This window comes from the organism of the source record quoted next, unplaced genomic scaffold, assembly GCF_019419815.1.
Source record: "Pyrus x bretschneideri cultivar Hongxiangsu unplaced genomic scaffold, Pyrus_bretschneideri_v1 Contig13, whole genome shotgun sequence".
Classification (NCBI taxonomy): Eukaryota; Viridiplantae; Streptophyta; class Magnoliopsida; order Rosales; family Rosaceae; genus Pyrus; species Pyrus x bretschneideri.
In genome coordinates, this window is record NW_025999424.1 from 3854737 (window position 1) to 4092033 (window position 237297).

At 38.0% G+C, this 237297-nt stretch overlaps 19 protein-coding genes, 2 long non-coding RNA genes and 7 pseudogenes across 28 annotated transcripts; 9 read left to right on the top strand and 19 right to left on the bottom strand.

Moving 5' to 3' along the window:
• Positions 1-1184: 1184 nt before the first annotated feature.
• LOC103951068 (receptor-like protein kinase FERONIA) lies at positions 1185-4049 on the top strand. Its single transcript, XM_009362352.3, has one exon. It carries the CDS (start codon positions 1316-1318, stop codon positions 3935-3937), a length of 2622 nt encoding a protein of 873 aa, XP_009360627.3. The 5' UTR covers positions 1185-1315; the 3' UTR covers positions 3938-4049.
• Positions 4050-4773: 724 nt separating this feature from the next.
• Positions 4774-8967, bottom strand: LOC103955742 (nuclear transport factor 2-like). Of its 2 annotated transcripts, none has more exons than XM_009367647.3 (9): positions 8718-8967; positions 7623-7809; positions 6983-7277; positions 6657-6889; positions 6394-6574; positions 6107-6228; positions 5947-6012; positions 5477-5540; positions 4774-5371 (listed from the first exon to the last, which is right to left on the bottom strand). In XM_009367647.3, exons 2-9 carry the CDS (start codon positions 7806-7808, stop codon positions 5130-5132), a joined length of 1389 nt encoding a protein of 462 aa, XP_009365922.2. In that variant the 5' UTR covers position 7809; positions 8718-8967; the 3' UTR covers positions 4774-5129. The 2 variants fall into 2 exon arrangements, with proteins under 2 accessions (XP_009365922.2, XP_048434974.1); XM_048579017.1 differs by lacking the exon at positions 8718-8967 and adding an exon at positions 8337-8690.
• Positions 8968-10163: 1196 nt separating this feature from the next.
• On the bottom strand, positions 10164-11968 carry LOC125474691 (annotated as a pseudogene).
• An 808-nt stretch (positions 11969-12776) lies between these two features.
• Positions 12777-14474, bottom strand: LOC125474692 (phenolic glucoside malonyltransferase 1-like). The gene has a single exon (XM_048578668.1). It carries the CDS (start codon positions 14313-14315, stop codon positions 12924-12926), a length of 1392 nt encoding a protein of 463 aa, XP_048434625.1. The 5' UTR covers positions 14316-14474; the 3' UTR covers positions 12777-12923.
• A 6825-nt stretch (positions 14475-21299) lies between these two features.
• On the bottom strand, positions 21300-22738 carry LOC125474784 (phenolic glucoside malonyltransferase 1-like). The gene has a single exon (XM_048578764.1). The coding sequence runs from the start codon at positions 22689-22691 to the stop codon at positions 21300-21302; it is 1392 nt and encodes a 463-aa protein (XP_048434721.1). The 5' UTR covers positions 22692-22738.
• Positions 22739-30915: 8177 nt separating this feature from the next.
• On the bottom strand, positions 30916-31929 carry LOC125475028 (annotated as a pseudogene).
• A 7413-nt stretch (positions 31930-39342) lies between these two features.
• Positions 39343-41001, bottom strand: LOC125474862 (annotated as a pseudogene).
• Positions 41002-42930: 1929 nt separating this feature from the next.
• LOC125474693 lies at positions 42931-44476 on the bottom strand. Its single transcript, XR_007256136.1, has 2 exons — positions 44050-44476; positions 42931-43952 (listed from the first exon to the last, which is right to left on the bottom strand). It is a non-coding gene; the product is annotated as an uncharacterized LOC125474693 (long non-coding RNA).
• Positions 44477-57728: 13252 nt separating this feature from the next.
• Positions 57729-62968, top strand: LOC103941951. Its single transcript, XM_048579362.1, is given in 3 exon segments — positions 57729-60511; positions 60977-62085; positions 62088-62968. Coding segments are annotated over 3 exon segments (4773 nt in total).
• Positions 62969-68281: 5313 nt separating this feature from the next.
• LOC103941945 (phenolic glucoside malonyltransferase 1) lies at positions 68282-69765 on the bottom strand. Its single transcript, XM_009352142.3, has one exon. It carries the CDS (start codon positions 69739-69741, stop codon positions 68389-68391), a length of 1353 nt encoding a protein of 450 aa, XP_009350417.1. The 5' UTR covers positions 69742-69765; the 3' UTR covers positions 68282-68388.
• Positions 69766-83829: 14064 nt separating this feature from the next.
• Positions 83830-86256, top strand: LOC103941946 (transcription factor TCP13-like). 5 transcript variants are annotated; one of them, XM_048579020.1, is made up of 3 exons: positions 83830-83961; positions 84093-84283; positions 84660-86256. In XM_048579020.1, exon 3 carries the CDS (start codon positions 84805-84807, stop codon positions 85945-85947), a length of 1143 nt encoding a protein of 380 aa, XP_048434977.1. In that variant the 5' UTR covers positions 83830-83961; positions 84093-84283; positions 84660-84804; the 3' UTR covers positions 85948-86256. The 5 variants fall into 5 exon arrangements, with proteins under 5 accessions (XP_048434977.1, XP_009350420.2, XP_009350419.2 ...); XM_009352145.3 differs by lacking the exon at positions 83830-83961 and having other exon boundaries at positions 84006-84303; positions 84657-86256; XM_009352144.3 differs by lacking the exon at positions 83830-83961 and having other exon boundaries at positions 84006-84303.
• A 2322-nt stretch (positions 86257-88578) lies between these two features.
• Positions 88579-90739, top strand: LOC103941948 (transcription initiation factor TFIID subunit 8). Its single transcript, XM_009352148.3, has 2 exons — positions 88579-88877; positions 89262-90739. The coding sequence occupies exon 2, from the start codon at positions 89384-89386 to the stop codon at positions 90515-90517; it is 1134 nt and encodes a 377-aa protein (XP_009350423.2). The 5' UTR covers positions 88579-88877; positions 89262-89383; the 3' UTR covers positions 90518-90739.
• Positions 90740-90921: 182 nt separating this feature from the next.
• On the bottom strand, positions 90922-95565 carry LOC103941947 (annotated as a pseudogene).
• Positions 95566-111911: 16346 nt separating this feature from the next.
• Positions 111912-115962, bottom strand: LOC125474863. The gene is made up of 7 exons (XM_048579022.1): positions 115823-115962; positions 114146-114752; positions 113970-114051; positions 113721-113787; positions 113160-113345; positions 113006-113066; positions 111912-112403 (listed from the first exon to the last, which is right to left on the bottom strand). The coding sequence occupies exons 2-7, from the start codon at positions 114648-114650 to the stop codon at positions 112204-112206; spliced, it is 1101 nt and encodes a 366-aa protein (XP_048434979.1). The 5' UTR covers positions 114651-114752; positions 115823-115962; the 3' UTR covers positions 111912-112203.
• Positions 115963-120734: 4772 nt separating this feature from the next.
• On the top strand, positions 120735-123589 carry LOC103955792 (putative methylesterase 11, chloroplastic). The gene is made up of 5 exons (XM_048579023.1): positions 120735-121151; positions 121834-122070; positions 122498-122641; positions 122814-122945; positions 123056-123589. The coding sequence occupies exons 1-5, from the start codon at positions 120804-120806 to the stop codon at positions 123332-123334; spliced, it is 1140 nt and encodes a 379-aa protein (XP_048434980.1). The 5' UTR covers positions 120735-120803; the 3' UTR covers positions 123335-123589.
• Positions 123590-124214: 625 nt separating this feature from the next.
• Positions 124215-125601, top strand: LOC108867834 (protein SPIRAL1-like 2). The gene is made up of 3 exons (XM_048578763.1): positions 124215-124295; positions 124915-125206; positions 125474-125601. The coding sequence occupies exons 2-3, from the start codon at positions 124940-124942 to the stop codon at positions 125555-125557; spliced, it is 351 nt and encodes a 116-aa protein (XP_048434720.1). The 5' UTR covers positions 124215-124295; positions 124915-124939; the 3' UTR covers positions 125558-125601.
• A 2130-nt stretch (positions 125602-127731) lies between these two features.
• Positions 127732-205933, top strand: LOC103962758 (eukaryotic translation initiation factor 3 subunit M). 3 transcript variants are annotated; one of them, XM_048579032.1, is made up of 10 exons: positions 127732-127917; positions 146252-146381; positions 146745-146883; positions 146962-147174; positions 147264-147402; positions 148146-148296; positions 148384-148493; positions 148576-148673; positions 148782-148851; positions 205632-205933. In XM_048579032.1, the coding sequence occupies exons 1-10, from the start codon at positions 127825-127827 to the stop codon at positions 205719-205721; spliced, it is 1233 nt and encodes a 410-aa protein (XP_048434989.1). In that variant the 5' UTR covers positions 127732-127824; the 3' UTR covers positions 205722-205933. The 3 variants fall into 3 exon arrangements, with proteins under 3 accessions (XP_048434989.1, XP_048434988.1, XP_048434987.1); XM_048579031.1 differs by lacking the exon at positions 205632-205933 and adding an exon at positions 148996-149252 and having other exon boundaries at positions 127734-127917; XM_048579030.1 differs by lacking the exons at positions 146252-146381; positions 146745-146883; positions 146962-147174; ... (4 more) ...; positions 148782-148851; positions 205632-205933 and adding exons at positions 128527-128656; positions 129020-129158; positions 129237-129449; ... (4 more) ...; positions 130711-130780; positions 130925-131203 and having other exon boundaries at positions 127750-127917.
• LOC125474867 lies at positions 131351-134422 on the bottom strand (annotated as a pseudogene).
• Positions 138074-141218, bottom strand: LOC125474865 (receptor-like protein kinase FERONIA). Its single transcript, XM_048579025.1, is given in 2 exon segments — positions 138074-140743; positions 140746-141218. Coding segments are annotated over 2 exon segments (2637 nt in total). The 5' UTR covers positions 140834-141218; the 3' UTR covers positions 138074-138194.
• On the bottom strand, positions 142668-145544 carry LOC125474866 (receptor-like protein kinase FERONIA). The gene has a single exon (XM_048579027.1). The coding sequence runs from the start codon at positions 145367-145369 to the stop codon at positions 142805-142807; it is 2565 nt and encodes an 854-aa protein (XP_048434984.1). The 5' UTR covers positions 145370-145544; the 3' UTR covers positions 142668-142804.
• Positions 149546-156593, bottom strand: LOC125474869 (annotated as a pseudogene).
• On the bottom strand, positions 167709-170602 carry LOC125474864 (receptor-like protein kinase FERONIA). Its single transcript, XM_048579024.1, has one exon. The coding sequence runs from the start codon at positions 170569-170571 to the stop codon at positions 167899-167901; it is 2673 nt and encodes an 890-aa protein (XP_048434981.1). The 5' UTR covers positions 170572-170602; the 3' UTR covers positions 167709-167898.
• LOC125474868 (uncharacterized protein C9orf85 homolog) lies at positions 178028-179121 on the top strand. The gene is made up of 3 exons (XM_048579033.1): positions 178028-178544; positions 178649-178696; positions 178791-179121. The coding sequence occupies exons 1-3, from the start codon at positions 178191-178193 to the stop codon at positions 178953-178955; spliced, it is 567 nt and encodes a 188-aa protein (XP_048434990.1). The 5' UTR covers positions 178028-178190; the 3' UTR covers positions 178956-179121.
• On the bottom strand, positions 191460-194362 carry LOC103962754 (receptor-like protein kinase FERONIA). Its single transcript, XM_048579026.1, has one exon. It carries the CDS (start codon positions 194242-194244, stop codon positions 191659-191661), a length of 2586 nt encoding a protein of 861 aa, XP_048434983.1. The 5' UTR covers positions 194245-194362; the 3' UTR covers positions 191460-191658.
• Positions 196067-199179, bottom strand: LOC103962755 (receptor-like protein kinase FERONIA). Its single transcript, XM_048579029.1, has 2 exons — positions 197816-199179; positions 196067-197746 (listed from the first exon to the last, which is right to left on the bottom strand). Exons 1-2 carry the CDS (start codon positions 198826-198828, stop codon positions 196321-196323), a joined length of 2439 nt encoding a protein of 812 aa, XP_048434986.1. The 5' UTR covers positions 198829-199179; the 3' UTR covers positions 196067-196320.
• On the top strand, positions 204921-205469 carry LOC125474870. The gene is made up of 3 exons (XR_007256234.1): positions 204921-204932; positions 205020-205309; positions 205418-205469. It is a non-coding gene; the product is annotated as an uncharacterized LOC125474870 (long non-coding RNA).
• A 425-nt stretch (positions 205934-206358) lies between the features above and the next one.
• On the bottom strand, positions 206359-208450 carry LOC103962773 (annotated as a pseudogene).
• An 8400-nt stretch (positions 208451-216850) lies between these two features.
• LOC103962753 (receptor-like protein kinase FERONIA) lies at positions 216851-222032 on the bottom strand. Its single transcript, XM_048579035.1, is given in 3 exon segments — positions 216851-218296; positions 220620-220953; positions 220955-222032. Coding segments are annotated over 3 exon segments (2562 nt in total). The 5' UTR covers positions 221867-222032; the 3' UTR covers positions 216851-216980.
• Positions 222033-237297: the final 15265 nt, after the last annotated feature.

Below are 237297 nucleotides of genomic sequence, written 5' to 3' on the forward strand. Positions count from 1 at the left end.
TTTTCAAGTGTGCAGAAAGAATGAGTGAAACACAAATATCTCGAGTGCAGATTTAATGATCATGCTTAATTCAACGTGTAGTAGAGGTTCGACATCAACGACTTGCTAAAACCTTAAAGGTCGTTTTTTGGGTGGATGCTATATTAATGGAAGAGATTGAATCTCTACTTGTGGTTGATAGACCATCACTCCTATTCTTGTGCTCCTAAGATTGAAGTACTCGGTTAGGAGTAAGATTCTCTCTCCTCCTATTTCTAGCAGCAAGTATCACATCCATATTCAAAGAAGCACATTCGGCATCGTCTTCTATCCGCAAAGTTCCATGCTCCACACATCACAGATGTCTCGCTCCGATTTTATTTGCAGAATATTCAACCTCACTACTCCCGGCCAAAGCTACTTGTGTCGTTTATTGGGAATCAAACAAAATATTTAAGTCGGGTCTGTTATCCCATAGTCAAGAACACAAGTTTTAAGTAAAAGTATACACATCATGACTGGAAGATACATCCATCCAATGTGATAGAGGAAAAGGAAGGGAAATTGCCCAAGTGATGCTTCAGCGCAAGTCTTTTCCATGCAAAGACTTTGAACAAACCCTGGCTGACTCTTCTTGTTTACCTTTCCTTGCTTGTGTTTGCACACCATTGCCACCCCTATTGTACGTCCACCATGTACGGACTTGTAAATAAGTTGCGCTATTCTCCATATTGCCAATTGGTTTTATGGTAGAACATAACTTTTTTTAAGAGATTCGCCAACGATCTACATTCCGGTGAAGGATATCACCATAAAATGTGGCTATTCCGGCAGCATATTCGATCACTATGATAAACGAAATTGGAATGGAGATACTTGCTCAAACATTTTCTCCTTTAGAAGCACACCAAGCAGTTGGTATCGCACCCATATCCAAAGCACCACCTTCAATGTTGTTGACCTCCGTCCGCAAAGTGCCATACACCACAACACATCATTCTAGCTCCGATTTTACTTACAGAGGAGGAGCTGCTCATAAAGCTGATGCTAATGACAATTTTGGTTAGCGTAAAAGTCGCTCTTTTCTACATCAAAGGCCAACGCTGATCTGAAGAATTTTATGATGATGTGACAATAAACACACAAGTAGATAATAAGAGATTTATCTCCAGAAGGGTGGTTTTATTTCTCCAACCACATCCTCTAATTGAATTGACGAGAACCACGTACTATGCCAAGAAGATAAACTTCGAGCTAGTCAGTCTTCACCGCACAAAGACTTTGTGTAGACTTGTAGCTAAGCAAGATATTTAAAGTGATCATTCACAGACATACAATGCTAATAGCAGTCATCAAGAGACTCCAAATTCCAGTGAGAAAATTAGTTAAACAGGCAACACCTCACCCTTTCCATGTTTTTCTTACAATCATGAACAACCCCATCAGGAAACACCCTAATAAAACTCTCACTCCTCTTCTCCTTCCCCTTTTTTTCCTCATGATAACCATGTGCATGGCTGGGGACCCGCCGCCAATCTACGATCCATCTGAACAAATCACCCTTCAATGTGGCTCTTCCGGTACCAAATTCGGCCAAGATTCCCGATATTGGGAAGGAGATAATGACACATCTTTTTTTTCATTCGGAGCAGCTGGTAACAAATCCATATTCAAAGAAGCACCTTTTCCTTCTTCTTCCGGCCAAGTGCCTTACGGCACAGCTAGGCTTTCCCGCTTTGAATTTACCTACACATTTCCACTCTCTTCTGGCCCAAAGTTCATCCGCTTGTATTTCTACCCAGCTTCATACGCCCCCAACTTCAACCGATCCCAAGCTCTCTTCTCAGTCAAAGCCGGAGGCTTTACGCTTCTCCACGACTTCAACGCTTCAGCCACGGCTGATGCTTCTGGCTCGGATACTATATACAGAGAGTTCTGCCTCCATACCGAGTCAGGACAGAATTTGAATGTCACGTTCACTCCAAGCACAGCAAGCCCAGATGCCTACGCATTTATCAATGGGATTGAAATTATCTCCATGCCCCCATATCTTTACTACACTTCACCCCAGAGCCCAGTTGGGGTTGCTTATGTAGGCAGCAAAAACACGATTCGCATCGAGAACAACACTGCTCTGGAGATGGTGTACCGAATCAATATCGGTGACAAAAGGCAGATCTATTCCGATCAGGACACTGGTATGTACCGCAATTGGGATGGTTTGGGAGACGAGTACAACTACTTAGACGATTTAAGTAGGAAGCTTAGTGTTTTACCACAGAACAGTAGCGTTCAGCTTCACTTTTCTGGAATACCAGAGTACTCTGCTCCGAAAGAAGTTTACCAAACCGGCCGCTCAATGGGCATGAACAAGACCATAAACAAGAGCTACAATCTCACCTGGGAATTCCCTGTGGATTCAATGTTTGCTTACTTGGTTAGGCTTCATTTTTGTGAGTTTGAAGGTGATGTTACGATGCCCCAAGACAGGCTATTTCATATCTACATCTCCAATCAATCCGTTGAGCAAACGGCAGATATAATCATGTGGAGCGGTGGAAATGGAAGACCAGTGTACAGAGACTACGTTGTGTTCATGTTGGGGAACCCTGCAATCCCAAAGAAAGTCAATCTCTTTCTTGCACTGGAAGCAAGCAAGGAGGATTGGTTGACTAATTACAACGACGCAATCTTGAACGGACTAGAAATGTTCAAACTCAGTACAAATCAGAATCTAGCCAGACAAAGCCCCGACCCACCTTCTACAGCCCCAACAAAGGGGACATCAAAATCAAGCACCAGGTCAAGAACTCCTTTGCTTGCCACAGTCATTGGTGTAGCTTCCGGCATACTTGGACTCTCTGTTCTTGGGTTCTTGGTTTTTAGGCGGTGGCAGAAAGTCAAGGACACTGGCTCAGATGGGTCGTCATCTTTACCACCACATTTGTGTCGTTGCTTTTCACTGTCAGAGATCAAAGCCGCCACCCAAAACTTCAGCCAGGGTTTCATTGTTGGTGTTGGCGGCTTCGGTCACGTGTACAAAGGGCATATCGACGGCGGGGCCACTCCCGTTGCGATCAAACGGCTGAAACCCGAGTCAAAGCAGGGAGCCCGTGAGTTCAAGACGGAAATCGAACTGCTCTCACAACTCAGACACCGCCATTTGGTGTCTCTCATTGGGTATTGTACTGATAAAAATGAGATGATTTTGGTGTACGATTACATGTCACATGGGACACTCGCTGACCATCTCTACCACAACGACAACCCACCTCTCTCCTGGGGACAACGGCTCCAAATTTGCATTGGTGCCGCGCGAGGGTTGCGCTACCTTCACAGCGATGCGCAGGGTACTATCATCCACCGTGACGTGAAGAGCACAAACATTTTATTGGATGAGAAATGGGTGGCCAAGGTTTCGGATTTTGGATTGTCGAAAATGGGCACGACCACCATGTCCAAGACCCACATTAGCACGGCCGTGAAAGGCAGTTTCGGTTATCTAGACCCGGAATACTACCGACGTCAACAATTGACGGTGAAGTCCGATGTGTACTCATTCGGTGTAGTGTTGTGTGAAGTACTGTGCTCAAGACCAGCTGTGGTGCATGCAGTGGAGACAAGCCAAATGAACTTGGCTGAATGGGCCAAGAGCTGCCATCGCGACAGGAAACTTGATCAAATTATTGATCCGAACATGAAGGGTAAGATTGAAACCGAGTGTTTGAACAAGTTTGTGGAAATTGCTATGAGTTGCATCAATGATAATGGGATCGAGCGGCCGACAATGAACGATGTTGTGAGGGGGCTTGAGTTTGCATTGCAACTGCATCAGAAGTGCGGTGAAAAGAACGACGAGGATGCCTTGGCTAGTGTGCCAGGTTGCGCTACGAATGAATCCGTTCAGTGCATATCCGGGACGATCTTCTCGGAAATCAACAATCCGATTGGGAGATGATGAGCAGCATTAGAGTAATCTAGCTACAATTATATGTTGTGTTAGCAAGCCAGTAACTATTTCTTATCAATTGTGTTTGTACCCAAATGAATGCTGAATTACTTGCAGTGCCTCACATTGCGTTGTTCTGCTTCTGGAACAGCTAATAGCACTTTCTACTAACAAACTGTAAACAAAATGCTTCATCTGGACTTTCAGACTTTGCAACAACATTGCAGATAACAGTGAATATGCACACAAGATCTGGAAGGGGAAAAAATACATGAATTTGTGTATGGTGAGCATTGACAAAACCGTTAGGATGGACAAAAACACTCATTCTCTTTTTATCTAAGTATTCAATTCAATGACTAGAAGTATCGAGTGGTAAGTCGAAGTAAAATTGTGTGATTATCGTTTCTCGTATCTTGCTTATTTACCAGATTGTTGTCAAATACTCATGTTATAGCATGTCAAATTAAGATACTATCACTTTACGATCCAAATTTAAGAACAGACTCGTGTGGTAATACAAATTTACTTATGTTAGAGCACGTAAATTAATGACACTACATAACAATTTGAACCTTGTGCAAAAAGTTTCTCCACTTGCCCATTGATTTAAGACCCAATGCAACTTGGGGCAACTATTAAACATCAAAATCATTGGGGACAAGGTTTATTAAACAAGATGTTAGGTCACATTGTCACAGGATACTGCTAATCCGCTTATATTATAGCACGTGAATTAATAACACCGCAGTCTGGCCGTCACAGTAAACAATTTCTCCAACAAGAAGAATACCCAAAACTTGAAACCAAACAATCAATGGTGAATCCATGAACAATTCAAAGCATACCCAAAAAAATTCCCATCTATTTAACTCTTCTTCTGGTTACAGCCACTACACTACAACTAAACTGGAAAAATAAATAAATAAAAAAGCAGCACTAAAACTAAGCAAACCCCATCACAATAATCTCAAAAGTTTGTGGTAAAACTAGAGGATGACCTCGAGTTTCTGGTAAAAATAATCCTAAACCTACGGCAAAATGCCTCTTCATCTCATTTACCACAATGTCAGAGTCTTAGCTTTTCTCTCATTAGATTATGATTAAACTACTTACCATCAACACTTCTGACTGCGCCAATCGCGAAACCAATTTTGTTAAAATATTCGCGAAAAAAAAATCACGATGCACGTATTAGCTTTTATGCAGAAACAGCATTCTGGTTTGGTTCACTTGAGCGTCCTCCCCTCCCTCGTGCCTGATAACCATATCCACTGCGCCCGGCTGGGCCACCCCTGCCTCGGCCTGAGAATTCGCCCCTTCTCACATATTCGTTTCTGCCGAAGCTCCGGCCACCGCCATAGTTCCCACGGCCTCTAAAGCTGTCATTTCGGAACCCACCCCTTCCAGCAGGAGGAAATCTACCTCTTTCACTGCTACCAACTGGAAACACAAGCATTCTTCTTGCATGAGCTTTTCAAATATCTTCAGATGACACATTCTATTGAATTAGTGAAGGATAACAGCATAGATTGTATGTCCACTTACCTCGAGTGGTAGTTCTCTTTATCTCGATGACAGCTTGACGGCCACCAATAGTGATTGGTGAAGCCTAAAACATTAGGTTCTCTTATTAGATACACGAGAAACCCAATCAAACATCAGAAATAATATAAACGAAACATGAATGAAGTTCTAAAGGCACTCCTGCAAACATCAAACTATGACAACTCAAAGTCTCAAACTACATGCACTTAGAGCTGCGAAGATTGTACTACCAATCAGCCACGGTGAAAGAACATCTAAACTTGATTGAACAGAGTACCAAAATACAAGGCCAATAAGAAGATGATGGAAGAAAGAATTCCATATCCTATTCATACTGTTCAAATCAGTCTGACTTGATTTTCACGAGGGAGAGCAATCAAAAGTTAGAATCATAGAAATTAATAATACTGCATCCAGATTCTATAGAAAATCATATTTCAAAGAACGCAAATTAATAAAAACTGACCTACCTGAATGGCACTATTCATGGAACTTGAAGACTCGAACTCAACAAATCCAAAACAGTAGCCCTGGAGCTGCACACACACAAAATAACATGCAAGGGGTGAGAAATATATCAGAAAATCCAGAGCCGAGGGGGAGATACTTTTGGGATGCAAAAACACTAACTTTCTTATTTCGGACTTGGACGCCTCCTTGCTTTATTGGTCCAAATTTCTTGAATTCTTCCTGAAGCTGATCAGTCGTCACGTTTAAGGGCAAATTCCTTATGTAAATAGAATAGCCCTCAACTATAACAAATGCAATTGTTTCATTACAGAAACAAGATAAAACTATTAAATTTAGATAGATGCAAATTTACAAAATATATTTTAGTTTTATGAAGATTTTCAAAAGGAAACTTGCAAATATAAAGAGAAGAAAAAAGGGGGAAAAGTCAGAAAAACCAAGCATACCTTCCTCATTAGTATCACTACTCTCTAAGGCGCTAGTGCTAGTTGGGGCTGATGCTTCAGGCACAGAAGCAGGTGCAGTTGGCCCAGGCAAATTAGTTTCCGCTTTCTTAGAAGTCACTCTGACAGTATTAGTAGGCACATAAACCTTACTTGGTCCTGGACTCCCTTTAGGAACTTTAACCTACAATAAAATTTGATTAACTTTTGTAACTATTTAAGAAAAATTCTGCCTAAAACGGAAAAATTTGTTCCCCTTAGCTCACAATTGATGCATACGACTTCTTCGAACTATCCTCTTGGGCTGTCGTAGAAGCCAGCTCAACTGTCACAGTGACATCGTTCCCATTTGAATAAGACGGGGGTTCCACGTCAGATTCTGTAGCATATTGTCCCTCATGGTCTGATGTGTCATAAGTTTTCTCAACAATAATTGGATTCTCTTCAACTTGAGTAGTTTCCAGATCAGGTGCAGGAGGATCAGGAACATGAGTTGGCTCTGCAAACAAATAATAGGAGGTGTAAACAAGCTCCTGCTGCAATACCAAAACTAGAGTAACAAAAAAGAACAGAAAGTGTAAGATATGATTACCTGGATCCTGGCTTGAGAGGATTGCTGCGGCATCATTAACTTCATTAACTGAATGGTTTTCAAAAAGATCTCCATCTTCCACAAATCTAAAGACATCATTCAATACAAAGAACCCATTGTCTTGAGGGGCAAGAAAAAATGATTGGGCGAATTTCCTTTTCAAGTTATCCTTGCCTGTTAAACATCCAGTAACTAACACAGTCACCCCGTCTTCATAAGACTTCTGAGCATCAGCAGTCTTTATCTCAGCCTTATATTCGTTGTAATTTAAGGAAAGGATCTTCTCATTGATTCCCTGCTCGAAGAAAACATTGACAGAAAATAAGACTGATGACCTTGAGAATTTGAGAGCATGGCAGAGTCATACAGGATTGACCATTCAAATGAGTATTTAAAAAAGGCCAAAAAAGCAACAGATCAAACTTAAAGGGACCACGCGCAAATGATCAGGTAAACAATCAATGTGCTTCAATAGTTCGGCGGACCATACGGTATCCAAATCAACAAACATAAAAGAACTGCCTATATCAAGCGCCAACATGCATTTGCTTATTAATGTACTCTTTGATGGTTTTAGCACATTTTTCAACAAATGTTCCTTACAAAAGGTAGAACCAAGTAATAGACCATTGGTACTTACTTGCATAGTGGTCACTGATGTCATCACACCATTGGAATCAGGCCGGCTTAGTACGCTTGACTCCTGATAAAACCGATGGACCAGGCCCGGGTTATTATGAAGAATATGGTAATACTGCTCAATGAAAGCATTTCCAACAAGTTGGGCACTAGGAGTGGGTCGAGAAATTTCATTCTGCAAGGCCATTCTGCGCAAAAAATTCAGAAATAAAATACCACTAAACAATTGTTCATATCTCATTAAGCCAATCATTAAGATAACTAATTCAAAACCACAAGGGGTAGTGAGTAAGAGATATGAAGAAACCTTCCGAAAATTCCATAAATTAAACATAGAAATAGGCACCTATAATGTATCAAAGGTACTAAAGAACCTGTGCTTAAGACTAATCCTTCTTTCGAAGAAAGAAAGAAAGAAAAGAAAATGCCAAAAGTAAAGTAATCACTGCCAATAGATAGTAGGAACTAAGAACTTAGGGACCATTTTCGATTCCATTGTGCGGACACAAAACACGAAGGAGCTAGCGATATAAAATACAACTTTCTTATTAAAAAAACCGAAGAGCCAATCGCAGAGAGAGCCAAAACCACCACATTCTGAGAAAGGCTCTATAATCACCATAAATTACAACCATTTTCCATAAAAACGAGAACCACATATCTACTCAGTGAGCACTGAAAATTTAGGCAAATTCCAACATTTGGGGGAACATACCGATTAAACCTAAATCCTCAGAAGCAGCAGACTCACATTACCTGGATCCAAACCCAGCAAGGCTCAAGAACTAAACCCTAAAACCAACCTCATACCCCAAAATAAACAAAACCCATCTCACAAAATCAGAGAAATTGGCAAATCAATCAATAACCCGCCCAACATTCACACCCACCGAGCATAAAATCACAAAATTAACTCGACTAATCCTCCAATTAGGGCAATGCTCGATCACATAAACTAGTAAAAATCCGAGCAAAAATTCGATTCAAATAACAGAAAAAAACAAAAGTTCATGAAATCCAAAATACAACCTAGAAAATCATACAGTAAGTAAAGTTAGATGGAATAATCAGAGAAATGAAAGCAAATAGAAGTTACCCTTTTGTGGGAATGTTATATTGGTTTGGGAGAGACAGAGATTTGGGGACGGTGGAGATGGTAGGGTACCTTCCGCCAAACAAGAGTGAGCGAGTGAGACAGACTGAGAGCGAGCGAGAGAGAGAGAGAGAGAGAGAGAGAGAGAGAGGGACAGACGAACAGTTAGCGCACGATAAAAAGGAATAGTCTTTGGTAGAAGCCAACAACCCAACCCTGATGCAAATTCCCACTTTGGGTTTGGAGTGCCCAGATTGGTTCAAGTAGAACCCTTTTACACTTTTCGAACATTTTAATTTTTACTTTTTGGAAATTAGGGTTTTGGTCGTCCAATTAGAAATTTCTTCGATCCTACGTATCATTTAAAATAAAAGAGTCTTAAGGGTGAAGCTCCATGTATCAAATTCGTGCACCACATTATTAAACGAAAACAAGAGAAAGAGTGAAAAGATGCAAAATGACTAAAGTTTTTTTTTCTTTTTGAGATGCTAAATTTTAAGTTCTGATAATAATATTATAAAAAAATACCGATAATAATTCTCAATTATTTTTGTTTACTAAATCTTCTATTAATAGAGTTAAGGTCAGGTGGTTAGGGCATAGATTTTTTTTTTTCCTAATTCTCAATTGGTGTAAAAGGGCATTTTTTTATACTAATTCTTAATTATTGTAAAATATGATTTGTAATAAAAAATTATTATTAGTAGGAATTTGGATTTTGAAAGTTTTTAAATTTTGGTTTTAGAATTTGATGATTTGTTAACTTAATTTACCACACGTATGTAAGATTCTAAAAAATGCTAGTTGTTAGTTAAGCGGTGCGTTGAACCCAGCAACTAAGTGAAAACTAAGCAGGAGCAAACTAGACATATTCAAGTAAATTTATCGCAAATCGTAACAAATATAAAAGAAAAACAGAGGTTCCTCCTGCTCCAAAGAACAAACACCATCTCTCGGTTGACTAGTACATATGAAATGAGGCTTCAAACTTCAAAGGGCTTCAAGACCTTTGGCAAATAGAGAAGCAAAAGCCTCCATATGATGTTTTTCCAAAACCAACCCAATGTCATCAGCGCCACCACCGTTCTTGCCATCTAAAAAAGTGATCGCTCCGGTGCCATTTTTTCGAAAAACATTATAGGACTGTTGAAGTGGAATTTGAAATCATATTAAGAACTTTATTAATGAAATGTTTATCTGATGATGATCAGAATTCAGAGGACTTGCTAAATCCTTATATAATGGAATTTCTGGGACAACTGTGATCTAGTAGTTAGTAGATTAATAACTAAGCCACCGATTCAACAAATTAAAGAAAAAGAATAGCAACATAACCAGAATTTGATCAAAAATCAGACTTTTACATTACATGGTTGGTGCTGATCTGCGAAAATGTGAAGGTAAAGGAGTCTCATAATATTAACTATGAAAGGAAAAAACAGAGGTTCGTGCTCCAAAGAACAACATCATCACAATATTAACTATGAAAAGGAAGCATACAAGTTTTCAGTTGACCAGTACACATGAAATGAGGGTTCAAACTTCAAAGGGTTTCAAGACCTTTAGCAAAAAGAGAAGCAAATGCCTCCATATGATGTTTTTCCAAAACCACCCCAACGTCAACAGGGCCACCACCGTTCTTGCCATCTGAAAAAGTGATCGCTCCGGTACCATTTTTACGAACCACTTCGGTACTCCTCGGCCTTCCCCATCCAAAATCAGTGCCATACACGTCAAACCGATGCGATCCAGCGGTCGTAAATACTGTGCGAGGATCAGCAGTACTCTTCTGTTCATCAGAGAGGTACAATCGTGAAACCAAATCTTCCAGGCCATTCAAAACCCCGTTGTCCAAACCTTTAATGGCTTCACTGATCGCAATTATTACCATAACCAACCCGTCTTCTCCCAAAAGTCCTTTTCTTTCTGCAACTGTTAGATAGGCCGTGACTATGTTTCCGAAAAAGTTTGCAGGTAAAGGAGGGGCTAAGCGTGACCGGCAGTCCACGCTAATAAACAAAGGTATCTTGTCCCCTTTTATTTCTTCTTCCTCCCCTTGTTGTGCTTTTACTAAGCAAACCCATGTGTACGCGCACGTTAGCGAAAAAGTTGACATATGAACCGATGGATCACGTTCTTGTTGTTGTTTGGTGGTGATCTCTTTCATTCTGGTCGTGACCCTTTTCCGTAAAGCTTGTATGTTCGCGCTTGTGAATTCGAAGATGCCTCGAAAGGAATTCGGTACCGCTAGAGATTTATAGTGGGCTTGAACCATCAGGCTTCGATTGTTTTGTCTTCCGTCCATGTTTAGAAACTGGTTCAAGTAGATCGCCTCGAGTTGAAGACCGATCGGGTGTTGGATTACACTTCTATCATAAAATGGTTTGAAGTGATTGGGTAACAAAATATCAACAGATTGATGAACATGTTTGCATATGTGAGCCCATGATTTCAGAAACAAGAAGAGAGTCTTGCCGTCAATAGCTGCATGGTGCATCGATATGCCAATGGAAAAGCCGCCGCTGTTGGGAAAGATGGTGATTTGCAACGCCATCACGGCGGCTTTTACATGAGATACTGCCAGTTGGGGTACAAGAGGATAGTATTCTTTGGATTCGATATTAAAGTCATTGCTTGAGAGGTGGTGGAAATCGGCATCAGATTCGGCTACCGTGAGCGAAAGGGTGTCACCTTGGACGTAATCGAGGGTGGGTTTGGGGGAGTTTTCAGACCACGTGATGTTTCTGGTTAGAGGTAGAAAATGATGGAGGGTGATAGAGAGCGACGTTTTGAGTTTTGGAATAATTGTTGAATGAAAAAAGATTAAAGCGTCTGCAGGTGAAGAGCATGGCAATATTTCATAGAACAAAAGGCGATGGAAGGGCGGAAACTTTATCCATAGGAGGTCGAAGAAGGTTAGCGGAAGAGACAACTCGTAAGGCATCAGTCGTGATTAACTTGGAATACAGTTGAAACGGGACCATCTTTGTTGTAGGTAAGATTCTCTCCTCCAGATGAGATTGCTGAGTCTGATGTGCCAGGTTTTGGTTGTGGAGCTACCCTAAAAACTTCAACAACTTTCAGAGAGTTATTTGGGTCTGTCATTGGACTGTTGAATTGGAATTTGAAATCAATTTAAGAACCTTTTAATGAAAAATGTTTATCAGATGATGATCAGAATTCAGATTAGGACTTGCTAACCCTATATATAATCGAATTACGGGGCAAGTATAATCTAGTAGTTAGTAGATCAACAATTTAGCCACCGATTCAAGAAAAAAATATATATATAAATGTGGGCACCCATTCAGGAAAAAGAATAGTAATGTAGCCAGAATTCGATCAGGAAAAAGAATAGTAATGTAGCCAGAATTCGATCAAAAGTCAGACTTTTACATCATATGTTTCATTTATAAAGTTGGGCATCTAACAAGTTGCAATATAAAATTATATAAAACTATTTATATCTTAAACTTAGAAATTTAAATCAGAACAAAGCAGAAAAGCAAAGGAGAAATAAAACAAAAAGGAAAGAAAACTATAAAATTGTTGTAATGAAATAAATCCATACACAGATTATCCTGATAGGATGCTGACTGGGATACTAACTGAGCACTATCAATTGGTTGTTTCGTATGTGAGGACTACGATGTGAGAATCCGGATCCTATTTGTGAGGATCTCGGAGATTCATGAATTATATTCGTTCAGCGTATATTATGCGGTCAAAAATTATTTCAAATATTTTTATTTAAAATTAAATACAAATAATAACAGACAAAAATTAACCGTACGATGTATAATAAACATACATGATTTACGAATCTCCAGAATCCTTACCAAAAAGATCAGAAGACGATCCTGTTGGGGATGTGATAAGGTTGGCTAGTTAGATATGGTTAGAGATAAGGTTGTTAGTCGGTTTCTTAGTGGTCAAGTGAGCTTGGTTACTGTATTAGGTAAGCTGTAAGAAAGGAAGTTTGTTGTTAAGAAAGTAATATTGTAATGAATACACTGTTTTACTGGTACATTGAGTAAGACGCAGAGCAAGGGTTCTATCAGATTCAGTTTGTGAAAACTTTCACGGATTGACTATGAAATAAAGAATAATGTTACACTTATCATATATGAGATAAACAATAAGTCGAAAACCCACCGCCACACGAACCCTAGACAGATGTACCCTATCACTGTATAAATATTTTAAATATCATAAGGACTCAAGACCTTTGGCAAACAGAGAAGCAAAAACATCCATGTGATGTTTTTTCAAAACCAACCCTATCTCAACACCTCCGCCACAATTCTTGCTATCTGCAAGAGAGATCGCTCCGGTCCTGTCTATCGAAACGACGTCAGTCTTCCTCGGCCTTCCCCATCCAAAATCAGTGCCGTAAATCTTAAACTGATGTGAGCCAGCAACGGAAAATTTTGTACGATCTTTGCTACGCACGCCACTGTACAAACCTGAAACCCGATTCTCCGCCCCCTTCAAGACCCCCTCATCCAAACTTTTTATGGCTTCACTAATTGCACTCACTGCCACAATCAACCCATCTTCTCCCAGTAGCCTATTTGTCTCTGCAACTGCTTTACGGCCAGTTAAGCAGTTGCCAAAATAGTTTGCTGGTAGAGGAGGGTCAAAGCGGGACCTACAATCAACGCTAAAGATGAAGAGTGATACGCCAGCTTTCATCTCCTCAACCTTGACTAAGCAAACCCATGCGTAGGCACATGTGAGAGAAAACGTTGACAAGTGAACCGATTGATATTGTTCTTGTTGTTCCTTCTTGGCCGTCACCGTTTGCCTTAGGGCTTCAAGATTTGTGCGCGTAACTTGGAACGTGCCTCGAATTAGGTCAGGTGAAACTGGATCTGTACGCACTTTAGTCATCAAGCTTCTATTGTTGGGTCGGTCCATGTTGAGCAATTGGTTCGAGTAAATCGACCCAAGCCGGGCTTGATCCTCGACGACCATTCTGCGGTAAAATGGTTTTAGCTGATCCGGTAACGAATTAGACGTTGAGATTAATCCTCCATGTCTACAGAAGTAAGCCCATGATTTTATAAATAGGGTTGAAGTGTTGCCGTCGAGGACCGCATGGTGCATGGATGTTCCGATAGTAAAACCGTGGTTAGCAAATAGAGTGATTTGCAATGCCATGGCCGTGGCTTTTTCGTCGGATATCGGCAAATGGGGCACAAGCATCTGGTATTGTTTGGCTTCAACAAATTCATTACTCGAAAGATGGTGGAAATGATCAGCATGATTAAACTCGGCTATTGTGAGTGAAACGGTGTCGCCTCGGACGTAGCTGAGAACAGGTTTGTGGGAATTTTGAGGCCAAGTGAGGTTTCCTGCTAGAGGTAGAAAGTGTTGGAGGGTGGTAGAGAGGGATGCTTTGAGCTTGGGAAGTATGTGATCGAAGTCGGTGGAAGGAGGGATTTCATAGAAGAATATGCGTTGAAAAGGTGGAAACCTTAGCCAGAATAAGTCAGAGAAAGTAAGATCAAGAAGGAAGTACTCTTGTGTGCCTTGTTGTTCTGGAGCTACCCTGCAAACCTCAGTTACCTTCAACAGGTTTGGGTCTGCCTCTGCCATTGGAGGGAGAGACGGAAACAAGTTTAATGGCAATGTTTTAATGTTTAGTTGGAGATGGAAACAAATAACTTATACAAATATTATAGGAAATTGTTATTAGCACATATAAAATCTCATTTAGTACTCTAAATTTTTTATAATTATAAAGAAAAATACACTTGTGAGAAGCGTGAAATGAAAATTTTGAAGTACTAATAACAGTTTTTATATTATATAAGGAAAACTAATGAAAAAGACTTGAAAATTTTGAGTTTTAATGATAAGGACAAAATAAAAAGTAAAGTGAATAGTATTAGGATTGATTTTTTAGTGTAAAAATATAATTTTTCGTTAAAATGAACAGTACCGTGAGTTTTTCTTTAAAACTCTATATTATATATTATATAAACTAAATGATAAAATCAACTAAAGCACTGTTCCTTGAACAGTGTGTCCGCAATTTTGCCCCTATTTGATTTGTTTTTTCATTTCTGCCAAAATCCCAGTTGGTACCTCTCTGTGCGCCACTTCTCATGCACACGTTTTGGTGATCCTGGAAAAAAGATGGAAAAGCTGGGCTTTTCCATTTGCTTCCAGAAACCACGGGCTCTCTTGCAGCAGCAACCATTAGCTTTCTTTCGCAGAAACTACGAACCCATCTCGACTTCTCTCTCAGAACCCAGCTCGAGTCCTTGGGTCAAACTCATCTTCTTTCTTGGTTTTTTCTTCTTAGCATCTTACAATACTCTTTCTTTCTTCATATCTCTTTATATTTGGCTGAAAATTCTGAGTTGCTGACTCTCTAAATATTATTTTTATATGCAAAATGCGAAATTGGTTCAATTATTTTTAGGTAGTTGGTGGTATCTTTTTTTTCTCTCTTTTCCTTTTGGGAATAAGAGCATTTCCATTAGTGTCGGCAAAGGAAATAGGAAATTGTATTTTAATAGTTGATGCGGTAAGTTCTACTCAATTACCTCGTAGAGAAAATGTGTCGTTGAAATGAAATAGGCAAATTAAGTAGACAAATTTTATTTTATTATCTTATTTTTATCTTTGACATTTACTTTTAGCCTTCATTTTAGTGTTTTTTTCCTCCATATGAACTACTTTATCATAAATAGAGACGTGAATACTGAATCACCGATAATGTTGAAAGTAAGCAACATTGCCAACTTTGTGGGTGTAGAAAAAAATTGCCTGCCCAATTGACTAAACCATTGGAGCATATTTTTGTCTACTTGTTTCTTCAAAAATGGATTTGACTATCCATTTGCTTACTCCATTTGAGAAGAAATTCTTCAACACGGATAATGAAACAGTGGCCATACGATTCCACACACCAAATCACCCTTACCCCACCCCTCCTGATTTTTTAAATATTCATCCGGCTCCATTTGTGTCCTCCTCCCCCCTCACACAACACTGTCACGAAGGGGCCCAACACTAGCAAGACCCGCTCCCAAGAGCTTCTCCCATTAGAGATAAACTAGGATTCTCTTTCCTCCTCATTCCATTCCCTTTCATTCCCTCTTCTCACATTCTTTTATTTTATCTTTCTCTTGCTATAAAAAATTAGGGTAAAGTATAAAAAACTACCTCAACTATTGGTGTCACGACACTTTCATATCTCATCTTTTAAAATTGACAAAATCATACATCATCTTTAGAATTTGGTTCAATATTATACCTTTCGTTACTTGGCCGTTTACTTTTTAGTTAAATGTTGACGTGGCTTGATCTGGGTCCCACTTTCTATTAAAAAATTAATAAATATTATTAAAAACTAAAAAAAAATCATTTAATAATTTTTAAATATTAAAATAATAAAGAAAAGTTAAAAATAAAATAAAAAATAAAAAAACCTTCTGTTCGTACCCTTTCCCTCGCCCCTCTTCTCTCTCTTCTCCCCCATCTTCCTCTTCTTCTCCCTTCTAGTCCCCTTCCTGCAACCCAGAAGAAGAAGAAGAAGAAGAAGAAGAAGAAGAAAAAAAAAAAAAAAACCAAATCTGCAAAAGGAGGAGGAAGGATGAGGAAGAAGAAAAGGAAGAAAAAAAAATAAAAAAAAACCCGGATTTGCAAAAGAAGGAGGAGGAAAATATACAAAAATAAAAAACTCAGATCCCATTGAGGTGGAATCGGGAAACCTTCGTGACCTCCTCCTTCTTCTTCTTTTATCCTCTTCCTCCCTCTTCCGCGCGGGCGCCGAGGGGGCTACTGAGGTTTTTCTTTTTTTTACCTTTCTTGTAATATTTAAAAAAAAAAATTAAATAAACTCTTTTTAGTTTTTAATAATATTTTATTAATTTTTTAACAGAAAGTGGGCATCGAATCAAGCCACGATAACATTTAACTGAAAAGTAAACGGCCAAGTAACGGAAAGTATAATATTGGACCAAATTCTAAAGATGAGGTATGACATTATCAATTTAAAAAGATGAGGTATGAAAGTATCGTGACACCAATAGATGAGGTAATTTTTTGTACTTTACCCAAAAAATTAATATAAGATGTTGACGTGGCTTAACCGTGACCATTCAAATAGGAGAAGAGGGAAGGGAATGGAAAAAAAAAGAGGAGAGATGGCCTAGTAGATTTTATTGACTGAAAAGCTAGTGGATTTTAGTAGACATGTTTGTCCATATCCAAATTATTAATTAAAAATTAGCCCAAAAAATGATGATTGATAATTTCAAAGATATTGGACAATATATAACTAATTTTTTGCCTTTTCAAATTTTGGAAAGGAAAGTCAGCAAAATTGAGCACCTAGAAGGCTTGAATATATGGGATGGTAAGAAATAATATTATAAGAATATGTTTGTTGCACTAGACTATCTCAGAATGGATTAGGTTTTGTAACAACCCATCCCCAAATATTACGAATTTTATAATTTTTAAAATGTGAAAATTAGGAAAATGCCCTTCGAGGCAAATGCGTTGACTTTTGTTCATGTCACATAAGATCTGTTTTCTTGGCGTATTCTTATAGTACTCAACATGACGAATGCATGGTCATAAACGGAACATAATTTGGAGTTATAACGAAGAAGTTATAGGCAAGCAAAGATAGGGGCAAATTGATCATTTGAACATCATCTAGAAGGCTCTAGATGTTGCTGGAGTAATGAGGCTGTGCCACGTGTGCGGCTGTGACGGAAAGAATAGGAGAGAATAGATAGGGGTGCTACCCAATCGGGAAAAAGAAGAGGAGATGGTGACTAATTAGAAGATAGAGCAATGAGGGAAATGAGGGAATAAGACTAGCAAACCCGGACCCTCCCTTTGACCTGAGACCCGACCCAATTTCTACGAACACCCTGATGCTTTTCACTGGCGTTTCTCCGATGAATCATGGGGAACCACCACCACCAATCAACTCATCGTCCTCTCAACTTCCATTCCTACCCAAACTTGATGGCTGTGGGTCATGATTTCATGACGAATGAATGTCGTCTTCTCTGGTGAGTTCGTGGGGTGCACGGTGGCGATTCGCCATTTCTTAAGTTAGTACAGTCGACCACCACCATCAATGGACTTCCCTTGAGGTCAGGAATAAAGCTTATGCATTGGTTGGGGCATCGGAGTTCGTTTGGATAGCAAATCGAGAACCACCCATTTCTAGGGTTTTGACGGTTTGTGGTAGTTTTCAGGCCACTTCCCGCCCGAATTGGACTTCAGCCCAGGTGCATCGGTGGAAAGTGACTCCATCATCACTAACTCGAGCAGTTCCTTGGCTACAAAATATCTGTGAATGGACCCCTTCTAAACTTACATATTTATATAAAATATTAGCCTAGCATGCATTACATAATTCATGATTTGAATACGTTTAATATTATGCTTTACAAATTTCTATATTTACGATTTATGACATATTTATGTTTTATCGCAATTAGGTTTTACGAAAGGTTATGAATTATTAGATTTTCCTATATGAAACTCTATGGATTATGAATATGATTTATATTACAGATTTTCGAAAATGAGTTATGAATTATGGGATATTCATATATGGAATTCTATGGATTTACAAATATGAATTATCATGGATTTATGAAATGAGGCTTTGAGCCCTTGAGCTTCATATTTGGATATGAGTCTTGGAGATATGTTTTTGGTGCTTATCTAGTGGGTTATCATACAACACATCCACACAACACGGGTATGTAGACGTTTATAGCCACAAGATACAGTTGAGGATATTTATGTATATGTTTCTTCTTTGGTGTAACCCGGAGTCGTACAACTTTACTTTCGGGTGATGGGGCCTAACATGTTTCTTCACTAGCGTAACCCAGTGTCGTACAACTTCACCTTCGGGAGATGGACATGTACTGCATTCGGGCGACTATGATACCTCTAGAGAGTACAATATTGATGAGATTTATGGATTTGCCTTCGGGTGATGATTGCACCATTATTAAGCATGATTTTACTCATACTTGTTTTACGAATGATTTCATGGCATGCTAGGGTTTTCAGAAAAACTTATTATATAGTATTATATATATATATATATTTCAAAACAGGGGGTTAGTATGCTCATAAAGAAAATGGTATTCTTATTAATATTATTATTATAAACTTTGGTCCACTCACCTTGTCAGTTTTCCGCCCCCTCAGGAGTTAGAGTCGAGGCACACAGTCCCAGCGTCAGGGCAATTTCGCGTAGGGATCTTCAAGTCTTCTCAGGGTAGGACCCATTCCTCGGTTCGTACTTTGTCATAATAATTCTTTCACTTTATTCTTGATTAGTTGTATGCTCTGAACACGTTCTTGCATTAGCATTTTCGTTCTAATTACATGTTTTATTCGTAGGCATGTTTAAAATGGCTTCGTCACCCTTGGGTGTTGGCCAGCACGTGCCTATCCTGGTATTAGAGGAATATCGAGATCGGGGTGTGTCAGGTTCAGGGACTAAGTTAGATTGATTTAGAGTAGACTATGCTGGACTAATTTAATGAAGAGTTTGGTATAATGTTGGACTAACAAGCAGAATAATAAAGAGAATGAAAATTAATTCTCTTTTTCTTTTTCTTTTTGCTTTTCCTTTTTCTGGAGCACTCTAACTCTCTCGAAAGTTGTCCCAAAACCACGGTAAAAACATAGGAGAAATTTAGTTTTGTAGAGTTGTAATATCTTGGTTTTGGTTATTTCATTTTGAATTTGAGGCCACAAAATTTCCCTATCAATTCTGGGTCTTACACGGCTTCGGACAAATTTGGTTTTGTAATTCGAATCTGGGGTTTGCAATTTGAATATGGGTTTTGGAATTCCAACGAACCTAGGTTTTGTGATTCGAGTAGTGCGCATTGCTAGAAAGTGACATTTTTTGGCTTAATTACGATTTTTGGAGCCCAAGATGACATTTGATGGTTTCGTGGCCTTCTGGAGAAGTGTTCAGATTATTCCAAGCTTCAAAAATAAGCTATCATGGGCCATATTTGGAGTAGATATAGGTCCAAAACTGCTGGGCAGATTCTGTGCGAATTTTACAAGTCAATTTAGGATTAAGTTTCTTGGTTTATTTTAATTTATTTGGTTTCCTAGTTTTATTCTAAGTCATTTTATAGGAAGGATTGGATTCTATGTAGTGTAAATAAGCCATTGTGGCCGGCCCTAGTTTCTTCTTCTCTATGATATATTTGAGAGAGGAATTTGGTCAAAGTTTAGAGATTTTCAAACTTTTACACTCAAAGTGTTTTCTATTTCAAAAGAATTACTTTTGATTTTAATTATGAATGTACGTAACTAATCTCTTTTGCTAGGGTGAGGCCACAAACCTTAGTAAGAATATGTAGTTTCTTTTCAATTTATTTATGATATCATGCATGCATGTTTTGAATTGTTGGACCGACATCGACTCATCCCAATCTTTAAGGAAAAGATCAACAATCCCAGTTCTTTTACCCACCCTACCCGTTAATGGACTACACAGGGGGGAGGCGAATAGGAATCGACTGAGAACCCGAATTGCTTGACTGACTGACCATCCCCTGGTCAAGCTCTGGATGAAGCTCGCACTCTCCTATGAAGGGCAACAGTGGGGAATCTTAGACAATAGGCGAAAGCCCGATCCAGCAATATCGCATGAGTGAAGAAGGGCAATGCCACTTGTAAAGCTCTTTCGTCGAGTGTGTGATCATGTAAAGAATGGCAAGACAGAAAGCTAGTCTTCTTACCGCTCTATTGGTCCTTCAAACCCAGAAATTGTAGACAAGAGTGAGCAGAGAAGAGCCCAAGTAGGCATATAGGAAAACCTAACCTTCAAAATATGCATGTATAGGTCGTAAGTAATTGGGAGAACTACATAGAATTGTTAAGGAGACGGTAGAACCCTAGTGCTTTCTCAATTAGATTTCTAAAAACTGTTTCTATATGTTTCTCGTAATATTGTAGATTTTTCTACTCTTTTAATTAAATTCGTTTTATTAAATTAGGTCATAAATCAATCTTTCCAAAATTTTACTTTTTAATAATTCTTGTGGAGAACGACCTTGTTAAAGTAATCTATACTACAATATTCTTGTTACTCTTGCAAGTATTATAGGAATTTTTAACCCTTTTACGTGTGTGGTAAAAATCCTATCAGTGCGCAGAGAGAAGACACGAGCAGAGGAAGCAGATCATAACTAGTGCCATGGCTTTTGGGGACTCTTGCTAAGAACCTCTATCAACTCCTTTAATTAGTTTAGGTGAGTCCCAGGTAATATCGTTAATGTTAGTTTCACATGATAACAAACACTAGATTATACTAAAAGTTTGTCTGATTTAGTCCAATGAAATTTAGTGAAGCCAAGCAAATTGGCCCTAAAGGACTAAAGGTCAGATGCATACAGCATGGCATGCATCAGATATTTGACCATTTCCACCGTTTGATTTTTCTAATTTTATTTTAATTCAAATCCTACACCTTTTTTCTTCTAATTCTTTCTATTGTAAAACAGAAGAAAAATAATTAAAAATAAACCATAAATTGGAGAAGACGCAACAAATTAGGCTTCAAAGGTTTTCAAGGCCTTTAGCAAAGAGAGAAGCAAAAATTTCCATGTGATGTTTTTTCATTACCAACCCAATATCCAGACCTCCAGCACCATCCTTAGATTCTGAGATGGACATAGCTCCCGTCCCTTCTATGGAAACAATCTCGACCTTCTTCGGTCTTCCCCATCCGAAATCCGTATCATATATCTCAAAGCGAGGTGAACCGGCAGTCGAAAATACACTCTCATCAGTACCCACAGAGTACAATAATGGAATCCAATCCTCAGCCCCATTCAAAGCCCCATCGTCCAAACTTTTTACAGCCTCACTGATCGCATCGACCGCCACAACCAACCCCTCTCCTCCTAAGAGCGCTTTTGTTTCTGCAACTGCCAACCGAAGCACTAAGCAATTCCCAACATAGTTTGTAGGTATAGGAGGGTCTAACCGAGACCTAGCGTCCACAGTAAATCCCATCACTGCATTTTTGGCTTGCATTTCTTCTGCCTTGATTAAGCAAATCCATATGTACGCACATGTTAGACAGAACGTGGACAAATGTTGAACCGATTGATGACCGTGTTGTTGTTTCTTCTCTTTCACCAACTGCCTCAGTGCTTCTATATTTTCCCGTGTGAACACAAACGTGTCACAAATTGAACCCGGCGCTAAAACTTTAAACTTGGAAAACATCAAACTTCTGTTGTCAGGCCGGTCCATGTTTCGAAATTGGTTCGCGTAGATCTCTTCTAGGTTGGCGGGGTCTTTGATGACGCTTCTGTCGAAAAAAGGTTTGAGCTGTTCCGGCAACAAATTGGAATCTTCGTGTTTGCAAATGTGAGCCCATGTTTTCACAAACATGGTTGACGTCTTGCCGTCTAGGATTGCATGGTGCATGGATGTTCCAATACAAAAGCCACGGTTAGGAAATATGGTGATCTGCAATGCAATGGCCGCGGCTTTTTCGTGAGACACGGGCATCTGGGGTATGAGAGGATGGTATTCTTTGGCTTCAATGTTGAAGCTGTTGCTTGAAACTATATGGTGGAAATCATTATCGGACTCAGCTATGGTGAGCAAAACCCCGTCGCCTCGGACGTAACGGAGAATAGGTTTAGGGGACTCTTTGGGCCATATGACGTTTCCGGCTAGAGGCAGAAATTGTTGGAGGGTGAGAGAGAGTGAGGTTTTGAGTTTCGGAATGAGTGTTGAATGGGTGAAGTTGGTGTCGGAGGAGTTAGGGTTATTGATTTCATAGAAGAAAAGGCGTTGGACGGGTGCAAATCTTAGCCAGAGCAAGTCGAACAAGGTTAGAGGAAGGGACTCAGGGATGGCTGATGAGTCCGGCGTGCTTGGTTGCGGTGCTACTTTGCAAACCTCAACCACTTTCACCGAGTTTAGATCTGCCATATTGCAGATGGAGGATGCAAAACAAGTTAATAGTTTCTAATTGAGGTAAACAATGGCCTCCCTTTTTTAATGACTGCCATGTGGTTTGTTAGATCATTTTTTATACCGTTAAATTATGTGTATGCCAGAAAGATAACATATTTAATAAAGAAATTGTTATTAGTACTTCAAAAATCTTATTTGACATTCCAAATTTTCTATAATTAGAAGAAAAAAAAAACATTTGTAAGGAGTGTAGAATAAGATTTTTGGAGTGTTAATAACAATTCCCTTTAATAAAACTCTGTTAAAGTGATACTCATACATCGGCATGGTTTATGTCCCTTGCAAAGCTATTTTGTAAACCTCCAATTTTTTTTTTTAACAAATGATATTATTTACACAAAATGATAGGAGGTGGTTTTAGTTTCACAATAAACTAGCAATAATGTGGTTCAAATTCGCTTTTAACGAAAATCAAATTTAAAATCTCTCACTTACAAATAAATAAGAATACCACATTATTGTAAATCTCAACCACTTTTAGATCTTGCATATTGGTAATGGAGAATGTAAAACAAGTTAACATTTTATAATCGATGTAGATAATGTCCTATGGTGAATCATTTTTTTATATTTTGGGACTATAAGTCTTGCAAGTTACGAGCAAACCGTTATTAAATTCAAACATGATAATGTGCGTCACATGCATGAACTTCTAAATTCCACTTACATCAAATTTAAGTATCACTCTATAAAATATGTGGAGCATTTTTGCTCACCACCATAACTATGGTGTATATTCATTATACTCCTAATTATTTGTCATGTGTCATTTTATTTAATTCTAGTTAACTTTCATATTAAATGTTACTTTTTTCAATTTTGAAAAAAAAATAACCAATGTTAAGTGAAAAGACACGTGATAAATAATTAAGTGTATGATGAGTGTACACCATAGTTTATGATGGTGAGCAAAAATGCTCCCTATAAAATAAGACAAATTTGAGATTTTGTCAACCCATTTTTATGAGGGAGTATTTTTGCTCATATCCTTAATTATAGGATATGCTCACCACACATCTTATAACTTGCCACATGTCCCACTAACTAATTAAAGTTAACTTTTTATTTAATTACTTTATTATAAATTTAAGAGTAATGTTATTCATACCATGTTTTTATACCACATTTCTATACCACCTTAGGTGACATCTGATGTGGACAGCCACATCATTTGAAAAATTTGCAAAACCCAAGGAAAGAAAGGAGAAAGACTCCTTGTATACCATAATCATCATTTAATTAATTAATTTTTCTTAATTATTAGTTTTTTAAATAATTAACTAAATTTAAAAATCTGATTAATTCAAATGATGTGACTGTCCACATCAAATGTCACCTAAGGTGGTATAAAAATGTGGTACAAAAATATGGTATGAATAACATTACTCAGATTTTATTAACTAAAAAAGCTAATGGATTCTATTAGACATGTTTGTCAATATCTAAATTATTAATTAAAAATTTGCCCAAAAAATGACGATTGATAAATTCAAAGATATTGACAACATATAACTACTTTTTTGCCTTTTCAATTTTTGGAAAGGAAAGTCAGCAAAATTGAGCACCCAGAAGGCTTGAATATGTGGGATGATAAGAAATAGGTTTATAAGGATGTGTTTGTTACACTAGACTATTTCGAAATGAATTAGGTTCAGAAACTAAGTTAGATTGATTTAAACTAGATTATGTTGGGCTAAGCGTTCGATTCAATGTCGAACTAACAAGCAGAATAATAAAAATAATAAAAATTAATTCTCTTTTTCTTTTTCTTTTCTTTTTTTTTTCCTTTTCTTTTTCTTTTTGCTTTTCCTTTTTCTAGAACACTCCAACTCTCTCAAAAGTTGTCCCGAAACCACGGTAAAAACGTAGGAGAAACTTAGTTTTGTAGAGCTTTGATGGTACCTTGGTTTTAGTCATTTCATTTTGAATTTGAGGCCACAAAATTTCCCTATCAAGTCTGGGTTTTGCAGGGCTTCGGACGAATTTGGTTTTGCAGGGCTCCGGACGAATTTGGTTTTGCAATTTGAATATGGGGTTTGCAATTTGAATATGGGTTTCGCAATTTGAATATGGGTTTTGCAATTCCAGAGAACCTGGGTTTTGTGATTGAGTAGTAATCGTTGCTGGAAAGTGACTTTTTTTTGCTTAATTGCGATTTTTGGAGCCTAAGATTACCTCTGATGATTTCGTGGCCTTTTGGAGAAGTGTTCAGATTATTCCAAGCTTCAAAGTGAGCTATCATGGGCCGGATTTGCAGCAGATATGGGTTCAAAACTGGGCTGGGCAGATTCAGGGCGAATTTTACTAGTCAATTTAGGATAAGTTTCCTAATTTATTTTAATTTATTTGGTTTCCTAGTTTTATTCTAAGTCATTTTATAGGAGGGATTGGATTTTCGATGTAGCATAAATAAGCCACTCTGGCCGGCCCTAGTTTCTTCTTCTTTATGCGATATTTGAAAGAGAAATTTGGCCAAAGTTTAGAAATTTTCAAACTTTTACATTCAAAGTGTTTTTCTATCTTTGTCCATTTCAAAAGAATTCCTTTTGATTTTAATTATGAATGTGTGTAACTAATCTCTTTTGCTAGGGTGAAGCCACGAGCCTTAACAAGAATATGTAGTTTATTTTGAATTTACTTATGATATTATGCATGCATGTTTTGAATTGTTGGGGGTCCAAGTAGGCATATAGGAAAACCTAACCTTCAAAATATGCATGTATAGGTCATAAGTAATTGAAAGAACTACATAGGATTATTAAAGTGATGGCAAAATCCTAGTGCTTTCTCAATTAGATTTCTAAAAACTATTTCTTTATGTTTCTCGTAATATTGTAGATTTTTCTACTATTTTTAATTAAATTCGTTTAATTAAATTAGGTCGTAAATCAATCTTTCCAAAACTTTACTTTTGAATAATTAATTGAGATTTTATTTAATACGAATTATTTAATAATCTTTCTGGAGAATGACCTTATACTGAGTCATCTATACTACAATATCCTTGTTACTCTTGCAAGTATTATAGGAATTTTTAACCCTTCTGCGTGTGTGGTAAAAATCTTATAAGTGCGCAGAGAAAGGGCACGAGTAGAGCAACACGAATAGGAAGAAGCAGATCATAACTGGTGCCATGGTTTTTTGGGGACTCTTGCTAAGAACATCTATCAACTCCTTTAATTAGTTTAGGCGAGTCCCAGGTAATCTCATTAATGACAGTCTCACATGATAACAAACACTGGACTACACTAAGAGTTTGTCCAATCTGTTGCCGTGAGGGGTTTTGTAAAAAGGGCATGTAAATATATTGTAAATATTAGGAATCCTTTATTAGGAAGGGTTTGTGAGTCCTTTATTGTTACCCTGTAGAACAAGGATTGTATCTTATATATATTTTCCTCTATGTAATACAATAAAGTTTTGAGTCGTAAATTTCTATTTGGCATCAGAGCCTACCGTACCCTATAAAAAAAATCCCACCATACCGTGTATTGCAAAGAGGAAAGCAGCAAGGTTTCTGGTTTGTCGCTACATCTTTGCAGCAAGCCAAACCCTTGTGTGTAGCTGTCGTGTTCTGTATTGTTGTGTCGTGTGTTCTGTATCGCAGTATTGTACTGCTGCTGGTCGTATTGGAGGATATGCACCCTTGTTCCTTGCTGCGATTCTACAGAAAGACAATGGTGTCTCTGCCGTGATTGTTGGGATATTGTAGTTTGTTTTTCCTTTTGCTGCGTTTTTTGCAGAAAAGCAACTGATGTGTAGTGCTTTGCTGTTGGTTTCATACATATTTACGGGGGAAAACAAAAAGGTGTAGTGTTTTGCAATGCAATTGCAACAATTGTTAGAGTAATTGATTGATTTCGGCGTATGGTTCCATAATTGGTGTGGTGTTGTGATTGTCGTGTATTACTGTCTCGTGAGTTATTACAATGGCGAATGCAGGTTGGATTTTTAGATTATGGTGCAACAGATTATATGACGTATGATAAAACCTTGTTTTAATCTACGTCCTCATAGAAAGTGTGTGGCAACTGGTAATGGTTCTATTGCTGTTGTTGGAGCGGGAACAGTGTCTCTTACACCCTCTCTTCCCTTACAAAATTGTTTATTGGTTCTGTCATTGTCCCATCACTTATTGTCGGTACTTCAAATCACTGAACAATTGGATTGTGTTGTATTAATGTATCCTTTATTTTGCTTGCTTCAGGATATTCAGACAAATGAGATCATTGGGCGTGGCACCAAGAGAAAGGGGCTATATTATGTGGATGATGTGGTTCCTGGAAGAGCTAATTTGGTTCATGCGTCACGTAATAGTAATCTACAAAAGGTATTGTTATTGCATCGTCGTTTGGGGCATGCATTGTTTGGTTATTTGAAATATATATTACCTGATTTGTTCAGTGGTATTGAAGACTCAGAATTGAAATATGAAGTATGTATTTTAGCCAAAAGTCATTGTGCTTCATTCCCTCGAAGTATGAATAGAACATCTTCTCCATTTGCGTTCGTACACTCTGATGTGTGGGGGCCTTCCCCTATTAGTACTACTTCGGGAATTAAATGGTTTGTTACATTTGTTGATGATTGCACTCGTATGACATGGGTTTATCTGTTGAAACATAAAAGTGATGTTAGCATGATTATTCGGTCTTTCTCTCAGATGGTGGCTACACAATATTCCTCCGTTATTAAGGTTCTTTATACTGATAATGGGGGAGAATATGTTAACTTTGAGCTATCTACTTTTTTCCGTGATCAAGGAATTCTTCATGAGACAACGTGTTTATATACCCCACAACATAATGGGGTAGCTGAGAGAAAAAACCGTCATATTTTGGAAACTGCTCGTGCATTGCTTATTGGTGGGTCCGTGCCTAAGAGTTTTTGGCCAAACGCCATCACCTATGCCGTGTATGTTATAAATCGCATGCCCTCCTGGGTTGTAGAATTTCGTACTCCACTCCAAGTGTTGACGGAATATGTTCCGGTTGTTTCTACCAATACTCTCACTCCTCGAGTGTTTGGATGCGTTGCTTATGTTCATATTCACAAGATTCATCATAGTAAATTGGATCCTTGTGCTCTTTGGTGTGTCTTGGTGAGTCTTGCATCCTACCAGAAAGGTTACAAGTGTTACCACGCCACATGTATATAACCATGGATGTGACTTGCTCTAAGTCAGAATATTTTTATGCTTCCGTATCTCCACCATTCAATCACAAGGAGAAGAGTTCTAGCTGTGATCTTGATGGTGTTTTTGAATGGTTGGATGTACAAAAGGTAACGGTTTCAAGGGGAGTGCATGGTGCCGTGTCGAGTGATGCAGTTGATGCTCGGTCTTCTCCTGTCAAAGAGCCTGTTGTGAGTGGTCAGCAGCTTCTCACCGAAGAAGAGGCTACCAGTCTATGTGTTGGTGTTGCTAAAAAGGAGTAGTATTGATGGTCAGCCAATTATTGCCGAAGCTTCATCTCCTCTCTCTAGCTTAACAGTGCCGTTGTCCAATACATCTTCTCTGGATATCTCTGAGGTAAGCACTAGTGATACTTATGTAACTAATGATGTTATAAGTACATATGAATTGCCACCAAGGCAAAATCGTAGTGTACCTCCTAACAGGTTCTCACCAGAGGGAAAAGTGAAGTATCCCATAGCCAATTATGTGTCCTGTAAAAACCTTTCATCTGAACGCCAAGCTTGGGTGAATAATGTGGATTCAATTCAAGTACCAACTCGAGTAGAAAACGCTTTGAAGAGTCGAGAATGGATCGAAGCAATGGATGAAGAGATGAGGGCATTGCAGAAAAATAATACATGGGAAGTAGTTAAGCTGCCAAAAGGAAAAAAGCCAGTTTGGTGCTGATGGGTTTTTACAGTTAAATACAAGGCTGACGGATCACTCGACAGGTATAAAGCAAGGTTGGTGGCGAAAGGGTATACTCAAACATACAGAGTTGATTATCAGGAAACTTTCTCTCTCGTGGCTAAGATGAATATGGTATAAGTCGTTACCTTATTAGCTGCAAATTTGAATTGGCTACTGAAACAGTTTGTTGTAAAAAATGTGTTTCTTCACGGACATCTAGAAGAAGAAGTGTATATGGATTTCCCTCCAAGGTATAGCAATGGAGGAAAAATGGGAGTATGCCGATTGCGGAAGTCTCTTTATGGGCTTGAGGAGTCACCACGTGCATGGTTTGGGAGGTTCACTCAGGCCATGAGAAAGAATGGGTATTATCAGAGTCATTCTGATCATACTTTATTTGTGAAGTGGAGAAATGGTAAAGTAACAGCCTTGATTATTTATGTAAATGATATGATAATAACAGGTGATGATTCAGATGAAATTATCAAGCTGGAGAAGAACCTTTCTGCCGAGTTTGAGATGAAAAGTTTGGGTGACTTAAAGTATTTCCGTGGTGTTGAAGTTGCTCGTTCATCCAAAGGTATTTTCTTGTCTCAACGAAAATATGTTCTAGATTTATTGAAGGAAACAGGTATGCTTGGGTGTAAACCCGTGGATACTCCTATTGTGGAGAAACATTACTTGGGAATTTATCCGGATCAAGAACCAGTGGATAAAGGCAGATATCAAAGACTGGTAGGAAGATTAATTTATTTAGCTCATACTCGTCCAAATATAGTCTATGCAGTAAGTGTGGTTGGTAAGTCAGTTTATGCATTCGCCGAGTGTGGATCATACGGTAGCTGTTATGTGAATTTTGGCTTATTTGAAGACGGCTCCCGGAAAAGGAATTTTGTATAAAAATTCAGGTCATCTAAGGGTTGAGAGATTTACTGATACTGATTGGGCAGGTGATGTGACTAATAGGCACTCTACTTCTGGATACTTTACGTTTGTTGTTGGAAATCTAGTTACTTGGAGAAGTAAGAAGCAAAATGTGGTGTCAAGGTCTTTAGCTGAGGCCGAATTCAGAGGTATGGCACATGGGATATGTGAAGTTCTTTGGTTACGTTACGTAAGTTACTTGGCGGTCTAGGTTTCAAAGCAAAGGAGGCAATAAGCTTATATTGTGATAATAAGTCTGCACGGGAGATTGCATAGAACACGGTACAACATGACAGAACAAAGAATGTGGAGGTTGACCATCACTTTATTAAGGAAAAGCTTGAGAAGAAAATTGTGTCAATGCCGTTTGTGACTCGGAAGAGCAACTCGCAAATATCCTCACTCATGCCGTGTGTAGTAGGTTGTTTGGTGACTCACTTGTCAAGTTGGGCATGTGTGATATCTATACTTCAACTTGAGGGGGAGTGTTGCCGTGAGGGGTTTTGTAAAAGGGCATGTAAATATATTGTAAATATTAGGAATCCTTTATTAGGAAGGGTTTGTGAGTCCTTTATTGTTACCTTGTAGAACAAGGATTGTATCTTATATATATTTTCCTCTATGCAATACAATAGAGTTTTGAGCCATAAATTTCTATGGTTATATGGCACATGTATATAACCATGGATGTGACTTTCTCTGAGTCAGAATATTTTTATGTTCCTGTATCACCACCCTTCGATCACAAGGGGGAAAGTTCTAGTTGTGAACTTGATGGTGTTTTTGAATGGTTGGATGTACAAGAGGTAACGGTTTCAGGAGGAGACCGAGCATCAACTGTGTCCCTTGGCACGGCACCATGCACTCCCCGTGAAACCGCTACCTCTTGTACATCCAACCATTCAAAAACACCATCAAGATCACAACTAGAACTGTCCCCCTTGTGATCAAAGGGTGGTGATACGGGAGCATAAAAATATTCTGACTCAGAGAAAGTCACATCCATGGCTGACTCAGGTAATCTCATGAATGTTAGTCTCACATGATAACAAATACTGGACTACACTAAGAGTTTGTCCGATCTAGTCCAATGAAATTTAGTGAAGTCAAACAAACAACCCCTAAAGGACTAAAGGTCAGATGCATACTGCATGGCATGCATCAAATATTTGACCATTCCCCCCGTTTCATACGAGATCTAGGGATGACTTTCTAATTTTATTTTAATTCAAATCCTACACCTTTTTTCTTCTAATTGTTTCTATTGTAAATTTGATCGATCACAACTTAATGGTTATATATCATATGCATGACGTATGCGTATGATACTTTTGTGATCTGTCAGTTTAAATCTCTTTTCACTCGTAATGCTATTTAACACGTGATTAGCTAGTTAATATAGTTTGTAGGTATAGGAGGGTCTAACCGAGACCTAGCGTCCACAGTAAATCCCATCACTGCATTTTTGGCTTGCATTTCTTCTGCCTTGATTAAGCAAATCCATATGTACGCATGTTAGACAGAACGTGGACAAATATTGACCCGATTGATGACCGTGTTGTTGTTTCTTCTCTTTCACCAACTCAGCGCTTCTATATATATTTGCCCGTGTGAACACAAACGTGCCACGAATTGGACCCGGTGCTAAAACTTCAAACTTGGAAGACATCAAGCTTCTGTTGTCGGGCCGGTCCATGTTTCGAAATTGGTTCGCGTAGATCTCTTCTAGGCCGGTGGGGTCTTTGATGATGCTTCTGTCGAAAAATGGTTTGAGCTGTTCCGGCAACAAATTGGAATCTTCGTGTTTGCAAATATGAGCCCATGTTTTCACAAACATGGTTGACGTCTTGCCGTCTAGGATTTGCATGGTGCATGGATGTTCCAATACAGAAGCCACGGTTAGGAAATATGGTGATCTGCAATACAGAAGCCACGGTTAGGAAATATGGCTTTTTCGTGAGACACGGGCATCTGGGGTATGAGAGGATGGTATTCTTTGGCTTCAATGTTGAAGCTGTTGCTTGAAACTATATGGTGGAAATCACTATCGGACTCAGCTATGGTGAGCAAAACCCCGTCACCTCGGACGTGACGGAGAATAGGTTTAGGGGACTCTTTGGGCCATATGACGTTTCCGGCTAGAGGCAGAAATTGTTGGAGGCTGAGAGAGAGTGAGGTTTTGGGTTTCGGAATGAGTATTGAATGGGTGAAGTTGGTGTCGGAGGAGGAGTTAGGGTTATTGATTTCATAGAAGAAAAGACGTTGGACGGGTGCAAATCTTAGCCAGAGCAAGTCGAACAAGGTTAGAGGAAGGGACTCAGGAATGGCTGATGAGTCCGGCGTGCTTGGTTGCGGTGCTACTTTGCAAACCTCAACCACTTTCACCGAGTTTAGAACAGCCATATTGCAAATGGAGGATGCAAAACAAGTTAATAGTTTATAATTGCGGTAAATAATGGCCTCCCTTTTTTAATGACGGCCATGTGGTTTGTTGGATCATTTTTTATTCTTTTTGGGACTAAGCTAGATGCAGCGGGATCCCCATAGAGTATGCCAGAAAGATAACATATTTAACAAAACTCTGATAAAGTGAGACTCATACATGAGCATGGTTGATGTCCTTGCAGAGCTATTTTGCAAATTTCAAAATTTTTATTTTTAACAAACGATATTATTTACACGAAATGAGATAAGGTAGCCTTAGCCTCATAATGAGCTAAAAATAATGTAGTTCAAATTTTCTTTTAACGAAAATCAAATTTAAAACATCTCACTGATAAATAAAGAGGAATACTATATTATTGTAAACCTCAACCACACATTTTATAACTTGCCATGTGTTCTGCTGACTAATCAAAGTTAACTTTTTATTTAATTACTTTATTATAAATTTAAAACATATTTAAATTTTAAAACTAAACATAAAATAATTAAGAAAATTTTCTTTTAACAACAATCAAACTTAAGACATCTCATTTACAAATAAAAAGAAATATCACGTTATTGTAAATCTCAACCACTTTTAGATCTTGCATATAGGTAATGGAGAATGTAAAACAAGTTAACATTTTATAATTCATGTAGATAATGTCCTATGATTTGGTGAATCATTTTTTATTTTTTGGGACTATAAGTCTTGCAAGTTACGAGCACCGTTATTAAATTCAAACATGATAATGTGCGTCACATGCACGAACTTCTAAATTCCACTGACATCAAATTTAAGTATCAATCTATAAAATATGTGGAGCATTTTTGCTCATCATTATAATTATGGTGTATGTAACATCTCACATTGACCAACAGAGAGGGGGTGATGCGCCTTATATGTACGTGTCCACCTACATATAGCATGAGGCCTTCTGGGAACTCATTGGCTTCGAATTTCATAGGCACTCCTAAGTTAAGCGAGTTTGGGCTAGGGCAATCCTAGGATGGGTGGCCCACTAGGAAGTTCTCATGTGAGTTCCCATAAACAAAATCGTGAAGGCATGGACAGGGCCCAAAGTGCACAATATCATGCCTTTTGGGAACTCACCGGCTTCGGATTCCATAGGAACTCCGAAGTTAAGCGAGTTTGGGCTAGAGCAATCCTAGGATGGGTGACCCACTGGGAAGTTCTCGTGTGAGTTCCCAGAAACAAAACTTTGAGGGTGTGGCCGAGGCCCAAAACAAACAATATTTTGCTATAGCGGAGTTAAGATTGGGATGTGACATATTATAACATCTCACATCGACCAACAAAGAGGGGGTGATGTGTCTTGTATGTACATACTCCCCTCCCTATAGCACAAGGTCTTTTGGGAACTCATTGCCTTCGGGTTCCATTAGAACTCCGAAGTTAAGCATGTTTGGGCAAGAATAATCCTAAGATGGGTGACCCACTGGGAAGTTACTCATGAGTTCCCAGAAACAAAACCATGAGGGAATGGGCCCAAAGCAGACAATATCGTGCTACGGCGGAGCCAGTTTTGGTTGTGACTGAATGGTATCAGAGCCACTCTGCCATGTGGTGCGAGTGTGCCGATGAGAACGTCGGGCCCCTAAGAAGGGTGGATTGTAACATCACCAAATCAACCAACGGAGAAGGGGTGATGTGCTTTATATGTACATGCTCCCTTCTCTATAGCACGAGGCCTTTTGGAACTCACTGACTTCAGGTTCCATTGGAACTCTAAATTTAAGCGAATTCAGTCGAGAGTAATCGCAGGATAGGCGACCCACTGGGAAGTTGCTCGTGAGTTCCCAGAAACCAAACCATAAGGGAATGATAAGCCCAAAGTGGACAATATCGTGTTACGGCGGAGCTGGTTTGGGATGTGACAATGTATGTTTCTTATACTCCTAATCATTAGTCATGTGTTATTTTATTTAACTCTAGTTAACTTTTATATTAAATGTTACTTTTTTAATTTTGAAAAAAATTAACCAAGGTTAAATGATAAGACACGTGACAAATAATTAAGTGTATGGTGAGCATACACCATAATTTATAGTGGTGAACAAAAATGCTCCCGATAAAATAAGGCAATTTGAGATTTTGTCAACCAATTTTTATGAGGGAGTATTTTTGCTTATATATTTAAGTATAGGGTATGCTCACCACACATCTTATAACTTGCTATGTGTTCTGCTGACTAATCAAAGTTAACTTTTTATTTAATTACTTTATTATAAATTTAAAACATATTTAAATTTTAAAACTAAACATAAAATAATTAAGAAAATTTAATATTTTATTATAAATCTCAAATTTTTTTTTCAACAAACGATATTATTTACATGAAATGAGATGAGGTAGCCTTAGCCTCATAATGAGCTAACAATAATGTGGTTCAAATTTTCTTTTAACGAAAATCAAACTTAAGACATCTCACTTACAAATAAAAAGGAATACCACATTATTGTAAATCTCAACCACTTTTAGATCTTGCATATTGGTAATGGAGAATATAAAACAAGTTAACATTTTATAATTGATGTAGATAATGTCCTATGGTGTGGTGAATCAATTTTTATTTTTTGGGACTATAAGTCTTGCAAGTTACGAGCACCGTTATTAAATTCAAACATGATAATGTGTGTGTCACATCCTGGTCCAGGCCCCCACCATAATCCCGGTCTGACTCTACCGTAGCACGATATTGTCCTCTTTGGGCCCCGACCATGCCTTCATGATTTTGTTTCTGGGAACTCACACGAGAACTTCCCAGTGGGTCACCCATCATGAGATTGCTCTCGCGCGAACTCGCTTAACTTCAGAGTTCCAATGGAACTCGAAACCAGTGAGCTCACAAAAGGCCTCGTGCTAGGTAGAGATGGGAATATACATATAAGGCTTATAGAATCCACTCCCTTGGACGATGTGGGATGTTACAGTGCGTCACATGCGTGAACTTCTAAATTCCACTGACATCAAATTTAAGTATCACTCTATAAAATATGTGGAGCATTTTTGTTCATCATCATAATTATGGTGTATGTAGCATCCCACATCAACCAACGGAAAGGGGGTGATGTGCCTTATATGTACATGCTCACCTCCATATAACATAAAGCCTTTTGGGAACTCACTGGCTTCAAATTCCATAGGAACTCCGATGTTAAGTGAGTTTAGGCTAGAGCAATCCTAGGATGGGTGACCTACTGGGAAGTTCTCGTGTGAGTTCCCAGAAACAAAACCATGAGGGCATGGCCGGGGTCCAAAGCGGACAATATCGTGTTTTTTGGGAACTCACTGTCTTCAGATTCCATAGGAACTCTGAAGTTAAATGAGTTTGGGCTAAGAGCAATCCTAGGATAGGTGACCCACTGGAAAGTTCTCAGTGAGTTCCCAGAAACAAAACTGTAGGGGCGTGGCTGGGGCCCAAAACAGACAATATCGTGCTACAGCGGAGTCAAGATTGGGATGTGACATATTGTAACATCCCACATCAACCAACGGAGAGGGGGTGATGTGCCTTATATGTACATGCTCCATTCCCTATAGCACGAGGCCTTTTGGGAACTCACTGACTTCGGGTTCCATTAGAACTCCGAAGTCAAGCAAATTCGGGCGAGAGTCATCCCATGATGGGGGACCCACTGGGAAGTTGCTCGTGAGTTCCTAGAAACAAAACTATAAAGGAATGGGCCCAAAGTGGATAATACCGTGCTACGGCAGAGCCGGTCTGGGATGTAACTGAATGGTATTAGAGCCACTCGCCGTGTGGTGTGAGTGTGCCAACGAGGACATCGGGCCCCTAACGGGGTGGATTGTAACATCACCATATCGACTAACGGAGAGGGGTGAAGTGCCTTATATGTACATGTTCTCCTCCCTATAGCACGAGGCATTTTCGGAACTCACAGGCTTCGGGTTCCATCAGAATTTCGAAGTTAAGCGAATTCGGACAAGAGCAATCCTAAGATGGATGACCCACTGAGAAGTTGTTCGTGAGTTCCTAGATACAAAATCGTGAGGGAATGGTAAGCCCAAAGCGAACAATACCCTGCTCTTACGAGGCCGATTTGGGATGTGACAGTGTATGTTTATTATACACCTAATCATTTGTTACGTGTTAGTTTATTTAAATCTGGTTAACTTTTATATTAAATGTTACTTTTTTGATTTTGAAAAAAATTAACCAAGGTTAAATGATAAGACACGTGAGAAATAATTAAGTGTATGGTGAGCATACACTGTAATTTATGGTGGTGAACAAAAATGCTCCTGCTAAAAGAAGGCAAATTTGAGATTTTGTCAACCAATTTTTATGAGTGAGTATTTTTGCTTATATATTTAAGTATAGGTTATGCTCACCACACATCTTATAACTTACCATGTGTTTCGCTGACTAATCAAAGTTAACTTTTTATTTAATTACTTTATTATAATTTAAAACATATTTAAATTTTAAAACTAAACATAAAATAATGAAGAAAATTTAATACTTTATTAGAAATCTCTTTTTTTTTTTTAACAAACGATTTTATTTACACGAAATGAGATGAGGTAGCCTTAGCCTCATAATGAGCTAACAATAATGTGGTTCAAATTTTCCTTTAACGAAAATCAAACTTAAGACATCTCAGTTACAAATAAAGAGGAATACCACATTATTGTAAATCTCAACCACTTTTAGATCTTGCATATTGGTAATGGAGAATGTAAAACAAGTTAACATTTTATAAATGATGCAGATAATGTCCTATGGTTTGGTGAATCAGTTTTTATTTTTTGGGACCATAAGTCTTGCAAGTTACGAGCATCGTTATTAAATTCAAACATGATAATGTGCGTCACATGCGTGAACTTCTAAATTCCATTGCCATCAAATTTAAGTATCATTATAAAATATGTGGAGCATTTTTGCTCATCATCATAATTATGGTGTATGTACCATCCCACATTGACCAACGGAGATGGGGTGATGTGCCTTATATATGTACATGCCCACCTCCATATAGCACGAGGCATTTTGGGAACTCACTAGTTTCGAATTGCATAGGAACTCCTAAGTTAAGTGAGTTTGGGTTAAAGCAATCCCCAAATGGGTGACCTACTGGGAAGTTCTCGTGTGAGTTCCTAGAAATAAAACTGTGAGGGCGTGGGTGGGGCCCAAAACGGATAATAGTGTGCCTTTTGGGAACTCACTGGCTTCGGATTCCATAGGAACTCTGAAGTTAAGCGTGTTTGGGTTAGAGCAATCATAGGATGGGCGACCCACTGGGAAGTTCTCGTGTGAGTGCCCAGAAACAAAACTGTGAGGACGTGGTCGGGGCCCAAAACGGATAATATCGTGATACGGCAGAGTTAAGACTCGGATGTGACATATTATAACATCCCACATCAACCAACGGAGATGGGGTGATGTGTCTTATATGTATATGCTCCCCTCTCTATAGCACGAGACCTTTTGGGAACTCATTGGCTTCGGGTTCTATTAGAACTACGAAATTAACCAAGTTCAGGCGAGAGCAATCTCAGGATGGGTGACCCACTGGGAAGTTGCTCGTGAGTTACCAGAAACAAAATCGAGAGGGAATGGACCTAAAGTGGACAATATCGTGCTATGGCGGAGTCGGTCTTGGATGTGACTGAATGGTATCAGAGCTACTCTGCCGTGTGGTGCGAGTATGCCGACGAGGACATTGGACCTCTAAGGGGGATAGATTGTAACATCACCACATCGACCAACGGAGAAGGGATGATGTGCCTTATGGTATCGTTTGGTATGCAGACGGGACGGAACAGAACGAAATGGGACGGGACGGGACAGGACGGAACGGAACGGGACGGGACAGGACACGACGGAACAGAATGGAGCGGGAGCAAAGATGCCCTCTGATGGAAACAAGGAGGAAGAAGAAGGAGACAGAGAGGTTATAATTTTGAGTTCCACGGATGTGGAACGAGTCGTTCCAGGGGGGTGAGGTGGAACGAAAATTCATCCAAAACTCGTTCCGTGAAACAACTCGTTCCACTCGGTTTAGGCGCACCAAATGTGGGACGGAATGCCTTGTCCCACTCTGTTCCGTCCCTTCCCACGTACCAAACGGTACCTATATAAACATGTTCCCCTCCCATTATTTTTTCAAAGGATGTGATATCCATACAAATCTTTTTACTTATCCAATATCTCTTGTTGATTTTTATTATTTAATCTTTTTTATTCATCCAATTCGATGATTGAAAATTATAAAAAAAAAAAAAAAGTAAAAATAAATATGTGGATATCTTTTTTTTTTTTCAACTACTGCTGTAATTAAAAATTTATCAGATTTAAACTTCGATACTTCGCTATTATTGTTCTTGCCGTTGCAGATCGGAGTCTGCAAATCCTCGAATTCGAAACTCACAGTATATGAAGTTCATTCATGAAATCGTAAGAGATTGATGGGGAAGCCAGCGAATCCATGGATGGGATACAGAAGAACAAATGGTCGTTGCTGGTTTTGGCACTGTTACTGCTGCAATTAAAAATTTATCAGATTTAATTAGTTTATTATTGTTCTTGCTGTTTCCACAGCCATGGTTTTCTTCATGAGAACCGAGTTAGATTTGTGCAGGCGAACACTGGAAGTCGTTTCGGCGATGGAAGTGATAGAACAGCCGTCATAGTCCACTCGCCGCTGGTCTAGCCGTCGGGATTGGCTGATGGCGAATTTGAAGCTCGGTGGATTTGTTTTTGTTTTATTTTTTGCTTTATTTCAGAGGGGAAGGAGGAGGATGGAGGAAAGAATGGGGGAAGACGGATGAGTGGGGAAGAAAGGGTGAGAAGGCGGGTTGGTAGTGGGGCCCAATATTTAATTTTCTTAATATTTTATGTTTAGTTTTAAATTTTAAATATGTTTCAAAATTAAAATAAAGTAAGTAATTAAAAAAAATAACTTTAGTTAGTTAGCGGGGCACATGTTAAGCTATAAGATGGGTGATTAGCATATTCTATAATTAAGGGAGGTGAGAAAAATACTCACTTTTTATCAAGTGCAAATATCTTCTTATTTACGCTACACAAAATATAAAGAAATTTAATATATAAAGAAGAATTGTACTGTAGAATTTCAATTTTCCAAAAAAGTATCGTGTAAGTTCACTCACGAGTTGATTTTAATATTAACTCACGTATTTTTACGTCATTCAACATGCGTTGTTTATGTCTTAAGGTTAAATAACCCCACATGTGAAAGGTGTGTTTGGAGGGGTGTGTGTAGAGCGACATCATTAGTGAATTAAATAATTAGTTGTTATGGAGAAATGAATCAATGAAGATCAGATCCGCACGAAAATATATACTATAAGCATAATTACTTTCTACCACTAGTACAATGCAATTTGTAAAAATATTTAATATATTGGAGATGGACACAAATAATTTACATAAATAACTATATGTATAAAAATTAAACATTAATTGCATTACATTTGCAAATTATTATAGGCTCTTGAAAGGGTAATGTTAAAGAGACAAAATTTATAAACTAAATGATTTTTCATAATATAAACAATCACCTTTATTAAAGTGACAATTTGCGGCTTTCGTCTTTTCCAGGCTGAGGGTATTAACCGATCTCCGACAGGATGGTTTCAAAAACATGGCTTCAAAGGTCTTCAAGCCCGTTAGCATATAGGGAAGCAAAAATCTCCATACATTGTTTATTCAAAACAACCCCAATCTCAATACTTCCATCGCCATCTTTACTGTCTGAGAAAGAGATAGCCCCAGTCCTATCATTCGAAATGAAGTCGCACTTCCTTGGCCTTCCCCATCCAAAATCAGTATCATAAACCCTAAACCGGTGTGAACCAGCAACCGAAATAAGCTTATCGGCCTGTGGTTGAATATATTCTATCCAAGCCTCCGCCCCATCCAGCAGCGGATTATCTAAACCTTCTAGGGCTTCACTAATTGCAGTTACAGCCACAACCAGCCCGTCTTTTCCAAATATGCCCTCTCTTTCTACAACTACTACACGTCCGCCTATGCAATTACCAAAATAATTTTCAGATATTTTTGGGTCCAAACGGGACCTACAATCCACAGCAATAGCCAATTGTATTTTTTCGGATTTTATTTCCTCTGCCTTGACTATGCAAACCCATGCATACGCATATGTGAGACAAAACCTGGACAAATGAATCGATTGTTGTTGTTGTTTCTTCTCTTTCACCAACTGCCTTATTGCTTCAATTTTGGTCGGTGTGAATTGGAAGCACCCTCGAACCGAGTCTGGTTGTGGAGCTTTAAATTGGAAAGGCATCAAGCTACGATTGTTGGGTCGCTCCAAATCCATATTTAGAAAGTGGTTCGAATAAATTAAGTCGATCCTGGTCGGGTCAGGGATGACGCTTCGGTCGTAAAATGGTTTGAGCTGGTCTGGTACCAAATCGGACGCGTGTTTACATATGTAAGCCCATGATTTCACAAACATGGTTGACATCTTGCCGTCTAGGGCAGCATGGTGCACGGATGTTCCAATAGAAAAGCCGTTGTTTGGGAAGAGAGTGATTTGCAATGCAAGTGCTGCGGCTTTTTCGTGACAAACTTCCAATCGGGGCACGAGAGGATGGTATTCTTTGGCTTCAATGTTAAAGCTGTTGCTTGAAACTAGGTGGTGGAAATCAGCATCGGACTCGGCTACAGTGACCGAAACGGCGTCCCTCGGAGGTAACTGAGAATTGGTTTAGGGGAGTCTTGGGGCCAAGTGATGTTTCCTGCTAAAGGTGGAAAGTGGTGGAGGGTAAGAGATAGCGAGGTTTTGAGCTTTGGAAGTATAGAATCGAAGAAGAACGAGTTTTTTGGGGAAGACACTATTTCGTAGAAGTAAAGGCGTTGGACGGATGGAAACTTTAACCAAAGTATGTCGAAGAAAGTTAGTGGAAGAGAGAACTCTTGATCTACATATTGTGGAGCAACTTTGCAAATTTCAACTAATTTCATTGATTTGTTTGCGTCTGCCATTGCTGTTGGGGGATGGATGGTGTAGAGCTTGATGGATCGTTTAATATATAATAAAAGAAATCTGTTTTTATTTTTATTAATAAAAAAATGTTTTATAATCAATAAACAGTTGCAACATTCTATGCCACGAAAAATTTTTAAATGTGACAGAAATACAGATGGTACACCATATGTTTTTATGAAAATGGTGAAAATTTTTAATTTTTAAGTTACTAGCCTTTTAACACATATAACTCACCGTTTATATAGAGATACGTGAAGCAATACCTCATGTGGCAGTTACACTGGAAAATCTCTCCTCTACCACAAGTCGCACTTAACGTCACGAGTCATGATAAAATATATATATATATATTTTTTTTTTTTTTAAAACATGGATAAAATTGGACAATGATGTATGTGGCACAACTGAAATAACACGTCCATATTTCATCTTTGCTTTTTTTTTTTTTTTTTTAATTTATTTATAGCATAGTGTCTCTAAAATAGACCCACCGATCAAAAAGTCATTTTGAAATTGAAAATCGATGATTGTAGTTTTTGAAAAATAAGTTGTAAATCCATGTTATCATTCGGTTATAATTTTGTCAAAAATTATATAATGTACGGATGTGGCACATAATTGGTCTACAAGTCTAAATAAACATTGCCCTATGAATTAAAAATATTTGAATAATGAAAGAATAAAAAATAAAAAAGAAAAAAAAGAAGAAGATGGATATTTGTTAGATCTCATATCGTCCAGGAGAGAGAGGATCCTTTATGCTTTATATGTAAATGCCCACCTCTATATATAGCACAAGACCTTTTGGGAGCTCATTGGTTTCGGATTCCATCGAAACTCCGAAGTTAAGTGAGTTCGGACGAGAGCAAAAACAGACAATATCGTGTTACGCAGACCGAGACTGGGATGTGACAATATTGATCTCTTCATCCCGTGAATAACCATTTTAAAATTAGATTTTTAAAATGAAACAAGTTCATGTTTCATTTTCTTTTGCGTTTAGTTGAAAAAAAATATTTAGTTTAAGATTGCATTGTTATTGAGGCGGTGCAATGTAACTGGGAGGTTCTCTGGAGGATTAAAACTATCTTTGAGGATACCCATAGTCTGGCTTGCTCCAACCGGGTTGTATGAAGGCAAATTTACCGGGAGGTAAACTTTGTTACGGATGTCTTAGCTCACTTTGGTTTGTCGATTGTGAATCCTCATATTTGGGATCATTGCTTGCCTTTTGCTGCGGTCAATGCCCTTACTTTCGATTGTATTGATAAGGGTTGTACTAGAGGTTTGTCTTTAATAAATTTTTTTCTTGATAAAAAAAAAACATTGCAAAATTAAAATTAATATGGAAGAAATAGCAGATCATTGAGCCACAAGTCTCACCTAATTTTAGTGAGATAGCAGATCATTGAGCTAGAAGTCTCACCTAATTTTGTATGAGTGTCGGTGAGTCATGATGTAATAATATAACTGATTAATAGTTCTGTTTGGCGATAAGATGGTTAGAAGATAGCTTTTGTGGTGAAAAAAATTAGGATTTAAGCTCCTATGGTGAAATCTGTTAGGATTTAAGCACAAAATTGAAAATTTCAGAACTCTCCGTTAATTGTTAGCACATAAGTCTCACATGCTAATAAATAATAGAAAGTTCACGAAATTTTCAATTTTGTGCTTAAATCCTAACAGACTTCCCCACAGTAGCTTAAATCCTAGTTTTTTTCACAAGAGTTATTTTCTAAATATCCTATCACCACAGGAACTAATAATCCAATTAAGCTTTTTTTCTTTTTTTCTTTTTTTTTTTTATTTTTTTATTAAGAAAACATGGGATAATATTAGATAAAGGTTTATGTGGCACAGCTTCTCTTCAATCATATGTGAATGAGGATTTTGGGTTTCCATCCATTTGTTCAAATTTGAACTCCTTCTTTAAAAAAAAAATCAAAATTAATGTAATAGTATTGAACTCTCTTCCTTTCCCTTAATGATAATAAATTAAAATATAAAAAAATTACAAACAATGTTCGTATATCATTTTTTCCTTCCAAAAGTCATTCTTTAAGCAAACAAAGAAGGTACAACAAGAAATAAAAGCGGAAAGGCACAAACGCCCTATCTCCAGAGAAATTTTTCTTTATGATTAGAACAAGAGTGGCATACCATGTGTTTTTATGGGGTGAAGTACCGATTTAGTCCCTAAATTATCATCTCAGTGAAAATTAGGTCCCTGAATTATTTTTTGGGTAAAATAAGTCCCTAAATTCATTAAAAATTGCTAATTGCATCCATACTATTATATTCAGAGCTATTTTATCCAATTTTTCATTAACTGAAGTCACTTTACACACTTTAGAGTGTAATACCGTTATTTTCTCGCCTATAAGCCCTTAACATTTCATATAGTTGCGAATCTAACATCTAATTTACTCTCCAACGTTAACTTACACTATTTCTTATGAAGAACTATCAATTGATTACCCTCCAAAATTAACTTCATACACTATTTCTATATGAAAAATTACCAATCTACCATTCATTGTGTACTACATGCAAGTAACGTGACTTAAATTAACAAAAAATTGAATATAGTAGCTTTGAATATAATATTAGCGATGTAATTGGTAGATTTTTATAATTCAATGATTGATTTTTCTGAAAAAAAAAGTTTAGGGACCTAATTTTCACTGAGGTGATAATTCAGGGACTAAATTAGCAGTTCACCTGTTTTTATATAAGAGCACTTCCATCGGGGGTGGGATAGGCCGGCACACAGCTAAAAAAATTGCCTGGCACCTAGGGAAGTCTATCTAGCCCACATGATAGCTTGGCACCTAGCCCAAGCTGGTTTCTAGGCCAGCCCAAAATTGATAGACCTTGGGACCGGCCCGTATGACGCCATGCTGACGTCAGGGATGAAAGGAGCCACGGAGGGAGAAGGCAAATGGCCTAAAAGTGATGGCCCGAGTTCGTCAAAAAATCTGAAAAAAAATGCACTGACAACATGTTTACATCAACACAAAGGTTTCCAACATGATTTATATGTTAGAAACCATAAGAATAGGATTGAGAACTTACCCAGGTGAAATGCAAGAGATTTCACCGAGATTGGACCTTGAACTCGTCGAAGTTGTCTGTTTTCCTTTGTCGGAATCACATGCAAGGAATTAAGCCCTCGAATTAACCACACAAAATTGCAACACAACATGATTTAAAGTTCAATAACACAATACAGTGATAGAAACATCACTTGGGTTAGAGATTGAGAGCTTAAGCTCTCGGCTTCAATGGTAGGACCTCGCACCATGCACCGATGCCGTATGCAAGGCCATGGTTGGGTTCCTTGAGCTCCAGGGATTACAAAAATAATATTTTGTGTTTGATTTGTTGCAGGTTTTGAAGAGGAATGAGAAGGAGAGCTCACGGGAGTAAGCTGGAAAAGAGAGAGAGGGAGAAAAAATAGATAGAGAGAGGAAGAGAGAAAGAGAACCGGTTGGGGATGTAGAGGGAGAGTATAGAGGGTTCTAGCGGAACCGTGGAGGTTCTTGACTTATCTTTTTTTTAGTAAAATTATTATTTATATTATTTTGTAATAAAAAATGATATTTTAATAAAATTGATTAGGCTATTTTTTGTTAGGGGTGGAGATGCATTTGGTCTATTACTTTTCATTGGGGTCTAACACTGTTCACTGAGTGGATAAATGCGCTGGGTGCTGGCACATTTGTGTTAGGGGTGGAAGTGCTCTAAGTGGTGAGAAATTTTATTTTTGAAGTTATTAACTTTTTAATACGCTTATCCTATCATTTGTATAGTAACACGTGATGTACCATACAGTGTACCGGTCACTAAAAAATCTTTCAACAATTAGTGGCGTATTTTTCAAGAATACGACAGAGGACTTTTGTTGGTTAATTGCTTGTCTCGAGGCTTTGCAGTAAGTGTTGAGGATGCTTAGCAACTACCGACACTTATCAGGATCAACATTGATGAAAAACAAGGAATTGTCCGCAAACAGTATGTGAGACAGAGTTGAGCATGAGTGCCCCAGGAGAATCCCTGACAAAACCCCCTGTCAAAATGGCAGGCGATCAGAGATGAAAGAGCTTCAGTGACAAACAAGAAAATATATAAATATATATTCGATTATATTTGATCTAAGTCGTTAGATTCAATAAATATATAAATATAAAAAAAAATTGAATGTGGACCGTTGGATTAACCAACGGTCCAATTCAACTGGTTGTTGGGCTACAGTAATGCTGACAGTAGAAAGGGGCAACCCACGTGGGCGGGCCTTCGGCTGGAAAGTTTGTAGCGCGTGAGTCACGTTGGGGAGACTGAGTTTTGGGGTGTGGGCTTCACAACCTATTTTTCACTCTTATCCATGGTTCCCACTTCAATTTTTGCCTTTATTTTAGATTTTATGTTTGGTTTAGGTTTTGGGTTGGAGTGGATATTTTTTTGTTGGAGTGGGTCTAAGGGGAGAGGGGGTCTCCCTGGTGAATTCCCTGATAAGGTTTAAACTTTCCCCACATTTGCCATTGAAAGAGTTAAAAAAAAGACATAGTTTGAGCACACGCCATAATTAAGAAGATCCAGTGAGAATTGAACCCCAGCTGGGTTAAAACAGCTTCCAAGAAACCCCGTTTAACACGATCGTAAGCCTTATTCATATCCGCCTTCAAACCTAACTCAAAACCATGCTTTGAATTCTTATGTTTTAGCTAGTGGAAAACTTCATGAGGTATAAAGATATTGTCTGGGATTTGATGACCCAGGACAAAATCACATTGGTGATGGGAGACCAGGCTTGGTAGATGGTCCTTCAGTTTATTGACCAGAAGCTTTGATAAGATCTGGTTAAAGAAGTTGCACAAGCTAATAGGACGAAATTGTGAGATATTTTTCGGGTTCGGAACTTTTGGAATGAGGACCAGGTTTGCATGGTTCATGGTTCGAGAGAGGAGACACTAGGAGGAAAATTTAGATACCGCACCAAAAATAATCCCGTTCACCGTTTCCCAGCAGGTTTAGTAGAAGCTACCATGAAAACTATCAGGCCCTGCAGCTTTGAGACACCCCCTATCTGGAAAATATCATTTTTATGTCATCTAACTCGAAGGGCCTCAGAAGATCATTATTAATAGAGAGAGATACAACCTGATTTAGGCCAGAAAATGCTTCATGAAGTTCACGGGGACCCTCAGTGGAAAACAACCCTTTAAAATATAAGTCGATATACTCCCTAACTTTCGGCTTCCTCTTCAAGCCAAATAATGTTCTCAGTCTTGAGCCTAAGGATCTGATTGCGTTGTGTTGTATTGTGGTTTGGTGGAAGAAGTATTTCTATCTCCATTCCATAACCACGATATATGAGAACGTTGCGGCCAATATAACTCTTCATTTCTCCAGGCCTCTACTAATTTCTCAGTTGAAAGACGGGTCACATTCTGTTTAATGGTGGGGTTAGGTTGATTATCATTCTCTTGAATTGTTATGAGAAGCCTAATAATTGTGGTTCGATTGTTGGAGAATTTTTTGCTCCAAGACGATATGCGGGTGCTACAGGTTGTAAGAATTCGAGACCAAGACGAAATATAAGAACCATCCTTATTATCATTCCATACTTCTTTAACTACATTAGGAAATTCCGGATCCTTGATCCAGAAAGCTTCTAAATAGAAAGTTCTATGGCCATTACAAACATAAGGGGAAGAGTTTAATATCAACGATCTATGATCTGAGTTAATGAGAGGTCCGTGCGTGATAACGGTGGATGGCCATTTCTTCATCCAAGTAAGTATGAACTATTAAGGGGGGTGTAGTCAAACTTAGGGGTGGTTCGGTATGGGATCCCATACCGAAACCATTGTCCCGATTCCCAAACCGAAATTTTTGGGAATCCCAAATTCAATCCCAATCCCAAACCAAATTTTCGAGAATCCCGAAATGTTTTTGGGCTTTTGGACTAAAATTTGACATATTATGTTTTTGGGCTAAAATTTGACATATTATAAAGTAATAAATAAAGTAACAAACTCAAAAGCAAAAATAGTAGTTACAAGCCAAGGTTTATAAATAAAGTAACAAACCCAAAATCAAAAAAATTAGTTATGAGCCAAAGTTTCAATAATTAAGTTACAAACCAAAAGCTAAAAAGCAAAGCTTAAAGTCTATAAATATTGTTGGCCTCTTCGGCCCCTTCGGCCCCTTGATCTTGTTGATGCTTGTGGTTGGTCCCTTCTTGTTGGTAATTGTACTCTTCCCCTTGATGTTGATGGTTGAGCCCTTCCCCTTGCAATGGGTGGTCGTGGAGGTAGTGATTGATTTTGACGTTGTTGAACTTCAACTTGGAGTGGTCGAGGAGGTGGAGGTGGCATTTCATTTTCTTGTGTTGTATTCTCCTCACCTCCCAAATTAGCCGTGCCTAAAACAATAAACCACAAATCATTTACATTGAATTATAGTCTAATAGATAATAAATACTAAGAAATTAAAAGAGGAAATTAAATTGTTTACTTACTTCTTTCTAAGCGTTCAAGCTCCTTGTAGAAATGGAATTCGTCAAGTGTAGGCTCCTTGTAGAAACAAAATTCTTTTCCTCTAAGCCAATCACTAGTACACACTAAAGCCTCAACCGTTTTAGGTGTTAAGGAAGTTCTAAAAGGATCAACAACTCTCCCACCAAGACTAAAGGCATTCTCACTAGTAACGGTGCTACTAGGAAGGGCCAAAACATCCTTAGCAACTTTACTAAGAGTTGGATATTGAGCACAATTTCTTTTCCACCAATCCAAAAGATTGAAACCCTCATATGTTAGGCTTTGATGTGGATCATTGAAGTACATATCCACTTCATTGGCTATCTCATTTTGTTGTGCCTCCGCTCTCTTTCGTTGGATCTTCTTTGTCATCCTTGAAGCAACATCAATATCTACAATCACACCCCCCACATCATCTAGTACAATACTTGATCTTTGCTCCACATTTGAGGTAGCACTACTACTAGTACTACTACTACTAAGGACCACTCCCTCCTTGTATGCATTATACAACTCGGTTACATAGCCTTTAACCCTTACTTTCTCCTCCCTTATTTTGTCCCATCCATAGCCGAGCTTTTCTAGATTTGTCTCCAACATATCAAATTTGTACCTAGGGTCAAGTACTTGGGCTACAAAGAGAATAGGATTCACCTTTTCAATGTGACCCCAATATTTGTCAAACTTGAGCTTCATTGAGGTAGCCACACTTTGCAAAGTGGCATTAGAGGCGTTTAAAATTTGTTCTTGTATCTCCACTTGCAAGGCAATCACTGTGCTAAGTATTAAGTGTGACGTTGGAGTAAGGGTTGCACTCAATGTCAAGGTGGCATCATAAAACTTTTTAAGAAAGTGAGCAAAACTCATCGATCTTTCCCAATCATCCACCTCCGGAGGACCCACCCGCTTGGTCTTTGTTGTCACCCCATCAACCTCTTTCGAGACCTCCTCTTTAAAGTAAGCAATAAAAGAGTCACACTCAAAGGCCATCTTAGAGAACACTTCTTTAAACTTGAAAGCACTATTAAGCATCTCATATGTGGCATTCCACCTTGTGACAACATCAAAAGGGATACTTGACATCCTATCAAATCTCAACAAGACACAATATTCCCTAAAAGACTCCAACCTTGCCGGGGATGAGTGTATAAACTTCACACAATTTCTTATGGCATCAATTTCACAACTAAGCTCCGTCATTCCATCCTTAACTATCAAATTGAGGATGTGACAAGCGCACCTCATGTGCAAGTGAGCCCCGTCAAGTAAAAGAGTACCATTTGACTTGAGTCTTCTTTTCATGTATGCAATTGCGGTGTCATTTGCACTAGCATTGTCAACGGTAATGCTAAACACCTTGTCAATGCCCCAATCATTCAAGCAAACCTCTAGACATCTTCCAATATCATCACCCTTATGAGAAGTAACTTGTACAAAGTTTAGGATCCTCTTATGCAACCCCCAATTAGTGTCCAAAAAATGGGCCGTGATGACCATGTAATTTATCATTTGAATTGAGGTCCAAGTGTCGGTTGTAATACTCACTCTCAACCCCTCAATCACACTTTTTATTTTAGCCTTCTCTTCAACATACAACTCCAAAACCGCCGCCGCCACCTTATGCCTATTAGGAAGTTTGTATTTTGGATTCAAATCACGAATAAAATCTCGAAAGTCTTGTTGATCAACCACCCTAAAAGGCATCTCCGCTATTATAATCCACCTCACACATCTTCTATCAAGTCTTTTTTGATTGAAAGTGTGAGTGACAACCGGACCTCCCATCCTCGCTTGTGTCAATGTAGGTTGCTTCGGATCCACATTCTCAAAGAGACTAGAACCCGGGCATTTCCTCAAATGCTTAAGAATTCCCGTCGTCCCATGAATTATAGGGTGTGCCGGTACTAAGAGTTTGCAATGCTTGCATTTGGCCATGAAAGATTTCTCCCCATTATTATCGGTGATCGTTACCCTCTTAGCATCATTCCACGCCGGACTTGGACACTTTCTCCTATTACCCTTTTTCCGAGGAGGACCCTCCCATTGTCTCACTACTTCTTCTTCTTCTACTTCCTCTTCCCCCTCTTCCCCCTCTTCCTCATCTTCTTCTAGTTGTTCTAATGCAATATCCTCCTCCATATCCGGATCATCATCCCAACAATCTTCATAATAATCATTATGCAAATCATCTTGAGGTGAGGGAGTGCCTAGTTGAAGGGTACCACTAGGTTGGGTTTGTTTTCGTTTTCCTAATACCGAGACCATAGGTGTACTGGATTGGCTACTAGACCCGTCCATCCTAACAAATAAAATAACAATGCACATTAATATATCACAACCACAGTTCAGCATATATCCAAATTCTAATCAAAGAAGCCAACAAAACTCAAAATGAAAAACGTCATGTTTTAGTAGTTAGAGCCTACAAATCTTCATTCATCAATCAGCTCTCTCAGGCCATATCCCATTACGGCAGGTCATCAATTTAATAACATGTTCTTCATAACTAAACATCAACATTTCTCTTAGCAATCTACTGAGTACAGTCCTAATTTAACAAAACTTGGGAGTGGCCTGCTCAGGACACCAACCAAATAAAAAAATTTACCCTAGTCTCAGTACAAAGGATTAATCAAATTACTACTAGTATTTCACTCATAATGACTACTTTCTGAATTAGCAACAGCAGGAGCATTTTTCATGCTAGGTTTGACGATGACATTGTACACATATCAGTGCAATAATACAATTCAAGGTCTAGCAATACATCATGGCTTGATCTATAAAATAAAATTTGAAGTCACAAGCATACATCTAAGAATACTATAAGAGTACGCGCAAAGACACACCTTGTGCCACGGATGAGGCTTTATCTGTGGGAATTTAAATTCAGTATAGTTTGGATTCATGCACTTTATCTCTTCCCTGGTTGGAGTCCCCAAAACTTGCACAAAAATGTATAATTAACCGTATGTCTATTCATCCCTCTTTTCATAATTGTGGAAATTTGAAAACATGAAAACAACAGCTTCTTAAAGACTAGAGAACTGTAGACTTTTAAATCATAGAAGATTTCACCACCAAAAAAAAATGATGACATTCTAAGGAGTAACAGTTTATAATAGTTGATTGAACCTAGGATGACCAAAATCAACCCAAAAAGAGTCAAAGCGAACTCATATACTCAAACCTGATGGTTTTGTTTTACAATTTTAATTCGATATTCAAAGTTCGCTAAATAAATACACAATGGCAATCTACACAGAACTAGATTGACATCCTCACCTTAATTATCTCAACTAGTATTTGGCTACTTTAAAGATTTCTCCTCGGCTTCCTTTAGTTCCACCAACTGTACTCCACAGAAACATAACACCTCAGAAAGTTAGACTGAAGGACAGATGAAGATAGAGATAAACAGATAAACAGAGAAACAGCAAGAAAGAGATAACTAACCAATTGATCAAACTTAGGCTTGTACTGTCATAAGCCTCCTTGTACATATCCACCAACCGAGACCCGATTCCTTTCCTGTAGTACTCCCAGTCTATGGGTTCAGGCTCCTGTACAAAATGAGAAGTGGGGATCAGAAAATATATTGAAAATCATTACAGTAATGTCAAAAAAGTGAAATAAATGCACCATAGGCGCAATAGAAATCTTCACAAAAACACAATTATGTAAAAACCCATACATAATTTACCATTTCGACATGATTTCCCATATAATTAGTTGCTAAATACAAAATTTCCAATCCCAATTATCCGAGGTCCTTCATCCTCACCTTAATTATCTCAACTGGTATTTGCCTATTTGGCCACTCCACTTTCGCCAGGAAACAAGGGCTGCAAGAGAATTTGGCTACTTTCTTAGTACAAAGGATTAATCAAATTACTACTAGTATTTCACTCATAATGACTACTTTCTAAATTAGCAACAGTAGGAGCATTTTTCATGCCGTGAAGTCACCATGAAGCGGATAAACTTACAACGTCGTGAAGTCAGAGACGATTCGTGAAGGAAGGCTGGGCCGCTGGAGAGTCAGAGACGATTCGAAGGAAGGCAAGCTGGGTGGTGATTCTGGTGAAGCCGTGAAGGAAGGCTGGTGGCAGTGGCACACGCACAGCGGCTGCGTTTTCAACTTCAAGCTCACAGACAAATTGAAATGGGTGATTCTGGTGAAGCCGTGAAGGAAGGCTGGTGGAACTATGGAAGTGGAAGTATGGAACGGAAGTGAGATCTAACCTAAAAACAAATGAACGGCACAGATTAAATCTAAAATAATGAACGGTTGAAATAATTCTCTTATAATTAAAAAATAATATATATATATAATATTTATTTCGATTCGGTATGGGAATACCGAAAAAATGGAGATGCAATACCGAATCCCATACCGAAAATTTCGGTTTGGTTCGGGATGACATACCGAAAATTTCGGGAATTTTGGTTTGGGATTTTTTTGGTTTGGGATCGGGATTTTTTCGGTTTGGTTTGGGATTTTTGGGATTTTTTTCCAGCCCTAGTCAAACTTGGATTTGAGAGGATTTTAAAAGACTTTAAAATCCTAGTGTAATCAATTAAAAGATTTTAGAATCCATTCAAATCTAGGTGTAGTCAATTAAAAGATTTTAAAGGATTTTAAAATTCATCCAAATCTAAGTGTATTAAAAAAATTAAGATTTTGGAGGATTTCAGTAAGTTTTTGTGGGATTTGAGAGCAAAAAGTATATATAACCAAGACTAAAAAGAATCCAACCTCACCCCCTAGGATTTCAAATCCTTCCACCACAATCCACCACAATCCATTCAAATTCTTTAAAATCCATATGAATTTTGTAGGAGTCTTTAATCCTTTTGAATCCTATAAAATCTCACTTTTAAAATCCTTTAAATCTTAGTTTAACCATGTGGATGCAAATTTCTTCCTCATTGTTCTTGGACAAAATTGCACCTACAAAACAAATAACACCTTAGGTCAAGGCCAAGAGCCTCACGCGCCCACGATGAATGGGGGGGCTTTGGCCGAAGAACCTCCGATGCCAAAGTTAGAATTTAAAGAGAAACGTGTTTGGAGAGTTTTTTGGGAGTTTTGCAAGAGTGTGGAGCTCCCATTTTTAGAGAAAATAGGGTGACATATATAGGGCATGGCTGGTCGCCTTTGGAGAAAAGGTGGCTGGCCTTTTGGGGTATTTTTGTGTGAGATGGGTGATTTAATTGGCAATTAATGGATTAATTAGGTAATAAAACCGTTAATTAGCCAATTAATTCAATTTATATGGAATGTTTTGAAGGTTATGGAATAAATACCTTATGGAGAATATAGGATGAGGATGGATGAGATAATTTTGAATTTGTTATCTATTTTGGGCACTTTTGGCTTGATTAAAGAATGATTGTCCATTGCTCGCACGTAGGAAATCCGATGTGCCTTGAGGGTAATTTTGACATTTTTACCAAAAATCCACATGTCGCCTTGTGATTATTTTTGGCTCCACAAATGCCCCCACACCTGCTGGGCTGCTCATAGGAAAGGGCAGCAGGTGTAGAGATCTTCTTGCTCTAGGAAACTTAGGACTGCTTCCTATGTTGATGTAGATTCCCTCTTTAATATGAAATTAGATCCTTCTAGGAAAGGGAAATAAATTTCTCTTAAAGCCTATTTAAGTCCATCTTAAGTGGGTTGTTAAATAAACTTTAGAGAGCGATTTATTCTACCCTACAAGAGAGAGAAAGCTTAGATGATATTTGGTCCCCCTTCCGTAGCAATCTTCTACACTTGCCTATGCAAAGGACCGTCTTTCGTTCATTTCTTTGTCTTTTCCGCGTTGCACCGATGCAAGAAAAACTTAATTCTTCTTGTCTTCTTCTTGGGTGGTGCTGCCATAGGACAGTCGTCGGGGTGGTGCGGCACGTCGGTTGGCAGGGGCCAGGAGTCGGCTTGTTATGGGCCAAGGAGGTAATGTGGCAGGGGCCATTGCTTGAGCAGCTCAGTTTGATTGAAGCCAAGGATTGGTTCGGCATAAGCCGAAGAAGTGGCATGGTATGGGCAATTGTTTGGGCTGCCACGTCTGGGTTGCCTACCAAAAATGAGGAAACTTCTTGAGTTTAATTTCTCAGATGTCGTAGATGGAGCAGTCAAGGATGAAGCTGCCTAGATCGGAGCTGCTAAAGATAAAGTGTCGGATGAGCGAACTATTGAGTACAAAAATGGCTGATGCCCCATGACCATTTGCTGCCTAGTTGATCTTCAATCATTCAATCTTTTGAACTATGTGGCTTTCTTACACTGGAGAGCTTACCAGATGGGTGTCAGGGAATTAGTTTACCCTCTCGCAATGTAGAGCAATTAGTTTGTCTTCTCGCACTAGAGAGCAAACTCATATGGGTGTCGGGGAATTAGTTTACCCTTTCGCATTGGAGAGCAATTAGTTTATCCTTTCGCACTAGAGAGCAGACCCAAATGAGTGTCGGGGAATTAGTTTATCCTTTCGCATTGGAGAGCAATTAGTTTATCCTCTTGCACTGGAGAACATACCTAAATGGGTGTCGGGGAATTGGTTTACCCTCTCGCACTGGAGAGTAATTAGTTTATCCTTTCGCATTGGAGAGCAAACCCAAATGGGTGTCGGGGAATTGGTTTACCCTCTCGCACTGGAGAGCAATTAGTTTATCCTCTTACACTGGAGAGCAAACCCAAATAGGTGTCCGGGAATTGGTTTACCCTCTCACACTGGAGAGCAATTAGTTTATCCTCTTACACTGGAGAGCAAACCCAAATAGGTGTCCGGGAATTGGTTTACCCTCTCACACTGGAGAACAATTAGTTTATCTTCTCGCACTGGAGAGCAAACCCAAATGGGTGTCGAGGAATTGGTTTACCCTATCGCACTGGAGAGCAATTAGTTTATCCTCTCACACTGGAGAGCATACCCTTTTGGGTGTCGGGGAATTGGTTTACCTTATCGCACTTAAAAGCATGAAAATCATTGTCGTGAGTACAGGTGAAGAAAGCTGGACTACTGGGACAACCGAAATAATCCTTAGCCTGTCTCCGATTTTTGGTACTTGGGCTGGTGTGTCCTTTTGGTACTCGTTTGCCCTCGGCGTGCCATTAGGCTGAGCTGCTACATTTGTCAGAACAGAAGTAGTCTTTATATCCAGCAATCTATGTGAGGTAGTCCTGTCTGCTCGATCTTGTCATTGAAAGATGACTCGCTTATGTTGGTCATGTCTCGTCGGAGTGTCATGTTAATAGCTTCGTTGTGCGGCAAATTACGCAATCGCTAGGTCAGAAGACCTTTCTACTTCTTCTTGAATGTGCCTTTGTTGGGGTGACAGAGTTCTCGGCTGCCCCCAGTCATGACCTGTTGGTCTAGGCTGTTATTCCATGTGTTCGGCTCGTCTATGCTGCAGCTGTGGCGGGTGTGGTATGTTCCTAGCAGGCGAGCAGGTAACCCGTAAACTGTTAGTTGAACTTGAGCCTGATTGAGTGAATGTTTCTCTCCGTCCGTTGTGCTGCTTACTCCGATGTGAGGTGAAGGATGTTCCTTGCGGGCCTTGCCACGAATAAACATTTCACCTGGAAGGTTGCTCATGTTGATTATCGGAGTGTGGCCCCAACCTTAAGATGTATGTTTGTCTGTGGGCCTAACTGAGAGTGCACGCTCCTCCACGCACTAAGATGAGAGTATACGCTATCTTAAGGGTCCAGTCGGGAGTGTACTCCGTTAAAACGCTTGGTTCGTGACTGGCTAAGTGGTTGCTTGCTGAGACGCTGGTGGAGAGGTTCGTTTACCCTTGTCTTTCTTCGGGACACCTTATCCGGGGCACATTGGATTTTGGTGCGTTGCAATAGTTGATTCACCAAGGTTGTCTGTTATGCAAAGGTGCTCGTCAACTTTATGACTTGTTGAGACAAGTGTTGTTCACCATTTAGATTAGAAGAGCTTGGAAGGAATATGCCTCCTTGAGCAGTGGAAGTGTGGTAGGCTTTAGGCGCGAGATTTGAATTGGGAAATATCAAATCCGCAGAGAAATGTGGTGAAAATGACCCCGACTCGATGGTTGGTCCAGATGGTTGAGATAGTCTTGGACCGATTTGGGCCGCTTAAAATGTCGCGGGAGCAAGCTGGGCTACGATAGTGGGCTGCTCAGAGAGAGCAAGCTGGGCCACGAGAGTGGGCTACTTGGCGGGAGCAGGCTAGGCCATGATGAGCGCATATTTTACTATTTATGTTACTCCAAAAGCTACATTTTCTTGTGTCATGTTTGTTCTAAATGAATGAAATTACATGGTTTTGAGAAAAATATGAATTCAATCCTTTTAAGTTCAATTCAAATAAAGTAGTTGGAATTTGGTTTTGTTGAGTAAGTGGATTGAGTTGAAATGTGCTTGCTTTATATATTTTTTTCTTAAGTCAAAATTGGTCTTAAATGATATTCACAAGTTGGGAAATTATTAATTACATTTTTGGCTCATCCAAATCTTATGCATCTTTCCTTTAGAAATTAGGCAACAGCTTATTTGGTTGAATTTTTCTGTAGGGATCATATTGTTTTACAAGTCTAAAAGGACGTTGACTAGTCAACTAGACCGTTCACTTGCGCGTGGCTTCTTACCAATTCCATGGGAAAGAGTTTTTATTGTTTTCTGTTCCAAAAGAAAGAAAAGGTTGCATTCACCTCTTGGCATTCTACAAGGGTAGCCGACCAATTCCATTTCAAGAAAAAAGAAAAGAAAATCACCAAAGTTTCAATCGGTGGATCTCTACAAGAAGATGAATCTGGAGCATTGGGGTTTTGGCGTGAAGGCATTAAAGAGAGATTTGGCTGTTGATGTTTTAATTGGATTTGCTGAGTTATTGAAATCAAGGGGTAAAACAACAGCAAGGAGATCAAGGGTACAAGTTTGTCAGAATTCATTTGGGTGCTTTAATGTACCAAAGAGTGGCCAGCAAACATAATTGAAGATTTCTACCGTTTCTTTGTTTACTATCAGCAATCAATTGGGGTTAAGGTTTTCTTCGGTTACAGAAACGTAAAAGGGGAAAAGAAAACAAAAAAAAAAGGAAAAGCAGGCGGAGGAAAGGGGACGACGAAGAGAGGTGCGGACAAGCAGGGGGATTATTTTTCAGGCCTTTTCTAAACTAAATTTTCTTCTTATTTTATGATGGATTCGGTTCCAATTTCGATTATGTGTTGGAACTAATTTCATTTGCTAGGGCTACGATGTAGGCTAACTATGAATTCTTAATTTTTCAGTTTAATTAGTTATGAATATTCATTCACTTTGAGTATCATTTTGTTGTGCTTATGAGCTTGATTTTGATTCTTGTGATTGGCTACCACTTGGGTTTGAATTGAGTATATGTGATGCGAGTTAACGCATATGCCATGTTGTTAATTCGGTTTTAGCGTCTTGCAAGTGGTACCATGAATTCCTTGTTGTAGATGCCATACACTAGGTTTCATGCGGTTTTTTTAGTTAGTTCCCAAACTGTAAATGAACTTGTGTGTGTTTAGTAGTCTAGATGCCATAGATTATTAGCACATATGAATATACGTAGTAATCTAGATGCCATGGATACTATATGAATTAGAGGAACTAGACCGTCAAGTTGGATGTTTATTTGTTGAGAATTAACTGTTGGAATTAAGTAGGATTGGTTATGGTGAATCGGATGCTCTAGTGTTTTTCACAATTGAATTATAATTTGTTTACTTTGTAGTTGTCATCACTTAGCTAAGTTCATTTCATTTTATTTACATCACCATTTCAAAATTCTCATTCAAATCATCAATTTTTCTTTTCCAATTCAAATGAAACTTAAATTTAGTTAAATAGTTAGAATTACATTCAATCTTAGTTGGAACGATCTTGTGCTTGCCTACTATATTATACTACGATTCGTACACTTGCGAGCATTAAAATTTCGGACTTAATTGGGTTGATTTTGATTAATCTAATTTTAGCAACAAGTTTTTGGCGCCGTCGACGAAGATTGAGTTAGTTCTGTTGCTAATTTATTTTTATTGTTATTTGTGTGATTTTAATTGTTGTTTCTGTTTTCTTTTGCTTTCAGGTACATTTTGAAGTTCATGCACGGTCGCCGTTCTCGGAGTTTAGAGCTTGTACCATTTGATCCAGAGATCGAAAGGACTTTTTATCACTTACTAAGAGAGCAAACTAAGCAAGAATTGATTGACGAAATGGCTCTCCCTAATCCGGACGAGAACCGAACGTTGATGGAGTATTCCGCTCCTACTGTGACAACCTCACCGTCATGCATCGTTCGACCGGAAGTTGCTGCCAACAACTTCGAATTGAAGCCGTCTTTCATTCAAATGATGCCATCATATTATGGCTTGACTGCTGAAGATCCTAACTTGCATATCAATGAGTTCCTCGAGATATGTGACACTCTCAAGATTCATCATGTGCCAAGTGAGGCTATCAGATTACGAATGTTCCCATTTTCCTTGAAAGATAAGGCGAAGAATTGGCTCCATTCACTTCCATCGAATTCGATAACAACTTGGAATGATTTGGCCAACAAATTTTTGCAGAAATTTTTCCCTCCTTCCAAGACTGCAAAGCTAAGGAACGAAATAATGACTTTTGCTCAATTCCAAGGCGAGCCTTTCTATGAGAGTTGGGAGAGATTCAGACACTTATTACTAAAGTGTCCACATCATGGTTTGCCGGAATGGTTGCAGCTTCAGTCTTTCTATCAAGGTTTGAGCGCTGACAATAAGCGAATGATAGATGCTGCCAGTGGGGGTGCTATAATGACTAAAACTGTTGACGAGGCATCTACACTTTTCAATACCTTGGCTGCCAATTCTCAAAACTGGGGAGGAGAAAGAGAACAACCAAAGAAAGCTGGCGTACATGAGATTGATGCATTTACGGCTATGGCTGCCCAAATTTCTAACTTAAATAAGAAATTTGATTCTTTAATGTCTTCTAATCAGTCAAAAATGGTTTCTAATATGTGTGAAATTTGTGCAGGTCCACATTCTAGTATAAATTGTCCTATGAAGGGTTCATTTCCGGAGTTCATTGAAGAACAAGCCAATCAAATTGGAAATTTTAATCGCCAACAGTTTAATCCATTCTCTGACAAGTATAATCCTGGTTGGCGTCAGCATCCCAATTTTGCTTGGAAGAACAATCAACAAAATCAAGTGAACCCATCTCCACCGTTCCAGAATAATGAAGCCAAGAAAAGTTCAATGGAAGATATGATGGCTCAGTTGGCTCAAACTACCAACAATCTCGCTCAAAACACCAATAATTTTATGCAAGCAACTCAAACTTCTCTACAAAATCAGCAAGCATCTATTCGTAAGCTAGAGGATCAAGTTGGGCAGATTGCACATGCAATGGTTGAGAGGGAGAAGGGCAAGTTTCCCAGTCAAACTGAGATTAATCCAAGGAATATGGAGCAATTAAAGGTTATTACACTCAGGAGTGGGAGAACTATAGAGACAAATGGTGAAGAAAATAGGACGTTGGTTGAAAAGTCTGAGAATGTTGTCACCGAAGTACAAGAAAGTTTTATGAATTCAGGTGCTCAAGTGCCGAATATTGTTCCTCATGCATCAGATTCTACACGTCTAGGCGATTCGATTTTGGAGAGGGTCAATGTTGCGCCAGTTCCATATCCTCAACGACTTCAGAAGGCTAAGAAAGACCAAAACTTTTCTCATATCTTAGAGTTATTTAAAAAAGTGAACATTAACATACCTCTACTTGATGCAGTGAAACAAATTCCCAGTTATGCAAAGTTTTTGAAGGATGCATGTACGAACAAGAGGAGGTTTTTGGAGCATGAAAAAGTAATGCTTTCGGAAGAGTGTAGCGCTATTTTACAAAAGAAGTTGCCACCGAAATTGACCGATCCAGGGAGTTTTACGATTCCTTGCACAATTGGAAAATCTTCTTTTGAAAAAGCTTTATGTGATCTTGGTGCTAGTATTAACTTGATGCCATATTCTATTTTTAAACAGCTAGGTTTGGGCGAAATGAAACCTACTCTTGTGTCTTTACAACTAGCGGATCGATCTGTCACTTATCCACGAGGCATTGTCGAAGATGTGTTGGTTCGAGTTGATCAGTTAATCCTACCTGCAGATTTCTTGATTCTTGATATGGAAGAAGATAGAGAGATTCCAATTATACTTGGTCGTCCATTCTTAGCTACTGCTGGTACATTGATTGATGTCAAAAGTGGTTTACTTACTTTGCGAGTTGAAGACAAAGAAGTGGTGTTCAAAGTTTTTGAAGCTATTAAGCATCCAAGAGAGCAGGAAGAATGTTTTAGTATTGATATCTTAAATCAGATTGTGAGCGAGCAGTTCCGAGCACAACATCCAATTGAACCTCTCGAAGCTTGTCTAGTTCATTCATCCATTCCTAGAGTTGAAGTGGAAGAAGTTACTGAAATTGTCAATATTCTCAATTCTGCCCCTCCACATAATCTGCATTGGAGACACCATTACGAAGCTTTAGGACCTGCCCTAGTGAAAATTTATCCATTTGTTGAAGTTGCACCGAAGCTAAGCTTGAAACAATTGCCTACCCATCTGAGGTATGCATTTTTAGGTGCTTCCGAGTCATTGCCAGTGATTATTGCAGCCAAGTTAACTTCTCTCGAAGAAGAAAAATTGCTTCGAGTACTCAGAGATTACAAGACAACATTGGGATGGACTATAGCTGACATTAAAGGCATCAGCCCAACCTTATGTATGCATCGAATTCTTCTTGAAGAAGGCAGCAAGCCCATTATTGAGGCACAAAGGAGGCTTAATCCACTTATGAAGGAAGTTGTCCGAGCAGAAGTTCTCAAGCTTTTAGATGTGGGAGTTATCTTCCCAATATCCGATAGTAAATGGGTGAGTCCGGTTCAAGTAGTTCCAAAGAAGAAAGGCATCACTGTGGCTAAAAATGACAACAATGAGTTAGTGCCCATAAGACCGAAAACAGATTGGCGAGTTTGCACAGATTATCGAAAGATAAACAATGACACACGCAAGGATCATTTTCCTTTGCCATTCATTGATCAGATGTTGGAGAGACTGGCAGGTCATTCCCACTACTGTTTCTTAGATGGCTATTCTGGATATAACCAGATTGCCATTGCGCCAGAAGATCAGGAGAAAACGACGTTCACTTGTCCATTTGGGACGTTTGCTTATCGAAGAATGCCTTTCGGACTTTGCAACGCACCTGCCACTTTTCAAAGGTGTATGATGAGTATTTTTTCTGACATGATTGAAAAGTTTATCGAAGTCTTCATGGATGATTTTTCTGTCTTTGGATCTTCCTTTGATGATTGTCTTCACAATTTGACACTTGTGCTGAAACGGTGTCAAGAGACGAACTTAGTGTTGAACTGGGAAAAATGTCATTTCATGGTGCAAGAGGGCATTGTATTGGGGCATCGAATTTCTAGCCTAGGTATTGAGGTTGATCGAGCAAAAATTGATCTTATTGAAAAACTTCTAGCACCTACATCAGTTAAAGGAGTCCGAAGTTTCCTTGGCCATGCGGGGTTCTACCGGCGATTTATTAAAGACTTCTCCAAAATAGCCAAGCCTCTTAGCAACTTACTGCAAAAAGATGTCACATTTGAGTTCAATTCGGAGTGTTTGTCTGCTTTTAACACTTTGAAGAAGCTTCTCACATCAGCTCCTATTATTACAGCACCCGATTGGAATCTTCCATTTGAATTGATGTGTGATGCAAGTGACTATGCCGTGGGAGCAGTTTTGGGACAGCGAAAGGACAAATTACCTCATGTTATTTACTATGCTAGTCGCACGCTAAATGATGCCCAGTTGAACTATTCAACCACTGAAAAAGAGTTGTTAGCTGTAGTATTTGCGCTTGACAAGTTTCGGTCCTATCTTATTTGTTCAAAGGTTATTGTGTACACTGACCACGCTGCCTTGAAATATCTTTTATCCAAAAAAGATGCAAAGCCGAGACTGATTAGATGGGTACTTCTTCTCCAAGAATTTGATCTCGAGATTCGAGATAAGAAGGGGTCCGAAAATGTGGTGGCAGATCATCTATCTAGGATAGTTCGAGAAGAAGATGTTGATATCGTTGTGCCATTCACTGAGACTTTTCCTGATGAACAATTGTTTGCTGCTAAACATGGTGCAGTCCCTTGGTTTGCTGACTTTGCAAATTATTTGGCAAGTGGGGTGGTTCCGAAGGATTTGAATTTTCAACAAAGAAAGAAATTCTTCTCTCTAGTGAAGCACTATTTTTGGGATGATCCCTACTTGTATAAGCATTGTCCAGATCAAATCATTCGCAGGTGTGTTCCTGAAGATGAGCAGCAAAGTATTTTGAACCATTGCCATTCATATGCTTGTGGAGGGCATTTTGGAGCAACAAAGACATCAGCCAAAGTTCTACAATCTGGATTCTTTTGGCCAACCTTGTTTAAGGATTCTCATGCATTTGTTGTTGCTTGTGATCGATGTCAAAGGCTTGGTAATATCTCTCGTAGAAATGAGATGCCGTTGAATAACATTTTGATAGTTGAGCTTTTTGATTTATGGGGCCTTTTCCTTCATCATATAAGCACAAATATATTTTGGTGGCTGTCGACTATGTTTCTAAGTGGGTGGAAGCCATTGCCACACCAACCAATGATGCTAGAATTGTTCTACGGTTTCTCAAGGCTAACATTTTCACTCGGTTTGGAACACCAAGAGCGATTATAAGTGATGGAGGTTCTCATTTTTGTAATAAACAGTTTAAAGCTCTTTTGGCCAAGTATAATATCACTCATAAGGTCGCTACGCCATACCATCCTCAAACTAGTGGCCAAGTGGAGGTGTCAAATAGAGAGATTAAGCGAATTCTGGAGAAGACGGTGAATGCATCACGTAAAGATTGGTCTCTTCGCTTAGATGATGCACTATGGGCGTATAGAACAGCTTACAAAACACCCATTGGGATGTCTCCATACAGATTGGTTTTCGGGAAAGCTTGTCACTTGCCAGTTGAACTCGAGCACAAGGCTTATTGGGCAATCAAGAAGCTTAATTTCGATTTTCAAGCAGCTGGACAGAAAAGGCTTTTGCAATTAGATGAGCTTGAGGAGTTGAGAAACGAGGCTTATGAGAATGCTCAAATTTACAAGGAAAAAACCAAGCGTTGGCATGATAAAAACATCCTGCGAAAAGAGTTCTATGTTGGTCAGAAGGTGTTGTTGTACAATTCTAGATTGAAGCTTTTTCCTGGAAAGCTTCGTTCACGTTGGTATGGTCCATTTCTAGTATTACAAGTCTTTCCTCATGGGGCAGTTGAAGTGCAAAATCTGGAGACCGGGAATGCATTCAAAGTTAACGGTCAACGATTGAAACCTTATTTGGAAGTCAACTTCGATGCAATGAAGATTGACATCCCTTTATTTGATCGCGCCTGAGCAACACTATAGTCCGGCTGAAGACTATAAATTCAGTGCTTCATGGGAGGCAACCCATGCTTTTCTTATATTTTCTATTTGTTTAATTTCCTATTTTTCGTTTTCTTTGTTTTGTTTTCTGTCTTCACTTATTTGCTACTCGCTGACTATTTTCTGTTGGTGTAGGGACGTCTAGCTGCCACATAACAATGATTGAGACCGCGAATGTTTAAGTTGGGGGTGGCTATTGCATTGAACACCATGGCTTCCATGTGAAGCATAAATCAGGGGAGTTTCTCTGTTCAAGTGATATTATTCATTTATCCTTCCCTTCTTCTGTTTACGTGCTTTATTTCTTGACATTGAGGACAATGTCTCATCTAAGTTTAGGGGGTAGGAGTGAGATTTTAAAGCCCTGGATGAAGAGAATTTGTTTAGTCTGACTGTCTCATTTGTAATAAGCATGTTGCTTTTAATTGGCTGGATCCTCTCTTTTTAATTATTTACTTTAAGTTAGTTTTTTTTTATAAAAAAAAAAAAAAAAAAAAAATTAAAATTCTATAAAAATCAGAAACTTTGTTTTTATTTCTTATTTTCAGTTAGATTTTCGTTAGCTTCCCGACCCAATGATGAAATTGAATTGAATTTGAACTATGAGTATTGAGAAAGTCGTAAGCATGTTTTAGATGAATCTCTTTATTCATTTTGTTAGCTTTATACACGTTCGATCATTTTTGGAAAACTGAATGCACTTTGCCTTGTTGATGTGAAACTAAAGCATGGTTTAACACTTCATATGTGAATATAGTGACTTCATGTAATCCTTGTGAGCTTTTGAGCCTATTTTGTGGTTGAACTATCATGCAGCAATCACATTTATTCTTGTGCATTTGATATCATTCTTACATGTATCTCTAGAACTTGCTTTATACCTCTTGATTTATTCATCAATTCATGTAATAACTTGGAAGTGATATAGGCCTTCTTTGGGTCGTTTGAGCCTTTCATGCCTACCTTATATGCTATGTTCATCCTTAGTAGCCCGTTGAGCTTTTAACTTAGCCATTTCTTTGTTAGACACATCTCTTTACCATGCTCCGATATTGGAGTTGAGCCCATACACAGAAATCGATCCCTTATTGTTTTGAGAAAGTATTACATAGGTCGTGCTTTTGGGGTTTTATTTATATAGAAAAAAAAAAATGGATGAAATATGTGTATTACAATGAAATGTGAATTTGAGGGATGATGAAGCTCTGCAGATTTGAGTATGATTAAAAAGAGAAGGGAAAGGGTTAAAAATCTGCAGGGTACTGTCATGAATATTCATTCAAAAAAAAAAAAAAAAAAAAAAAAATTTTGCTGAGATGTTGAAAATGTGGGGGAGTAGCAATTGCTACGGGTTATGTTGTTTGCTTTCAATTTGAGTGGGTGTGATATTGGTGTTGGAAAACTGCTAATGTGTTCTTTCTCAAAACTTTTGGTTTCCATATCCTTTCTTTCATTAGCCTATCACCCTTAACCCCATTGCAACCAAATTAAAGTCCTATAGATCCAAGTAATTACATGATGTTAATAGCGAGGTAGGTTGACAAGCAAGCATATGGCGGCATGTTTGATTGAAATCACTTGAGTGAAACACATTACCCAGAAATATGAGTGAATGAGTGTATGCCCGGTGAGGATGTCACTTGTTTGCATATGATGATTTTAAGAAGCTTGGAATTGCATTGGCATGGTTAATCCACACACTACACTTCAAGGATGATTGAAAGGTTTTTGCTAAGAATTGGAATGTGGTTGATTCATTTGCTTTGTGCTTATTACGAACTTAATTATGATGCATCTTGCAAAAGATTCTTTGAGGGTCACATAGGGGGAAGTTAACGTTTTTTTTTTTTTTATGCTACTAATTTTCATGTATCTCTTTCTTTTGCTCGAGGACAAGCAAAATGTAAGTTTGGGGGTATTTGATGAGCGCATATTTTACTATTTATGTTACTCCAAAAGCTACATTTTCTTGTGTCATGTTTGTTCTAAATGAATGAAATTACATGGTTTTGAGAAAAATATGAATTCAATCCTTTTAAGTTCAATTCAAATAAAGTAGTTGGAATTTGGTTTTGTTGAGTAAGTGGATTGAGTTGAAATGTGCTTGCTTTATATATTTTTTTCTTAAGTCAAAATTGGTCTTAAATGATATTCACAAGTTGGGAAATTATTAATTACATTTTTGGCTCATCCAAATCTTATGCATCTTTCCTTTAGAAATTAGGCAACAGCTTATTTGGTTGAATTTTTCTGTAGGGATCATATTGTTTTACAAGTCTAAAAGGACGTTGACTAGTCAACTAGACCGTTCACTTGCGCGTGGCTTCTTACCAATTCCATGGGAAAGAGTTTTTATTGTTTTCTGTTCCAAAAGAAAGAAAAGGTTGCATTCACCTCTTGGCATTCTACAAGGGTAGCCGACCAATTCCATTTCAAGAAAAAAGAAAAGAAAATCACCAAAGTTTCAATCGGTGGATCTCTACAAGAAGATGAATCTGGAGCATTGGGGTTTTGGCGTGAAGGCATTAAAGAGAGATTTGGCTGTTGATGTTTTAATTGGATTTGCTGAGTTATTGAAATCAAGGGGTAAAACAACAGCAAGGAGATCAAGGGTACAAGTTTGTCAGAATTCATTTGGGTGCTTTAATGTACCAAAGAGTGGCCAGCAAACATAATTGAAGATTTCTACCGTTTCTTTGTTTACTATCAGCAATCAATTGGGGTTAAGGTTTTCTTCGGTTACAGAAACGTAAAAGGGGAAAAGAAAACAAAAAAAAGAAGGAAAAGTAGGCGGAGGAAAGGGGACGACGAAGAGAGGTGCGGACAAGCAGGGGGATTATTTTTCAGGCCTTTTCTAAACTAAATTTTCTTCTTATTTTATGATGGATTCGGTTCCAATTTCGATTATGTGTTGGAACTAATTTCATTTGCTAGGGCTACGATGTAGCCTAACTATGAATTCTTAATTTTTCAGTTTAATTAGTTATGAATATTCATTCACTTTGAGTATCATTTTGTTGTGCTTATGAGCTTGATTTTGATTCTTGTGATTGGCTACCACTTGGGTTTGAATTGAGTATATGTGATGCGAGTTAACGCATATGCCATGTTGTTAATTCGGTTTTAGCGTCTTGCAAGTGGTACCATGAATTCCTTGTTGTAGATGCCATACACTAGGTTTCATGCGGTTTTTTTAGTTAGTTCCCAAACTGTAAATGAACTTGTGTGTGTTTAGTAGTCTAGATGCCATAGATTATTAGCACATATGAATATACGTAGTAATCTAGATGCCATGGATACTATATGAATTAGAGGAACTAGACCGTCAAGTTGGATGTTTATTTGTTGAGAATTAACTGTTGGAATTAAGTAGGATTGGTTATGGTGAATCGGATGCTCTAGTGTTTTTCACAATTGAATTATAATTTGTTTACTTTGTAGTTGTCATCACTTAGCTAAGTTCATTTCATTTTATTTACATCACCATTTCAAAATTCTCATTCAAATCATCAATTTTTCTTTTCCAATTCAAATGAAACTTAAATTTAGTTAAATAGTTAGAATTACATTCAATCTTAGTTGGAACGATCTTGTGCTTGCCTACTATATTATACTACGATTCGTACACTTGCGAGCATTAAAATTTCGGACTTAATTAGGTTGATTTTGATTAATCTAATTTTAGCAACAGGCCACGAGAATGGGCTACTCGGCGTGTGATGCACATGGGTGTAAGGCTTGGGCTCTGCTTGGCAACACGTTGGGCGTAGAGTGACATGGCTTAGGCCGTGGCCTTAGTGCCATGAGCCACCTTGGATGGCACGGCTCGGGCCGTGGTGGTGACACTACAGACCTCACCACGGATAGCTACCGTGGTAGCCACCATGGTGGTTCTCATGGTGGAAACTCGTGGTGGTGGTGCCGCTCCACCTATTGTCACATTTAGCCTCATGGATCGCCGTGGTCCCATCTCTTGGATGTTGAAATTTTTATTTGTTGAATTTTCTAAATTTCTAGTCATTGTACTTCTCATTTACGTTTTATCAAAAAAATTTTACAAATAAAAAATTCTAATAATAAGAATGTTCGAAAAATCTACAAATGGACAAGAGTCTTCTACGAATATAGGACTCGGCTCTCAATGAAAGCACCAATTTGTGATGTGGATGCAAATTTCTTCCTCTTTGTTCTTGGACAAAATTGCACCTACAAAACAAATAACACCTTAGGTCAAGGCCAAGAGCCTCACGCGCCCACGATGAATGGGGGGGCTTTGGCCGAAGAACCTCCGATGCCAAAGTTAGAATTTAGAAAGAAAGGTGTTTGGAGAGTTTTTTAGGAGTTTTGCAAGAGTGTGGAGCTCCTCTTTTTAGAGAAAATGGGGTGATATATATAGGGTATGGCCGGTCCCTTTGAGGTATTTTTGCATAAGATGGGTGATTTAATTGGCAATTAATGGATTAATTAGGTAATAAATCCATTAATTAGCCAATTAACTCAATTCATATGGAATGTTTTGAAGGTTATGGAATAAATACCTTATGGAGAATATAGGATGAGGATGGATGAAATAATTTTGAATTTGTTACATATTTTGGGCACTTTTGGCTTGATTGAAGAATGATTGTCCACTGCTCGCGCGTAGGAAATTTGGTGTGCCTCGAGGGTAATTTTGTTATTTTTACCAAAAATCCACGTGTCGCCTTGTGATTATTTTTGGCTCCACAAACTACACCCCCTAAAGCGACCGTTTGTGGCTTTCGTTTTTTCCAGGATAAGGGTATTAACCGATCTTCGGCAGCATAGTTTCAAAAATAGAAAATTTCATTTTAATCCTTAAAAAAAAAAGACTTTTAGATTTTAACATTGTGTAAGATTAAAATCTAATTTTAGTCCCTAATACATTAATCATCTTATTTATTATTTATATTTTGATGTTTTATTTCGTTCTTTTTGGTACATACATTTCGATATTAACATTTAGTTACATTAATTAAATATAATACATTCCGGTATATACATTTAGGCTCATTATAATATATTTCGGTACAGCCATATACACTTATGTATTTACATATTTATGTGTCACTAATTTCTTTGGGAAATGTTATTAGCACTCCAAAAATTTTATTCTATACTCCTCACATATGTATTTTTCTTTCCTAATATAGAAAGTTTAGAGTGTAGAATGAAATTTTTAGAGTGCTAATAACAATTGCCATTTCTTTTAATATTTTCTCATTTATATTCATTTATAATTTTGAAAGAACTAATATGTGCATATTAATAAAATTAAAATTTTATTGTGAAGACATTAAATAAAAATACACATTAAATAACAAAAATAGAATATAAATTTTAAGTACTTCAAAAACACGGCTTCAAAGGTCTTAGATCCCTTTAGCAAATAGAGAAGCAAAAACCTCCATACATTGTTTTTTCAAAACAACCCCAATCTCAATACTACCATCGCCATCTTTGCTATCTGAGAAAGAGATAGCCCCACTCCTATCAATCGAAACGACTTCGACCTTCCTTGGCCTTCCCCATCCAAAATCAGTATCATAAACCCTAAACAGCTGTGAACCGGCAACAGAAAAAAGTTTATCGGCCTGTGGTTGCATAATTTCCATCCAAGCCTCCGCTCCATTCAGAAGCCGATTATCTAAACCTTCTAGGGCTTCACTGATTGCATTTACAGCCACAACCAGCCCGTCTTCTCCAAATACGCCTTCGCTTTCTGCAACTGCTATGCGTGGGGCTATGCAATTTCCAAAATAGTTTGCAGATATTTGTGCATCCAATCGAGACCTACAATCCACACCAAAAATCAATCGTATTTTTTTGGATTTTATTTCCTCTGCCTTGACCAAGCAAATCCATGCATAAGCAATTGTGACGCAAAATTTGGACAAAGGAACCGATTGATGTTGTTGTTTCTTCGCTTTCACCAACTGCCTTATTGCTTCAATTTTGGTCGGTGTGAATTGGAAGCACCCTCGAACCGAGGCTGGTTGTGGAGCTTCAAATTGGAAAGGCATCAAGCTACGATTGTTGGGTCGCTCCAAATCGATATTTAGAAAGTGGTTCGAATAAATTAAGTCGATCCTTGTCGGGTCAGGGATGACCCTTCGGTCGTAAAATGGTTTGAGCTGGTCTGGTACCAAATCGGATTCGTGTTTACATATGTAAGCCCATGATTTCACAAACATGGTTGACATCTTGCCGTCTAGGGCAGCATGGTGCACGGATGTTCCAATAGAAAAGCCGTTGTTTGGGAAGAGAGTAATTTGCAATGCAAGTGCTGCGGCTTTTTCGTGACAAGCGTCCAACTGGGGCACGAGAGGATGGTATTCTTTGGCTTCAATGTTAAAGCTATTGCTTGAAACTAGGTGGTGGAAATCAGCATCGGACTCGGCTACAGTGACCGAAACGGCGTCCCCTCGGAGGTAACTGAGGATTGGTATAGGGGAGTCTTGGGGCCAAGTGATGTTTCCTGCTAAAGGTGGAAAGTGATGGAGGGTAAGAGATAACGCGGTTTTGAGCTTTGGAAGTATAGAATCGAAGAAGAATGTGTTTTTTGAGGAAGACACTATTTCGTAGAAGTAAAGGCGTTGGATGGGTGGAAACTTTAACCAAATTATGTCGAAGAAAGTTAGAGGAAGCGAGAACTCTTGATCTGCATGTTGTGGAGCAATTCGGCAAATTTCAACTAATTTGATTGATTTATTTGCGTCTGCCATTGCTGTTGGGGGATGGATGGTGTAAAGCTTGATGGATCGTCTAATATATAATTAAAAAAAAACCTATTTTTATTTTTATTAATAAAAAAATGTTTTATAATCAATAAACAGTTGAAGCATTGTCTACCACAAGTCCCACCTAACTTCTTTGAGTGTCATGAGTCATGATATAATATTATTTTGTTAAAAGTACACAAGGTTTAAATAGGACAGTTTTGTATGTGGCACAACTGAAGCAACACGTTCAGATTTCATCCTTGCGTTTTTATCACACTGTCTCTGAATTGTTTTTTATTCCAACGTATAATTTGTAAGGTAAATTGTAGTTATGGTCCTTTAATTTTAATTCAATTGGAGTACCAGTCTTTTAACTAAAAATTCATTACCATTGGTACTTCAACTCATCAAAATGTGCAGTTATGGTCCCTCAATTAAAAATTCATTACTATTGGTCCCTCAACTTTAATTCAACTAGAGAAATTGTCCCTTAATTTTAATCCAATTGTAGTAATGATCCTTTTAACATAACTCGTTTTGACAAAATTTTTGACGTAGTTGACGGACCATGATTACACATTTTGATGAGTTGAGAGACCCTAATTGTATAAATGGTCATTCCAACATAACTTATTTTGACAAAATTTTGACGAAATTAATGAAAATGACCATTGCTACATATTTTGATAAGTTGAAAGACCCATGGTAATGGATTTTTAGTTGAGGAACCTTTGTCCTAATTTGATTAAAGTTGAGAAACAATTGCTACAATTTACTCTAATTTGTATCAACGTGCTTCATATGCGCTTTCAAGCTTGCTCGTAAAAATATATATATCCCTACCCCCTCACGTCAATTTCACATGCCAGTCCTTTGATAAGAAATTAAAAAAATATTAAAAATTCGACTGGCATTTTAAAAATTGTCCAATCAATTAAAAATATATGAAAAAAAGAAAAAAAAAAAAAGAAGAAGATGGATGACCTCTTCATCCCGTGCATAACCATTTTAAAATTATAGGGGTGTATTCTATGAAAAATTTGAGAGATTTCAATAGATTTATAAAATTTTAAGAAGCTTAATTAGTTTGTAGAAATTTTATGTAAAATTTTTATTCAATTTTCTCGAAATCTTATAAGAAAATATGAGATTTATGGATACTTAAAATACATTATGAAATTTCTCAAATTCCCTCAAATTCCTCAACTTTTTTCAAATTCTTTAAAATCAAATTCTAATTGAATACACCTGAAATGTTATAAACTTCTTTAAAATCTTAATTGAATACACCCAAATTTCTAAAAATTTTAATAAATTATCTTAAAATTCTGATTGAATACACTTTAAATTTCAGAAAATCATTTAAAATCCTGATTGAATACCCCTAGATTCATTCAAATAATTAAAATCTCTCAAAATCCCAATTGAATACACCCCCTTAGATTTTTAAAATGAAACAAGTTCATGTTTCATTTTCTTTTGTGTTTAATTGAAAAAAAAAAAAGTTTACAATTGCAGCTTTGCAAAATTAAAATTAGAGTAAATTATGTTTTATCTCCTTATGTTTTAGTGCAATTCCAATCTTATATAACATTTTAAAAATATTGGGGCATTTTTGATATAGATGCCTCAAATTTGAATTTTTTTAATCAAACATCTATAACTTTTAAACTTTTGATCAAACATTCTTCTACTAATTTTTTTAATTAAAAATTATGATTTTTATTGTATTTAATTAACCAACTAGTTCATAAAATAATATCACAAATATTTTAAAATCACCACAAACATCCTATCTTATCTTATCATAATTCGTTCAAAATGAATTTTTCTTATTCAAATAATTTGTTGTTTTAAATTCTAAAAACACATAAACATCCTATTAACATACAATTATGAAATATAACATGCAAATATGTTAAATATAACGTACCAAACAGATATATTAAATATAACGTACCAATCATTTGGTACGTCATTGGTACGTTATATAAATTTAATCTGGGTACGTATTAGTATTTTGGTATGTTATAAAATATTGCTTTTGGTACGTTATGCAATTCTTTATTTAGTACGTACCAAGTTATTAGTACATTGTATTATCCTTATTATAGTACGTTATGTGTAAGTTGTGTAATCCAAAAAAAAAAAGATAACTTTTCACATTAAAACATTGCACTAAAAAAATATTTTGTCAACTCTTAATAATTAATTATTGGAATAAGGACTCATTTTAAATAAAAATGTGAAATCTCTTAGTTCACGTTTCTACTATGAGTAGTTGTTAAAAAAATTCAAATTTATTTTCAGTTGCATGAAATTAGGCAGTCTAGTCTACATCTCAATTTTAATTATAAATGAACTCTTGTTTTTTTATAATCTATATAAAATGTTGAGTTGGAAATTGGAAAAACTATATTTCATCCAATTAATATTAAACCCCAGTAGATATAATTGAATCCTAAATTGAGGACGGGATGAGATTCCATAAAAATAGCAATAAATTAATGAATATTATTGAGTGCATTTTTTTTTTTTTACATAGAAATGGATTTAAAAGAAATTATAAAATACTTAAATTAAGAATATACCTGGAATATACATTTTAATTAAAAGCAAAAACACTTTAATTAAAAGTTGAAAAGTAACCGATGTTTAATTTGAAAAAATCTAAAATGTGGCATTTAATTCTAATTTATCCAAAAATATTTTAATCTCATATATTTACTTATTATTTTGTTCAATTTCATATCACAGCTAGTTAATTTATTAAATTAGCGGTTAAATCATAATATGACAACCACTAATCTCATATTTTTCTGACTTAAAATTTAAATTTGTGCCACGTGGTTAATTCATTTAATTATTTTATCTATAAGAAAAACCCCAAATAATTAAGAAAACCTTACACAAAATTTTCATCTTCTCAAGAACCCAGTCCCCAACCCATCCATCGGCGCGACTCAAGGCAAGTCTCAGTGCATGTTTGTTTTCTCTGCAACTATAGCCCAACACATGACATAATGATCAATAGAAATAACCCATTTAAGCTACTCCACATTGTCTCTTCCGTTCTCTCTCTGAGGCTTTTAAATCCCAGAAAATCCATTCCAGAAATCAGAGGGCAATGAAATCAATGGTTAAGGACGTTGTAAGAAGTTACAATTACATCTAAACCTAAGAGTGTAAAATATAATTTGCTCGTAAAATTAATATGGAAGAAGATAATACCGAATATATTGCTGAGAGAAAAGGAAATCTGGGTTTTCATTTTCATGTCCCAATTGCTTTATAATCAATAATAATTAATATAGCAGATCATTGGCCTAAATGTCTCACCTAACTTTATATGAGTGTCGCTTAGTAAAAAAAATAAAATTACAATGTTCATATATCTATTTGCGGCTTTCGTCTTTTCCAGGCTGAGGGTATTAACCGATCTCCGGCAGCATAGTTTCAAAAACATGGCTTCAAAGGTCTTCGAGCCCTTTTAGCAAATAGAGAAGCAAGGTAATTCTATTCTCCGTGAGAGTCCTCCGCTGTGAGTGTCTTTCTCTCCTCCGTGAGAGTCCGTACGGTTTGCCGTCTGCTTTCAGACCAACCCAACCACCCAATTTCACTCTCACTGCACCCCCTGCAACATACCCAGACATAAATGGGGTAGGCGGCATCTAAACCCTCACCCACCTAAAAGACATAAATGGGTAGGTAAAGCTTTGAATACCTCCAGATCTGGAACCCAAGAGGCATTAAATGGTGAGGACCAACCTCATCTACTCACTAAGTGTTTAGCGCCCGTAATCGGAATTAAAACAAGAAGTTGATTCTGATTACGGGGTATTGAACTGTTTACTAAAGTATGGTGAGGCCCATACGAAAGAGGGAATCCAACTCTCCAAATTAGAGGAATTGAACTTCCTATATGGATGTGGTATTTGAGTTCCGGGAGAGTGAGGTAATGGGAATGTATTTGTCCTACCTATTATGCCCTCTGATTATTTTTATAATTTCAAGTCTACCACTCAACTCACTGCTCTCTTCTGCTCCTTGCGCACTCTCCCTTCATGTGGCACACCTCACCTTCCAGTTCCACCTCCCCGTACGACCTTCACCACCCAACCCATCAACTTACCCCTATGCGACCTTCACTACCCAACCCACCAGCTCAAGAACCCTATCCACGTATCCCAAAGCCGGATTCAAAAATCAATCACCCAAATCCTGAAAATATACAATTCAAACCAGACCGAAACCCACAGAAGCGGAGAAGCAACCACTCAAAAACCCAAAAAATTATTAAATACTTTGCAGGGATAAGAGGTGGTGGCTATAGGGTAGGGTGAGTGGGGAAGATGGAGGTGAGGGCAGGGATAAAAGATACGAAAAATTGCATGGAGAGAGGAGTGTTCTATTCAACCGGGTTTGAATAAGGGCATTATTGATACCATCGGTCTCCTCGAGGAAGAAAAGAGAATCGTGGCTCTAGTGAAGAGCACTGGAACTTCCAAGGGAAGCAGGGAATCATGAGATTTGCAGAGATTTTCTAATAAATTTGTATGCAAATTTAATTTTTTTGAAGAAGGGCATTATAGTAATCATATTGATTTTCATTCCGATTAAGGTGAATTAGTAAACAACTTATATGAATTTAGTACTATTTTTATTCCAATCCAGAATATTTGAGTAAACAACTTCAACATGAATCCGATTCTGATTCCTCTTCATTTCAATTCCTCATCAATTCAATTCTTCTTATTTTGATTCTGGTTACGTAAACCATATTTTTATGTACTTGTTGCAACAAGGGTTACAAAAAGAAGTTGGACTGCAAAAACAAGAAAACTTTAACGAAAAACTCTTGGTACTATTCATTTTAACAAAAAATCATATTTTTACACTAAAAAATCAATTTTGGTAAATTGTTAAAACTCAAAGTTTTCAAGTCTTTTTCATTAGTTTTCCTAAAAAACAAAGGAGAGGAAAATTCCCAATTGCAAAGCTGGGTAGGGTTTCAATTGTTTATTTATCGTACACATCAGTACAGACCGCTCAAGCCACACGTCACATTCAAAGGGTTGGAGTTGGTCTAAGAAGTAATTATGAATTATTAAAGTGACCATTTGTGGCTTTTGTCTTTTCCAGGCTAAGGGTATTAAGTATTAACTGATCACCAATAGCATAGTTTCGAGAAATTATGGAGTGATACCGTATCACCATATCAGCTTTGATGCTTTCACTCGAAATCTACCATATGTACATCTTATATACAGTTGGATTAATATTTATTTTACTTTTACAACATAAATTAAAAAAATGAAAAATAGTTGTGCAAGGAAGACATCACCGCTTACATTGTAGCAATGAACGAAGCCACCTTGGGGCCAGAGGGAGCGGAGGCCCCCACTCAATTTTTTTTTGTTTTTGTTTTGTTTGAAAAAATGCAATGCATATAGCAATCCCACGTGATACAGCATTTTTGGATATGAAATTTATGCAGAATCAATTATGAAATCAAATGGAGATTAATAGATGAATGATAACATGATTATTTTTATAAAGAGATGTGGGATGGTATTGGTAATGAAGTTGTCATACAACACTTTTTAAAAAATGAAAATGTGTCAGCAAATATTATAATATATATGTTGTATGAAAACCTTATGGATTAATATATGTGTTTTGTTTAGTAAATTCTTGATCTTCTTAATTTATGACTTTGTTGTTTAAGGACGCCCCTATCCATATAGATTTCTAACTTCGTCCCTAGTCGCAGCTTGTCAGCGATAGCAACGAGGATGTGGGGGTCGTAGCAGTCGGGGCTTCATTAAACCTTGTATGCAGGTAGCCTGGCCTTGAGAGCCTATGCCGACAGTGACTCCTTTGCGTATCGAGAGTAGATGTTGAAAAAACGAATCGTCTGGCGACGATCTAGACCATGTGAGTCTTATAATCATCAAAGTATCTAGGGGAGCGGTACTCCGTGGTCTCATTCATCTTGCCATTAGTGGATTCAAATTCGGCAGAGAAGAAACGGGCGTCGATGTGCTTGTGGTTGCAGAGGTTGGCTGAAAAATCCTTCATAGCAACACAACAGCCTTTCCATTTGGTGGGGATGGGCCCATTTCATGAAATAGTTATTTCCAATCCAAGTTTCTGATTAGTGGTCCAAATTAAAGGTTATTTATAATTGACAGTTTATCATATGAAGAAATCGTTGAGGTTTTTAGGAAGAGATAGAGAGGGATGACAACCACAACAGGGAGGAAGCTATGGGGACTAGGAGATGACTATAGGGCTATAGGCTAAAATCTAGCCCAAAATGCTTCAAAAATCAACTCCAATAGGAGGGTTAGGCAAAAAAAAAAAAAAGTGGACCCACCAGCCAAGCTTCAACCTTTAGCCATCGGGCTGGATATTCTTAGCCAGATGGGTAGCCCCTTTGAAGGGCCTATTTTTTTTTAAGGCCAAAATTTTAATAAAAAAAATTTTTAATTCTGATTTTTTTTTCCTTATAAATGCCTAAGTCATTTCTCACATCTTTTTCATTAATACCCATCCCTTACCTCTTCCAATAATCTAAATTAAAAATTTTCAATATTTTTTCAAATGGCCACATCTTCAACCAAAGGATAAGAAATCTGAGGCTTATTCATTTAGCGACAAGTGACACTCAAATTATGTCTGGAAACCTTATTTTAATATGGTAGTTTAATTCAATTAACCAATAAAATTAAAGAATAAACTTAAAATAATAAATTATTGATGGGGCTAAAAATAGCCCCTTTTAGTTGGAGATGGTATATAAATATGATCTAACACTGTTCATAAAAAAAATAATTTCTTGCAAGGCTATAATAGGCCCCTTGAGTTACATGAGCTTGAAACCTTAGAGGAACTTGTGGAGTAGTGAAAGAAACCCCTTAATAGCCAGAAATGTCAGAAAGCTGAACTGGAGATGGTGTAACAGGATACTGAAATTGAGAAGAATAATCTTGAAATGTATAGTTAGCACTAAGTGAAGGAGGATGAGGAGCCCATTGGTAAGCATAGTTACCCATGTGTCGACAATCAATGGCAATATGGCCATCTTGCCATAAATCTGACATTCTTGCACAACCTGAGTAGTTTTATTTCTGTACAGACAAGTCACTACCGTATGCCCATTCCTTGCACAAATCTGACATTAAGGAACTACATTCTGTTTATTTGAAGTATTACCAAAATGATTTCTAGACCCATTTAAACCATTGGCATTATTAGGAGGAAACTGATGATAAGATTGAGAAGTTGAACCACCTGAATTAAAAGAATCAGGAACAACAAGACCAAAGCCAAAGTTGGTTGGAAATGGCACAGAAGAAGTAGAACCAGTGGAAGGACTAAATGCATGTGAAACTAACTGATATGCAGAATTACCACCAGAAGAAGATAGAATTGAACCATTAACATACATAGCTTGCCATGCTTTGAACAAGAGAATGCATCTTAGCTTCTATAGTCTTTTCAGCCCCTAAGAGTTGAGCCTTGAATTCTTTCAATGAAATAGGTGGTTCTTTGGCTAATACCACAGTTCTGATCATATCAAACTCAACAGGCAAACTAGTCAATGCAGTAATAACCAAATCATTATGTGTGATCTTTTCACCAGTTGTAATGAGTTTCTCTTTAATTGTCTTGAGCCTCAACAAATACTTATCAACACTATCACTTCCTTTATGAATAGTGTGTAACTCAGCCTTTAAACATGATTCACACTAGCATTATAGATAGACATATACCTATCTTGTAAGGCAGTCCAAGCTTCATGAGTAGTTTTACAACCAACAATATATTCCACGGCATCATCACTCAAAGTGGCAATAAGAAAACTCAAAAGAGCCATATCAGTTTTAATGCATGCTTTATATGCAGTACTAATTTTAGTGGTAACCCCCAATTCAGGAGTAAGAACAAACTTGAGAGGACAAGGAGTTCACCTAGTAAAATGGTCAAACAAATCATAGCCATGCAGAATAGAGCAAAATTGAAAATTCCACTTGATGAAATTGTTATCATTCAACTTAATAGTCAACATTCCCAAAAAAATTTCAAGTTTAAAACTTGCTTGAGTAAATTAACAACAAGAATCTATGATCATTATGAACAATTGGTTATTGACCTTAATTCATCAACCACTATGAGATTAATTGGCATCGGCCTTCAAGAAAGCAATCAAATATTCAACTAAAAAACAAGATATGAAAGGGTTCGTCTAGGCATTGGCCTTTAACATAGATGAATCCAAAATTGTAAACAAACAATTGAAATCTGGAAAAAAAAAAAAAATCCCAAATTTTCACTACAATAGAAATCTAAAATTGAAAGAGAGAATCAAGAAAATCTCACTAAATAGAGCAGCGGAAAGAACCCATCTAGAATCAATCGCGTCAGCATATATGCTCACGATACCATCTTAACAATCTTGTATGAATTGAAGAATCTATGAGATGAACAAACCTTAGTAATCTTGTAGAAGAAGAAAAGAGAGCTCAAATGTATTTCTCTGAATATTCTGTTTACAATATGACTGACTTAACTAATGAAAAGAGAAGGAAAGCCTATCAATACAATATCTCAAAGGTAGCTTATATCTGAAACTAATGCTAACCTGGCAATTGCCTTATGTGGCACTGTGTATATCCCATAACTTTATTTGAGTAGTCATGATGACATATTTTATTTATTTATTTTTTAAAGAAAACATGGATAAAATCAGACAATGTTGTATGTCGCACAGCTGAAACAATGTTCATATTTCTATTATTTTAATCATCTGAATGAATTTCATTTCATAATAATAAATAGGATTACAAACAATGTTGTATATCTAGGAAGCAAGAGTATTTTAATTTAGTTTTAGTTTCTCGTTTCTTTTCACAAAAAAAAAAAAAAAAGAAAAGAAATGAAAAGAAGAAGAAGTGTATTTTACTATTTTAGTTTCAGAATTGCATCCACTAGTAAAAGTGACATGTGAGTATTGAGAAAACACTTCAATTTGATGTTTTTATCAAGAAAAAAAAAACAGTTTAAAGTGCCCAACAAAGTGTGAGTACCCAATATAAAATCCATTAGCAACAAATGAAATACAAGTGGTACACCACGTGTTTTAACAGAAGTGGTGTGAAATTTTATTTTTTAAATTATTAACTTTTTAGCACACATATCTCACTATTTATTTAGTAACACGTGGTGTATCACCTCATGTATTGATCACACTAAAAAATTTCTCATTTTGCACAATATTATTCCTAACTGAGCCATAGCAAGTCAAGCAAGGTTAGAGGAAGTGACTCAGGGGTGGGTAATGAGTTTGGTGAGCATGGTTGCGGAGCTTACTTTGAAAACCTCAACCACTTTTAGATCTTGCATGTTGGTAATGGAGAATGTTAAACAAATTAACAGTTTATAATTGATGTAAATAATGTCCTTAATTCTTTTTTAATGCAGATCATATGGTTTGGGGGGTCATTTTTTATTTTTTGGGACTATAAGTCTTGCAACTTACCGTCATTAAATTCAAACACGACAATGTCAGTCACATGCATTAGTAGAACTTGTAAATTCCACTGACATCAAATTTAAGTATTACTGTATAAAATAAGGCATATTTGAGATTTATCAACCAATTTTATGAAGTGCAAATATCTTCTTATTTACACTACACAAAATATAAAGAAATTTAATATATAAAGAAAATAGTAGCGTAGAACTTTAATTTTCTTAATAGTATCGAGTAAGTTAACCCATGCGTTGATTTTAATATTAATTCATGTTTTGCACGTCATTCAACATGTGTTGTTTAAGTGTTAGACTTAAATGATCCAAACGTGAGAAGCATGTTTAAAGTGTGAATCGCACGTACATTTCATGTGTTTATAAGAAGTTGAGGTTAATTTTCATGTTACCGATTGATTCACATATTTTAATTAACTTTAATTAAATTCCATCAAATTATTGTTATTTATGAAAATCCGGAAAAATAATGGTTGATGGAATAACTAGGTAGCTCAACTATGTTTCTAATGGTCTCCTAATTTTTATTTAAAAAAGTAGTGTTTTACCTGAAACAGTTGACGTAGAAAATTTTGATTTGATCTCTCCAACACATACCGGCATGTAGCCGTATAGCACCAGAAAAGAAATTGAACATATGATCTATCGAATTTTACCCTAGAAATTAGGGCATGTTTGATATACTTCTCGCATCCAATTTTTTGCTTCTGAAACTAATGAGTACAAAATAAATATACCAACATTCATAATTGTCTATTGCCATTTGGTGTTGAGTATACTGGCCAGACAGAGGTACTCGAAACCCTAGAGTGCCGGAGTGATCAAGCCATTTAACAACGGCCCATTACAAATGAGACCTTCCAAAAGGTTAGCCATTTAATTATTCTTGTAGACCTGGGTAGTTTTTTTGGGTAGTAAAGGGATGGCTTTCAGTCCAATCAGAGTTGGCAAGCAAGTAAAGGTCTCTGTTCCTTAGATAGCCAATCAAGTAAATAGGCTCGGTGTTTGACGTCTCATTCAATAAAGGCCCTCAAGCTCTCACCCTGGATTATTTGCCAATTAGAGCTAATAAAATTTGGTGCTATTATATAATTTTGTATCAGTTAAATTTACGTTTTTTTCATTTTTTTTTAATTTTTTAATAGCACTGCTCATCATATCGGTCATCGTCTCTAGAGAACATTATTGCTTGATCCTGTACTATATGTAAAACTAATATGTTGATTGAAACTAAGCTATCTCTGCACAGTAACATTTAAGATTGGTCTGCACTAAGATTAATAAATTAAAGGGGATACTCTTATTCACTACAAAGGTAAAAATGTCCCAGTAACAACATTGTTAGAATGTCCCTATAACACAATGAACGTTTTGATGGTAGGAATTATAATGTATACTTTAAAAAGCTAAATATTAGTAAGATTTCTGTAATTAATTCAAACCCTGCCCTCGTTTTTCATTCTCATTTTCTCTTCTTACTAACTTTCATTGACATATTACAACTTAATAAACTTCTTCATATTTCACTTGGAATCTGTGTGATAATTTTAGCCTACATTGTCGCATTTGTGTAATTAAAAATAATATGTTAGGGACACCAAATTTATATATGCGCTCAAGCCTGAAGATAACACTAACCTACCTAAACAATCAAGTCTTGCGATCTCACCGTCTCAATGTCGTGTCGTCGCACCGCCTGATATGGAGTTTCCATCTTATATATTTCTAGTACTCACAACCGGATATAAACAAATCTTCTCTTTATATAAATTTCGATTCACAGAAACACGCTTCATGTGCATCGACTAATAATTCGAAATTGTTATATATAAGTTGAGCCATGGTCTTAAATAAGAAGCAATTTTGTTTCTACATAGCCATGGTTGGTACCAATATAAGAAGATTATATAAAATTTCAGTAGTTTGGCAGAGCTTCGAGCCTGGCTAAAAGCTGTTCTCTTCCTTTTATAATATAGGCTATTAGAATTGATATAGCCCAAAAAATGCCATACTCATATAATTAAGATCAGTTGTCTGCGACATAGGGCAGCAACGTGCATGTAATGTGGGCGATGGCGATGGTTTTTTCTGCAGCTTTTTTAATTAGGTTAAAACTGTTTTTTTTCTTTCTAGAAGGATTTAATAAGTCCAGATTAGTATACATGCTGGCAAGTTTAGTGTTTAGCATTGCCCTTAGAAAATAGAATGATTCAGTATCTAGAAAAAGAAAAAGAACTTTTCCCTTCAAATAGTTGTAGAATACTTAATTACTTATCAATCTTTTCTTCTAGTTGGGAAAAAAAGCGAGACGAGCAAAACTCAAAAGACATGCTGGTTGGGAAAAACTGGAAATTGGAACGAGTAATATATTGCAGGTAGATTCAGAAGGGTTTTTTTTTTTTTTTTTTTTTTTTTTTGGTCGAAGTAGATTCAGAAGGTTGAGCGTGATGACTCAAGAGGTAAAAGAAAACTTGTGTCTGGAATCCAGGGACCATTTATTGGGGCAAACGCCCTTAATTGTAAGTTTGTAAACATATAGCTCTGTACGTACTGTGCCCGATCTTGAGATGCCCGCCAGTACTGCTTGTTTTTGAGCTCCTTGCACACAGAGATGAAAACCCTACAAGTCTTTCTGTCCTGTCTCTTTCTTCCCCTGCAGAAGAAGCAATGAAGGGCCTCCCTCTGTTTAATTTTCTCCTCTCTCAGACACATACACAGGCTGCAGTGTTATTCGATCTGTGTATATGTCATATGTGAAATAACTATGTATGCAGTGCAGCTCTAGTTGAATACCAACAGAAAACTCTTCCGCTGAGACTTCCAGAGTAATTAGGGATTTTTAAGTTTGGGGGAAAAAACTAGGGTTGTGAAGTTTCTTGTTAGTGTTCTCACTTAACTTGTTGGATAATTAACTAGGGTTTTTGAAGTTCTGGGAAAATAAAATTAGCCAATGCCATAATGGTGCAACTCGGGTTTTGGAGTTCTACGATCACGATTACGTCTTCAAATAGGAAATATACCTAATCGTTCTGAAGGTTAAAGCACTAATATTTGACATTTAAGAAAGCACTAATATTTGACATTTAAGGACTAAAAAGAAACAATTGAGAAAGAACCTTGCATACGTGTCTATAGATCATCGAGAAGATCATTACTTCCAATGGTTTAATAACTTGGTTTTGTGGAAAAGAGCAATGCAAATTTCCTTATGGCTGGGTAGGGTGTCAGCTGCTATGTCATCAAGTCTTCAATTACTTCGTGCATATCTCTCTGCAAGAAAAAGTTGTGTGGTCCTATTCGTACTCACTACTCAGTGGATCTTTTAAAAGAAAATGCATGTATTGGTCCCTCACATCTTAGGCAGCTTCTCATTGTCCGAAGTACCTATCATACACATGCTAATGTAGAGTTATAGAGACCACAAATTTTTGTACCCCATGGTAAAGCCAAGTGGATATATATATAAAATGAAAAATTGATCTTCATATATATGAAATCTGCTTGTTCATGTAGAACAGTTGGCTAATGATTGAGGAGCAGCTTGATAATCGTAGTTCATTAACAGCAAAAATTATTTTTAGATTTGGGTTCAAACTTTAATTTGACACATAATACGTCCCTTCCATACAAAAAATGATGAGGCCCTAACTCACATATGTTCCGTAACATATGAGTATTTTGCCCTCAAATTCTATCGTTAGGTAAAAGGATTTTAATTTCATTGATATTTTCTTGAATTTTGTCGTCTTTGTTTTTCACATGGTGTTCTAAGGTGTTGCTTGATTTTCCTTTACATATTACACTGAGTCACTTGTCCATCTATTTTCTTCTCTTTGTCCTCCTTTATAGTTCAAATGTTTACGCTTTTCTTTTTCAAGAAACCTCAATATTTATTCAGTTGGAAAAAAATTCCACCTAGACAGACGATCGAGAACATAAACTTTATTCCTCATGGTTCAATTGGAGACCATATAGAAAAATAAGAAAAAAGAAAAATATATGAAAAGAGGGGCATAAAAACAAAGCGGGGATAGTTCAAGTGTGTGATGCAATTAGAGAGAATAGGGATAAATAGTTTTATATGTATAGTTAGGCTGCAGATGAATATGTCAATTCCAATGATTGATTAATTGGAATCATTTATTTTTGAAGTGTACTCACACAACCTAACATATATGTGTGATCGAGTCATTGTTAAAATTGGACCACGCATCTTGAGTATTTGGATGTGGGAGGAAAACTTCAGCTTACTATAAGGCTTTGTCCACATGAACATGTTCATCTTCCTTGGTACTTTAGGCGTGCATGTGAAAGGGATATATCTAAAACCTTTAATTTGTTAATTGTCGATAAAGCAACACTCACCACTTTCGAATGTGCAACATCCATATGGTCCCCAATTGAAATTTTCTAATTTTGTATTTGATGTATATAATCATATGTTGCATGTACATATGTACAGGTAAACATTACATTTACATATGTTGCTCACAAGACGTGCCATATCTAATGTGATTTTAGCAGCTAGCTAGAGATTTTCAGATTATTAGCCCTCCTAAATCCTAGTTAACTAATTGTTATTGTCACGATGACTGTTTAACCTTATGCATGCGTGATGAGAAAAATGATGAGATATCGACTAAGTTGATGGTGAGAGTGCCACGTGGCAGGGTATGTACCACTGCTTTATCTTTCCTTGTAGCATGGTCGGTGGGATTCCGGCGCCCTCCTTTTCCTCTCAACTTGCTCCCTACTTCTTCTTCTTCTACAAGTTTATTCTCATATTCTCCACATACTTGCAGAATCATTTAATCTTCAAAAGTACAGGCGGCTGCTTGGTTGGTTTTAGTAGTTCTCCACCAAACTCACAAAGTCAATTTAGCTGAGAAATTCAAAACCATATATATTTTCTTTGCCATTCCGTGTAGTGCTGTATATCATCAAGCACCAAAATCTATCTGCAAAACAAGAAGCAGAAAATGTTTACTTTAATGTAAGTTGGGTCAATTTCAAGTAAGTAGTTCAAAATCATTACCATATGCTGGTTGGGTAACCCTAGGGTACTTCATAATTATTAAATAACACATACCTAGCTTTATATTTGTTGCTTTATTTTAATTCGATTAACATATGTATGGGAGACAAGTGAACTTCGGATTCCTGGAATAAATATTTCAATAGCTTGTGAATTTTGAGATACTTTTGAATTTTGTTCATGAAACAATTCATGAAAGCTGTATATATATTTGGTTTTTTATTTTGTGGATCATCATACAGGCATGTCATAGATATTAGCTTAGCAGCAAACACTTTTTTTGTTCATTTATTTTCTTTATAATTCATTTCTTTCATGATTGATGGTGTAGCAGATCATGCTAAAAAAAAAAGAAAGCACATGAAGAAGAGAAGCATATCATGATTAATTCGTGAAGTTTATCATCGCAAATAGAATAGAAATCTGGGTTTTGAGCTGAAATGATGAACCAATGACGAGAGGGTGCATAACAGCATAAGATGATTAAGAGTCCCATTAGTGAAGCAGATTTGCAAGAAGCAGGAGCTGGCAGTTCAAGTCGTGATGACCAAGCCAATAAAATTTCATCAAACCCTAATTTATCTCGTCCATCAACTCCATGGCTAAGGTTGAAGGACCCAAGGATTGTGCGTGTGTCCCGAGCATTTGGAGGGAAGGACAGGCATAGCAAGGTTTGCACCATAAGAGGACTTCGAGATCGGCGGGTGAGGCTATCGGTACCCACTGCAATCCAATTGTATGATCTTCAAGAAAGGCTTGGTCTTAACCAGCCTAGCAAGGTTGTCGATTGGTTGCTTGATGCCGCAAAGCATGAAATTGATGAACTTCCTCCGCTGCCAATGCCACCATCTGGGAGTTTTGGTCTAAATCATCCATCATTAGGGCTGACTTCATCTCATGGTGACCAAAGCAATGCTCATGCCCAATTATCTCATAATCATAGTGGAGAAGGCCCTCGCAGTGCAATAGATAGATCAAATTTTTGGCCTACTGGTTCGGATGCTCTTTGGCGAGCAAAGTCAAAAGAAATTGTAAGAGACACAAGAAATGAGGACGAGGGAAATCAGAAAGATAATCTTGGAATATCAGATGATCAAGAACAAGCAGGCAATAATGTTGATGGTAATTCATCAAACACATTCTTAAGAAGTAATACCAACCCTCCATTCTTTCCAGGTCTTCTGAATAGTTCTACGAATATGCCTTATGCTTATCATAATTGGGATCATTCTCATCAGACTTCAAATTTTCCACTATCTCAATTAGGAAGCCATGGATTCCAATCCGAAACTACAGATCTCCACAATTTCCGTAATGTCCTCTCGTTGCCATCCACATTGTCTTTATCAACAACACAATCTTATTTTCCTTCGCATAACACGGCTGCTACAGGAGAGATGGATCCAAGACAATTCAACCACTTGCAAATGCTAAACTCTAGTAGTAGTACTAGAACTTCACAAAACCTATTGCCCAATTTTCTTTCTACACCAGCTCTATACCCTAGTAGCCAAACTCTGAGAGCACCCCATTTGAGTATGGTGACTAAGCTTGTGCATTCTTCAGACAACACTGGCAGTGGTCATCACCCAAATCACAATCAGGAGCCTCCGTCGCGATGATGCGTAGCTGATGCTTTTAATTCAAAGACTCATGAAAGCCTAAGCTTGCTTTATGGCTCAGATTGGTCGTCTTTTGTAAATGGGAGCTAGGTATAGTGCAGGCAAAGGTACAAGAACACGTCGTACTTTACCGGGTTTAGTCGGTTTACTTAATGTCCATTTCAGATTAAAGATACCATATATGATTTGATTTCCTACTTAATTTTGGTTTATATTATGCGACATTTGCATTTAAATTAAAGTAAAAAGAAAGAGTTTTCGAGCATAAATTGGATTGAAGCATTGTTAATGGTGTGAAGCTACATCGTACATTCATTATTCATTTTTAATTGAATCTTGTTAGTTAGATTTCGGTGTGTATGCTATGTTGTCAGTTAGAGACAAATAAGTTTTTTATAACTAATTTAAATGCCAATGGGAATGTGCGCCATGGAATTCTCTCTTTAAGTCTGCATGGAAATGGTATACAACTTCATGAGATTGTTCTCTGTAACTATCATTAATTTTTCTCTCTAACTAGCTAGCAACTGCAAACAAAGATTATTTACCAAAAAAATAAAGCTGAAAACAAAGATTTAAAACCCGAGAGAGAGAGAGAGAGAGAGATTGTAGGAGGTGTGACCTGAAATGTGTCTAAGCTTGCTTTCTTTTTAGTTTCTGCTAGACATCAGGCAGGATTGCAAACATGAAAGGATGGAGTGAATGTAATAGTGTACGTTATTACCAGTTGAATAGGCTTCTGAAGAGAAGGAGGTAAAGTAAGTACGAAGAGAGCCAGCAGGCTTTAATTAATTAACGACCTAGAGTGAGGCGCATTATGAGAGGGATAATTGAGAACATAGCTAGTGTCAACATCACATACACAAGATCCAACAACATAATTATATATATGTATGCTAGTTATATAGCTAAGCGTTATGAGTGTTTTGTGTTGGTTATTACCTGTATGTTGGAGTACTAGTGCAGATAATTTGAATCTGGTATTAAAAGAATATCAATTTTAATTTTAGTTACTTATACATATTGTTATTATCGCTTACTGTTTTTGCTTTCTGTTGTGAGTGACTGAAGTAGTGTGCTTGAATATAACCAGTTTATATTTAACCCCATCTTGGTAGTTTTTGGTCCACCGTCGAGAAACAAGTAAAGTCCTTAACATGCAAAGGCATTAATAAGAACCAAATTTGGCACAATCCTTTATAAAAGAAGTTTTATTACTTGTGGTGCAAGAACTCAATATACATACAATTTGTTCTAAATACAATAATTTTTTCTGTTGGCAGAATCCAACGTATGTTGGATAATCAACAAACCAAAAGATTCACTAAGCCTCTTCAAAGGTCAAAGTGTGAAGCCTATATATACCAACTGAGAAGTCATTTCCCTTTCTACAATACACTCGTGTATGAGATGCACCAGTGTTTGAACGACTAGATTGAGATTGTCAAAATCCAAAGAAAGTAAAGAAAGAAAATAAAGAAAGAAAAAGGGTATGCATAAACCATTCCATTTCTACAATAACTTGTGTATGAGATGCAGTGTCTAAACGGTTAGATTAAAATTCTCAAAATCGAACCATTCAATGCACCAGAATATAGGATCCACAGGTGTATTATAGAATTTTCACCATAACACGATATACATATTTGTGAATGAATTTGGTTAGTTAAGATAAAAGGCCTTCATCACGAGTAGATGAGCAGTACTACAAGTAGTTAGAACTGCAAAAGCTTTATGTGTTGCCTCCCTGATTAATTTGTTTTACATAGATATCATAGTTCAGTACTTTACAGGAGGTGCAGGACAGTGGTAGCACTGCTCCATGCAGTTGGCGCATAATAACCAAGAAAAGAGGTTTTACCAAACAAAACAAACAAAATTACAAAACCTAGAGAAGTGAAGTCGATCTGGTCATTTCTGGCAAAGCAGTAGTAAAAAGAAAGTTAATTCGTACTTCCTGTTCTTTTTATAGTTCCCGTGAATCCAAAACCATTCATACTTTTTGATCTTGTTTTCTTCAATCTGGCGTCACTGGTCGTCAAGTTTTGATTTGTTTTTTTTATCATAGTTCACATCTTTCTACCCTAGTAGTGTTGGTGAGAATTTGAGGGCAAAATTGCAGTTTTTCCTCGGTACAACATGCATTGAGTGTCATTCCACAATTGACCGTTTTAGAACAAATTCAACCTTTTAATCCAACAACTTAAAAAATGTTGGCACTTGGTGCTTCTAGGTACCGAAGAAAATTGAACAAAATTGGCTTTATTAACAATTGTTCAGACGACTTAAAATTGATGACTAATGATTGCGGAATTTGATCCAACTAACAATTAGAATCCAATTAATCGATGTTCAAATGAGTTATGAATTTATTAAAATAATTTCTGCACTCATCCTTCTTTATCCTACACTTTTCGTTGGTAGAGAAAGAATGCAGGAGGATAAAATGAGAGCGAAAATTAGTACTCAATTTATATAATGGCAGCTTTTTGTGAGTAAAAACAAGTAATTAGAAAACTCATCAACAAGAACGAAACTCATAAAAAAATAAAAAAATAAAAAAACAATATTATACTACTTGTTGCAAAGCTCTTCAAGTCCTCGCTCTAAAAACGACAAGTCGTACAAAAGCCTCTCTCTCTCCCTCTCTCTCCCCCCTTCGATTCCCTTCTTCTCGCTCGCAAGTATTAACAAACTTGAAAGCTCCCAAACTCCCATTCAAGATTCAACGTCCCTCTCGATCCAGAGGTTTTTCTAGGGTTTAGCCCAATCCCAAACTTCAATCTCTCTCTCTCTCTCTCTCTCTCTCTTTTTTTCTTTTGCTCGTTCGCAAATCGGATCGAATGGTGGTACGAGCGTCGCCGTATCTCTGAGCTCAGCCTCTGCTCCGCCGGTGATTCTATTGGATCGTAAAAGCGTGGACTTCACCGGTAAGCCTCCGCCTCTAAGTTTCGCTCTTTCTTTCACTTCCGCCTATTTTTCAATTCAGTTGGTTTGATTTCAATTCCTAGTTAGAAGTTTCAGGGTTTGTTAGAAAGCTCCAGAAAATTAAGCTTTGATCCATTTGGTTTCTTTGTCTACTTCCAATTTTTCAAATAATTTGTAACGGCTAGTAGTTCCATTGATTGGAAGCTCCCTTTTGCTGAGAAAAGATTTCCTAAACGAAACGAAAAAAAAGTCAAATCTTTGTATCAGGACCAGCTCAGTGAAGTTCTTTTTCCATTTTTCGTATTTGTATTCGGGTTTTCTTGTCTGTGTAGGGATAAGTTTTTTCTATTTTGAATCTTATGTTGTTTTTACTTGCATTTTCGTAGGGATAAACGGAGGCATAATCGATGATTTTTTGCGGGTAGATAATGTGGGTTTACGGGGACTTTCACCAAGAATGTTGGTTTTGAATATACTACATTGGGTGGCCTGATATGAGGGTTTGAATATGACCAATGGGGGTGGGGAGAGTGGAAGAGAGCATGAACAACACAATAGAATGCAGAGAATATCGAGCGGTGATGAATTTGCAAAATCAATTGCGAAGATTGCTGTAGTGCAAGTATGTGAGATAGTGGGGTTTCAGACATTCCAGTTGTCTGCTCTCGAAACACTTTCTGATGTTGCTGTTCAGTACATTCATAACATCGGGAAGACTGCGCATTTATATGCTAATTTAGCTGGAAGAGTGGAATGTAATGTTTTTGATATCATTCAAGGGTTGGAAGATTTGGGCGTGGTGCAGGGATTTATAGGTGCTTCAGACGTTGATCATTGTCTTGCAAGTTCGGGGACGGTTAGGGAAATTGCTCAGTATGTTACTGAAACTGAGCATATTCCATTTGCCTACTCTATTCCTCAATTCCCTGTTGTTAAGGACCGAAAGCTGACTCCTAGTTTTTGGCAAAGAGGGGTAGAGACGCCTGGAGAGCATATACCTAGTTGGTTGCCTGCTTTTCCTGAATCACATACATATGCCCAGTCAACAATATCCAATGAGAGAGCTATAGAACCTCACACTGATATGATTGAGCAAGAAAAACAACAGAGAAATGTGGAGCGGTCTCTGTATAATTTGCAGCGGAGGCTTTTATGCAATGGGTTGGAGGGACCTTCTGTTGGCCCTGAAGATGCTGATAAGGCAAAACAAGCAAGAGAAAGTAACCCTTTTCTTGCTACACCTCTGCAATATGGGGAGACAGAAGTATCTCATGTTGCTCTTCCAGCTAAACTTTCAAGTGAAGCCACAGCACGAAATGTTGTTGCTGAGAACCATGTCCTGAATCAGTCTTCACTGCTGGAGACCTTTGCTCCAGCTATTGAAGCAGTGAAGAGTGGATCGTGTGAATCAGAGGAGGGGCGGAAAGAGATTCTTTTGAGCAGGAGACCAATTGTGCAATTTAAGGTTGGAACCGCGAAGAAGTCCTTTGGTACTATGTTTCATTCGAGCCCACACAACAAGGGCTTTCAGAAAACTGATTCCTGGTTTGAAAGAGAAAATGAGAAGGATGTAAAGAAAAGGAGGGCTGAGAAGATTCTGAAGGATTCCATGGAAAACCAAGAGGAGCTTGCTGAGTTGTAAATTAGGTTGTTTTTCGACTAGAATTCGTACACTTGTTTTAGGATACTAGCAATGGAAGCGGGCTCGCATAGTGTTGTCTGCATCTGGACATTGTAGAATGGGTATTACACAATTCCGGAGGGAATTTTCCCACTTTAACAAGTTTAAAGGTATGTTAGTGTCAGTTGCAGTGATACACCCAGTTAATGATTATTTCTAATACAAATTCTTTTGTTTTCGTTATTTAGTGGTTCTACTCTGAATGCGCGCACAAGTATTATTCCTCATCTGTTGTGTACTTGTTGCTCTATCAATATGTTAACGGAACAGAGTCAAATTTATGTTTAGTTTCATAATTATAGACTACTAAAAGGTTAATGTGTTTTCCAGTTCAATAAATTGTGCATAACTGGAACAAGAAGTTGGAAGAGAAATATGCATACACCATAATTGTATTATAGATCTATGTCCTCTATCAAAGGTTTACATGTTAGAGAATAGCAGAAATTTTATCAGTAGTTATTTGTGGCTTTACAGAAGATAAAACTAAAGGATTATTGTGAAATGTATATAAAATACTCCCCCCTCTCCTGTTCTTTCCAACCAAAGCTGGAAAAGAAAAACAAAAGAAGAAAAGGACAACAAGGAAACGATTAAGACTTAGAATAATTCTTTTAGAAGGAAAAAATCAATGTTCTCAACTGCTCCTTCTTGGCAAGCCTGCAATGCCTACCAGACTAATTATGCAAACCAGCTATGTCATCACCGCTCAAAGCTTCAGACATGATGCTTCACAAACTACCTTCATCGTCATCCAAGCTGCCGGTTGAGTTTTTGAAATCAATGTTAGCACAGCCCCTTCTCAGAAAACAGTTGCCTGCAACGCCCACTGGACCAACCATGCAGGCCAACTGAATCACCACTCACAATTTCATTTATCAACTCTTTAAAGATCAATCGCTCAACATCCAACACTACACCTGGAATTTCACTGTCACACTCTGTCCAATTCTTTGCTTGATCCTGTGAAATCTTCCAACAAGATGTTTCTCAAACTTTCATCCTCGTCATCCAGGCTGCCATTCAAGTTCTTTCTTTGTAGCTGATCAACCTCTGAACACAATTCTTTCAGAAGCTGCTGACTTCTTGGTTTCCCATCGGGCAGCTTGTGTGGTGGGAACCACTGCTTCAAAGAATCTTCCACCACTAGTTTTTGAACAAGGAATTCATTAACAACCTCAAATACTAGTTTTCTTTGAAGTTTCTCATCAGGTTTGGGCTGGAGATCAGAAGGCATTGTATTTGTTCTGATATCTTCCAGTGCAAGGAACAAATTAGGGTTGATCAGGTGGTCTGATGTGTGGAGCTCACTGGTTGTCCAGGGAGATTCGAGATATTCCAGAATACCGATGCCAGCAGTATTTCTGAAATGTACATGTGGTCTGGATTTGTACTGTCACAGAGGGGACCCGTGATGGGGTCCTTGTGTGTCCTGCTCATTGCATCGATGATTCTGAATCAGGTTCTCTAATCTTTTATGATCAATTTCTGCCCCAGGACTGGGCATTGTGTTGTTGAATAACAGAGCTTGGTTCATTGGGTCATACCCTGCTATATCCAGAATTTGTGCTTCATCGTCTGCAGCAAGAAATTTGAGGAAATTTAATATAAACGAGTTGTGCATTCTATACCACATATAAGGGATCAGTTGCACAAGAACTATACCTTTGAAGGCATTTGATATCTTCTTCACTGGAGATGGTGAGTCATCGCGATAGAATGTAGAATCAAGAACAGAGACAGGGCTTGGTTGTTCAGAAGAAGCTTTCCTAGTTTCTGCCGTTGACCTGTCATCAATCAACCCCACTGCTGGGTGCTGTGGGAAAGAGAAAACAGAACATCTGTCAACCCAGATAAGAAATAACTTACAGGAATGAATGAGAAGTGGGACACCCTTACCTTTATTTTTTGGTTATGCTGCTGGAAATGCGTGCCTGTGATCCTATCTGATTGGTGAACGCTTGCGGCTGTGTCTGTGTGCGAGGTCAAGCTGATGGTGCTTCCAGATTGCTGTGAAGTGGAATCATCGTGATGACTCATCTCTCTCATCTTGGTGCTAGTCTCCCTCAGTTGCGCATTACTTTGATGCAAACTGGGTGTCTTATGCCCAAGTTTTCTACCTGGGGTGGTTGCTTCTAATGACTGCCTAGTGTGTTGTCTTCTGGTCATGCTTGAATTCAATGATGGCGTGCTTGGAGGAGATTGCTTCTCCAATCCAAGTCTTCTCTGTTGCATTTTCGGGCTCGTGATTTTTGAACTCCTACTTGAGCTGATGACTTTTTCTTCACTCATAGTTTGCGATGCCTTGGTTTTTGTGCAGATTTCAAAGTTCTTGCGTTAGAATTATCATCAATGGAATGAAGGTGTCGATTGAAAGGATCTCTGACATGATTGTTCCTTGGTGTCGGATCTTTGGCTGTATTCTTGTCGACCAATCCCTTCTGTTATCACCAGGGTCACTAGTCCGAAGCTTCCGAAGACCTAACGTGTCATTCATGGAATCCACCATGGAAGCAGAGCTGTGGGTTTTATCAATGAGTTTAGCTGGTTTCATTATGACGATGGGTGATTTATAACTCTTTGGAGATAGGGAACCCTTGGCCGTGGCAGGAACTGATATTTTACTTTGTAGATTTCTCTGGCTTGCATTTACTGTGCTGTCAGAGGAAATGCTTTCGTTGCTTATTTGAGATGCAAAATTTAAGGCGTGATCCTTTCTTGTATCTGTCATTCCTTTCGTCTTCTGCATCGCTTCAAGTATTTGTTTAAGAGCTCTGAGATCCTTTCCTGATTTTTTAAACTCAAGATCTGCTAGCCTTTTCTCCATTTCACCATATACTGAAGATGATGAGTTTGGAGCTTTTGTTGGTTCTTCTTGATGCTTGAAAGCTGATCGTTGAGAACCTTTGCTTCTTTGCGGCTGCCTCCAAGGAGCTGTTTCTATTGGAAACTTAGAATTCGAGGTGGGCTTCATGACTGAATCAGTACTTCTCCTCTGGGGTGAGCTGAAGTCTTTCTTGGTATTCACAAGGAGTATTCCGGAAAAAATATCTTGCTTGTTTTCAGTGGTTGCTCTTGATGATCTTGAGAAGGGATCAGATCTATCAGATGTGCCAGTATTAATCAGCCTTAATGGACTATCAGTGGTTGACACGGAATCTGATAGATCCAGTCCCATCAACTTTGCAACTACATTAGACGGTATTTTAGCGCTTCCAGGTTCATGCTGCAGGTCAAGCATTTTGTTGCTGTTCCCGTATTCTCTCTGCAGATCCTTGATGAAGTAATTTGCTTTTGTTTCTGGGTTACAACCCCTCCTTGTGGAACGTTCTTTGCTGTCCAAAGAAAGCCTTGGGATTTCTCTGAGTTTTACGGTGGATTTTGATGCATCGCGTGACTCTCTTCCATCATAAGAGAACCTCCGAGCATCTTTTGGTACAAAATGTGTACCAGCCAGTCCTTCTCTTCATTTGAACTCAAAGGTGCGACCCGAAGCTTTCCAGGAACTTGAAATGACTCATTACCACCAGAAACCCTTGGGTTGGTGGATTTTATTGGTGAAGGCCTCGGGGAGTCAATGTACGTCAATGCATGACCAGCTCCATCTTTAGCTGCAGGTTTAACTGAAATACCACGGGCTTCTCTGTACGTTGAGTATTTGACAAGATCTTGCAGATCAACAGATTGCCGGCGTATGTGCATCAAAACATTTGGTTGGTTCAGAGATAGGTCCCGAGCGTGTTTGTCGTTGGAAATGGTTCGGCTGGACAAAGATGGTTCTTGCTCAGCTGCCTTTTGATGTTCAAGAGACGAGAAGCTAGATGAACACGTAGAAGAAGCAACAGTGGTTTTCGATGATTCTGTGGAGTTTCGTTGTTTCTCTTTCACCGCCTTTTTTCGATTTTTTTCCTGCAATTCCAAAATGCATGTAATGAATGTTCTCCTTAATCTAATCAAAAGATTGAGAGTCAGACTTCTAATTAAACTTTAAGTCCGCTAATGTGATTAAGTTCTGAATTCTTACGGTAGCTTTCTGCACTGCTCTTGGTTCTACTGCGTGGTCGCAATTCTCACCTGAAAAAAAAAAAAAAAGAGTCAAAATATATAAATACATTATACATGTATTATGAAACTATAAATGCATATTAATAAAAATAAAAATAAACATGTTATTAACAATTTGCTCAGCGCTTAAGTAATAATCTAATTATCAATTACTATGTCTTAGTTTATAAAATTTAGTCTTCTTAGCATTATCTTTCTGTAAACTATTTATTACTTAAATTTGATCAGATTCAATAAGTCTTTACATTCATGAGCTGATGTAAATCATTCGCAAAAGGAAATAGTAAATCAAAAGAAGCCCCATTAATAAGAATCCAACTTCTCCTCATTTACAAAACCAATGGTTTTTTTAGTTTTTACTAAAAGCACTTTTTCTAGAACTGCGTTGAGCTTAACTGCACTTTCAATCAAATGGTAGAAATAAGAAATACCTGGAGGGAGTCTCTTGTGGTTCTGGCCATTGATACGCCGGCCGGCGAGGAAATGGTGGCGATCAAAGAGCTGAAAAATTCCACTCATGCACCCAATTTGCTTATGGAGATCCCGGCTCTCATCCTTTAGAGAATGCAGAATCTTTGCAGACATCTTCACTTCCACCTCCTTCCCCTCTTGCTTGACAAACCACCAGCTCACACCTTTGAAACTTCCATTTCTGCAAATTGCGGGCAGCAAAACGCTTATAAATAATTGGTTTCAAGAATTTTACACGACCCCAAAAAACATAACAGTTTCAAAAACAATACTGATTTTCTGTCTAGCCAAAAACGACAAATTTTTGTCTGAGTTTTTTGCTCGAGTCACCATTCTTCTAGCTAGTTACACAAGCTGCATTGAGTTTTTTTCTCACTATATATTAATAATCTTCTTTTTCTTGGATTTTCTCTAAAGTTTTTGTATAGAAAAAAAGAGGAGAGAATAAGAGACATGGTAATTGATCACAAAAAAGTCCCTTACCTATGGAATATATAAAAATAAATGAAATTCGGTTTTTGGGTTTCACAGAACAAGGGAGACAATATTCGCCTGCAAAACCAAAAGGAAAAAAAGAGACATATGGGAAGGGACCCAACACTCAACAATCACCCACAGCAACCCCACCTTCCAAGGAGTTGTAAGGAGTAAGGAGGAGGACTACTATCTATCAAAGAATGCGCTGGCCAGAGCAGACGGATTAAGTTCTGCAGACCCAAGAAGAAATGTCCTTTTATTTTTTCTTATCTTTTGGGTTTTCTCACACAGCACAAAAGAATAACTTGTCCTTTGGCTCTCTCTAGGGAAGGCAGGCATATATAGACACACACACACAGACACACACACATAAGAGGGTTTGTGGTTGTATTTGTTATATATGCAGTGCTCGATATCAGTTTGGCAAAGAATGAGAATTGGTGATTACCTTTTATATTATATCACGAGAGAGAAGTTTTTTGTGTCATTAAATTAATATTATAGTTTAGTCTAAATTATCGGGAAAAGAATTCAAATTTGAGTACATAAGAACATACTATTTTAGCTAATTTGACTACTCTTTTATCAAAATGCAAAATTCAAACTTAAGTACATACAATGAGAACGCAATACTTTTGCTAATGTGATCACACCTAATTTTGTAGAAAGAGGCAGGGTTTTAGAAACAAATTAAAATGAGAGTTGCAGCTAGGATTATTTAAAGAAAATGACACAGTTTTCAGAACTTATAATTTAAAAAACATAAGAATTGGGATCTCAACCCTCTTAATTAAGTAATTCTTCAATGTTAGTCTTTCTCTATTAAAAACAATTAGAAATCATAAGAAATAAGTGCCATATTGTTATGGTAGAATTAATGCTTGTACAAGTGAGTCATTTACATTTAAAACCCCTAATAAAAGAGAATTAGGATAATAAGGTATGAGGAAGGAGAGGGTGGGAAAGAGGTGGGAGAGATCGATGTGAAATGGGTGGGTCAGATCACAGATGTGGTTTGTTCAATTTTTCTCCCCACTTCCATGTGTGTGGGTCTGGAAGGGCAGGACCTGTATCTACATAAGCATGTGGATTTGTCAGAGGGTGGAAGAAATAAGAAAGTGGATTAATGTACTGGAAAGCAGCTCGCCAAGCCTAATAAAACCACATTTCCAGCCATTTCCCTAGCCAATTTACCAAGCTATCCTCCTCTAGATAATCTGAAACCTCTTGATGTTTCGATGACAACTTGACATAGGAAACTACAAATTAAGTGAAGGATAAATTGGTGTTTGACCTCTTGAACTATTATTCTAGTTGATATTGATCTCTCAAATTAGTTTTTTGGTAAATTGACTTTGAGAACTATTTGATATTAGCCAATGACCTTCTGACCGTCAGATTTGGTGAACTATCACTCACTGTGCCATCAAATACTAGCACAACTTTACTCTCAAGAGTGAATCACATATTGGTCACAGGCTAGTATTCAGCGATAAAGTGGATGAAAATCTGACAATGAGAGATTAATTGGCTAATTTCAAATATAACCAAAAAAATAGTCTAGATAGTCAATTTCAACTGGAATACTAGTTTATGAAACCAAACGGCAATTTACTCAAATATTAAATACCCCGTCACTTAATTTTTGGTGAAGTATTCAATACTCCATAATATTGTAACGCATCGCCACAAATTAAGTCAAAATTGTCATAAACAACTACATAATTCTTTTGATTATTACCACAAGACCATTTTTACCATCATTCATGTCATACAACATAGTTAGAATACAATTATTTGCACCACTTTGATTGGCTGCTGAACAATTAGCAGGAACTCCTGCTAAATAGCCATATTGACTGCTAAGCGGTTTGACAAATAGTCACTTCTTTTTTTTCTTCTTTTAAGAATTATGCAATATTGAAAATATCATGAACAGCCACATCAGCTATTTAGCAGGAGCTCCCGCTAATTATTCAGCATCCAAGCAAGGTCCTTATTTGCATAATGATCATAAAATTCGAAGTTAGTTCCTGTTTTAGTTAATTTACAACTTTATGCTGAAACCTGTCAGCAAGATCAGTACTGCAACTTTAAAGTAGAAATCGATTATTAAGTTTTTGGGCGTTTTAACTTTAAGCTGCAGTCTCCAAAAGACTGGTCCAATATATACGTTGTTTTTTTTTAAAGGACTAATTTGTGTTCAAGTCACAGCAGTCTACTTTTTCGGAAGTCGAAAATACTAACAAAGACATTTCAACCTCTAATCCATATACGTTGATAAAAGATATAAAAAAATTTAAGCAGATATGCATACATCCTCAAGCCGCTGGACCACTAGATTGTGCGGAAAAGACGCATGTTTCAGTGCTTATACTGCTTTGAGTCATCGAGTCGAGTCCCTTGTAAAAATGCATATTTTCTGTTTGAAGTTTACATTGGCACATGCATGGTACTTGCTGATGTATACGTTACAGGAGAAAGAAGAAGGTCTATGGACATATTATTGATGGAAATGGAAAAGAAATATAACTCCAGATTTTTCGAAAATGGCATGATCTTTAGCACTACTATACTCAAACCTACCTTACATTATAGACTTATTTTTAGCTACACTACGAGGAATTCGATTTTAATCTCATTTTGCTCATTGTAACTCAAAGTTGTCACTTTACTCATTGAAACTCAAAATTTGCTTCACTTTGCCTCCTGGAACTCGATTTTGATCATATTTTACCATTGAAACTTGAAAATCGTCTTTATAAAACTTAAAATTCACTCCACATTGCCTTAGATCTATTAATTTCTTGTGTATGTTTGATTTGGATGGGACAGGCTAATCAATTTCTTTTTTATTGTTTTCATATCTTCAATTTCTTTTAAACTTAATAGTCACTAATTGTTAAATATGTTAACGCATAATAGAGATTTTCTTATTGGATGTTGGATCTCATATATATATATCAGGGAGGCGACCTATAAGTTTCAAGAAGAAGAGAGAATCCACAAGTCAAAGTGGAACAGTTTCAGGAAATGAAGTGGTGACTTTTGAGTTGGCAAAATGAGATCAAAATAGAGTCGCAAGGGGTGTAGCTAGAAATTAACCCACACTATACTATTAGTAAGGATGCGTAGAAGCATTCAAATTAAAACTACACTTTGGCATTTAGACTCACTTCAGTGACCAATATATATAGAGTCCGTCTACGGTACCTTAATAAAAAAATAAGACATCGATACAATTTAATTTAAACGACAAACTGTAATGAAGTAACATTCAACTATACTTAAAACATGCTCATCTCCTCAGCTTTTCTTTCATCTATTATGTACTGGATCAAACCTTATCTCAGGGGTGTGCTCTCTGTGCACCCTGCATGTAAATTTCTAATCGAAGTATGTCGGCATAATATCCAGTATACTGTGCCTCAACCGAGTACACTACTTTGTACCATTGCTAGGGTTTACACTTTAATGCATGAATAGCAATTCTTTGTCTCTTTGCTAAAGGATGTGCCTAATTGCACACAATAATCCAACGAGAGTCGACGTTTGATTCGCACTTGTAAATTGTGTTCAACATATTTATTACGGTCCATATGTAGAAAATTAAAATGCCATCATGTTAGTGCATCAGCTGAGAGATAGAGAAAGCTGTACAAAGATTTCTATGATTTATGGCTGATTGGAAAAGCAGTGTCCCAATAAGTGCTTCCACAAGAAATGTTCCTTTTTTTTTTCTTTTTTTTTTTTCATTTCTACTTGTTTGTTTTTCTACAACCTTATTTGCTATTTTTCTACACAATGCCAACACGCAGCAAAGTATATGGCTGCAGACTGCTGTAGTTTAAGTTTGTACATATTAGCAAAAGTGGGGTGGCCCAACACATATTTACAAAACTGTGTATATTATGTTTAGATAGGGCGTTGAAGGGAAGCGAAAAATGCAATAATACAAGACCCCAAATTTGAAGGGGCCTAAAAAAAATTTCATCTAAAATTTTTATGTAATAATTGTTTTTATCAGCACTTTAAAATTTCATTGTGCACTCCTTATAAGTGTAATTTTTTTTTTTCTAATTTGGAGTGCACAATGAGGTATTTGAAGTGCTAATAATAATACTCTAAAAACGATTTTTTTTTTCTTTCAATTCTAGTATATAATAATGCTATATATTCATGTGAAACTTTGAAGTTAGAGTTTTTGAAGCTTTTTTTTTCTTGTTAGGTTTTTTAAGATTGAAGTGATTTTAATTGATAAATGAATGTTATGCTTGTAACTCTTTTTACTTATTATTTAATGATATTTATAAATTTACAATCAGTGACTCTTAAGTTTGTTTTGATTTAAGTTATTACTTTTTAGCATCAGTACATTGTCTTACTTTTTCTGAAAAAACTATCTTAAGAATGGGCAATTTTATAAATTTCACACAGGACTCCCAATGTGACATCTCACATCGCCCAGGGAAGTGATCCTTATATGGATATTCTCATCTCTACCTAACGCGAGGTCTTTTGGGAGCTCACTGGCTTTGGGTTCCATGGGAACTCCGAAGTTAAGCGAGTAGCGCGCGAGAGCATTCCCAGGATGGGTGATCCATCGGGAAGTTCTCGTGTGAGTTCCCAGAAACAAAACCGTGAGGGCGTGGTCGGGGCCCAAAGCGGACAATATCATGCTACGGTGGTGGAGCGGGCCCGGGAAGTGATCCCCCACCCCGGGGCCGGGATGTGACAATTGGTATCAGAGCCTAACCCTGGTCGTGGTGTGCCGACGAGGACGTCGGGCCCCTAAGGGGGTGGATTGTGACATCCCACATCGCCCAGGGAAGTGATCCTTATATGGATATTCTCATCTCTACCTAGCGCGAGGCCTTTTGGGAGCTCACTGGCTTCGGGTTCCATGGGAACTCCGAAGTTAAGCGAGTAGCGCGCGAGAGCATTCACAGGATAGGTGACCCATCGGGAAGTTCTCGTGTGAGTTCCCAGAAACAAAACCGTGAGGGCGTGGTCAAGGCCCAAAGCGGACAATATCGTGCTACGGTGGTGGAGCGGGCCCGGGAAGTGGTCCCCCCCCAAGGCCGGGATGTGACACCCAAAATCTTAGAGACGGCCCTAAATATGTTATGTAGTACTTTCACACCTACAAGTATCTAGGCATCTAGCTAGGGTTTCCAAAACCCGCAGAAGGTAGATACGATCTTCATTTGGATGAACACATGCACCTTCAACGCCAGAAGATTACATATATAATATGTTGCCCCCATTTTTTTATGACACATACCGCCCCATTAATTTAGTTGTTTATATGTTTTCTTGAATAAATTTATCAAAAACCCGGAAAATTAGAAATTAAACCATTAGATTCACATACAAATGCATTAAGAAAGGTAAATGACGTTTTACCGCAGTTGTGGAAAGTAATCATGTCTATGCACTCCCCATCGATTTACCTCTTCCTCTAACATAATTTAACCCACTAATGCTATCTTTTTGTAAAAAATAAAAAATCATTAAGAAAAATGGAAAAGGAAAATTTAGATGAGGGAGAAAGAACAAATATGTTCACTCAAGTTATAATGCATATTTATGCCACACATCGCAAGTTTTTGGTTAATTAAAATCGTGGTCTATATAGTAAAATTAAGGATGCATTTAATAACCATTTTGTTTCATGTTTTCACTTTTTAATTTTTCTTTTTAGATATGAGAAAGGCATATATATGGGGAAAATGGTGATGAAGAAGAGAGAAGGAAGAAAAAAAAGGAAGAAAAGATGAAAACAAAATCTTGAATATGCAAACAATTTAAAATAGTTTTTTGTTTTGTTTTTAGTTTTCATTTTGTGTGGCTTTCCTTGTATATTTCTTCTATATCTCTCCCGCCATCTTTTACTCACTCTTCTTCGTCCTTTATTTCTCTCATGTATTTATTTTTTTCTTTATCACTAACACTAAAAATGAAATAAAAAAAAACAAAAAACAAAATAACTATCAAACAAACCTTAAATATTTAAGTAAATATTGATGTGGTACTGGAAACCTAATACTCATTTTTTATGGTTTAATGGTGCTGTCTTTATTTGATACGATTTTGAGGTTACAAGACGAAGAAAAGATACAAACCACACTAGCTTTAAATGGTAGCATTATCTTGACTAACCACTACTGGGATTAAACTAATCAGTGACTCAAACCTAAACGTAATGAATTAATCCATACAAAAGAAGTCGCATCGATGATAATCTATAATTAAGCGTTGTCACAAGGGCACGTGCGTTCTTCAACATGGAGTACGGATATAATATGAGTCCTTTTTTTTTTTTTGACAAACGATATTATTTAAACTAAAGGAGAGGGGGTTGGTTTACTCTCACAATGGGCTAATAATAATGTGGTTCAAATTTGTCTTTGTCGAGAATTGAACCTAATACATCTCACTTATAAGTGAAGATGAATATCACTAGATCGTAGTATGTGGCTGAATATAATAAGAGTCCTTAAAAGCTTGGATTTGACTCATTAAACGAGTTAGGTGTGCGGAATATTATTAGCAATTAATTACTGGCTTATTATATTGAAACCCCACATATTATTGAATACACCTCACATTTGCTTTTTTAATTAAAACTTATCTTAATACACCCCATTTACTTTCCCATAATACCCTTACACCCCCATACTCTCACCAATACATCCCACATTTTCTACATACACCCCACACTCTTCAAATCTTAGGTGCAAATACATAAGGTCATTCAAATGCACCTTCGGTGTAAAGCTGAAGCTGGTGTGATTCCAAAATTTTCTAAATTTTTCTATTGGAGTGATGCCAGCAATTGTTTGATTATTTGCATGTGTTTATCCCTTCATGTTTCTCTATCCCTTCCATGGAAAGAGGTGGAAGGCTGTGGGTATTCCGTACTAGTAGATGATGAAGATGATTTTCGCAGTAATGGATGAGGAAGATAAAAATCCAAAACAAAAAAAATGGCAGCTATAGAAATCTAGAGCTTTATATAGAGTAGCAGCAATGGCACTGAGTAATGGGGATTAAATAAATATTGGGGTTGATGATAATGATTCCTCTTCTTTTCCTTTGATCGAATCATAGGAATGGATTTAGTTATTAAATCATTAAATTAGAGGAAGAGATTAGGTTGTTACGACTGATTTTAAAATCAAGGGATCTTTGTGATCTAATGTGGCTAAGGTTTATTAGGTGTATGATTCTCATTATCAATCATATTTTTTTAATAGATATCATTCATAAAGCAACTATAGGATTGCCGATACCATTGGAATCACTAAATGAAATAAAAGTCTTACCTCATGTGAAGTTTCCAAAACATTGATTTCAAGTTTCATTCATCAAGAATAATTTTTTCAATCAATGTGTTTGTAGTTTCATTAATTCTACCATGGAGGGTGAGAGTGGTTTTGAGAGTTGAAGAAAATAAATGAACTTGGGATATACATGTGAAAAGTAATTTGGGGTGTATTTAGAATTTTTCTTAGAACCTTATGAGATCAAAATTGTCATTGCATATATAATAGGTATATAAGTTATCTAATATTAAATTTTAATGTGGGGTGTATTCAATATATTGTGGGGTACTAATAAAAAAAGCCTTAATTAATTAAGAGTTGTAAAACGTCGAAGCTTAAAAAATTCAGAAGAATATAAAACTAAAACGCCATGCAAAATTTCCTGGCTGCTTGAATGAATATGCCAAGGGTTCGAAATTAGTAGGAAAGTTGGCAGCCCTAATTTGAATTGAAGACGATTCGATTCGTCAATGCAAACAATAGCTGTCTCTCCTCTGTCTCCAACCTCGTCAATGGAAAAAATAGTTATTATTCAATTGGATTCCAATAGTAGACTATTTGAATTCGTCGATTCCGATTTAGTACGATTGATTTGATTTGTCGACTTCAAATCAGTTAGATTGGATTCTTTTACTCCGGTTCAATTTGATCAAAAGTTAACGATACTAATTATTTAATTAAGTGGATTGACGTGTGTCAAATATTAGAGAAAAAATATATGAGACACTAAAATGGGGACAACGTAACCGCGGCTTATGAGATCTGGACTTTTGGACACTTTCTTTTCCTTTTAAAAAGTTAAAGTGGTAGTGGAAGTACAATGAGCATAATTCCGTTATTACTAGATAATGACGGAAAACTAACCCAATCGATGACTTCAATTGGAATTTTACAATCTTTAAGGGTTTAAATTGAGGAGTATCCAACACAAAATTTAAATAGATTCATACATATATATATATATAATCATATTTTGAAAGGAGTTTATAAAATTAATGTGTATTCAATTACGATTTAATTTTGAAGAATTTTAAAAGGTAAGAATTTGAATGAAATTAGAGCGGTTTCATAGTGTATACCTAACCTCTCCAATTGAGATTTTGAAAAATACACTCAAAATTCAAATAACATATGTGAAAGTCCATTAAAACTCCATCAAAGTTCTTGCAATTTTAAAAATTCTTCAAAATCCCAATTAAATACGCCTAATTAAAACTTTCTTGGCAAAAAGTAAGAACTCTTCGAAGTCATCGATTACTCCAACCTTTTTAAACCAAAACCACATCTTACCTAATTAAGTATCGAAATAGTAACGCTTAAGCCATCACTACCTTTTAGTTTTTGCTTCTTCCTAATGCCAGAGATCGACCTTTTTTGGGATTATATTGCACGTCTCCTTAGCCCTCTTGCTGCTTTTAACCTTTTGGAATCTTTGGACCAAAAAGGGTTAGCTTTTAACCTCTTAACCTTTTAGCCTTTGAAGACGTTACGTGCTCAACTAAGGATGCATGTTGGGTGCCAGCAAAAATGCCAAGCTATCTATTTGTTCATGGCGCGTAATGGAAGCATTTCAACATTTTTCCCATGTAGAGACCTTCTAGTTTCATAGAGAAAATAATTACTACTCTTGTATATAAATTAAAAGAAAAATAAAAGAAGAAAGATTTATAATTTACAACGGCCACACAGCAGACAACACACATTTGAATGAATTTTAATTTAACATTTTTTTCTTATTGACATGCAACGATATAAAATTTTATTAAGAACAGCACAATACAAGATGGTGGCAAATGAGTATATTTTATTCAATGATTAATTTTTTTATTTGAAGAGTAGTTCACACAACTTGTAAACAAGGTGCCGTTAAAACCTTTACACAGCCACTACAGAATCCAATAGCTACATAGCTTTAAGTTTTAGACTTGGGAGATAAACTAGGTAGTTTTGCTTGCATGGGGAATGTTAGCTTTTCAGATTTAGATTATTAAATCTATTTATACATGAATTTCAGGGTGCACCTGGCTATCTAGCTAGCTACTTAATCATTTCGTCTAACTTGTGGAATCTTCATAGATAAAAGTGGTGATTGTGATAGTGATCAAACTTATAATTGAAATTTAGCAGGAAAGGGTGTGGAGGGTGCATGGCCACATGAAAAAATTGAAAGCATCACATGAGGATTTAGGCCTTGTTCATGCTTTTGAGAGCTAAAAACGTTTCGTAAAGAGTAAAAGTATTTCTATTTAAAGAATAGTTCGGCAAATTTTTAAAAAATGCTTTAGGTAAGAAGGAAAAGCACTTGAAGTGGTTTTTTGAAAAACACCTAAGAGGTGCTTTCTCTTATAAGTGCTGCCAAAGGAAAACACGGGAAGCACGTACTTGACCTATTTAATAAAAAATGTTATATGCCTAAACTACCCTTATTTTTTTAATTCAAAGGTCCAAAATGTCTCTGGCTTTCACAACAAAACCTCAGAACTGCCTTAGACTCTCTTACTCTCCTCGGGACGGCGTCTGACCGCTCATAGATCTCGCACCGACCTCGCATGCATAAGTCGTGTGTAGAGGGATGGCGCATGGCATCTGTGAGCTCCTATGACGTCAAATTTTACTCACAGAGATAGGTTTCAAGCCAAGGGGCCTATACTATTATATTGTGATAATCAAGCAACATAGAGATAACCAATAATCCGATACAACATGATCGGAATAAATACATTGGGGTGGATTGACATTTCATCAAGGATAATTTGGATGTTAAGTTAGCGGATATTCCGTTTGTGAAGACAGAAGTGTAGATAGCAGACGTTCTAACACATGCAATCTTTACTAGAGTGTTACATGACTTGCTTAACAAGGTTGGCTAAGGAACTATTTGCGCACCAACTTGAGGGAGAGTGTTGACGTGAGTCAACTGAATGTTTTCAGTATGTAATTTACTAGGATTCCTTAATTGTCTTTTGTACTACAAGTTATGTGTAGCCTTGTATACATATACATATTGCCTCCGAGAGAAGAATATAACAATAAATTAAACCCTAAACTTATCCCTTTGTATGAGTAAATTAGGAGCTTTGTGAAAGTCAACAAATTATGAGCTTTGTAAAAGTCAACAAAAGGGGATAATTTCCCAATAATTTAATTAATTGTGCACAAAATAAACAATTATATGTGCACAAAATAAACAATTATATGTACACAAAATAAACAACTATATGTGCAGAGAATCACAAGGAGGGATTTTAAAAACAGGTAGTAGGGTAGGTTCCTATTCACATTCTTACTAGGAATTTCATGGAGGCTAGGACCCAAAATTGTGTGTCCACTAAACAAGGTGTGTATGAATAATATATGACAGTTCTATGTTAGAGGGTTTTGTTCAATGTGGCTAATGAAGTCAATGCACCATGCATATCTTATCCCCTAATTGTACGAGAGAGTGAGAACCTTCATCATATATATCGATCTCACAGAAACTTGAGGTGCAAGAAAACCACACAAAGCAACTCAATTATTTGAAATCTTTCTCTAATTTTTAGTTTATCTGTGAAGCAAAACAAGCCAACGCTATGCTTCTTCATCAAGTGTGTATTTTTGCCATTTTTTTAAGGGAAGAACGAGGGTTGAATTATTACAAGAGATACACATGATCGTTGCATAATGCAGGGACTTGGAATATAATTAGAATTATAAACCAAAAATAATAGCGTCACGTGCACTAAGAAGGGTGATATTTGGCGATAGGGAATATGTCAAGCACCAAACATCCAATCAGTTTGCCAGGTATTTGGGATCGAAAGTCGCCCACATCACATGCCATGCCTGATGTGTCAAGTTTGAATGTATATACTTAAAAGTATAAAAGAAACAATTGATGCAGTTTTGACAATTTCAAGTGGCTAAAACTGCAAAATTCAAAGAAAAAGACCTCCTCATCCGTCTGCGTTTTATGAACTCCACATAATCTCCGAGAAAGATGCTTAGGGTTTCATGGACCCTGTGCACTCTAGTTAGAAGGAGCTTCTTACATATCACTAGAGTCTAGAGTCTAGAGATATATTTTTATGTTTTTATAGCACTTATCACGTAATTTTATATTTGTATAGCATTCATCACGTGATTTAATCGCATGATGTGACAAATGTATATTACGGTTACATCCAAGTCCTTTTCCTAGTCAAACCATTGGAGCCCCAGCCCCTTCTTGGTTTTTTCCTTGTGCATGGCCCCCCCATATGTTGTTAGACGTACATCCTTGTTTTCATCATACGAATTCAGAAGTGCCATAACGACTTTTGTGGACCATGCAGCTACATCATGATTTCATGTCAGTCCCCTTGAAATCAAGTACAAACTTACAGTACACATATGGGCACTCGACAGATAATGGTCGAAGAGTCGACACCTCTAGCTAAAATGTTGAGTAAAAGAGAACATTATTGCATCACCAAGTCACGAGTGGTTGCACAAGTTGTGGTTCTCAGTGGCTTTGTGCAACATTAGGCAGAGATAATAAGGAAAACATTGGCATAGTACAATTTCGATGAAAATATGCAGGAGACAGCGACACTCGTACACCCTGCTGTTGCACAGTGCTTGCGAAATCATCATCCAAAGCATGTATGGGAAAAATCAATGTCACTCACGGGTAGAGAGACTACATCCCATGTAATATCTCCAGGCATCACTTGCGTGGAGGTTGTATATATCTTGGTAGTTGATACATATTATTAGTTTTTCTATGGTATTATATTAAAATGGCAGGCATGTAAAGCCTTGGAGAAAAATTTGCACATATCTTGGGTTTTATGCAACATCTAAATATGTTTCTGCACTCACGTGACTTTTTCGTCATCACGTGTAGAGAGATAGGTTTCTTTGTAGTAGACTTTACTGAGGAAGAAACTAATTTCGTTTAATCTTTCTCTATGTCTAAGTGTCATCGTGTAACTTTTCAGGTCGAATGCAAAACTCCGCTATGAACATTTTCTAAATGATAGGAAGAGAAATATAACTAGAATAAGAGTTGATTCTCAATATTATCAACTATTTTTCTTTCAATAGAATTGATTTATTTATCGAAATTTTGCAAATTATTATTTATAATATTGTGCATGCTTAAGAAAATCCAGATCTAATTGACTCAAAAAAAGGGCAGTGCGATAACCCAATCATGTCATTGAATAATGCAAGAAGATTTAATTCATCATGTTCTAGCCCATTAAGAGGCTATACCCAACCCCCTCTCCTTAGTATAGATAATACTGTTTGTTCAGAAAAAAGTGAGACCACATCCAAATTAATCATGCACTATAAGAAGGTTCTCGTAGAAAGTATACAAACATTAGAAAGAGAACTACCACTAGGCTAAAAGCTAGTTCGATAGAATAAATATGGTGAGCAAGATAACGACACTCTTAGATGTTCCTTGCATCTATATGCAACTAATCCTCTTCAGCAACAACATAAAAATGTTCCAGAAAAATAAATGAAAACCACCATGTGAATTGAACGTCGATAGCAGAAGTTCCGTTTGTGAAGACAAAAGTGCAGATAGCAGATGTTCTAACACATGCAGTCTTTACTAGAGTGTTACATGACTTACTAGGATTCCTTAATTGTCTTTTGTACTACAAGTTATGTGTATATATATACATATTGCCTCCGAGAGAAGAATATAACAATAAATTAAACCCTAAAATTTATCCCCTTGTATAAGTAAATTAGGAGCTTTGTGAAAGTCAACAAAATTATGAGCTTTGTAAAAGTCAACAAAAGGGGATAATTTCCCAATAATTTAATTAATTGTGCACAAAATAAACAATTATATGTGCACAAATTAAACAATTATATGTACACAAAATAAACAATTATATGTGCACAGAATCACAAGGAGGGATTTTAAAAACAGGTAGTAGGGTAGGTTCCTATTCACATTCTTATTAGGAATTTCATGGAGGCTAGGACCCAAAATTGTTTGTCCATTAAACAAGGCGTGTATGAATAATATATGATAGTTCCATGTTAGAGGGTTTTGTTCAATGTGGCTAATGAAGTCAATGCACCATGCATATCTTATCCCCTAATTGTACGAGAGAGTGAGAACCTTCATCATATATATCGATCTCGCAGAAACTTGGGGTGCAAGAAAACCACAAAACAACTCAATTATTTGAAATCTTTTTTCTAATTTTTAGTTTTTCTGTGAAGCAAAACAAGCCAACGCTATGCTTCTTCATCAAGTGTGTATTTTTGTTTTTGTTTTTTTTTTTAAGGGAAGAACGAGCGTGGAATTATTACAAGAGATACACATGATCGATGCATAATGCAGGGACTTGGAATATAATTAGAATTATAAACCAAAAATAATAGCGTCACGTGTACTAAGAAGAGTGGTATTTGGCGATAGGGAATATGTCAAGCACCAAACATCCAATCAGTTTGCCAGGTATTTGGGATCGGAAGTCGCCCACGTCACATGCCATGCCTGATGTATCAAGTTTGAATGTATATACTTAAAAGTATAAAAACACCAACTGATGCAGTTTTGACAATTTCAAGTGGCTAAAACTGCAAAATTCAAAGAGAAAGACCTCCTCATCCGTCTGCGTTTTATGAACTCCACATAATCTCCGAGAAAGATGCTTAGGGTTTCATGGACCCTGTGCACTCTAGTTAGAAGGAGCTTCTTACATATCGCTAGAGTCTAGAGATATATTTTCATGTTCTTATAGCACTTATCACATAATTTTATATTTGTATAGCATTTATCACGTGATTTAATCGCGTGATCTGACAAATGTATATTACGGTTACATCCAAGTCCCTTTCCTAGTCAAACCATTGGAGCCCCAGCCCCATCTTGGTTTTTTCCTTGTGCATGGCCCCCCATATGTTGTTAGACGTACGTCCTTGTTTTCATCATACGAATTCAGAAGTGCCATAACGACTTTTGTGAACCATGCAGCTACATCATGAGTATGTCAGTCCCCTTGAAATCGAGTACAAACTTACAGTACACATATGGGCACTCGATAAATAATGGTCGAAGAGTCGACACCTCTAGCTAAAATGTTGAGTAAGAGAGAACATTATTGCATCACAAAGTCATGAGTGGTTGCACAAGTTGTGCTTCTCAGTGGCTTTGTCCAAAATTAGGCAGAGATACTAAGGAAAACATTGGCATAGTACAAGTTCGATGAAAATGTGCAGGAGACAGCGACACTCGTACACCCTTCTGTTGCACAGTGCATGCGAAATTATCATCCAAAGCATGTATGGGAAAAATCAATGTCACTCACGGGTAGAGAGACTACATCCTATTTAAGAGTATCCCTGGTGAGGGGCTGTATATGGAGCTGGAAAAGTGATGGATATAGTCCATTTTAAAGTTCTAAGGAATCTTTGAGGCTTTATAAAAGAATTTCTTCCAATGAGAGGCCATATGTTTTGGGTTTTATATAGGGCTATATATATTTATTTATGTAGTAATTTGATTAAGCGATGATTTTTATTTTTTATTTTTTATTTTTTGTGTTAGCTTTTCTTTAGTTGATTTTTGGACGTGTTATCTTAATTTATTTTTATGGACCTTTCAACCTAAAAAGTTCAAAATGTGACAAAGTCAAATTTAATCACTTATGAATTGTTCATTGGATTATATTCTCTTATCTCAATCTCATCTATTGAAAGAAACAAGTGCCCACTTCGCCCTCTGAAATAATTTGATTTTTTACGTATAACACAACAATTTACCTAGCACCAATTGGTAAATTAGTATCATACAATTTTGAAAAAAAATATTTCAAAATTTCATCCGCACTTTCATCCACCAATGCCTATGAACATTAAATCAATTTGAAATTTAAATTCTTATGGAATTTAAAATAATCATTAATTAGCCAAATTGCAAGAAAATAAGTAAGAAAAAAGAATTAAAAAATAATAATAAAATGAGAGTATAAGTGTATTCGCAAGTGGAGGGAGAGTGGTAGAATTTTGCTCATATAGGTTGTTACTTTTTTTGTGGGACTCACTGTTTTTTGGGGCTAGATGTAGCCCGATTTTATGCTATCCAAGAAAGGAAGTTGTTAGCCCCAGTGGTAGATTTAGCCCCATTTTCTTGCTCATTGGGAATGAAATTTCTCACTAAGACTTAAAATGTAGTAGCCTCATAGATGATAGAACCCCCATTGGGGATGCTCTAATATCTCCAGGCATCACTTGCGTGGAGGTTGTATATATCTTGGTAGTTGGTACATATTATTAGTTTTTCTATGGTATTATATTAAAATGGTAGGCATGTAAAGCCTTGGAGAAAAACTTGCACATATCTTGGGTTTTATGCAACATCTAAATATGTTTCTGCCCTCACGTGACTTTTTCGTTCATCACATGTAGAGAGATAGGTCTCTTTGCAGTAGACTTTACTGAGGAAGAAACTAATTTCGTTTAATCTTTCTCTATGTCTAAGTGTCATCGTGTAACTTTTCAGGTGGAATGCAAAACTCCACTATGAACATTTTCCAAATGTTAGGAAGAGAAATATAACTAAAATAAGAGTTGATCCTCAATATTATCAACTATTTTTCTTTCAATATAATTGATTTATTTATCGAAATTTTGCAAATTATTATTTATAATATTGTGCATGCTTAAGAAAATCCAGATCTAATTGACTCAAAAAAATGGCAGTGCGATAACCCAATCATGTCATTCAATAAATTTAATTCATCATGTTCTAGCCCATTATGAGGTTATACCCAACCCCCTCTCCTTAGTGTAGATAATACCGTTTATTTAGAAAAAAGTGAGACCACGTCCAAACTAATCACGCACTGTAAGGAAGTTCTCGTAAAAAGTATACAAACATTAGAAAGAGAACTACCACTAGGCTAGAAGCTAGTTGGATAGAATAAATATGGTGAGCAAGATAACAACACTCTTAGATGTTCCTTGCCTCTATACGCAACAAATCCTCTTCAGCAACAACTAAAAATGTTCCAGAAAAATGAATGAAAACCACCATGTGAATTGAATGTCGATATCTGATATCTGAAATGATAACAATCTTCCAAAATGGAACCACCAGAAAGTAAATTTCCAGTATTTGTTCCAATAATTAAACACTTCAATTACAGTTTCTTTACGAGGTCAAATTTCCAACCAGCTGCGGCTGTTCTGGCAAATCACCAGCTCCACTTGTTTGGCAAAGGTTTGGAAGAATACTCCTTTCGAGGATGAGAGAGGAGTTCCACACAAATGATCACCATGGCAAAAATACAAGTAATGTGTTTTTCATACCTAACGCTTCACCGTAGAACTATAGGTTATGTTGGCGGTTTCCATAGTATGCACCTTTCCAAGAACCTTGAGGTAGAATGGCCAAGATGCACTACTTTCATTAATAGGTCCTTGGCCAAATGGCTGTTGCTCTACAAATTCCTGTATATTTTCAGCCGCAGCCAACCGTTCCAGATAGACCCGAATATCACCTCCAGGACCTGCGATACATTACAGTCATTTTTATTTATCATTTGCCTCTAGCCTGTTGAAGAATTGACATTTGATACCATCCAAACGACCAAAACAATGCAACCCAAGTGCAAAGTAAATATTTCTGTCATCAAGGAATGGAACCAGGTTAGATGCATTATGTAACAAAAGGGTGTCCTCCTAATTTCAGTTCCTCTTCTCCGTAACATTGGCCATTGACTTTCTAACCGACAAGTTATGAAAATTCTTAGTAAGCAAAAAATGTGAAGTAATGTACAACTCCATCTCCTATATATTGGAGGTAGCTGGCAAGTCAATTTGTATAAACTTACAACTTTATCTTTTTTAGTACAATTTTTGGAGAACTTGTTTTTGTGCAGATAACCAGAATCAAATGAACCAGACGATTCATACTAAAGAACAATGAACTGGGAAAATCCCATAAGTGTATCCCCTCTCAACGTTTCTCAAAATTTTATCATGTGTAAACTTGAAAAAAGAAAGATATAAATCATCGGGGTTAAGCGACAGAAGCAGAATGTGCATTTTACTGTGCATGTACATTTTCTGGAAATAAAGCAGTAAGGTACTAAGGAATATATTTTATTACCTAATGAAGTGTCGCTCCCTCGCTGGAACGTGAATGGATAAGGAAACACTGAAGTATGTGCCTATGAGACGGGAGTTCAATGCAATCCAAAATTTAGAACTACTTAACTAAGTATCTCAAAAGAAGAGAACAGATAAATTAAAATGGAGCTTACAGGATTAAGCAAGGCTTTATAGGGAGAATCATCCAACAACACTGTGTTTGATTCGTTATATGCGCCCTTCTCCCACGGAAGACTAGGGTCTTGTTTTTCCCATATTCTCCTCAGCTCCTTAAACACCAAGGTCTTATGCTTATTTTCTAGAGTCCTGAACCCTGTTGCAGTACAGTGGGATAGATCCTGCAACGCCATCATATAATCCATCAACATGTCCAGAACTCGGATGCAAGGAAATCAATGTTCGAGCTATTTTATGGTTTCAGGAGCCCCAATTGGTAGGAAAAGGAATCTATCTAGTGATAATTAGCTGAGAAAAAAGACTTCGTACTTGTCTGGACATAAAATAAATAATCAATATACATAGTAAATATATGTAGACAAATTTGCATGACATACGAATCATGAAGATTATTTGATTTTCATTCATTGCAAGATCATCCCATACAGTAATTGAGGATAAGAGCAAGCAAGAAAGGTTGAATAGAGAATCTTATTGCAATTTCTACACACAAAAGCTAAATCATGCACAAAAGGAACATGGATATAAGGCCTTACCCAACAAAACAGCAACTTGTGCTTCATATCACCCATCAGATAATCAATCACTTTTTCCACAATTCTCCTTCAACAAATTAATAGGTATTGCTGTCACTAATTATTCCTAAAACCAATGGATAACAACCGACATACTGCTAAAGTAAAGAGAGACAGAAACAAAAATAAAAGTAGTTCTTGAATTTAAAATAAAAAATAATTCAACATAAGCTAAATAAAAGAAAGAAATGATAGCAAACTATAGGTTACTTGGATCTTGAAGACCACACACCCACTTCGAAATGCTCAAAGCAGAACTTAAGAAAATCAAGATAGAAGGGCCTCTTGAAAACTGAACAAAGAGAGTAATGACGCAATTAAAGACGAAGAACAAATAAAGCATTTAGAGTTTATAAGGAAAGAAATAGTACAAAAAAGTTTCTCACTTGCTCGTCCTTGAATTCTTATGTCAGATGGAAGTCCCTTTGGAGGAGGAGAGACTATATCTGCAAGTAATCCATTTATATCAAGAATAAGAAGCTTTTTCTCTGTATCGCAAACAGGTGTTCTTACAATTGAGAGATTTGAAATCCCAGATCTGTTGTCCTCTTCATTCATGGTTCTAACACCTCCTGATGAAATAACTACGACATCATCACTTCTTTCATCAAATAGACTTAAGGTTGACAATCCATGCATATGATTAGCATCACTCTGACCATATTCCTGAGGCAGGTTCTCAGTTGGACCTGTATATTGCAGTAAATTTGGCTTCTTCTTCCCATGTCTCCTTCTTGTTTTCTTTTTTAACACTTGATTCGACTGCACATGATTTTTTTTTGTTTCCGTACCTGTCTCAATAATTTTAACAATGGAAGGCCGAGGTCCTGCATTCACTAAGAGAATAAATTGGACTTCACCCTTGGGCATTGTAAAGGAACTATTGATCATAAGCTATTATCTTCTTAGAATGACTGCTTTCTACTATCCGTCTAACAAGGTCAGTTTCCACACGTTTTACAGAACCCTCGATCATTCCCTTTCTCTACTTCCCTGCAAGTTGCGGGCAGTATGAAAACAATGAGCTTTCCAACAAGATGAGAAAAATGTAATCTTTCTTGATAATTATTTACACGCAAGTAAACTACTTTACGAGTCATTATATGCACCACATGATCCAAAGAAACTGTCAATGTGAATAATTAAGAGAAGACAGAAGTTCATCTTGTAGCTTATTTAAATCATAATTCTTTCCTTGATTACTGCTGATTGATTGTAATTGTATTGCTCCATATATCGGTGGTTGTATCTCTACTAATTTCCACTTCCTTTGCTTGTAGTCACACATAGACACAGGCGAACCGCCTTAAATTTTCTTCTCTCATGCTTGCATTACTGTTTTATTCACTATTTCAAGTTAGTATTTGGTTTGGTCCGATAAGTCATTACGAAAGTAAGGATTAACTCAAGTGTCGTTCAACTGAACTTGCGAAAGACACGAACTTCCGAAAGAAAATTTGAGAATACAATTGAAGTACAAGAAACGTTAATCATCTGAGGTTGTAATTTAATTGAAGAATTACATCCGCACAATGAGCTACATTAATATGTAAGCTATGCTGATTGAATTTTTAGAGAATTCAACAACAACAACCAAGCCTTATCCAACTAAGTGAGGTCAGCTGTATGAATCCTAGAACGCCAATGCGCTCCGTTTTGCACTATTTCTTCCATTAACTCCAAGCACTCCGTATTCTTTGAATAATCTAAAAAAATAATGTGCTTCTCTACAAGCTCCAACAAGAAACTCACCTACTACCCATTGGAATTGACAATTTTACTCCCATGTAACAAATGAATAGTAAATGAACCCACCAAACCAATAACCAAATGGAATTATTCGAACTTTTTAGTTTTTGCAAGTTGGTATTTTTCCTACGTTATTTTCTGGGGAAACAAACAGATTTCATCCAAACATCCAACAAATGTCAAAACTTTGGAACAGAGCAAATCGAAGTGCTAAAGGTAGTACCTAATACATAAATATATTATATGGATTCATGATGCATATATAAACTCTTGGATTTGAGAGATTGAGAGAGAGAGAGAGAGAAAGATTTGACCTTTGGTATCCAGCGTCGCCGCGAAAGAAGCTGACCTCTGAGTTCAGCGAGAGAGAGGAAGGGAGAGGAGGAGGGGGAGGGGCAGATATTTTGAAGATTTCAAAGACAACTAATGACCACGTTTCAGCAATCAATTAAGACCAACCCACAACCTCAAATGTTAGGTCTCAGCCCCCGACCATTAGGCCCATTTTCTGCTATCCATGTAAGATCCAGGGCCATAACTCGATCATTGGGTTATATATTGGCAAACAGTTTTGGGCCTTGTATGATTGGCGGTCTTCCATTTATTTGCAGTTCCTGATTGTTGATGCATGTAGATGAATAATTGTATTATTGAACAAAATATCAATAGTATACAACTTTTGCCTTTTATTGGCTTGTAAAATCCTCAACATGATCGAGAGTTGTTACGACTACTTTTTGCGTGCATTGGGTGATTCTCAATTTGCATATGCATATTGACTCTATAGTGGGATCAACAACTAAGAATCAATCATGCGCGACTAATTCTAGCATTCTCCTAAGAAATGCTCACCCCTACATTGACATAAGCTCCTACAATCACGAATCGATTATACTAGAAAATTCCTACACATCATCTATATAACATTATGAACACTTATGATAGTTAAACATGAGATTGGCTTTAGCATTCACCTTACACGATCACATCTTTACCTTCATATTTTTCATTGACTTGCTATTGTTCTACGCCTATGTCCTGGAAAATTCCCTCAAAGTACAAATCTACTGCTATCCCACTTCTTGAGATGCCCCCACGAACTATGATGATTGATGCCTCAAGATCAAACTGTACGACGCCAACTTTTCTTCAAGTGACTTGCCGATCCGAGAAACCTTGGACCACTGGTCAACCATATGCCAATAATGTTAAAAAATATAGGCACCAAAGGCAAAGATTTCGATTTCATGAACAAATCTGCTAAGTTTAGAAATGCTCTATATATCTCTAGTACTTCTTGTGCTCTTTACTTCAAATGATCAGCTCGCATTCATGTGCTCAGATCTCTTAAAGTCTGAGTTGTGGCCAATTGGGTCTTTGCCACATGTAGCTTTGCACGAAGGTTATTAGGATCATGTGCATATCATGCATGCCATGATTATCTATTCACAAGCTTTTCTATTAGATAATTCTTGAGCCTGCTCTGCCTGCATCTGCATACCCATCCGCTGACTGAAGCTATAGGTAGTAGCTTCCATCTAACATATGCTTTGCTATGATGCCTATGTGCATCTTTTTCTCTAGTTGCAGAATCCCCAGTGGAATCGAAAGCATAAGTGGTCTTAAATTTATATGAGTTGTGGACGTATTTACCCATTAATTCTCAGATTTCCATATGATAGAGTGAAAGCATATACACATATGCATATGAACGGCATTGGAGTAAGTTTTGAGTATTAGACGGGGTTGGTAAATGACTCAGTTCTGGATCGTGTGTCAGGAGAGATTTTTCCTTGTAACCAATTCATAGTTTTAGTGGTCTCACTTGGCATAAATGTTGTCATGTGTTCAGAGCATGATCGACCTGTTCAATAAGAACTTGTCACGTGGTTAATCAATGACAAGATTCACAATAATGTATCTCTCCTCAACTTGCGACAAATGTATCCAATTATTTCTAACTCTAGTCCAACATTTGAGTTCAGTAGTGTTATTAATGGACCAAACACCAACCAAGATATATATTAGAATGAGATTTCTTTATAGGAAGTAGTTTTGTTCATAAACAGTTTTGCTATAAGTGTTTCTACTAGAAACACATTGAAGTTTTACTAAAAACCCAAGTTCTTTTAGAAAAGCACTTACGAATTTTTTCTCCAAAAAACGCTTTTATAACCTATAAACACTTTCAAGTTTTCTATCAGACGTATTTGCTAAAAGCACTTTGGGTTGGTCGAATGCAATTCGGTTTTAACATAAACAGTCTCAAACATGTCCAAGCGATGCAATATACCGATCAAACTTACCCATCATCTCATTTTCTCTTCACAAAACATAGTCTCTCATATAAGAAATCACAGTACTTTGCCCACTCTCTTTTTCCATTTTTATATATTTTTGCTGCAGCTTACCTCTGATAAATGTACCAATTAGGGACAAAACAACTTGACAAAGAAATTAATTGACCGTCTGGGGCCGCTGGGCTGTGGAGAGAGAGATGAGACATATGAATTGAGTATTTGATATGTGTGCAGTTGGTTGGTGATGCGGAAAATTAATTAAAATTTCTGCATGTATAAATTTATCTTTTGCTGTCAGTTCTAAATTCGGATAAAAAAAGAAGAAGGAGACGTCAATTAATCGACAGTCGGTGCTCCATTTTCCTGGAGAATTCCTATGATCATGGACAATGGAGGTTGGATGGGCATTAATATACGAAATCTGTAAACCCAACCACCACTTTCCACCACCCCCATGCATGCCTTGCTTAATAGGGAAAAACGTCGAGCAGTACTACTACTAGTCACCTACTGCAAGAGCAATACATATATCAAAATTTAATTCTGGACCCAACCAACTTTATTTATCTAATATAACCAAAGCATTCATGCTATTCATCTACCTACTGATCAAACAAAATAATACAACTTTTTCAATTCTTTCTTAATACTTAAAACAAATTAGAAAGGAAAGGAGATTAAGAAATATTATGTTTTTTGGGTAAGGATAATACTTGCATTCTCCTCTTGGGGATGATCTCATTCTCCCTTGTGAATAACGTATTTTAACCATACAATTTTCATAAAATTAACCGTTCAATTTCTTAATCTTCATTTAAAGATCAACTCCACTAAAAATCATTTCAATTATAGATCATTTAATCATTCAAATGTATAAAACAAATCGACGGTGTAGATACTAAGTAACATACATATTCATGATAAACTGTTGTAGGTACAAACTAATATATTCAGGATAAACCATCCGTTTATTTGATGTATGTAAATAATTAAACGATCTCCAATTCGAATGGATTGATCTTCAAATAAAGATTAATAAATTGAATGGTTATGATCGTTGATTTATTCGGTCAAGATACGTTATTCGTAAATAGAATAACGTAAAAAGTTCTTCCTTGATAGTACTGGAAATTTGGCAAACATTAAAAAAAACTTGGTACCAGAATTGATTAAAGTTGTAATCTATTTTCTTCTCGTGCTATAAGTTGGAAAAGGTTGTAACATTTGTGACTTTCCTGGCACCTTTCCCTTCATATTTGTCATGAAATTTGTGACATTAGGGAAGTCTTTTATACAATTCACATGAAGTCCAATAGTTGTTACTTGTTATGATAAATTTAATGTCCGTATCCCATTTACCATTCAAGTTTGTCATAAAAAGTAACCATACTTTTTTTTGAATGTGCATCAAATGACTGAGCTCAGGTGGATTGTAATTGTCGTCTTACTTGTTTGGTGGCTTCTTTGTGTAATTTTTGAAGCAAGAGGTTTAAACCGTCACGTAATATAATTGGATCAATAATTTACAATGAATGAATCAATAACATCAAGTTGTATTGTACTGCAGTGACGATTGGAATGGAGTAAATTTCGGTAGGGTAGTTGGTACTTCGTTGAAACTGACAAAGTACTAGTCCTAAGGAATAACCTGATTAATTGCATAAGCAAACAACAGCAAAAGGAATTACCTGATTAATTGCATAAGCAAACAACCGCAAAGCATATTAAACCTACTAATTAAATGCTCCCCAGAAATGCTGAAATTAGTCTTTTTCCTAAAACGTCACCGTCAAGTGTACTTCCAACGCCGACACACCATAAAATTCAAATCAAAGTATGCATGCATGTGCTTTCAAGTTTTAAGACAAATGGTAGTATCCAAATTCTTCAAGAACTTTTAATGAGTGGGTCTTAACTACATTTCATAATTCTATAACATGATAGAATCTTATCTCATTTAGTGAGATCGATTGTATAAATAATACAAAACTTTAGCAACATCTCACAACTAACAACCCTAATTCATCATCATTGAAGAAAATCGAGGCCACAACAAAATTCCAATATAATAGTGAGTGGTGGGTACCTAATTATTCATATGAACACTAACATACTATATATAGTTGTTTATTGGTGTTTTTAAGATACACAATAATGAATTTGTTACCAATATCTATATATAGACAAAATGCAAGTAAACAAGGATTGAAATAGAAAAAAAAATCTATATTTCTATACATTTCTCTCCAAATTTTTTTAGTGTAGGTTGACTATTTTGAAGTGATAATAACAACAGTCTAAGATTCATCATGTATAATATATGTGTGTATGTGCGGAGAAGTCTAAGGAATGAGAGTTTTTGTCTTAGCATACATTTCTCAAATGTATAAACTCAAAAGTTTTAGAAAGTTTGAAATAGCAAAAGATAACTATAATTCAAAATTTAAATTCCCCTTAATTTGTGCTTCAAGTTACCATCTCACGCATTATGGTGAGGTTGAGCATAGGGTTCAAACTTGAATGAGTTGTGAACCACTTCCTACTTTCTAAAAAACGTGAGTTAAGCTAGTTCGGTAAAGTTGCATGCCTGTTTTTATACTCAATTTCAAACTGTAAAGATAGAGAATTGGATTGTAAAAAAAGTTTACATATTAGATTAATTAGAGTCAACAAGTTGATTGTTTCGATATTAAAATGTTACCTTAATCACCAAGTGACCAAAAAACGAAACAAGAACTTATAGTTCGGAGTATTAACCCAAAAGAGAGGAAAGCCCAAAAAAGTTATGAAGTTGCTAACCATAATATATTCCACACCCTCTCTGTTAGTCTATAAATACATATTAAAACCTCCTCACATGTATTGACCAACGAACCCACGCAGCCCACCTTCTCAACTCACGCAACTGCCATTTGCCACCACTCCCTCAGATCATCAGTTGTCACACTCCTCTCTGCCTCCTTCTGACTTCTCTCTACATGCTTTACCAATCACAATGGGCAACCTCTGCGCCATCCTCGCACCCAAACCCGCCAAGCGAAAGCCTATAAAGCGCCTGCCCAACCCGCCGCCGCAACCCAATTCCAGCAGCCGCTGGACCCGGGTGCGATCCTCCCGGAAAGAGAAGCTCGAGGACGCTCTAATCCAGGAACAAGCTCTCGCCGCCGCGATTCTGTTCCAGCAGCACCAGCAAAACGGCTCTCTGCCCTTTGATCGCTCCGCCTCCCTCCGCTACCCCAACTCCAGCTCCAAAAAGGGCAGCAACGCCCTGCCCCGCAGCTCCAGCTCCCGTGCCAGGTCCCTCACCGACCCCCTCCTCCAGCCCCACCAGCTTGTTAATCAGGTTTGTGTTAGCGGGACTTGATTAAATTTTGTTAATTTGGATTAAATTTCTTTAATTTTGGATTAAAAGTTGGAACTTGGAGTGGATTATGGAGTTAATTTGCAATTTCCCTTCTGAGTATTTTGGAAATTTAGGATTTGTTTGTGGGTTAGTTAGTGATTAATGATTGTGATTATTTAGAAAATTTCCCTTTTTTTTTTTTCTTGGAATTGAAGAAATGACGACTGAAATGTGTAAACTTGGTGATTGTTTTTCTCTTATCACATACGTGCGCAAACTGACAAATACATGCATGTTTATATCTGTACATGTCTATGCCTCTGTTTGTCTGCGTACATATTTAAGGATGTTGGATTTTTGTTTTAACTAAATTTCGTATGTAGGAATTTGTTTTACCCTTTGGATGAAATTAACTTGCATTTTAAGGATGACCGTGTATCTTTCGAACGTCGGATAATGGCGGGTTTAAAACTGTCATGATCATGTAAATAATGGCGCAGAGAATCGCCGTGATGTTTATGATGTTGTTGTATGGAATTTCTTTGTTGTGATTGTTCAAATACGGTCCATTTTTTCACTTATTTGATTGAGTTTTGTGTAGTTTCCGCAATTGAGTTCTCGGTTGTTGCATTGATGAAATTCTTTTGGTTCCTAAGTCCTAACAAATTTTGTGTTTTGATAGGATGTTAAACTTGATGGTCTAGAAACCGACCATTTTGTCCTTGTACATGGAGGTGGCTTTGGTGCTTGGTGTTGGTATAAAACCATAGCACTTCTTGAGGAGGGTGGTTTTAAAGTTACCGCTGTAGACTTGACCGGCTCTGGAATTCATTCATCTGATACAAACAGCGTTACAAGTCTTTCACAATATGTGAAGCCTCTTTCTGATTTTCTTGAAAACCTTCCCGAGGGAAATAAGGTAAATTCAATTGCATTCCAATTTTTTATCTTATTCGTAATGTTGTTTTAGCTTGAATTTCTTACCGTGGCATTTTTAACAATAGTTCACTGCCAACTTCACTTATAATTGGCGAAATTGATATTGTACTATTCTCACTGTCTAAGGGATTTGTCGATAATTTGATATGCCGCTTGTATGACTTTCAAGATCTATGGCATTGTCAAGTTTGTGACTTTGCACTCCTTTCATACTTTTTAACTATCTTGTTTTTCAATGTTGTTTATATAAAAAAAACTAAATCAGTGATGACTGAAAAACATGTACTTGCTTTAAAGACATGCGTAAAAATATGAGCTAGATTTGTTGTTTGGTACATAGATATTGGACTAGTATATGTCTTCGGTACATGACTTTTTTTCTGTCTTTCGGTTGCTGTATTATGCAGGTAATATTGGTGGGTCATGATTTTGGTGGTGCATGTATATCATATGCAATGGAGTTATTTCCACATAAAGTCGCAAAGGCCATTTTTATTGCTGCGGCAATGTTGAAGAATGGACAAAGTACTCTTGAAATGTTCTCCCAACAGGTTTTCCCTCATCCTTTGTCGCTGGATTTGATAAATCTATAATTTTCCCTCATGTGAATGAAATTCAGAATCTGAACTGCGGGATAGTTATTATTATACACAAGTTTCATAATTATAAACTGAACGACCTTTATAATAATTGTTTGAGTGACTATGCTTAGAATTATTGCAGGCAAGTTCAGATGATCTTATGCGACAAGCTCAGGTATTTTTGTATGCAAACGGGAACGATCGGCCTCCAACTGCTATTGATCTTGATAAATCAATGTTGAAGGATTTATTATTCAACCAAAGTCCTAGCAAGGTAATGCCTCACTTCATACCGAACTTACTACGAAAAACATGCAAATGGTTTTCCATTTTTTCGTTTTCGTTATTAGTTTTACTAATTTCCTTTTGCTTATGTTGTTCCAGGATGTAGCGTTGGCATCCGTCTCTATGAGGCCAATTCCATTTGCCCCGGTTCTGGAGAAGCTCTCATTAACCGACTTGAAATATGGATTGGTGAGGCGGTTTTATATAGAGACATCAGAAGACAATGCCATACCCATCACGGTCCAGGAGAGCATGATAAAAGAAAGCCCTCCGGAACAGGTCCTCCGCTTGAAAGGCGCCGATCACTCGCCTTTTTTCTCAAAGCCTCAAGCCCTGCACAAGTTATTGGTGGAGATTTCAAAGATTTCATCTACTTAGAAACACCGCCTTTTCCCGGCTAGATGTCCTCTAGAAAACCCTTCCGATCTCCGCTGGCATATGATTAAAATGCCACCGGAATCATCCGTAATTTATGCAGTTGCGTTAGCTAGGATCTCGAGTAAGCATATAAATGCACATAGCTATAGGATAAAGTCGTGTGTTTGTGTTCGTTTTATGATACGTGTTGGCAAGAAGACGTATTGTTGAGGTAATTTTCCGATCGAATGCAATTTGGTCAGAGTGTTCAGAGAATTGTTTATGGGGTCAAATGAAGTTAGCAACTTAACACTTCAAATTTGAGTAAACATACAAAAACCGGGCATGTCACGCCAAACCTTTTGCGTACGGTGCAATTTCGAGATTTCCTTTCATTTGGAAAAATCGTGAATGAGGTTTGACAATATCGTGTACGACCAGTTAAACCCGACACAAAACAATTTGAACATAACAGATTTCTGGTCAATCCGTTAATGAGTTTGGTGTTATTGGATCAACCCACTATGAACTCGTTCGCAATTCAGGTCCCGTTAAGAGTCTGATAAGATATCATTCGTCAAATCTAGACATTAGATATAGCAATTTGTTTGCATGACCCGTTAACCGGAAATGAAATGACACGACACGACCTGTTAATGAATCAGGTTTTTATCGGATTACCTGATAAGAACTCATCAATATAAAGGGGTGCACACGTGTAGGACACAAAAGCGATACAAATACGACCTATTTGTCAAGTCTAAATGTGAGTTGTAGGATACATTATTTTCTCTTACCACGTGAATTAAAATCAGTGGGATCGTTGATCCAAACTCACGCTACGTGTGGACTCAAACCATATTGCCAGATCAGAACTTGACCATGTCTCTTTGGTTAGAAAACAAAATCTAAACACGAACACACCTGCCTGTTGCTTTTGCAGGGCACCAAAATTGAGGCCCCAAAAGGAAGCAAGAACAAAGTACGTTATCTATGCAATTTTTTTCGTTCTATTTTCTATTTATTTTTCTATGTATGCAAATTTTCAGATCAATTTCCATAAAGCATAGGGATATAAAATGTTTTCTTTGCCATGATCTGAGCTTTTATTCTTTATAAATTTATGAATTCCGAACCATTTGTTTCTGTTTTGCCAATTTCATGTTTGTTCTCCCTTTTTTCTGGTAATATGTCAATGCCTTATGCAATATTGTAATCATCTTTCATGTGGTTCCTCGTAAGGTCGTACATTTTCTTCTAGGGCTACTGATTTAATTTTCCTCGTTTAGCCTCTGCACTCCTCCGATTGCAGAAAACAGTCGCACACTATTTAATTTGGACTGCAAACGGCTAAATGAGGAGTGCCAAAAATCACTATCTTGTAATGCACCAATAATCTGTTGCTGTATGGATATAGCGTTCATCGGTATCTTCTAGCCAGGTTTTGCATACTTCATCATGCCATATAAATCATACATTACCCAGTTTGCTTGTCAAATATGGGTCTTCTAGTGAACAATTTCTACACGTTCTTGATGAAGTTTCAAGTGCGAATGTCGCAATCCTTTGAAATAACATGTTTGGTTTGGGACTTGCTGCAGGAAATAGGAAAAGAAAATAACAAAAATGGGGCGTGGACGTGGAGTCAGCTGTGGTGGTGGACAAAGCTCTTTGGGGTATTTGTTTGGAGGTGGAGAGAATGTTAATGCTAACAAAACCCCAAAAACTACTAACAACACACCACCATCACCTCAGAAAGCTAGCCCAGCTCCTGCTCCAGCTCCAGCTCCTGCTTCATCACCGATCGATAAGCAGCTTCCAGCCGGCATTCACAGCAAGCGTACGAACAATTACTTCCGAGTTGATGGCCAGAACTGCGGAAATTTCATCACGGTGCGTAGTCTTTCAATTAGTCTACTTGTTTAATAGGCTTATGGTTATAACTCTGTCTTTGTTGCATAACCATGACGTGCAAGTCTAGTCCGGCTAGGACACATGCGTCCGTTCTGTAACTGTGGATATTATTGATAACATGTTGGTATCGTTGTAGCGAAAAGATTGTATCAACGTGTTATCGTACGATGTCTAAAATACATACAACAGTGATGATGACAATATTTTGGGAATCTGTTGTAAACTGGTTGTGCATGATGGATGCAGGATCGTCCATCGACCAAGGTTCACTCCGCTCCCGGCGGCGGATCATCCCTTGGCTACTTGTTTGGTGGTGGGAGTGGGAACTGATTCTTGCTTTTGTAGAAATCATCACATCAGCAACTGAATAATAGCAATGATAATATATATATATATATATATATATATATATAATTGTGTATATATAATTCAGAAATATGAATACCTATATACCCCAAAAATGTCATGTTTGCAAATTGTAATGTTGTATGATGGATGGAGATTTGATTACTAAATCCAAATGAAACGCATAATGCATTAGTTCAACAGTTCTTTGTACTTTCTCCTTCATACATTCACTGACTCAAGTTCGTTTTAAATTGCTTTTAAAAATGTTAAAAACGCTTTTGGACAATTAAAAGTGTTTTTAGTGACGGTTGATGGAACAAGTTAAAAGATGTTTATTGAGAGCGTCTTTAGAAGTGCTTCCTACAAAAGCATTCACAAATGGTTGCAATTCATCTAAATATAACTTGAAACTCAATTTGAATTTGTGATTAAAACTCGAACTTAATTAAGCTCAATCAAATTAATGATATTGCTAAAATTTCTAGCAAGATAAATCTCTTATTTGCATTTCAAATTCTTGTTCGCATTTGAGGATTATTGGATCCTATCAACTGCGCAAAGAACGAAAGAGATAAGAGCCAAGATCATGCAAAATAAATAGGGCTAAATAGCCAAAACAGTCCCTGAAATTTGCATAACTCATCACTTTGGTCCCTGAGATTGAAAATCAATATAAATGGTTCTTGAGATTGTCCACCATCCATCATTTTGGTCCTTCTGTTAGAAACTCTTTGGGCAATTTTCAAAGCTTCGTAACTTAATCGTTTCTTAACCAAATTCGACCCATAATATATCAAAATGAAGATAGGAAAGTGTAGAACAAGATTATACCTACTTGGAAGCCCAATGGTTGCCGGAAGTGGCTGGAAAATAGCCTCAAAGGTCCGCGGGAAAACTGAAAAACTCGCCAAAAATTGAGTAAACTTTAAATGTTCATAACTTCTTCAATACTCAACAAAATCAAGTGATTAAAAAATGAAAATCATACTTCTCGACGAGACAAAGAGAATGGTACCTTTCTTGATGGCTAACATGCAGTGGTTTGGCCGGAAAATGGCTCAAAAGTGGCTAACTCGAAAATAGTTAGCTATTTTCGAGCCGTTTTCCAGCCAAAAAAAAAGGTGAATTAGCAGTCAAGAAAGGTACCATTCTCTTTGTCTTGTCGAGAAGTATGATTTTCTTTTTTGAATCACTCGATTTCGTTGAGTATTGAAGAAATTATGAACATTTAAAGTTTACCCAATTTTGGACGAGTTTTCCAGTTTTCCGGCCATCTCCGGCAACCATTGAGTTTCTAAATAGGTATAATCTTGTTCTACACTTTTCTATCTTCATTTTGATAAATTATGGGTCAAATTTGGTTAAGAAACGATTGAGTTACGAAATTTTGAAAATTGCCCAAAGTGTTTTGAATAGAAGGACCAAAATGATGGATGGTGGACAATCTCATGAACCATTTCTATTGATTTTCAATCTCAGGAACCAAAGTAATGAGTTATGTAAATCTCAGGGACCATTTTGACTATTTAGCCAAATAAATAGAGATTGAACAAGAAAAGAGAAAGAAGCGTATTCCTTTCAGCTTGTACAAACGATATTTTATACTAATCTATATTATGATTTAAACTTAAGTCGCAATGATTTGAAGAAGATAAACTAATCTCCACAAAATAAAAATTGTATTGCAATTTTTGAATCCACAAGGAAAGCAAAAATAGAAAAATGCAATGTAGCTTTTCTTAGCGTGTATGATTTCAAGTGTTTAATATTATTAAGGGACAAAAACATTACCTTTCATTTTTTTTTTAAATATGATCAGCTAGTTGTTTCGTCATAACAGTTCATCATTTCGTAAGGAGACGAGAAGACTCACAGATACATTGCAGTCTTCCTTGACCATCGTATTCACCAATACCAAAAATTAAACTCAAAACGTGTTATGTAAAATACAAACTTAGAATTTGTCTCTAACTGCTGGACCTACGGTGGTTATCATTGGAAAATGATTTTCCCCGGATCATTTTCCGTTATCATTACCTTCCATTCACTAAATTACTGATTTTTCTTTAAATAAATAAATAACGACCCCGAGTAAAAACGAAACTTATAGACGATAATAGCCGTCCATAATCGCACACGAAACTCCAACATACTGATAGATAGACTTAAGCCTCGGCTAGGGTTTTCGTCTCTCTCTCTCTCTCTGCTGCAAAACATATACCAAATTGCTGCTGCAGAGAGCTCTAACAATGACGACTGTGGTGCCAACCTCCGAGGAAGATCCCGCTATCGCCGTCGTCCGATTCACCTCCGAGCTCGCCTGGGCCGACGCCGGCCACGAGGTACTCTTCTCTCTCCTCCTTCAATTTCCCTCCCCATTTTCCTCTGTGCATTTAGGTCAAGATGTGACTGTGTTGTAATTTATTCCATCTCTAATTTGGGGGTCGGATGCTTCTGCCCAGTTTTTTTTAATCGAGTAATTGAACTGAGTTTTTGGGTTTGCTAGTATTAATCTGTGATTAGATATTGGATTCCTCCCCCCCTAAAAATTTTTTTTTTGTCCTTTATTGCGTACTACGTGCTTAATCTCGAAACTCAGTTTTAATTGTAATGCTTACGAATCCGAAACTTGGGTTTGCGGTGACAAAAACATTGGGCAAATGTATTGCCGCATTCTGCATTTGGTAATTGTGAAGTAAGAATTGATATTTCACCACCATTTTTGCCCAACGAAAGAAATCCGAGATACGCCTGTCTGTATTATGTATATAGATACTGTGCATATGCATATCACTACGGAAGTTGGTGAATTTCTTGTAGGCCAATTCAGCAACTTTTTGCTCAATCTCTCATGGAGTAAAATTCTCATCAGTACGAGTCAAGGGAATGACCCTTGTTCTTTGATTTCCATATAAAGGAAGAGATTTATCTTTGTCATGATTATCTGCCAGGTTGCTGAGCCGCAAGTTACTAGACTATGTGCTGAAGCCCAAGATTGCGTGGTAACGGACAGGTGGTTCGATTTGGTGTCCCTTATGCTTACTTCGGCTGAGGTCATATTGTCAAAGGTCTCGGAAAAAGGTACAATCTGTATTGTTAGATGTTTATGTACTCTTTAAATGGATAAAGAGGCTTATTATTGCATTGCACAACGGTGCAGAGGTTTTTCTTCCAATTCTCGTTCATCCACTATTGTATCAATGTTTGCTTGAAGTTCCTTAGTCTAATTACTTCAAAATTCTGCATGTGTTTTTGGTCAGTTATGTAGATTCTACCATTGTAGAAATTGAAATTCATAATATTCTTTAAAATGTTCTTATTAACAATTTTGGATGATATGGACTTAGTATCAACTAATTCAATTAGTAACGACAATTAAATGCCATCTTAATGGTTTTGTCAATTTTCATCATAACAAATTCATGAATTTTTTTTTCCTTCTAGATCTTGAGTGCATATTCACTGTTATCTGCAATGTTGTTACAAAGTCTGAAAGTCCAGATGAAGCACTGGAGATGGCAAAACTTATATCCTCAAAGATTACTCAAAAACCAACCGACAAGCCTGCATTGCGCTTAAAGATGTATGATACCATTGTGATCATGACTTTAGCTTTTTATTATTTTGAATGTACTTCTGACTGTTTTTGTTTTGTTTACAGTTTGTTCAATCTGTACAACCTACTGGAGAACCCATATAGCCGGTTCTTAGTCTACTTGAGTGCTCTTAATTTGGCTATCCATGGGAAGGTCACTGAACATGTCATCCCTTCATTCAAAAATGTGGAAAGTTTTTTGAAAGAGTGGAATATTGAGATCTCTGATCAGAGGCAGTTATTTCTGACAATCGCTAATGTTCTGAAAGAACACAAAAAGTATGCTTTGTAATCTTTTTTCTATATGTACATGTCTTTCCTCGGTTTGTTTTAAGAACAGTTAATTATATTTTCTGTTGTATTTTCAGCTTGGCAAAGGAGTCTTTCAAATTCCTGACCAAGTACTTGGCGACATTTTCTGGTGAAGATGTGCATACGTTGAGTGAAGCCAAAGAGGAAGCTATACGTACAATTGTGGAATTTGTGAAGGCCCCAGACATGTTTCAGGTATATTTGTAGGATCTTGTGGAATTTCAAAATTTTTTGGAACTAATTCTTTAGTCCATGTTTCTCTTTGGTGACTGTTCATCCTTATTTACAAAATATGTATATATTTTTTTTTTGGTTTAAAAAATTCTATTGTGTGGTGGACCCAGTTAATTGTGTAGTAGTTTAGAATCAACTCTTATAAAGTAATTTATAAATATTATTGTTTTTCTGGCATTTTGAAGAAGCTACTATGCTTCCTCTGCAGTTACATATAATATCTGTATAAACATGACGGAGTGCTGGCTTAATTTCATCACTTCAAAACAACTGGTTTTTGGCAGTTGGCTCTGATGATCATATTCCCCCCTTCCATTAGGCATTTAGATAACTGATGTGTTGGTTTGTTATGCTGCAGTGTGATTTGCTAAATTTGCCCGCTGTAGAGCAACTGGAGAAGGATGCTAAGCATGCATTGGCATATCAGCTTTTGAAGATCTTTCTGACTCAGAGGCTGGATGCTTACTTGGAGTTTCAGGCTGCAAATTCTGATTTACTGAAAAGCTACGGTAAAGTTTAGTTTCATCTGACTGGGTTTTCTTCGGATTATATACATTTTTCTGTTTGTTTAAATTATGCTTTCTGAAATGTTATAGGTCTTGTCCATGAAGACTGCATAACTAAGATGAGGTTGATTTCCTTGATGGATCTTGGTTCTGATGAATCTGGACGGATTCCTTACGGTGCTATCAGGGATACTCTTCAGGTTAGGTTGGCTTACCTTTCTGGTTCTAGAAGTTTAAAACTGACATCATGGTTAATTATGCTTATGCAATTATTTTTGGCAGATTAATGATGACGAAGTTGAACTTTGGGTGGTAAAGGCAATAACTGCTAAGTTGATGGACTGTAAAATGGACCAGATGAATCAAGTGGTGATTGTGAGGTTAGTTTGTGTTTCGTACCTTCTGCGTACACACAAAGATGCATATAATTGTTTATTCATTCTTTTAGGCTTCTTTGTTCTTGAACTGAATTGGCCTTTCATCTACAGCCGCTGTACTGAGAGAGTATTTGGGGAAGAACAATGGCTTACACTAAGAACAAAGTTAGCAACTTGGAGGGTAAGTAACTTCAACTGCTTTTTCATTTTTAACTGACCACTAAGAACCGATTCATTGCTACAGTATAACAAACCACCCTTTGTATTGCATTGTCCATAAATCTTCATTATATAATTGTATCTTGACAGAGTTTCTCATTGGTAGGGTAATATTGCAAACGTTATCAGCACCATTCGAGCTAACAGGATAGCTGATGATGGATCACAGGCAGTGCAAGGCTTAGTTATTCGGTAGAAACTTGCGGATCTTAATGTAGGTGCTTGATTGACTTACGAGAGTTTGAACGAATGAGTGTTATTGATTCCCCGTTATTTTGGAATTGGATCAAATATTTTGAAAATTTTGACAGGAAAATAGTCTCGTGTTGGTTAGAAATGGTATAACATTATACTCTTGCGAAATGATGATCTACTGCTTATATCAGTAGCAACTTCTGTTGCGTTTAACAGGAAAATTCTCTTGTCCGAAAGTTGTAATGGAGCATATTCCAGCCAAATTGAGGATCATATGAAACTGTTTTTGTAAGCTCTTTTGTTGACAAGTGCTTTTATTAAAAATACACAAGGTTTTACTAAAATCAGTGTTTCTTGGAAAAAGGCTTGGGCGTGCTTTTTGGAGAAGCACTTGGCATGTGCTTGTTTAGAGAACGGTTCGATCTAGAAGCACCTTTAAGTTTCTCCCGCAATTGTGTGGTCGTAAGTGCAGTTCGTTTGTAGAAATAGTTCTGCAATATAACTCAATGGCAGGCACTGCAAGTGATTCAGCATTCAATTGGGTTCAAACACAATAGATAAGAAAAAACACACTCATATCATGGTCAGGCTTACCCATAGCCTTTAAGTCTAGCCAAATTACTCTAATGTTGCTCATCATCTCCCAATCGTATCGTTGATCTCTGAGAAGCTCGTTTCAGATATGCACTGAACGGATTCATTCGTAGTGCAACCTGACATGCTAGCAAAGACATCCTCGTTGTTCCTTTCACCGTAGTTTTGATGTAATTGCAATGCAAACTCAAGCCCCCTCACAACGTCATTCATTGACGGCCTTTCCATCCCACTGTCATTGATGCAACTCATGGCAATTTCCACATACCTGTTCAAACACTCGGTTTCAATCTTACCCTTCATGTTCGGATCAATGATTTGATCAAGTTCCCCGTCGTGATGACAGCTCTTGGTCCACTCAGCCAAGTTCAGTTGCCTCATCTCCACTGCATGCACCACAGCTGGTCTTGCACAAAGTACTTCACACAACACTACACCGAATGAGTACACATCGGACTTCACTGTCAGTTGTTGACGTCGGTAGTATTCAGGGTCTAGATACCCAAAACTGCCTTTCACGATCATGCTGATGTGGGTCTTGGACATGGTGGTTGTGCCCATTTTCGACAATCCAAAATCCGAAACCTTGGCCACCCATTTCTCATCCAATAAAATGTTTGTGCTCTTCACATCACGGTGGATGATAGTGCCCTGGGCATCGCTGTGTAGGTAGCACAACCCTCGCGCGGCGCCAATGCAAATTTGGAGCCGTTATCCCCAGGAGAGAGGTGGGTTGTCGGTGTGGTAGAGGTGATCATTGAGGGTCCCACGTGCCATGTAATCGTACACCAAAATCATCTCATTTTTATTAGTACAATACCCAATTAGAGACACCAAATGACAGTGTCTGAGTTGCGACAGCAGCTCAATTTCCGTCTTGAACTCACAGGCTCCCTGAGATGACTCGAGTTTCAGCCGTTTGATCGCAACAGGAGTGGCCCCACCATCGATATGCCCTTTGTACACGTGACCGAAGCCGCCAACACCAACAACGAAACTCTGGCTGAAGTTTTGGGTGGCGGCTTTGATCTCCGACAGTGAAAAGTAACGACACAAATGTGTTGGTAAAGATTATGACCTATTTGAGGCAGGGCCCTTGACTCTCCGCCTCCGCCTAAAAACCAAGAACCCAAGAGCAGAGAGTCCAAGTATTCCGCAAGCTACACCGACAACCGTGGCAAGCAAAGGAGTTCTGGTGCTAGGTTTTAATGGTGTCCCCGATCTGGTGCTAGGTTTTGATGGTGTCCCCTTTGCTGGGGCTATAGGAGGTGGGTCGGGGCTTGGTCCGGCGAGATTCTGATTTGCACTGAGTTTGAACATTTCGAGTCCGTTCAAGATTGCGTCGTTGTAATTAGTCAACCAATCCTTCTTGCTTGCTTCCAGCGCAAGAAAGAGATTGACTTTCTTCTGGATTGCAGGGTCCCTCGACATGAACACAATGTAGTCTCTGTACACTGGTCTTCCATTTCCACCGCTCCACGTGATTATATCTGCCATTTGCTCAACGGATTGATTGGAGATGTAGATATGAAATAGCCTGTCTCTGGGCATCGTAACATCACCTTCAAACTCACAAAAATGAAGCCTAACCAAGTAAGCAAACATTGAATCCACAGGGAATTCCCAGGTGAGATTGTAGCTCTTGTTTATGGTCTTGTTCATGACCATTGAGCGGCCGGTTTGGTAAACTTCTTTCGGAGCGGAGTACTCTGGTATTCCAGAAAAATCAAGCTGAACGCTACTGTTCTGTGGTAAAACACTAAGCTGCCCACTTATATCGTCTAAGTACTTGTAGTCGTCTTCCAAACCATCCCACTGGCGGTACATACCAGTGTCCTGATCGGAATAGATCCGCCTTTCGTCACCGATATTGATTCGGTACACCATCTCCAGAGCAGTGTTGTTCTCGATGCGAATATTTTTTTTGCTGCCTACATAAGCAACCCCAACTGGGCTCTTGGGTGAAGTGTAGTAAAGATATCGGGGCATGGAGATAATTTCAATCCCATTGATAAACGCGTAGGCATCTGGGCTTGCTTTGCTTGGAGTGAACGTGATATTCAAAGTCTGTCCTGACTCAGTGTGGAGGCAGAACTCTCTGTATATAGTATCCGGGCCAGAAGCATCAGCCGTGGCTGAAGTGTTGAAGTCGTGGAGAAGAGTAAAGCCACCGGCTTTGACTGAGAAGAGAGCTTGGGATCGGTTGAAGTAGGGGGCGTATGAAGCTGGGTAGAAATACAAGCGGATGAACTTTGGGCCGGAAGAGAGTGGAAATGTGTAGGTAAATTCAAAGCGGGAAAGCCTTGCTGTGCTGTAAGGCGCTTGGCGGAATAATTGGGGAAAGGTGCTTCTTTGGATATGGATTTGTTACCAGCTGCTCCGAATGAAAAAAAAAGATGTGTCAATATCTCCATCCCAATATCTGGTGTCTTGGCCGTATTCGGAACCGGAAGAGCCACATCGAAGGGTGATATGTTCAGGCGGATCGTAGATTGGCAGCGTGTCCCCGGCCATGTGTAAGGTTATCATGTGGCAAAAAAGGGGAAGGAGAAGAGGAGTGAGAGTTTTATTAGTGTGTTTGCTGTTGGGGTTGTTCATGATTGTAAGAAAACCTTAGAAAGGGTGAGGTGTTGCCTGTTTAACTAATTTTCTCACTGGAATTTGTAGTCTCGTCAATTCAATCAGAGGATGTGGTTGGAGAAATAATACAACCTTTCTGGAGATACAGTAAAATCTCTTATTATTTACTTGTGTGTTTATTGTCACATCATCATAAAATTCTTCAGATCAGCGTTGGCCTTTGATGTAGAAAAGAACGACTTTTATGCTAACCAAAATTGTCATTAGCATCAGCTTTATGATCAGCTCCTCCTCTTTAAGTAAAATCGGAGCTAGAAAGAAGTGTTGTGGTGTATGGCACTTGGCGAACGGAGGACGACAACATTGAAGGTGGTGCTTTGGATATGGATGTGATACCAACTGCTTGGTGTGCTTCTAAAGGAGAAAGTGTTTGAGTATCACCATTCCAATTTCATTTATCATACCGATCGAATATGCTGCCAGAATAGCCTCATTTTATGGTGATATCTTTCACTGAAATGTAGATCGTTGGCGAATCTCCTAAAAAAAGTTGATGTTCTATCATAAAACCAATTGGTAATATGGAGAATAGCGCAACTTATTTACAACTCCATACATGGTGGACGTACAATAGGGGTGACAATGGTGTGCAAACACAAGCAAGGAAAGGTAAACAAGAAGAGTCAGCCAGGGTTTGTTCAAAGTCTTTGCATGGAAAAGACTTGCGCTGAAGCATCACTTGGGCAATTTCCATTCCTTTTCCTCTTTCACATTGGATGGATGTATCTTCCTGTCATGATGTGTATACTTTTACTTAAAGACTTGTGTTCTTGACTACGGGATAACACACCCGACTTAAATATTTTGCTTGGTTCCCAATGAACGACACAAGTAGCTTTGGCGGGGAGTAGGAGGGGAGGAAATCGTACTCCCTAACGACACAAGTAGCTTTCCCAATGAACTTTGCGGATGGAAGATGATGCCGAAGGTGCTTCTTTGAATATGGATGTGATACTTGCTGCTTGATGCAAATAGGAGGAGAGAAAATCGTACTCCCAAACCGAGTACCTCAACCTCAGGAGTACAAGAATAGGAGGAAAAAGAATCATACTCCCTAACCTACCTCAACCCCAGGAGTACAAGAATAGGAGTGATGGTCTATCAATCACATGTAGAGATTCAATCTCTTCCATTAATATAGCATCCACCCGGAAATGACCCTTAAGTTTTTAGCATGTTGTTGATGTCAAGGCTTTACTACACGCTGAATTAAGCATGATCTTTGAATATGCACTTGAGATATTTGTGCTTCACTCATTCTTTCTGCACACTTGAAAATTAAGCATCCTTAATGTATTGATCGAGATATTTAACTTAATTTGGAAGGGATAATATTCCTTCACGACTAATTCATTTTTATCTTCAATTTTAACAAAATTTGACAGATTGTTTCTATTCTTCCGTTGACATACATTTGAGTTTAATGAATGAATTTTGCCTTTTGATGTTTTGTATGTAACTTCACCAACATCGTAGTGGAAGTGTATAATAGAATTTTTATCATTAATAGCCAACATCTGTTCTCTAATTTCAAATACCCTTAAAAATTAAAATCTAATTACACCCAAAAAATCAAAACCTTTTTTATCTTCTGCGTCATTGTTCAAAGAGGGAGGGGAAACACCGGGGAGTCGCATACCAATTGCCGGAAAATGTCGAACTAGCCCACCAAACTTCCAGATTCAACTGTCTCATCTCTAAAATCACCATTGATACCATTAATTTATCAAGGGGATTCTTTGTTCTTGAATTGTCTTCCACTATCTTTCTCTGTGAAAATTCATAATTTTTCAAATTAAATTGCTCATTGTGTGGCTTAATCGAATTCTCCCTCCCTTTATTATAAAAACATCATGTACTCAAAAAAAAAAAAAAAAAAAGATCATTGATTCTCCTTTTATAAACTAAATACGTACCTTATCTATGTCAAAAAATTTCTGCTGAAATAAAAAGGGTGAGCTCAGAAGTGAATGTCCATTTCATCTCAATGCATAAAAACGCAATTTGATCAATCATCAATCAAGAATATAAATGGAATAGGTATTAACCGCGGTTAAAAATTGGTATCCGTTTACCCGTTTATTTTAATATAAATGAATACCCGTTTGCCCATATATATCTCTACCAAATGACACATTGACTCAAGGAAGGTCTCTCCCAGTCAAGAAGCAATTAATAATTGAGGCGTTTTGATATAGGCTCTCGTTTTTTAATTTTTTAGACTAAACATACACTCCTTTTGAAAATTTGATCAAGCATTTTCCTAAAATTTTGGTTATTAATTTCAGTTTTTCACATAAGTTTATTTTGTTTAGAATTTCAGTTTTTCAAGACTTTTCCTAAACATTTCGTTTTTTTTTTCTTTTCCTCTTATCCCTATATTTATGCATTTATTATCCATCTCTATGCATTTTTTTTATTGTTTGTTATAATTTTACCTTTTTTTTTGTGAATATAGTATAATATTTATAAAAAAAATTGTCAGATTTTATTATTTAGAAGACCTAACACATAATAAAGATTTGTTTGATTATATAGCTACATCTAGTTACCTATAATATGGACACATTTAGTTTTATAGTGAATTTGATTTTTTGTATTTCTCGGTACATTTGGAATGTAAATGTACCAAAAGGGTTATCAGATAGAGACATTTGGTTTTGTGGTACACATTTAGTTTAATAATAATAATAATTCAGCAATACTTCAAGTTTGTTATTAAATTGATTAGGTGGTTTGTAAGAAAATTTCATGTATGTTTCCTGAGGATTCCGTTGAATGCTTGGGTTTGTTCGGTGTCTAGTTGAACTTGATTGAATAATTATTTAGATTCGATGCATGTGTAAGAAAGAAATGGATACTAATTTTAAACACTAAAAGCGACCTAAGGGTTCATCGTCAAACATTGAGTTCATTCGAAAAGGTAAACCTTATAAATGTTTGGCATGATCAGCGACACGTATAAATTAAGGTTTTCTTCAAGTAAAAATTTTGTTGTTATGTATTATAACATATATGTCGGGATTAAATGTTGTAAGTACTTTTTTAATTTTCAAGGTAAAAAATAAAAAACATATAGACGGCTAAAAAGAGGGGTAAAAGGTCAAAAAAAAGAAAGATAAACGGATTAAAAAAAGGAGTAAATCGATAAACGAAACGGTTACGATTAAATGAGTATACGGTTTGACCAATTGTTGAAATTCAAATGGGTAATTCGTTATTGAATGCTCCACATTTAATTTAGTTAATATTTTTGTTTTATATTTATAAATTTATTGAATCTAATGGGGTGAGATCGAATATGATAACAGTAAAAAAAAAAAAAAAAAATCTAATAGTCTAAATTTAAATCCAACAGCTAAATAATTAAAAAACAATATTTAACTCAAAATTCACCCAAAAACTCTATAAATACCTATGTATTTGTTTAAATATCCATACAAAACTCACTTTTCTCCTACAATTCTTTCAATTTGTCTCAATTGTTGTTGTATTAATTGTGCTAATTGATGTATTAATTGCTTTTGTATGTGTGTGTGTGTTTGTTTGTTTGTTTTTTTTTCACATCATGTAAAGGCTCAACACCTTCTCACTACTATGGTAAAGAACCACTTGCTTTTTGTATATGTTTCATATGTGTCGGCTTAATGAATTTTCAATATTTATCATAATTTAAATATTTTTAAGTTAAAATACGATTTTTTTCTCAACTACAACCTAGCTAACTTCTCCATCAACATTTGAAATAGAAGTACCATAAGACCAACACCTAATTGTTTAGACTACTTCAAAATTTAATTGCGGACAATTTAAGAAACAACAAAACTACATACGAATTCTGTTGACAAATTATAGCATATATCATATTAGATTAATACAATTTATATGTTCGAGTCCAAGCTTAATAGATTAACACTAACGGATTAAAAACGTTGCTCAATCAACCATCACCTTCCATTGGGATCGTTGATCTCAGAGAAGACAGTCCCAGACATTCCTTTAATCGATTCATTAGTATTAGAATTATGATCACTACTAGTCTTGCTCACCCTGCTCTGCTTCAAGTCCGACGACTCCTCCCAGCTAATAAACCCTACATCGCTCCCAGTCACACTCTCAACGTCATCTCCACCGCCCATTTCATCGTCCGAATTTGAATCCCCTCCAACGCTCTGCTGAAGCTGCAGAGCAAACTCAAGCCCCAACACAACATCATTCATTGACGGTCGTTCGATTCCACTGTCATGCATGCAACTCACTGCAATCTCAACGTACTTTTTCAAACATGCATTTCCAATCTTACCTCTCAAGCTCGGATCTATGATCTGATCAAGTTTCCCATTTCGGTGACAGATTTTAGTCCACTCGGCCAAACTTATTTGGTTTTTCTCCGCCGTACGAATCAAAGCTGGCCTCGCACACAGTACTTCACACAACACTACACCAAATGAGTATACGTCAGACTTCTCCGTCAATTGTTGACGGCGATAGTATTCAGGGTCCAAATATCCGAAACTACCCTTCACCACCGTGCTGATATGGGTCTGAGACACGGTCGCGGACCCCATTTTCGAAAGTCCAAAATCCGAAACTTTGGCCACCCATTTCTCATCCAATAAGATATTTGTGCTTTTTACGTCTCGATGAATGATTGTGTACTTCGCACCTGTATGAAGGAAATGCAACCCACGCACCGCCCTGATACAAATCTGTAGCCGTTGATCCCACGGTAGAGGTGGATTATCGGTATTGTAGAGATGGTCGCGGAGGGTCCCATGTGCCATGTAGTCGTACACCAATATCATCTCGCCGTCGTCCATACAGTACCCGATGAGCGGCACTAGATGGACGTGGCGGAGCTGGGATAGCATGTCGATCTCCGTCTTGAACTCGTGAGCTCCCTGCGACGACTCCGATTTCAGCCGCTTGATTGCGAAAGGGCGCAACCCACCATCCATGTTGACATTTCCTTTGTAGACGTGTTCGAAACCGCCGACGCCAATAATGAAAACACTGTCGAAGTCTTGGGTGGCGGCTTTGATCTCCGCCAGTGAAAAGTAGCGACACAAATCGGACGGTAAAGAAGAGCTGCGAGTCTTGGTTGACTTGGTCGTCGAAAAAGAAAATGGACCCCACTTTGTTCCTTGCCCGGAGTTTGAGTCCTTGACTTTTCTTCCTCTCCAGAAAACCAAAAATCCGAACACAGAGGCTAAAACAAACACACCTGAAACTACACCGGCGATGATGGCAAGCAGAGGAATCGATTTCTTGTCTGAAACTTTAGGGCTCTCCGCCGGAGCTATTTTGAGAGGCGGGTCGGGGTTTGGTCCGGCGAGATTCCTCTTTGAATCACTAAGCTTGAAGATCTCGAGTCCGTTCAAGATTGCATCGTTGTAATTCGTCAACCGATCTTTTGGGGTGGTTTGCAATGCAAGAAAGAGATGAACTTTCTTTTTACTTCCGGTGCCTGCAGGCACGAAAACGATGTAGTCTTTGTACACCGGCTTCCCATAACCTTGGCTCCACGTGATTACATCCGCAAACTGCTCCGCCGTCTGATTGGTGATGAAAATTTGAAACAACCGATCCCTGGGCAATGTAACATTACCTTCGAACTCACAAAAATGAAGCCGAATAAAGTAATTAAACATAGAATCTACCGGAAACCCCCGGGTGATATTATAGCTCTTGTTTATGGTTTTGTTCCACCCCATCGACCGACCGGTTCGGTAAACTTCTTCCGGAGCAGAGTACTTCAGAATTTTCGAAAAGTCGAGCTCAGTACTACTGTTTTGCGGCAGAACACTAAAATCTTTACTCAAATCGTCCCAATAGTTGTACTCCACTTGAATACCATCCCAGTTTCTGTACATTCCAGTGTCCTTATTGAACGAGAGCTGAGATCCGCCGACGTTGATCCGGTAGACCATCTCCATGGCGGTGTTATTTTCGATCGGATACGGGTTTATGCTGCCTACGGAAACAACCCAATCTGCGCTTTGCGGCGGACTGTAATAAAGATTGTCGGGCATGGACACGATTTCGATTCCATTGATGAAGGCATAGGCATCTGGACTTGCTTTGCCCGGAGTGAACATGATGTTCAAGCTCTGTTCGGATGCAATGTTGAGACAGAACTCCCTGGATACTGTCTCCGACCAGGAAGCATCGGCGGTGACGGAGGCGTTGAAGTCGCGTAGAAGGGTAAAGCCGCCGGCTTCGACTGAGAAGAGGGATTTAGATCGGTCGAACTCGACGGCGTAGAAAGTGGGGTTGAAGTACAAGCGGATGAACTTTTGGCCGCTGGTGAGTGGAAATGTGTACGTAAATTCGGAGCGAGAGAGCTGAGCTGCAGTGTAAGGCACTTGGCTGGAGGAGGAGATCGGGATTGCTGCTTTGAGTACGGATGAGCTGCCAGCTGGTTGGGAGGTGGAGAATTTTGAGTTGATATCGCTACTCCAATTTCGTCCGTCCTGTTGGTTGACTTGGTCGCCAGTTTGTAGACAGTGGGTGAGTCTCCGGCCACGTGTAGGGTTATGATTTGCAGAAACAGGGTAAGGAACAGATGAGAAAGATTGGGTTTCATGGTAAGGTGTTTGCTGCAATTTGGAAACGGGGGAATTTGTTGCTGCTTATTGTCGTAAGCTTAACAAAATTCCATTCATAATTAAACTTCTAACTGGATTTTGAATACTTTAATGGTGAAGTGCTTAGTTGCAATTGGAAAACTGGGTGTTTGAAAGTTCAGAGTTTTTTTTTTTTTTTCACCAAATTTCTGGTGAATATTAAAGCAGCTTGTCTTGTCCTCTACTTTGAGTTGATATATTATTGTTTGAATGCACAATTATTGAAAATCTAGGGCAAAACAAAAGTAGTGGAGCATGAGCACTGTTCTAAAAATTAAGAAATGATGCATAGACCAGCTGAGGCGCCCACCTAGTCTGTCCAGACCCACCTAAGCACCTGCCTAGGTTGCAACTTACTTAGACAGAAAATAGATAACTTTCAATTTGCATTGAATTCTTTTTAATAAATTGTAAGAGACTTGTTGAATACTTAAATGAGCACACACTAAATAAGTGTTCTCCATGTTTTTATTATGTTTTAATACATATGTTATTCTATTTTGTAGTTTATGAAGAAATTATATATATTTTAAGTATAAACAGACATTTATTTATACGAAATATAATGGATTTACTTAAATCTGCCTAGTCCGCCTAGGTTGACACAACCCGACCGAAATCAAGGCGTGCTGGCCGTCACGTGAGAGTGATGTAGTCATGTGCACAGTGCGGAAGCAAAAGATAATAATAAAAGTACGAATAAATAAAAACCAAACTACTAAATAAACTAGTTAAGGTAACACACTAATGTAAGAATAAGTATGATAAACATGATCAAAGCACATAAAACCTAAGTGCAGTCCAGAAGAAGAATACTAATTACAAAATACCCAAAGGTGATCCTACATTTGTGATGTTCTGTCAGAACTACGGTCAAGTCCTTGTGAACCACCAAAACTACTTCTAACTAGAACCTGGAGGGGCGCAAAACAGAAAGTGTGAGTGGGCAAAAACAAAGCTTTTCAAAAGCATTTCATTATCAAAAGCTCTAACCCCTCACCGTAAAACTTGTATAGTTTCCCAGAAAATAGAATATACACATATATCGAGAACATGTTAAAAAATATGCCATGTCGAATGCCTCCGCATAAAATGTAAGTAACCCAGGTAATGTCAATCAATGCAAGTAACATGTTAACCGGAGTCACCTAACGTGACTTGTACGGCTGAATCTAGAGCTCAAATCCCCAACTCACTAACTATACCTGCACACGAGTCGGAACCACCTAAAGTGGTCTATACGACAGGACTGGATGTAAATAAATACGCTCAAATGCTACGATCACGTGAAGACTAGGCGAATAATTGTGGGTCACCTACGAGTCGGAACCACCTATAGTGGTCTGTACGACAAAACTGTGCACCTAACTTGGATCCAAGATGAGTGTGTGGTGAAGGAGGTCAACATCACGTGAAGGACTGTGCCCTACTCTTGGTGGGAGCACTAACATCGGGGTGCAGGTTATGAGCTCTCTATGCATCTCACATAACCATTAATTCACAATCATAAACCATAAACTTGTCCGGAAGTTGTAATGGAGCACATTCCAGCCAAATTGGGGATCGTATGAAACTGTTTTTGTAAGCACTTTTGTTGACAAGTGCTTTTATTAAAAATACACAAGGTTTTACTAAAATCAGTGTGTTTCTTGGAAAAATACTTGGGAGTGCTTTTTAGAGAAGCATTTGGCATGTGCTTGTTTAGAAAATGCTTCTATCTAGAAGCACTTTTAAGTTTCTCCCGCTATTGTGTGGTCATAAGTGCAGTCAGTTTGTAGAAATAGTTCTGCAATATAACGCAATGGCAGACACTGCAAGTGATTCAGCATTCAATTGGGTTCAAACATAGTATATAAGAAAAAACATACTCATATCATGGTCAGGCTTACCCATAGCCTTTAAGTCTAGCCAGATTACTCTAATGTTGCTCATCATCTCCCATTCGGATCGTTGATCTCTGAGAAGATCGTCTCAGATATGCACTGAACGGATTCATTCGTAGCGTAACCTGGCACGCTAACAAAGGCATCCTTGTTGTTCTTTTCACCGCAGTTCTGATGTTGTTGCAATGCAAACTCAAGCCCCTTCACAACGTCGTTCATTGACGGCCTTTCCATCCCACTATCATTGATGCAACTCATAGCAATTTCCACATACTTGTTCAAACACTCGGTTTCAATCTTACCCTTCATGTTCGGATCAATGATTTGATCAAGTTCCCCGTCGTGATGACAGCTCTTGGTCCACTTAGCCAAGTTCATTTGCCTTGTCTCCGCTGCATGCACCACAGCTGGTCTTGCGCACAGTACTTCACACAACACTACACCGAAAGAGTACACATCGGACTTCACAGTCAGTTGTTGACGTCGGTAGTATTCTGGGTCTAGATACCCAAAACTACCTTTCACGACTGTGCTGATGTGGGCCTTGGACATGGTGGTCGTGCCCATTTTCGACAATCCGAAATCCGAAACCTTGGCCACCCATTTCTCATCCAATAAAATGTTTGTGCTCTTCACATCACGGTGGATGATAGTGCGCTGGGCTTCGCTGTGTAGGTAGCACAACCCTCGCGCGGCGCCAATGCAAATTTGGAGCCGTTGTCCCCAGGAGAGAGGTGGGTTATTGGTGTGGTAGAGATGGTCGGCAAGTGTCCCACGTGACATATAATCGTACACCAAAATCATCTCATTTTTATCAGTACAACAGCCAATGAGAGACACCAAATTACGGTGTCTGAGTTGTGAAAGCAGCTCGATTTCTGTCTTGAACTCGCGGGCTCCTTGCGATGACTCGGTTTTCAGCCGTTTGATCGCAACATGAGTAGCCCCGTCGTCGATATGCCCTTTGTACACGTGACCAAAGCCGCCAACACCAACAATGAAACTCTGGTTGAAGTTTTGGGTGGCGATTTTGATCTCCGCCAGTGAAAAGTAGCGACACAAATCGGACGGTAAAGAAGAGCCGCGAGTCTTGGTTGACTTGGTCGTCGAAAAAGAAAATGGACCCCACTTTGTTCCTTGCCTGGAGCTTGAGTCCTTGACTTTTCTTCCTCTCCGGAAAACCAAAAATCCGACCAGAGAGGCTAAAACAAACACACCTGAAACTACACCGGCGATGACGGCAAGCAGAGGAATCGATTTCTTGTCTGAAACTTTCGGGCTCTCCGCCGGAGCTATTTTGAGAGGCGGGTCGGGGTTTGGTCCGGCGAGATTCCTCTTTGAATCACTGAGCTTGAAGATCTCGAGTCCGTTCAAGATTGCATCGTTGTAATTCGTCAACAGATCTTTTGGGGTGGTTTGCAGTGCAAGAAAGAGATGAACTTTCTTTTTACTTCCGGCGCCTGCAGGCACGAAAACGACGTAGTCTTTGTATACCGGCTTCCCATTACCGCCGCTCCACGCGATTACATCCGCCATCGGCTCCGCCGTCTGATTGGCGATGAAGATTTGAAACAGCCGGTCCCTGAGCAATGTAACATCACCTTCGAACTCACAAAAATGAAGCCGAATAAAGTAATAAAACGTAGAATCTACCGGAAACTCCCAGGTGAGATTATAGCTCTTGTTTATGGTTTTGTTCCTCCCCATCGACCGACCGCTTCGGTAAACTTCTTCCGGAGCAGAGTACTTCGGAATTTCCGAAAAGTCGAGCTCAATACTACTGTTTTGCGGCAGAACACTAAAATTTTTACTCAAAGCGTCCAAATAGTTGTCCTCCGCTTGAAAACCATCCCAGTTTCTGTACATTCCAGTGTCCTGATTGAACGAGAGCTGAGATCCGCCGACGTTGATCCGGTAGACCATCTCCATGGCGGTGTTATTTTCGATCGGATACGGGTTTATGCTGCCTACGAGAACAGCCCCATCTGCGCTTTGCGGCGGAGTGTAATAAAGATTGTCGGGCATGGACACGATTTCGATTCCATTGATGAAGGCATAGGCATCTGGACTTGCTCTACTCGGAGTGAACGTGATGTTCAAGCTCTGTTCGGATGCAATGTTGAGACAGAACTCCCTGGATACTGTCTCCGACCAGGAAGCGTCGGCGGTGACGGAGGCGTTGAAGTCGCGGAGAAGGGTAAAGCCGCCGGCTTCGACTGAGAAGAGGGATTTAGATCGGTCGAACTCGGCGGCGTAGAAGGTGGGGTAGAAGTACAAGCGGATGAACTTTTGGCCGCTGGTGAGTGGAAACGTGTACGTAAATTCGGAGCGAGAGAGCCGAGCTGTGGTGTAAGGCACTTGGCTGGAGGAGGAGATCGGGGTTGCTGCTTTGAGTACGGATGAGCTGCCAGCTGCTTGGGAGGGGGAGAATTTTGAGTTGATATCGCCACTCCAAGTTCGTCCGTCCCGTTGGTTGACCTCGTCGCCGGAAAAGCCGCACTGTAGGGTGATGTCATCGACCGGTTTGTAGACAGAGGGTGAGTCTCCGGCCACGTGTAGGGTTATGATTTGCAGAAACAGGGTAAGGAACAGATGAGAAAGATTGGGTTTCATGGTAAGGTGTTTGCTGCAATTTGGAAACGGGGGAATCTGTTGCTGCTTATTATCGTAAGCTTAACAAAATTCCATTTATAATTGAACTTCTAACTGGATTTTGAATACTTTAATGGTGAAGTGTTTCGTTGTAATTGGAAAACTGGGTGTCTGAAAATTCAGAGGTTTTTTTTTTTTCACCAAATTTCTGATGAATATTGAAGCAGCTTGTCTTGTCCTCTACTCTGAGTCGGAGTCGTTATATTATTGTTTGAATGCACAATTATTGAAAATCTAGGGCAAAACAAAAGTAGTGGGGCATGAGAGAAAATTTAAGGAAAACCACTCAAAAAGGTTTGAAAACTTTAAATTTTAACAATAAAAATAAAATAAAAGGTACAGTAAATAGTATCAAGATTGACTTTTTAGTGTAAAAATGTGATTTTTCGTTAAAGTAAATAATATCGAGAACTTTTCGTTAAAGTTCTCAAAATTTAATGGGGGAGTGACTTCTCTAGCCACTTTATTGCGTACTACGTGCTTAATCTCGAAACTCAGTTTTAATTGTAATGCTTACGAATCCGAAACTTGGGTTTGCGGTGACAAAAACATTGGGCAAATGTATTTCCGCATTCTGCATTTGGTAATTGTGAAGTAAGAATTGATATTTCACCACCATTTTTACCCAACGAAAGAAATCCGAGATACGCCTTTCTGTATTATGTATATAGATACTGTGCATATCACTACGGAAGTTGGTGAATTTCTTGTGGGCCAATTCGGCAACTTCTTTCTCAATCTCTCATGGAGTAAAATTTTCATCAGTAAGAGTCAAGGAATGACCCTTGTTCTTTGATTTCCATATAAAGGAAGAGATTTATCTTTGTCATGATTATCTGCCAGGTTGCTGAGCCGCAAGTTACTAGACTACGTGCTGAAGCCCAAGAATGCGTGGTAATGGACAGGTGGTTCGAATTGGTGTCCCTTATGCTTACTTCGGCTGAGGTCATATTGTCAAAGGTCTCGGAAAAAGGTACAATCTGTATTGTTAGATGTTTATGTACTCTTTAAATGGATAAAGAGGCTTATTATTGCATTGCACAACGGTGCAGAGGTTTTTCTTCCAATTCTCGTTCATCCACTATTGTATCAATGTTTGCTTGAAGTTCCTTAGTCTAATTACTTCAAAATTCTGCATGTGTTTTTGGTCAGTTATGTAGATTCTACCATTGTAGAAATTGAAATTCATAATATTCTTTAAAATGTTCTTATTAACAATTTTGGATGATATGGACTTAGTATCAACTCATTCAATTAGTAACGACAATTAAATGCCATCTTAATGGTTTTGTCAATGTTCATCATAACAAATTCATGAATTTTTTTTTCCTTCTAGATCTTGAGTGCATATTCACTGTTATCTGCAATGTTGTTACAAAGTCTGAAAGTCCAGATGAAGCACTGGAGATGGCAAAACTTATATCCTCAAAGATTACTCAAAAACCAACTGACAAGCCTGCATTGCGCTTAAAGATGTATGATACCATTGTGATCATGACTTTAGCTTTTTATTATTTTGAATGTACTTCTGACTGTTTTTGTTTTGTTTACAGTTTGTTCAATCTGTACAACCTACTGGAGAACCCATATAGCCGGTTCTTAGTCTACTTGAGTGCTCTTAATTTGGCTATCCATGGGAAGGTCACTGAACATGTCATCCCTTCATTCAAAAATGTGGAAAGTTTTTTGAAAGAGTGGAATATTGAGATCTCTGATCAGAGACAGTTATTTCTGACAATCGCTAATGTTCTGAAAGAACACAAAAAGTATGCTTTGTAATCTTTTTTCTATATGTACATGTCTTTCCTCTATTTGTTTTAAGAACAGTTAATTATATTTTCTGTTGTATTTTCAGCTTGGCAAAGGAGTCTTTCAAATTCCTGACCAAGTACTTGGCGACATTTTCTGGTGAAGATGTGCATACGTTGAGTGAAGCCAAAGAGGAAGCTATACGTACAATTGTGGAATTTGTGAAGGCCCCAGACATGTTTCAGGTATATTTGTAGGATCTTGTGGAATTTCAAAATTTTTTGGAACTAATTCTTTAGTCCATGTTTCTCTTTGGTGACTGTTCATCCTTATTTACAAAATATATATATTTTTTTTGGTTTAAAAAGTTATATTGTGTGGTGGACCCGGTTCATTGTGTAGTAGTTTAGAATCAACTCTTATAAAGTAATTTATAAATTTTATTGTTTTTCTGGCATTTTGAAGAAGCTACTATGCTTCCTCTGCAGTTACATATAATATCTGTATAAACATGACGGAGTGCTGACTTAGGCCTAGTTTGATACTGAGGTGATTCTGAAAAAAGCTGGTATAAAAAAAAGCTGGGAGATGTTTTTGTATTTGGTAAACATTCAGCTTCAGCTTTTTTCTACAGTTTTGGATGAAAAAAGCCAAAAACAAGAAGCTGCAAAACCCAGCTTTGAAAAACTGGTTTTTTTTCACATCTGTTTTACATAAAAGTTTACCAAACACTATAATACTACTTTTTTTTTTTTTTTTAAAAGCACTTTTACAAAAAAGTTTACCAAACACTCTGTTGCTTTATTTCACAGCTGCTTATTCTCACAACACAGCAGAAGCAGTTTTTTTTCAAAGCACAGCAATACCAAACCAGCCCTTAATTTCATCACTTCAAAAAAACTGGTTTTTGGCAGTTGGCTCTGATGATCATATTCCCCCCTTCCATCAGGCATTTAGATAACTGATGTGTTGGTTTGTTATGCTGCAGTGTGATTTGCTAAATTTGCCAGCTGTAGAGCAACTGGAGAAGGATGCTAAGCATGCATTGGCATATCAGCTTTTGAAGATCTTTCTGACTCAGAGGCTGGATGCTTACTTGGAGTTTCAGGCTGCAAATTCTGATTTACTGAAAAGCTACGGTAAAGTTTAGTTTCATCTGACTGGGCTTTCTTCGGATTATATTCATTTTTCTGTTCGTCTAAATTATGCTTTCTGAAATGTTATAGGTCTTGTCCATGAAGACTGCATAACTAAGATGAGGTTGATTTCCTTGATGGATCTTGGTTCTGATGAATCTGGACAGATTCCTTACGGTGCTATCAGGGATACTCTTCAGGTTAGGTTGGCTTACCTTTCTGGTTCTAGAAGTTTAAAACTGACATCATGGTTAATTATGCTTATGCAATTATTTTTGGCAGATTAATGATGACGAAGTTGAACTTTGGGTGGTAAAGGCAATAACTGCTAAGTTGATGGACTGTAAAATGGACCAGATGAATCAAGTGGTGATTGTGAGGTTAGTTTGTGTTTCGTACCTTCTGCGTACACACAAAGATGCATATAGTTGTTTATTCATTCTTTTAGGCTTCTTTGTTCTTGAACTGAATTGGCCTTTCATCTACAGCCGCTGTACTGAGAGAGTATTTGGGGAAGAACAATGGCTTACACTAAGAACAAAGTTAGCAACTTGGAGGGTAAGTAACTTCAACTGCTTTTTCATTTTTAACTGACCAGTAAGAACCGATTCATTGCTACGGTATAACAAACCACCCTTTGTATTGCATTGTCCATAAATCTTCATTATATAATCGTATCTTGACAGAGTTTCTCATTGATAGGGTAATATTGCAAACGTTATCAGCACCATTCGAGCTAACAGGATAGCTGACGAGGGATCACAGGCAGTGCAAGGCTTAGTTATTCGTTAGAAACTTACGGATCTTAATGTAGGTGCTTGATTGACTTACGAGAGTTTGAACGAACGAGTGTTATTGATTCCCCGCTATTTTGGAATTGGATCAAATGTTTTGAAAATTTTGACAAGAAAATAGTCTCGTGTTGGTTACAAATGGTATATCATTGTACTCTTGCGAAATGATGAAATGATGATCTACTGCTTATATCAGTGGTAACTTTTGTTGCGTTTAACAGGAAAATTCTTTTGTCCGGAAGTTGTAATGGAGCATATTCCAGCCAAATTGGGGATCGTATGAAACTGTTTTTGTAAGCACTTTTGTTGACAAGTGCTTTTATTAAAAATACACGAGGTTTCACTAAAATCAATGCAGTCAGTTTGTAGAAATAGTTCTGCAATATAACGCAATTGCAGGCACTGCAAGTGATTCAGCATTCAATTGGGTTCAAACACAGTATATAAGAAAAAACATACTCATATCATGGTCAGGCTTACCCATAGCCTTTAAGTCTAGCCAGATTACTCTAATGTTGCTCATCATCTCCCATTCGGATCGTTGATCTCTGAGAAGATCGTCTCAAATATGCACTGAACGGATTCATTCGTAGCGCAACCTGGCACGGTAGCAAAGGCATCCTCGTTGTTCCTTTCACCGCAGTTCTGATGTTGTTGCAATGCAAACTCAAGCCCCCTCACAACGTCGTTCATTGACGGCCTTTCCATCCCACTATCATCGATGCAACTCATAGCAATTTCCACATACTTGTTCAGACACTCGGTTTCAATCTTACCCTTCATGTTCGGATCAATGATTTGATCAAGTTCCCCGTCGCGATGGCAACTCTTGGTCCACTCAGCCAAGTTCATTTGCCTCGTCTCCACTGCATGCACCACAGCTGGTCTTGCGCACAGTACTTCACACAACACTACACCGAATGAGTACACATCGGACTTCACCGTTAGTTGTTGACGTCGGTAGTATTCTGGGTCTAGATACCCGAAACTGCCTTTCACAGCCGTACTGATGTGGGTCTTGGACATGGTGGTCGTGCCCATTTTCGACAATCCGAAATCCGAAACCTTAGCCACCCATTTCTCATCCAATAAAATGTTTGTGCTCTTCACATCACGGTGGATGATAGTGCCCTGGGCATCACTGTGAAGGTAGCGCAACCCTCGCGCGGCACCAATGCAAATTTGGAGCCCTTGTCCCCAGGAGAGAGGTGGGTTGTCGGTGTGGTAAAGATGGTCAGCAAGTGTCCCACGTGCCATGTAATCGTACACCAAAATCATCCCATTTTTATCAGTACAATACCTAATGAGAGACACCAAATGGCTGTCTGAGTTGTGAGAGCAGCTCGATTTCCGTCTTGAACTCGTGGGCTCCTTGCGATGACTCGGGTTTCAACCGTTTGATCGCAACAGGAGTGGCCCCGCCGTCGATATGCCATTTGTACACGTGACCGAAGCCGCCAACACCAACAATGAAACTCTGGCTGAAGTTTTGGGTGGCGGCTTTGATCTCCGCCAGTGAAAAGTAACGACACAAATGTGTTGGTAAAGATGATGACCCATCTGAGGCAGTGCCCTTGACTTTCCGCCGCCGCCTAAAAACCAAGAACCCAAGGACAGAGAGTCCAAGTGTTCCGCAAGCTACACCGACAACCGTGGCAAGCAAAGGAGTTTTGGTGCTAAGTTTTAAAACTCAAAGTTTCTAATTCATTTTCATTAGTTTTCCTCTTATTTTTTTTTTAATTTTTATTAAATTTTCGTCTTGCCCATACCACAACACAAAACTATCATCTTGATGTTCTAAAAAATGTATTTTTGGTGAAAATTTTCTTCTAATCCATGTCAAAAAAAATTTGAAAATAAGGATACAAATATAAAAGGTATTTGAATCTAAATAAAGTAACGCACTAAGAAAAAGAAATTCAATGGAAAAAGAAAAAGAAAAAGAAAAAGGCGGGGGGAAAAATGTTATGATCGATACTTTGATCCCGATCCTTCCTGAAGAGAGTTGCTATAGTACTAGCGATTGTACCGAATTACAATCGCTATAACACTAGCAATTGTACTCAATTAAAGTCGCTAGCTTCGTACCGATCCCCCTCTTTTCAATTTTTTTCTTTTTATTTATTTTATTTTATTTTATTTATCTTACCATAACTACAAATTATCATATTCATGTTCTTCAAAATATATTATCCCATGCTAAATCTATTATAATTAATATTTAAACACTTGAAATTAATGATTTAAAACCTAAATTTAAAGATACTCTCATATTTTCAACTTGAAAAAATCAATAAAAAAATAGTTTCAGGACCTAATAAACAGTATCACATCCAAAGGTCTTCCAATATTTTCTTTAACTCCGACGCAAATATTTTCTAAAGCTAAAAATTTCAAAATTTCACAAAAACTGTGATTTACAACCCATAGTTCTCTAATCGATGTTGAGAACTTTTACAATATTCGTTATAAACTTATAAGCCAAAGTTATAGTCATTTTACTCGCACCACATGTTTCCTAAAATTAATTTAGCACATTCCCAAGATTTTGGACACCTACAAATCTCTTTGGGAGACCCCACTATTAGTTTTTTTTTTTCCTTTCTATTTTTCAACTTCAAAAAATTAACGAGAAATAGTTTCGGGGCTTACTAAAGGATAAAATCACATCAAGTGAACATTTTCGTTAATTCCCACATAAAATATTTGCTAGAGCTAAAGGTTATGGTTTAATAATTAGTAATTATGATTTACTAATTAATTTTATGTAGTTAATAAGTGTTAGGTTTATTGATTTTTCAATATTTATCGGAATATAAATATTTTTAGATTAAAACATCTATAAAATTAACACGCCCCTAAACACTTGAACTTAGGATATTATTATTCACATGCCCCTAAACACTAAACCTCATAGGCCTTGATTGCTTCTACTGCAGCTTGAACTTTTTAGTGGGCATGTGTTTGGACTTAGGCGTGAGTTTGGACTACGTCTAAACCATTAATTTTATTTATTTAAAATTTTATTTTTTGGGAGTTTTAACGAAAAGTTCGCGGTACTGTTCACTTTAACAAAAAATCACATTTTTACACTAAAAAATCAAGCATGGTACTATTCACTTTACCCTTTATTTTGTCTTTATCATTAAAACTCAAAGTTTTTAAGCCATTTTCATTAGTTTTTCTCTTTTTTTTTTTTTTTTTTTTTTTTGTTAAATTTTCGTCTTGCCCATACCACAACACAAAACTATCATCTTGATGTTCTACAAAATGTATTTTTGGTGAAAATTTTCTTCTAATCCATGTCAAAAAAAATTTGAAAATAAGGATACAAATATAAAAGGTATTTGAATCTAAATAAAGTAACGCACTAAGAAAAATAAATTCAATGGGAAAAGAAAAAGAAATTCAATGGAAAAAGAAAAAGAAAAAGGTGGGGGGAAAAATGTTACGATCGATACTTTGTTCCCGATCCTCCATGAAGGGAGTTGCTATAGTTCTAGCGATTGCATTGGCTTACAATCGCTACCATTCTAGCAATTTTAATCAAATAAAGTCGCTATCTTCATACCGATCCCCCTATTTTCAATTTTTTTCTTTTTATTTATTTTATTTCATTTTATTTATCTTACCATAACTAGAAATTATCATATTCATGTTATTCAAAATATATTATCCCATGCTAAATCTATTATAATTAATATTTAAACACTTGAAATTAATGATTTAAAACCTAAATTTAAAGATACTCTCATATTTTCAACTTGAAAAAATCAATAAAAAAAATAGTTTCGGGACCTAATAAACGTTATCACGTCCAAAGGTCTTCCAATATTTTCTTTAACTCCGACGCAAATATTTCATAAAGCTAAAAATTTCAAATTTTCACAAAAACTGTGATTTACAACCCATAGTTCTCTAATCGATGTTGAGAACTTTTACAATATCCGTTATAAACTTATAAGCCAAAGTTATAGTTATTTTACTCGCACCACATGTTTCCTAAAATTAATTTAGCACATTCCCAAGATTTTGGACACTTACAAATCTCTTTGGGAGACCCCACTGTTAGTTTTTTTTTTTCCTTTCTATTTTTCAACTTCAAAAAATTAATGAGAAATAGTTTCTGGGCTTAATAAAGGATAAAATCACATCAAGTGAACATTTTCGTTAATTCCCGCGTAAAATATTTGCTAGAGCTAAAGGTTATGGTTTAATAATTTACTAATTAATTTTATGTAGTTAATAAGTGTCAGGTTTAGTGATTTTTCAATATTTATCGGAATCTAAATATTTTTAGATTAAAACATCTATAAAATTAACACGCCCCTAAACACTTGAACTCAGGGTGTTACTATTCATGTGCCCCTAAACACTAAACCTCATGGGCCTTCACTGCTTCTAATGTGGCTTGAACTTTCTAGTGGGCATACGTTTGGACTACGTCTAAACTTTTAATTTTATTTATTTAAAGTTTTATTTTTGGGAGTTTGAACGAAAAGTCCGCGGTACCGTTCACTTTAACTAAAAACCACATTTTTACACTAAAAAATCAATCATGGCACTATTCACTTTACCCTTTATTTTGTCTTTATCATTAAAACTCAAAGTTTTCAAGCCATTTTCATTAGTTTTCCTTTTATTTTTTTTTTATTTTTGTTAAATTTTCGTCTTGCCCATACCACAACACGAAACTATCATATTGATGTTCTACAAAATGTATTTTTGGTGAAAATTTTCTTATAATCCATGTCAAAAAATTTGAAAATAAGGATACAAATATAAAAGGTATTTGAATCTAAATAAAGTTGTCACATCCCGACCCGGGCCCCCACCACAACCCGGGCTCGACTCCACCACCGTAGCACGATATTGTCCATTTTGGGCCCCAACCACGCCCTCACAGTTTTGTTTTTGGGAACTCACACGAGAACTTCCTGATGGGTCACCCATCTAGCCCCCTTCTCGCTTAACTTCGGAGTTCCGATGGAACCCAAAGCCAGTGAGCTCTCAAAAGGCCTCATTCTAGGTAGGGATGAGAATATACATTTAAGGATCACTCCCCTGGGCGATGTGGGATGTCACAAAAGTAACGCACTAAGAAGAAGAAATTCAATGGAAAAAGAAAAGAAAAAGGCGGGGGGAAAAATGTTACGATCGATACTTTGATCCCGATCCTCCTTGAAGGGAGTTGCTATCGTGCTAGCGATTGCACTCAGTTACAATCGCTAGCACTTGAAATTTCATGTTCTTCAAAATATAGTATCCCATGCTAAATCTATTATAATTAATATTTAAACACTTGAAATTAATGATTTAAAACCTAAATTTAAAGATACTCTCATATTTTCAACTTGAAAAAATCAATAAAAAAATAGTTTTAGGACCTAATAAACGGTATCACGCCCAAAGGTCTTCCAATATTTTCTTTAACTCCGACGCAAATATTTCCTAAAGCTAAAAATTTCAAATTTTCACAAAAACTGTGATTTACAACCCATAGTTCTCTAATCGATGTTGAGAACTTTTACAATATTCGTTATAAACTTATAAGCCAAAGTTATAGTTATTTTACTCGCACCGTATGTTTCTTAAAATTAATTTAGCACATTCCCAAGATTTTGGACACCTACATATCTCTTTGCGAGACCCCACTGTTAGTTTTTTTTTTCTTTTTCCTTTCTATTTTTCAACTTCAAAAAATTAACGAGAAATAGTTTCGGGGCTTAATAAAGGATAAAATCACATCAAGTGAACATTTTCGTTAATTCCCGCATAAAATATTTGCTAGAGCTAAAGGTTATGGTTTAGTAATTAGTAATTATGATTTACTAATTAATTTTATGTAGTTAATAAGTGTCAGGTTTGATGATTTTTTAATATTTATCGGATTCTAAATATTTTTAGATTAAAACGTCTATAAAATTAAGTTTAGATAGTGTACATAATTTTTTTTTTAAATTATTTAAAAAAAAAAGTCTAAATTAATTTTTTAATAATTTTGAACTAAAATTTAACCTATTTGGAGCAGGAAAATTATTTTTGAATCAAAACTTAAATTGAAGTTTTAATCCAAGAATTAGAGTGTCGCCGATAAATGAGCAAAAATCGAACAAAAAAATTGAAGAAAAAAGAAGCACAAATTAATAAAAAACCTCACGGTGTAAGTCACACACTAATTTTTGATGGTGTCCTCGATCTGGCGCTAGGTTTTGATGGTGTTCCCCTTGCTGGGGCTATAGGAGGTGGGTTGGGGCTTGGTCCGGCGAGATTCTGATTTGCACTGAGTTTGAACATTTCGAGTCCGTTCAAGATTGGGTCGTTGTAATTAGTCAACCAATCCTTCTTGCTTGCTTCAAGTGCAAGAAAGAGATTGACTTTCTTCGGGATTGTAGGGTCACCCGACATGAACACAACGTAGTCTTTGTACACTGGTCTTCCATTTCCACCGCTCCACATGATTATATCTGCCATTTGATCAACGGATTGATTGGAGATGTAGATACGAAATAGCCTGTCTCTGGGCATCGTAATATCACCTTCAAACTCACAAAAATGAAGCCTAACCAAGTAAGCAAACATTGAATCCACAGGGAATTTCCAGGTGAGATTGTAGCTCTTGTTTATGGTCTTGTTCCTGCCCATTGAGCGGCCAGTTTGGTAAACTTCTTTCGGAGCAGAGTACGTATTTCAGAAAAGTTAAGTTGAACGTTATTGTTTAGCGGTAAAACACTATACTTCTTACTTAAATCGTCTAGGTAGTTGTACTCGAGTTCCAAACTATCCCACTGACGGTCCATACCAGTATCGTGATCGAAATAGATCTGCCTTTCGTCACCGATATTGATTCGGTACACCATCTCCAAAGCAATGTTATTCTCGATGCGAATCGTGTTTTCGCTGCCTACATAAGCAACCCCATCTGGGCTCTGGGGTGAAGTGTAGTAAAGATATGGGGGCATGGAGATAATTTCAATAAAATTGATAAACGCGTAGGCATCTGGGCTTGCTTTGCTTGGAGTGAATGTGATATTCAAATTCTGTCCTGCCTCGGCAGAACTCTTTGTATATAATATCCGAGCCAGAAGCATCAGCAGTGACTGAAGCGTTGAAGTCATGGACAAGGATAAAGCCACCGGCTTTCACTGAGAAGAGGGCTTGGGATCGGTCAAAGTTGGGGCCGTACGAAGATGGGTAGAAATACAAGCGGATGAACTTTGGGCCGGAAGAGAGTGGAAATGTGTAGGTGAATTCAAAGCGGGAAAGCCTTGCTGTGCTGTAAGACGCTTGGCCGGAAGAAGGGGGAGAAGGTGCTTCTTTGAATATGGATTTGTTACCAGCTGCCCCGAATGGAAAAAAAATTGTGTCAATATCTCCACCCCTATATTTGGAGTCTTGGCTGACTTCGGAAGCGGAAGAGCCACATTGAAGTTTGATTTGTTCAGACGGAAAGTAGATTGGTAGCGAGTCCCAGGCCATGCACATGGTTATCGTGTGGAAAAAAAGGGGAAGGATGTTGAATGTTTGATGTATATTTCATATTTGAAAAACATTACACGATGCAACATATATGGGAGAAGAAAAACGTGAAGAAGAAAGGAGGACCATGGCAGCTAAGCCAACATAATGATGACCTCCAATCCCACTAATCTTAATCTATTATCTAACTTTAGCTTTACAGTGAAGAAGGGCCGAAAGCAATGGATAAAAACAATAGATGATGGAGGACCGAAAGCAACAGCTAAACACCAACAGCAGCTGAGTTGTTATCCACCCTACTTTTAATAATGACACATCCAATACTCTCCCTCAAGCTGGATCCAAAAGGTTGATAGATCCAAGCTTGCCAAGAAGAAGCTGAAACTGATGAGAGGCCAATGATTTTGTGAATAGGTTCGCAAGTTGATCTGAGCTCCTTACAAAATGCGTTTGGATAACCTGAGATTGAACTTGTGTACGAACATAGTGACAATCGACTTCAATGTGCTTGGTTCTCTCATGAAAAACTGGGTTGGAAGCAATGTGCATTGCAGCCTGATTGTTACAGAAAAGGGACATGGATTGATGATTGAAAACACCTAAGTCACACAGTAAACCTTTGAGCCAGATTAGTTCACACGCAGTAGATGCCATTGCCCGATATTTTGCCTCAGCACTGGATCTTGCAACGACAGTTTGTTTTTTGCTTTTCCATGAGACAAGGTTGCCTCCTATAAACGTGCAAAATCCCGTTGTAGACTTACGATCAATGGAATTGCCAGCCCAATCTGCATCACAATAACCTGTAATCTGAGTGCTTGCATTTTTCTTCATGATTATACCACGTCCCACAGAACCTTTTAGATACCGAAGTATCCTTTTGACTAGGTTAAAGTGCTCCATCGTGGGAGAGTGCATAAATTGGCTAACAATACTGACAGCATAGGTAATGTCTGGCCTTGTGATGGTCAGGTATATCAACTTACCAACCAACCGTTGATAATAACTTATGTTTGGAAGAGATTGACCCTCTAAGCTGACCTTAAGTTTAATGTCAAGAGGTGTAGGGACCGGTTTAGCATCACTCATGTTTGCTTCCTTAAGGAGATCCAGAACATATTTGCGCTGGTTAAGGAAGAAGCCCTTGTGAGATGTAGCCATTTCGATGCCAAGGAAGTATCTCAGAACACCAAGATCTTTTATTGCAAAGCGTTGCTGAAGGGAGTGCTTGAGTTCTTTGATTTCTTCAGGGTTATCTCCGGTGATGATCAAGTCATCAACATACACAAGAACAACCAATGTACCAGCGGTGCCTGAGCGTACAAATAAAGAGGAGTCCGCATTGCTTCTTCCAAAACCAACACCGATAAGGACTGAACTGAGCTTAGCATACCAGGCTCTCGGTGATTGTTTAAGACCATAAATTGATTTATGCAGTTTACACACAACATCCTGTTTATGACTTTGAGAGTGACTCGGTGGTAATCTCATGTAGACGTCTTCTTCAAGCTCACCATGTAAGTGTAGACATCGAAATTTCAGTAAAACAAATGTTCACCAATGCATTAAAGTTTTGACGTGTCAAGGCATACATGGCATACGCCACGTGTTGTACAAATTATACACGTGGCGTGTGACTCAACAAAATAGGGAGAAATACCCTTGAAGGATTAAACAAGTTTTTCTTCTCATTTTGGGCAATGACAAGGCAAGTACATTTCAATCCATTACGGATCAAAGCAAGTTTTTCTCATTTGGGCAATGACAAAGCATACACATTTCAAGTTTAAAATGGTGTTAAGTGGGAAATTAAGCCATAAGTTACACCACTTCAAGTTTAAAATGGTATTAAGTGGGAAATTAGGCCATAAGTTACACCACTTCAAGTTTAAAATGGTATTAAGTGGGAAATTAAGCCATAAATTACACCACTTCAAGTTTTAAATGATATTAAGTGGGAAATTAGGCAATAAGTTACACCACTTCAATTTCAATATTGCATTAAGTGGGAAAATTAGGCAATGGTGCTTGGAAAAGAAAAAAATATTTTGTGGTGGTGATTCATTCTCAAAGCCTATAAATAGGCTTCTCCATCAAGGTATCAAGCATCAACCAATTCACAAATACATTTCTCCACACACCAAAACCTTGAAGCCTTAGAGTTCTAAAGCTCTCAAGAAAATCCCGAAGGATCAAGAAAACACTCTTCGTTCTTCGTCAAATCCTCCTTCAAGATCAAGCCCCAACGGCCCTTGAAGAACTTCCACCAACTCAAGATCAAGCCCCGACGGCCCTTGAAGAAAGTGTTCATCCGTTCATCCCAAGATCAAGCCCCAACGGCCCTTGAAGAACTTCCACCAACTCAAGATCAAGCCCCGACGGCCCTTGAAGAAAGTGTTCATCCGTTCATCCTAAGCTCAAGCCCCAACGGCCCTTTGGATCAACAACCTCAACAAATCCACACATCCAATCGTTCTTCAAGATTAAGCCCAAAAGCCCTTGAAGATCCACTCATCCATCAACCTTCAAGATCAAGCCCAAAAGCCCTTGAAGAAATCCACACAACCATTATTCAAGATCAAGCCCTGACGGCCCTTGAAGGAAGTGTTCATCCGTTCATCAACTGTTCATCCTTAGATCAAGCCCCGACGGCCCTTTGGATCAACAACTCATCCACAAACCTACACCCTACGAAGATAGAATCAGAGGACCAAATTTGAGAGAGATCGTAACCCCAAAATCATCACACAAAAAATATTATTTTGTACACGTTATTCTTGTTTCTTGTTTCAAGGAACTTTCGTGTTCACAGTAAGAAGGCGTTTTTTACATCCATTTGATACATAGGCCATCCTTTGTTGACAGCCACAGACAAGAGTACGCGCACTGTGTTCATCTTTGCAACGGGGGCAAAGGTTTCCTTGTAATCCACATCAAATGTTTGAGTGAAGCCACGGGCCACTAATCGTGCCTTGTGTCTTTCAATAGACCCATTCGAATTGAATTTAATCTTGTATATCCACCTGCAGCTTACTATCTTCTTTCCTTTGGGCAGTGGCACAATGCTCCAGGTTTTATGTTGATCGAGTGCATGCAGTTCATCCTGCATTGCTTGCTGCCACACTTGGGATTGGTTAGCTTCTTGAAATGATTGAGGCTCTTCATGCGCAGATATATTACTCAAATAGGCAGTGTAATTGTGTAACAACTTTTGATAAGAACAGTAGTTGGATAAGGGGTGCTTGAGCTTGTACGTAATAAAGTCTTGCAGTCTTGCTGGTGGGTGCCTCTCACGAGTTGGATTTCGTCGAGGTATGGTAGGAAGAGACTCTTCTGAAGGTTCTTCAGGACCAATACTACGTAGAGTTTCATCTTCTACAGACATGTTGCTGTCGTCATATGAATCCGGTTGATTTGGAGCCACAAGATCCATTGTGTGAGTTTGATCACCCGCATTGTTGAGTATCTCAGTCCTTGGCAGTGGAAACATGTCCAAGATAATCTCCCCCTGACTTATACTATCCAGAGACTTACTGTAATAAGAGTTAGTTTCATAAAATTGAACATCCTTTGAAACAATTAATCTCTTAAGTTGTGGATTATAACACTTATACCTTTTTTGTGTGGATGAGTAGCCAAGGAAAATGCATTTAGTTGCCCTAGGATCAAGTTTGTCTCGATGTAATGACTGAACATGAACAAAACAGATGCATCCAAAGACTTTAAGGTGAGACAAGTCCACCTTTCTGTTCTTGACTATCTCCATTGGGGATTTGAACCCCAAAACCCTACTAGGTAATCTGTTGATCAGGTAAGCTGCTGTCATGACGCTTTGAGACCAAAAACGTTTTGGTACATTCATTTGTAACATCAATGCCCTAGTTTTTTCAAGGAGATCTCGGTTTTTTCTCTCGGCAACACCATTTTGTTGGGGTGTGCCAACACAGCTAGTTTGATGTATGATGCCATTGTTGCTCAAATATTGAGTCATGACTTGGGACATGTATTCTGTGCCATTATCAGACCTTAGGGTTTTGATTTGAGAAGAAAAATGATTTTTGACAAGGTTGTGAAAGTCCTTAAACACTTCCATCACCTCACTTTTTGATTTTAACAAATATAACCAGGTGGCTCTTGAATAATCATCAACAAAAGTTATGAAATATTTATAACCATCAAAAGATTCATTTGTTGGTCCCCATATATCAGAGTGTACAAGCTCAAAAAGATGAGAAACTCTAGACATCGAAGACCCTAGAGGTAGTCTTGTTGCCTTTGACAAATGACAAGTTTCACAGTGGGTTGATTCTTTGCCTAAGTCAGGAAATAAGGTGGATAAGATAGGTTGAGATGGATGAGCTAGTCGTTGGTGCCACAAGGTGGAAGCTTGAATGGAGGTATGGATGGACTTTGACTTGGCATGGAACCCACATGAAGAGCTTTTTGATATGTAATAGAGACCATCAAGGTAAAGCCCCTCACCAATCGTCCTCTTGGTTATACAATCCTGAAAAATGACAGTTTTTGGTGAAAAAATGGCCAAACAATTTAAGGAATTTGTGATTCTTCCCACTGAGAGAAGTTGAAATGGAAATGATGGGACATATAGGGCCATAGACTCTATTTGATCAGATATCGGGTGGATTTTTCCCTTTCCTACAATCCTAGCACCTTCACCATTAGCAACAGATACATGTGAAGGATTATGTAGTTTCTCAAATCTATGTAACTTTGACATTTGATTAGTCATATGGTCTGTGGCACCAGAATCTACAACCCAAAAATCATGTAACTCATTTATTTTAAGAGCAGTTTGGAAAGCAGTTACGATACCTTTCAAGTCTGTCTGAGGTACATAATCAGCATCAGCTAAAAAACCTGCAAATTTGCCCATCAATGCAGTAGTACTTCCATCTTCATGATTAATCGATCCATCCTCTTTTCCCTTCTTTTGTTGGAGATACGCTGCAAACTCATTTAAAAGGATGGCAGGATTTGCAGTGAACTGTTGATAGGTATCAACATTGTTGATAGATGAAGATGTTGCAGTGTTGGCACGAGGGTGTGCTCGACTTGTCTTTGGTGCGGATTTATCCTTCATGAAGTCAGGTTTGAGTTCTGGATGTAGGATCCAGCACTTGTCTCTCACATGCCCGATGTTGTCACAATGTAGGCACTTTAAATGAGGGTTTTTTCCTTTATATCTTTTTTCATTTGTCAGGTAAGCCCTAGCTTCTGTCACGTTGGTTTTTATACCATTGTTCATGACTTTTCTCCTTACTTCCTCACGTTGGATAGTTGCACAGATACTAGTGAAGGATGGTAGCTCCGAGTTCATGAGAATGTGACTTCTCAAATCCTCATATTCTGAGCTCAAGCTAGACAATAATTGAAAAATTTTATCTTCTTCAGTTCTTTTAAGGAGCACAGAGAGATCAGTTGTGTGAGGTCTGTACACATCTAACTCATTCCACATGCTTCTCAAAGAACCAAGATGTTGAACAAAGCTTTTACCTTCTTGCTGTATGTTGGAGATATCCTTCTTGAGTTGAAAGATGCGAGCTGCATTGTTTTGATTTCCATACATCTCCTTCACGGTGGTCCAAAGGATGAGAGACGACTCGGAATAGCTGAAGATTTCAGCAATATTCCTTTCCATAGAATTTAACAACCATGACATGACCAGTTGATCTTTACATAGCCACCCTCCATATTTTGGAGAAGAAGCATCTGGTGCAGGTTGACTGCCATTGATGAAACCGAGTTTGGATCTTCCACCGAGAGCAAGACTAACAGCCCTTGCCCATGGCAAATAATTAAACTCATTCAATAATACTGAACTGAGTCGTTGGTTTGGATTGATATCCATTTCAGAAGCGCTTCCAGATGAAGAAGCAATGATACTTCCATCTGCCATTGTTTTTGAAAAATAAACACAGCAGGTTCGATATACAGAACTGGCTCAGGATGATGCCCGCTCTGATACCATGTTGAATGTTTGATGTATATTTCATATCTGAAAAACATTACACGATGCAACATATATGGGAGAAGAAAAACGTGAAGAAGAAAGGAGGACCATGGCAGCTAAGCCAACATAATGATGACCTCCAATCCCACTAATCTTAATCTATTATCTAACTTTAGCTTTACAGTGAAGAAGGGCTGAAAGCAATGGATAAAAACAATAGATGATGGAGGACCGAAAGCAACAGCTAAACACCAACAGCAGCTGAGTTGTTATCCACCCTACTTTTAATAATGACACATCCAATAAAGGAGAAAAGGAGTGAGAGTTTTATTAGGGTGTTTGTTGTTGGGGTTCTTCATGGTTGTAAGAAAAACATAGAAAGGGTGAGGTGTTGCCTGTTTAACTAATTTTCTCACTGGAATTTGGTATCTTGATGAGGCCGTTTACACTGCCTATTCGCATTGTATTTCTGTGAATGATCACTTTAATATCTTGCTTAGCTATAAGTCTACACAAAGTCTTTGTGCGGTGAAGAATGAGTCACTCGATGTGTATCTTCTTGGAATAGTACGTGGTTCTTGTCAATTCAATTAGAGGATGTGGTTGGAGAAATAATACCACCTTTCTGGAGATACAGAAAAATCTCTCATTATTTGCTTGTGTTGTCACATCATCATAAAATTCTTCAGATCAGCGTTGGCCCTTGATGCAGAAAAGAACGACTTTTGTGCTAACCAAAATTGTTATTTGCATCAGTTCTATGAGCAGCTCCTTCCCTGTAAGTAAAATCGGAGCGAGAATAATGTGTTGTGGTGTATGGCACTTGGCGGACGGAGGACGACAACATTGAAGGTGGTGCTTTGGATATGGATGTGATACCAGCTGCTTGGTGTGCTTCTAAAGGGGAAAATGTTTGAGTAAGTATCTCCATTCCAATTTCGTTTATCATACCGATCGAATATGCTACTGGAATAACCACATTTTATGGTGATATCTTCCACTGGAGTGTAGAACGTTGGCGAATCTCCTAAAAAAAGTTGATGTTCCACCATAGAATTAATTGGCAATATGAAGAATAGCGCAACTTATTTTTAAGTCCATGCATGGTGGACGTACGATAGGGTGACAATGGTGTGCAAATACAAACAAGGAAAGGTAAACAAGAAGAGTCAGCCAGGGTTTGTTCAAAGTCTTTGCATAGAAGAGACTTGCGCTGAAGCATCACTTGAGCAATTTCCATTCCTTTTCCTCTATCACATTGGATGGATGTATCTTCCTGTCATGATGTGTACACTTTTACTTAAGACTTGTGTTCTTGACTACGGGATAACACATCCGAGTTAAATATTTTGCTTGGTTCCCAATGAACGACACAAATAGCTTTGGCCGGAAGTAGTGAGGTTAAATATTCTGCAAGTAAAATCGGAGTGATACTTTGAATATGGATGTGATACTTGCTGCTTGATGCGAATAGGAGGGGAGGAAATCGTACTCCCAAACTGAGTACCTCAACCTCAGGAGTACAAGAATAAGAGGAAAGAGAATCATACTCCCTAACCAAGTACCTCAACCCCAGGAGTACAAGAATAGGAGTGATGGTCTATCAACCACATGTAGAGATTCAATCTCTTCCATTAATATAGCATCCACCCGAAAATGACCTTTAAGTTTTTAGCATGTTGTTGATGTCGAAGCTCTACTACACGCGAATTAAGCATGATCTTTGAATATGCACTTGAGATATTTGTGCTTCACTCATTCTTTCTGCACACTTGAAAATCAAGCATCCTTAATGCATTGATGGAGATATTTAACTTAATTTGGAAGGGATAATATTCCTTCACGACTAATTCATTTTTATCTTCAATTTTAACAAAATTTGAAAGATTGTTTCTATTCTTCCGTCGACATACATTTGAATTTAGTGAATGAATTTTGCCTTTTGATGTTTTGTATGTAACTTCACCAACATCGTAGTGGAAGTGTATAATAGAATTTTTATCATTAATAGCCAAAATCTGTTCTCTAATTTCAAATACCCTTAAAAATGAAAATCTAATTACACCCAAAAAATCAAAACCTTTTTTATCTTCTGCGTCATTGTTCAAAGAGGGAGGGGAAACACCGGGGAGTCGCATACCAATTGCCGGAAAATGTCGAACTAGCCCACCAAACTTCCAGATTCAACGGTCTCATCTCTAAAATCACCATTGATACCATTAATTTATCAAAGGGATTCTTTGTTCTTGAATTGTCTTCCACTATCTCTCACTGTGAAAATTCATAATTTCTTTTCCAATTCATATTGATAAAATGCTCATAATTTCTTTTCAAATTAAATTGCTCATTGTGTGGCTTAACCAAATTCTCCCTCTCTTTAGTGTAAAAATATCATGTACTCAAAAAAAAAAAAAAAAAGATCATTGATTCTCCTTTTATAAACTAAACACGTACCTTATCTATGTCAAAAAATTTCTGCGGAAATAAAAGGGGTGAGCTCAGAAGTGAATGTCCATTTCATCTCAAGGCATAAAAACGCAATTTGATCAATCATCAATCAAGAATTTTTCATCTGGTAAACAAATTCGTATCCCTTTCACGATTTAGGCAACTCAGTAATTTGAATTTAAATTTAAATTTTTTTTATTTTGCTTGATTATAAATTGTAAGACATTGTAGTTTTTATTCTCGAATAAAGTTGTTCCTTGGAGAATAGAACAATGGCTTTGCATCATACCGACTATAGTAAAAGAGCAGCTTCTAGATTAGAACTTGTGATTTCTCTTGAGCATGTGAGGGTATATGGGTGAAGTTGCGAGTCTGCTTTGCTATACTTGGAAGTTTCTTAAAGAATTGACATTTATGGAAGATGGCCAAATTTTGGTTATTAATGATTCGCACTACCTTGTGTGTACCCACTGCATCATATTCATTAAATTCAATTTCCTTAGGCGAACTCCAACTAGGGATACCCCATCCATTTAAAATTTACGGTTATGATTATAGGTAATTGTTTAGATAAATAAACTGTTATGGGTATGCTCGTTTACTCATGAAATTTAAATAGGTGGTTATAGGTATTAATCGCAGTTAAAAACTGGTATTGTGACATCCCACATCGCCCAGGGGAGTGATTCTTAAATGTATATTCTCATCCCTACCTAGCACGAGGCCTTTTAAGAGCTCACTGGCTTCGGGTTCCGTAGGAACTCCGAAGTTAAGCGAGAAGGGGGCTAGAGCAATCCTATGATGGATGACCCACTGGGAAGTTGCTTATGAGTTCCTAGAAACAAAACCGTGAGGGCGTGTTTGGGGCCCAAAGCGGACAATATCGTGCTACGGTGGTGGAGCGGGCCCGGGAAGTGATCCGCCCCGGACCGGGATGTGATAGGTATTCGTTTACCCGTTTATTTTAATATAAATGGATACCCGTTTAACCACATATATCTCTGCCAAATGACACATTGACTCAAGGAAGCTCTCTCCAAGTCAAGAAGCAATTAATAATTGGGGCGTTTTGATATAGGTGCCTCATTTTTTTAATTTTTTAGACTAAACATACACTTCTTTTGAAAATTTGATCAAGCATTTTCCTAAATTTTTTTGTTATTAATTTCAGTTTTTCATATAAGTTTATTTTGTTTAGAATTTTAGTTTTTCAAGACTTTTCCTAAACATTTCATTTTTTTTTCTTTTCCTCTTATCCCTATATTTATGCATTTATTATCCATCTCTATGCATTTTTTTATTGTTTGTTATAATTTTACTTTTTTTTTTTGTGAATATAGTATAATATTTATAAAAAAAATTGTCAAATTTTATTATTTAGAAGACCCAACACATAATAAAGATTTGTTTGATTATATAGCTACATCTAGTTACCTATAATATGGACACATTTAGTTTTATAGTGGATTTGATTTTTTGTATTTCTTGGTACATTTGGAATGTAAATGTACCAAAATGATTATTCGATAGAGATATTTGGTTTTGTTGTACACATTTAATTTAATAATAATAATTCAGCAATACTTCAAGTTTGTTATTAATTTGATTAGGTGATTTGTAAGAAAATTTCATGTATGTTTCTTGCGGATTCTGTGGAATGCTTGGGTTTGTCCCGCGTCTGATTGAACTTGATTGAATAATTATTTAGATTCGATGCATGTGTAAGAAAGAAATGGATATTAATTTTAAACACTAAAAGCAACCTAAGGGTTCATCATCAAACATTGAGTTCATTCGAAAAGGTAAACCTTATAAATGTTTGACATGATCAGCGAGACGTATAAATTAAGGTTTTCTTCAAGTCAAAAATTTGTTGTTATGTATTATAACATATATGTCGGGATTAAATGTTGTAAGTACTTTTTTAATTTTCAAGGTAAAAAATAAAAAACATATAGACGGGTAAAAAGAGGGGTAAAAGGTAAAAAAAAAAAAGAAAAGAAAAATAAACGGATTAAAAAAAAAGGAGTAAACCAATAAACGAAACGATTATGATTAAATGAGTACACTGTTTGACCAACGACTGAAATTCAAATGGGTAATTGGTTATTGAATGGTCCACATTTAATTTAGTTAATATTTTTGTTTTATATTTATAAATTTATTGAATCTAATGGATGAGATCGAATATGATAACAGTAAAAAAAAAAAATCTAATAGTCTAAATTTAAATCCAACATCTAAATAATTAAAAAACAATATTTAACTCAAAATTCACCCAAAAACTATATAAATACCTATGTATTTGTTCAAACATCCACACAAAACTCACTTTTCTCCTACAATTCTTCCAATTTGTCTTAATTGTTGTTGTATTAATTGTGCTAATTGATGTATTAATTACTTTTGTATGTATGTGTGTGTTTGTTTGTTTTTTTTTTTTTTTTTTTTTTTTTTTTTTTTTTGTCAAATGATGGATTTTGTTAGATTAGATGTTATATTAGTCACCGACGACGTTCGAACCCACGCCATCATGTAAGGGCTCAACACCTTCTCACTAATATGGTAAAGAGCCACTTGCTTTTTGTATATGTTTCATATGTGTCGGCTTAGTGATTTTTCAATATTTATCAGAATTTAAATATTTTTTAAGTTAAAATACGATTTTTTTCTCAACTACAACCTAGCTAACTTCTCCATCAACATTTGAAATAGAAGTACCATAAGACCAACACCCAATTGTTTTGACTACTTCAAAATTTAATTGCGGATAATTTAAGAAACTACAAAACTACATACGAATTATGTTGACAAATTATAGCATATATCATATTAGATTAATACAATTTATATGTTCGAGTCCAAGCTTAATAGATTAACACTAACGGATTAAAAATGTTGCTCAATCAACCATCACCTTCCATTGGGATCGTTGATCTCAGAGAAGACAGTCCCAGACATTCCTTTAATCGAATCATTTGTAGTAGAATTATGATCACTACTAGTCTTGCTCACCCTGCTCTGCTTCAAGTCCGACGACTCCTCCCAGCTAATAAACCCTACATCGCTCCTAGTCACACTCTCAACGTCATCTCCACTGCCCATTTCATCGTTCGAATTTGAATCCCCTCCAACGCTCTGCTGAAGCTGCAGAGCAAACTCAAGCCCCCACACAACATCATTCATTGACGGTCGTTCGATTCCACTGTCATGCATACAACTCACCGCAATCTCAACGTACTTTTTCAAACATGCATTTCCAATCTTACCCCTCAAGCTCGGATCTATGATCTGATCAAGTTTCCCATTCCGGTGACAGATTTTAGTCCACTCAGCCAAACTCATTTGCTTTTTCTCCGCCGTACGAATCAAAGCTGGCCTCGCACACAGTACTTCACACAACACTACACCAAATGAGTATACGTCAGACTTCTCCGTCAATTGTTGACGGCGATAGTATTCAGGGTCCAAATATCCGAAACTACCCTTCACCACCGTGCTGATATGGGTCTGAGACACGGTAGCGGACCCCATTTTCGAAAGTCCAAAATCTGAAACTTTGGCCACCCATTTCTCATCCAATAAGATATTTGTGCTCTTTACGTCTCGATGAATGATCATGTACTTCGCACCTGTGTGAAGGTAGTGCAACCCACGCGCCGCCCCGATACAAATCTGTAGCCGTTGATCCCACGGTAGAGGCGGATTACCGGTATTGTAGAGATGGTCGCGGAGGGTCCCATGCGCCATGTAGTCGTACACCAAGATCATCTCGCCGTCGTCCATACAGTACCCGATGAGCGGCACCAGATGGACGTGGCGGAGCTGGGATAGCATGTCGATCTCCGTCTTGAACTCGTGAGCTCCCTGCGACGACTGCGATTTCAGCCGCTTGATTGCAACAGGGCGCAACCCACCATCCATGTTGACATTTCCTTTGTAGACGTGTCCGAAACCGCCGACGCCAATAATGAAAACACTGTCGAAGTCTTGGGTGGCGGCTTTGATCTCCGCCAGTGAAAAGTAGCGACACAAATCGGACGGTAAAGAAGAGCTGCGAGTCTTGGTTGACTTGGTCGTCGAAAAAGAAAATGGACCCCACTTTGTTCCTTGCCCGGAGTTTGAGTCCTTGACTTTTCTTCCTCTCCAGAAAACCAAAAATCCGAACAGAGAGGCTAAAACAAACACACCTGAAACTACACCGGCAATGATGGCAAGCAGAGGAATCGATTTCTTGTCGGAAACTTTGGGGCGCGCTGGCTGAGCTATTTCGAGAGGCGGGTCGGGGTTTGGTCCGGCGAGATTCGTCTTTGAATCACTGAGCTTGAAGATCTCGAGTCCGTTCAAGATTGCATCGTTGTAATTCGTCAATCCATCTTTTGGGTTGGCTTGCAGTGCAAGAAAGAGATGAACTTTCTTTTTACTTCCGGCGCCTGCAGGCACGAAAACGACGTAGTCTTTGTACACCGGCTTCCCATTACCGCCGCTCCACGTGATTACATCCGCCATCTGCTCCGCCGTCTGATTGGCGATGAAGATTTGAAACAGCCGGTCCCTGGGCAATGTAACATCACCTTCGAACTCACAAAAATGAAGCCGAATAAGGTAATTAAACATAGAATCTACCGGAAACCCCCAGGTGAGATTATAGCTCTTGTTTATGGTTTTGTTCCACCCCATCGACCGACCGGTTCGGTAAACTTCTTCCGGAGCAGAGTACTTCGGAATTTCCGAAAAGTCGAGCTCAATACTACTGTTTTGCGGCAGAACACTAAAATTTTTACTCAAATCGTCCAAATAGATGTCCTCCACTTGAATACCATCCCAGTTTCTGTACATTCCAGTGTCCTGATTGAACGAGAGCTGAGATCCGCCGACGTTGATCCGGTAGACCATCTCCATGGCGGTGTTATTTTCGATCCAATACGGGTTTATGCTGCCTACGAGAACAGCCCCATCTGCGCTTTGCGGCGGAGTGTAATAAAGATTGTGGGGCATGGACACGATTTCGATTCCATTGATGAAGGCATAGGCATCTGGACTTGCTCTGCTCGGAGTGAACGTGATGTTCAAGCTCTGTTCGGATGCAATGTTGAGACAGAACTCCCTTGATACTGTCTCCGACAAGGAAGCGTCGGCAGTGACGGAGGCGTTGAAGTCGCGGAGAAGGGTAAAGCCGCCGGCTTCGACTGAGAAGAGGGATTTAGATCGGTCGAACTCAACGGCGTAGGAAGTGGGGTAGAAGTACAAGCGGATGAACTTTTGGCCGCTGGTGAGTGGAAACGTGTACGTAAATTCGGAGCGAGAGAGCCGAGCTGTGGTGTAAGGCACTTGGCTGGAGGAGGAGATCGGGGTTGCTGCTTTGAATACGGATGAGGTGTCAGCTGATTGGGAGGGGAAGAATTTTGAGTTGATATCGCCACTCCAAGTTCGTCCGTCCTGTTGGTTGACTTGGTCGCCGGAAAAGCCGCACTGTAGGGTGATGTCATCGACCGGTTTGTAGACAGAGGGTGAGTCTCCGGCCACGTGCAGGGTTATGATTTGCAGAAACAGGGTAAGGAACAGATGAGCAAGATTGGGTTTCATGGTAAGGTGTTTGCTGCAATTTGGAAACGGGGGAATCTGTTGCTGCTTATTGTCGTAAGCTTAACAAAATTCCATTCATAATTAAACTTCTAACTGGATTTTGAATACTTTAATGGTGAAGTGCTTAGTTGTAATTGGAAAACTGGGTGTTTGAAAGTTCAGAGGTTTTTTTTTTTTTTTTTTCACCAAATTTCTGGTGAATATTAAAGCAGCTTGTCTTGTACTCTACTTTGAGTTGTTATATTATTGTTTGAATGAACAATTATTGAAAATCTAGGGCAAAACAAAAGTAGTGGAGCATGAGCACTGTTTTAAAAATATCCGCCTCGCACCGACTAGGCATTATGCGGCTTATTAACGTCCCGATCAATGCATAGACGTTTGAAAATTAAGAAATGATGCATAGACCAGCTGAGGCGCCCACCTAGCCCGTCCAGACCCACCTAGGCACCTGCCTAGGTTGCAACTTACTTAGACAGAAAATAGATAACTTTCAATTTGCATTGAATTCTTTTTAATAAATTGTAAAAGATTTGTTGAATATTTAAATGAGCGCACACTATATGAGTGTTCTCCATGTTTTTATTATGTTTTAATACATATGTTATTCTATTTTGTAGTTTATGAAGAAATTATATATATTTTAAGTATAAACGGACATTTATTTACACGAAATATAATGAATTTACTTAAATCCGCCTAGTCCGCCTAGGTTGACACATCCCGACCGAAATCAAGGCGTGCTGGCCGTCACATGAGAGTGATGTAGCCATGTGCACAGTGCGGAAGCAAAAGATAATAATAAAAGTACGAATAAATAAAAACCAAACTACTAAATAAACTAGTTAAGGTAACACACTAATGTAAGAACAAATGTGATAAACATAATCAGAGCACAGAAAACCTAAGTGCAGTCTAGAAGAAGAATACTAATTACACAACACCCAAAGGTGATCCTACATTTGTGATGTTATGTCAAAACTATCGTCAAGTTCTTGTGAACCACCAAAGTTACTTCTAACTAGAACTGGAGGGGCGCAAAACAGAAAGTGTGAGTGGGCAAAAACAAAGCTTTTCAAAATCATTTCATTATCAAAAGTTCTAACCCCTCGCCATAAAACTTGTATAGTTTCCCAGAAAATAAAATATACACATATATCGAAAACATGTTCAAAAATATGCCATGTCGAATGCCTCCACATAAAATGTAAGTAACCCAGGTAATGTCAATCAATGCAAGTAACATGTCAACCGAAGTCACCTAACGTGATTTATATGGCTGAATCTAGAGCTCAAATTCCCAACTCACTAACTATAACCCCTCGCCGTAAAACTTGTATAGTTTCCTAGAAAATAGAATATACACATATATCGAAAACATGTTAAAAAATATGCCATGTCGAATGCCTCCACATAAAATGTAAGTAACCCAGGTAATGTCAATCAATGCAAGTAACATGTCAACCGGAGTCACCTAACTAACTATACGGTTGAATCTAGAGCTCAAATTCCCAACTCACTAACTCGTATAAGTCACCTAACGTGACTTATACGAGTCGGAACCACCTAAAGTGGTCTGTACGACAGGACTGGATGTAAATAAATACGCTCAAGTGCTACGATCACATGAAGACTAGGCGAATAATTGCGGGTCACCTACGAGTCGGAACCACCTATAGTGGTCTGTACGACAGGACTGTGCACCTAACTTGGATCCAAGATGAGCGTGTGGTGTGGGAGGTCAACATCACGTGAAGGACTGTGCCCTACTCTAGGCGGGAGCACTAACACCGAGGGTGCAGGTTATGAGCTCTCTATGCATCTCACATAACCACTAATTCACAATCATAAACCATAAACTTACCTGGCATTTACCTGTGCGTCCACAGCAATATATGCAACTACTAATGCATAAATAAATAGGCAAACACTATGCATGACATTTAAAACATATAAACATTCCATATCATTTTCTGGGAAAAACCACAAGTATATAGGTATATACGAAAAACCAAAAGCCCACTCACTGATATGTGGAAGGGTCTTAACCCCCTTGCCTTAAGTGATTACGCTTGTCCTCAGGATAGGTCTCACATATATGCGAAACCACTATAAAAATGTCAATTTAAAGTACATAACCAAAACTAGGTAATAACTTCTCATACAATGCTCAAATGGGGTGTTAAATGCATCAACATGATCTACTCAACCTCACAAACATCCCTATATTTTTAAAATAATTTTTCGACCACCCACGCGCCGGCCAAGGCACGGTCAGACGCGCCTACCACGCGCGGGCACGTGCCTGGCACACGTGTGGTAACCCTAACGGCGTTAGGGAATATTCCGTCCAAAAATAGAACATATCGTTAAAACTAACCTGACGCCGTTAAGAATATTCCGTTAACTTAACGGAATATTCCCTTGTCTTCTCTGGTGAGTCTCGCCGGCCGCCGCCGTCTGCAACTCGAATTCTTGTCGGAAACTAGATAATTTTCAAAACTTCATATCTTCTTCATTTCTCAACCAAATTCCATGAAATTGGTACCAAAATGAAGCTTACAATGAGCAGAACAAAATCTTACCACTTTGAAGCCCTTAAATTCACGGAATCTCGCCAGAGAAACCACAAAATTCCAGCCAAAACTGCAACTCGCCACTCCTGGCCTTCCCGACGTCCAAAACACTTCAACTTTCTTCCTCAAGCTTTGTGAGAGTGTTCTAAAGCTCCCTATGACCTTAAAAACTTCTAAAACCCCCACGATCACGTGTACATGAACAGTGCACAAAATCGGGGTTCCCCGGTTCTTAGGTTTTCGAGGGTTTCACGTCTAAAAACTGGTATAGATGAGTTCGTGATGATGAGATGAAGGTGATGGTACTAAACACGAGCTCGATCTGCACAGAATGGGTTGGTTTGGTGTTATCCGTACGACTTGTACGGACGTTGCAGAAAATCGAAAGAGGGAGGAGAGGGAGAGAGAGAAGGCACGAGAGTGTGGTATAGGTGTGTGTGTGTCGATGTGTGGTCCTAGATGAATCAACAACCAAAAGAAACAACTAAACAACACCCCACAACACCAATTAACGTCCAAGGGCATTTTAGTCTTTTCGCACCTACGATACAAATAATTCGGGACGGGCTGTCACATAGGTGCCCGCTTAGACCTCGCCTAGCCGACTAGGCGTTAGGCCCCAGCCTGCTACCGGACTAGCGCCTAGCATCTTTTAGAACCTTGGGCATGAGAGAAAATTTAATGGAGGAGTGACTTCTTTGGCCACTTTATAAAGGATTAAGCTTTTTAGCTAAGTGGTCGTGGTAATTAGCATAATTATTTATATTGTGTTTTAAGATTTTAAATTGATAGAAGTGATTTTTGAAATTGTTCACCATCAATCATTTTGGTTATTTTATAATAAAACATTTGTTAAATTAAAAGTAATTTTTGTCATATCAACTTCTTTACTTGAATTGGTATTTTCTTCAACTTAACTTGTATTAGTAGTTCATTATGTGACAATTACCCTGAATTTGTTTCATTTAAGTCTCTCTTTCATGGATCAAAGACTTTGAATGCATGTGTGGTCTAAATTCAGGGAACTTTAACGAAAACCTCCCAGTACTGTTCACTTTAACGAAAAACCACATTTTTACACTAAAAAGTCAATCATAGTATTATTGACTTTATCCTTTATTTTGTCCTTATCGTTAAAACTCAAAATTTTCAAACCATTTTCATTACTTTTCCTCTAAATTAAAGATTCTCAATCATCAACAGTAACGTTAATAGACTATACACAAAGGGTAGTGGTAGTGGACTTGAAGAGTCAAAGTCTTTGCCACAAGTTTTTATGTATGGTGGGTCGTTTGCTTGTATACTTTTACAAACAAGTAGAGATTCTGTTGTTAGCTTGTTATATATTCTTATGGATAATGCTTGGTAGAAAAGTCTCACCACTAGCAAGTTACAAACAACCCGTCAAATGGTATCCAGCTATGAGTTAGTAAACGTCGTTTTAACAAGCATGTCTCTTTTGCAATGTGACTTTTGTGGTAAGGTGATGATATTATGCACACAGATTTTTGTTAGCATTGATGCATTTTGCGATTACATGTATCATTGATTTTAAGTGTACATAAACGATTGACATATAAAAGGTTAATGTTGACTTGGTCGCTGTAAAAGCCACACTGAAGGGTGATGTCATCGACCGGAGTGTAGACAAAGGGTAAGTCTGCGGCCACGTGTAGGGTTATGATTAAACCTCTACTCTGACAGAGGGTAAGTTTGCATGCACAATTATTGAAAATCTAGGGCAAAACAAAAGTAGTGGGACATGATTTCCTTCATGGAGGATGACGATAGTTTTTAGAGTGTTTGGGAATATGTGACTGGTACATCAAAGTGTTATAATATAATTAATTAATTTTTTTTTTTTTAAGAATTTAATTAATTGTATTATGATACTTTGTATACTGAGTTATGTTCTTAACATTGAAAAATATATTGGCACAATGACTTCTCAAGCCACTAACTAATATAAGATCGTGCATGAAATTTTTTCTAATATGACCTTGTATTAGTGATTTAGTACACCACAATAATATTATATTTGTTTCATTTAAATCTTTTTTCAACGGGATGAATCAAAGACTTTAAAAGAGAGTTCATCATCCAAAAAGATGCAGCGCATTCCAGACAAACAATACCGGCCAAAGATTTGAATGTCAAATATTTGGCTGCACGTCTCAATCATCAAGAGTAAAGTTAATAGACTTGATACAAAGGGGAATCGACGAAAAATCCAAAGTCTCTGCCACTAGTCTTTATGCATAGTGATTTGCTTGTATACTTCTCCAAACAAGTAGAAATTGTGTTGTTAACTTGTTATATAGTCTTATGGAAAATGCTAGGCTGAAAAGTCTCACCACTAACAAGTAACAACCAACCAGTCAAATGGTATCCAGTTATGAGTTGGTATACGTCATTTTAACAAGCATGTGTCTTTACAATGTGATTTTTGAGGTTAGATGATGATAATACGCACCCGGATTTTTGTTAGCATGATGCATATTGCGATTTACATGTATTATTGATTTTAAGTGCATATAGACGATTGATTCTAAGTGCGCATAACTGACATACGCTATTCTTATAAGGTACTTGAACAAATTAATACTTAATCTACTCGACCATCCTTATATAATATAGTTTGGCTACAATAATATTAGGGAATACCCTCAATCAGTTGAGGCATTGAGCTTCTGCCTAGCTAAGTTTATGTTGACATGGTGTATAATGTACATAACCAAAAAGCACATTGGCTTCATAGAATTTATGTTCATCTGTTTTGAAATGGATGTAAAATAAAGCTAACAAGTTACAAGATGACTGGCGTTTTACTAAAATTTATCGTTAAACTTCTACTAGTTAAAAATGAGTGATAATTGTGTGATTCATGAATGGGATGCACAATATATATTGGGTGATGTTATCCATACACACTTCATCTTATTTTTTTCTTAGCCGTTAGGTCGAATGAATTGAAAAAATCAAAAGACAAAATTAATGGAGGTCTAGGCACCACCCTATATATTATACAACAATATGAACCATTATTTATTAATGTGAAACATTTTAAACCATGAATCTACTCTCAAAACACATTAGTATAAATAATTAAACGAAAGAAGTGGAAAATATACTTTCCATATCCAGTTTGAGTAGTGTTCTGACTTCTGAGAGACAAATGGCCACAAATATTTTTTGTAATCTGTTGGGAGCTTGAGGTTTCCAAATTCAAATTTCAAGAGGTTGGGTTAGGCCGCCAGATGACATGAAGATTAGCTTTCAACGTCGTGATCATGGAGACGGTATCTCATTCGACGGGGCAAGTGGAATTTTGGACCATGCTTTTGCTCCCACGGATGGAAGGCTGCAGTTGGATGCAGATGAACGGAATTGATCTGGTTTGAGGCCTCCAAGTAAGAACAAACTTGATCTGGTTTGGGTGGCTACGCACGAAATAGAAATGGCCCTTCATGACTTTAGTTCTGAAGATAAAAAGCTATAAAATAAAGTTGTTGAGTGTCTGGTAAACTTGTTTTCTAGAACTACTTTTAACTCAAAAAACAGTGTCTGAGTATCTGATAAACTTTTGTATAATATTGTTATGAGCATGTTAAATGACTAAAACTGATCACCATGCTTAAAAAAAATAAAAAATAAAAAAGGGTTCTTCTGAGAAGTATGGTAGACTCTGCTTCTATGCTTCTATGCTTTTCACATTTGATACTCCAAATTTTTTAATAAACTATTTTTTTTTTAAAGCATCGCAACTCCAAACCAACCTGTTATCACTCAGGCATTGGGAATCGGAGGATGTGCACCATCAATTCGGAAATTTTCCTTGAGCATCTCGGCAGGTATGTTGTCCCCGATTTCTTTGAACAAAAATTTAGGCAACGGAGAGTTGAAGCACACCTTCGAAGCTGTCAAACTCGTTAGGAGTTTTATCGAATAAGGCTTCGAGCTCCGGTATAATGAATTGGGCTCTAATTTCAGTGCATGTGCCAGGACGTCTGACATCTTCCAGTGTCCAAATCGTTCCAAATCGTAACTTACGATATTGCTGCATAGATAACCCTCCTCATATTGGTGGTTAAATTAGAGTTTTATCTCAACCAATTAATGTATTAATGAAGCATTGTAATCATAGGTAATTTCCTTTACTAACCTAGGTATAAACCAAAGAGAAATACTTAGTTACGGATAAATCTTTTTTTTTTTCTTTTTTTTTTTAACAAACGAGAGGATAATCTGCACTGAATTTTTCTAACTATGGGGATGGGAGAAAATTTAAACTCAAAAAATAGTGAGTTCAAGAGAAACGCTCTTTCTACCAAGCAATCCGCCACTTGTTTGAGCAATCAATTAATTACCTTGTTCTTTATCACAATCTGTTCTTTTCAATATTATTACAAAAAATGCCACGGTAATCATAGGTCATGTTTCTAAATTGTGTCATTTCTCATTTCCTAATTTATAACATATTGATGATCAACATAAGTATTTTGTAATTAATATTGTAATCAATAACTCGAACTTCGCTTTATATTCTATGGAATCCGCAAATCGTAAACCTTGTATGGGGGCTAATGCATGTCTTGTGTTGGAAGGTCAAGGAAGTTGGTGATCTAATGACATGAGAGCTGGCAATTAAAACGCCAGTGAGAAGCGACCATAACTATAATGGTTCTAAGTCAAAAAATTTATTGTCGAATAAGTTTCAAGTTCCAACACAGTACAAAAAACGTAACGATCTTGACAGTCATACGCAATTCCAACCCAAAACCCAATTGTCCAATGAACCTCACACCTTTCTCAAACTCTGTAGGCTAGTTGGTATCCACATTCCCAAAGGGCTAAATGGACCATATCAAATCAACCCAATCAGATTGCAAACAACCCACATCCAAACAAACACGGGTCAGAAAAGACCCAAATTTCAAATCGGCTTAGTCTTCTCTGTCTGTCTTCCCATAAAACCCTAGACTTTCTGTCACTCTGTTGTCACAGAAAACGCAAAAGTTTTAATCTTTGAAAATTTAAGGAACCATGATGTCCGGCGGTCGGCACCAAAACAAATTCGCATGGAAGCCAAAACTCGGCGTCAAAATCAACGAAACCGAGGTCGGAGGCCGGTTCCGGCCGGTGTCGAAGATAACGGGGGTCTGCCAGCGCTGGAAGGAACAGATCGAGTGGAGGCGCCGTTATGGAAAGTACAAGACACTGACGGAGCCCGCCAAGTGCCTACGTTGTACCAAACGCCCAGTCCGTCAGCCCCACCATAAGCTCTGTGCTGCTTGTGCTAAGGAACAAAGTGTTTGTGCGAAATGCTGCAGTCGTATCGAGCAAATTGTCGGAAAAGACCTTGCGGAAGTGGAGTCTGAGCAGAAGAAGCTTCAAGAGGTTTGGTTTTTTAATGTTGTTTATTTAAAATTTTCAGTTTTTAATTGGTTTTCGATTCGGAAATTGATAGGTTTGTTTTGTTTTGTGGAAATTTTAATGCACAGGCGATCAAAAATGCAAGAGAAAGATATAGGAGGAGTCTATTGCGTGCGGTATGTTCTCGAATTTGAACACATTTGTTTGTTCTTGTATTGGATTGTGAATCAAAAGTTGCATAATTTGTGATCTCGGATTGTACAGTAACAGATGAATGCTGGAAAATCTATGGGTGTAGCGACAGCTGCAAGCGAGAAAGGAGACAAAGCGGGAGACCTGTTCCCCTCTGCCTCACTCGAAGAATATGCAGAGGCAAGCAGATATGATGAGGATAACGACATTGATGATGGTGAAGGTGGTAGCCTTCGCGCGTGAATATTTTTTGAATCACATAGTCATACGCACAATTTATACGTTTTAAATATATTTATATGCATAAATTAATAAAAGAAAAGTTAAATATTTGAAGTAAATAAATAATCTTAAATCATGCTAAAAGAAACCCTTATAAATTAATTAAAGCAGCTGAATTCACATAATAAAATCGGTCTCTATAGAATTTACATTAAGAATAGAGAAAATAATATTTAATAAACAATTAATTGAATCACATTATTGTTAGCTCATTGTGAGGTCAAGTCCACCTCACTTTCCTTTAGTGTAGATAATATCATTTGTTAATAAAAAACAATCATTTGATAACTATTTAATCAAATTATTATCCACTTGTGAAAGACATTTTTTATATCCGGCATTGCACGCGTCTTAAGATGTTTTGAACGTATTTAAAAATAAAGAAATTGAATCACATTATTGTTAGCTTATTGTGAGGTACAAATTAAAAAAAAAATAATTATTATTATTAAAAAAATACTGTTAAAATGACAAAACCTCTGCCTTATTTGATTCATTATTTTGGAATGCCTTTGAAGGTTTTTTATGTTGGGGGCATTTTTGTCCAATTACTTTTTGAAGCTTGGTGACACCAAAATCACTATTGACCTTTTCCATTGGCTTTATACATAGAAGATTAAGCTTTTTAGCTAAATGGTTGCGGAAATTGGTATAATTATATATATATATATATATATATATATATTGTTCTTTGAGATTTTAAATTGATAGAAGTAATTTTTGAAATTGTTCACCATCAATTATTTTGATCATTCCATAGAAAAAAATTGTTAAATTAAAAGTAATTTTCGTCAAATCAACTTCTTTACTTGAATTGGTATTTTCTTCAACGTGACTTTGTATTAGTTGTTCATTATGTTACATTACACTGAATTTGTTTCATTTTAGTTTCTCATTGATCAAAGACTTTGAATGCAGTGTGGTCTAAATTAAAGATTCTCAATCATCAACAGTAACGTTAATGGACTATACACAAAGGGTTGTGGTAGTGGACTTGAAGAGTCAAAGTCTTTGCCACGAGTCTTTATGTATGGTGGGTCGTTTACTTGTTTACTTTTCTAAACAAGTAGGGATTGTGTTGTTAACTTGTGATATATTCTTATGGATAACGCTTGGTAGAAAAATCTCAGCACTAGCAAGTTACAAACAACCCGTCAGATGGTCTCCAGCTATGAGTTAGTAAACGTCATTTAACAAGCATGTCTCTTTTGCAATGTGACTATTGTGGTAAGGTGATGATATTATGCACACGGATTTTTGTTAGCATTGATGCATTTTGCGATTTCATATCTATACTATTATTAAGAGAACTCTTCTTGTCAACTTTTTATCATTTTTTTTCTTATTTTGCCTTTACTTTTGATGCACAATACTTACATAAGGAGGGTAAAATAGTAATTTTGTATCTTTTGCCCTCTTTTTTTTCGTATTTTGCCCTCACTTTTGATACACAATACTTATATAAGGAAGGCAAAATAGTAATTTTGTATCCTTTGAGAAAATGACAATCATATCCCTATTTTTCCTATTTTACCCTCACTTTTGGTACACAATATTTACATAAGGGGAAGAAAACAGTAATTATGTAATATTAAGATAAAATATTCACTTATTAAGAAAAATTGTCCTACCACCATTTTTATACTCTTTTTAAAATTTTAAAAGCTAATCACACTTCTTAATAAAAAAAACAAAAAATAAAATGAAATTGTTCACACACACAGAGTGTGTGCTTATCGACTAGTATTATTGATTTTAAGTGCACTTAAGCGACTGAAATATAAAAGGTTTATGTTGACTTGGTCGCTGGAAAAGCCACACTGAAGGGGTGATGTCATCGACCGGAGTGTAGACGGGGTGAGTCTGCGGCCACATGTAGGGTTATGATTAAACCTCTACTCCGAGTTGTTATGTTATTGTTTGCATGCACAATTATTGAAAACCTTGGGCAAAACAAAAATAATGGGGCATGAGGCCATCTCCAATCGAGAGCTGGCCAGAGGACTCGTTTTAGCCCTCTGATACTCTAAGAAATTAATATTTTACTGAATAGTACAGAGTCATATTTGTCTCCGTCTCCAACCGAGGGCCAAAGGGCCATCGGGCTCGTTTTAGTCCTGTTACAAAAAACCGTCTCCAACCAAGGGCCAAAGGATCATAAGGCCAAACATAATTTATTATTTAATGTTGTTTCATGTTACTTAATTTAATTGAATGTTGTATAATGGCTTAGGAAGGAAGTTATAGGAAAAAAAATAGAATTTCAAAAAAATATGAAACAAATTTTGTAAAATATAAGTTATAGGAAAAAAATGGAATTAAAAAAAAAATATGAAACAAATTTTGTAAAATAGAAGTTATAGGAAAAAAAAGTTTAAATTCATTATAAAAAAATTGAATACAACAGCTAGTCAGCTAACCGTTGGATTCAAATTTTTTGTTTAAGCATTCATGTCGGTTATATCCGACAGGAATACTTAGCCCTCTGGCCTAGCCCGGGCTCAATGATTGGCTGGATTGGGCCAGCCCTTTGGCCCTTTCAGATTTCATGGGGCCCACGAGCCCTCTGGCATAGCCATCGGTTGGAGACGGTTTTCGGGCTATTTTCAGCCATTTGGCCCTCTTTCGGTTGGAGATGGCCTAATTTCATGGAGGAGTTCATCGTTGATTCATCAGGATAAAGATAATTTTTAGTATGTTTGAAAATATATGACTGGTATATCAAGTGTTATAACACAATTAATTTTTTTTTTTTAAATTTAACTAATTGTATTATGACATTTAGTATACTGAGTTATGTTTTCAATACTAAAAAATCTATTGGCGTGATGACTTTTCAAGCCACTAACTAATATGACCTTGTATTAGTGGTTCAGTACGCTACAATTATATTGAATTCGTTTCATTTAAGTCTTTTTTTGAATAGGATGAATCAAAGATTTTAAAAGGGAGTTCATCATCCAAAAAGATGCAGCGCACTCCAGACAAACAATACCGGCCAGAGATTTGAATGTCAAATATTTGGCTGCACGTCTCAATCATCAAGGGTAAAGTTAATAGACTTGATACAAAGGGTAGTAGACGAAAAATCCAAAGTCTTTGCCACTAGTCTTTATGCATAGTGATTTTTTGTATACTTTTCCAAACAAGAAGTAGAGATTGTGTTGTTAACTTGTTATATAGTCTTATGAAAAATGCTAGGTAGAAAAGTCTCATCACTATCAAGTAACAACCAACCCGTCAAATGGTATCCAGGTATGAGTTGGTATACGTCATTTTAACAAGCATGTGTCTTTACAATGTGATTTTTGAGGTAAGATGATGATAATACGCGCACAAATTTTTGTTAGCATTGATGCATTTTGCAATTTACATGTATTATTGATTCTAAATGCGCATAGACAATTGATTCTAAGTGCGCATAGACGACTGACATATACTATTCTTATAAGGTACTTGAACAAATTAATACTTAATATACTCGACCATCCTAATATAATATAGTTTGGCTACAATAATATTAGGGGATATCCTCAATCAGTTGAGGCATTGAGCTTTTGCCTAGCTAAGTTTATGTTGACATGGTGTATAATTTATATAACCAAAAAGCCAAAAAGCACATTGTCTTCGTAGAATATATGTTCATCTGTTTTGAAATGGAAGTAATATAAAGCCAACATGTTACAAGAAGACTGGTGTTTTACTAAAATTTATGGTTAAACTTCTACTTGTTAAAAATTAGTGATGATTATGCGATTCATGAATGAGATGCACAATAGATATTGGGTGATGTACCCATACACATTCCATCTTATTTTTTCTTAGCCGTTGGGTCGAATGAATTGAAAAAATCAAAAGACAAAAATTAATAGAGGTTTAGGCACCACCCTATATATTATACAACAATATGAACCATTATTTATTAATGTGAAACATTTTAAACCATGAATCTACTCTCAAAACACATTAGTATAAATAATTAAAGGAAAGGAGTGGAAAATATACTTTCCATATCCATTTTGAGTAGTGTTCTGAGAGACAAATGGCCACAAATATTTTTTGTAACTGTCGGGAGCTTGAGGTTTCCAAATTCAAATTTCAAGAGGTTGGGTTAGGCTCGCCAGAAGACGTGAAGATTAGCTTTCAACGTCGTGATCATGGAGACGGTATCTCATTCGACGGGGCAAATGGAATTTTGGACCATGCTTTTGCTCCCACGGATGGAAGGCTGCACTTGGATGCTGATGAACGAACCTGATCTGGTTTGAGGCCTCCAAGTAAGAACAAACTTGATCTGGTTTGGGTGGCTACTCACGAAATAGAAATGGCCCTTCATGAATTTAGCTGTTGAGTGTCTGATAAACTTATTTTGTAAAAATACTTTTAACTAAAAAAATAGTGTCTGAGTGTGATAAACTTTTGTATAAAATTGTTATAAGCATGTTGAATGATTAAAAGTGATCATCATGCTTTAAAAATAAAATAAAAAAACGTTTTTTTTTTTTTTGAGAAGTATGGTAGACTTTGCTTTCGCGTTTCTACGCTTCTCATATCTAATGTTCCAAAATTTTTAGTAAGCTATTTTTTTTTAAAGCTTCGCAACTCCAAATCAACCCTAATCACTTCAGGCATTGGGAATCGGAGGAACTGTGCACCATCAGTTCGGAAATTTTCCTTCAGCATCTCCGCAGGTATGTTGTCTCCGATTTCTTTGAATAAAAATTCGGGCTACGGAGAGTTGAAGCACACCTTCGAAGCTATCAAACTCGTTAGGAATTTTATCGAACAAGGCATTGAGCTCCGGTCTAATGAACCAAGACGTCTGACATCTTCCAGTATCCAAATCGTAACTTATGATATTGCTCATCGATAGCCATTGTCATATTTGGTGGTTGAATTAGAGTTTTATCTCAATCAATTAATGTATTAATCAAGCATTGTAATCGTAGGTAATTTCCTTTTACTAACCTAGGTATGAACCAGAGAAAAATACTTAGTAACTGATAAATCCTTTTTTTTTTTTTTGGACAAACGAGAAGATAATTTGCACTAAATTTTTTGAACTATGGGAGAAAATTTAAAGTCGAAAAATAGTGGGTTGAAGAGAAACACTCTATCTACTAAGCAATCCATCATTTGTTTGACCAATCAATTAGTCACCTTGTTATTGATCACAATCTGTTCTTTTCAAATAATATTACAAAAATGCCACGGTAATCGTAGGTCATGTTTCTAAGTTGTGTCATTTCTAATTTCCTAATTTATAACATATTGCTTATCAACATAAGTGTTTTGTAATTAATATAGTAATCAGTAACTCGAACTTCGCTTTATATTGTATGGAATCCGCAAATCGTAAATCATGTATGGGGGTTAATGCATGTCCTGTGTCGGAAGGTAAAGGAAGCTAGTGACCTAATGACATGGAAGCCGGCAATTAAAACTCCACTGAGAAGCGACCATAACTATAACGGTCCTAAGTCAAAAAATTTCTTCTTGAATAAGTTTCAAGTTCCAACACAATACGAAAGACATAACGATCTTGACAGTCTTACGCAGTTCCAACCCAAAACCCAATTGTCAAATGAACCTCACACCTTTCTCAAACTCTGTAGGCTAGTTGGTATCCACATTCCCATAGGGCTAAATGGACCATATCAAATCAACCCAATCAAAAGCCCAATCAGATTCCAAACAACCCACTTCCAAATCAAACACAGGTCAGAAAAGACCCATAATTTTGATAAATTATGGGTCGAATTTAGTTAAGAAACAATTGAGTTACGAAGTTTTGAAAATTGCCCAAAGAGTTTTTAATAGAATGACCAAAATGATGGATGGTGGACAATCTCAGGAACGATTTATATTGATTTTCAATCTCAGGAAATAAAGTAATGAGTTATGCAAATCTCAGGGACTATTTTGGCTATTTAGCCAAATAAATAGAGACTGAACAAGAAAAGAGAAAGAAGCGTATTCCTTTCAGCTTGTACAAACGATATTTTATATATTATGATTTAAACTCAAGTCGCAATGATTTGAAGAAGGTAAACTAATCTCCACAAAATTTTAGTCCTTTATTGCGTGCTACGTGCTTAATCTCGAAACTCAGTTTTAATTGTAATGCTTACGAATCCGAAACTTGGGTTTGCGGTGACAAAAACATTGGGCAAATGTATTTCCGCATTCTGCATTTGGTAATTGTGAAGAATTGATATTTCACCACCATTTTTGCCCAACGAAAGAAATCCGAGATACGCCTGTCTGTATTATGTATATAGATACTGTGCATATGCATATCACTACGGAAGTTGGTGAATTTCTTGTAGGCCAATTCGGCAACTTTTTGCTCAATCTCTCATGGAGTAAAATTCTCATCAGTTCAAGTCAAGGGAATGACCCTTGTTCTTTGATTTCCATATAAAGGAAGAGATTTATCTTTGTCATGATTATCTGCCAGGTTGCTGAGCCGCAGGTTACTAGACTATGTGCTGAAGCCCAAGAATGCGTGGTAATGGACAGGTGGTTCGAATTGGTGTCCCTTATGCTTACTTCGGCTGAGGTCATATTGTCAAAAGTCTCGGAAAAAGGTACAATCTGTATTGTTAGATGTTTATGTACTCTTTAAATGGATAAAGAGGCTTATTATTGCATTGCACGACGGTGCAGAGGTTTTTCTTCCAATTCTCATTCATCCACTATTGTATCAATGTTTGCTTGAAGTTCCTTAGTCTAATTACTTCAAAATTCTGCATGTGTTTTGGTCAGTTATATAGATTCTACCATTGTAGAAATTGAAACTCATAATATTCTTTAAAATGAGTATCAACTCATTCAATTAGTAACGACAATTAAATGCCATCTTAATGGTTTTGTCAATGTTCATCATAACAAATTCAAGAATTTTTTTTTCCTTCTAGATCTTGAGTGCATATTCACTGTTATCTGCAATGTTGTTACAAAGTCTGAAAGTCCAGATGAAGCACTGGAGATGGCAAAACTTATATCCTCAAAGATTACTCAAAAACCAACCGACAAGCCTGCATTGCGCTTAAAGATTTATGATACCATTGTGATCATGACTTTAGCTTTTTATTATTTTGAGTGTACTTCTGACCGTTTTTGTTTTGTTTACAGTTTGTTCAATCTGTACAACCTACTGGAGAACCCATATAGCCGGTTCTTAGTCTACTTGAGTGCTCTTAATTTGGCTATCCATGGGAAGGTCACTGAACATGTCATCCCTTCATTCAAGAATGTGGAAAGTTTTTTGAAAGAGTGGTGTATTGAGATCTCTGTTCAGAGGCAGTTATTTCTGACCATCGCTAATGTTCTGAAAGAACACAAAAAGTATGCTTTGTAATCTTATTTCTATATGTACATGTCTTTCCTCGATTTGTTTTAAGAACAGTTAATTATATTTTCTGTTGTATTTTCAGCTTGGCAAAGGAGTCTTTCAAATTCCTGACCAAGTACTTGGCGACATTTTCTGGTGAAGATGTGCATACGTCCAGATCGGAAGAGATCCTCGTTTCGTAACCGATATTGATTCGGTACACCATCTCCAGAGCAGTGTTGTTCTCAATGCGAAACGTGTTTTCGCAGCCTACATAAGCAACCCCAACTGGGCTTTGGGGTGAAGTGTAGTAAAGATATGGGGGCATGGAGATAATTTCAATCCCATTGATAAACGCGTAGGCATCTGGGCTTGTTTTGCTTGGAGTGAACGTGATATTCAAAGGCTGTCCTGACTCAGTGTGGAGGCAGAACTTTCTGTACATGGTATCCAAGCCAGAAGCATCAGCCGTGGCTGAAGCATTGAAGTCGTGGAGAAGGGTAAAACCGCCGGCTTCGACTGAGAAGAGGGCTTGGGACCGGTCGAAGTTGGGGGCGTATGAAGCTAGGTAGAAATACAAGCGGATGAACTTTGGGCCGGAAGAGAGTGGAAATGTGTAGGGAAATTCAAAGCGGGAAAGCCTTGCTGTGCTGTAAGGCGTGGTGAAATTTACTTCTTTGGATATCGATTTGTTAACAGCTGCTTGGAATTTGAATGGAAAAGGTTCTGAGTGCATATCTCGATACCACGGTCGGTCGTAGTTTTCGCTAAATTGGAAACCGGACGAGCCACATTGAAGGGTGATTTGTTCAGACAAATGGTAGATTGGCGGTGAGTCCCCGGCCATGCACATGGTTATCATATGGATAAAAAAGGGAAGGAGAAGAGGAGTGAGAATCTTATTACGGTGTTTTTTGTTGGGGTTCTCCATGATTTTAAGAAAAACATAGAAAGGGTGACTCATTTTCTCACTGGAATTTGGAGTCTCTTAACGAAGCCGTTTACACTGCCTATCGCAATGTTTGCTTGTAAATGACCGCTTTAATGTCTTGCTTAATAACAAGTCTACCTAGAGTCTTTGTGTAAAGAGAAAAAAAAAACCCGTTTTGCTGTGGAGTTTCCCAAACACTGAAATGCCTCATAATTCCTTCCTCTTTGCAAACTTCAAAAAAATGGTCAAATGTGTATTCACCACCATTATCTGATCTCAAAATCTTAATCTTCCTCCTAATCTGGTTCTCAACTATTTTCTTCCAACCTAAGAAAATACTCAACACCTCACTCTTGTGCTTCATAGCGTAGACCCAAGACCTTCTAGAATAATCATTAACAAAGGTCACGAACCAATATCTACCACTCAAAGAGGGAGTCTTTGTGGAACCCCAAATATCTGAATGCACATAATCAAGAATGACCTTCGTTTGATGTACTGCAGTACCAAACTTTATTCTAGTTTGCTTCCCCAAGACACAATGCTTGCAGAAATCAAGCTTATAGGTCGTGACACATTTTAGAAGACCTTGTTTCAGTAACCCTTGTAGAGCTTTCTCACCGGCATGCCTTAATCTCATATGCCATAGTCTAGTAGTATTTGAATCAAATGTGACCATATTTTCTGAGACTACCACTGCTTCCCTTGTCACAGTGCTTCTTTGCAATAGATACAAATGATCGCATCGAGGAGCTTTCATTACAAGAAGTGTGCCATAAGTAACTTTCAATGTCTGCCCATCTAAATAAAACCTGAAGTCCTTGGATTCTAAAGTACCCAAAGAAATAAGACTTTTTTTTCTTCAAATTCATACATACCGAACCCCTATCGACTCTTTAACCATACCATCATGCAACTTCAAACGAACTGTACCAATCCCTTTCATTGTATAATGATTGTCATCTCTCATGAAAACGACACCACCGTCAAACTCTTTCAAGGTTAAAAACCAATCATTATGAGGAGTCAAATGATGAGTACAACCTGTATCCAACACCCACTTGGTAGAACAATCAAATGATGATGAAGCGGTTAAAGCAAAGTTAGAAAAATCATTCTCAAGCTCAACAATATTAGCTTCAGAACTCACTTTGCCTTATTTTTGTTCTTCAGCCTAGGGCAATCTTTCTTTCAATGCCCCTTAGTATGATAGAAAGCACATTCATCCTTTTTCATACTTTTTTCACCTTTAGAATTTCCTCTAGGTCGAGACTTTGATTTTTTCTTACTAGAGAAAAATTTCCTCTCCAATGATCTACCTCTAACAAATAAAGCCTCAGAGATACTAGCATGATTAATATCTCTATGCCTCATTTCATAATTCATCAAGGCATTCGACACATCTTCAAATTTCACAGTTTCTTTACCATGCATAATAGTAGTAACAAAATGCTCATAAAAATCCGATAAAGAATTCAACAATGTTAAGGCCTTATCTTCTTCCTTAATATCCTCATTTAAATTCATCAAATTGACAATCAACTTATTAAAAGTATCAAGGTGTCTAATCATTTTTGTACCTTCTTTATATTGGAAGCAGTATAGTTTTTTTTTTCAAGTATAGCCGGTTCTCCGCACTCTTCGCCATATACTTGTCTTCTAATTTTTGCCACAACACTTTTGACAACGTCTCCCACATCACAAAATACTTTTGAGTTTTTGTAAGGCACAACCGAATTGTGGAGAAAGCTCACAAATTCAATTTCTCCCAATTTGACTTTGACATAGTTTCCAGCTTATCTCCCAAAGCTGCAAGTAGATCTTGTTGAGCCAACACATCATTAACCTCACATTGCCACATCTCGAAGTTGTTTGTATCATCAAACTTTTCCACTTCAAACTTTGCATTTTGCACCATAATTCTTGCAAATCCTAAGCTGCTTCCAAAAAGATTCTCATCTTGCTATTCTGACATTTTTAGCTACAAGACAGTACCCAAGAGCAACCAATGCTCTGATACCAATTGTTGTGATAAGATAACACCAAACCAATTGAAAATCAACTCAAGCTAACCCATAGGAAATATATCAAATGAAATGTAAGAACAAAAATAAAAAAGACACTAAGATTTAACGAGATTCCTCGACAATCAGTGTAACTGGAGTATGTTCTCAAAGCAGTAGGAACTCACAAATAATCCACTATCAATAAAATGGGAGTGTATATAATGTGTTGGTAATCTCACAACTCACAACCCCAATACACCCAATAGCTCTCACACACTAAAGAAACAAATAGAGAAGAAAATATAGAGAATAATTTCCTCTCTATACAAAGCTCAAACCTAACACACCAACTACAATTTTGATGGAGTAATTGCTAACCAAAGAGAGGAGCATTTTTCTTCTTCTCTTCAAAATGGGGCTGCGGCACCCTTTTTTCTCTTCTTTGCTGCTGCTTAAACCAAAGGGCAGCAGCTGCATGCCTTACTAAAGAACCCTAGCCACCCCGTGGCTTTTAAAAAGGGCTAAATAAAAGGCCCATTGAATGGGCTGGTGAGATCAACTAAAGGCCCAATAGAATTTGACAACAAATCCAACAAGATGAAAATTGGTTTCGTCATGGTAAATTTTATGAAGGCGTTTATTTGTTGCTTTGGCTGTATGCATGAATACACTTAGCTCTTGTTTATCGGTATGTCATGTGTGGTTGTGTCTCTCTCATTCCAAGTTCTTGAGATTTAAGTTTATCAGACTTTTCTCGGATAAACACTGATTAAGTCTTTGGCATGTATGCAATTCAATTGGGATTCGGAAAGTGATTTCTGTACATTTTTTTTAATTTTTGTACACGTTTTCTTACTTATTTCCATTGATTTTTCTTTCGATTTGTTTAAACGAATGACTAGAAAAAAAATGATTGTGTAAGAAAGAAAGAAAAAAAAAAGGTGTGCATAAGTCATTTCCTCAAATCTTTATGCATGTACTTTAATCAGTGTTTAAAATATCGATATAGGTGAAAATATCGATATGCAATTTTAGGAAATATCGATGAATATATCAATATTGGTCGCCTTCGACGGAAACTTGCAATGGGTTGGTATATCAACTCATTCAAATTTAGTCCAAATTAGAGAAAAAATTCTCAAAAAAAATAAAAATAAATTCAAAAGCTCTAAATCTACAGTAGGTAGTGAATCAATAAATATCGTTGATATTTATTTGTTTTCTTATATCTCGTCAATAGATGGTGAAGTTTGCATTTAACCCCTTTTCCATATTGATCCTTGATTTTTCAATATTTCAACGGAAATATCAACAATTTCGTAAATATTTTAAATGTAGATATTTTGAACACTGACTTCAATATAAGAGAACAAATTGAGCTAAGTGTTGGCGTCCTTATGTAACGGGATGTGTTTAAAGGACGTAAAGTTTCACGTCGAAACCTAGTGAATCAAATACAACATATAATGCGTGGAAAAACAAAATACGATATATAGTTGGTGGTTTCATTTCGAGTTAACATCTCCACTCCAAAATCGTTTATCATAGTCATTGACTACCTTACCGGAATAACAACATTTAACGGTGATATCTTCGATTGCAGGCCCATAGGCGGGCTGTGAATCGCCGGCCACAAATATGGGGACGGTGATCATGTGGAGAAACAAGGAAAGGTAAAGACGAGTGATGAGAATTGGTTTCATCTGCATGGTAATACTGTTTGTTGCTTGGGTTTATTTTTGATTTCTGGTGTGATACACTTGACACTAGATATATGTATGGTTGTGCCTTGTGCGTCCCTTATGATCATCAAAGACTTTAAAGTCATTTAGTTTTTGGCCCATAATTTGACAGCACGGTCTTTTGGATTGATTACGGGAGATAACGCGGTAACAAAAGTTGCCTACTTTTGTTCAGAGGATGTGGTTGGAGGATTATACCGATCGAAGACTTGACTACTTTTGTTCTTGATGAAGAGATAGACTTGAGTTATTTGAGCAGGAAGGTGGCCCCCTTAGATATTTTGCTTCATCTTCTTCACATTTACATGTCTGCAGCTTCTTCATTTTTCACATGCTGCCTGGTGAAAAGTTTACTTAACTAGGAATTTTTGTACAAAGTCCGAACTAATCACATCGGATACGGACTATTTGGTACCGAGTACAGTGATTAAGAATGCAATTAGAACATGATTCTCTTGAATTAGTACTGACTATTTAGTACTGAGTATTTTGGATTAATCACATCGGATACGGATTATTTAGTACTGAGTATTTTGAATTTAAATACAACTGATATGAAATTTGACGCAACATATTTTACTAATATCCTATTCAAATTCTATTGCATTCTAGCTGCACTGCTCCCATTTCATTGAAGATGTTGCTCGCGTCATCTTCCAATCGGATCGTTGATCTCAGAGAAGATTGTCGCGGAGATACATTGGACGGATTCATTGCTAGCAAAACCTTGCTCGGTACTAACGCCACCGTCATTTATGAAGGTAACCTCGTTGTCACCATTACTTCCAATGCTCTTTCGATGAAGCTGCAATGCAAGCTCAAGCCCCCTCACAACCTCATTCATCGAGGGTCGTTCGATTCCTTTATCTTGAATGCAACTCATAGCAATCTCAATGAACTTATTCAAGCACTCGGGTTCAATCTTACCCTTCAAATTACGGTCAATGATTTGATCAAGCGTCCCATCTCCATGACAACTCTTTGCCCACTCAGCTAAGATCCTTCGCCTCGACTCCACCGTATGCATCAGAGAGGACCTCCCACACAATACCTCCCACAACACCACACCAAATGAGTACACATCGGACTTCTCAGTCAGCTGCCGTCGTCTGTAGTATTCAGGGTCCAAATAACCGAAACTGCCTTTCACGGCCGTGCTGATGTGGGTCTTGGACATGGTTGTCATGCCCATTTTCGACAATCCAAAATCCGAAACCTTGGCCACCCATTTCTCATCCAACAAGATGTTGGTGCTCTTTACGTCACGGTGGATGATGGTGCTCTTGGCCCCACTGTGAAGGTACTGCAACCCACGAGCCGTGCCAATACAGATCAGAAGCCGCTGCTCCCAGGAAAGAGGTGGCTTGTTCGTGTGGTAGAGATGGCTGGCGAGGGTCCCACGTGGCATGTAATCGTATACCAACATCATCTCGTATTCATCCGTACAATATCCGATCAGAGACACCAGATGGCGGTGGCGGAGTTGGGAGAGCAGCTCGATTTCTGTCTTGAACTCGTGGACTCCCTGTGATGAGTTAGGTTTCAGCCGTTTGATTGCGACATCGGAGGTCGCCACACCATCACCGATGCACCCTCTGTACACGGTTCCAAAGCCTCCAACTCCTATAATGAACGTGACATTGAAGTTTTCAGTAGCTGCTTTTATATCTGCAAGTGAAAAGTATGGACACAAATAAAGCGGTACAGGGGGCCCCTGGATCTTTGTTAATTTGGCCGTCTCGTTATTGGCGCTCGAGGACTTGGCTTTCCGTCGTCGCATGAAAATGAAGAATCCGAGGACAGAGATCATGACAAGTGTGCCGGAAACTAGACCAGCAGCGATGCCTAGCACATGAGCAGTTGAGGGGCTTTGTGGCTCCGCTGGTCCGCCGAGATTGCCATTTGAGTCATTCAGTTTGAAGACTTCAAGCCCATTTAAGGTTGCATAACTGTGTAAGTCATATATTGCGATAGAAAGATTTGTTTTGTCACGCATGCTTTCAGGGCCAACCATTGACACAACGTAGTCTCTGTACACTGGAATCCCATATCCACCACTCCATAAGAAGATGTTGGCTCTTTCTTCAGCTGTTTGGTTGGCTATGTAAATTTGAAAGTCTCCAGATCCGTTCCGGTCGCCTCTGTCAGATTGGAACTCACAAAAATGCATCCTAACCAGGTAAGAAAACTTGGAATCTACAGGGAATTCCCAGGTGAGATTGTACGGCCGTGGACTTGCTTCCGGTCTGCTCCCTGATCGGCCTGTTTGGTAAACTTCGAATGGTGCAGTGTACTCTGGTATTATGGAAAAGTTGAGACCAACAGAAGGGCTTTGTAGTGGACCGCTAAAACGTAAACTTAATGCATCTAAATAATTTTTCTCCTCTGCCACACCATCCCAGTTGCGGTACAATCTGAAGAACAATCCAGTGTCCGAATTGAACAATCCGGTGTCCGAATTGTATAAAATTGGGTCCCCACCGATGTTCAAGCGGTAAACCATCTCTAGAGCAGTGTTGTTTTCTATTCGAAGAAACTTCTTTCCTCTAGTACCAACAGAATAAACCCCACTGGGGCTCTGGGATTCGGTGTAGTAGAGATTGCTTGGCATGTCTACAATCTCAATTCCGTTGATAAATGCGTATGCATCTGGGCTTGCTGTTCTGGTTGGAGTAAATGTGATGTTCAAGCTTTGCTCTTGATCATCAATGTTCAAACAGAACTCTCTGTAGAACGTCTCCTCCCCATACACATCTGCAATGGCTGAAGCATTGAAATTGTGGAGAAGGGTAAAGCCACCGGCTTTGACAGAAAAGAGCGCTTGGGAGCGGTTGAAGTCGCGATACGAAGCTGGATAGAAATACAAGCGGATGAACTTTTGGCCTGCGGTACTAAAGGAAAATCTGTAAGTAAATTCAAGGCGAGAAAGACGTGCCATGGTGTAAGGAACTTGGCTGGCGGAGGAGGAGGACGACAAAGGGGCTTCTTTGGTGATGGATGTGTTGCCAGCTTGGCGTTCTTCTGAGGGAGAATATATTGAGTGCTTATCTCCAGTCCAAGATCGATCGTTAAGAATTTGGGGGCCACTATGCCCACACGCAATGGCGATCATAGACTCACATGCAATGGTGATCACATCGCCTGGAGGGTAGGCAGGCGGCGAGTCTTCTCCGGCCACAAGTAGCGTGAGGATCATGTGTAGAAACATGGATGACAAGTAAGGGATGTTCTTCATGAGAGAGAGGGAGAGGATGAAGCTCAAAAATTGCTTAGAATATGCAAGCTGCTTGGGTTCTTGTTTTTCTTTGTACGAAGAGTAATGGCATCTGATGTGAAAAATTTGCAAAAAGAAAAGAGAAAGATTCCTCGTATACTACAATCATCATTTAATTAACTAATTTTTTTTAATTATTAATTTATTAAATAATAAATTAAATTTAAAAATTTAATTAATTCAAATGATATAGATCACATCGTCATCTAAAATAATATGAAAATATGGTACAAAAATATAATATGAATAGCATATGCAATGAACCTGTGTGAACAACCTGTGTGAACATGAGATTTTTGAGTTTGAAAATATAAATATTTTATCTTTTTTTTTTTGGTCTGATATTACTCGTCAAATTTCCTATTGATAGATTTTTGACAAATATGAGGGTAGTAATAATTATATTCGGTCGCTTTTGAGTCGGCAGTGTGGACTTGAGGGATATTTAAACTCATTGACTTGCGCTCTTGCAAGACACCCGTCAATTACGTAATCGGTACTCAAAATAAATGTCGCTTGTACGTGGCTTCAAACATTAATTATCAAATTTTTATAAACTTAACTTTTTAAATTTTATTATCGTAAACTTAATATATGTGAAATAATAATTGAGATTATAGAGAGATCACATTCATTTTGAAACAATACTTAACTACTCAAAGATAAGCAGGAACTCTTACTCAAAATTTCTCAAAATTGTTCATTATCGATTTATAGAATTTCGTGTTTATAATCAAAATCATTCATATTATAAATTATCCTATAAAGATCGCCTTTGCCGAAAATCCATTAAAACTAAGATCGACTCATCAAACTATTTAAAAACAAATAAACAATATTGGTAAAAGTATTACGAACTGTCTATGTATTTGCTATAATAGATTGATTAAACGATCTTAGTTTTAATTTATTTTTTATAGAGAAGATCTTTACAGTGTGATTCATAGTATGAACGGTTCTGATCATAAATACAAAACTCTATGATTAAAACACTAAGAGTTTTAAGTAGGAGTTCCTACTCATCTTTAAGTAGCCAAGTATTGTTCTTCATTTTGAGTGCAAAAGATTTGATCTCATCAATTACTCGTATAAGATTTGTTTGATATATATATTAAATAAATAATAATCCACCCAATTGAGAAGAAGTATTATACTAATCTTTTTAGTAAAATCTTTATGATTGTTTGGTTTTTATGTTTGGTTTAGAGGAGTTTGCAGGTATGGAGTTTTTTATGAGTGTTTCGTTGAGTTTTTTTTACAGATGTGCACATGGTGAGGGTAAAATTTAACTTTGAAAATTGAATGGTGGGTTTTGGATGTTGGCCTGAGAAGGGCGGTTGGAATTTGGGTGGTCGCTGGAGTGGGTGGTCGGAAATTTGGCCGCTACTATTAGCCATCCTTAGCTCCGCGTCACTGTGTGGAGAATTAAGTTTGAAAGATAGCATAGTTTCATGAGTGCTTCCGAATTTGCATCAGTTAGTATCAGATCCGCATCAGTTATTATCAGATCTAACTGTATGGTGGGATTCTCGTGGAGTCAAATTTTATGACTTACAATAGGTGATCTCGAGACGAACTAATGGAAGTTCATCAACGTCGTTATCCATATGACGAAATGATGAAAAGAGAATGATTCTTCATCTAACCAAATCTCTCACATTGAAAATCGACGACAAGTTGTTGTGGAATTTGATGGGAATGATGCGTTTGTTTACAGTTTGTTACTGACATAGAAACTTTAAACTAAGATGGTGACGCCACTTGTTAGAGGACAAGTGTTGGATGCATTTTGATTTTATTGTGATTTTATTGCCACAATGGGCTAAATGGTGTCAATACAAAAATATAAACAAAGATTCTATGAAGTATGAACCATAGTGAGCTCAATGGTGCCCGCATACAACCGTAAGATACTCAATTTATGACAGCACTCGAGATTTGACGCAAAAGATGTCTCAGATATACATTGGATGGGTTCCTTTTCCGAAGAACTTTGCTCACTACTACTAGTTTAGGCGGTAGAAGGCCACCTGATTGTCATTTGTGACTATTCCTTTCAATGCAACTCTGATGAAGCTGCAACACCAACTCAAGGGCATTCACAACGTCGTTCATTGACGGCCGTTCGATTCCTTTATCATGTATGCAACTCATAGCAATATCAATGAACACATTCAAACACTTGATTTCAATCTCACCCTTCACATTTGGATCAATGATTTGGTTAAGTGTTCCGTCTCCATGACAAGTCCTAGCCCACTCAGCTAAGCTCATTTGCCTTGTCTCCACCGTATGCATTAGAGCCGGTCTCCCACACAAAACCTCAAACAACACAACACCGAACGAGTATACATCAGACTTCACAGTTAGCTGTTGAAGTCGAAAATATTCCGGATCCAGATACCCGAAACTGCCTTTGACCATCGTACTTATGTGAGTCTTAGATGTGGTAGTCATCCCCATTTTTGACAAGCCGAAATCCGAAATCTTTGCCACCCATTTCTCATCCAACAAGATGTTGGTGCTCTTAACGTCACGGTGGATAATAGTGCCCTTGGTTCCACTGTGAAGGTAGTGCAGCCCACGAGCCGCACCAATACAAATCAGAAGTCGTTGCGCCCAGGAAAGAGGTGGGTTGTTTGCGTGGTAGAGATGGCTGGCGAGGGTCCCACGTGCCATGTAATCGTATACTAAGATCATCTCATCTTCATCCGCACAATATCCAATCAGAGACACCAAATGGCGATGGCGGAGTTGGGAGAGCAGCTCGATTTCTGTCTTGAACTCGCGTGCTCCTTGTGATGATTCGGGTTTCAACCGTTTGATTGCGACGGTTGTGGTCTCACCATCAGTGATGCATCCTTTGTATACGTTTCCAAAGCCTCCAACTCCGATAATACACATGTCGTTGAAGTTTTTGGTGGCGGATTTGATCTCTTTCAGTGACACATAAAGACATAAATCAGAAGGTAAAGTTGACCTGCAGGTCATTGTTGACTTGGTCGTCGTGTAATTGGCGCCCGAGGACTTAGCTTTCCATAGTAGTCGGAAAATCAAGAATCCGAGGATCAAGATCAGGACAAGTATGCCGGAAACTTCACCAGCAACGATTTCAAACACCGTCTTCTTTGACGAATTATTTGGGGGGCTTTGCGACTCCACTGGTTTGGATGGAGCTGGGACATGGTTCGGTCCGCCGAGATTACCATTTGAATCATTCAGTTTGAAGATTTCGAGCCCATTCAATAATATTCCCTTGTTGTACTTGTCCTTCAGTGCGATAGAAAGATTTGTTTTCTTCCCCATGCTTTCATGGCCAACCATTGACACAACGTAATCTTTGTACACAGGAATCCCACGGCCATGGCCACGACGATCACAGGTCCAGAAGAAGACGTCTGCTCTTTCTTCAACTGTTTGCTTGTCTATGTAAATTTGAAACTCTTCTCCGGGTTCGTGCCAACTACAAAAATGCATTCTAATCAGGTAAGAAAACTTGGAATCTACAGGGAAGTCCCAGGTGAGGTTGTACCCAATGTTCCTGCTGGTTGGTTCCAATTCCGCTCTAATCGACAGGCCTGTTTGGTAAACTTGTTCCGGCGCCGCATATGCTGGTATTACGGCAAAGTCAGGTTCACTACCGAATTCTTGTAGGTGACTGCGCACACTTAAACTTAGCGGCTGTAAGTAATTTATCTCCACTTCCGAACCATCCCAGCGGCGGTACATGCCAGTGTCTTGAGTGGATAAGATTGGTGGTCCACCGATGTTTATTCGGTAGAGCATCTCTAGGGCAGTGTTGTTCTCTATGCGAAACTTGTTTTCTTCGGTGCATACTTTCTTGTTGTGCCTATTGGAGCTTGGGCCAGGAGTGTAGTAAAGATTGCTCGGCATGGATACAATTTCAATTCCGTTGATAAAGGCATACGCATCTGGACTTGCTGCCATGCTTGGAGAAAATGTGATGTTCAGGCTCTTTGTGTCATCAACGTTCAAACAGAACTCTCTGTACAAAGTGTCAACCCCATAAGCGTCTGCAGTGACTGAAGCATTGAAGTCGTGGAGAAAGGTAAAGCCACCGGCTTTGACAGAGAATAGTGCTTTGGATCTTTCGAAGTTAGGGCCATAAGAAACCGGGCGGAAATACAACCGGACGAACTTTTGGCCGGCAGTTTTGAAGGAAAATCTGTAAGTAAATTCAGAGTGAGAAAGCCGTGCCCAGGTATAAGGTACCTTGATGAAGGAGGAGGTGGACGATGGAGGGGCTTCTCTAACAATGGATTTGCTAGCAGCTTGGTGTTCTTCTAAGGGGGAGTATATCGAGTACATATCTCCAGTCCAATATTGCTTATCTTGCATTAGGGGGCCCGTATAGCCGCATGCAACAGTGATAAAGTCGACTGGAGTGTATACAAGCGACAAGTCGTCTTGGGCCACGAGTAAGGTAAGGATCATGAGCAGAAACAGTGGTGAGAGGAGAAGACGAGGCAAGCACGGTTTTATGGTTGTATAAACGTGTTTGCTGCTTGTAAAAACGTTCTTCATGATATATATATATATATAGAGAGAGAGAGAGAGAGAGAGAGAGAGAGAGAGAGATCAAATGGATGAGGGTGAGGGGTTGAACTAATGGCGATGGAGGATGAAGCTCGAAAATTGGTTATAATACGTAAGCTGGTTGGGTTTTTGTCTTCTTTTTCGTTATGAACTGTGTGTGAACATGAGAAATATACTTGTTTCTCTTTTGTCATAATTAAGTTTGAAGAAACTTCCTGGAAATTAATCTAAATAATTTTCTTTTCTTTTATTTAACATTTTTTTCTTTTGATAACGACGCAGGCGGTATCGATAAGCCAAGATTTTTGACAAACATAGTATTATTTCCGATTATTGATTATTTTTAAATGAAATTCTTATTTTACAATAAGTTAATAGAAAAGTTGACAGAGATAATGAAACTGACCATTTAGTGGAATGTAAGATCAAAATTAATTTTAAGATCTGAGAAACTATTATTAGTGTTCAGGAATCAAAATAAAACTCACTATACGATTCAGGGATCACTGCTATAATTTAATCAAATATTAATTACTTTGAGTTGGATAGGGTAGGATAGAAGTGCATATAGGTTCAATTATTTGCCAAATGTACATTAGTGGCATGTAGCCTTGTATTATTTCCATGTAGATCCAATCGTTGAAGATGCCAAATCAATAATGGCTCCGATCGCTGGAGTTTATCCTTCCCATGTGTGCTGCCAAGCCAACATCATTGCATACTGCTTAGCTCAATATGCCTTTAACACTGGTTGTTTTTGTTTTTTTGTTTTTTTTTTATTTAATTTGAAGATCTCCCGAAACCTCAATACTAATCTTTAATTGAAATTTGTTGCCTCTGTTCTCAGCATATATATATGTTCATGTCAGCATTTGTTAAGGTAAAGTCAGCATTAAAAAGTTAGTAGCTTAGCTTATTTTGAACGCTGACCATACCTAACAAATACTGACATGGAAAGAATACAAGCCTACATGTCACTCCACTAATATACATTTGGCAAACACAATTGGCTTTGTTTTGTTGCATGAGTACAATAATTGTGACTATATTCGATTCGTCTGTCCAAAGTCGTTGTGGAAAAAAAAGTCACTGTGGAAAAAAAAAAGGTTAAAAAAGAAGAGAGAAAGAAATGAGTTGTATTGAAGCATAACTAGGGCAGTTTCCGCTCTTTTTCCTTTTGTCACTCATATTGGAAGCGTATCTTCTTCTCACTGCAGTAGTAACTCCGACAAGAAAACTCATAAAACAATAATAAACTAAAAAGTACAGCAATTTTTCAACATTATTTGCTATAAAGATAGTGTGATGGAGATATCTGATGAATAATAAACATGAATCATGTGTTAAAGAAATCAACCCCATCTCATTGAAAGACCTACACAAATCTAGAATAAAGAATTCTAGAACATTCACTAAAGTTGGTTAGCTAGATTATCCAAGTTAAATTAAAGTAGTCATTTGTAGAAATGACAAGAAGGTTGTTTCTTAAGTTGGTGGAAGAGTCTAGAAGAATGGTGAGGTTTCCACCAACATGCAAGATTAGTGTAGATAATTCTAGCTTAGAAAGTTAGTGGAATTATCTAGATATCTCTAGTATGATGTTTCCAGGTTTCTCCAAGGTTCCATCCATGCCTATAAAAGGAGAAGGCATCCACACCATTTGTATCAACAATCAACAAGACAAGTAAGAATCAATCAATTAAGAAGACTAAGTGAGAGTGAGAAGTAGGAGTAGTCTTGTTAGGAGTGTGAGTGATCTAGAGTGTGTCTCTAGAAAGAGTGAGTGTCATTGCTTCTAAAGTGTCTTTGAGAGTTTTGTGTGTGTAATACAAGTAATTTTTTACTTATATTGTCTCTCCAACACTTGTGTTAGAGTTGTGTACTCTAAGTTTTTCCCAACAGCATGATGAAGTTAGTAGCTGAACTTGACATCTATCTAAAATTATTTGGCTGTTGAAATGAATAAATAACTATACATTGTTTAAAAGAAAAAAAGAAAGGAAATTGACTATGATAGAAGGTTTTTCAAACTTTGTTTGTTGAAATCGAAAGGCATGAACGATAGGGGGGAGAATGAAAAAAGTCTAAGGCATCCTTGTTTGTATAGCATACACCATGCAAGGTTTCGACTTTCCGATCGAAAAAAAAGGGGGAAGGAGAAGAGGAGTGAGAGTTTTATTAGGGTGTTTGCTGTTGGGGTTCTTCATGATTGTAAGAAAAACATAGGGTGAGGTGTTGCCTGTTTAACTTATTTTCTCACTGGAATTTGGAGTCTCTTGACGAAGCCGTTTACACTGCCTATTCGCATTATTTGTCTACACAAAGTCTGCGTAGAAAAAGAAAAAAAGAAAAAAATTGCGGTGAAAAATGATTAGGAGCAGTTTCCACACTTTTTCCTCCATCACTCACTCAATGTATATCTTCTTCGCACAGTAGGTGGTTCTTAAAAGGGACCCCGTCAATTCAATCAGAGGATGTGGTTGGAGAATGATACCGATCGAAGACTTGACTGAATTGCGTTCTTGATGCTGAGATAGGGACTTGAGTTATTTATTGTAGTTTATCTTCCTCACATTTTCATGCCTGCTTCATTTTTTCACATGCTACTTGGAAAACAAATTACTTAACCAGGAATTTAATTTTGTCCGAAGTCCAAATTAATTTATCTGCAATGGACTATTTAGTAAGGTTGTAAAAGACGCTAGGCCTAGTCGGGCAGTGAATTGAGGCCTAACGCATAGACGGTTAGGAGAGAGCTTAGTCCTCACTAAGCAGATTTAAGTAAATTCGTTTAAATAAGTGTCTATCAATACTTGCAAAAAAACATAATTGTATTGGAACATTAAATTACAAAGTAAATTTATTATATATGGTTGTATAAACGTGTTTGCTGCTTAACGTTCTTCATGATATATATATATATATATATATATATATAGAGAGAGAGAGAGAGAGAGAGAGAGAGAGAGAGAGAGAGAGAGAGAGAGAGAGATGAAATGGATTAGGGTGAGGGGTTGAATTAATGGCGATGGAGGATGAAGCTCGAAAATTGGTTATAATACGTACCTGGTTGGGTTCTTGTCCTGTTTTTCATTATGAACTGTGTGTGAACATGAGAAATATACTTGTTTCTCTTTTGTCATAATAAACTTTGAAGAAACTTCCTGGAAATTAATCTAAACAATTTTCTTATCTTTTATTTAACATTTTTTTTTCTTCTTATAACGATGCTGGCCAGTATCGATAAGTCAAGATATTTTACAAACATAGTATTATTTCCAATTATTGATTATTTTTAAATGAAATTCCTACTTTACATTAAGTTAATGGAAAAGTTGATAGAGATAATGAAACGGACCTTTAGTGAAACATAACATCAAACTTAATTCAAAGACATGAGAAACTATTATTAGCGTTCACGAACCAAAACAAAACTCGCTATACGATTCTATGACCGCTGCTGTAATTTAATATAATATTAATTACCTTGAGTTGGATAGGGTAGGATAGAAGTGAATATAGGTTCAATTTATTTGCCAAATGTACATTAGTGACATGTAGGCTTGTATTATTTCCATGTCAGCAATTTTTTTTTAAGAGAAACGAGGCTTTCAAGAAGATTGAAGATAATGAAGAATTTGGGGCTGCTTGGGATATAGACATGAAGGTTAGAGGCATTGGAAGAATAATTTGAGACGGAAACGGAGAAAGCATTTGTTGAGGTACAGTAAGCATTAGAAAGTTAGTAGGTTAACCTATTTAGAACGCTGACCGTACCTAACAAATATTGAAACGGAAATAATACAAGCCTACATGTTGCATGAGTACAATAATTGTGATTGATTTGTTGCATGCAAATCGTGAAGTATTTCGATTTGTCTGTTCAGAGTCGTTGTGGAAAAAAAAAAAAAAATGGTTAACACAGAAATGAAAAGGACTTGCGTTGACGCATCACTACAGCAGTTTCCATTCTTTTTCCTGTCACTCATATTGGATGTATATCTTCTTATTTGCTATCGAGAGAGTGTGATGGAGATACGTCCCGAACGATGAATAATCAACATGAATCATGATGAAGTTAGTAGCTGAAGTTGACATCTACCTAAAATTATTTGGTTGTTGAAATGAAAAATAACCATAGATACTGTTCATAAAAAAAATGGAATTGACTATGATAGAAAAAATTTCGAACTATGGTTGCTAAAATCGAAAGACATGAACTATAGGGGTAGAATTGATATTTCACCACCATTTTTGCCCAACGAAAGAAATCCGAAATATGCGTTTGTGTAATATGTATATGGATATTGTGCATATGCATATTGCTATTTCCTGTAGGCCAATTTGGCAACTTTTTGCTCAATCTCATATGGAGTAAAATTCTCATCAGTACGAGTGAAGAGAATGGCCCTTGTTCTTTGATTTCCATATAAAGGAAGAGATTTATCTTTGTCATGACTATCTGCCAAGTTGCTGAGCCACAAGTTACTAGACTACGTGCCGAAGCCCAAGAATGCGTGGTAATGGACGGGGTGGTTCGATTTGGTGTCCCTTATGCTTACTTCGGCTGAGGTCATATTGTCAAAGGTCTCGGAAAAAGGTACAATCTGCAGTGTTAGATGTTATGTACTCTTTAAATGGATAAAGAGGCTTTAGTATTTCATTGCCCGACGGTGCAGAGGTATTTCTTCCAATTCTCGTTCATCCACTATTATATTAATGTTTGCTTGAAGTCCCTTAGCCTAATTCCTTCAAAATTCTGCATGTGTTTTTGGTCAATTACTAAGATGCGTACCATTGTAGAAATCGAAATTGCTAATTTTCTTTAAAATGTTCTTGTTATCAATATTGGATGACATGGACTTAGTGTCAACTTATTCAATTAATAACGACAATCAAATGCCATTTTAACGGTATTGTAATTGCTAATCGTACACAAATTCATGTATTTTTTTTTTTTTCCTTCCAGATCTTGAGTGCATATTTGCTGTTATCTGCAATGTTGTTACAAAGTCTGAAAGTCCAGATGAAGCACTGGAGATGGCAAAACTTACATCCTCAAAGATTCCTCAAATACCAAGTGACAAGCCTGCATTGCGCTTAAAAGATGTATGATACCATAGTGATCATGACTATGACCTTTTTCTTTTCTTCTTTTTATTTTTTATTTTTTATTTTTAATATACTTCTGACCATTTTCGTTTTTTTACAGTTTGTTCAATCTGTACAACCTACTGGAGAATCCATATAGCCGGTTAGTCTACTTGAGTGCTTAATTTGGCTATCAATCGGAAGGTCACTGAACATGTCATCCCTTCATTCAAAAATATGGAAAGTTTTTTGGAAGAGTGGAATATTGGGATCTCTGATCAGAGGCAGTTATTTCTGACCATCGTTAATGTTCTGAAAGAACACAAAAAGTATGCTTTGTGATCTTTTCTCTATATAGACATGTCTCTCCTCGATTTGTTTTAAGAACAATTACTTGTATTTTCTGTTGTATTTTTAGCTTGGCAAAGGAGTCTTTCAAATTCCTGACCAAGTACTTGGCGACTTTTTCTGGTGAAGATGTGCATACATTGTGGAATTTGTGAAGGCCCCAGACATGCTTCAGGTATTTTTGTAGGATCTTGTGGAATCTCAAAGATTTTTTTAAACTAATTCTTTACTCCATGTTTCTCTTTGGTGACTGTTCATCCTATTTTTATGTGGTGGAGTTTAGAATCGACTCTTTATAGACATTATTGTTTTTCTGGCATTTTGAAGAAGCTACTATGCTTCTTCTGCAGTTACATATAATATCTGTATAAACACGACGGAGTGCTGGTTTAATATCATCACTTCCAAACAACTGGGTGTTTGGCATTTGGCTCTGATGATCAAATTCCCCCCTTCCATTAGGCATTTAGATAACCGATATGTTGGTTTTGTTATGCTTCAGTGCGACTTGCTAAATATGCCTGCTGTAGAGCAACTGGAGACCGATGCTAAGCATGCATTGGCATATCAGCTTATGAAGATCTTTCTGACTAAGAGGCTGGATGCTTACTTGGAGTTTCGGGCTGCAAATTTTGATTTACTGAAAAGCTACGGTAAAGTTTAGTTTCATCTGACTGTGTTTTCTTCGGATTATATACGTTTTTCTGTTTGTCTAAATTATGCTTTCTGAAATGTTATAGGTCTTGTCCATGAAGACTGCTTAACTAAGATGAGGTTGATTTCCTTGATGGATCTTGGTTCTGATGAATCTGGACGGATTCCTTGCGGTGCTGTCAGAGATATTCTGGAGGTTAGGTTGGCTTACCTTTCTCGTCCCAGAAGTTTTAATCTGACATCATGGTTAATTATGCTTCTGCACTTCTTTTTGGCAGATTAATGATAACGAAGTTGAACTTTGGGTGGTAAAGGCAATAACTGCTAAGTTGATGGACTGTAAAATGGACCAGATGAATCAAGTGGTGACTGTGAGGTTAGTTTGTGTTTCGTACCTTCTGCGTACACACAAAGATGCATATAGTTGTTTATTCATTCTTTTAGGCTTCTTTGTTCTTGAACTGAATTGGTCTTTCATCTGCAGCCGCTGTACTGAGAGAGTATTTGGGGAAGAACAATGGCTTACACTAAGAACAAAGTTACCAACTTGGAGGGTAAGTAACTTCAACTGCTTTTTCATTTTTAACTGACCACTAAGAACCGATTCATTGCTACGGTATAACAAACCACCCTTTGTATTTCATTGTCCATAAATCTTCGTTAGATGATCGTATCTTGACAGAGTTTCTCATTGTCAGGGTAATATTGCAAACGTTATCAGCACCATTCGAGCTAACAGGATAGCTGATGATGGATCACAGGCAGTGCAAGGCTTAGTTATTCGTTAGAAACTTACGGATCTTAATGTAGGTGCTTGATTGACTTACGAGAGTTTGAACGAACGAGTGTTATTGATTCCCCGCTATTTTGGAATTGGATCAAATGTTTTGAAAATTTTGACAGGAAAATAGTCTTGTGTTGGTTACAAATGGTATATCATTGTACTCTTGCGAAATGATGATCTACTGCTTATATCAGTAGTAACTTTTGTTGCGTTTAACAGGAAAATTCTCTTGTCCGGAAGTTATAATGGAGCATATTCCTGTCAAATTGGGGATCGTATGAAATTGCTTTTGTAAGCACTTGTGTTGACAAGTGCTTTTATTAAAAATACACAAGGTTTTACTAAAATCAGTGTGTTTCTTGGAAAAATGCTTGGGAGTGCTTTTTAGAGAAGCACTTGGCATGTGCTTGTTTAGAAAACGCTTATATCTAGAAGCACTTTTAAGTTTCTCCCGCTATTGTGTGGTCGTAAGTGCAATCAATTTGTAGAAATAGTTCTGCAATATAATGCAATGGCAGACGCTGCAAGTGATTCAGCATTTAATTGGGTTCAAACACAGTATATAAGAAAAAACATACTCATATCATGGTCAGGCTTACCCATAGCCTTTAAGTCTAGCCAGATTACTTTAATGTTGCTCATCATCTCCCATTCGGATTGTTGATCTCTGAGAAGATCATCTCAGATATGCACTGAACGGATTCATTCGTAGCGCAACCTGGCACACTAGCAACGGCATCCTCGTTGTTCCTTTCACCGCAGTTCTGATGTTGTTGCAATGCAAACTTAAGCCCCCTCATAACGTCGTTCAATGAAGGCCTTTCCATCCTACTATCATTGATGCAACTCATAGCAATTTCCACATACTTGTTCAAACACTCGATTTCAATCTTACCCTTCATGTTCTGATCAATGATTTGACCAAGTTCCCCGTCGCGATGACAGCTCTTGGTCCACTCAGCTAAGTTCATTTGCCTCGTCTCCACTGCATGCACCACAATTGGTCTTGCGCACAATACTTCACACAACAGTGCACCGAATGAGTACACATCGGACTTCACTGTCAGTTGTTGACGTCGGTAGTATTCTGGGTCTAGATTCCCGAAACTGCCTTTCACGGCCGTACTGATGTGGGTCTTGGACATGGTGGTCGTGTCCATTTTTGACAATTCAAAATCCGAAACCTTGGCCACCCATTTCTCATCCAATAAAATGTTCATGCTCTTCACGTCACAGTGGATGATAGTGCCCTGGGCATCGCTGTGTAGGTAGCACAAACCTCGCGCGGCGCTAATGCAAATTTGGAGCCGTTATCCCCAGGAGAGAGGTGGGTTGTCGGTGTGGTAGAGGTGATCATCGAGGGTCCCACGTGCCATGTAATCGTACACCAAAATCATCTCATTTTTATTAGTACAATACCCAATTAGAGACACCAAATGACAGTGTCTGAGTTGCGACAGCAGCTCAATTTCCGTCTTGAACTCACAGGCTCCCTGAGATGACTCGAGTTTCAGCCGTTTGATCGCAACGGGAGTGGCCCCACCATCGATATGCCCTTTGTAAACGTGACCGAAGCCGCCAACACCAACAACGAAACTCTGGCTGAAGTTTTGGGTGGCGGCTTTGATCTCCGCCAGTGAAAAGTAACGACACAAATGTGTTGGTAAAGATTATGACCTATTTGAGGCAGGGCCCTTGACTCTGCGCCGCCGCCTAAAAACCAAGAACCCAAGAACAGAGAGTCCAAGTATTCCGCAGGCTACACCGACAACCGTGGCAAGCAAAGGAGTTCTTGATCTGGTGCTAGGTTTTGATGGTGTCCCCTTTGCTGGGGCTATAGGAGGTGGGTCAGGGCTTGGTCCGGCGAGATTCCAATTTGCACTGAGTTTGAACATTTCGAGTCCGTTCAAGATTGTCACCCGGTACCTATTCAACAAATCCGATTCCAATGCAAGAAAGAGATTGACTTTCTTCGGGATTGCAGGGTTCCTCGACATGAACACAACGTAGTCTCTGTACACTGGTCTTTCATTTCCACCACTCCACTCGATTATATCCGCCATTTTCTCAGCGGATTGATTGGTGATGTAGATGTTAAATACACAGTCTCCCAACGTCACTAAATCATCAAACTCACAAAAATGAAGCCTAACCAAGTAAGCAAGCATTGAATCCACAGGGAATTCCCAAGTGAGATTGTACCCGTTGATTCTGGTCTCGCTTGAGTCCATTGAGTGGCCGGTTTGGTAAACTTCTTTCGGAGCAGAGTACTCTGGTATTTTAGAAAAGTGAAGGTGAATGATACTGTTTCGTAGTAAAATACTAGAATTACTTGAATCGTTTCCCGAACCATCCCAATTGCGGCTCATACCATTGTCCTGATCGGGATAGATCAGCCTTTCACCACCGATATTGATTCGGTACACCATCTCCAGAGCAGTGTTGTTCTCGATGCAAATTGTCTTTTCACTGCCTACAAGAGCAACCCCATCCGGGCTCTAGGGTGAAGTGTAGTAAAGATATGGGGGCATGGAGATAATTTCAATCCCATTGATAAACAACTAGGCATCTGGGCTTGCTTTGCTTGGAGTGAACGTGATATTCAAATTCTGTCCTGACTCAGTGTAGAGGCAGAACTCTCTGTACATGGTATCCGAGCCAGAAGCATCAACAGTGACCGAAGCGTTGAAGTCGTGGAGAAGGGTAAAGCCACCGGCTTTGACTGAGAAGAGAGCTTGGGATCGGTTGAAGTGGGGGGCGTATGAAGCTGGGTAGAAATACAAGCAGATGAACTTAAAGACACACATTATTCTTCTCAGTCAACCCAACAGCCAACAGTGCTAAAGTCCATTGCTTAGTCCTTAAGTTTTCTATTGTAACTAATTCATAGATTAAGCTTAATTAGTTACATTAGTAGTTAACTAATGTTATTAGTTACTGTGTATAAATACATCCAATGTAACCCAGTTTCATTTAATGAGAATATATTTCTAACATGGTATCATCCCTTTTTCGCTTCACTGCTTTTTCTCCGATCCTCTTTTTCTTCGTCGCTCCCTGTGTTCTCTGATTTCTTCGATCTTTGATCCACTCTTTTCACTTTCTTGTGGATCTTGATCGATATCACCTTCTTTTCTCCTCTCTGATTTGTTTTTCGATGCCTTCGTCGAGTTCATCTCCCATGAATCTTGATGTTCTTGCCCCAAATTCGTCCCCGATGAACCCTAATTTTCCTCCGGTTCAGTCTTCTCCCTCAATTTCTTCGATTTCGATCCAGAATATCAGCTGTATGGTTCCTACCAAGCTTAAACGGGACAACTATCTTGTTTGGAAGGCATTGTTTGCTCCAATTTTTCGTCGCTACAAGCTTACCGGGATTGTTGATGGATCTGAACTTTGTCCCTCTCCTTTCTTACTTGATGATTCTGGCAAGCTCACTGCTACTCCAAATCCAGATTTCGATCTATGGTATGAAAAGGATCAAAATATCCTTATCTGGCTCAATTCTACTCTTTCGGAGGATCTCATTCCGTTCACCGTTGGTGTTACTTCCTCTCGCGAGCTGTGGTTAAATCTTGAACAAAGATTCGGCGACGTTTCTGCTGCTCACATTCACCAGCTTCGCTCTCGCCTGCATACTGTTCAACAAGGGGATCTTGCGATTTCTGAATACATTCAGCTCATCAAATCAATCTCTGATGCACTCATGGCTGCCGGTGCTCCGATCTCTGAAAGTGATTTAATTGCAGTCACTCTTAATGGCCTTTCTGATGACTATGAGTCATTTGTTGACTCAATTCTGCTTCGCATCTCTTCTACCTCCTTGGATGAACTCCATGGCCTACTGATTAACAAGGAATTGTTCGTGCAGCGCAAGAAGAAACCTGTTGTTTCTGAACCCTTTCAGGCCTATGCGGCTCAATCTCCCCAATCTCAGCCGCCTCTTCTTCCCACACCACAGGGCTATTCTGCTCCAAGGCAATTTCATCGTGGCAAATGATCTTATCGCGGCAATACTTCTCGTGGCACCAACTATAGGGGCAATAACTATCGTAGCAACAACTTTCGAGGCAACAACTATCGCAGCAATTCTGGCAATTCTGGCAGTTATCCTCGATCTTCTAGTTACTCCCATGGTCATCGTGCTTCCTGCCAAATCTGTCATTCCCCTGATCATGATGCTCTGGATTGCTTCGAACGCATGAATCATGCCTTTGCTGGTAAAATTCCTCCTGCAAAATTGGCTGCTATGTGTGCTCAGACTCATCTCCCCTCTTCTGCTCCCACTTGGCTCATGGACTCCGGTGCCACATCTCATATCACCAATGATATCTCTGCTCTTCATTCTCCAGCGCCGTATAATGGTCAGGACAAAGTTTATATTGGTGATGGTCAAGGTATGCCCATCCACCATACTGGTAGTTCTTTTCTCACTACTCCTGCTGCAACTTTTCATCTGAATAATGTTTTACATGTTCCTGCCATGAAACATAATCTCCTTTCTGCGTATCAATTCTTACGAGACAATCACTGCAACTTAACTCTTGATTCTAATGGTTCTACAATCAAGGATCGTATGTCGGGGAGGATGCTTTTCCGAGGGCCCGTTAAAGATGGGTTCTATCCCTTTCAAGGTCTTCCTCCAGCATCTAATTCTTCTTTTGCTCTTGTCAGTAGCAAGGCTTCTCTACCAGTTTGGCACAATCGACTCGGCCACCCCTCCTCTGCTATTTTTCGCAAGGCTTTACATAATGGTTCTATAGTTTACAGTGGTAAAAAGTTCACTTCTTTCTTTTGTTCTGATTGTGCAATTGGTAAGAATCACAAATTGCCTTTCACTGCAAGTCTCAGTTCTGTCTCTGTGCCTCTAGAACTTGTTCATTGTGATGTTTGGGGACCTGCCCCTACTTTGTCTGTTACTGGTTATAAGTACTATGTGTTGTTTGTTGATGAATTCACCAAGTACAGTTGGTTGTTTCCTTTAAAGCTCAAGTCTGAGGTGTTCTCAGTATTTGTCTATTTCAAGGCTTATGTAGAAAACTTGGTTGGTAATAAAATCAAAGTTCTTCGATCAGATTCTGGGGGTGAGTTCACCAGTTCTTGTTTTAATTCGTTTCTTCTGCAACATGGCATTTTGCATCAATATTCCTGCCCTCATACACCGGAACAAAACGGTTGTGTTGAACGAAAACATAGGCACCTGGTTGAGACTGCTCGAACTCTTCTCACTGCATCCAAGGTCCCTCATCAGTTTTGGGTTGAGGCATTTTCTACTGCCTTGTATCTGATCAACAGGCTACCCCTCTCTAACCTTGATAAATCTCCCTGGGAATAACTTTTTCATAAGTCTCCGGATTATTCCAAGCTTAAGGTTTTTGGCAGTAGTTGTTATCCATGGCTTAAACCTTATTCCACTTCTAAGCTTGATTGGAAGAGTATTCACTGTGTTTTTCTTGGTTACAGTTTGCACCACAAAGGCTATCGTTGCCTAGATCCTCTTACCTCTTGAGTTTACATCTCTCGCCATGTCCTTTTTAAAGAATCTCATTTTCCTTTCCATACATCCCTCACGTCCTCTCCAGTGCCACCCAATCCCTCTTCCCCATCTCCCACCTTCACTCTTCCTTTTCCTTTTTCCCATCCTCCCTCACCTTCTGTACTTCCTTCCACTTCCTCTTCTATTCCCTCTGTCCCCAATTCTCCCCCTGTCTCCACTTCTCCTATCCAACCTTTATCCTCTTCTCCCACACTGCAGGTTTCTTCCCCCGTGCCCCCTTCTCCACTCCCACCTCCACCTCCCCTCTCTGTCAACAATCATTCCATGATTACTCGATCCAAAGCCGGGATTTTTAAACCCAAAGCCTTCGCAGCTACTAAACATCCTATTAATTCCTTAGAGTTTGTTCCTACCACTTTCCTTCAAGCCTTCAAACATGACCACTGGCTGCAAGCCATGACTGAGGAGTTTCAAGCCTTGCAGTCCACTGGAACTTGGTCCCTTGTCCCTTCTAAACCCAACCAAAATATTGTAGGCTGCAAATGGGTGTTTCGCATCAAACGAAAACCTGATGGTAGTGTAGACAGATACAAAGCCCGTTTGGTCGCCAAGGGGTTCCATCAACAGGAATGCATTGACTTCCAGGAAACATTTAGCCCGGTTGCCAAACCTGTCACCATTCGTATTCTCTTGACATTGGCAGTACATTTTGATTGGTTTTTAAACGAGTTGGATATAAGCAATGCTTTCTTACATGGGACGCTCAAGGAGGAGGTGTTTATGCAACAACCCCCTGGATTCGTTGATCCTTCCCTGCCATCTCATGTCTGCAAGCTTTCTAAGTCCTTGTATGGTCTTAAGCAAGCCCCACGGGCTTGGTATGATAAATTGTTTCAAACTTTGCTGTCTCTGGGGTTCCAGAACTCTCAATCTGATTGCTCACTGTTTGTGAATTTCAAGCCCTCTCTTGTCATTGTCCTCGTATATGTTGATGATATACTAGTTAATGGACCTAGTGCTCATGCCTGCAATGCTTTTATTCACAAGCTCAGTCAGCTCTTTCCTGTCAAAGATTTAGGTCCGTTGCACTACTTCTTGGGGTTAGAAGTTCATCGCACCTTTGCTGGCATCTTTCTCAGTCAACATAAGTATGCCATGGATCTTCTTCTCAAGACTAACATGGATGGCAGCAAACCCTGTTCCACTCCTCTTGGTACTCAGAAGTTAGACCACAGTGGTACACTTCTCTCTAATCCCCATGAATATAGGTCTATTGTTGGGGCATTACAGTATTTGACCTGGACCCGTCCTGATCTCTCTTTTGCTGTCAATCAACTCTGTCAATTTCTCCATTGTCCGAGAGATACACACTTTCAATCTGTCAAACGTGTCTTACGTTTTCTTAAAGGCACTGTGAATGATGGCATCTGGTTCAAAAAAGGCTCTCTCACTCTTACTGCCTTCTCAGATGCTGATTGGGCTGGCTGTGTATTTGATCGCCGCTCTACCAGTGGTTACTGTGTGTATCTTGGTTGCAACTTAATCAGTTGGTGTGCCAAGAAGCAGCCCACAGTTGCTCGCTCCTCCACTGAAGCTGAATACCGTTCTTTGGCTCACACTTCTGCTGAGATCACCTGGATTTGCAAAATTTTCAAGGATATTGGTTTTCCTCTGTCCCGGGTTCCTCTTCTTTGGTGTGATAATGTTTCTGCGATTTCTCTTGCTTCCAATCCAGTTTTTCATGCTCGAACAAAGCATGTCGAAATCGACTACCATTATATTCGGGAACTGGTTTTAGCTTCTCTACTGAAAGTTCAGTTTGTTCCTAGTCTCCATCAAATTGCAGATATTCACACCAAGTCCCTGTCCAAGGGTCGATTTCAGTTTCTTCGCTCCAAGCTTTCACTTGGTTCCCCTCCGTTCAGCTTGAGGGGGTGTAAAGACACACATTATTCTTCTCAGTCAACCCAACAGCCAACAGTGCTAAAGTCCATTGCTTAGTCCTTAAGTTTTCTATTGTAACTAATTCATAGATTAAGCTTAATTAGTTACATTAGTAGTTAACTAATGTTATTAGTTACTGTGTATAAATACATCCAATGTAACCCAGTTTCATTTAATGAGAATATATTTCTAACAGAACTTTGGGCCGGAAGAGAGTGGAAATGTGTAGGTAAATTCAAAGCGGGAAAGCCTAGCTGTGCTGTAAGGCACTTGGCCGAAAGAAGAGGGAGAAGGTGCTTCTTTGAATATGGATTTGTTACCAGCCACTTGGTGCTCGAATGGAAGAAATTTTCAATCGATATCTCCAGCCCAATATCAGGAGTGTTAGTCGATTCCGAGATCAGAAGAGCCACATTGAAGGGTGATTCGATCAGACAGAACATAGATTGGCGGCGAGTCCCCGGCCATGTGTATGGTTATCATGCGAAGAAAAAAGGGAATGAGAATAGGAGTGAGTTTTATTAGGGAGTTTGCTGATGGGGTTGTTCATGATTGTAAGAAAAACATAGAAAGGGTGAGGTGTTGCCTGTTTAACTCATTTTCTCACTGGAATTTGGAGTCTCTTGACGAAGCCGTTTACACTGCCTATCGCAATGTTTGTTTGTAAATGACCGCTTTTATGTCTTGCCTATCGCAATGCTTGTCTGTAAATGACCACTTTTATGTCTTGCTTAATAACAAGCCTACCCCAAGTCTGCGTGTGAAGAATGATCGGGATCAGTTTCCTTACTTTTTCCTCCACGCACTCGATGTATTGTTGGTATAGGTCCAGCCCATGATGAAAGCACAAAGAAAGATTCATGCATACGGTAGCTAATTATAGCACATTAAGTCGGTGGAGTAAGTGAGCTAGAAAGTTCTATCTATATTATATTATGAATAAATTATATTTTACTACTTCAATTTTGTATCATTGTTATGCATTATCTCATTTTTTTTAATCATTGAAATGTTATATATCACTTTCTGACCCTTGAAAGAGTGGATAATCGTGACTTGCCACTCGTTGTTCTTTAAAAAAAAAGATTATAAATCAAGTTATCAATTCGTTGCAATGCCAACTTTCACAAATTTTTTTATCAATTTATCTATTAACTGGTGACATGTCATCACATGACATAACCCCAATTTAACGAAGTGAGAATAGTAATAAAATGGCCAAACATAACTTCCGTTCAGCAATTCAACACCAATAAATAAAGATGTTTTTTTTTTTTTTCATACATCTGAAAATGTAAAGAAACTACATCAACATTCAGCCACGTTTTGCCAATCTGGGCAGAGCCCTAGTACCATTTACATTACAAGACACCTCTGATTGTTCTCCTTTCCCTTACTGCTTTTACTCTTCGAATTCTTGTCATTAAACCTCAGCTTATTTACCTTCTCTGCCACCTTCGACAGAGTCTCAGCAGCCCCATCTTCCTCTGATCTTGATTGTGCCTGAGTATTAGAAGATGTGAAGAATGTGGGGTGTAGGTAGAAAATATAAGATGAAATGTGGGGTGAGAGGGTATTATGAGGAAATATGTTGGGTGTATTAAGAAAATTTTTAATTGAAAACGTAAATGTAGAGTGCAATAAATATTTAGGTTTTATATAACAATATGTGAAGTGTTAATATAATAAGTTTTGATTAAATAATTGGTCAGAATAGCCACCTTTAACAGTGATATCTTCTGCCGAAGTGTAGATAGGTGGCGGATTGCCGGCAACGAATGTGGTGGCAATGATCAAGTGCAGAAACAGGGAAATGTACTGATGAGAGATGAAAATTGGTTTCGTCATGGTAAATTCTATAAAGGTGTTTATTTGTATGCATGTGTACACTTTAGCTCTTGTTTATGGATATGTCATGTGTGGTAGTTTGTGTGTCCCTCATTGCAAGTTCTTGAGATTTAAGTTTATCAGACTTTTCAAGTCAAGTTTCGGCTGCTTCTGCTCCAAAAGGAAAGATTCCCGGATCAACATTCTTTCTTGCGTAGGCGGTGGGCTTGACGAATTATCAATTAAGTCCTTGGCATGCATGCAATTCAATTGGGATTCGAAAGTGATTTCTGCATATTATTTTTTACTTTTGCACACTTTCTCTTACTTATTGCCATTAATTTTTCTTTTGATTTGTCGAAACGAATGACTAGAAAAAAAAATGTGTGTAAGAAAGAAAAAAAGATGTGCATAAGTCATTTCGTCAAATCTTTGTGCATGTACTTTTATCGGTATTTAAAATATAATATACGTAGAAATATTAATATGTAAATTTATAAAAATATCGATGGATGTATCGATATCGATCACCTTTGACGGAAATTTTTCTTTTGATTTGTTTAAACGAATGACTATAGCAGGTTCCATTCTTTTTCCTGTCACTCATATTGGATGTATATCTTCCTCTTATTATTTGATATAGAGAGAGTGTGATGGAGATAAGTCTGGAATGATGAATAATCAACATGAATAATGATGAAGTTTGTGAGGCCAAGACTCCTTATGACTTGTGAGGTCAAATTAGCCCCAGGTCTTGCCCATAACTTCTTAAGAGCACAATTTAAGATAATATCGGTAGCCACTGAAAATGAATCATGTAAGATTTTTTAGCCTCTAGCCTCTCACACCATTGAGACGCCCAATAATCAACATGAATAATGATGAAGTTGCTCGCTGAAGTTGACATCTACCTAAAATTAATTGTTTGTTGAAATGAAAAAAATAACTATAGGTACTGTTTATTTAAAAAAAAAACAAAAAAAGAAGGAAATTGACTAAAATAGAAAAAATTTCAAACTATGGTTGCTAAAATCGAAATGCACGAACGATAGGGGTAGAATGAAAAATCTCTAAAAGCATCCTTGTTTTTATAGCATATATTATGCAAGGTTTTCACTTGAAACAACTCTTCCGTCCAATCGATGTATATCTTCTTCGCACAGGAAGATGATACCGATCGAAGACTTGACCTGCGTTCTTGATGCTGAGATAGGGACTTGAGTTATTTATTTTAGTTTATCTTCCTCACATTTTCATGCCTGCTTCTTTCTTTCACATGTTAAAATTACTTAACAAGGAATTTAATTTTATCCAAAGTCCAAATTAATCTTTCTGCTATGGACTATTTAGTAAGGTTGTAAAAGACACTAGGCCTAGTCGGGTGGTGGATTGGGGTCTAGCGCCTAGAAGGTCAGGCGGGAGCTTAGAAAGACTAGACGAATTTAAGTAAATTTATTATATATCGTATAAATAAGTGTTTATTAATACTTACAAAAATATATAATTATATTTTTATATTATATCACAAAATAAAATGACATATAAATAAAAGTATTATAACATATTGAAATATGGATAACAAGCATAATAGAGTGTTTATTCAAGTATTCAACAATTTTCTTATAATTTATTGAACAAAAATAAAATCCAAAATGAAATTTATTGATTTTATGTCTAAGTGAGAGTCGCGATCTAGGCAGGTGCCTAAGTAGGCTAAGGAACATCTAGGTGGGCTAGGCGGACACCTAAAGAGATCTAAACACGCTTTCTTATTTTTTAAACACTTAGGGAATAATCGAGGTGGCGGCCAGCCGACGAGCTCAGTGCTTAGAACAGTGTATTTAGTATTGATTACAGTGATTAATAATGCAATTGCAAGTGAGTCACTGCGTATAAATTTGCATTCAATTGGGTTCAAATACATTTGATTTAAAACTGACAGAGCATATATTACAATCCCATTGATATTATGCCTTCGCTTGTTGCCAACGCTCATCATCTTCCATTCGGGTCATCGATCTCCGAGAAGATTGTCGCGGATATACACTGAATGGATTCATATGCAACACAACATGGGTCTGTAACCTCATTGTAACCCTCAGTACCAATGTTCTTTTGATGAAGCTGCAGTGCAAATTCAAGCCCCCTCACAACGTCATTCATTGGCGGCCGTTCGATCCCTCTATCACTGATGCAGCTCATGGCAATTTCAACGAATTTGTTCAAACTCTCAATTTCGATCTTACCCCTCATGCTTGGGTCAATGATTTGATCAAGTTCCCCATTGCGATGGCAATTCTTTGCCCACTCAGCCAAGTTCATTTGCCTTGGCTCCGCCGTATGAACCACAGCTGGCCTTGCACATAATACTTCCCACAACACTACGCCGAATGAGTACACGTCAGACTTCTCAGTGAGTCGTTGATATCGATAGTATTCCGGGTCCAAATACCCGAAACTGCCTTTGACAATGGTACTAACGTGGGTCTTGGACGCAGTGGTGATTCCCATTTTCGACAGGCCGAAATCTGAAACCTTGGCCACCCATTTTTCATCCAATAAAATGTTTGTGCTCTTCACATCGCGGTGGATGATTGTGCCCTTGGTACCACTGTGAAGGTAGTGCAACCCTCGCGCGGCGCCAATACAAATTTGAAGATGTTGTTCCCAGGGGAGAGGTGGGTTGTCTCTGTTGTTGTGGTAGAGATGGTCAGCGAGAGTCCCTCGTTTCATGTAATCGTATACCAAAATCATCTCATCTTCATCAGTACAATATCCAATCAGAGACACCAAATGACGGTGGCGGAATTGTGAGAGCAACTCGATTTCTGTCTTGAACTCGTGTTCCCCTTGTGATGATTCCGGTTTCAGTCGTTTGATTGCAACGACGGTGGCCTCACCACCACCAATGCATCCTTTGTACACGTTTCCGAAGCCTCCAACTCCAATAATGAGGGACTCGTTGAAGTTTTGGGTGGCGGCTTTGATCTTTGCAAGTGAAAAGTAAGGACACATATAATGGGGTAAAGTTGATTTGTGGGTCTTTGTTGACTTGGCAGATGACTTGGCTTTCCATCGCCGTATGAAGATGAAGAATCCGAGGACAGAGATCAGCACAAGTATGCCGGAAACTATACCAGCAACTATGCCAAGCAAATGAGGAGAATTCATACCTGTCGACCCCACCAGCAGCTTCGGTGGATCAGGGTTGGGTCCCCCGAGATTTCCATTTGAGTCATTCAGTTTGAAGATTTCAAGCCCATTTAATACTCCTTGGTTGTAGTCGTCATAGAACGCGATAGAAAGATTTGTTTTTGACACGCCCCGACCCCGATATTTCCCGAATACCAGGATAGGCACGTGCTGGCCGACACCCGAGGGTGACGAAAGCCATTTATTAAATGCAAATGCTGAAAATAAAGGATAAATAAGGTTTATAAATATAAAAGAATAATGAATATGCAAATAAGGACCGTGTTCAGAGCACACCACTAATCTAGAACACTAAAAGAACATAATATAAAATTGAATGAAACGAAGGAATGGGTCCTACACCGAGAGGACTCGAAGATGCCGATGCGGAAGTGCCTGGACGTCGGGATTGTATGCCTCGATTCTAAGTCCTGAAGGGGGCGCAAAACAAACATGAGTGGACCAAGTTGATATATATATATAATAAAACAGTTATCAACATACTAACCCCCAGGTTTTATGAAAACACTTATATATAATGATAAACATAGGTTTTCCGAAACCTAGCATGTCGTGCAATGTCTCAAATCATAATTCACATAAATAATAAACACTAGTGAATGTCCGATATAACACTTCAGGCCCCATGCCGGCTCCCCGTCTCTGAGCACACAGTCAGAGGAAAATACACTTCAGGCCCCTTGCCGGCTCCCCGTCTCTGAGCGGACAGTCAGAGGAAAACACACTCCAGGCCCTATGCCAACACCAAACCGTCGCCCGGGACGGACCGGATCTATCCCTACGTCCCGTAGCGGAAAGGACCACTAGGTAGGTATAAAACCAGTGAACATACATATATTGAAAATCAACTTCATAGTATAAAGTCATCCATCATCTATACTATAAAGAAGTGTTCTAAACATGTTCTAAATATCATATCGTCATCCATCAGATATTCTATAAGAACATGGGTTATAGGAAAAATAGTAATAATTCAAACTAGCCTTAGTAAGCATATTATCTCAAAACGTTTCATAAAACATAATCGTAAAGTCATGCTTTTCTGTGTATGCAATTCTACCATCAAAACATGCATTTTTAGAAGGGGTCCACTCACAGTACTTCGCCGTCGAAAAGCCACGTCATCTAGCGAAGAAGGAAACGCCATCGATAATCGCCCCTAATCACATAAATGGTACATTTAGTCAAACTCTACTCAAACGATTGAATTTGGGAAAACGGACATCGGAAACGGGTTCAGGACGTCGAAATTAGCCTAGGAGGGGTCCCGCACGAAAACCAAAAAAGTCAACCCGGAGGTCAAAGTCAACGTTGACCGGTCAAAGTCAACGATGACCGTTGACCGGTCAAAGTCAACGATGACCGTTGACCGGGTCAACAGTCAACGGGTCAGGTCCGGGTCAGGGTCAGGGTCAACGGGTCGTGGGTCAACCCGTCAGAGTCAACCCGGGTCAACCCGGTTTAGGGTTTGGGTAATGGATCCGGGTTTGGGCCTAAGGGTTTGGGTTAGGGTAATTGGGTTTAGGTTTTAGGGTTTTGGGTTAGGGTTTTGGGTTAGGTTTTTAAGTGGGTTGGGTTTGGGTAAAAAGGAAAATGGGTGTGGGTTTTGGGCTAACAGAAAATGGGTTTGGGCTGCAACCAAGGCCCTAAGGCCTTTGGGTTTGGTGGTCGCCGGATTCCAAGGAGGGGGAAGGCCGGATTTCGGCCGAAGAATTCCCAAGCTCCGTTGGAGCTCAAAACTCAACCAAAACATGTCATTCAATATACCAAATTGAAGCCCCCAAGGTAAGGAATCGAAATATACCCTTGGTTCCCGTCATTGTGGCCGGATTTGGCCGGAAAACAGCTTGGAAGCCACGGGTGTCCGCCGGAAACTGGGTAAGATTCAAATGAGCATAACTTCTTCAATACTCAATGAAATTAGGTGAAACAAAAAGGAAAGTTGTAGTACTCAGCGAGACGAAGAGATTGATACCTTGCACGCCGGCCAACTCGCCGTGTTTTGGCCGGAAATCGCCTCGAAAGGGACGGTGCTCGCCGGAAAACTGGGAAAGAGTCTCCGAGGTGGTTTCTTCATGGTTTGACGTCCAAAACACAACCACGGGGTTTGAAAAGAGTTATAGGTGTGGGCATGGGTGTGTGTGTGTGTGTGTTTCACGGGGAAGAAGAAGAGAGAAATGGGGGAGTTTCGAAGGAAGGGAGAAGGTGCAGACAAAACAAAACAATAGAAAGGAAAAGAAGAAAAAAGGAGAAAGAAAGAAGAGAGGAGGGACACGGCAGGGGGGACAAAACAGGGGGTGGGCCCCTTGGGCTCACCAAATAAGGTTCAAAAACAATTTTAAAAAGGAAGGTATCCCCAAACTTAGTGAAAATACAAAAATACCCATTTTCTTACGTAAATCCCGGGACGGGTTCTTACAGTTTTCTTCTTCGTACTTCTGGGGCCGATTGACACAATGTAGTCTCTGTATTCTGGGGTCGGATACCCTTCGAATATAATGGCTACTTCTTCAGCTATCTGATTGGCTATGTAAACTTGACGAACACGTCCAGAAATGTATTCTTGTAGTGGAAGATAACAAAAGTGCAGCCTAACAAGGTAAGAGAATTTTGAATGTACAGGGAATTCCCAAGTGAGATTATATGATGTAACTGAACTAGTCATTGACCGGCTCGTTTGATAAAGTTTTCTCGGCGCAGTATACTCTGGTATTATGGAAAAGTTGGGCATAACAAAAGTATTTTTTTTGCGGAGTGCTCGAACTTAAACTTAAAGGCCCTAAGTAAGTTTGCTCATCTGCCAAACCTTCCCAGTTCCGGTACATGCCAGTGTCTGATTTGGGTAAGAATGGGTCTCCACCGATGTGTATTCGGTAAACCATCTCCAGAGCTGTGTTGTTTTCCATTTGGACCTTCTTTCTTCCGGTGCCCACATAATTGACACCATTGGCGCTTTTGGCAGGAGTGTAGTAAAGATTGCTTGGCATGGATACAATCTCAATTCCATTGACGAACGCATACGCGTCTGGGCTTGCTTCTCTGCTTGGACTAAATGTGATGTTTAGACTCTGTTCTTCGCCAATGTTCAAACAGAACTCTCTGTACAGCGTCTCCACCCCATAAGCGTCTGCAGTGACAGAAGCGTTGAAGTCCTGGAGCAAGGTAAAGCCACCGGCTTTGACAGAGAAGAGCGCTTTGGAGCGGTCGAAGTTGGGATACGATGTTGGGTAGAAATACAAGCGGATGAACTTTTGGCCGGCTGTACTGAGGGAGAACCTGTAAGTAAATTCAGAGTGAGAAAGCCGTGCCGCATTGTAAGGCACTTGTCCAACAGCGTGGCCAACAGATGATGATGATGATGCCGTAGACGGAGGTGCTTCGCTGATGACGGATGCACTAGCGTGCTCTTCTTCCAAAGTGGAATATTGTGAGTCGATATCCCCAGTCCAATATCGCTCTTCATCCATTTTCAATTGGGGACCGGTGTGACCACATGCAACGGTGATGAAATCAGTTGGGGTGTAGATATATGGTGAGTCGTCTACTTCCACGAGCGTGGGTAGGGTTACCATCATGTTTAGAAACAAGGATGATAGATAAAGAAGCGTCAGACAGTATTTGCTGCTTGGGAAGTTCTTCATTATATATATGTATATGTATGTATGCATATATAATAAGATATAGAAATTAGGGAGAGGAGATTAAACTCATGTTGATGAAGAAGGATGCCGGAAAGCTGCTTGGATTCTTGTTTCTCTATTTTCCTCATACTTATGTGAATGAGGTACACTTGTTTCTATATCATCGTTTTCGGTTATTTCCCGTTCCTTTCTGACGTTCACATCAAAGACAATGAGTAGTCCTTTCTAGCATGGACTTGAACTAATTAGTCCTTAGCATGTATAACGTTTTGCAGAAGTCTTTAGTAAACTACAATGAATTGGCAACGATAGTGGCGTGGGAATTGGGATAAACTATACAATAATTGACTGTTAGAAAATTGCTTTTCCTAATAGTATGCCCACTTTGAAACTTTGAACGATCATTTAGTTAATTAGAAAACAGTAATACAACAACAACAAGCTTTATTCCATTAAGGGGGATTAATTGTATGAATCCTAGAACGTCATTGTGCTCAGTTATGTGCCAAGTCTTCAGTTAGCTCCAAGTACTCCATATATTTTCTTACGGTCTCTTTTCCAGTCTTCCTAAATCTTCATCTGCCTCTTTTGCAATGACCCTCTGTCTTAAAGTTGCATCTTCTAATCGGCGCATATATAGGTCTTTGGTTCATGTATCCAAACCACCATAATTGATTTTCTTTTATCTTATCTTCAATTATTAGGGTCATTCCTACTTTACCTCGAATATTCTCGTTTTTATTTTTTTAATCCAAATATTGTGGGAACTTCGACTGGAATCTCTCTTGTTATATATTTACTAATGTGTTTATTGTCATATCATCAGAAACTTCTTCAGATCAGCGCTGGCTTTTGATGTAGACAAGAACGACTTTTGTGCTAACCAAATTGTTATTAGCATCACCTCTATGAGCAGCTTCCTCCTCTGTAAGTAAATCGGGGCGAGAATGTTGCGCTGTGGTGTATGGTACTTGGCGGACGGAGGACAACAACATTGAAGGTGGTTCTTTGAATATGGATGTGATACCAGCTGCTTGGTGTACTTCTAAAGGAGAAAATGTTGGAGTAAATATATCCACTCCAATTTAGTTTATCATACTGATCGAATATGCTGCCAGAATAGCCACATTTTATGCTGATAGAATAGCCACAATTTCGAGTCTCTGAAAAATATTGATGTTACACCGTAGAACCAATTAACAATATGAAGAATAATGCAATTTATTTATAAGTCCGCATGGTGAAGTCCATGCATGGTGGACGTATGATAGGGGTGACAATGGTGTGCAAACACAAATAAGAAAAGGTAAAAAGAGAGAGCCGGGGCCCAGGGTTTGTTCAAAGTCTTTGTGTAGAAAAGACGTATGCTGAAGCATGACTTGAGCAATTTCCGTTCTTTTTCCTCTATCACATTGGATGGATGTATCTTCCTGTCATTGGATGTGTAGACTTTTACTTAGGACTTGTGTTCTTGACTATGAGATAGAGATCCGACTTAAATATTTTGCTTTATTTCCAATGAACGACACAAGTGGCCGGAAGTAGTGAGGTCAAATATTTTTCAAGTAAAATCGGTGTGGGTTGCCGGAACAGCCACGTTTAACATTGATATCACCCGCTGGAGTGTCGAAACAAAGGAGTGGTAAAGATTAAGGTTTGGATTGGTTTCATCATATGGTAGTTGCCGTACAAAGGTATTTGCAATTTGCATGCACACGTTCCTAAATTTCATTGTAATAATCTATGTATTTGTATTATTGAGATTTTATATTATTTTTCGAGAAATAATATTAATTTATTTGGATTTAGATTTTAATTAAATTAATTATGAAGTTTGTAGTTTGGAAATTAATTATCTAAAATTCGTTGACCTTTCGAGGTCACAAGTAACATATTCGAATAGATCCTAAAACTACGAGTGCATAGGCGAAAACCGTTTGCGAGTCCGGATTATACGGTATAGATACAGACATTTGAAATTGTGTTACAAAACTATAGATTTTAAATTTATTTCAAACTCCCACCTTGTGGAAAAGAGGCCAATAAGATTTATGTGAGTTAACGGAACCAATCAGGAAAAAGAAGAAGGGAAAGGAGAGAGGGGAGGAAACACCCAAGCAACCTTGACCCGATTTCAAACCCTGACCCGGTTGTATCTTTTCGGTCCGACGTCCGATTAAGGTGATTTTGGTGTCCATGGAAAGCTCTCGGCGAACCCAACATTTTTGTGGAATTATATTTCTCAATTTCTAACCCAATTTTACAAATCGAATCCACAACTCCACAGTTTTCCGGCGGTTTTCTCATTTTTCCGTTGAATCCGACAATGTTTACCGTCGACCACCACCACCAAAAGACTTCCCTCAACCTCAGGAACAAAGTCCATGCATTGGTTGGGGCGTTGGAGTTCATTTTGGCATCGAATCAAGAACACCCAATTCTAGGGTTCCGGCGGTTCGTGGGCAATTTAAGGTGTTTCCTAGCCAAATTGGACTTGTCCACAAGTATGAAACTTGCTTCACTCATTGAGATATATTTTCCTGTAAAATTTGGTAATTTTTGGAAATAGTTGAATTTTCCGGCGAGTCGGGACGGCTGACCGCCACATGTGTCGGCGTGTGGCCAGTGGGCCGACGATGTCTTTCTAAGTCCAATTAGATGCCCTGAATTCATAATTGATATGAAGTGGTTTGATTGTTTGAATTTAGTTTCATTATGATACATCACTCGATCAAAATTTGAATCGACAATCCGACCGTTGGACCATCACCAAACTTTAATGCGTTATAGAACGTAATATTTGAGGATAGCTGGAACTGACAGATAGGGAATTCGAAGCACGGATCTTCCTGAATTAGATTTCTAAGTTAGTAACATTAATTGTTAACCGCCACCTAATTCTAGCAATTGGCGGAGATTCGACCGTCGGATCGCGTTGAGATTTTAGTATGTTGTTCTTTAAGCATAATGTGGACCTTAGGAAGTTATGGATCTAGATTATGATGTGCGGATCTTCCGGATTAAATTGCTAGGGTGTAGACCCCATCGTTGAATTTTGGTCAACAGGTCTTGAACCATTTAAATTACTAAATTTAGTATTACTAGAGACTCAATGAAGCTTTGCAGACTTGTCTCGGTGAGTGACTTTAATATATGTGATATGGTGATTACTCGATTCTTTATATTAATATCCTTTATGGATATGACATGGTTTTGTAAATGTGTTTTCTATTAAAATATGATTCTTTTATAATTGGCCATCGATCTATTTTTATTAAATGTGATTTGATTCATGGATTGGTAATATTTGTGGAAAAGTGATTTGAATTGCATAATGAAATGTTATGTAAACTGAGGGCTAGTAGGGGACTATGACCCTGCTTGGTTAATCCGCATTGGGGGGTCACTAGTGGTCCTGCTTGGTTAATCCGCGTTGGGCGATCCTTATGGCTACTGAGGGGTGATCATGTTTGGTTAATCCGCGTTGGGTGATCACTGCCTAACAGTTATGTAGGAGTGACTCTGCTTGGTTAATCCACATTGGGGGGGGGGGGGTCACTAGTGGTCCTGCTTGGTTAATCCGCATTGGGGGACCATACTATATATAGATTGTGCTTGGTTAATCCGTGTTGGGCGATCCTTATGGCTATATATGGATCGTGCTTAATTAATCCGCGTTGAGGTCGAACATCTACTACACGCTGAATTAAGCATGATTTTTAAACATGCACTCGTGATATTTGTAATTCACTCATTCTTTCTACACACTTGAAAACTAAGCATCCTTAATGTATTGATCAAGATATTTAACTTAATTTGAAGGGGATAATATTCCTTCACAACTAATTCATTTTTATTTTCAATTTTAAAAAAATTTGAAAGATTGTTTCTATTCTTGTGTCGACATACATTTGAATATAGTGAGTGAATTTTGCCTTTTAATGTTTTGTATGTAACTTCACTAACATCGTAGTGGAAGTATATAATAGAATTTTTATTATTAATAGCCAAAATTTGATCTCTAATTTCAAACACCCTTAAAATTAAAATCTAATTACACCCAAAATCAAAACCTTTTTTATGTTCTATGTCATTGTTCAAAGAGGGAGGGAAACACCGGGGAGCGCATTGTAACAACATGTCCTGATTTTAGTGAGTCGAAAGGGTAAAATAGTAACCTCACACTCGAGAGAGATATTTATTTCTTATTTTATGTTTTATGGGATTGGTTGGTGAGCCACGTGGGGCCCACCTTGTTTTTGTGTTCCTCGGTCTCTCACCTCTCTCCTCTCTCACAGTTTTCTCTTCTCCCTCACTCTCCCTTATCTCTCCCTCTCAACAACTCTCTCTCTATCTCTCTCTCGGTGTTCCCCTTTCCTGACGATGACTTACACACCCACATCCTTACATATCAACGACGGCAACACCACCACCCACCACCAGGGATGAGTTTCATCTCCCTCTCCATTCTTTGTGAAGCATAGAGACTACCAAATGTCCCCTCCAGTGAGTTTGACATTTACCAACTAAGGTAAACCCCAGAGGTACACTTGATCGTATGCTTTTCGCCTTCATAGCCGTTTTTGAGCTTGGTTGTGTATTTTGGAATGTTTTCGGACTGAGAAATGGCTCGGGAAAGAAGCCCAGATTCTGGAAAGGAAATCGTGGCTTTCCCAGCCACCTCTAGCCTTTTCACGGCAAATTAAAGGTAACAAACCTCTCCCTCTCGTCTCTACCTTCATTTTGGTATCTAGATCGGAGTCTAGGACTGTGTTTTAGCATCGACCGAAGCACGGGAGGCTCCAGCCTCCTTCCTCAGCGAGAAGCCAACCCAGGCCCTTAATGTCACGCTCCAATCCCGAAATACGTCTAGGATCGACATGTGACGTCACCAAATACCCGTATATCTAACATACTTCGCCTCAGGGATATATACAAAGCATAGATCAAGATTCAAATTTCATAGCATTTTTCGTACATTTTATGGATGCATCTAACTTCCTCATTAGACTGCCTACGTACCCCAAATAGGGATCAAGCCATTCGTAGTTCGCCATTCACTACACACCGACTTTTATCACAATACATCAAATCAAAAAGCATAGCATTTCTCAATCAATTGTTAGAATTTAACAAGCATGAAATTACTAGGTTTAGGCCCACATGACATTCAGGGTTTCCATTCCACCCATCATTAAATCACTATGTTTTCAACATAATATCTCAATCCAAACATGTAACATATCAAAGGATCAACCAAGCACAATATTTTCCTCTAGTCACATTCATTAACTAATCTAATCATATTAATAACAACTATATCCAACGTCATTCCACAATCCCATCAATTAATCAATTCATGAATCAAAGATGCATGATTTTAACTTTTAACTGTATTAATCAACCAATGAGACAACATACCATTTCACCAATTCAATTAGAGAACTCTTTATAATTCCCTAGATGGGTTATGAGTAATAACATGGTATATAAATTCACAAGGTCTATTGTGGGTAATTACCTTTCACTCGAATCTAGGGTTCTAGACTAATCTTATGGGAATGAACGAAAGCAAGGATTCCGGACCACTCAATAGAATCTAACAACATCGGGTTCCGGACCAATCAACAGAACCAAAATGCCAAACGGTTGCTCATATTCTACCCAGACCTATCATATGTAAAATCAGTGCCTACATCAAGGAAATGGTGCACTGGCAAATCAGAACTCAGTTAAGTTGCGAAGCTCGGGTGAGTGACAATTATACAATTATGTGATATTCAATAAAAAAATACCATCGATCCCGATCTATAAACATCAAGTATAGAATCATGCTTTTATGAAATCATAATCAAGTCGCTGAAAACTCTGAATGAGTCACCCAGACATCCCACGGCTTTTCCCATTCAAACCACCAAGATTCACAAAAATCATCGTTCACCTGCGCATTAAAAACTACGGCTAGAGGGACGCAGTTCGACCAAAGCCTACACAAGTAACCAAATAGGAAGTGGCCCCCTAAAGCGAATTAACTAAGCAGAGCCACCCCTGAGGAAGTAACCAAGTAGGCAGTGACCCCTTCAATGCAAATTAACCAAGCAGAGTCACTCTTACAGCTGTTAGGAGGTGATCACCCAATGCAGATTAACCAAGCATGATCACTCCTAAGCATACATGGCCATAAAGATTGCCAACGCGGAATAACCAAGCGCAATCCATATATAGTATGGTCCCCCAATGTGGATTAACCAAGCAGGACCATTAATGACCCCCCCAATGCAGATTAACCAAGCAAGGTCAAGATAATCAAGTAGGTAGTGACCCCCCCAACGCGGATTAACCAAGCAGAGTCACACCTACATAACTGTTAGGCATTGATCACCCAATGCGGATTAACCAAGCATGATCACCCCTAAGTATAAATGGCCATAAGGATCGCCCAACGCGAATTAACAAAGCGCGATCCATATATAGTATGGTCCCTCAATGCAGATTAACCAAGCAGGACCATCCATGTACCACTGCTACATGGTACAATTAGAACAACACACAAACCACTTACCCTTAACTCATCCGCTATGATTTACATTGTAATCACTTGCACTATCAACTTCTCATGACCATTGTCTTATCATATAAGCATAAAAGTTCTACATTATACTTCTCATAAGATTCTGGGTTCACATCATCATAAAAACAATCATACACATCATACTAATCATACATATCTAACCACATTTCATAAACGTTTCCAAGCTATAGTCGATTCACAATTAATAAACATAGATCGATGCTAAAAATAAAAATAACAATTCAATAGAAAGCACATTTAATAAACAAGTATAACTCAATATGGTGCCACTAATACATATATAGAGACACACGTCAACTGGGAATGACACGTCATCGTGATGAGCCAACAAAGCTCCATCAAGCCTCAACAACAAACTAGAGATAAATGGCATTATGGCACTCTAGAGTAGAGAACGTTGACTAGAACGTCAACTGTCGATAAGGTAGGTCCATTAAGGTCAATAGTCTAAGGTTATTCAATGACAAGATCGAGCAGACGGGACTACCCCATATAGATTGCTGGATATAAAGACTACTTATGTTCTGACTACTATAGCAGCTCAGCCTAATGGCACGCCTGGGGCAGACAAGTACCAAAAGGACACACCAGCCCAACTACCAAGAAGGGGTAGGCTAAGGATTATTTCAGTTGTCCCAGCAGTCTAGCTTTCCTCAACTACACTCACGACAATGATTTCCATGCTCTCTAGTGCGAGAGGGTATATCAATTCCCCAACACCCAAAAATGTTTACTCTCCAGTGTGAAAGGATAAATTAATTGCTCTCCAGTGCGAGAGGGTAAACCAATTCCCCGACACCCAAAAATGTTTACTCTCCAGCGTGAGAGGATAAATTAATTGTTTTCCAGTGCGAGAGGGTAAACCAATTCACTGACACCCAAAAAAGTTTTTTCTCCAGCATGAGAGGATAAATAATTGCTCTCCAGTGTGAGAGGGTAAACCAATTCCCCGACACCCAAAAGGGTCTCCTCTCCAGCGCGAGAGGATAAACTAATTGCTCTCTAGTGCGAAAGGGTAAACCAATTCCTCGACACCTATATGGGTCTGCTTTCCAGTGTGAGAGATAAACTAATTACTCTCCAGTGCGAGAGGGTAAACCAATTCCCCGACACCCATATGGGTTTGCTCTCCAGTGCGAGAAGATAAACTAATTGCTCTTCAGTGCGAGAGGTTAAATCAATTCCCCGACTCCCATATGGGTTTGCTTTCTAGTGCGAGATGATAAACTAATTGTTCTCAAGTGCGATATGGTAAACTAATTCCTCTCCAATGCGAGAGGGTAAACTAAATCCCCGACACCCATTTAGGTAAGCTCTCCAGTGCGAGAAGGCCATATAGCTCAAAAGATCAAATGCTTGAAAATCAACTAGGCAACAAATGGTTAGGGGGCAGCAGCCACTTTTACATTTAACAGTTCGTTCATCCGACATTTCATCTTAAACAACTCTGATCTTAGCAGCTCCATCATTGACTGCTCCATCTATGACAGCTGAGAAATCAAACACAAGTAGTTTCCTCTTTTTTTGCAAGCAGCTCAGATGTGCAGCCCAAATCGTTGCCCATGCCATGCCACTTCCTCGGCCCATGTCGAACCAATCCTTCGCTTCAATCAAGCTGAGCAGCACATGCAATGGCCTCTACCAAACCGCCTCCTTGGCCTATGCCAAGCCGACTCCTGGCCTCTACCAATCGATGTGTCGCACCACCCTGACGGATGCCCCGCGACAGCACTATCTACGAAGAAGACAAGAAAAATGAAAATTTTCTTACATCAGTGCGGCACGAAGAAAACGAAGAAAGCAACGAAAAACAGTCATTTGCATGGGCAAGATGTAAAAGATTGCTAGAGGAGGGGGAACAAATATCCTCTAAGCTCTCTCTCTCTTGTAGGGTAAAATAAATCGCTCTTAAAAGTTGATTTAATAACCCACTTTAGGTGGAATCAAATAGGCTTTAAGAGAAATTTATTTCCCTTTCCTAGAAGGATCTAATTTCCGATTAAAGAGGGAATCTACATCAAAATAGGAATCAGTCCAAAGTTTCCTAAAGCAAGAAAATCCCTACACCTGTTGCCTTTTTCTGCGAAAAGCCCAACAGGTGTAGGGGCATTTGTGGAGCCAAAAATAATCACACGATGACATGTGGATTTTGGATAAAAGAGGACAAAAATACCTTTGAGGCATACCAAGATTCCTACGCGAGAGTAGCTGGCAATCACCCCTCAACCAAGTCAAAAGTGCCCAAAATAGGTAACAAATTCAAAACTATTTCATCCACCCTCATCCTAGATTCTCCACAAGGTAATTATTCCATAACCCCCAAAACATTTCTTAGAAATTATGTTCATTAGTCAATTAATGGATTTATTACGTAATTAATAAAATTCTTCAAACACTCTTCCAACACTCAAAAAACTACTTCCAAGTCTCTTGCAAAACTCTACAAAATTCTTCAAACACTCTTCCCCCAAAAAAATTCATCATGGGCGCATAAGGCTTTTTGGCCTTGACCAAAGGTGTGATTTGTTTTGTAGGTACAATTTTTTCCAAGAAGGAGAAGGTGGAAATTTACATCCACAGATAGTGCCCTACACATCGCTGTGAAGGCACTCGCGCGGTGCCAATGCAAATTTGGAGCCGTTGTCCCCATGAGAGATGTGGGTTGTCGGTGTGGTAAAGATGGTCAGCGAGTGTCCCATGTGACATGTAATCTTACACCAAAATCATCTCATTTTTATTTGTACAATACCCAATGAGAGACACCAAATGGCTATGTCTGATTTATGAGAACAGTTCGATTTCCATCTTGAACTAACGGGCTCCCTACTTTGACTCGGGTATCAGCCGTTTGATCACAACAAAGGTGGCCTCATCGTCAATATTCCCTTTGTACACGTGACCAAAGCCGCCAACACCAACAATGAAACCTTGGTTGAAGTTTTGGGTGGCAGCTTTGATCTCCGACAGTAAAAAACTGACGATACAAATGTGGGGGTAAAGATGAAGACTCATCTGAGGCAGTGTCCTTGACTTTTTGCCGCCGCCGCCTGAAAACCAAGAACCCAAGAACAAAGAGTCCAAGTATGCCGAAATCTACACCAACGACCATGGTAAGCAAAGGAGTTCTTGACATAGTGCTTGGTTTTGATGTCCCCTTGGCAAGCAAATGAGTTCTTGACCTGGTGTTTGGTTTTGATGTCCCTTTTGTTAGGGCAATAGGAGGTGTGAAATATAATGTAGAAATATGCCAACTATTTATATGATCAGATATAACAAATCAAATGTATAATCACTATCAGACTTATGAAAAAATAAATTAAGAAAAAGGAATAAGAATATCTGGCCTGTGAACCAAAGAGAGGCACGATGGTGCTGCCCTAAAGCCATAGACGCCCCCTACGTGCAGGCTATGGCGGTGCCTACAACTCCAAGATACAACCCAAATCCTCACAGGATGTCTGATCGGTTATGCACGCCAACGACAGACGGGATTGCCAAGTAGTGATCAATTGCCCAAGAATTTTAAAGTACGAATGTAAACTGACTAATAAAGATGTGAGAACTGAGGGAGACGGAAAATTTTAGCGTATTCTATTTTATGTCTGAGGTTTCTTATTTAAAGAACTTTTCATACCCTTTTAGAAAAAGATTATGACTCTTAATATAAAACACCACTCTTAAATATTAAAAATAAAATAAAATAAAAATAAGTTTTGAAGCTTTAAAATAAAATATAATTAAAATAACCAACAATCGCCCACAAGATTCAAAACTCTATGAGGAATAAAATAGACACAATTGAAGAAAGAGATGTTTGGGAAATTTGTATACCATGCAATGGGTGTAGGTGTCTTTTGGACTTGAACCTACACTTAGTGGTCATAGTTTTCATCTGAAGAAATCATACTGAACTAAGTCTTGAACTAGATTCCTCTAATTCAAATTACAACATTTGACACACATAGTATTGATCAAAGACTTGGCGCGGGTTAGCGCTATTTATGGCCATGCGCCTAATCTTGATTCTCATGAGTGTTTTTAGAGAACGATCCAATTCTCACAGTCGCGGCCTCACGACTACTCTCACTTAGGTGAGTCCTCCAAAAATACATGTGACATGTACTCTGCGAGAGATTGCCTGCCTTGGAACTCATTCAGGACAATGTCCTTCATTAACATCACATATCATCAGCACAAATGTCATAGGGATGAGCAGGGGATTTTATTACAAATCTCCTATTTTAAAGTGTTGAATATAAGTCACGCAATATGGATTGTTTCTACCCATTGAACCTTCTTCATGGGATCTCCAATCACAAAGGTTGGGTTTCTTCCCTAGGTGACTTCCTTATGGGTTTAAACCCATCCCCCTCAACAAATCTAAGACTCCATTCCTAGACAGACCTTTGGTCAATTGATCAACAATGTTCTTTTCCAACTTCACATAGTCCAAACAAACAACTTCTTTATTGAACAAGCTTCTCACAGATTTGTATCTAACATTAATATGTCTATTTAATTTCTTATTTGTATGTGTCTGCCTTACTAAATCTATCATGGCCTTATTATCACAATGTATGGAGATGGCAGGTATAGGCTTGCTCACCAAAGCGATATCAAGCAAAAAATTCTTAATCCATTCAGCCTCTATACATGCAGTATCAAAAGCTATGAGTTCAGAGTCCATTGTACTTCTAGAAATTATTGTTTGTTTCTTAGATTCCATTGTACCTTTTGGAGGTACAGTAATGACTCGCTTTTTATTTTCCTTTTAAATCCAAATATTGTGGGAACTTTGACTATAAAATCTCTTATTATTTACTTGTGTGTTTATTGTCGGCGGACGGAGGATAACAACATTGAAGGTGGTGCATGTGCTTTGGATATGGATGTGATACCAGCTGCTTGGAGTGCTTCTAAAAAAAATAAAAAAACTGGGTAAGTATCTCCATTCCAATTTATCATACTGATCGAATATGCTGCCGGAATAACCACATTTTATCGTGATATCTTCCATCAGAGTGTAGATCATTAGCAAATCTCCGAAAGAAGGTTGATGTTTCACGATAGAAAAAATTGGTAATATGGAGAATAGTGCAACTTATTTATAAATCCATGCATGTTGGACGTACAATAGGGTGACAATGGTGTGCAAACACAAACAAGGAAAGGTAAACAAGAAGAGTCAGCCAGGGTTTGTTCAAAGTCTTTGCATAGAAAAGACGCGCTGAAGCATCACTTGGGCAATTTCCATTCCTTTTCCTCTATCACATTGGATGGATGTATCTTCCTGTCATTGGATGTATATACTTTTACTTGAGACTTCTGTTCTTGACTACGGGATAACAGACCCGACTTAAATATTTTATTTGATTCCCGGTGAACGACACAAATAGCTTTGGCCGGAAGTAGTGAGGTTAAATATTCTGCAAGTAAAATCGGATTGAGAAATCTGTGATGTGTGGAGTATGGAACTTTGCGGATGGAAGACGATGCCGAAGGTGCTTCTTTGAATATGGATGTGATACTTGCTGCTTGATGAGAATATGAAGGGAGAGAATCCTACTCCCTAACCGAGTACCTCAACCCCAGGAGTACAAGAATAGGAGTGATGGTCTATCAACCACATGTAGAGATTCAATCTCTTCCATTAATATAGCATCCACCCGAAAATGACCCTTAAGTTTTAAGCATGTAGTTGATGTCGAACCTCTACTACACGCTAAATTAAGTATGATCTTTACATATGCACTCGAGATATTTGTGCTTCACTCATTCTTTCTGCACACTTGAAAATTAAGCATCCTTAATGTATCGATCAAGATATTTAACTTAATTTGGAGGGGATAGTATTCCTTCACGATTAATTCATTTTTATCTTCAATTTTAACAAAATTTGAAAGATTGTTTCTATTCTTCCTTCGACATACATTTGGATATGGTGAATGAATTTTTCCTTTTGATGTTTTGTATGTAACTTCACTAACATCGTAGTGGAAGTATACAATAGTTAATAGCCAAAATCTGATTTTTAATTTCAAATACCCTTAAAATTAAAATCTAATTACACCCAAAAATCAAAACCTTTTTTATGTTCTGCGTCATTGTTCAAGGAGGGAGGGGAAACACCGGGGAGTCGCATACCAATTGCCAGAAAATGTCGAACTAGCCCACCAAACTTCCAGATTCAACTACCTCATCTCTAAAACCACCATTGATACCATTAATTTATCGAGGGGATTCTTTGTCCATATTGTCTTCCACTGCTCTCTAATAAAAAGGGTGAGCTCAGAAGTGAGTGTCCATTTCATCTCAAGGCATAAAAATGCAATTTTGATCAATCATCACTCAAGAATTTTTCATCTAGTAAACAAATTCGTATCCCTTCACGATTTAGGCAACTCAGTAATTTGAATTTAGATTTAAATTTTTTTATTTTGCTTGATTATAAATTTCAAGACATTGTAGTTTTTATTCTCGAATAAAGTTGTTCCTTTGATAATATAACAATGGCTTTGCATCCATACCGACTATAGTAAAAGAGCAGCTTCTAGATTAGAACTTGTGATTTCTCTTGAGCATGTGAGGGTATTTGGGTGAAGTTGCGAGTCTGCTTTGCTATACTTGGAAGTTTCTTAAAGAATTGACATTCATGGAATTGATGGCCAAATTTTGGTTATTAATGATATGCACTAACTTGTGTGTACCTGTTGTATCATATTAATTAAATTCAATTTCCTTAGAGCACTTCCATCGGGGGTGGGATAGGCTGACACACAACCAAAAAAATGGCCCGACACCTAGGGAAGTCTCTCCAGCCCAGCAGATTGCCTAGCACCCAGCCCAAGCTGGTCTCCAGGCCAGCCTAAAATTGACAGACCTTGGGACCGGCCCATCTGACGCCAACGTGGCGTCAGAGGGCAAGGAGCCACGAAGGGAGAAGGAGGGAGAGGAGCTCGTCGCTGCGTCGATCTTTCGTACAACGAGAAGCTCCTGATGTAAAGCAACTTGGACATGCTTTCCGCAAGACTCGATATTCACATAAGAAACCTATCGCAGGTTTACAATGCCAGCGTTTTGACACGGTAATTCGCAATCGTCATTTCAAGGCCCGGGAACGGAGCTTGTAGAGGCGACATGAGGTAGTCTGCAAGGATTGTTTCTATTATTTCTGGGTTTCGTTCGTAAAAAATTGTTCTAATTGGAGCCGGGATTATCGCGACATTGATTCGGGTTTTGGAGTGTGGGAGTGAGGTTGAGAAAGAAGAAGCTGCAAAGAGCTTGCAGAGATTAATGTGATATCCCGTCCCTAAAATTATTATTTTATTTTATTCTTGACGTATTTCGAAGATTTGATTGGAATTAGTTCTTTATTTCTCCAAATTTCAGAAAAACGAAGTGAGGGGTAATTTAGTCATGTCCAATTTTCTTGACCATTTTGGTCAACTCTTGAATTAGGTAGAGTTCGATTCCATGAGCGCGTAGGCGTAAACAGATCTTATTTCCGAGTCCGAACGGAGAAGTTAGAGTCGTTTAAAGTTGGTGGCATTTTGGTAATATTACCAAATTGCTATAAATGGGAGGGAAACCTCCAGAAAAGAGGGAGTTTTCGGGAAAATGGGGGGAGAGAGCTGCCTAACCTGTTTTTAGGGAGAAATTGACCCATAAACCCACCAAACTTGACCCGCTTGTATCTTTTTCATCCGAGCTCCGTTTTGGATGATCTTGGTGTCCATGGAAAGCTCTTGATGAGCCCTACATCTTTGTGATTTTAGATTTTCCCATTTCTTTTCCCATCTTTGCAGTTCGAGGTCGCAAAGTCCACGACCTTGCCGGCGGATTTATCATTTTTTCGGCGATTCCGGCAACGATTTCCTTCGAGTGAGGTATGAAACTTCATCTACTCTTCATAATCTTCAAGTGGGTATGCTTAGTTTGTGCTTTCATATTCATTTTAGAGTTGGGTGTTTAGAACCTTAGAAATCCGGTTTTCTCCGGTGAAATTGGACGGTTTCCGGTTAGAATTTATCGTCGGCCTAGTTGTGAAAAGTGTTTCCCTTGTTGAGCTCTAGCTACCACGTAAATTTGAGCTCATCTAGTTAATGTTGAAATTCGGGGTTTCTAAACCCTCCATCTTGACTTCCACTGCGGGTGGCGATGTGTGGGATCGTTCACGAGTGTTATCTAGGTTTTAAATACCTTCTAGTGACCATGTGAACCTATGTCTAGCTTGGTTTCCAAAGATTCAATTGTTGGGTGTGGTGATCAATTTGGACCGCCACTTGTTTGTGTGATTGACGACAATTCGACCATTGGATCATAATGAAACTTTAGCATAATGTGGACTATGGGAAGTTATGGATCATAAATCTGATTTGGGGATTGTTGTGGACCCCATCGTTGACCGAGAGTTGATTTATGGTCAACATGTCTCGGAATGTTCTAAATAATAAAATTAGTACCATGGGAGACTTAAGTGAAGTCTAGTGGGCCTACATTGGTTAGAGAGTGACTTGAACATGTGTGATATGGTTATTACCTTGATTTCTTATATTGGCATCATCTTTGAATTTGACTTGGTCTTATAATGTGATTCCATTGAAATGTGATTATATATATATATATATATACACACACATTTAGCCATAGACCTAAGTTTATTAAACATGATTTGGCTTATGTACTAATGATGATTGTGATATGTGATTGACATGCATATTCGAAAGGTGGTTGATTTACATAGATGGTATGATATGATGAAATGTGAGCAACTTAATATATGTGAATATGAAATGGTTTTATAATCATTTTTCCTATAAATTGTTAATTTTCATATTTAGCCAATGATCTAGATATATGAAGTAGG

Bases quoted from the DNA above. Each gene is read 5' to 3' on its own strand.
- LOC103962754 (XM_048579026.1), bottom strand. From the start codon at position 194,244: ATGAAGAACATCCCTTACTTGTCATCCATGTTTCTACACATGATCCTC.
- LOC125474863 (XM_048579022.1), bottom strand. From the start codon at position 114,650: ATGATCAATAGTTCCTTTACAATGCCCAAGGGTGAAGTCCAATTTATT. The intron at 113,788-113,969 runs GTAACCTATAGT...AATTTGTTGAAG, and splicing joins GTGTGGTCTTCAAGATCCAA to GAGAATTGTGGAAAAAGTGA. The intron at 112,404-113,005 runs GTAATAAAATAT...AATGTATCGCAG, and splicing joins AGGGAGCGACACTTCATTAG to GTCCTGGAGGTGATATTCGG.
- LOC103941945 (XM_009352142.3), bottom strand. From the start codon at position 69,741: ATGGCAGACGCAAATAAATCAATCAAATTAGTTGAAATTTGCCGAATT.
- LOC103941946 (XM_048579020.1), top strand. From the start codon at position 84,805: ATGATTAAGAGTCCCATTAGTGAAGCAGATTTGCAAGAAGCAGGAGCT.
- LOC108867834 (XM_048578763.1), top strand. From the start codon at position 124,940: ATGGGGCGTGGACGTGGAGTCAGCTGTGGTGGTGGACAAAGCTCTTTG. The intron at 125,207-125,473 runs GTGCGTAGTCTT...TGATGGATGCAG, and splicing joins ACTGCGGAAATTTCATCACG to GATCGTCCATCGACCAAGGT.
- LOC125474866 (XM_048579027.1), bottom strand. From the start codon at position 145,369: ATGAAACCCAATCTTTCTCATCTGTTCCTTACCCTGTTTCTGCAAATC.
- LOC125474868 (XM_048579033.1), top strand. From the start codon at position 178,191: ATGATGTCCGGCGGTCGGCACCAAAACAAATTCGCATGGAAGCCAAAA. The intron at 178,545-178,648 runs GTTTGGTTTTTT...TTTAATGCACAG, and splicing joins AGCAGAAGAAGCTTCAAGAG to GCGATCAAAAATGCAAGAGA. The intron at 178,697-178,790 runs GTATGTTCTCGA...GTACAGTAACAG, and splicing joins GGAGGAGTCTATTGCGTGCG to ATGAATGCTGGAAAATCTAT.
- LOC103951068 (XM_009362352.3), top strand. From the start codon at position 1,316: ATGCTAATAGCAGTCATCAAGAGACTCCAAATTCCAGTGAGAAAATTA.
- LOC125474784 (XM_048578764.1), bottom strand. From the start codon at position 22,691: ATGGCAGATCTAAACTCGGTGAAAGTGGTTGAGGTTTGCAAAGTAGCA.
- LOC103962758 (XM_048579032.1), top strand. From the start codon at position 127,825: ATGACGACTGTGGTGCCAACCTCCGAGGAAGATCCCGCTATCGCCGTC. The intron at 148,297-148,383 runs GTAAAGTTTAGT...GAAATGTTATAG, and splicing joins TGATTTACTGAAAAGCTACG to GTCTTGTCCATGAAGACTGC. The intron at 148,494-148,575 runs GTTAGGTTGGCT...TATTTTTGGCAG, and splicing joins CTATCAGGGATACTCTTCAG to ATTAATGATGACGAAGTTGA.
- LOC103955742 (XM_009367647.3), bottom strand. From the start codon at position 7,808: ATGGCCTTGCAGAATGAAATTTCTCGACCCACTCCTAGTGCCCAACTT. The intron at 5,541-5,946 runs GTAGGTCAGTTT...CTAATGTTTTAG, and splicing joins CCATGAATAGTGCCATTCAG to GCTTCACCAATCACTATTGG. The intron at 5,372-5,476 runs GTAAGTGGACAT...TTGTGTTTCCAG, and splicing joins AAAGAGAACTACCACTCGAG to TTGGTAGCAGTGAAAGAGGT.
- LOC125474692 (XM_048578668.1), bottom strand. From the start codon at position 14,315: ATGGCAGAGGCAGACCCAAACCTGTTGAAGGTAACTGAGGTTTGCAGG.
- LOC125474864 (XM_048579024.1), bottom strand. From the start codon at position 170,571: ATGAAACCCAATCTTGCTCATCTGTTCCTTACCCTGTTTCTGCAAATC.
- LOC103941948 (XM_009352148.3), top strand. From the start codon at position 89,384: ATGACCAATGGGGGTGGGGAGAGTGGAAGAGAGCATGAACAACACAAT.
- LOC103955792 (XM_048579023.1), top strand. From the start codon at position 120,804: ATGGGCAACCTCTGCGCCATCCTCGCACCCAAACCCGCCAAGCGAAAG. The intron at 121,152-121,833 runs GTTTGTGTTAGC...GTGTTTTGATAG, and splicing joins CCCACCAGCTTGTTAATCAG to GATGTTAAACTTGATGGTCT. The intron at 122,071-122,497 runs GTAAATTCAATT...TGTATTATGCAG, and splicing joins ACCTTCCCGAGGGAAATAAG to GTAATATTGGTGGGTCATGA.
- LOC103962755 (XM_048579029.1), bottom strand. From the start codon at position 198,828: ATGAAGAACGTTTTTACAAGCAGCAAACACGTTTATACAACCATAAAA. The intron at 197,747-197,815 runs GTACAACCTCAC...GCATTTTTGTAG, and splicing joins CCAACCAGCAGGAACATTGG to TTGGCACGAACCCGGAGAAG.